Genomic DNA, 288,358 nt, shown 5'->3' with positions numbered 1-288,358 from the left:
GCCCTACCCTTGAGATCCTTACCTACTTCACAGGGATTTGAAATAGCACAGTAATGAAAAGTGCTATAGAAATGTTAGCCACAATCATTTGGGGCACATGCAGAAGTTTCAATGTGTAAAGATGCCCAGGCAGACAGAAAAGATGAGGAGGGAAGATAGCATAAGGGGCCAACAATAGAAATTTAGACACTTGAGAGAAGGATCTGGAAAGTTGTCAGTACCTTGAAAACAGGAGGCCTCAGGCATCCCAGTCTTGATGGGAAAAGAGCAACACTAGCTCCACCCTTCTCCAGTTAAAGACCTCCGACTCAGAACCTGCCCTTCCTTCTCCCCTCCCTTGTCACTGGTGTGCTTCCATCCATGGCACCACTGCCAGGAGGGTACTCACGTTTCTTCCGTTCTTCCTCGGGCTGAAGAAGGATCCAAATATCAATGATTCTGTCCAATCCAAAGGATTTAATCCCCTGAAAAAGTTTTTTGGTGGGATTTTTGGCATTTTTCGTTTTTCATTTCATTTTGTTTTTGTTGTTGTCTTAACAAAAGTAAATCAAATGCGGAGATATGAGTTTGAAATTAGATGGTTTCTTCAAAACGGATTTCAAATTGCACCCAAAGCATAAGAACAATAGGCAGGAAATTTCATCAAACATAAAAGCCCTGGGCTAAGATGCAACCTGAAACTTCAGGATTATCAAATGCTAAGTTTTAGCTGCTACCTCAGACTCTTACTGTTTTAAAAAAGGCAAGAAGTAGCTGCACTTTTTCTTGCCAAAAAAGGGCAATTTAAATCATCTATCTTCCAGGAATATAAAAGGTTGCATTGAAGAATAAAATGATACCTAAGTGCAAAGTATGGAATATGAATACTTACCACTGTTTCTTTTGAGAAAATAACTAGACAATGTCTATAGGTCCACATTATTATGTTTTAAAAGGTTAGTAACTCCTGGAGGAGAGGGCCTGACTGTGTCCCAGTTCAGCCCAATTCTACTCAGAAGCATGCACTGAGCACTGGCTGGGGGCCCTGGCATTTGCATAGCACTGGCCCCAGTACAGGAGAAACACATGTCAAAGGTTCCACACTCCAAGGGTTTATCATCATTTTGGGAAGGGACACATAACACATTAACATAAAAGAGAGACCAAAATAAAAGTATACATCATAAATGGGAACTGGATGTGATCATGTGTCATGATACATGCTACAGGTGATGAGTAGATACAGAGAGGGGAAGAGAGCAACTTACTTTATATCATGCTGAGCATGGATGATACTCCCCAAGTACTATTTTCTTACAATAACAAAAATGGCTAAATTATGCTATGTCCACGAGATGAAATATTGTGAAGTCATTATATTAGCAACATGAAAGAAAATGTGCTTATGTGTTGAGTTAAAACAGCATACTTTTTAATATACACTATAATTACAATTATGTAAAAATACACATCTAGAAGGACAAAGACAAATAATTAGCAAAAATGAGAATTCTATGAAATAATGAGATTAAGGCTGAATGTTCCCCCCTATAATTTGTTTATATAATCTTTATAAATAAAGAAGAGAAGTCAGGACTTTTTTTTGGGGGGGCGGGGTCAGGACATCTTTTGATTATGATTCACTCAACATATTTATTGAGTGCCTACACATTGTAGGCCTTCGAAAATATTTTTTCATAAATAAATGAGTGAATGTCTTTTAGTCATATAACTTTGCTTCAAAAAGTTAAAAATGCCATACACATGTCACTGAATGCTAACTTCCCCGTGAAACAGGTAAAGGAAAGGCATTCTTTTTATCTTAGAGAAGGAGAGAATGAGGCACACAGAAGTTGTGACTTGCCGCAAGCCACACAAAGTTAGTGACAGAACCAGAGCTAGAACCAGGAATTCACACTCTAGTCTGCTAGCCCGTCCCAGCTATGTTGTCACTTTACTCGTTCTTACGCTAATGAACCACACACATCGGAACACTCGCAGGTAGCCAGCTGCCTCATTTACAGAGTCAAAGGTGAGAAGGGTATTTTTTCAAAGAGTAGAAGGAAAGATCCTCAGTTCTTTTTGGATATGACTGTACAGGAATGTTTGGCTAGTATAATCAGAATGTTCAGGGAGAAAGACTTTAGCCATGGTGCAGATGGTGAAAACTGCCAAAAACCTAAATGCTTGCTTGCATAATAATCCTAACTAAATTGAACATTTTCATCAGCTGTGTTTGTCCGCAATGTTTCTGTGCATGAAGCAGTCAACAAAAATTTACTCTTACCCCAATCAAGTGTATCCTTGCAGGTACTTCTCCATCAGTCACCCGTACAGCCTCATCAAACACATTGGCATTGGTCCGGGACAACAGGGCCACCTTCCCCTTTGTATCACCTCTAATGCCACCTTTTGGAAGACAGCACAAAAGCTACAGCAAATCCAAATAAAGAGGAAAACTAATTTTTGTAAGAAATAAGAGTAACTGAAAACCTTACTCTGATGGTTTCCTCCAACCAAAGTCTTTTTCCTTACTCTCTTGCAGACATCCAAGATAGTAGCTCCCACATAAGCTATTTCCACACCAAATCTAAAACTCTGTTGGAAAACAGCAAAACAAAGAAAGTTAACAACCTCTCCCTGAAGTATGTTAGCACATTTTCTATCACTGCCAAGTCCTAGCCTTGCCAAACTGATCATTCCTGACTCACTCTACCTGGAAAGCTTATTTGGAAATTCCATACTATTAACCTATTTGTACTGAACAGGAGCTTGACAAAGAACCACTGAGTTTATTGCTAAGTTTTCAGGATAGCATTTTCTATCTTAAAACCTTAGTGTTGCCTTTTGTTTTTTTAACCTCTTGTCCCCAAAATCCAAACCTTGATAATTTGTCCACTATTATTTTCTATAATATTTTTCTTACCACTGCTGCCAGGTCAGCTCAGAAACTCAAACTTCATGCCTTGCCTACTTGGTCCCTTTCCCTCCAGTCTCCTCCCACTGCCAAATGTTTCTCTACACCTCTGTTGGATTAATATTCCCCACACACTGTCCTCAAGCTAAAATAAGAGCAATACAGGAAGAACAGGTAATGCGTACACTTTAAAGATTCATCACAGCCTGAGTATTCTATTTCCCTTTATTCCCAAAACCAATAGCAACTTTTCTTTTAGGTAAATCTATCCTTCTTTCCAAATCATATCTAACAAGTATAAATTATACAAAAGATTAAGGGAGGGGAGGGGTTTTCTCTTTGTCTTTGAGACTCTTTCAACATTAATTTAAAATCACTGCCCACCCAGCAGGTGTGGCTAAGTGGTTGAGAGTCAACCCATGAACCAGGAGGTCACGGTTCAATTTCCAGTCAGGACACATGTCTGGGTTCCAGACTCGATCCCCAGTAAGGGGCATGCGGGAGGAGCTGATAGATGATTCTCTCTCACCATTGATATTTCTATCTCTCTTTCCCTTCCTCTTTCTGAAATCAATTAAATAAATAAATAAATAATAAATAAGTAAATAAATAAAAAATAAATAAATAATAAAACCACTGCCCTGCATAACAAGCCACAAGTATAACCATCATTTTCTGAGCATTCCAAGCACTCTCCCTGTCTTGGAGCATGGCAAAATGATTACCTACCCTTCAAAATTCTGCTTTGACCACTGCAGCTGGAAAGACACCATTTTCCCCCAAACTCATGATATTCATTGCCTTATTCATGCATTTCTAACTTAAGATAATAAAGTATTATGTGAACATGAAGAATACAGTTTAAGGAAAACAAAACTCTCAACAAATAGTATTTTGTTACTATAGAACTTTTCTGAGTGAACTATAACCCAAATTATAAAATAAATATCTATGAATCCATACGGATATGAATAAATGATTAAAAAAATAAATGGGAGAGAAGAGACAAATCTCCATTACAGGAGAATTACAAATAATTTATACAGATATTTCAACACTTATTCCTTGAGTGAGGGCTAAGTATAGTGACTTCCTTCCAAAGTATATAGTATGGAAAAGGTGGGGGCAGGGAGAAGAAGTTCGCAGAGGAGAAACTTGACAAGCACTTCAGTTAGATGATCAAGGTCAACATCAACAGTCGTAAATCATATTCCCTCGATATTATGTGATAAAAATGATAGTATGTGTCCTCGATATTGTGATGAAAATGACAATTTTTGTTCTGAGATCTTCCCCTCCAATACCCGTAACATCAGTCTGATCATGAGAAAAACAGCACACAAATTCCAATACAGGCATCCTTCAAAACACCTGACCAGTACTCTTCAAAACTGTCAAAGTCATCAAAACAAGGGAAATCTGAGAAATGGTCAGTCCACAGGAAGCTAAGAAGACGTGACAACTACATGTAGTATGATAACCCTCATAAGATCTTAGAAAAGAAAAGGACATTAGGCAAAAACTAAGGAAATCTGAATAAGCTAAGGGCTTTATAACAATGCATCAGTTACTATTTTATTAATTGTGGGAAATGCACCACACTAATATGTTAATAATGGGGTAAACTGAATGCACGGTCTGTGGCAAATTTCTGTATTATTGTCTCAATTTTTCTGTAAATCTGAAACTAAAAAATGTCTATTAAAAAAAGTTACTCTGAGTTGACATTATCCTAAGCCAAAGGAATAAAGTCACAGAGTAAGCTATAGGACTTTCTATAACAGTTCAGATTACGCTTGAATAGTTGGCACAACTCATATCCTCTAACCAAAAGTGTTTTTTAAAAGCAGTGGTTCTTGCACTTCTTGGTCTCAGTACTCTTTACACTTTTTTTTTTTTTTTTTAAATATATCTTTATTGATTTCAGAGAGAGGAAGGGAGAGGGAGAGAGAGAGAGAAACATCAATGATGAGTCATTGATTGAGCCCACAACCTGGTCATGTGCCCTGACCGGGAAACTGAACCCCGATCGCCTAGATTCTAGGTCGGTGCTCAACCGCTGAGCCACACCCGGCCAGGCACTCTTTACACTTTTAAAAACTGCTGAGGGCCCAGTCGGGCGTGGCTCAGTGGTTGAGTGTGGACCTAGGATCCAGACGATCAGGGTTTGATTCCCTCTCAGGGCACATGCCTGGGTTGTGGGCTAGATCAATGACTCTCTCATCATTGATGTTTCTGTCTCTGTCTCCCTCTCCTTTCCTCTCTCTGAAATCAATAAAGATATATTTACCAAAAAAAAAAAAAAGAAGAAGAATTTTAAAAAAACAAACAAAAAAAACCTGCTGAGGCCCTGAAGGAGCTTTAATTTATGTGAGTTGTACCTAACTATAGTTACCACATTAGAAACTTTGATTCACTTAAAAATAACAATAAACCCATTGTATAATAACTTAAAAACCATATTTTTAAAGTTTATTTTCCAAAACAAACAAAAAATTTATTAGGAAGAAAAAGTGTCACTGTTTTACATTTTTGCAAATCTCTTTTAATGCCCAGCTGAGCAGAAGACAGCTGGATTCTCAGTTCTGTCTGCATTCTATCTGTGGTGACATGTTGATCTGGTTGAAAGACATGAAGACAATTCAGTCTTACACACATGCATATTGAAAAGGGGAGGAACGTTTAATAATCTTTTGGACAATCAAAGACACCATGAGTTGTTATGCTCACAGTGTCAGACATCAAAATTTTTATTTCACTTGAAAGTGAAGATTTTATCTTTGGCAACAAACACTTGGCAGTTGTTTTCCTTGAGTCACAGCTCATTTCATTCATTTTGGGGAAAATGCCAAAAACCCAAATCTAAATAACCAGAGTGGATCTGTCAGCTATTCTTTCAATGACAAATGGTACAAGAAAAAAGCTGCCAGTGTAGCTCACAACTCAATCACAAAGTGCTCTTCATTAGATAACCAACATACTTTGGTGTGCTGAAGTACTTTATTCATGCCTCTCACTTTGTCACCCAGAACATTAAAGAGACATCCTCAAGGGACAGTAGTTAATAAAATTTATCATGTTTGCTGTATCAAGTACATTCTTAAGTGAACTGTTTTGGGGTTTTTTGTTGTTGTTGCTTTTTGTTTTTAAACTTTAAGAGTGCATTGCAGTAATGAATACAATGACTGCTAGTACCATTTGGTGCTGATGCCTTGGTTCATGGAAAAGCACTAGCAGATTCACCCACCACTGCTTTGCGTCATCAGTTCAAATGTTGTCACAGTGAAAAAGGCAAGTTACTATTATGAAAACCATTCTGACTTTGCAGATCGATCCCCTGAGAACTACAGCTTAGAAGAAAGGATTGGCTAAATACTGTGAGCCTGACGCAAAACCTGGCACAGGTCCTGGCACATAGTAACCACTGAAAAACAAGGGTGGAGAACCACGCTTGTTTATGTGCTTGTGGGGACTCGGGAGTAAAGAGAGCTCTTACCTGTGTGAGATAGAAGACATGAGTGTGAGGGACTGTAAACAGAGCGTTGACTGCACCACGGAAGGTATAGATCTGCTGGTGTGGGTCCCCTACAAAGATCTTCCCACATGGTTGAGACAGAATTATACTCATGATAGCTGCAACCAATAAAAGGGAAAGTAGGAGATCTCAAAGGATGCCACCCACACCACAAAAAGAAACCATATTTCAAACAAACAGGGATGAAAATGCTTTCATGAAACTGAGCCATGGCACACTACACAAGAGTTGTCTTGTCCCACAGTATAGGCACAGTCAATCCAAAGAAATTATTTCATAATAGACAAAAGAAACAGTTTCCAATCTTAGAGATGTAGATTATTTTTAGTGGACAAATTTTGGGGTTTAAAAAACCACACAGGCAAATATAAAATGAGGTAAATTGTCTTTTCTCTCTAATATTATAACTTAAGATCCCCAAATAACCTATAAAGTCACACTATTTTCTGTTAGCCACCTGAAAAATATACAACACAAACTGTTCCCTCTAAATTGACGATCATTTCCCACCTAGCACGAGTCTAGGTCCCTATCATCTGATGAGCTATATGTATGCTTAGTCAACATTTAAAGTATAACCTGGGGCTGATCATCTGTAATACTCTCAACAATAAAGATAAATTTAAAAAGTATAACCTGAAGCAAAATATTTAGAGGAAAATCAATCTGCCTTGGGTGGAGGAAAGGACAACTGCTGAAATCCAAAATAAAATAATAAAGGATTTCTGAATGACTAAATATCGTTTGCTCCTCTTCTTGAGAACAAATTTTCAACTTATTTCACAAGTTATCTCCTCTTATATAATCATGTTGTTTCCACGTATTTGAGACTACTGATGTCCTGAATACTTTATCACCTGGGGTACAGTCCTGGGCCTCATCCACAAAGATGGCATCGTAAGAGGCAAGCGAAGGCTTGCTCAGCTGCCAGAGTTTCAAGTAGCCTAAAACAAGGGAGTAGCAAGAGTCAGAACTCATAACTAAAGCAGTTATATTTTACAGATAGCAGGATTTGGAAACTTGCATACCATCATGAGTCATTTGGTAAGCCTCTTCTTTGCATTCCCCCAGCTTCTGCATGTTGTCCCAAATGCGGCTTGCTTCAAGAACACTGTTCTAGAAAACAAGTAATTGGTAACTCCTAGCTTAAGACCCTGGAAAAGACAGCACCCTGAAATCACACTCTCATTTCCACATACAGATCAGAGACCAGAATAAAGGCACCATCCCAGCTCAGTGAGTGGCAGTCACCTCCCTAACCTCCTTCCAGCTCCATGACAGCCCAGTGACAGAACATTGCTCAGACAGCACAAAATCTGATGAACCAGTAAAGGCTGGATTATTTCTCTAGATTATGACTAACAATTAATTCATAAAAAGAATGGCAAATGATTGAAAAAACTTGTTAAAATTAGAAAAGAGATTCCCAATCTTTAGATTTGTTCAGCAGCCCCAGTGACAAGCTCTTATAAACCCTGGGTCGGTGCCTCATGTGCTAAATGGGAAAATCAGTGTGAGAACTGAGATGTGCATGAATGTTTTTCACAGAACACACTTTACAATTCCCAGCTACCATGATTGGCCTACAGTCTCACCCCTCCACCTGTACTCTCTGCCAGCAGTTATGAAGAAACGAAAGACACATGTAACACTGTCTCAAGTCAACTCTTCTCATTTACCACCAAGTCCCTAACACTAAATATATTTCAATACTCACCAGTTTTTCACTCTGTTCAACCATGGCTCTCTGTCCTTGGCTGTTCTTACACCAAATAGGCACGTGATCAATAGTCAGCTCATCGTCAGCTGACGCAAAGAAGTTTTCTAAAGTCTTACACACTAGCTTTGCCCTTATGAATCCAGCTTTCCCTTCAAGGACAGAATTGACCACGAACGGTGTTAACTTGAAAAGATTCAATTTCTTCTTTGATTGGTACCTGTAATACATATCCCAAATGAACAGTATTTGGCTTTACTGGCAATGCCAATAAAATGTCTTCCCCACTCCCAATCCTCTTCTCTCTAGTGACACTACAAGGTCACTCTCAGTGTCACATGTAGGTGAGGAAAAAAAGAAAGCCAGAGGAGCCAAGCCAGGTCCATGTATGATTTGAAATGGCTGCATTAGGCTTTCAGGGATTCACATATAATAACCCAGAAGATGAAATGGCTCATGGCAGATACTACTACTCCAAGGTGTAGACCAGACTCCAAGAAGCCCTGCAATGAGGGGTACTTGAAGTTCCTTGAAGCCTTCACATCAAGGGAATGTTGGTTCAGAGGCTTCAAGAGACTTGGGCCAAGTGCACCTCAGCTTAATCTTCTCCCTCTTGGCCCATTCCAAGGAAAGCCTAAAAGTGACCAGTCATACTGCCAATAGCCTGAACCCTAGACAAGTCATTCTGATTTTCTGTGCTTTAATTCAAGAGAAATGAGATTGCCCTTCCCCAAATATTATTTGTAGACAATGTATTTTTATCTAGTAAAAGTGCAAATCACTAAATCTATCTTTATATTTCCTGCCTATAAATGGAGATAAAAACATGACATTTTCTTAGTGTAGTTGTGGTGTAAGTCCATATATGATCATGATGATCGCAATATGAAAACAGTTATCAGACATAACGACAATGGTGGCAACACAATGCTCACGTCCGCCCGACATGTCCATAGGCCATGGAATGAAAGGTTTTGCAGGTGACATTGCTGGGGAAGACTCGCTCGGCTTGCTTCGCGATGCTCTTGTTGAATGTCACATAAAGAAACCTGCTTTCAGACCACTTCTCAGCATACTTGACCAGGGTAGAGGTCTTCCCAGTGCCTGGGGAAGCCAAGAGGAAAGGAAGTGACCCTCTGACCAGGAAAAACTATTCCAAAGGATGCCTAAAGCAGGTGTTATCCATGCTTATCTTGCCTCTTGCCTGAGATCAGATAGTGACAAGTTTTTCATTACCGATAAAAATGAACAGTGGTATTGCGAAGAACAGCAGATTCTAAGCCAGGTTAACCTGTGCTGGGATCATGACTCTGTCAGGTTTTAGTTGAATATCGAAGGGCAAGCCACTTGTACTCAATGAACTTCAGTGTGCTTCTCAGCCATGAGTGGGTAACACTGACCTTGCAGAGTCAGGCAGGATAAAGATAATCATCAAGGTACCAGCAGAGCTCAATAAATGGTAGCTATGGCTGGCCTAGGACTCATTAATGCTTTGATGGCAAGAGCATGCAAATGAGATTCATTCTAAACTCTTTTGTCTGCCCTATCTCTCCACCAACCATTCAATTATTCAACAGCCATTCATTTAAAAAGTATTTATTAAACATCTACTAAATATTCAGCTGTATGCTAAGTACTATGAGTGTATTAAAAGACATATAGCAAGGTTCCTACATTATAATCTAGTTGGAAATAAAATACCAACACAGTTGAAACAATTAGAACAAAACAAGAATATAATGATAACACAGAAAAATGAGAAAGAATATGGATTTGGAAACAAAATAAATCTCAACTGTCAAAGAAGAAAAGAAAAATAGTACCTCTTTTCCAACCTTGCAGGGCTATTTTGAAGATGAACAACACAGTATGGAAGTATTTACAAAATGTGTGTGCTGGCTATTCTTACTACGTAATCAGGTACCAAACATTAATATGGATAATTTAGTTATAGGTAAGAGTTCAGAAATCATATGACTCAAATGACTAAAGAAGAGCCCATCAAGAAGAACCAGGAATGATGAGAGTCAACAGATCAAAGAGCAAGAGGGAGTGAGAGTAAAAAGAGGAGGGGAGGAGGGAAAAAGGCAGATTTTTGAAAGAAACAGATCCAGCTTTGAATTCTACTTCCATCACTTTTTTAACCTGGGGCAACTCATTTTAATTTCTCTGAGCTGCAAATCTTAATCTATAAAACACAGATAACTAACTAACCTTACAGAATGATGTTAAGATTAGCACAGTGTCAGGCACATGGCAGGCATTTAAGAAATGGCTGGCCCAGCCAGGCGTGGCTCAGCGGTTGAGCCACGACCTAGGATCCAGGTGATCGGGGTTCGATTCCTGGTCAGGGCACATGCCCGGGTTGCAGGCTCGATCCCCACTTGGGGGCATGCAGGAGGCAGTCAATCAATGACTCTCTCATCATTGATGTTTCTATCTCTTTCTCTCCCTCTCCCTTCCTCTTTCTGAAATCAATAAAGATATATTTAAAAAAAAAAAAACACGATGAAATGGCTGTTGTTGTTTTTATTAGGATATGTAGGCAGAAAAGCAGCAAGAAAGAATTCCAGGTTGAGAAAAGAGCATGAGCAAAGGTTCAGACAAAACAATAGCCAAGTGCTTTAGGAGACTGTAAGGACAATGAGCTGACTGAGGCAGGAGAACAGTTGACAATATATTTAGAAATGTAGGTTAGAATCAAATGGTGGAAGGGCCATCTAGACTTCACCTGACAGAAATCAGGAGCTACTGAAACTCTCTGAAAGGAGATTAATGTGACCTGCCAGTCCATAAGCAATCAGTGACTGAGCATATATGGTGATAAGTGACAAGCTGGATCAATCCCTTTGGTAACTACTCTGCAAACTAATTCCTAAGGACTATTTGTCTCAGCAGGAACTCCAATATGGATGCTCCCTGGAGTGGTAAGAAAAAGCAAGATTTACTTGGCAACTGCTTTTTAGATCATTTCATTGCAATAGTTCAATAACAGATCAAGGTAAAGATACTCTGGCAGGTAACAGGGAAGGGGGATATAGTGATAAGAGTCATGAACCTAATTCTCACTGGTGAGCTCCCTTACCTGCAAATGCCATAATTTTTACCACCTGGAGAGGTTCCATCTTATGGTTCAGAATCAGCTGTTGTTCATGTGTAAGTTGGATGGTTGTTTTCTTGCTATAATCATTACAGAAGAGACATTAGAAAAATACAAAGGAATTGAAAAGACCAGGTGATGGACTGTCAAACACCAAACAGGCAAATGAGATGAACAAAATTTAACCAAGAAAAGACCTCCCTTTAGGGTGATAAAAATGTTCTAAAATTGGATTTTGATTGCACACTCAGTAAAATTACTAAAAATTATTGAATTGTACAATTAAAATGGGTGAATTTTATGTAATGTAAATTATATATCAATAAAGTTGTTAGAACACTTCTCCTCCTTAAGTATGAGAATCAATAATTGAAGACAACACACACACACACACACACATCTATATACATACCCTGGCCAAACTGATGTTTCCTCTTTAACTTCTGTGGCCTGTGTACAGGAATTCTCCTGAAGATACAGGCAATAGAAAATGTTGTAGTGAATCCTAACAAGGAAAAAGCAGATTTAGAGTTTTTCAAATTTAAGTCATAATCTATATCTTATTTTTCCTTGGATATATTTAGATTCTTTACCATTTCTAAAACAACAACAAAACCAAAAAACACCTACTACCATTTTATGAAAAAAAGGAGAGAAAAGAATTTAAATATACCTAGAGCTGACCAAAGCCCTCTGGGAGAGCACAGTTCTGGGAAAGACACCCGACTCCAGTGTGTAATGGCAAAAGGAGAGGGGACAGAGCATGCCCTTTGGGGAATAAGGCATTAGCTGTGACCACAGAGACAAATAATCACAAAAGCAGTATGAACCAGTAAAATTTAAAAATGTAAATTTTGCTCCTAGTGGTGAAATTCTTATTCAACATCAACATAATGTCATCTTATCTTTCTGAGGCCCCCTTGCTGCTCTGCTGCCTGCATCTTGTGAGGTGATATTGGTTTACAAGCATGAAGAACATTTTCTCTTTTAAGGTCCCAAAAGAAGGGTGCTACACAGGTAACAAGATATAATTACCAAGAACTAGAAAACAAAGCAGCCTCCAGATCACCAAGAGGGACTGAAGGCAACACAGTGCACTCAACAGAGGCACTGGAGATGGTCAAACATACCCCATCACAAGCACTCCTAACCTCTCCGTGTTCACATGAACCCAAATTCATTTCATTCTATCACTAATCACCCACCATTTATTGCATTGCTCCCCATCCCTAGAGTGAGAAAAGGTGATCTTCATGCATCAATCTTTTTGATGATATAAATACTTTTAATAATACGACAGTTCAGTCTCTGGTCACATTAAGATTATCTCCCCGGACTGCACATTGTTAGAGCTTGGAGTTGAGGCAAGTGGTAGCTGATGAACTCATAAGTGTAGGTAGTGTGCTACATGAGGGGCAAGTTTTTCACTAACACCACAAGGGTCTCTGGCCCAGTGAATGGAGTTTGATAGTAATCCTTGCTACGAGTCGGGGGGAAAAAAGATAACCTCCTAGATAAAGCAGAAAAAAATATATAAACACAATGTATCATGTCTCCCATTCCTCATTTATATCCATGTAAACATGCAGATAATTCATAGGTTCATATTTGCACTTATGGTCATTCGTCATTTGTGTATGTGTCTTGTCTGAATTATGTCAAAAAGCTCCTTGCCCCACATCTCAATGCCATGGAGTGGGAACAACATAAACTATATTTAATGAGTTGAAATTTATCTCAGAAACACAGCAAAAACTCTGACATTTCTGGAGAATAAATGTTCCATCCTTGAACTTCACTATGAATGGTGGGGCCACAGCTCACCTGGTACCACCAGCCATGTCCCTCCTAAGGCTCACTAATTCCAGAAAAGGAAACCCAGAAATCCTCTCTGGAACATCTGCTTCTCCAAGATCTGCTGCACTGTCACACTGCCTTTCTGCAGGCCAGGGGTCTGGGCCTCCCAGTAGCTGCACTCCATACCTTGGATATCATTCTAAATCCTTACATGGCCTACAACATCTTCCTTCATCTGGCCCCTGCAGACCTCTCATAATCATATACACCAGTCTCTTTCTTATTCACCACATTCTCTCCACTAAACTTCTTCTGTTCTTTGTATATACTAAATTCATCCCCATCTTTGGGCCCTTATAGTGTCTATTCCTTCTGCTAAAATGTTCTTTCCACAAACCTTAAAATGGTCTGGTCCTCCTGACATTCAGATTTCAATTCAGATGTTACCTCCTCAGAGGAACTTTTTCTCACCCAATCTATAGTGCTCCTCATCTCCCCTGCCCATCACCCTGTTCTTTTCTTTGAACCACTAATCACTCTTTAAAATGTTCCTGTTCAACACATTTATTTATGCAATATCTGTTTCTCCTCACTAGAACATATGGTCCACATTAGCGAGAATACTACCCAACTCTTTCACAGAAGCATTGCTAGTGCCTGGAAACCTATCTGACATGTAGTAGGTGCTAAAAAATATGCTGAATGTACATTTTCCTCTCAAAACTGACCTGTGCACATCTGCTGGTGAGTGCAACCATGATGGTCAATCTGAATTAGCAACCCACATGCCACAGCCTTTCTCACAGAAAGATGATACACAGGTAAGACTTAACCACAATGTTTATATCCTATCCCAAAAAAGTGAGAAATGTGGGAACCAAATTCTAATGTTTTCCCAGGAAAATGTAGCCAGATATGAATAAAGAAGGCTTCTTTTAGTGAGAAGACCTCACTTGGGGCTTTAACATCCTTGCATGCAATTGCCTCAGTGATTCATTTTACAGTTTCAGAGCACTGTTACCTACACCACTACACCTAAATCTCACAATACCTTCATTTTACAGAGAAAGAAACTGAGCAGTGTGAATTTTATGGCTTGCCCAGTGTTAAAGTGCAGAGCTGGAATTTGCCGCAAGTCTAGGACCTTTCACTCTATCAGAGTCTCCATTCTCCCTCCCACCACTTTACCGATTGCTGATGTTAATTCCCTTCTCCCTCATGGCATAGAGAAGCACGGCGATGCAGTATAAGGTCTCAATGATGTCTGGCATTGTGACCGTGGAGCTAGGTCTCCTGAGGCAGAAGAACAGCTGCTGGATGTCACTCACACTACTGGAGAGGAGAACAATGGCTGCTACCAAAGCCCACACATTGACACCCTGGAGAGAGATGGACCAGGAAGGGAAGAAAAGACCCAAAAACACAGGTCATAATTAATAAAAATCACATCAGAAACCAGTGAAGAAACCCAAGTTTGATTGTTTGAACTGAGTACAAGCTTCCCAAATGATATCTGGGAAACAATGGCAGCCTTTTCTTTTGCCCTGGGTTCCTTTCTTCTTTTTTTTTTAAAAGTATGATATATGTATATTTAATAGTTCATTGATTTTTACAGAGAGAAAAGGGGAGAGGGAGACAGAGAAACATCAATGTGAAAGCGCAACATCGATAGGCTGCTTCCTGCACACCCCCTACCAGGGAATGGAGCCTACAACCCTGGGATGTGCCCTGACCAGGAATCAAACTGGCAACCTCCTGGTACACAGGGCGACGCCCAACCAACTGAGCTACACCAGGCAGGGCTGGATTCTTTTCATCTACTCACTTCTGGATTTGAGTTCTTAGTGTAACTCAATAACATTTATAAAGCATTTAACATGGAACCTTACATAGAGATGATGCTCTCACCTCTCCACCCATCCTCTCCAGGTCAGTGTGAGCCCTCAGGGCCACAGGTACTCAACAGAGTCATAACACAATCACTACTAAACGGGTGCCTACCTAGGAAGTCCAAAAGATAGGAGATACAAAAGAAGACAGCAGTCTTTAGGGGGGAAATGTCAAAACTGAATTCTCTTGCATTGAGATATTAATTTACTACTTACTTTACGTTATTATCTAATAATTATTAAATATTAAGTAAATATGAAATAAATTTTTGAAAATCTATTATTATAAACACAGTGTGCTCCACTTTGTAATGTCTAAGAAAATGTTCTCTAACATGGAAATAGTGAATAATGGACATGTATCTTTATCATTCTTAACTTTATCACAAGTCTCCTATTAAAAAATGCATTCCAAGAAAGGTGCATTCCATGTACCTCTCATTACAACCCTCCTGTGAAAGAAAACTCACTCCACCATCATCAACAATCACTTCACTGAAGACAGAAAGAGAAATGCACATGGATGGGTTTCCAATCCTCAGCTGGTTGAAGAATACAGGCTGAGGTTGCATGGAGCTTCCAAAATAAAATTTGAAAATCCATGACCTAAGTGAGGAGCTCCAAGTCAGGAACCTGAGGACTATTTCCAGTTTCTCATTAACTCATTGTGCATCTGTAACAAGACCCTGAATTTCTCTGGTCCTCACATAACCCACACTGTTGACAATGGAATGGGCTACCCATAAAGAATTCCTTATTAATCAAAGCGTTCAGGGGTTAGATGACCATCCTCTGTTGAAGATTCCTCAATGGAATGGGACACTGGACTGAATGCTTTTAAAAATTACTTCACATTTAAGAACTTACAACAATGTGGTCTTTTATTTCTCTAATAGGACCAGTGAAACGGTAAGGCTTCAAAACAGAGATTAAGGAAAGATTTTGAAAATAAATCTAAAATAACCTTCAGCCAAACAATCACCCATACACTTTTCTTCCAATAAGAAAAATGTGTCACCTTCCCCAGTAATTCCCCACAGCCTCTTCACTTACTGCAGTAGCGAAGTAAAGGTCAGGGAGTTGCTGACGCACACACGCCTCTGCCTCAGGAAGGAGGAGGTGATCCCTCAGACTCCACAGTGCCCTTCCAGGATCCACACTTGGGGAGCATTTAGTGGTGGCTGTATAGCTGTAAGACATTCACAGAAGAGTCCATGAGAAAGATGACCATAAGTGATAATATATGGGAAAGGATTTTAGAAACTGTCTTCCCCGCAGGAGAAAAGCAACTCACCGGATGAGGTTCAGAGCACACAGGTCTGACTCTTTCTCAATACCATAGTTCAACAGGATGCCATCCACTTTGCTGACAGCTTGCTCTTCATTCATCAGGTATCGATGATATAGCTTTTTCCAAGGAATGAACTATATAGTTGAAAAAATCCAAAATAACATGCAGGCAATGGCTATTAGAGAACAGATTAAGCCACATTTATATGGATAATCTCTACCAATTAAAAAGCAATTGTAGCTCACAATTCAAAAGCTGAGTCAATAGGGTACAAAGATTACACAAATTTTGGTTGTAAACTAGAAAAACTAGGTCTTGGTTTTGGTTCAAACCTAACCTGATATAGAATCTGGGAAAAGCTAGTGCTTCAATTTCCCTATCGAAATATCAGGACACAATGGCTTAGAGTGTCAATGGGGATTAAATAATATGAAAGCTGTAGCTATACTAATATCAAACAAAAGAGACTCTAAGAAATTATTATAAGAGACAAAACAGGAGATTATATAATGACAAAAGGGTCAATTCACCAAGAAGATATAACAATTATAAATATATATGTACCAACAACAGAGTTCCTAAATCTAGGAAACTAACACCAACAGAATTGAAGAGAGAAATAGACAGCAACATAATAGCAATACAGACTTCAATACTCCACTTTCAAGAATAGATAGAACAACCAGTCAGAAGATCAATTAGGAAACAGAGAATTTGAATGACAATAAGTTCATTGAACCTAACAGACCTATACAGAACGCTCTACCCAACAACAGCAGAATATACTGTCTTCTCAAGTACATATGGAACATTTTCCAAAATAAATCACATGCTAGGCCACAAAACAGGTCTTAACAAACTATAAAGGATCAAAATTACAGAAAGTATCTTTTTCAATCCCTATGGAATGAAACTAGAAATCAGTAGCAGAAAGAAAACTAGAAATCCCACAAATACATGAAAATTAAACAACACACCCTTAAAACAAGCAATGGGGCAAAAAGAGAAATCACAAAGAAATTAGAAAATACCTTGAGACAAATTAAAACAAAAACACAGCATACCAAAACTTATGGGATGAAGTGAAAGCAGTGTTAAGAAAGAAGTTTATAGCTGCTGTAAACATTTATATGAAAAAAGAGAAAAATTCAAATATATGGTAACGAAAAAAGATTTGATTTTGGGTGGTGGACACACAATGCAATATACAGATGATGTGTCATTGAATTGTACACTTGAAATCTATATAATTTGATTAATCAATGTCATTCCACTAAATTTTAATTTAAAAAATAAAATAAAAATTAATATTGACAATAAAAAAAGAAGAAAGTTTACAAATCAACAATCTAATTTTATACCCAAAGGAACTAGAAAATGAAGAGCAAACTAAATCCAAAGTTAGTAGACAGAAGGAAATAATAAAGAGCAGAACAGATGCCCAGCCAGCATGGCTCAGTGGTTAAGTGTCGACCTATGAACCAGGAGGTTACAGTTCCATTTCCGGTCAGGGCACATGCCTGGGTTGTAGGTTCAATCCCCAGTCGGGGGCGTGCAGGAGGCAGTGGATCAATGACTCTCTCTCATCATTGATGTTTCTCTCTCTCTCCCTGTCCCTCTCAGAAATCAATAAAAATATTTTTTTAAAAAACAGTAGAGCAGAGATAAATAAAACAGAGAACAGAAGAAATTTTAAAAATCAATGAAACTAAGAGGTGTTTTTTTTTAAAAAAGATCAACATAAAGAAACTTAAAAAAAAATCAACAAAACTGACAATCTTTTGGTAGATTAAGAAAAAAAAGAGAGAAAATTTCAATAACTGAAATCAGAAATGAAAAGAGGGTGCCTAGTGGTTAGAGCGTCGATGCTTGGACTGAAGGGTTCCAGGCTCAATTCTGGCCAAGGGTACATACCTCAGTTGCAGGCTCCACCCTGGCTGGGGTACGTGCAGGAGGCAAACAATTGATGTGTCTCTCTCACATTGATGTTTCTCTCTCTCTTCCACTCTCTCTAAAAAGCAATGGAAAAAATATCCTTGGGTGAGGATTAAAAAAAAAAAAAGAAGAAATGAAAGAGGGGACATGACAACTAACGTCACAGAAATAAAAAAGATTATAAGAGAATCCTATGAACAACTGTGCATTAATAAATTGAATAACCTAGAAGAAATGGATCAATTCCTAGAAACACAAAACCTACTAAGACTGAATCATGAAGAAGTTTAAAAATCTGAACATACCAATGAGTAAAGAGATTGAAACAGTAATCAAACACATACCAACAAAGAAAAACCCAAGACCAAATGGTTTCCCTAGAGAATTCTACCGAACATTTAAGGAAGAATTAGTGTCAATCCTCTTCAGACTGAAAAAAACTGAGGAGGGTACACTTTCAACTTATGCTATGAAGTCAGCATAATCTTATACCAAAGCCAGAAAAAGACACTTTAAGAAATGAAAAGAAAATGAGACTATAATAGGCTACTGGTGACTATAAAAATAGCATTATTGTAATATTTCAAAAGGTAAGTATAAGCTGGAATATCTCCCCCCAAATCTTCTCAAGCAGAACAGAGAAAACCCTTACTTATCCCCATCTATGACTGTTCATTTCATGTCAGAGATCTCAACTTAATGGGTAGAAATACTATGATACAAAACAGAGTTTATATCTAAAAGCAGAAAGGTATTCATCAGAAAGTAGGAGATAAGACCCTAAGCAAAGAATGGAGCAAGAGTGATGTGAAATTTCCTCCAAAATCTTTTGTGCTTTGAAGAAAAATGTACTAAGTTTTGATATATCCATCTTGAACTCTATCCCTAAATTTTTAAACTTTAATATAACTGAAGAGTTATTCTCTGTATCTCTGATTTATTGCCAATGGCTAGTCTAAGAGATATATAAGTTAAGCAAAACATTTTCCCAGTCCTAAGGTTTACCTGAGAACCTGAACCTGGGATGGGAAGAAGTGTAATTTAACAACAAAGGGAAGGCCAGGGTGCTGGAATGTGATATGACTAACTGTAGCACTGAGAATTCATGTCTGAGAACATGGGCTGCCTAGTATATCAACCTCAAAGGTACACCAGAGTGACTCATTTCATATAACACTGATTTATAATTCACCTACTATATGCAAAATATCATGAGGCATAATGGAGAATGCAGAAAACATTTATAGAGCACCCCGCCTTCCATCAGTTAGCTAATAATTTAAAGGGGGAAAGAAGGCTCTCTAAAACATATACAGAATGTGAAAAGCTTGTAACAGAGGTAAAAACAGCTATAGTAGCACAGGAAGAGGGTGAAATGGGAAGGAACAGAGTGAGGCCTTGGAGAAAAGTAAGATGTCAACATATATGAGGGATCCTATACCTGGGGGGTGTGAGTGGGGGCATTAGACCAACATGTAGAAAGGAGTATGCAATCTTTAGCTGGAATACAACAAATCAGGTGTTGTGAATAGAACACAGGGATGTGTTAAGAAGTGAGCAGTGAGGCTGGGATAATAAGGTGGGACAAACATGAAAAGCCTTACATGCCTCCAGGGAATTTGGATATTATTTGGAGGCAAATGGAACTAAACACTATAATCAAAAGTACAGTGGTACCTTGGTTTTCAAATGTAATCCGTTCCGGATCAACAGCCGACAGCTAGGCTTCAGGGTCTTGCACTCAGCAGAAGCCGTGTGGCATGTTCGACTTCTGAGGCATGTTTGAAAACCGAAGCATTTACTTCCAGGTTTACAGCATTTGTAAACTGAAATGCTCATCAATGGGGACGTTCGAAAACTGAGGTACCACTGTATGTGTTAAGGGAAGCTAACCTATTTATTTTTTAGAGAAAACATAGAACTCCAAGTGTTTTACGTACCAGTGGATCATTAATTATTTCTCTCCAAAGGTGGCACACCAAGCACAGATTCCAATAGAGATCTTCCATGGGGAGGAAAGCAAAAATGTGCCTTAGGACTTCACTGGGCAGGCTGCAGATGTGGCTCTGGGGTTTTTGGCAAGGCAAGGTTCCAAGAAGCCCATAGTAAGAGTCAGGCATGGGATCAGGACTCATGTCCTCCACTTCCGGGCTGGGTTCTGCAGACTCTACAGAGAACCATGACAAAGAGCCCTCTGCTTCTTCCCTGGCCTTTGCGCAGGACAGGGGCAAACAATGCCGTGGGGTTTTCTTGGAAACCCCTCCCCAAAGACTGGCTGCTATAGCTTGATTCCTCTCATCCTCAAAGGACTGAGAGCGCTTCCTTGCCGGCAGAGCAGAGCCCAGTCCTGCTTCTCCATCATCTTCCTGAGGAAGGGCACAGGATTCTTCTGCAGCAAAGATCATTGCATCCTCCGAGTCCTTAGAGCTGTCCTGGACCATAGAATTGCTTTTAGCCATGTCATTGGTGCACAGCTGCCGGCCAGCTAGGAAGAATTCAGTGATGTATCTTTGATATCCTTGACCTATAGAGAGAACCCAGGGTAACGAGAGGTGAATAATGACTGCTGACCCATTGTTGACCCAAATGATACAAACTAATTTTCAATTAAGAGACAAAGATATACAATTTATCAGCTAATTGTTATATAAAGAGCTTAATCCAAAAAAACCCCCACATTTATATTTGGCTCTATCATATAGTCAGACACATATGGGATGAGACAGAGACCAGTCTTCACATGGTGTGAGGACCACATTATACCTTGTAATATATACAAACTCAACACATGAATGAACAGACAAAAAGCACGTGACTGCTCGCATTCATTTACACATCCACCTATAAAAATTCACACCTCCTGGCTCTTATAATAAAAAAAAAAAAATCTAAGTTTGCTTAATTAGAAAGCAAAATGCTTCAGGTTATCAGGATTCAGTAAAACCCACTCTTTCATGTGACAGAGTTAGTTAAAACCCTTCTATTTTCATTTCCTCCTGTGAAGCTGACACCTTAATTTATCTTAAAAAGGAAGTAGTCAGTATTCTCTTCATATTATTAGAGCGGTACCTAATCTAGTTTATACATTTATTCATAAGCATCTATGATTCTAAGACAAAAATAAAGTGAAAAATGGTATATATAGTCCCTGACCTTACAGCCTTCTCAGGCACTAAGGGGAATCAAAAGGTGATTGCACATATCACCACTAGATTTTAAACTCCTATAAATTAGCCCAGCCGGTGTGGCTCAGTTGTTGAGTGTTGATCCATGAACCAAGAGGTCACTAGTTTGATTCTGGGTCAGGGAATGTGCCCAGGTTGCGGGCTCGATCCCAGCAAGGGGCGTGTAGGAGGCAGCCAATCGATGCTTCTCTCTCTCTATCCCTCTCCCTCTAAAATAAATAAAAACATATTTTTTTAAAAAAACCTCCTATAAATTATTGTAAAATGCCAATAAAGTATTTAAACACTTTATTTATACACAACAAAATACATGATTCCTTTCTAAAATGCCTATAGCCAGAATTCTCACTTTGGAAAATAAGAGAGTGGAACAAAACTAGGTTTACCCTTTAATAGGATTTATAGAATTTAGTATTTTTTTCTATGTTAGGAAAAAAACCCTGTAACTGTTTCTGGGGCAATGTGATAAAAACCAAGAGTTTTGAAGTCAATAGGCCTGGGTTAAATCGTAATGTTATCTAATTGTGGAATTCAATTACAGCAATACTTATTAAGAGCCTACTACATCCTCAGCGCTAGGACTCCCCATTGAAACACACACATGCTAAGTCTTTGTCAGTAAAGAACTCACAAGAGAGAAGTTGACTTATACACACAAAACAAACAAAATATAACCATTTAGTTTAAAACTGCCTTATAAATTGGTTATGGCAGTTCCAAAAACTGATAAACACATTCTAATACTTAAAGACAACTAGATAAGATTTGAGCTGAATTCTGAAATTAGATATATCAAAGGGAAATAAGGCAATCTGGACCATACTCACAGCTACTAGCAAAAGTAGTAATTCACTTGGCATATAGAGAGGTGATAAGAAAACCAAACTGTGAGAAATAGAACTTGCATGTAATAAATAATAAATATTGGGTGATGGCAAGTTTGAGCTTGAGTCCATAATAGTATCAGGGAGACATTTCACTGTAGGTTCTACAGAGTGGCAGTGACATGACAGAAAATGGTACTCAGGAATATTAACTTGATGTATGTTCTCCCAGCTGATTTGAAAGAAAGACAATCTAAAGGCAAGGGGAAGTGTTACTACAGCAGTCCAGGTCCAAGGTGAATAAGGGTGCAGTCTGCCATGAAATCACTGAATTAGGGGACATTCTGGAGAAAATTAATAGCACAGTGGACCTAGTGACAGTTGGACAAAGAGGATTACTGCAGAGTCAAAAATCACAATAGTTCTAGATTGGAATCATGGTGATATTGGTATGTGTTTTCTATTATGTTATAATTAAGCAAGCTAATGGAATTCAGTCAGTCACATTTGCCTGGGGCCTTTACCAACCACTTATAACAGGGTGGGATTTTCATGGAAAACGCACAAATAATGAAAATAGTCAAACTGTTGCAATAGGGCTACAAAATCACAGCAGCAATACTTACAAATACTGGGCAATATTTAAAGGCCACACACACTACAGATTCTATTTGTAAAGTACTTTTTTGGAAGACATACCCTTGGTCCCTCTTTTTGTCCTGGGTCTAGGATAGAGGCCATGGTTTGGGTCTCTGTTTGTCCATCTTTGACCAAAGGGTTGGGCCACAGCCAAGTGACTCGGAGCCAAATGTTGGCAGTCGATGGCTGTAAGATGCTTCCGCTTAAATCGTCTCACTGTTTTGTACCAATAGGCAAAAGAAAGGGGACACTTGTTAGTTACCACCCATTCTACAAGCTAGCCAGAAAATTACCCTTAATTTTCAGGAATACAGTGACTGTGGACCACCCCAGTCAGCCCTTGTCTTCTTCTCTTTATTCCCATCAACTTTTAGTCATTTCATAGTTTCTTGGCATTTCTTCCTCAAAATTCAAGAAAAAATTAAAAAAAAAGATCCTAAAAAGACTTCTGTGTTTTTTTGTTTTGATTTGTTTTACTTATTATACTTCCTAGAAGCTCTGATCATAAAATACTGTTTCAAAAAGAAGTTGTCACTAATGGGTAAATTGAGATCTGGCATCTTTTCCTTGACTTTAGCCAGGCATTTATATTCCCATAACCATGAGATGGTTACAGCTTTTCAAAAATAAAGTCATCCATCATCCCCTGTACAATATATACCAGCTTCTCAAAGTCTCAGAAGCAGAATGCAGTGACTAATAGAACAGTCACTGTAAATTCCTAGAGAAGATCGTACTGTCCGCCTCTTGGCCCCCAGAGGATCTCAGCATTGGGCATAGCAGGGAGGCCCCCAAGCAGAAGGGGACCAAATCTACTTTTATAAGGATCTCAAAGGAAGAAACCTCATATTCTCCTTAGCAACACATTATAGCAACTGTACTAGAATTCTGTCTCAAGTCTTTAGTTGCCAAATCTACAATATACCCCTAAATTCAGTGTTTGGAAAGACAGAGGTTGTTAGCAGATTTGTACGGAAGAGGTATACTCACGCACACACAATGCACCTCGGAATTTTTTCTGTAAAAAGAATGGCGTTAGCCCATCCTTCCCTAGCCAATTAACTATAATAACACCATTAAAACACAGAAGCACTGGAAATAACCATCAGATAGGTAGTCATGTCTTTTTTTTCTTTTCTTAAATATATCTTTATTGATTTCAGAGAGAAGAAGGGAGAGTGAGAGAGAGAGAGAGAAACATCAATGATGAGAGTCATTGATCGGCTGCCTCCTGCATGCCCCCCACTGGGGATTGATACCGCAACCCAGGCATGTGCCCTGACAGGGAATCAAACCTCGATCTCCTGGATCCATAGGTTGATGCTCAACTGCTAAGCCACGCCAGCCCAGAGGTAGTCATGCCTTAATCACATGCCTAACAGTCAAAGCATGCTCCAAGAAGGTAAGGAAGTATTCCATCTTTTCCACTGCTGTACCCCTCTGCATGTAGCATGGTGCCAGGCACAGAGTGCACGGTCAACAAACACTGCAAGAATGGAGGATGAGAAGACAGCAAAGTCAGAGCAGTAAGGCTGGGTGGGCAGTAGAGGAACCTAAGCCCTAGATCACAAGGAATTTGCTCTAGAACTGCTTTCATGTGGAACTTGGCAAGGGTCAGACCACATGGAGAAAAGCTTAAATGTAGCACACCAGACAAGAGAGCACCAAAAATACCCAAAAGACTCTGTTTTGGAAAAGTGGGTAATATGGACAAAGGTAGAATTTTATTCATGGATTTATTTTGTAAAATTCATCTGAATCTTAAAAGCTTGTTGAAAAGATTAAGTGTCCGCAGAAATCTAACAAAGGCACAGGAGCAAAAGAAAGGGGTAAGGGGAGTGAGTGGAGGAACACTGTTCTCTTCCAGAGTTCTGGTATATTACAATGTATTCTGGCAAGAAGCCATCAGGGAAGGGGCTAAGGTTAAAAGCTGGTGGGTAGGGCACCTAGACTAGGCATTCTGGCTCCTGGGTACTAATACGGCTGCCTGTATTGTTCATTTGGAATGGAACCACCTGAGCCATGACTGCTTACCTGGGATGCAGAGCTAACACTTTTACTGTGTTTATTTGCCAAAAATTACTTTTCTGACGTTAGAGGTCAGAAAAATTAGACTGTATTTTATCTGCCTCTCAGGTCTCTGAGAGAGGAGGTGCTGTGATTCAGTGAACTAGAAGCCAGGAGCCCTGCATTAAACGAGTCATTTCCCTGAAAGGCTGCATGGTAGATTCAGATTTGGAGTCAGAAGACCTCCTCCACTAGGGAGGCGTATTAATCACTAAAAGCCTTGATTCCCTTGTCATTAAAAATAGGGATTATAATAACCTGCCACACTGAATTCACAGAATAGTTACATGAGGTTCAAATAAAACAACGTAGATGAAAGTACTTTGTGACACCCACGCTGAAGCTGACAAAACCTATCAGCTGAAATGTCAGAAGAATTACTTATCAACCATACCATTCTGAGTGTCTCCTAAAAGGTGCATAAGGTGTATTTTAATAGCATTAATATTCTTGCAAAATTATATTAAAAAAACTATAGCAATATTCTAACCACCCTTCTATTTTTATTAATATACTTTTAAACCAGCAGTGCAAATATAACTTTATCAAAATAAAGATGCTCAAATGCTACCTCTCCCTCCCTCAAGTCCCCCAAAGCCCATGGTATTCCTCCCTCTTTTACACAGCAAGTACACTTTGCACCTCTCTTAAAGGGCACTTATTGTTAAAAGCTGCTCAAGATTCTTTAAGGAGCAAAGTCAGAGTGCTCCGTGAAAAACGTCCACTGGAAAGAAAGGTATGGAGATCAGAATCACTCGTGGACTTTTCAAACTCTATAAGGCCCCAAAGATGCTCAACTGAGTCTCCTCCAAACTTAAGTGAGTATTTGAACCCCTCCTGGAGACTCTACCACAGTTACTAACAGAAATGTGTCATATCCCTGAGGTATTAGGACAAAAAACAAAACAAACAAAAAACAAACAAAAAACTGAGACTGTATGAAAATCATTGTCAAACAGAACTTTACCCACTTTTTCTGCAATGGCTTTCTTACAGGGTGACATCTCTCTGATCCCTCACTCCCATGCCCCCCTTTCTGGAGCCCCCAGCTCAGACATCTCGTTCTGGGTTTTTGCTATATGACTTCAAAGTGTTGATTACCTGGAGTTTGGCCCTTTATTCATCATTGATCTCTTCACTGTGATGGTGATCTGTCCAATCCTACCCTACTTTTGCCTCCCACCCCCCCAATCCTCCACCAGTCAGCCCCATTGATGAGATTAGACTTTGACCAGTCTCCCTTGAACTAGTTACTACAAAAACTGGACTAGACTACAAGCCCTTAAGACAGGGAACATGTCTCATAAGCTTATTCCTCACAGTACTTAGCACAATACTTTGCAAATAACAGATATTCAAATACTTGTTGAATGAAAAGCATGTGGGCAATTCTTCAATTCTGTTTTAATCTGCCTGGCTTCATTTCTTAATTCTTCTTTACTGCAAAACAATTTACAAAACAAGTCACAGAAAATAAAATGGAGTGCTTTGGGTTCTGTCACAAAGACTGTAGTTCCCCTTCTTCCTCAGCACACAGCTAGTCTATACTTCCTTGTCCTACTTGCAGGTGTATGTTTCCTTGACTGAACTCCACCCTGGGGAATGTGAGTAAAAGGGATGAGTGCCTCTTCCAGGCCTGGCCCAGAGAAACCTCTCATGCTTGTTCCTCCCCTTCTAGTGAAGGGGGGGGGGGTTGGATTCCCCAGGCATCCTTTGAAGACCCACATTCAAAAAGGAAGAGCCTCCAGCAGCCTGGGTCTTTGGATTATAGCTTTAAGAATGTCATTCCTTCCCCACAACTATCCCCTTTCTCTCTCCAGCACCCTGGATACACCTTATATTGTTATAGGATTGAGAAATGAACTCTGATTGTGAGGTCATTACATGTTTGCATCTGTTACTATAGCCAAGCTTACCCTAATCATCCCAGGATCATTTGTAATTGATAACAAATAATTTCCTTTCTTCCCTTTCCTTTACTAATCCGTAATTATAACAAAAAGTACTCTAAAACTTACAGGTTACAGACCTAAATGAACAAGATGAAGATAGTAAGTACCTACACTTCCTGGAGGAGATGACTACTATTTTTTAAAAATCAAGGTAACTCTAGTGCAAGGTACCTGACTGGAGAGACTACCCATGAAAACAGGGGTGGGGATCCTTTTTTCCGCCAAGGGCCATCTGGATATTTATAACATCATTCAAGGGTCATACAAAATTATCAACTTAAAAATTAGCAATGAAAAAGGCTCCTAGATTTATTGAATTTTGAGTCCTGCTGGAGGTTGCCTTGCCAGGGCCAGATCAAATGATTTTGAAGGCTATATATGGCCCACAGACTGGACGTTTCCCACCCCTGCATAAAAAGAAACATAGAGGGCAGTTTTCTAATCTAGACAACTTACTGAGTCCCTAACCTCATCTTGTTAGTTCCTCACAAGCCTCTTACTTTTCTCTGAGGGACTCTGTGAAGATCAATAAGTAGACACTTTCCCTTTTATGTTTCCTATGGAGACATCAGAGATGCACTGCAATGTAGCTCATTATGACAAGGATTCAAGTACTTCACAAGTTAAGATGCCACCTCTGAGATCTAAGAGCATAATTTAAACACAGTTAGCGGTGTTATTCCTCAACTCCAATATAGTAGAAAAAATTCATTCCAGCCATGAGAACTCTGCCATAATGAAACCACCCCACAGGTCTCTGAGATACTTGTCATAGTTATTTGTATAACTATGTGTTTAATATGTGTCATATACAAATGATTATTACTGGAGTATATTTTATTATTGCAGTATTAACAATTGTTTGTGTAAGGGTGTACTGACATGTCTTCCAGCCTTGGACTGAAATATCTCTAGTCTGGCGGGAAGGAAGTACGAGGAACAAACTCAGCCCCAGCACCCATTTGCAATATTGCTCCATGAACAACTGCAGAATAAATGAACAACTGCATAGCTACAACACTTCCCTCTAAAGAAGTGTAGGTTGTCTTCGAAACCTTCTACTATCTTACAGCTCCTAAGTGCTTCTTAGCTTTTGAAGTTCTTTCACATACTCTCATCTGATCTTCACAAAATCCTACGACTGTGCCATGATTAAACTGGGGCTCAGAGAAGACTTGCTTGAAGTCACAACACAGCTTGCAGGTGATGGAATTTAGGTCTTCTGACACCCCAAGTCCAGTGTTCTTTCTGCTTTAACATTCACCCTTCCATGTCCAGGAAAGCTTTAGAGCAGTTTCTAAAAACCTCAGGTTTAATTTCTATGTCACTATTTTTTAGCCACTGTGCATTGTCATAACCAACAATTTGATAACAAGCAAATATATGGATAACATAACTACAGGGAAAATATCACTAAATATTGCAGACTCAAAATGGAAAAACTTCAAAATATTGTGTCCTCGTTAGTTCTAAAAGAAACATATGCAGAAAGAAAACACTACAGAGCTAGCTCCTTCACGACTACTCACTCTTGATGCAAAGCCAGGTCCTTCCCAGCACCACAGCCTACTTCTCTACACACCCAAAAGATCTAGGTTCCAAGCTCAATCATCCTTAGCTTCTCTCACATCCTGCAAACACCTGCTTCTCCCTTGGAGACGCGTTCACTTAATATTGCAAATTAGGATGGAGGGAGTTTTTCTCTATGTATGTTTCTCACAAGGAAAAGAAGAAATGATTTTTTAAAAAAGAAAAGGAAAAACAATAAAATCATTTTTTTACAGATTAGGACATATTTTTATATATTTGAAAGCCTTTTCCACTGTCAATTCATTGTACAACCATTTTTAAGTATCTGCTATGTCCAAAATGCATTATAAACACCATGAGTACCTCTTCTCTTGGCATCTCTGATGTCAAATGTTATTTTAGACACTGAAGATACAAAAATGAGTAAGACTTAGCCAGCCTATAAGGCAGCTACCAAAACAAACACAAATTACTATACATAAGGCAATATAAGTTCCGCACAAATGAACACATGAAGTGCTATAGAAGTAAAGAAAAGTGGACAGTTAGGAAAGCTGAAAAGGCTTTACAAAGAGCTCAGCTTAAAAATATGAACAGGATTCAGTATGGCAAAAGAAACAATATGTGCAAAAACACAGAGACAGCACAGCATTGGTGTGGCGGGAAGTTGGGTTTCATTAGTACAAGAGGTTCACGAATGGGGAACAAAACTGGAAAAGGAAGTTGGAGGCACAGACTATAAAAGGTCCTTAAATACATATAATGCTAAGGAAATTGGACATTATCAGGTAGCAATTCAGAGAATCACCTAGCTTTCAAGCAGGGTCAATGCACAATCAAATTTACATGTTTAGAACAGTAACTCTGGAGGTAGGGTAATCACTGTCTGGAAAACAAGGCAGAATGTGACTTTACTAACCAAAGTGGGGGTTGGTAAAGGCCTGAGCGCAGCAGACATAGGGAGCAGGGGAAAGTGAAGATCAACAAGTCTTTTCTAACAAGACTGGAAAAGAAAGATGAAAAAGAAAGGACAAAGAAAATGAACATTTTCTGTAAAAATATCATTAACCACATTAAGGAATAAAGGAGAAATATTGTTTTTCTTTTAATCACTTTTTTCAGGAGTGAGGGCAGGATGAAAATGTTCAGTTTTGAAAACAGTTGTTTGTTTTGTTTTAAAGTTATCTGTGGAATGCCAGGTAAAGCTCCAGGAGGTACTGTGAAATATAAGACTGGTCCTCAAAAGGCATGTGAATGAGTTGAGACATAAGAATTGAGGTGCTTTGGTAAGATACTTCTAGAGGTAGATGGTTCCACGGCCAGAAGGCCAAAGAAAGAACCAAATTCAATCTTCAAATAAAAATCAGCCCAGGGAGGACAGAGGGATATAATAACCAGAGAAAAGATGGTGGCAACAGATCTGAAATTAGAGCTCTAAGTCCAATACCAATAGTTTGGTGCTCACACACTCAAAGATCACAAAACATGTCAAATGATCATGACATCAATGATCACTGCTGAACGCTAAATAACCACCAAATATAACGCAGGAGAAAGGAAAAAAGACAGAGAGGGAGCAAATCACAATGCCAAAGTGACTACATACAAAACGAGACAGTAAAGACCAGACCACAAACTCCAAAAGCCTGCACAAAAGAAATAGGCAGCCCAACTAGAAAACCAGCAAGACCCCAGAATAGCTCCATCCGTTAAGTTTCCTGTATACCAAGCTTTTGATCCAGAAAATCACAGGGGCTGTGGACAGATCCACATACATTATCATCTAGTTATCTAAAGGGGGAATACAATTCAACATAAGTTTCCAAAAAAGACAAAAGAGACAGAGTTCCATCTGACACCTGTTAAGTAACCAATCACCTGGACTTAAAAGAGTGTCTTATTGTGCAACCAATATATTCCAATTTTGTTTTTAAAAACAGGGAAACTAGAAGCATAAGGCAAGAGAAGGTAGGGTGATCTGTAATTAGGATTGGAGGGAGCATCAGTAGCAAAAAGTGTGGTACTAACAGATGCCTTAACTTCCATTTGCATTGATTCCAACAGCAGCAGAAGGAACAATGCTTGGCATGTTCTAAAACTTCATACATTTCAAACCACTTTTATGCCTTCCTGTTTTTTGAAGTGACAAGACACAATGGAACAAAACACTTTGGCAAAGTTGATACTGGACTTAGTTCTTGTCATACTGCTCAGTAAATTAAACAAACTTAATACGCTCACTGGTAAAATGGGCTTGTTTTCATAGGCCCATACCAGAGGTCTTTTTTTCATTTTATCTCCCTTAATTTATTTTAACACAGGGCCAGGAACTGGCAGACTCACTAGGTGCTACCATCCTTCCTTCCATGGACTTTATTATTTATACTTCTAGTGGCAAAATCACTAACTTCTTTAGGCCTCAATTTCTCCACCTGTAATGAATGATGCCTTACAGAGTTGATTGAGGATTACATAACTAAAGTGCTCTGTAAACCACAAAGCGCAATATAATATGCAAAGTAGAATTGTTTCTAGGTTTGGCAAATAGTAGCAACTCCCGTTTTATCTCTAAAGGACTCAACATCTACTCAAATCCCTTCCATCACCCATATCCCTTGCTCAGATCTCTAGGCATCCTCCACAAGATCAAGGCCTTCCCACACCACCTCAATTTTCCTTAATATCAGGTAAGGGGGAGGGAGGCTACAAATGAAAGAGGCAAAAGAACGCACTAAAATGACTCGCCCAAGGTCAAAACACCAGAGTAGAAAAGGAATGCTGGCTTGTCCGCAGCTAAGGCCACGTCCCCCGTGATTCCCACAACCACCGAGAAATGACGAGCTCCCCACTTCCCGAGCTCCTCACCTCCCGGGGGCAAGGACGCAGTGTAGGGGCGCCCCTCCGCCTCCCACGTGCAAGCCCCGCCGCGCCTCTGCAGCTCACCCACCGAGGACAGCTCAGGCCCGGCGTCCACCCCTTTGCCCCCGCAGGCCCACCCCGCTCCCCGACAGACCAGACCCCAGCTCAGGACCCCAAAAGGTTAAGTGTTCACAGCGCGGAGCCCCGCCTGAGCTCCCTGCCACGTCCGCAGCCTCACGCACTATGGCGCTCCGAACCGGGGCTCCAGCCGCCTCCGTCGCCTCGAGACCCCGGCTGCCCGGCCTCCCAGTTCCGGAGTCCCTGCTAGTCTGAGCGGGCCTTGGACTTCCTCTGACAGCTCCGCGCCGCCGCAGCCCCGGGAAGAGCCCGCCGCCGGGGCTGATGGATTTCCCTCGCGGCCAATCGGAACGTGCGCGCGGAGGGGGCGTGCCCAAGGTTCGCGACCTCTCCACGCCCGTCCTTCCGCTAGCTTGAGAAAGCCGGCGAAATCTTTCCCAGAGTTCCGCGGAGCTCTCGGGGACCCGTGGAGCGGCCGCGGTGGGGCGGAGGCTGCCTACGATTGGGTGAAGGAGTGGCTGTGGTAAAGCGTACGGGTGGCGGCTCGCGGCGGGCTCCTTCACCGGTGTCTCGTGGGAGCGGAGCTGCCATCGAGCGGGCTTCAGTCGTGCCTGGAGTCACCACGCTGACCTCCTCCCCTGGCGGCGGCTCAGAGCCCGGGCGGGTCCTGCTGGGGCTCAGAGTGGGCGCAGGCCCCAGGGGACGCCAGCCCGCACGCGCCTCTCTCAGCCGTTTCTCCCAAAATGAACTGCGTGCAGGCGGCAGCCTCCGCACGAGCCGCGCGTCTTTAAATTCGGTTACGCCCACATCTGGAGCGCGCGTTCGCAAGGCAAGTTGTTTGCCGGGCGCTAACCACCAGGCGTAGGGAAGCGCGGCCACCTAGCTGGCGGGCAGTACGTCCACTCTGCGTACGGGGGGCTGGGAACTCGGACGCCTCGCCTGGCCGCGGTGACCATGGCGGATCCCGGGGACCCAAGACGGCTCTTCAGGCTGGTGCAAGAAGGCCGACTGTGCGCCCTGCGGGAGGAACTGCAGCGAGCGGGGCGCGCTGGCTTCCCGGGGCCGGCTGGGGACACCTTGCTACACTGCGCTGCCCGCCACGGACGTCGGGACATCCTGGCCTATCTCGCCGAGGCCTGGGACATGGACCTTGAGGCCACCAACCGAGACTACAAGCGGCCTCTGCACGAAGCTGCCTCCATGGGTCACCGGGACTGCGTGCGGTACCTGCTGGGCCGAGGAGCCGTGGCTGACTGCCTGAAGAAGGCTGACTGGTAGGTGGCAGGCGTTCCAGAAAGACACCCTTAACCCCCTTTTACGCAGAATAGTAGATTCCCATGTACTCGGCCTGCCTCTATAGCATAGTCTCTCAACCTTCCCCATTAGGGCACATTGTAACCTACCTATGCTTGAGAGTCAACTCTTTGGTCCAGGCAGTTGCTTCCCTTTATAAAGCAGAGAACAGTACAGAGTATGATAAAACAGAATAATATCAAGCAATGAGTTGTCTTTACTACATACAGAGTGGGGCAAAAATAGGTTTACCGTTGTTTGTATAGAAAATATTACAATAATTAATAAGCAGTATTACAAGAATAAACTGTTTCACATACTCCCAACTGTAAATCTACTTTTGCCCCACCCTGTGTAACAGGAGCCCCAGGATACCAAGTTCTTCTGGGGACATCTAGATAAATGATTACTTCACCAAAGGCACTGATTTAACTTTTTATTTTTAAATAGCTGTAGGTTCACAGAAGTTACAAAGAAATGTTCAGGGAAGTTCCATGTACCTTTCTCCAGGCTGCCCCAAAGTTAACATCTTATAAGTTACATTACAATAACAGAACTAAGCAATTGACATTGCTACAATCAATATATTTATTCACATTTCACCAGTCACTTTATACATACACTTGTGTGTATGTGGTGCTGTCCATGTTTTTATCATGTGTAGCCTTGAGTAAACACCTCCACAGTCAAGATATTCACCTTTACCGTCACACAAACCAATTAATTGCATTTTGTTAGACCGATATCGTTTGCAGTACTCACTGTGTCTGGCTCCTTAGAAGTTATGAACGTTGCAAGATTCATGACATAATGAAGTTCTTGCCTACAAGTAATTCCTGATGTGATACAAATAAACACAGCAGGCAGCCATAGACAGTAACGTGCATTTTGCCTACTGGGGAGGGGAGTAGGCCTGGTTGTGTTTTGAGGGTTGCACTTTGGCTGTGACTAAGCACAAGAGTGATTTTCTTGTGCTGCTGGGCAGTTGATCTGAAGACAGTTCCAAGAGGCATAGACCGCATATATTCCTCAGAGCAATTCTGCAGAAAAGGAAACAGCTTCCAAAAAAAAAACAACAACACTAAAAGGATGAGGTTCATTTGATTATGTATTTGGGATGTGTATAATCAGAGGTGAGACATTTTTGCCTGTTCTCATTTTTTTGGGCTTTCTGAAATACCTTACCTGCTTTTCCAGTCATCCTGCCTTGCTCAAGATTCATTCTGTTTGTGAAGCACTTTTTGAAGATCCCAGCCTTCATTTATCTGGATGTTTCCCTCTTAATTTCTCATTCATTACTACATTACCCCCCTCACACACACACACACACACACACACACACACACACGAAGTATAGCAACCTTAGAAGAAAAATCTTAGATGAGACCTTAGAGATCATTCAAGTGTAGTGAGCTCCCACTGTGTGCCAGACATGGGTTCTGACCCTGGGAATGAGGAGGTAAACAAGACCTGTCCCTGCTTTTCAGAAATCATAGCTCCCTTGTTTTGCAGACAAAAACCCAGAAGCTCATGGAAGTGAAATGACTTACCTCAAATCATTTATGTGGCAGAAGAGGAAGGCCAGAGCCACCTGTCTTGATATTAATGTAGTTCACTCTCATATAGTTGTGGACACAGGTTCAGTTCAGAAACTTACTGTAATCACACTGTTTCATTTGCTTCACCAATGTATGCTTCTCAGGGTTAGATGCTGTGTCAAATGCTCTTTTTAAACTTCTTTTTAGCACAATATAATAAGTGGTTTCTGGCTGAAGTAAAGGGGTAAGTCCAGCAGAGTACCTCTTATACAGTATTCTTCAGAACAAACTTTATGGTTTGGATTAGTTCTGTTCCAATTCAGTGTCATACTATAAACTAGCTCAGAAGCAGTTTTGCCTCCTCAGTATACCCCTCCTGTAGCTGAACCTATATCACAATCATTTTCCTCTTGTTACTTCACCCAGAGTCCTAAGGGCAGGCAGAGAAGTTGCCAGTTTTTCTGCTTCCCAGATCCCTGAGTCCTCTAAGTTTTCCACCTCTGCCAAGGATGTGCATTTTTCTAAAGAGCTGGTCGCAAACTTGTATTGTCTCAACTGCCCTTCCAACAGCTTGTCCTGTTTGGCCTTAGGACTCCTCTGATGATGGCTTGCACGAGGAAGAATCTCAAGGTGATCCAGGACCTGGTGGAACATGGTGCAAACCCACTTCTGAAGAACAAAGATGGTTGGAACAGCTTCCACATTGCTAGCCGAGAAGGTGACCCTTCAGTCCTCCAGTACTTGCTCACTGTTTGCCCAGATGCCTGGAAGACAGAGAGCAAAATTAGCAGAACTCCTCTGCACACGGCAGGTATGGCCCAGAGCTCTGTGAAGATGCAAGCATGGCTATACAGCCTACTCCTCCCAACACTGCAGAATGTCATCGAGTTGGGGGGTTTTGAAAAATAGAGGTTAGGGAATAAGTGCAGTTTTGGGTATTTTGGCATACACTTAGTTTCTAAAGCTAATGCCACTTGGCACTTAACATGCTCTTCTTTCTTGCATTAGTTCACTTTTCATAAATATCAGTTGTACTCTCCCCAGCTAGTTAGATGGCAAGCTGGTTCTGTTCCTCACTAAGTCTTGGATCTTGGGCAAGGAGCTTAGTCTCTTGAGCAAATTTCCTCAACAGCAAGATAATGATGATAATGATGTTCATATCACAAGGTTGTTATAGGATTTAAGAAGCCCAGTGTATTTAAACCCCATAGCACAGTGCTTGGCACGTGAGCATGGAACTACCTGCTGCTATTTTTATGATTATTTTTATATTGTTTTTATTATTAAAGGCAGGAGGAAAAGAGGTTTTTAAAATATGACTCAGCAATACCTACCACAGCGATATCTATTTAAATAAATATAGGTGCTTATAATTAAATACCTGAGTGTATTTGACTTATCTAATGATAATGTCAAATATAAATTTGGGGTACAGCTTTTATTTTGAGTAATTATTTTAAATTTTGAATTATCTGTAGATTATTTATTTAATATATCTTTATTGATTTCAGAGAGAGGAAGGGAAGTAACAAGCAAAAGTTCTGTGGCATAAGGTGAAATGGATATTAATGAGCTCTAGAGTCCAGATCAAGAAAATTAGAAAGTAATCTTTAGCCTTCCAGAGAGTTCATTGAATTAGAACACAGGGCTTTTAATTTCTCTAAAAATCAATACCTGTGACATAATATAGCTTAGAAAATATGCATATAATTTTTCTAGCCACAGTGGGCAGGTAAGGACCAAGGAGTTCTTTTGCAAGTGTGTAGGAAACGTTTCTCTGCTCACAAATTGTTTGACTGGCTCCTCTACTCTCCCAGTCATTTATGCAAAGTGGTGGTACACAGATTGTCAAAAAGCTTTATTATTGACTATAGTTATTTTCAGTAGGAGAAACAAATTACTGGGTTTTTTGTCACGGATTACTCTTAAAATGTTTTACATTTTCTGGGCAAAAACTGACTGGCCCAACACAAAAGTGAGGAGATAGTTTAGGGTTGAAAATTTGCCATAAAAGCTCTCATAAAGATAAGATAATCAGTTTTGGCTATGGACTTGTTCAGTAAAAATGTCATTCTTTAGCAGTTATCCAACTAAATTTTTATTGTACCTAATTTAATTACTCCTTCCTGTAAGTCATAGCTGAAAAGATGGGACAGAGACCGGTGCCAGGAGGAAAGAAGTGTTTTATATGTGCACCTAAAAGCTCTAATTCTCAACTCTCTTCTCCTAGCAATGCATGGCTGTTTAGAGGCAGTAAAGGTGCTTCTTCAGAGGTAAGAACAAAACAGCAAATTGTGGAAGATATTTGCTAATTATGACAGTTAATGTTAATGCTACATAAAGAGCTCAAACAAATTGTTCAGAGAGCAACTAAGGTACCAAAAGAGAAATAAACAAAGGACATAAGCAGATAACTCAGAAAACATAAAACAAAAATAGCTTACAAACATGAGAGAAAATCATTCATCTGTTCATTCAGCAAATATCATCTATTTATTCAGTGCCTATTATGAATTTTACCTGATGCAAGGGGCTACAATAGAAACGAGACAGTGTGGTTTCCCTCTCATGGAACTCACAGACACTGCACAAGTAGTGCGAATCTGGTGTCCGTTACAAGGAATTGCAAGATCCCTACAGGAGCATGTGACTGGAAGACCCACCTTGACCTAGGAGTAAGGAACCTCAGCCCTAGTGATATTTAAACTGTTACCTGAAGGAGGCTGAGAGTGGGAGACGGAGGCATTCCCTACAGAGGAAGCAGTACTCAGGAATGCTCAGCCTGGGAAAAGCATAGTGCATGTAAGAAACTGAAAGAAACCCGGTATGTGCTGAAGCCTATAATGAGGGGAGAATGGTGCTGGGTGAGGCTGGGAGAGGGAGGCCAGGTTTTGATCAGGTGGGACATTGTAGACCATCGGAAGGATTTTAAGTTGGAAGCATATAAGATGCCACTGAAGGGTTTTAAGCAGGGGGGTGGAATAAAAATTTTGCGTTTTTCAACGATCCTCAGGTGCAGATTAGCGAATGGATTGGAGAGGAGCAAGAGTGGGTGCTATGAAGGCTGTTGGGAGACTATTGTACTTAAACAGGAGAGAAACCATGGTAGCCGGACCAAGAAGCTGACTGTAGGGATAAAGAAAAAGAGATGGAGCTACTTAAGTAGAATCAATAGATCTAGGTGAATAATTCAATAAAGGGAGTGAGGGAGAAGGAAAAGTCAGGGACTGTCAGGTTTCTCACTTAAGCAACTGGTGGTGGTACTGGTGCCATTCGCTGAGGTAGAGAACAGTGGCAGAGGAGCAGGTTTTATGAGAAAAGAAGACAGTTTCAGTTTGGGACACATTGAGTTGCATGTACCTGTGAGATATCCAAACAAAGATATCAAGGGGGCAGTTAGAGACACGGATATGAAGCCCAACGGACAGGTATGGGCTGAGATACAAATGGCCTCATCAGCATAGAAATGATGATTGAATGTATGAGTGGAAGAGATTACCTGAGGAGACAATGCATAGTAAGAGGAAAGGAAGACTTAATGCAGTGCCTTGAAAGCATTGCTTATGTCTAGGGCTTGCCTGCTGCAAATTGGAACATACTTAGTTGTCTGCAAATTTCTAAATATTCATTCATTGAACAAACTTTAAAAAAAAAAAAAATATATATATATATATATATATATATATATTTATTGATTGATTTCAAAGAGAGGAAGGGAGAGGAAGAGAGAGAGATAGAAACATCAATGATGAGAGAGTCATCGATTGGCTGCCTCCCACATGCCCCCAACTGGGGATCGAGCCCACAACCTGGGCATGTGCCCTGATCAGGAATCAAACTGCAATCTCCTAGATCATAGGTAGATGCTCAACTGCTGAGCCATGCCCAGCCGGGCGAATAAACATTTTTTAAGCACCTTTTATGTGTTAGGTGCTGGGTGGTAAGCAAAACAAACACAGTCCTTTCCCTAACAGCCTGTAGGCTAGTGTGGAAGCCAAGTATAGACAATCATAGAAATAAATACCATAAAATTGTAAATTGTAATACACATATCCCTGCTTTCTTTTCTTTTTTTTCTTCTTCTTTTTTTTAAATATATCTTTATTGATTTCAGAGAGAGGAAAGGAAAGGGAGAGAGAGATAGAAACATCAATGATGAGAGAGTCATTGATCGGCTGCAAGCCCTCAACCCGGGCATGTGCCCTGACCGAGAATCGAACCCTGATCGCCTGGATCCTAGGTCGACGCTCAACCGCTGAGCCACGCCCTGCTGGGCCCCTGCTTTCTGAAAGTTCCCATTATCCCACTTTGCCTCTACATAAGACCTATATTAGTAGCTTTTTTCACTAACCAAAAGAAATCTGAAGAGGGTTTTCACTTTTACAAGAAAAGCTCTTACTGTAGTAATGTAGGTCTTTCATAAAAGTGAAGTGGCATAGGTAACACAAACTCTGGAAGCCAGAGATACTCATGGCTTTACACCATTTTGGCTAATAAAAGATTCCATAGGAATGGTCTATTTTCAGACAGCCGGGAAACCTGTAATACTAAAAGAAAAAGTATACAATGGCATGTGGAAGCAAAGGTACTATTGATGCAGGAGAGGAGACAGGACTCTGTGAAGTCACATTGAAGCTGTGATTTGAAGGATGAGTTTGGAGTTTTCCAAGTGAAGAACGGACAAATAATGTTCTAAGCAGAGGGAATAAGCAAGTGCAGAGACAGCAAAGAGCTGGGCAAATGAAAGAGCAGAGAAAAGGGCAGGACCATGAAAAGGTAGGACAGGAGGGAGGGAGGACAGAGAAGAAAGATAAGTAGGATCATGAAGAAGGTAGGAACAGAAGATGATTGGACTGGTGGATGGTGAGACAGAAGATAGGACAATGAAGTTGAGGGTAGGAATGGAAAAAGGGGAGGTGGGATGGAGAAGAAGAAAAGACGAGAAGAAGGCAGGACCAGGAAGACAGTGGGGCAGGTAGGATAGTGAGGAAGGTAGGAACGGAAGAAGGTTAGGACTGAGAAGAAGATAGGGTAGGTGGGAGGTGGGATTAAGAAGATGATAGGACAGGTAGTACCAGGAAATAAGCAGAACTTAGAAGAAAGGACAGCCATGAAGAAGGTAGGTTGTGGTAAGCACAGAGAGGTGGGTATGTAGGCGAGAGAAACTTGGAGAGGTAAGTTTGTGCCACACTATCTTGACCACTAGAGGTCATGCTGAGGTTCCAGATTTTGTGCTTTGTTTTTGGGAAGTACATAGTTTTAAAGGTTTTTAACAGGAGCAGCCATACCCAATTTGCATGGTGAAAAGATTATTCTGGTAGCTGTGAGAATGGATTAGAAAGGCAGAAGCCAAGGTTAAGAGGCTATTGTCTATTGACTCAGTCCTAAGGGATGAAAGCAGAGATAGAGAGAAAGATAAAAATTTTTGAATGCAGAATTGAGAGGTTTTGATAATAGATCAGTTATGAAGACTAAGGGGTGACTTCAGAGCTCTGGCATGAGAAGTTGGAGAGATGACAGTCCATAATATGGAATGACAAAAGTTAGAGGAGAAGCAGATTTGCTGGGGGAAATTGACATACTGTTGAAGAGCTAAGTTCTGATATTGAGATGGGGAAAAGAGGGAGAGTGCTGTAGATTTTCACAGATCATTTGTAGGCCATGTCATCTGCAGGTGGTCAGGAGTCAACTGTCCATTAGGTTTGAAGCAATGGCTTTTCTCAGCTCTTATTTTGGGTTTGGGCTCTAGGTGTCAATATGAACCCGACTGCAGAGACAAGTGTGGCCTCACACCCTTTATGGATGCGATTCAGTGTGGGCACATCAGCATAGCCAGGCTACTCCTTGAAAAACATAAGGTACAGCAATGGTTTGGGTTTTCCTATGAGTTTTAGGTCATAGGATAAACAGAGATCATGATATTCAGATCCTGGGTTCAAATTCCAGCACTGCCACGGTCCCCCTTTGGTACCCCTTGACCTCTTTAAGCATCAGTATTTCCATCAGTAAAATGACGACAAATTTAAATTCTTCAGAGGGTTACTCTAAGGATTAAATAATGTACATAAAGCAGTTAGCAAAGTAATATTTCTTTTTTTATTATTATTGACTTTAGCAAGAGAGAGGAAGAAAGAGAAACATTGATTTCTTTCGCTTACTTATGCATTCATTAGTTGATTTTTGTATGTGCTTTTACTGGGAATCAGACCCACACCCTTGGAGTATCAGGTTGATGCTCTAACCAACTGAGCTACCCTATCCGGCTGTGGCAGCAAAGTAACATTTCAATAAACAGTAGCTGTTTTATAGTAATAACAAACTTCTCACTGAGTGCACTTTTGGTACACTTGAGAACATTGAATCTTAACTTTTTTTTTTTTTTTCAATTTACAGAGTCCTTTAAGAATCTGACAAAAGCTATATAACATAGGCCCAGAAAAATGTCAGACAACAAAGTTTAGCTAAAATGTTAGAAGGTCCATGGACCCAGGTTTCCTGCTTATTTTTGTTCCTGTCTCTCCCCAATCTACTAGGCTTGCATTTCTGCTGAGGATTCCCTGGGGGCCCAAGCTATACACAGGGCAGCAGTCACTGGTCAGAATGAAGCCATCCGATTCTTGGTCTCTCAACTTGACGTTGATGTAGACATGAGAGCAACATCAACCCACCTCACAGCACTTCATTATGCAGCTAAGGTTTGTTTCTTTTCATAAGGGTGTTTCTGCTTTCTTAGGCTTGCTGTACTTCACTGATGAATAGCTCCACAGTCCTACTTCTTTGGCTCCATCTCTGTGGAGGAAAGAAATTGCTCATGATATGCTTCTAAAATGTTCATGGTTCTGAAGCCGGTGTTGCTTTAAATAGAAACTTGCCTTTATTTATTGCTAGGTAAGAACTGGAAACACCCTTTATTCCATATAATGCCTGGTCTTTATGTTTCCTCCTGCCCTTTTTTTGTCTTCAAGAATGGTGTTATTTGAAGCCATAAAAATCCATTGTATTAAATTCCTAGTTCTCTATCCTTATGGTAGATTTCAGAAGTTAAAATTTCTTTAACTGAGGCAAGGGAATTGCATTTTCTGGCCTCTCCAATGTATAAAATATTTATGACATGCAAAAAGTATTCACTACAGAAGTAGCTGCTTATATCTTCCTGTTTTAAATGCTAGGAGTCTTTTGCTTTTTAACTTTAACATGATTGGCTACTTGCCTTTACTTGTTTTTCTAGCAACAAGAATGTTTTCTAATAACTACACTCTTTCCTATGTTCCCCTATGAGAAAGTGGGTAGATAAATAAGTGGGCTAAGAGAAGGATCTGTGGCCACAGCAGGAGAAAAACTGGTGGGTCCACCCTAGGAAGACTGAACCTACAACCTTGATTTTAGTCTCACCACATACTAACGGACTAATTGGCTAGACAGTGTATAAATTGCCTCATGAGTGATAATGCTGGCCAGCTATGATGAGAGTCCTAGCTAGGAGAGGTTGGCCATCTTTTCTAGTTTATCTCTGCCTTAAAGATTTTAGCAAGGAGTGTGTATGCTTGGGAGAATTTGGAATTTTGTTTCTGTGTAAATCACAACATTTATACTCATTACACTGAAAGAAATCCAACTGTATTAGTCGATAATTTGGCCTCCAAAGTTGACCATCTATATTCTCATAACTGAATATCACCAAAACCTATCTTTAATAATTTATTCTGGAGTTTGAGAGTGATGTAATGACTTTTCCTTTAGATATGAAAATATAGTTTTAGCAATTAAGTATTTTAGGAAATGACCTAATATATACATTAGTGTTTATGTTTAAAGGTCCTTGTCACAATGATAATGAGTTTATTTCAACTCTCAGGAAGGACATGTGAGCACAGTTCAGACGCTCATATCCTTGGGTGCTGACATCAACTCCAAGGATGAAAGAAATCGATCAGGTATGACTTCTTTGTGCCTTAGAAATTATTAATTGGGGTGTGAAGGGGGTCTTAATGTATGGTGATGGGAGAAGATATGACTTTGGGTGGTGGGCACACAGAACAATGTACAGATCTTGTAACACAGGAACCCACACCTGAAACCTATATGTTCATTTTGACAATTGTCACCCCAATAAATTTAATAAAAATGGAAAAAAAGAAATTAACAGAATGTAAACAATACATGGACTTTTAAAAACATTGGTTTTAATATTCTTCTAGCTCATCAACTTTTCCTTAAAATAACATCTCCAAATAGAACTATTGCTATTACCATGGCAATGATTATGACTACTACTCATTACTATTTCTGTTATTATTATTTTTATTATTTTAAACTGCAACAATATAAGTGACATAAAAGTACTTTCTGTCTTCATCCATGATGCCACCAGCTATTCAGGTAGTCTATAGATTCTTCATAGGTCATCTCTCTTTGAAGTGTATTTAAAAACTATAATCATAATAATTTTCTCAATTTAGGGCTCAGAAGGATATTTTCAGAGTTAATTCTTTAAACTCAGACTTTAGAATAAACCTCAGTGACATTCTCTGCATCAGTGGCCATCCTTCAGGAGTTTAGTGGGAGCTTCATGATGCTTCATAGATAACTAAATACTCACTTTCAGACCACAGAGGATGGTCACTAAGTCCAGGGATATAGACTTTCTCCTAAAGATGGGAGCAGAAGCCAGAGATTTTTCAGCACTAATTTCTAACCAGAACAGGAAGATTTGTCAGCCATTTTTCTTTTTGTCACATCATTTTTATTCATGGTGATATTTTTACTTACACGGAGATTTCACAAAACTTTGAAAATGTTTTTTATAACATTTAAAGTCTCCTATTCCTCATAAACTGACTTTGTTGCTTTAGACAAGTCTCTTGAATCCTCTTCAGTTGGTCATGTTATTTTTAAGCCATTTCTAGCCCAATTAGCTTAAAAGGAAAAATGTTTTAATCTAGTATAGGCAAAGTCATACAGATGGATTATGGAAATATAAAATTTGTACAATTGAAAGAATCAGTATTTTTGTTAGGAGCAGACTACTGGTCTGGTCAGTATTGCTTTGTGGGTCATGCACTAAGTTTGTGTGACTTCTGTCTCTGCTCAGCCCTGCACCTGGCCTGCGCGGGTCAGCATGTGGCCTGCGTCGAGTTTCTTCTGCGGTCTGGGCTGAGGGACTCTCCAGACGTCACGGGCACCCTGGCTCAGCAGCTCACACAGAGTGCAGACATCCTTCAATACTTCAGCCACAGTGTGATGGCATGAGGATGTTTCTAAAGAAAGGCAGTAAAACTCATGGTAACTTATATGTTACTGCTAAGTCATTACCAGATTCAGTGAAGTCTGCGGATAGCCTGTGTTCTCTGCCCTCCCTCCCCTGCACTCTCCACTGCAGCTGAGATTCCCAGAGGATGTGGACGCTGGCTTCCTAAATGGAGGACGGGCAGACTCAAAATCTCTCCTTACCTGCATTTCATGTTATGGCCTTCAGGTGGACTTAGATGATGTTTGTGAAGTCAGTGTCTGAGCTCCTTAGAGAAGCATGTAACGTGCATAAATATAATATAGTATACATGTATGTGTACATATATGTGAAACGTTTTATAGTAAATATCATATGGTAAGGCAATAATAATATTAAAAATATAACATATTGCTATTAGCTTGAGCCATAAATAATTGGCCTGTTTACTTTCTTTCATAGGCATTTTCTTGGTTGTTACAATGGTTTAATTTGGTTTTGTAGCCAGAATTGCTTACAGTCTGTTTTATTTACACAAACATTTGCAAGAAATTAATGAAAACTTCTGTATCTATTTTCTAAGCACTGCTAGGTAAGCTGTTTTATGGTTTGTTTTTTTAGACAAGTTCTGTATTGACTGCCTTCGAGTAATAAATACACCTAAATACACCTAAAAAATGCATCTAAGATATTTTCAAAACTTTTCTGTTACCTCAGTTAAGGAATAGGGTTTCTTGTTAAAGCCCACAGGTCACGTTTCCTGTCACATGCCATCTGCCACCGAAACCTATGATTGTGAAGGAATGAATACTTGATGTTGTACCTTTTAAGAAATTTGTAGCAATTTAAACATTGAAGATAGGATGGGTCCTTGGGCATTTGGATTCTTTTCCTTTTTTTTAATCATTTTCTCTAGTTAGTAATTAGTCCAAGTCAATCTGTTGAAAGATCAAATGTGTCCATCACAAGCAAGACCTAACTTCCCTGTTCAGTGTAACCCCATGAGAGCTTGTCACACACCCAGCTGTTCCCAGCAGTAAGCTGGGCTGGGTGAACAGCCAGGAATTCCAGTTCTTTATTATTCCCAGCTGGCTGAGTCCTATCCCCAACAACCAGATAAACATCTGGTAGTAACACAACTTGATTATATAATCTGTCTTGTGATCTCTACATCACACACTGCATCTGCACTGCTTCAAGCTACAGTTGCATTTCCTGTGGCTTCAGAGACATCTGTGTCTTTGCCCTTTGGGTCTGAAGACAGCCCTGTTATGTGCAGGTGGGATGGAAGATCAGTCTGATGCTGGCCACCTCCTCCCCTCTGCATACATGTGAAGCACCTTTTTATTTGCAGGGACTGCATGTGAGACCCCTTTGCACCTGTGGCTTTGCTTCTGCTATACCCACTTGTACTAGCAGCAATGAGGGAATATCTGGTTACACATTTGTTCCCAGGAGTTCCAGAGATTGCAGTAATGATAACGTCAGTTGTGGCAAAGATAGTAGTGTAGATGTAATAACAATCTTACTGTAATGATGTATTAAAAATGCTAATGACAATAGTGATAATAATTAGTAGTATTCCCTACTTCTAGTTATAGGTACTTTTCTCACATCTTTGGGTCTTAAAAGTCACCCCACTGAGGCCCTCCCAGACCACCCAATCTAAAATTTTGTTTTCTCCTTCAGCATTTTATATCTGCTTTCTTCAGTTCTTTTTTTCTCCTTTGCATTTACAACTATCAAATATACTATATATTTTAAGTTACTTATTTTGTTTCTTGTCTTTCTCCCCACTGGAATGTCAGCTCCTTGGGTAGGGCTTTTGTCTCATTTACTTACTAAATCTACTGACCCAGAGCAGAGCCTGGTGAGTAGTAAGGTTTGAAATTATATGGTCAACAAGTGAGTGGTAACAATTCATGTTTCTTCAGCACTTAATACATCCTAGATACTGTGCTGAGCACCTTACCTAGATGGTCTCATTTCATCCCTTGGCCCTTGCATGATGCAGCCCCTCCTAATTATTATTCCATCCCAAGCGTCTTTCCTTACACAGACTTCTTTAAAGAAGCTACCCTTGGTTCCATCAACTCGTGGGCACTGCTCAGCCTGCTACAGTCCAGCTTCCTAGCTGCTACTCTGTGCAAGTTTTTCTCAGTTAGGTTACCAGTGACTTTCCAGTTGCCAAGTCAAGTAATAGTTTTAGCCCTCATGTTACTGATCTGTTCAGTTTAATCATCCATCACTCCCACCTTCTAGAAGCTTGTTCTTGTCACCTGCATAACACTCTCCTAGGATTTTCTTTCTGACTTTTCCTTTTTTGTCTCCATCAGGAACTCCTCTTTTAGGGCCTGTCCTGTAAGTGCTAGTGTGCCTGCTTCTGTCTCCAACTCACTGTTGTCTATATTTTGCATATGCTCCCAGAACCATCTCATCCATTCTCCTCATCTCACCTGCACTCTAATATTGATGACACTCCATTCTCTAACCTTTATTTTCCACTGCCTGCTGTACATTTTTTGCATAGAATTCTAAGGCTGTACCACACTAAATTTAGTCAAGACCTAGGTTTCCCTTTAACCTGCTATGTTGCCTGTGCTTGCTGCCTGACTTGATGACACTGTAAATCACTCAGTCACCCAAGTTGGAAAGCAGGAATCTGACTCTTGCTCAGCAGGAAGCCCCACTCAATCTATTCCATCCCAGCCCTACTAAGACTCCCCAGTTCAAGCCCTCAGACTCTTGTCCAGACCACTATTGCAGAAGTCTCCTAATTGTTACTCCTGCTCTGGTCTTGTTCTCTTCAAACCCATCCTCCACACAGCCCTGAGCTCCCACTCACGTGACCAAGGGCATTGATTGTTGCCGGTGGCTTACCGAGTCTCCCCTCCAGAGAACACACCTGCATGCTCACCAGGGTTCAGTCCCTTAACCAAGAGTTGCTTCCTCAAAGTTTTTGACTGGTCCTGCAGGAGCACTTGGTCAATTGTGACTGTCCCTGAGATTGATCAGGCAGAAGCCCTGGGAAGAGATACAAATTGGTAAGAATTATAAACATTTGAAAATAGCCAGGACCTCACATATTAATTACCAAAAAAATTATATAAGAAAGTATTTACAAGACAAAAATAGAAAAGAGATTACAAAATGGATAAGAAATTACAAAACTCAGACCAAAAAAAACCCAAAACTCTTTGTGAAGGGAGCTCAGGTAATGCGATAGGGAGGGTCAGGCACTTAACCATGTTGTTGCTAGAATTCACCAGCAGGTGGCAGGCCAGAGAACGGTCCTTTTTTAATCTCCCAGTTTTTTGTTGACACAATTACAGATGTCCCCCATTCCCCCTATTTGCCCCCCTCCACCCCCTCTTGCCCCCCTCCCAGATTTCTTTTAAGGCTCATTGTAAAATATAGAACAAATAAAGGAGAAAACAAAAATAACTTATAATTCCACTAAGGAGTCACTACTACTTTTTTCCTTAGTCTTTTAAATGCATATAGTTGAAATGATGCTATATATGCAAGTTTTTTTCTAACATTATATTGCAAGCATATTTTAATGCTCTTCAAAACTTGTGAACTTTTAATTTAATCTCTTCTTAGTACTCCATCATATTGTTGTCCATTTATTCTTTCATGTTGTCATTTTTGTTTTTGGTAAGGTAAGCATGTAGGGAGCGAGGACTAAAGGAAGGCTATTGGATCCTGTTCCCGGAAGGTCGAGGCTGAGCAACGGGTTGGGGATATGGAGGGGCCTGAGCAGGCCTGTGTTCTTCGGATGCGCTGAGCGGTGAAGAAAAAGAAATACATAAGAAGGTAGTTTGACAGTATAGGTTTTTGTAGAACAGGTGAGACATGGAGAAGAATTCAGTGGTGGGAGAAAACTGAAGCAGTGAGAGAGCAAAGGCTCTTTGACAGAGCAGGTCCTACAGACAGTTGGGGGAGGCTAAGCTCCAGGTACGGAAGGAACATTTTGAAGGGAAGAGAGGCTAATGATATGAGGACGTTTAAGGTGGAAGCCACCCCCATGCTTCATTTAACATCAGTATTTGGAGGGTGTGGGACTTATGGAATATGTGTGTTACAGTTTCTACAGTAATGAATAACAATGATATATATATTTGATAGTTTTTAGGTTTCTTAAAATTGCTTTCCTGAGCCAGTTTCCTGAGTGCTGTGATTTTTTTATTACAAAAAAACAAGGTAGAAGTGAGGACTGGCCTCTGGCCTTAGCTAAACAGGAAGGATTTGCCTGGTGCGTGTGACAAAGGCCTATCATAAAGCTTTTACAACAATCCACTGTATAATGTGGACAGGCCTAGGCATTCCCAAGAAAAACACTGGGGAATAATTACGTTATCAGCCACCCAGGCTCTACCACTGTGCCTTATCTGACCTGAGTGCAGGCATTTCAGCCAACCTCCTGTTCAGCTAATCTCTTGTTGCCTCTTCCCAGGCTGCAAAGGCTCAGTGCGTACTCAAAGCCTAGAGGCATACCCAGGGCACTTGAAACAAAGAAACAAAGGTTGCAGTGCTAATTGACCCTTGTGCGGGATTTAGTGCTCCAGAGACCTTCACAGAGTGGAGGAGAGGCAGCAGAGCTTAGTTATCAGTGTGGACTATAGACTAGCAGAGTCTGCCAGCAGGAGCACGGGTGGGTTCCTCTTCAAACTGAAGCCATTAGCAGAATCCAGTTCACATCCAGAAATCTCCCTCTAAGAGAGCCTGGGAAATGTAGTTTATAACTTCAAGGCTTTTGCAACGTAAGAAATCACATAAAAGGAGGTTGGAATGGATCTTTAGTGCCATGCCCACCCACCAGACTTGGTATCGCCAAAATACCTCCACAGTCTACTATGTATGAAAGTGCTGATTCCTCCACGCCTTCACCAAAGCTGTGCATTACCACTCTTCATTTTTACTGACTTGATATAGTGTCTCATTGATTTAGTTTTATATTTCTTTAATTATGAATCAGATTGAAAATCTTTAGATTTGTTTGTTGGCCATTTTTATTTCTTTTTCAGCATTGTAGAAATAATCTATATATCTCCCTTTTTTTGTATCTGTAAGAGTTAGCTACTGCTTAAAAGCAAACTACCCCCAAAACTCAGTGGCTTAACGCAACAACTCAGAGTCTACAGACCAACAGAGTGGTTTTGCTGATCCTAGCTGAGCTCAGCCAGTAGCTGGGCTCACTCACGCGTCTGCAGTCAGCTGGTGGGTCACTCAAGCTGGCTGGCTTAGGATGGAGTTGGCTGTGCCTCCTGTGGTCTTCTTCTGTCAGGCTGGCCCAGGCTTATTTTCATGACCATGGCAGGGGAAAGAGAAATAGTCAGGTGCTTTTCTGCTTTCTGCTCTGTTTGTGTAGATACTCCGATCCCATTGGACAAAGCCCAGTGTCAGTGTGGCAGGGCACCACCTAGTCCCTGGATACAGAGAAGCCATAGGTTGGGACCATTTATGAAATCCATCTCTTGCATTATCTTTTGACTGGTGTTTTGTTTGTCTTGTTGATTTGTAAAAGTCCTTTTTATATTGAGTTATTTATCTCTATACAAAATTCAGATAGTAACTATAAAATTGTTGGTATACATTTATAGGTGAAAAAAACACACCAGACTACAACATTGCAGAAATAACCTATAGATCTCCTTTTTTTTTTTTTTTAAAGCCTCTTGAATAGATATGGACATTACAAGAAGCTAATAACTAAAATGCTGGGTGTAGGAAGACACAGGCAACATGGATGGGGTAGGGTATTTCTATTTTGATTATAGTCTGTGATAACTTTCAAGCAGCTCTCAAGAGTTTTAGAAATTTCATCTGGGCCAGCCTGTAATATGCCTTGTTTTCCCCATTTTGCTGAAATTCCACAACTAAGATTCAGGTATATGTAAAAGACCCAGGAAGAAAACCCACCTTGCAAATGATCCTGGCCCTAGGAACATTGCTCTAGGTCTCTCACATCCTTCCTATGCTTAACTAACCCAGTTTTATCATTTAATGTTAGACAAACAAAAATTGCTCAGTAAGAGAGTTCTGCAAGTAAAGAAAGACTTTCACTCCAAAAAATAATTATTCCTTTCCTGAGCTTCCATAGCACTCGATTCATACTTCCTTGGTAACCTGCATTAGTTAGGATATAAATTCTGCTCCTGTAACTGAAACCTAAAATAACAGTGGCATAAACATGAGTTTATTTCTCTCCCACATAAGAGCCTGGGCAAAACCAGCCTAGTGTGCCTGGCTGGCGTGGCTCAGTGGTTGAGCATCAACCTATGATCCAGGAGATCGCAGTTTGATTCCCGGTCAGAGCACATGCTCAGGTTACGTGGGGGTGTGCCAGAGGCAGCCGATAAATGACTCTCTCATCATTGATGTTTCTGTCTCTCCCTCTCCCTTCCTCTCTCTGAAATCAATAAAAATATATTTAAAAAAACAAACCAAAAAAACAATCTGTTATGAGTTAGGTCAATGGACCAGCCTCCTGGTGGGACCAGACTCCTGTTGGTCCTGCCATCCTGAGTACAGGGCCCTCTTCTCTGGGGCCCAGGATTGTTCATCAGTCAGTGAAGGGGACGAGGGTGGGAGCACATTCCTCACCCATTTTTTTAAGAAGGTGAGTGTATCGTTTCCATTCAAGTCCCTTTGGCCACAGCTTAGTCACACAATCCTAGAAGAGAAGTAAAGTTGGGATGCAGTTAGGTCTCTGCCACATATCCTTAGCAGAGACACACTCACTCCTTAATCTCAGGCTTTAAAGTTCTAGGGATCAGAGAATAGCCTGCTTATTAAGACTTTGAAGTTGTGAGGGACACGAGGCCATCTGTGAAGATGGTGTCAAGCTGAGAACAGTCTGCATCCCCATAGAGCCGAATGTGGGTCTCTGTGCTACTGCTACCAGCCCTGTGACCTTATGCAACTTCAGCTCTCTGCTGTTGGGTTCCTGTAACAGGAGCAACGATGGCACTTCCTTCCTGTGCTTATTGTGAGGAGGAGATTGGCTAGTGCCTGTGATGCCTGGCACCAGTGAATGTTAGCCATTGTGTCATTAATAACAATAGCACCAGCACAGTCTCCTATTCATAGGTGATTGAGAGGAAGGGCTGACACCAGAGTAGTTATGGAGGCACCATTTGTATTTCTCCTTCCTTCCTTGGGTGCCTCCATTTTATTTATAAAAAACAAACACTTGGTCTCTATCTTTCTCCATGCCAAGGTGTTAATGAATTAAAAATACAAATTTTACCAACCCTTGAGGTCAGGCTATTAATCCAAATAAACGAAGCTCTTAAGATGTAAAGAAAGATTAAAAATAAAGGTTTTTTAAAATTGATTTTATTTATATTGTTTAAAGTATTACAGATGTCTCCTTTTTTCCACACAATGACTCCCTCCACCCCTTTCTTGCCTCCTCCCCAGGCCTTCCTTACACTATTGTCTGTCCATGCGCTATGCATATATGCTTATAAATTTATTGGTTAATCTCTTCCCCACCCCTTTCCCTCTGAAACACTTCAATTTGTTGCATGCTTTAATGTCTCTGGATCTTTTCTGTTTGTCAGTTTATTTTGTTCACTAGATTCCACATATAAGTGAGATCATGTGATACTTGTCTTTCTCTGACTGGCTTATTTCACTTAGCATAATACTCTCCAGGTCCCTCCATGCTATCTCAAAGGGTAGGATGTCTTTTTTATAGCTGCATAGTATTCCATTGTGTAACTCTACCATAGGTTTTTAATCTGTTCATCTACTGATGGGCACTTGGACTGTTTCCAGATTTTAACTATTGTATATAATGCTGCTATGAACATAGGGGTGCATATATTCTTTCTGATTGGTGTTTCTGGCTTCTTAGGATATATTCCTAGAAGTGAGGTCACTGGGTCAAATGGCATTAAAAATACAAATTTTACCGATCCTTGAGATCAGGTTATTAGACCAAATAAATGAAGCTCTGAAGATATAAAGAAAAATTAAAAATGTAAAGAAAGATTTTTTAAAAATTGATTTCAGGGAGAGAAAGAAACATCAATTTTTTGTTCCACGTATTTATGCATTCACTGGTTGCTTCTTGTATGTGCCCTGACTGGGGATCGAACCTGCAACCTTGGCATATTGGGACAATGCTGTAAACAGCTGAGCTACCTGGCAGGGCTGTAAAGAAAGATTTTTTAAAATATTTCTTTCTGGGCCTTCCTTCAAACCTTTGTAATTGAGAACTTCTCTGTCCCGTCCGTGAATGTTTTGTTAATTTTATATTTCCTTTCAGCATCTGAAATAGGTCCACTTTCCTCCACGTCCACTGCTACTACACAAGCTCCAGCCAGTGTCCTCTTGTTCCAGGTGCTGTGACAGCATGACATCTGACCCCAGAATTTAAGAGGGTGAAACAGCCATTCATCATGCTCATGGATTCTGTGGGTCAGGAATTGAGATCAGGCATGACAGGGGTGACTCATATCTGCTCCACAGTGACTGGGGTCTCAGTTGTGTCTGGCTGTCCATGCTGCTCTTGTTTAGAGCCTGAGTTTTCCCCATGGGCTCCTCCCAGGGGGTCTCTCATACAAGCTGGTGTGAACTTCACAGGGTGGAGGCTGGTTCCCAGGGTAAGCATATGGAGGGTTGCAGTGCAGGAGGAAGTTGGTCACCTTTACTTAGCTGAGAGACGAGAACTTTCACTTCCCCACATCCCATTTGCCAAGGCTGGCCAACAATATTAAACCCAGCAATCTGGCTTTAAGGGGAAGGAAACAGACTCCGCCTCATCACAGGGAGTGGCAAAGTTCTGGGACAGCAGGTGGGACCAGAAATACTGTGTGAACGCTTTTCAAACCTAGACTTGGCCACTCTCTTACCCAGATTACTATAATGGCCTCTAAGTGGCCTTGCTTCTTCCACTTTTGTACTTCCTTTCATATAATTTTCATGTAGCAGTCTGAATAAGCCTGTGGCAGATTAGCTCATGTCCCTCCCTGGCTCATGATCCTTCACTTGGAGTAAAACCCAGTTGTAGTACTACCCACAAGTCCGCACAGTGCAGCTTGCCTCCTGTGCATCAGTGTAGAGAGTCCCTCTCTCTAGGTCACACTTCCTATCACGGTCCTTCTTTCGGTTCCTCAGACTAAATTTTCTTCTACCTCCGTCTTCCTGGTAATTTCTCTTCGTGCCTTGCCGTGTGGTTTACTCCTATTTATAGTCATCTCTGAGTGTCACTGCCTTGGAGAAGCCTTCCCTGGCCCCTATCTAAAAGCAGGCCCTTCTGTCGGAGCACTTCTTATTATTCCTTCATATAACTATTCATGATTGCTTCAATAATGCTTGTCTGTCCCACAAAACTGAAGTCCACAAGATCAGTGTTCATGTCTGTCTGTTCTTGGCATAGTGTAGGCCCTCTGTAAATATCTGTTGAATGAATGACTGGCCTAGGTGAGGAACACTGCATGAAGCTTGTTTCTACCCTCAAGAATATGGTCTGGGCCTGGCTGACGTGGCTCAGTGGTTGAGCATCGACCTACAATCCTGGAGATCTCAGTTCCGTTCCCGGTCAGGGTGCATTCCCGGGTTGCAGGCTCAATCCCTAATTGAGTGTGTGCAGGAGGCAGCCGATCAATGACTTTTATCATTGATGTTTCTGTCTCTCTCTGTCTCTCTCCCTTCTTCTCTCTGAAATCAATAAAGACATATTTGAAAACAAAAACAAACACAACTTAAGCAGACTTTATATGCAAGTCCGGACAGTGTTTGTGGAAGATTATGTCCAAGCTGTGGCTGGGCATCTGGACAGTGGTGCCATGCAAATAAGAGCTTAAAGCAATCCCTGGATAAGTGTAACATCCAGGCACAGTTAGGCCGCCCTGTAGGGGCCCTGCCCAGAGGAGTGATCAGAGGATGAGGCCTGCCCATAATCCAGAAAGGCTTCCTCAGGGGAAGACTGCGTGGGGGATGTGCTTTGAGGACCCTATTTAGGGGCAGGATGTTGATCTGAGGTCAAAACCTGATCTGAAGTGGATGAGCCGTAGCTTCCCCAGTAAGCTTAAGAAGAGGTGGTGGTCAAGGTCGTGGAGGTCCTGGGAGAGAGGCTGTAGGGCGTGGAGGACCATGCTGGAATTGGTGGTAGAGATCAGGGTACGAAGGGTGGTTTAAGAGAGGGCTTTGGAGGCAGAGGCCCAGGTCATGGAGGAGGGAGAGGTCCCCTTGCTTGCCCTGTACTAACCAAGGAGCAGCTGGACAGCCTATTGGATGTGAACATGTCAAAAACAAAAGGATACCTGGATGCCAAGTTGGATGCCTACATGGCACAAACAGATCCCAATGCCAGTGATTAAGGCCTGCCCACCCCCTGTGAGAGACTCCTGTTAAAGTTATCATTTCTGTAAATGACCTTGAGATATCAGATGAGAAGAAACCTACCTGATTGATGCTGGGAGGACCTATCACAATGGACTATGGGCTTACCTATCACCAGTTTGTGCATTTAGTGTGTTCCTTTTACTTTTTCGATACTATATTGTATGAAACCCTTTTTTCCTCTTACTTGGGTTTTGTTTTGTTTTGTTGTTTTGGGTTTTTTATTACCTTCTCCCAGACTTCTCTTTAAACATGAATATATCGGCCCTCTTTCCACCTCTGCCTCCCCTCACCTGCCATATATGCTTTGACATTCTAAAATTTACTCTGCTTATCTCTGAACCCCCTGAAAAAGTCCCAGAAAGAATCCGTCTATATTCCTTCGTAATGCCTAGGTTTCTGAGATACAGTCCTATTTCACTTTCATAGCCTCTTGGAAGTGTTTAGAAAATCTGGAGTTCAAAAATGCATTCTACCCTTGCTGGCGTGTCTCAGTTGGGCGTTGCCCCATGCACGGAGAGGTCCCCAATTGGATTCCAGCTCAGGGTACATGCCTGGGTTGCCAGCTTGATTTCCAGTAGGGGACATGCAGAAGTCATCTAATCGATGTTTCTCTCCCTCTCCCTAAAATCAATTTAAAAATGTATTTTTTAAAAATGCTTTCTGCTACGTTGCTGTTTTAGTAAATTAGGAACATTGACCTAGCTACAGGGCCACATAACAGGTTATACATGGTAGCAGCTCTGATTTGAGTAAATCTGCTACCATGTACATTGACACCCATAATGTGTGGTGAGTTGGGTATGTGCACACTTTCTACCCTGGAATAAGATTTATAAACTTTTCTCTCTGCATCGTGTAAAGGGGTACTGTTGGGTTGGCTTACACCTGCAATAGAGCGGGAAAAGCCATTTGGTTAAACAGATGCTTCAGAAGGGAAAGGGATGGGAGAACTATGGCAGATACTTGCTTGGGAGGGATCAGAAGATACCTATGCCGAATGAAATTCTTAGTTTATCCCAAACCAGTCTTGAGCTTCTCCATACATTGTCTTTGTTTGACCTTCTTATTTCCCTTGAAGGTTTAAGTTCAACCATATTCTGTCAGTTGTTCCAGTTTCAGTGGAATCTCATATTTCTGGTTTATTATAATAAATTATTCTCTCAAATCCGAAAAAGAATCTGGTCTAAAAGAGCAAGACTTGTAGTGAATTGCATGACAGGCCCAGTGGATCAGAGCCATGGAAAAGCTGCACTATACAGAAAGGGCTGTAGGGAACAGCTTCATGAGAGAAGTGGCATTGGGCTGGGATGTGAAGGATGGAAAGGATTTTGATTTGTGGAGATGATGGGAAAGAGCTTTCTAAGCAGAGTCAACAGCAAGGATGTGATATAAGAAGACTGGGGTTGCCAGATTAATAGGGTTCCTGGACTCAATTCCACTTTGGGGTTGGGTCCTCCCACACCAACAAACAATTCTCAGACACCAGCAGGATGTCCAAGAATTCAACTCAATTCTAATACTCTCCCAGGAGAAAGCATTAGATTCCATAGCACAGGGTAGGGGTTCCGTCCCACAACTCCCCACACATGTACATTCAAATGCCAGCCACAGTCCAGGCTCCGGCCCCTTCTAACTCAGCATGGCAATTGCAAATCCAGGTTGTTAATTTTGACTGACTATAGATCAGAGATTCCCACAGCCCCCTCCTCAGGTTCAATTAATTTGCTAGAACAGCTCACAGAACTCAGGAAAACCTATTTACTCAATAGATTATCATTTATTACAAATGAAAATAAAGGATGCAAATGAATAGTCAGATGAAGAGATACATAGGGTGGGGTCCCAATGAAAGAGCTTGTAAAGCATTCTGGTTCCCCAATGTGGCAGCTCCAAAAAATGGGCCAACGAGCTGTCCTGGGTTTTATGGATCATTACATAGTCATGATTGACTAAGTCGTTGGCCATTGGCAATTGAACTCAACCTCCAGCCTCTGCCCTGTCCCTGGAGGGATGGGGGAGATGAGGCCGAAAGTTCCAACCCTTTAATCATAGGGTTGGCAACCAGCCCCACCCTTGGGCGGGATCTAAAGTTACTCCTTAACAAAAGATACCTTCCTCACTCTTAACACTCAGGAAATTCAAAGGGTTTGGTGGCTGTGAGCCAGGAAATGTTGGTGAAGACCAACTATTTCATAAATCACAATATTGTACCAGATAAGTGTATGTCCCAGGTATTGCACAGAACATACTTGTACTAAAGAAGAATTTGTTGTTGATCTGAAATTCAAATTCACTTGGGTGTGCCCTGTATTTTCATTTTTGAGGTCTGGCAACCCTGAATGTGATGCTAACTCCTGTAGCAACCTTGCCTTAGCGGAGCAGTTGCCCACTAAATGGTAACACCACCTGAAGTCCTTGGTTTCTGGTCTCACAAACGGAAAAGCCAGCATGAAAAGCCATTTGTCTCTTCTGTGGGCAGGCCTATACATGGCCCAACTCAACCCTGGCCATGTTCCAGTAGCAAAACCAGACCAGTTGCTCCACCCCAACACAGAAGGGCGGGGAAATGTGGTCCTGTGTCCCCAGAGTTCGCTGCCTTCAGTGGAGAGCAGGTGGATAGAGAGGGGGAACAGAACTTTTGCACCAGAGAAATCTTGTGCTTAAATCACTATTCATGAGACTTTGGACCAAGTTACACAGTTTTCTCACTTGTATAAAAAGCCACAATACCCACCTTGCAGTATTGTCAGAGTTTGGTGCCTGGCACATAGGAGGCACTGAATGAAGAGTTGTTACTACAGTATTATCATTTTGTCTGTGATAAAAGTATCTTCATGACTTGCCGTGTGGTGTTGGTTTCCCCAATTGCAGCATAGAAGAGCAGTATCAAAATTTTTCATATTTTTGATTTTTTAATCTAAGAAACCATTGATTCCAGTCCAGGCTCAGCAAAGTTCAGTAACTTGGAGCCCTTAGAGCAAGTGTCTTAAAGATAAGAGGGTGCCCTGCCCTCAGTCAACAGGGTGTAACGTTCACCAAATGTCACATGTTTCCACATGAATGGGTCAGCTGCATTTGCTGCTTTTTCCAAATAGTTGGGAAGATTTTGTTTTCCTTTTTTCTAAATATCAGAATTCTGCCTAGGCTTGAATTTCACTTTCCCACTGCAGTTTCCTGAATATAATCCAGTGAAAGAAAACCTGAGAAATTTTCTGATCTTTCTCACTGGTTTCGGCTGCACAACTTCTCAGTGGGGCTGAACTTATCCTCCACAGGTCTTACTCATTTTTTCCAGCACATATGACACTCCCCATAATAGGAGCAAAACAGTTTTACTGTTCAGGTTACAGATTTCAATCTGGACCAAAAGCGGGTTGCTGTGACAGCAGACAACCTACTGGACCACATTTCCCCCCTGCTTTGTTTTTTGGTGTTTTTTGTTTTGAACTTGGTTTCATTTTGCCATGTCAAGGAACCAGCTAAAGAGGCTGGACTAGCCATGATTCTAGAGCAGGGCCTGAGACCCCATAACTCAGAATTTTCTGTGGTCAGCACTGCATGGTTGGGTTAATGTGTTTTTACCGTATTTTCCCAAGTGACGAGAGTGAGTCAGGTGAGTGAGTCAAAGAGAGAGACGCCGCTGATGTGACATGAACTTCTCAGACATGTCAGCTGTGTCACCTGTTATTGGGGTGGTCTTGCCCATCTGCCAGTGTCCAAAAATGGGACGGGGGCTGAAATAAAAATTTCTCTCCAATCTTAGGGAAAAATGGTAATTTCCCCTTTTAACCCAAAGATGAGATGGTATACTATGTAGGCAAATAATGTCCTTCAAAATGATTAGCCCACTCGAACATCTAGAACTTGTTCTTCTTTACAAGTTATTTTTAGCAGGAAGCAAGATACCACTCTCTGGTCTAGATATTTCAGGACAGATTCTAATACAGATTGCACCCATGGCAGATTGGCAAGTCAGTTTCTTCAAGGCTATGTTATAAATGAAATACCTAGTTCTACAGGAAGGCTCAAAAAATACCATTGACAAGAATGAGACGAGGTTTATGATTCAGTGTTTAGAGCAGTATTTGAAAGGATGTTCCCTGAAAAAGAATCATGATGATATTCTGTTTGCTCTGTGTCCCCTGAGGGAAGACCAGGTACCCTGAGGGAAGGGGTGCCCTTTGGGTTGAGCTGAATACAGGATGAGAAAAGATCATTAGGAGCCACTGAGCCAACTTTCATGCCTCAATTCAGGGATACCTGCAACAACCAAAGACCACAGTTGACTACTCTTTTATTTTTATTTTTAACACATGGAAGGATTTCACCTGAGAACTGATAATAAAAAGACCAGCAAGTAAATCTAATTCCTCTTGGGTTATCCCCTCTGAAGTTGGTTATCATTCTTTCTGACAGCCAACTACAGCAACACAATATACGTAGGTTTCCTCTCAAAGAGAGAAAAGAAGAGAGAGAAGGCAGGTTAATGGAAAGAAATTATTGCTTAAGCAGATAAAAATGCCTGTGGTGATTCCATATTTTCACTGAGGCAGGAAGAAGCTATTTGATAGAACGGCTGCACTTCCCATCATGAGAGCTGGAGAGCCTTTGAAGAGTCTCACACAGTGTTGGTTTGAAATTGTTCAATTAGAAATGGTAAGTCTCAGCTTCAACACAAATTCCAAAAAAAATATAGCTGAAAGGAATGATTTACATTTTTTTATTGCTAATCACTAAGTTAATATGTGATTAAATGCAAGAAAACATAAACAAGGAAGAAAAGCCTAAAGAATAGGTGTTGTTTATTAAAATAGGGATATATATACACATGTAAACAATGCCAACAATATAGAAATATGAACACAGAAAGGGAATGTTTCCTATTCTCCTCTTTCCCAGGAACAACCAGAGTTAATAGCTTAATGGATTCCAGATCTTTGTATGTATGTATGTAATCAGATACATGTTGAAGGGAGGGTGTGATAAGAAAATATGTCCGTATTTAAGTACTTCCTTTTTGAAGTTTACTTTCTCTTTTCTCATAACTATATCTTGGACATCCTTTCATGCTAGTACTTTATAGACATACTTAATACTTTTTAACTGTTGTGTAGAGTTCCACTCAGCAGGTATAATTGCAAGTGAATATTTTAACCCCAAATTTTTTTTATCAATTTTTAGAGAGAAGAAGGGAGAGAGAGAGATATCTATTTGTTGTTCCACTTATTTATGCATCCACTTGTTTATTCTTGTATATGCCCTGACCAGGAATTGAACCAGTGATCTCTGGGTGCATGGGACTGTGCTCAACCAACTGAGCCACACAAGCCAGGGCAAGTCAAATGAATTTAATAGACCTAACCCACCAAACTTCATAGCTTAGCCTGGCCAGTATCTGCTGAAGGTGGATTGCTTTTGCACCATCATAAAGTCAAAAAAAACTTCGCCCTGTCCTGGTTGGTTAGAGCATTGTCCCTATACGCCAAGGTTGCAGGTTTGACCCCTGGCCAGGGCACATACAAGAATCAACCAATGAATGCATAAACAAGTAGAACAACAAATCGATGTTTCTCTTTCTCTAGTTCTCTCTCACCCTTCCTCTCTCTCTAAAATATAAATACATAAATAAATACAACTTTTTAATTAAAAGAAAATCTTAAGTCGGGGACCAGCTATATAAGATAAGGGGACAGTGAAGGAAGTGCCTTCAGTGCATCTGTGTTCATTTGGTGTCATCTGTATGTTCTCCCCATGTCTGTGGGTTTCCTCTGGGAACTCAGTTTCCTCCCACATTCCAAAGTGGAATGCGAATGTCATGTCTACATTGTCTGCTGCCTAGTGAGTGTGGGTGGGTGTGAGTGGCCCTCTGATGGAAGGGCTACCTATCCAGGGTCGGTCCCCACCTTGACCCTGAGCTTCCAGGAGGAACTCTGGCCACTCTTGACCCTGAACTGGAATCATCAGGTTGGAAAATAATTATCCTTCTTGTCTATATTTATCTTTCTTAAATGTATATATAGCTCACATTTATTTCAGTGTTTACTATTAGAAGTGTTTGGGGTCTTTAATTAGAAGTTTGGTGGTGTTTCTGTGACCAGGAATATGCTATAGGAGCTTAACTCTTCTGGTAAAATTGGTTTCCCTATATGATGTTTCTCTTAGAGCAGCAGTTTCCAAGAACCTATTGACGCCGTTAAGTGAGGACTCACTGGATAGCGTTACTACCACAAAGATCTGTTATTTTTACTCTATTGAGGCATTATGTCATTTGGGAGGGATAATTTTTCTTTTACTTTGTTTATTAGTAGGGATCAGTTTGTTGAACATTAAATTTAGAGTTTGAGTCCTATCCCACCACTCACCAGCTGTTTACCTTGGCCAGATCCCAGTCTCTCTGAGTCTGTTTCCTTAACTGTATACTGGATTTAGTAATACTTTATGTGGTAATTACAAGGATTAAATGAACCATCATATGATAAATACCTACTAGTACCTGGCCAAACAGAACCTGAAAATAGTTTGCTTTTGTGTCAGAAGACCTTGCAAGAACAGGACAATGGAATACAAAACAGGAGGGATGGTATTGGTGAGGAAGAGGAGCCAGGGTAACGGGAAGGGTAGCTGGGCTCTAAATGAGGGCTGTGCAATGCGGGAGGAAGTGCCAGAAATGAGGGAGAGGTGGACAATGGTAGAATTGGTCCTGCTCTACCTCCCCCATGCCAGTGCAGCAGTGAAACCCTCTGGGGAGAGCATGCCATGCAGTTCTGTGATTCTCTCCTCAGTCATCAAGGGATTGCCAGGAAAGCTTCTAAGCTGCTGCTGCTTCTTCATCTTTTTTTTTTTTTTTTTTTTTTAAATTTTTTAACTTGATTTTTGAGAGAGGGAAACATGTACTTGTTGTTCCACTGGTGATCAAACCCCAAATCTTGACGTATCAGGATGACCCTGTAACCAACTGTGCTACCTGGCCAGGGCCCACCAGAAAAGCTTCTGACTTGGCTTGAACGGTTGGTTCACCTAAACTTGGGGCTCAGGGCAACCAGTGGCCCCCTGCCTCCCTGCTTCCCTATTCTCTGCAGCTTGCAGTCTAGATCTGAGTGGACATGGTGGCTCACTCACTACCCCTCAGAGGTGAAACAAGGCGCTCTGTGAAATGGAAAGAAATCTTTCTGCCTTGCAGGGCCAGCAGTTCTCTCCCAGAGAAAAACGTACTTTCTAACTGCTTCATCCACACAACAGCAGCTTTGTTCCTGCCCAGTAACTTGTGGCTTCCGTGGATGCTGTGCAGGCCCTCTGCAATCGGGCAGAAACACTCAGTCCTTTGATAATAGCCCTTTATCCCGGCCTCTTAATCACAGTAACACACACACGAAGATTGGCTCAAGCAAACCCAGCCCAGACTCTGGATCTGACCCTGAAATGAAGACCCACCTCCACGGGCAGAAGCTCTGGCTTCCTTGGAAATTCAAAAGAAACAAGAACTTTGGACCCTGCATATAGTTGCACTTGCCTCAGTCATGCAGACAAAACATCAGCAAAGAAAATTTGTTACCCATAGAGGCCTTTCTGAGCGCACCACACACTTAATCACCAATCTCTCTGGGCCCGCCTCTTCCTTTGCTTTATATAACTCATGTGCAGCTTCATAGGCTTATTGTATTTTATTGAGGTGAAATTCACATCACAGAAAACCATTTTGAAGGGAACCATTCAGTAGCACTTAGTACATTCACAATATTATGCAACCACCTTCTCTATTTCCAAAACATGCTCGTCACCCCAGACTAAACCCCATTGGTGAAATAAGTGCTTTTTTCCTTGGCTTCTTTCTAATCAAGATTATATCTGGTTGGAAAACTAAAAGCTCATTCTCCGAGTGTTTCCCATCCTTCCCCAAAACTAATATTCCCCAAATTTGCTTTGTGCCCCCTCTAAAGTCAAAGATACCTTCCTCAGGACAAATTTCTGCTCATTAATGCCACTTATATCTGGCTCACCGTGAGGGAAATAATTTTATTGTTACAAATCCCATTTCAGTGTGAAAGCCATTCTGGGTCAAATCTTCTCTAGACCACTCACCGCATTTCACACCTTACACATCTGACCTCAGTCATCACCCAGCATGGCTTTCTTTCCTCCCCTCCACTGTCTGTGAACCTTGGCCAGACACATCCGCCCATGGAAACCGCTCTCATCTGAACTCAGAGTGCTTGGCCCTTCTATTGATTTATCATCCATCATGTGTGCCCTTGTATTGTTTCACCCTCCAAGGGTGCATGTCTAGTACCTAATTAGATCGGAAACTGTTTGGCCTACAAAGAAACTTGTAGCTTATTTAGCCCAATCTCCTCATTTTTAGAGATAAATAAAACCAAGACCCAGAATGAGTAAATGGCTTGGCTTTGGGCATACTTTTAATGCCATGATTTAAAAGGATGAGCCACAAACCAGGTGGCTTAAAAGAACAGAAATCTATTCTCTCCTGATTCTGGAGGTCAGAAGTCTGAAATCAAGGTGTCAGCAGGGCCATGCTCCCTCTAAAGGCCCCAGGGGAGGATCCTTCCTTGCCCATTCCAGTTTCTGGTGGCTCCAGGCCTTGGTGTGAGGCAAGGTGACTTGCCCCTCTCTTCACATGGCTTTCTTCCCTGTGTTTCTGAATTTCAAATCTCCCTCTGCCTTCCTCTTATAAGGATTTAGAATCCACCCTAAATCTAGGAGGATCTCATCTTGAGATCCTTGACTTAATTATACCTCCAAAGACCCTTTTTGCAAATAAGGTTACATTCACATTTTCCAGAGGTTAGGACATGGGGCTTTGGGGGGGCCACCATTCAACCCACTGTACAGGCCCTTGGGGAAAATCACTTGTCCTGCCATGAATGCAGCACTTTGCCAAAAATGGGCAGGTTACTGTGGGTTTTTAAAAAAATTCATTTATTGATTTAAAAAGAGAAGAAGGCGGGGAGAGAGGAGAGAGAGAGGAGAAACATCGATTGTTCCACTTATTTAAGCATTCATTGGTTGATTCTCATGTGTGCCCTGATCAGGGATCGAATCTGCATCCTTGGCATATTGGGACGATGCTCTAACCAACTGAGCTACCCAGCCAGGTCTGCAAGTTACTGCTTTATTTGGGTGTCTCCAAACTGTTTTCTACCTTCAATGTTTTAATATACAGTATACTATAACCTAAAAAAAAGTATAGCTGAGTAGTAGAATGCTATACAACTGTTAAAGAGAATGAGTTAGATCTATATGTGCAGAAACAAAACAGTCTGTAAAATATGTTGTTAAATGAAAGACTGAAGGAGTAGAGTAATGTTACCTATGCTGCCCTTGGTGTTACTGTGCGTCTATAAACAGGTGGATGTATGCTTGTGTGTGAATAGTATGTTTCTGTAAGTACACATGAGAAACTTAACAGTGGGGAGTGGACATCTGGGGAGAAGGAACACATACTACTTTCTACTGTATACTCTTAAGTATTATCTATTTTTAAAAAGTATGTTATTTTTAAATCAAAAATTAATTTTAAAAATATATATATAGCATTGGCTTTTAGTGGATTAAATCTGCAATTTAAGTTTTCTAACTTTGTGGAAATGTTAGATTCTTAAGGTCATGAGTCTACGGCAGAGAATTTCTCTCCTTCCAACCAGGCTAAGCGACAAAGTCAGTCAAGGTTAGCTTCGTGTATCACATGAAGGGAGGGGAAGGGTCTTGTGCACCACGGGATACCCAGGCACTTCCCACAGGACATGTGCCAAATGACCTCAATATGCAGATAAAGCTCTTTGATCAAGATGCTAATCTTCAGAGCAGTTTTCCCTGGAGGCACTTAGATGAGCTGAGTGAAGGAGAACACTGCTAGGCATGCCCCTCGTGTCACATCCCAGGTCATTTTTACTCCACACCATGAGGATTTTTTTTGGCACTGAGGTGGGCAGACCCCCTGGAGAGCCCTGACAAACCCACCATTTGGCAGTACTACGTGGACGGAGAGAGAGAGGTAGGGGAAGTTTGTGGCACATTCCAGAGGATGGAAACACCTAATTATGCCATGTTACCAAACAGCACACATAGGCAGATTCTACCTTCTCATGTCAGTAATTTGGAAAAGCGTCAAAGGTGCCACTGGAGGAAAGACCTAAGAAAGGGGGAGAAAAGGGCAAGAAAAATAGGGGAGAGGGAAAAGAGAAGGTGTGGGGACCAGAGGATGTGCTTCCAAATCTAGGGCTAACCCAGCAGCCCGCTGACCCAGCTTCTGAACCTGTTATTTATTTTTATTTATTTATTTTTAAAAATATATATTGCTTTCTGAGAGAGGAAGGGAGAGGGAGAGAGAGAGGTAGAAACATCAATGATTAGAGAGTCATCCATCAGCTGCCTCCTGGACGCCCCCTACTAGGGATCAGGCCTGCAACCCCGACATGTTCCCTGACCAGGAATCGTGATCTCCTGGATCATAGGTCAATGCTCAATCGCTGAGCCACGCTGGCCGGGCATAAACCTGTTATTTTTTTTTAAGTGAATATGCTATATTTTATTTTCTTAAAATGAGATTCTGTCCCAAAGCATTTTTTAAAACTTCTAGTTTATTTTCTTTAATAGACTATTTTTTAGAGCAGTTTTAGGTTCACAGCAAAATTGAGCAGGAGTACAGAGATTTGCTTTGTGCCTCCCCCATTATCAACATCTGGCACCAGAATCCCACTTGTGTGAATGTGTGCCAGAATCAGGACCTTTCTGCATCAACCTGTCCACAGCAAACTGCCTGCCTTGTTGGTGGAGGGGAGCCAGGAACCCACTGCTCCTTGTACGCAACCAGTTCTGTTTCCAACCCAGCTCATGCCTGGCCTTCCAGGTATCTGTTCTCTACAACTCTTGGTCTTTCTGGGTTCTCTAAGTTGCTGCTGTGTGTTTTTTTTTATAATTTATTTTTATTGTTGAAAGTATTACAGATGTCCTCCTTCCCCCACATTGACCCCCTCCACCATGCTCCCACCTTGCGTCTTAATGCCTTACCTCCATGCAGGCCCTGAGGTTTCAGCTTTCTCTGGTCTGTTAGGTCAGTTAGATTTGACCATCTGCTTTTTTCAAAATTCCATTATCTTTTTTAATGGCTGATCTTTTTTATTCTCTTTGAACTCCTGGGTTTCTATCCTTTTTAATCCTTTAATGCTATTTTAGCAGACCTTGGGAGGGAATCAAGTTAAAGGCATGTGTTTAATCTGTGTTTAATAATGTGTTTAATCATCTCCAGTTCAGTCTTTTATTATTGTTTTCACTCCCCACCCCTACCCCACACACACACTCGCACCCACTCTAATGAATGCCTTTTCAATTCAGCTTCCACTTGGGCAAGTATACTTTGAACATGGTATAACATACGCATGTGTTTTAAAATTTTACAGTAATGGTATTGTACTAGAAATCTCATTCTGTTTCTCACTTTCTCAACACTGTTTTCAACTGCCTCCACTTTGCTACATTGTAGTTTAATCCTTCTGATTGCTGCATGAAGGTTACCTCCAACTCTTTGCTACCATGTATTAGAATTTAATGAACATTTCAGCATATTTTATATACCAGAAAATTTCTTTTCCGTATGTACGCAGGAATAGAGAGCTGAGACACAGGATTCACACATGTTAAATTTATTCAACATTACCAGATTTGTCTCCAAAATGGCTATGGCAGTGAAAACTTCTCAGAGCCCTTGACATCTTAATTGTGACTCTCTCCAAGCAGGGTATAACATGCAGCATTTCTCAAACTTATATGACCATGGAACTCTTTCCTTGAAAAACACCATGAGTCTGTAGTATCTCCCAACACACTGGGAATACTAACGAAGATTACACAGGACTAGAGGAGCAGCATGGTGTTTTTGGAAATGGGGCAACATTAGTAACTGTAAACCCAGCTTGTTTTTAATCTAACAGAGTCATTCTTATAACCTTCACTGCAGAGTAAATCCTTATTTGCTGGCTAACCCAATAAGTTATTTTTCTGTTATCTGAGAAAAGTCAAGATATTCTTCCTAATACTTTGTTATATATTTTTTTCTGGTAGGAATCAAGACTAACCTTGGAATTTTTTTCTAGGACTGTAGGCAACTGAGATTCAGTGGTTAAAATTGTGACTTTCAGTAAAACGCATCTGTTCACAAACTGCCAGTAAGAATGCCAATGCCAAGACTGCCCTGGTTGATGTGGCTCAGTTGGTTGAGTGTTGTCCTATATTCCGAAAAGTTGCCAGTTTGGTTCTAGTTGGGGCACATACCCAAGTTGCAAGTTTGATCCCCATCCGGGTGTGTACGAGAGACAAATGATCGATGTTTCTCACATCAATGTTTCTCTCTTCCTTTCTCTCTCTAATATAAAAAAAGAAAGCCCTGGCCAGTGTTCTCAGTAGTTAGAATATCTGCCTGTGCACCGGAGGGTCTTGGGTTCAATTCCCAGTCAAGGGCATGAACCTCCATTGCAGGTTCACTCCCTTCCCCGTTGGGGTGCTTGTGGGAAGCAGCCAGTCAATATATCTTTCTCACATCAATGTTTCTCTCTCTCCTTCCCCCTTCTACTCTCTCTGGAAAAAATATACTCAAGTGAGGATTAATAAAACAAAGAAAGAAAGAAAAGAAGAAAAAAAAAGAATGCAAGAGTAACATTCAGTTCTGACAGGCAGATAACTCCACGGTGGTATAAAGATGAGAATTGATTTTAAAACTTTAAAATTAGCCTGGCCGCCGTGGCTCAGCGGTTGAACATCGACCTATGATCCGGGAGATCAAGGTTCGATTCCTGGTTAGGGCACGTGCCCGGGTTTCGGGCTTGATCCCCAGCAGGGGGCATGCAGGAGGCAGCTGATCAATGATTCTCTCATCGTTGATATGTCTCTCTCTCTCTCCCTCCCTCCCTCCCTCCTTCCTCTCTCTGAAATCAATAAAGACATATTTTATAAAAACAGCTTTAAAATTAAAAGTAGTAATTAGGTTTCAAAGGTAAAATGGCTTTGAAAATGAAAAAAAAAAAAAAAAAGGCTAATCCAAAATAGGACTATACCACTGTAATCATTAAATAAATAAATCTGGAATTAAAATGTAATCTCTGTGTAGACAGGACCCAGTCTACTTAGCTCACTAAGCTCTAGCCCAGTGCCTGGCATAGAGGAGACACAATAAACAATTGTTGAAGAAATAAATTTTAAGAAATCAGTTATTTTTATTTCAAAAGCCTGGTAGTGGAAGTTTGGAGTTAAAATTGTAAAGGTATTTAGATATCATAAATACAACTATGAAAAAATGTTCTCCTAAACTACCTACAAATATAGTAGATAGAGTCAGGCTAGAAAGTCTTTTTTCTAGAGTTAAGGAAATGTAGTGTACACCTACTGGAGTGTCAGTCCATCCCTCTTTCCTGGGGACTGACCACCCCTCCCACAGGTGTGGATTCCTGGAAGCCACTTGACTCTACGTCCTAGCTGTTGGATCAAATTAATTGGATCAAGTTGAACTTAGAGCCCAAGATGGGCCAGTCAGATTCTCTCTTCTGGAAATTTGATGTTGAATTATGAAAACCTTCATAGTCTAGACCAGTGGCTCTCACTGGAGGTGATTTTGCCACCACCACCCCCTCCCCAGGACACTGGCAACGTCTAGAAACGTTTTGATTATCACAACTGGGGCAGAGGAGAGGTTGGGTATTATGGCATCTCATAGGTGAGGCCAGGGATGCTGCTAAACATCCTACAATGCACAGGCCTGCCCTCACCACAAAGAATTATCTGGCCTAAATGTCAGGAGTGTGAGGCTGAGAAACCTTTCTGTATGTGAGCACCTGAAAAGACATTCATTGTGTAACCCAGCTAACTGAGGCTGCCAGCTGTCTACCCACCACATCCAAACTGAGCCTGTACAGAGAGAAAATAATGAAGAAGTTATACAGAGAGGAGCTGAGCTTAGATACAGAAAGTTTTTCAATCCCTGATTCCAGTTGCTTCCAGAGACCTGACTACATTTTTGCCCCCTTTATTTGTCTAATATATTCTCCTTTGTACCTAAGATAGCCTGACATGGTTTTTGTTGCTTAAAACCAAAGTAACAAATTAATACAACAGACATTCAAGTAAATGATTTTATAGTGACTTAAGAGACATTAGGGCTCATGCTGCTTAGAGATCATTCTAGTTTTCTAGGATGGAACAAATAAGGTGAAATAATCCATTTTCATTACTTTTCCTTGACAGCCATGTTGCCTTCCCACAACTTCTCTATAATTAGGTGCTAGAGTGAGTTAAAGCTTTCAGAAGGGAAAAAGGGTCTAGAACATGCCAGCACCTTGCTTATGAGTCTCCTGAGAATCAGGACACCTGGCTCACCTGCTCTACCACTACACTGAGCCCCACCCCATTCACCAACTCCTAGTCATTGTATACATAGCTCCACAGTGATTTCTATTTTGCATATTATTTTGTATTTCCATGTACCTCATCAGTCTTGGTACTGATATCATTTTTCTATATACAAGAATTTAATAAAAATTGTGAGCTAGGGTAAGCCACTGTAATGCTCCTTGATACTCAGTTTCATTCTAGAAGTTACATTTTTCTTTAAGTCTTAGGAATATTGTGAATTCATTATTGTGAATTCATTCGTTTATTCACACACAAATGGCTTCTTAATCATTTAGGAGTCCTTGACCCCTTTGGGAATCTGATGGTGGATCCTCTAAAAAACATACATGTGCACTGTATTTTGCATACAGATCTGAGGGTTCATAGACTGTTTAGAGGCATCATAAGTACCTTCCAGTTTATGAACCCTGCATTAAATATTTAGTGTATCCTATGTTCTAGATGGTAAGGAAAAAAGGGCAAAAGTAGAGTTCTGCTCTTGAGAGGAATCCAACTTGGTAAGACTGCAGAGCAGTAAACACCCAATTACAACAAAGTTATACAAGTTAAGAGAAGGTCATATAGAGAGTACTGTGGTAACCCAGAACAGAAGCACTTGATCCAGACTGGGAATTAAAGAAAGAATGGAAGAAGTGACATCTGCACTGAGATTCTAATGAGCAGGAGAAAGCACGGTCAAATAGAAGGATAGGGCAGAACATTGCAGACAGAGGGGAAAGTATGTGCGGAAGGGAAAGAGCTGGGTGAATTCATGGAACGCAGAAATGTTTAGAGCAGCACTGCTAACCATCTGCCTGTTGGCTCTCAGCTCCATTCCTGCTGTATTTCAGGGGGCCGAGTCAGCAAATCACACTGCCCTGATCCCTGTGCCAACTGGCTTCTGGAGAGGTTCTGCCGATGGAAAGCCTTGGTAGAAAACTGGAGGCAGGAGGGAGAGAGAAGCCATGTTCCCCCTACTGTTGGTAACATCCCAGTTGTGGCAGCAATAGCAGGCAGTGAGTGGGGACTCCTGGGCTCCAGCTGCAGTGGTGGCGGTGGTGGGAGTGGTGGCCTCAGCCAGGGCACTGGCTCTGGCAGTGGCAGTAATGGTGGTGGGTTGGCCTGAGCAGCAGAGCAGTCAGGAGCATTGGTAACACCCTTTCCCTTCCTGCTCCAGCCTAGAGTTTCAGACAGTCCTAACCTCTGAGTAGCCTTATCTTTTTTCACCCTCTGGCCCTTTTAAGTTTTGAAACCAATTCCCTACATCGCCTGTTTAAAATACTTAGAGTGGTTTCTGTTTGTCTGACTGGACATGACTAATACAGCAATGAATCAGAAAATATGGTGAGGGATGGAGGCGGGTTGTCGTGAGAGGTGGTTGGCCAGGTAATTGAGGGCCAGATCACTCAGACTCCTCTTAGGGAGTGATCAGGTGTTTGGACTTGGTAGAAGACTGGAGGCAGGAGGGAGAGAGAAGCTCTTATTCTAAGAGCAATCAAGGCCCATGAAAGATTGTATTTTATTTTATTTATTCAAAGGCAGTTTTATAACTTTATTCAACAATCAGCAGTTAGTTCTCATCCACATTAACTGCTTGTAGATTTTTAAATTTTATTATTATTTTGTTAATCCCCACCCAAGGATATTTTTTCCATTGTTTTTTATTATTTTTCCATTGATTTTTAGAGAGAGTGGAAAAGAGAGAAGGAGGGGGAAAGAGAGAGTGAAACATCAATGTGAGGGAGACATATTGATTGGTTGCCTCCTGCATGCACCCTGATAGGGCCAGGGATGGAACCTGCACCCCAGGTACGTGCCCTTGACAGGGAATCCAATCAGACCTTTCGGTGCACAGGCCGACGCTCTAACCACTGAGCACACCGGCCAGGGCTGTTTGTAGATTTTTGAAAGTGGTGACAGATACATAGGTGATTGCCATATGGTGAATCTATGTTTCTTGCACAACCACACCCTGATACAGTATGGAACAGTCCTTATTTCTTTGGCCCAGGCAGCTTTGTTGAGCCTGGTGCCAATGTGCACACATGGAGTTCCCATCTCCTTCATGGTAAATTTCCAGATCTCTCTGAATGCCCCAGCATCACGCTTCTTGAAACCCACTCCATGGATGCTCTTGTGAATGTTGATGGTGTATTCTCTGGTCACTACCTCGTTGGTGGCAGAACGGCCCTTTTCACCGTCCTTTCATGTGGGAGCTATTATGCTGAGTCCAAGTTGGAAAGCTGGAGACCTGTGAAAGATTTTAAAGTCACAGTCAACTCAGTCACTTTTGATTTTTAAGCTGAAACTTAAGGAAGTGGAAAAAACTAGCTGTGAGAAAAGGTGCAGAAGTGAGGGTTGGCAGCTATGAGAAACACAAGAGTGCAAAGGCCCTAAGTGGTTAAAAGCTTGACCAGATTCTAGGAACTGAAAGACTCATGTGTTTGGAGTGTAGTGAGCAAGAAGCCTAGCAAGGTGAAGTTGGAGAGAGATGCAGAGGCTAGATTAAACAATACCTTTTGGGCCGTATTAAAGGATTTGTGTTTTATTCTAAACCTAAATGATAAGCAAAAGCATGGACATGATCAGATTCACATTTTAAGATAATGGTCAGAACAGATGGTGAAGACTGGTTGAGCAACTGTTGCAGTAGTTCATGACAGAGAAAGATGGCCTGGTCTAAGGTTCACTCTAATTTTCTTTTCCCTGGACTCAGCCTGTTCCTTTTTAAAATGTAGATGGAGGCTTAGTAAAAATGAATCACCAATTAGTTCCAAGTACCCAAGTATAAAGACTCCTAGTGGATTCTTGCTCTGTATAAAGAGTTGAATTATTTTCTTTTTTTTCTTCCCTTTTTTTAAATTGAGTTTATTGAGATGGCATTGGTTCTTAAAACCATACAGGTTTCAAGTGTACAACTCAGTAAAACATCATTAGCACACTGCATTGTGCTCCCATCACTCCAAGCAAAATCTCTTTCTGTCCCCATTTCCCCCCACTTTGCCTACCTCCACCTATCCCCACCTCCCTTTCCCTCTAACACCATACTGTTGTTTGTGTCTTTGTGATATATATATATATATATATATATATATATATGTATATATATATATATATATGTTTTTTGCTTAATCCTGTCACCTTTCAACCAGCAGCCCCAACATTCCTTCCCCATGACAGCCATCAGTCTGTTCTGTGTATCCATGCCTCTGTTTCTGTTTTGTTCATCTGTTTCTATTTTGTTCATCAATTTATTTTGTTCATTAGATTCCACATGTAAGTAAGACAATATGCTACTTGACTTTCTCTGACTGGCTTATTTCACTTAAGCATAAAAATCTCCAGATCCATCCATGCTGTCGCAAAAGATAAGATTTCCTTTTGTGTAAGTTTACCACAGCTGCTTTATCCACTCATCTACTGATGGGCATTTGGGCTGTTTCCAGATCTTGGCTATTGTAAATAATGCAGTGAACATAAGGGTGCATATATTCTTTCAAATTAGTGTTTTGGGTGTCTTAGGATATATTCCCAGAAGTGGGATCATTGGGTCAAAAGGAAATTCCATTTTTTTTTATTTTTTAAAAAATTTTTGTTTATGTTAAATACTTTTATTTTTTATTTTTTAGAGACAGAGGAAGTGGAGGGGGAACAGAGAGAACATCAATTTGTTCCACTTATTTATGCATTCATTGGTTGATTCTTGTATGGGCCCTGACTGGGTATCGAACCCGCAATCTTGGCATATGGGGATGATTCTCCAACCAACAGCTACCCAGCCAGGGCCGAGGCAGTTTCACTTTTAATCCTTTTAGGAAACTCCATACTGTTTTCCACAGTGGCTGCACCAGTCTGCATTTCCACCAACAGTGCATCAGGGTTTCCTTTTCTCCACATCCTCACCAGCACTTGTTCTTTGTTGATTTATTGATGTTAGTCATTCCTACAGGCATGCAGTGATATCTCATCGTGGTTTCAAATTGCATCTCTCGCACAGTCAGTGTGGCTCAGTGTTTGAGCATCGACCAATGCACCAGGAGGTCCCTGTTCCATTTCCAGTCAGGGCACATGCCTGGGTTTTGGCCTCGATCCCCAGCAGGGGATGTGCAGGAGGCAGCCAATCAATGTTGATGTTTCTCTCTCATCGATGTTTCTCTCCCTCCCCGCTCTCCCTCTCTCTCTCAAATCAATAAAAACATATTTAAAAAGTAAAATAAATTGCATCTCTCTAATGATTAGCGACATTGAGCATTTTTTCATATGTCTGTTGGCCATTTGTATGTCCTCTTTGGAGAACTGTATATTCAGGTCCTTTGCCCATTTTTTAATTGGGTTGCTTGTCTTCTTGGTGTTGCGTTGTAAAAGTTCTTTATATATTTTGGAAGTTAACCTCTTATCAGATGTATCATTGGCAAATATGTTTTGCCATTCAATGGGCTCTCTTTTTATTTTGTTGATGGTTTCTTTTGCTGTGCAGAAGCTTTTTAATTTGATGTAGTCCCATTTGTTTGTTTTTTCCTTTGTTTCCCTTGCCCAAGGAGATATATTGGCAAAAATACTGCTTCAAGAAATGTCTCAAATTTTATTGCCTATATTTTCTTCTAGGATTTTTATGGTTTTGTGACTTACATTTTAAGTCTTTAATCCATTTTAAGATTATTCTTGTGTATAGTGTAAATTGGTGGTCTAGTTTCACTTCTTTGCACATATCTGTTCAATTTTCCCCAAACTACTTACTGAATAGACTACTCCATTGTATGTTCTTGCCTACTTTGTCAAATATTAATTGACCCTAAAGGCATGGGTTTATTTCTGTGCTATATATTCTGTTCCATTGATCTATGTGCCTGTTCTTGTGTCAATACCATGCTGTTTTCATTACTGTGGCCTTGTAGTATAGTTTGATATCAGGTAGTGTGATACCTCAAACTTTGTTTTTCTTTCTCAAGATTGCTGAGGCTATTTGAGTTCTTTTGTGGTTCCATATAAATTTTTGGGATATTTGTTCTATTTCTGTGAGATATGCCATTGGTGTTTTCATAGGAATTGCATTGTATCCGTAGATTGCTTTGGGTAGTATGGACATTTTAATGATGTTAATTTTTCCTACCCATCAACACGGTATATGTTTCCATTTATTTGTACCTTCCTCAGTTTCTTTCTTTAGTATCTTATAATTTTTCAAGTACAGATATTTTACCTTCTTGGTTAAATAATTCCTAGGTACCTTATTTTTGTTGTTGTTGCAGTAGTAAATGGGACTTTCTTTTTTTTTTTTTAAATATATCTTTATTGATTTCAGAAAGAGGAAATGAGAGGGAGAGAGAGAGACAGAAACATCAATGATGAGAGAGTCATCGATCAAGCCCACAACCGGGCATGTGCCCTGACCAGGAATTGAACCCTGATCGCCTGGATCCCAGGTCGACGCTCAACCGGTGAGCCACGCCCGGCCGGGCTAAATGGGACTTTCTTAATTTTTCTTTCTGATCGTTTATTATTGTTATATAAAAATGCCACCAATTTCTAAATATTTATTATGTATCCTGCTACTTTGCTGAATTCACTTATTAGATTTAGAAGTTTTTTTATGGAGTCTTTAGGGTTTTCTATGTACAATATTATGTCATCTGCAAATAATGACAGTTTTACTTCCCCCTTTCAAATTTGGATTCCTTTTATTTTTTCTTCTTGTCTGATTGCTGTGTCTAGGAGTTCTAGTATTATGTTGAATAAGAGTGTTGAAAGCAGACATCCCTGTCTTGTTCCTGATCATAAGGGAAACACTTTTAGCTTTTGCCCATTGAGTGTGATACTGGCTGTGGGTTTATCATATATGGCCTTTATTATGTTGAGGCATGATTCCTCTGTTCCCACTTTGCTGAGAGTTTTTATTATAAATGGGTGCTAGATTTTATCAAATGCTTTTTTGTATCTATTGATATGATTATGTCATTTTTATCCTTCATTTTGTTTATGTAATGTATCATGTTTATTGACTTGCAAATATTGTACCAACCTTGCATCCCGGGAATAATTCTCACTTGATCATGGTGTATAACCTTTTTAATGCATTGCCGGATTTGGTTTTCTAATATTTCATTGAGGATTTTAGCATGGATTTCATCAGTGATATTGGCCTATAATATTCTTTCTTTGTAGTGTCTTTATCTGGTTTTGGAATTAGAATGCTACTGGCCTCATAAAATGATCTTGGTAGTGTTCCCTCCTCGTGAATTTTTTTGAATAGGTTGAGAAGGATAAGTATTAGTTCATTTTTGTATGTCTGGTAAAATTCCCCAGTGAAGCCATCCTTTCCAGGTATTTTGTTTGCTGGGAGTTTTTTTAAATTACTGCTTCAATTTCATTAGTTGTAATCAGTTTATTTAGGTTTTCTGATTCTTCCTGATTCAGTTTTGGAAGATTGTATGTTTCTAGGAATTTATCCATTTTGCCCAGGTTGTCCAATTTGTTGGCATCTAGTTATTCATAGTATTTTCTTTCAATCCTTTGTATTTCTGTGATGTCAGTTGTTACTTCTCTTTCATTTCCAATTTTATTTATTTGAGTCCTCTCTCCTTTTTTTCTTCTTTCTTTTTTTGTTAATCCTTACCTGAGGATTTTTTCTCCCACTGACTCTTACTTTTTTTTTATTGTTTTAATATATCTTTATTGATTTCAGAGAGGGGAATGGGGAGAGAGACAGAGAGAGAATCATCAGTGACGAGAGAGTCATCATTGATCAGCTGCCTCCTGCACGCCCCCTACTGGGGATTGAGCCTGCAACCTGGGCATGTGCCCCGACTGGGAATCAAACCACAATCTTCTGGATCCTAGGTCGATGCTCAACCACTGAACTATGCCCGGCCAGATTCCCACTGAGTTTTAGAGAATGGAAGGGAGTAAAAGAGGGCGGGAGGGGGGGGGAGAGAGAGAGAGAGAAGAGCAGGGGGAGAAACATCCATGTGAGACACATCAGTTTGTTGCCTCCTGCATGGGCCCCAATGGGCCAGGGATCCAACCTGCAACCCAGGTACATGCCCTTTTCAGGGAATCAAAACCATGACCCTTTGATGCTTGGGTTGATTCTCTAACCACTGAACAGCATTGGCTAGGACATCTCTCCTTTTTTCTTGATGGGTGTGTTTAAAATATGTTTTTATTGATTTTAGAGAGAGAGAAAGGGAGAGGCATAGAGAGATAGAAATGTTGATGAGAGAGAAACATTGATCAGCTTCCTCCTACACGCCCCCTCCCGTGGATGGAGCCCGCTACCTGGGCATGTGCCCTGACCCAGAATCGAACTGAACTCTTGGTTCATGGGTTGATGTTCAACCACTGAGCCTCACTGGCTGGGCTTGATGGATCTGTTTAAAGGTTCTTCAATCTTGTTTATATTTTCGGAGAACCAGCTCTTGGTTTCATTGATCTTTTGTGTTGTTTTTTTAGTCTCTGTCATTTATTTCTGCTCTAATTTTTATTATTTCCTTCCTTCACCTTACTCTGGGCTTTGTTTGTTGTTGTTTTTCTAGTTCTTTTAGTTGTAGGGTTAGATCATTTATTTGAGATTTTTCTTGCTTCTTGAGGTGGGCCTGAAATGCTATGAACTTCCCTTTCAGGACTCCTTTCACTGTGTCCCATAGATTTTGGGTTGTATGTTCATTTTCATTTGTTTCCAGGTAATTTTTGATTTCTTATCTCATTATTAACTCATTCATTATTTAATAATTTAATAAGATGTTATTTAGCCTCCATATTTTAGAATGTTATTCAGGTTTTTTTTATTGTAATTGATTTCTAGTTTCATGCTATTGTGGTCAGAGATGATGCTTGATATGACTTCAATCTTCTTGAATTTATTAAGACTTTATTTTGTATCCTAACGTGTGGTCTATCTTTGACAATGTTCCATGTGCACTTGAGAAGAATGTATATTCTGTTGCTTTGGAATGAAATGTTCTGTAAATATCAATTAAATCTATCCGATCCAGTGTGCCATTTAAGGTTGCTGTTGCCTTGTTGATTTTTTTTGTCTGGAAGGTCTATCCATTGATGTCAGTGAAGTGCTAAAATCCCCTGTTATCACTGTATTGCTGTTGATCTCTCCCTTAATGTCCACCAAGATTTTCTTTATATATTTAGGTGCTTTATATATTTCTTTATATATTTGGGTTCATATATCTTAACAAGGGTTTTATCCTCTTGTTGGATTGATCACTTTAATATTATGTAGTGACCTTCTTTGTCTCTTGCTATGGCTTTTGTGTTTTGTTCTTTTATTATCATTATTATTATTATTTAAATATCTTTATCGATTTCAGAGAGAGGAAGGAAGAGGGAGAGAGAGATAGAAACATCAATGATGAGAGAGTCGTCATTGATCAGCTGCCTCCCGCATACCCCCGACTGGGGATTGAGCCCCCAACCTGGGCATATGCCCTGACCTGGAATCAAACCTCGATCTCCTGGATCCTAGGTCGATGCTCAACTGCTGAGGCATGCCTGGCCAGGCATGGCCCTTGTTTTGAAGTCTATTTTGTCTGATACAAGAATTGCTACTTTAACTTTTTCCCCCTTTTCATTTGCATGGAATATCCCTTCACTTTCAGTCTCTGTGTATCTTTTGTTCCGAGGTGGGTTCTTGTAGACAGCATATATATGGGTTGTGTTTTCTTATCCATTCAGCTACCCTATGTCTTTTTTTTTTTAAATCCTCACTCAAGGATATGTTTTTCATTGATTTGAGAGAGAGAGGGAAAGAGAGAAAAAGGGAGGGAGAGGGAGAAAGAGAAATATTAATGTGAGAGAGAAACATCTATCATTTGCCTCCTGTATGTGCCCTGACTGGGAATCAAACCTGCGACCATTCTCTGCATGGAACGACACTCTAACCAACTGAGCCACACCAGCCTGGGCTATCCTATGTCTTTTGATTAGAGCATTTAATTTATTTACATTTAAGGTTATTTTTTATAGGTACTTATTTATTTCCACTTTATTCTTTATGTTCTTTTCTATGTGTATTTCTTTTTTTAATCTTCTTAAAGGAGGCCCTTTAACATTTCTTGCAATACTGGTTTGATGGTAATGAACTCCTTTAGCCTTTTTTTGTTTTGTTTGGGAAACTCTTTATTTTGCCTTCAATTTTAAATGATAGCCTTGCTGGATAGAGTAATCTTGCTTTTCATCACTTTGAATATTTCATGCCAATCTCTTCTGGCCTGAAGTGTTTTTGTTTAGAAATCAGCTGACAGCCTTATGGGAGCTCCCTTGTAGATAACTGTCTCTCCCGTGCTGCTTTTAAGATTCTCTTTTTGTCTTTAACCTTTGCCATTTTAATTATGGCATGTCGTGGCGTCGGCTTCTTTGGGTTCATCTTGATTGGGATTCTTTGTGCTTCTTGAACTTGTATGACTTTTTCCTTCACCAGGTTAGGGATATTTTCATCCATTATTTCTTCAAACAGTTTCTCTATCCCTTGCTCACTCTCTTCTTCTGGTACCCCTATCAGGCAGATATCTTACACTTGATGTTGTCTCAGAGATCCCTTAGACTTTGCTCATTTTTAAAATCCTCTTTTCTTTTTGTGGCTCTGCCTGGGTGCTTACTGTTATCTTGTCCTCTAAATAACTGATTCAGTCCTTTGCTTCATGTAACCTGCTGTTGATTCCTTCTAGTGTATTCTTCATGTCAGATATTATTCATTTCTGACTGGTCCTTTTCTATGGTTTCTATGTCCTTTTTAATACTTACTCTCTTTTTTTAAGTTCTCACCGAGATCATCCATTGTTCCCACAAGGTCCTTGAGCATCCTTATAACCATTGTTTTATACTCTGCACCTGGTATTTTGGTAGCTTCTATTTCATTTAATTCTTTTTCTGGGGATTTATCTTGTTCTTTCATTTGGGTCTTATTTCTTTGTCTCCCCATTTTGTCTCTGTGTATTAGCTAGATCTGTTATGTCCCCCAAAGTCGTTATGATGGCTTTATGGTGTAGGTGTCTTGTTGGGCTCAGTGGCACAATCTTCTAGATCACCTGAATGTTTTAAAAATGCTCCAAGAATGTTTGTTTTGGGCTATGTGCACCATCCTGTTGTAGTTGAGTTTTGAATGCTGTTGGCCCTTTCATGGGTGGAGTTAACCCTTCAGGCAGGCTGACAATAACGATAAACCTCAGTTACTATGCATGAGCCACTGTGCAGGGGCTACCCTCAAGGCGGGGTTGTCCCCAGTAGGTTCTGGTGCCTGCTGGAATTCTTCTTTGTGTGTGCTGCTTGTGTGGATAGTTGGGTCAAGCTCTGGTGTGGTCTGAAGCCTACCACTGATTGGGTTGGTTCTGGGTCCACTTGGGTGGGGTTCAGGTATAAGTCAATATCAGACATTGTGTGTAACCCGCCTTGGGCCACCTGTCTGGAGCTACCATGCTATTCTGTGTTTGTGGCCGCCTCTACTGGGCCTGAGTGTGTGTGGGACGGCCCAATCTGTGTATGAGGGTCAGCTTCCTCCAGCTTAGAACTTGAAGCAGGTCTGTAAAAGGTTTGAGGCTCCCTGAGGTCTGCCCTACCTGTCAGCTACTCTGCCTCCCCAGGTTCCCTGGTCTTTCTCCAAAGCCTTCTGAAGAAAGACTGTAGAGTGGGCCCAGGCTGGCCACAATCCACAGACCTTTCCATAGATTGTGAGCTCGGTAGGTTGAGGCAAGTAGGGTCAGGATGACGGACTGGTGGGTCCTTATTGGAGGCCACATGGTCAGGTACTCAGTGAGGAGAAAGTGGCCCCTGCTCCAGAGTTAAACCAATCAGTCTCTACCACGGTCTCCAACTCTACCTCCCTCAGGAGGAGTGCACTGCTGGTTCAGGTTGGGTACAGTCAACCATCCCCTCTGCAGGAGCAAGCTCTGTAAGGCAGAGCTATTGGGGCTGGGGGGACAGATCAAAAGAGCCTTCTGTTGCCTTGGCCGGTGGTGTTCAGTGGTTAGAACATGGCCTGTGCACCAGAGTCCCGGGTTCAATACCCAGTCAAGGGCACATACCTGGGTTGCAGGCTCAGTCCAAGGCCCCGGTCAGGGCATGTGCAGGAGGCAACCAGTTGATGTGTATCTCTTACATCCATGTTTCTCTCTCTCTTCCCCCCGCCCTTCCACTCTCTAGAAATCAATGGGTAAAAACCCCTCGGGTAAGGATGAACAAACAAACAAACAAATAAAGTGTCTCCTACTGGGGGTGGTGTCAGCTGAGCCCTCAGGAGGTGGGCCAAGCACTTGGTCCCAGTCCAAGACAATAGTCTTCAAGGGAGACACACTCCAAATGTCCCAGCTCCAAGAAGCCCTCTCTTTTTCCATGGCACTCAGCAGGGCAGGGCCAATGGGACTTGGGAGGGCAGATCCAAACAGTCTGCAGGAGGAGGGAAGGCATGTCTTCCCCTTACCAGAAAAGTGAGGGCAGAATTCACATGGGACATAGGAGTGGCTCCCTTGTGATATAGACACACCAGCCCATCTGATTCTCAGACCAAAGCCTCCCAGCTCTGGGTGGCACTCTGATCCCCCTGCACAACTGAACTCAGCAGAGTGGGGCCACAGGGAATGGAAGGACAGGCCAAGTGCTTCGGCAGGTATGTGTGGGGGTTGCAGGCTGTGTGCTCAGGATAGGGAAGAATGGTTCCCTTTTCAAAGCGACACAGCTCAATCACTGAGTGTCTGAAAAGAGCTTCTCCAGAAAAAGAGCACCCTCAAGGTCCCTGCTGGCTGCATCCAGCAAACCCCTTCTGCAGGGCCTGAGCACAGTATAGTGGTAGTGTGGCGTTGCCAGCAGTTGGAGGACCAGGCAGTATACTCCCCAGACTGGTGCTGTAACAGTACAAGTGCTTGACCCTGGGAAGGTGGCATCTGGGTCTCTAGCAGACTCACTTCTCTCCCAGGTCGACTGGATTCACACTGATTTTCACGACCAGATGCTATACAGGCTCCTCTTCTCATCTCTGTTGCTCTGGGTTGGGGATCCATGCGTGAGGCTGAGACTCCATACTCCTGGGGGAAGGGAGTTTTGCAGCCAAGATGTCCCTCTGACTTCTCAGCTGCCACCTGTGAGTGCAGGGGCCAGCCCTTCCTGTGTCTCCACACTTCTTACCAGTCTCTATGTGGCTTCTGTAAATCCTTAGTTATAATATTTCAGTTCAGCTAGCTTTCAGTTAGTTATTCAGGTTGGTTGCTCTATAATTTAGTTGTAAATTCAGTTTGGTTCCTGGAGCAGGTGAGTGTGGCTTCCACCTACTCTGCAGCCATCTTGGAAACTGAAATATTTTAAGAATTGATGGTGTTTTTCACTTCTCTCCACCAACCTCCTCCTTCCCCCACACCCAGTGTTTCCTCTATCAGGAACTATAATCTGTGACTTTTGATACACTGAACCAGTTAGTAGCTTTCAAGCCACTTCACTCTAAACAATATTTGTTTTCTACCAAGTTCTTTGGCAATGGAATAGGTGGGGTAGAAGATGCAAGAGCAGGCAAGAGTTTTGGGGGAATCCCATTTGTTGAAGATTAATTCAGTTGTTTTGTTTTGTTTAGGTCCTTCTGCAGGGCCATAGGACTTATATTGCCAGTAGAACTGAACTTCAGTGTAAGGGATCAGATTGACACTTACTAGCTTTAAATTCAGTTACCTTATCCAGTGCCTTTAAGTTAGTCAGTAATTCCATGTGAATATGGATGAACTATCCTTCACTTAAAACATTGTGACATAATTCAGCTGATATTCTTGAAAGCCTTGATATTCAGAGGCTGATAGCAATACATGAAAAAGGCTTGTTATTGCTAGTTTTTTTTTAAAAATGGGTCAGTATTTTATGTCAATTCAAAAATATGGTTCAGTGGTTAGAGTGTCAGCCTGTGCACTGGTGGGTCAAAGGGCACATACCTGAGTTGCAGGCTTGATCCCCTGCCGGGTGGGGGTGCTTGTGGGAGGCAACCAATCAATGTCTCTTTCACATTGATGTTTCTCTCTCTCCTCTCTCTCTTTCCCTGTCCTCCCTTCCACCCTCTCTAAAAATCAATGGAAAACATATCCTCTGGTGAGGATTAACAAACATATGTGTATATACACACACATATACACGCACATATATATACATATATACATATATGTGTGTATATATGTGCCATGTGAGGATACAGTGAAATGACAGCATAAACTAGGAAAAGGGCCCTCACCACACACACCTTGATCTTATACTTCCTAGTCTCTGGAACTGTAAGAAATTTCTGTTGTGTATACACATACATATGTGTATGTGTACAGTGTATGTGTATGGAGTCACCATATATATGATTATTGGAGAGCAACAGCAGGACCTTCTTAAGCCATCATCTACACCCATTGTTATAGAATCTGTTCAGCAGTCTACTAAACTTTGTATTTGAGTTTTCTCTACTTATAAAAATTCATTTGGTCACTAACGAATACAAATCCAATTAAGTCATATGTAAATATAAACTGCTTTCCCTCCTTCCAAAAAAGGTCTGTTGTCCAATATAAATACCTTCTCAAACTTTCTTTATAGGTGAAGAAACATTGTAAAAAGTCTTTATATTTCCTGAATCTGAATGATTTAAATATGAAGAAAAAATATGTCTTCATTGATTTCAGAGAGAAGGAGAGAGAGAGAAAGAAACATCAATAATGAGAGAGTCATTGATCAGCTGCCTCCTGCATGCCCCCTGCTGGGGATCCAGCCCAAAACCTGAGCATGTGCCCTGCCCTGACTGGGAATTTAACCTTGATCTCCTGGATCCTAGGTCGATGCTCAACCGCTGAGAACTCCTAGCTGGGCAAGAGTAAATCTTGAAGGAAATACCAACTCTCTTCCTGCTGAGTATGTAGGCCCATCACAGGCTAAAACACTGGTTGTCATGGCCTTTAGGAAAATCACGTGTATAAGCCTCTGTAGGTCCGTTTGAGAACACAAGCCTCTGCTTACACCTAAAAAGAGTATGTGTATTGGGGGTGGGATGGGATGTAGGGTAGAGGAGATGGGAGGCAAACAGGGAAACTTTCCTTCTATGCTTATTGTCTGAATCTGTTCACATACTGGTTAGCTGCTATTTTAATAGTTTAAGTTATAGCTCTCAGTAGGCACAGACTTCAGTTCCTAATCTATTCTGGCCTTCCCCTTATTATGCTGATTATTATTTTTTTTATGGAGTATCAAATTTATTATAAAATTTGAGAGAACCGAATACTTGAATAAGAACCCCCAAAACATGGGAGCACAGGGGAGAAAGGGGTGGGAGAAGGGCCCCAGGAAAAACAGTCCAGTCTCTGAAGTTTCATTTAGGTGGGGGCCGAGGGATAGACCCACAGTAAGGGCAGTCTCTCCTCTTGACCCCCAGGGGCTCCAGCCATCCTCGAAGCGCAGCAGGTATTTTGGATAAGATGCTTCTGAAGGCAACAGAGATGACGGAGACCCTCCTGATGTGAATCCCACGCAGGGAATGCCTTGGCAGTTTGCACACCTCCATCATCTGCTGGACCAAGTCTTCTCACCTTGCACACAGAGCGTGTATTTCTGGTACCATGCTCACCTACAGCTCTTTTCGTCCAGCCTCTGGCCATTCACAATTTAAAAAAATTATATTGGCTTTACTCTTGTGCTTTTGAGATGCTGCTTATTAGTGGATGGCATACAACATATGAATTTTAGGAGAAAACTGAAGACCCTCCTAGCCACCCCCTGCTGGCCCCGGCTGTGGCCAGAGGAGAGCCTGGGGTCCCACCGCCACCACTGCTGGTGCTGCTGCTGCTGTGGGTGGTGGGGGAGCCCTCAGGGCCATGCTGGAAGACTGGGCTAGGGGTAGCCCTTGTTGATTCTGGGCCAGATAGGGGCATGGTGATCCTTGCCTCCAGACTGGCTGGGGGAGTGGTCATCCTCCCTCCAGGCTGGGTGGGGAACTGGCAGGGTCTTTGCGCTTCTGCCCTGATACCTGAACCTCTTGGGTTGGGGAAAGACTGATGTTGGGTTCAGGGGAGGGGCAGGACCCTACCCTGATGGTGTGGCCCTTCATCTTGGTTTTTGTGGTATCTAGAATCAGATAAGTGCCCATGATATTGTTATATTTTCTTCCTGTTACTGACTCCTGTATCTCGTGCTGCTCAAATCCCATGTTCTTCATTATTTCTAGTACCTAGGGGGTCCATGTCATCTCAGGGCAGTTTGCTGTACAGCCTCAGTTCCTTCTCCTGGCCCATGTTGAGCCAGGGGTCCTTCAGTATATCTTCCAGGGTTTGTATTTGGCTGGGGTCAAGGGTCATTAATTTGGTTAAAAGTTTTTTACATTCTAGAGACAGAAAATATGGTACAAGAAAGTGCCCACTCAATCTTCTTCTTTGCTTCCTCAAAGTTCTCCCCTTCAATTGGGAGTTCCCTCATCATCATCCTGTAAAGAACTACCCCCACGCTCCAGACATCAACCTTCAGGTAGTCATAGGTTTTGAGCTGCAAGACCTCTGGAGCCATGTAAGATACAGTGCCACAGAAGGTGCTCAGTTTCTTGTCTGTAAATTCCCTACTGAAGCCAAAGTATGCTAGTTTAGTATTCATCTCACTGTCTGTAAGTATGTTCTCTGGCTTCAGGTCCGTATGGACAATGCCCCTCTGGTGGCAATACTGTACCGCTGATACCACCTGCCACAACATGGCTCAGGCTTCCTCCCCCGTCAGGTGGCCGTACTTCTCCAAGTAATCAAATAAGTCCCCTCCTCTCATGTGCTCCAGGAAGAGATACAGTTTGTTCTGGGTGGTAATCACCTCAAACTTTATGATGTTTGGGTGACTTAAGCCCTTAAGACAATGGATTTCTTGAAAAACTCTGGAAGAGCCCTGTGCCTCATAACTCTCACAGCCACCTCTCTGCCAGTCAAAATGTGCTGGACTTACCTCACCTTGGCAAAGGACCCCTTGCCAGTGGTGTTCAGGAGCATGTAATCACCAATATGGTGCTCCTTGTTGGCAGAGAGGGCCGCAAAGCCATTATACATGGTGACTCAAATATAAGATGTATGGGAGAAATGAGAGTTGAACTGGTTGGTTTGTTTGTTTGAGGTGCACATTGTCTTGGAAATTATTATATATGCAAATTCTGCCCTATCCTCACCCTCTTCCAATTTTCCTGGCAAAGAAGATCACACAGTGGGGCTTCCTGTTGGAAGCAGAGGAGCAGAGTGGACCCTACGGAGCCCTTGGGGCTGTATTGTGAAGGGGAGGAGACTGAAATTCATGTCTTATCTCTGTTCTGTTAATAAAATGGGAGTTTGGGTGTTTTAACAAATTCTGTTTCTAAATGGAGTAGATGACTATTTTGGTGGGGGTTGGGACTTGTGGCTTTAAAGAAACCAATTTTCAGTAGGATGTATATTTTTGTTGGATTTGTTTGTTTGTTTTTCTAGAATCCTTGAGAGCAACATTCAAGACCATGGAGTTTAAGAAACCCAGAGAACTTTACCAATTAATTGTACTGTTTGTGAATTTGTATCCTCTTAAAATGTTTATATTCTTACAATAAAACGTTAAATTTATATTTCTATAATAAAAGAGGAAATATGTATGTTTTTGGAAAAAAAGCAACCACCATGTATCTGTGAATTATTTGGAAGGCAGTGTTTGGGTACATGCCAAAGTTGGAGGTGCAATTTGTATGCTTTCAAGTTAAAGGAAAGAAGACATAGACCTCAGTGTGTCCTATGTGCTATGAGTAAGCTCACAGTTAAAAATTTATTCTGTATAAGGTTTACTACTGACATCTAAATGTTTTGTTTCTATAAATATGGTTAGATTGGAGATTTATATAATTTTTGGTTTTCAACTGTCAACACAATGGAAATGTAAGGAAATTGAACAAAATGAAACTTTTTTAAAAACTGGGGGGAAAAATGAAAAAACAAAACAATAAAAATAAAAAAATAAAAAACAAAACACAAATAAGAAAAATAGAAAAAAGAAAAGAGAGAAAAAAAAAGAGTAGATAAAAACAAAATGAAAACAAAACGAGAAAACAAGCTAATTGGTCCAAATACAACAGGTCACCACAAATCAGCTTCCATGGCTATAACAGATAAAACCTCAGCCCAGCCAGGACCTTGTATAGGAGTGGTTTGTCATTCCATCACAGTGGTATCTAATGAGATCAGAGCAAGAAATGGACCAATTATGGCTGGGGATAAACCACAGTGGTTTTCTTACTTTTTGGTCTCATGACGTTTTTACTTGGGGAAAAAAATATTAAAAACCTTAAACAGCTTTTTGTTTATGTTGGATATTAAAGATTGATATTTAGCCCAGCCGGGCGTGGCTCAGCGGTTGAGCGTCGACCTAGGATCCAGGCGATTGGGGTTCGATTCCTGGTCAGGGCACATGCCCGGGTTGCGGGCTACAGCTGATCAATGACTCTCTCATCATTGATGTTTCTATCTCTCTCTCCCTCTCCTTTCCTCTCTGTGAAATCAATAAAAATATATTTAAAAAAAAATAAAGATTGGTATTTACTTTATTAGAAATGAAAATCTGTAAGATGCCTAAATAAATAAATATGAAAAGTTTGACTGTTCTCATGCTCCAGGACTCAGTTCAGATATCACTTGCTTAGAGAGGGCTTCCTTGATCCATTCATTCCTACCTACCTCATCCAGCCCATCTTTTGTCATCTTCATAGCACTGACCACAGTGTATCAGACTCTTGTTTACTGTCTGCCCTTCCCATGAAGGGTGGAGCATGACTGTAGTGTTCCCTATGTCTAGCACAGCGAGTGGCAACAAAATAAATGTTTAATAAATATTTGTTCACTGGATTAGTAGAACAGTTTGGAGGAACAAAAGAAAATATGGCGAACTACTTATTTAATCAAAGTGATTCATAAAAAAATCTTTTAAAAATTCATATTCTGTCCTCACTCAGCTTTTGGGGCAGATAAGACAGGAAAGAGGAGGGCTGAAGTCTGGGTTTCCAGCTATGTAGGTACTTGGTGAGGCTGAGGAAAGGCCTACTGGTAGGAGCCTTGCTATAAAGATTAAGGAAGATGATCCATCCCTCCAGTGGGACCTGCCAAAGGATGCAATGAATTTGAATCTGCAATGAAGCTGCAAAGTACTTTTTACACTTCATCGTTTAAAAAATTTTTTTTCTTTTAAAGAGAGAAAGGGAAGGAGGGAGGGAGAAACATTGATTTGTTGCTGCACTTATTCATTCATTGGTTGATTTTTAAAAAATATATCTTTATTGACTTCAGAGAGAGGAAGAGAGAGAGAGAAACACCAATGATGAGTCATTGATCAGCTGTGTCCTGTACGCCCCCTACTGGGGATCAAGCCAGCTACCCTGATGGGGAATCGCATGATCCTAGGTCAATGCTCAACTGCTGAGCCACACTGAGCTGGGCTGGTTTATTCATATATGTGCCCTGACCAGGGATGGAACCCACGACCTTAATGTATTGGGCCAATGCTCTAACCAACTGAGCTATCCAGCCAGGGCATATTTCTGTACTTTATCCATTTCCAAATTACAGAAAGGACTTCTCAGGTGACATTGAGTAGGCCATTTAGGTAAATTTCTGTGTTAAAGGAACCATCTGTGTGGAGAAAAGTGATGATGAGGCTTGTTAATTTACATTTGTGAAAACACTTTGAAACCTCTGGATGAAAGAATTTCTGCAGAGGTACAAAGGGTGAGGTAATATATTGGGTCAAAGTCTACCCTTTTATGGTGGCAGAGAGGGAGCAGGCAGGCTTGAGGACACTTAGTGGGGAACCTCAGGCACATATTTCAAACTAACCCTCTAAGAAAGCTTCCTACTTTCAGTATATCTAGTGTTTTAATCACATACGTTATTTTCTTTTTTTATTTTGTTAATCCTCACCCAAAGATATTTTTTCCCATTGATTTTTAGAGAGCTTGGAAGGGAGGGGGAGAGAAATGGGGGTGGGGGAGAGAAACATGGATGTGAGAGAGACGCATCTATTGGTTGCCTCCTGCATGGGCCTGCAACCCAGGTACGTCCCTTGACCAGGAATCAAACTCTTGACCCTTCTGTGCGCAGGCTGATGCTCTGCCACCGAGCCACACCAGCCAGGGCATAGTTATTATTTTCTTTTAACATTTCTCTTCTGAAGGCTTAACTTTTGTAAAGGGAATCTTTAGAGGGATTACCCTGTGAGGTTTTCTTCTACAAACTTTAGTTAACTTTTACCTTATATCCTAAGCAAGAGAGTCTCTGTTTCAGAGCTAATTGGGATCCAAACGGGGTCATTTCATCAATTCTAGACAGATGTTTACAATTTACAGTCAGCAATTAGGGAAAGCTCAGGAAGAAGAGAATTTCAACAAAAGCTGCCAGTTTATGAGTTAATTGTACCATTTATAAAAATGGTATTAATAGTTACTTAAATGCCAATAGAATAGAACATTTTCTTAGCATAATGATCTCTTTCAGCAAGGTAAATACAGACACAAAGATGAGACGTTTAATGTAAAACTGTCAAGGCAAAAGCCAAGCTTAAAAGAAACAAGCAATCATCTCTTTTAGTGTGCTACCTCAATTATATGCTTGTAGTTGTGCCCAAATGGGCATTTAGCTTTAATAAAAAAATTTTCTTGACCTTGTAATTTGCTTAGTTTGGGAGGGAGGTGAGCAATAAATAATTTTATTACTTGGTCTCAGAGGCAAGGATTTTTTACTTTACTGTCCTGAAAGAGGACTGAACTTCTTTACCCTCTCAATGGATCCAGACAAGTACGGAGGAACTGCTTCTTCAGATCTTGATGTTCTTTCTCTGTTCATCATATCTCCTTGAGATTTTCTTTAACTGCTTTACCTCTGAAATCTCTTCTTTTTCAGGAGGTAGCAGGGCTCCTTGCTGCTCAGAGACCATGCATAGTTGAGTTCTTTCCAGGTCAAGTTTTGCATGCTGTCAGTGAGCACAACCAACTCATTATTGGTTGCTTACTAAGGATTTTTAAAATATATATATCTTTATTCATTTCAGAGAAAAGGAGGGAGAGGGAGGGAGAGACAGAGAAACAACAATGATGAGAGTCATTGACCGGCTGCCTCCTCCATGCCCCTTACTGGGGATTGGGCCAGCAACCCTGGCATGTGCCCTGATCAGGAATCGAACCTCCATCTCTTGGATCATACGTCGTGCTCAACTGCTGAGCCACGCCTGGCTGGGCTAAGAATTATTTTTAATTTAAAAAAATTACAAATTTATTGATTTGAGGGGGTGGGGCAGAGGAGAGCAACATCAATTTGTTGTTCCACTTACTTATGCATTCACTGGTTGATTCTTATCTGTGCCTGACCAGAATTCAACCAGGGGCCTTCTGGTGCATACGTCCATGCTCAACCACCAGGCCACACCGGCTAGGCTAAGATTTTTTTAAAGGGAGGTGTTTTTTTCCTTTAAAATTTCCTAAGGCCACACATGGGCAACACAAAGCTAGAATTACATAGACTGGAAAAAGAAAAACACGTGATTTCTGAACTCGTTAAAACATGCTGGGTTCTTTTCCCTTTAGAAAAGAGGCAGGCTAGAAAAAAAGTTGCAAATGACAATTGCATACAAGACTAGGCGCTGCTCTGGCTCTCCAGGGCGGAGAGGCCGGACCGCAGTCCGCAGCTGGGGTCAGGCCACTTTAAGTAACCTCCAGGTGGGCGGGCCTAACCAGAGGCAGCCCGCAGCTTTCCTCGCGCCCGCACCAGCCCAGACAGTGCCGGCCGGTGCAGGCCCACGTGGCCGGCGCAGGCTGAAAGTCCAATGGCGCCTCGGGGCGTCGGCTGCGGTACGGCAGCTGGAATAACGAACTGGACAGCCACTCTCCAGCTGCAGGAACGCTTCCTCCCCAGCCCTCTAGGGCCGGCGCGTGGCCTTCTCCACTCCCAATCACGAGCGCGGCAAGCTGGGCGCGGTACCGGAACCCAAGATAGGAACGTCCCGCCCTCGTCTCGCGAGAACTCGGAAACGAAAATGGTTGGGCGGGCAATGGGGAAGTGGCCAATGAAACAGCGGGAAGGGTATGATGGACGGTTCTCCGTGCTCCTCCTTTGAGCCCCTCCTGGCTGCCGAGTCCGGGTTGACGCCCGCCTGCCCCTCCCCTTTCCGCCTTCCCTCCCCCTCCGCCCCGCTCTTCTCTTCCCCTCTGAGGTGGCGGCTGGCTTCCCTCGTTTGCATCTTGGTTTTCTCTCTCCTCCTGACTTCCCCTTCTCTTCCACCCAGACCGGCCTGAGCGGTTTCCCCTCGTCCTCGGGGTATACCATATCACCCCTGGCCCCTAGCATCCTGTGTTTTCTCCTTTCTCTGGGCTTCTGTCCGCGCCTGCCCCGCCATGAATGAGGAGTACGACGTGATCGTGCTGGGCACCGGCCTGACGGTGAGTGCCGAGTTCCTGGCGGCTGGGAAGGCGTGCAGGCCGGCGCGGGGGAGGGGAGGCTGGGGTCGGCCCGCGTACCCTGGCCTGCGCCTCAGGGTTTTCGTGTGGATAAACTCTCTCGTCGTTTTTCCGTGTTTGTTTTTGGAGCGGAGTCGGGAAAGGGCGTTGGGCTGGGTGCGAGAGGCACGTTCCGCCGCCGCAGAAGGCCAAGTGGGTCGTGATTGGAATGGGTCGTCTCTAACTGTGGATGCAAAACCTACTCAAGTACGTGCTTTGATTAGCAGTAGCGGCGAAATAAAAGTGTGTGGAAGATGAGTTTGTGCTACAGAAAAGACCCAAAAAGCCCGGTTTGGGGAATTGCTTTTCCACCTCCCTTATGGGCCTCTCCTGAGTGGAAACGGAAAAGGCACCAGGCAGAGTGGGGGAGGGTGGAAGCCACTCTCAGTTGCATTTCCTACTTAGCCTTCAGCCACTACTGGTCAGCCTTTGGCTGCCAACTCTAGGCAAAACGTTTTGTGACAAGTCCTTGGATAATTGCTGTTTTGTAATGTTAAGAGTTCAGTTAACTTAAATTTTTGGAGAACGTTAATTTTCTTATCTCTCTCCCCCACTCCAAATGAGCATTATCCATTATTTTTTAACCGCCCTCCAGTCCCACTTATTGAACATCTGTAGAACTGGAAATGAGTTTTCTCCAAACTTGTCGATCAAATGCTTTCTCACCTGACCTTTGTCATCTTTTCCATTTGTTTGGTCTGTTCTTTGTCTCTCCTGTCTCTTCTCATTGCTTTCCCCTAGGAAATGATTGGTGTTGGATTGCTAGAGGCCAAGGTCTCTACTACTTTGCTTTTTTCAGGGATTTAGAAGATAAGTCAGTTAACAACAGAGAATGCGAGTGTAATGTGAATGGCAGGCGTTCCTAATGCCATGGTAAATTTATTTTCCTCGGTGTCTGCTTAGAGACCTTTAGATAACAGTATTCAGCAAATAATGCAGGCAGGTGGGTTGTATCTTGTTCTCTCTCTCTCTGTCTCTCTTTAAGAAAATGAGGACTATTCATCTTACAAAAGAATTCCATTTGAAGAGAGGATCATTTTCATTATAAAAAATATTTTGGGGCCCTGGCTGGTGTCTCAGTTGGTTGGAGCATCATTCAGTACACGGAAGGGTTGCTGATTTGATTCCAGAGCAGAACACATACCTAGGTTGCTGGTTCTATCCTCTATTGATGTTTCTCTCTCAAATCGATATTTCTCCCTTTTTCCCTTCCTCCTTCTCTAAAATCAATAAGTATATGCTTGGGTGAGGATTTTTAAAAATTAAAAAAAAATTTTTTTGAAATTTGAAATTCTGACCTTGGGCTACTTCATCTTAATAAGATGAACACTGATGTATATCTTGTGTATTCTATATAATCTGACCTCAAAGGCCCAAATCATTTAATGTAACCTAGCACTTCAAATTTGTTGAAATGTGTTATCTCTCAGGATCAAATTAACTTTTTTTTTTTCTTTTCAGATAACACCCCAAATTAACTATTTTAGATTTCTCTAGACAAGAGAAAACCTTCGAACTCTCATTTGGCTAATTTTTTACTAGGAGGTTGTTAGGAACCAGAATGGCACTTTTATGGCCTGACATTTTTCTATTTATAGTGATATGTGTTGATTGTTGGAGAATATTTATTTCTGAATGCTTCATTATGTTTGACCTGTCCTGTGGCTAGCTAGGAAATGGTACCAAATAGATGAGATTACTTACCTACAAAGCTGTTTAGTCATTTTGAATATGAGGTATTAGGTTGAATTTAATTCTGGTTGTGAGTTGGAAGGCTGTTAGATGCCTAAATGAACAGGCCTACCCCGTTGCAGTGGTTTTTAAAAAAAAAAATTTAAAAATATGTTTTTGTTGATTTTTAGAGAGAGAGGAAGGGAAAGGGATATAGATAGAAACATCCAAGAGAAAGAAACGTCATCAATGGGCTGCCTCCTGCATGCTCCTACTGGGGATCAAGCCAGAAACCCCGGAATGTGCGCTGACAGGGAATTGAACTGTCATGACCTCTTGGTTCATGGGCGGACACTCAACCACTAAGCCACACTGGCCGACTTAAAAGTTTTTATAAAGTGCCTAATTGGGGTTTTGAACTGAGTTTAGTAGTTTGTGATGATCTTGGCCATTGGCAGCATATTGTAAGAGCCAATTCCACTGTTTTTCTACGGTTATTGCTGGTTTTTCAGATTTGTTCTTGATTGAGGTTGAACATGAACAATTGAGTGCAGATTAGTTACCATGCAGGTTTCTACATGCCTAATTCAGAACCATTACTTTGTATCAAAGATGCAAAGACGTATTGCACAACGACCAAGTTGAGATAATGCACTTTATTTAGATTTTCATTTGGATTAATTGTGATGTGTTTGACAAGTGGTAGATGCATACTTAACTAGAAATCAGACCAATTTTTCTGTCACTTTACAGCTATGATAAAAATAATCCCTATAAACCTTTCTAGATTGTTTTATGAGATGTTCTTTGAGAATTATATCAATTCAGAGCAATCACATTATTATACATCATTGATGGGAGTGGCGATGGGATGATTTTGGTAAGTCTTTTACTCTATTTTTACTGATAGAAGGACTTTGATTACTTAATGTTAAGAGACCACCAAAGTTAAAAACTCTCAAATTAAAATTAACTGAGTGTTCAGAGTGAACATACCATTTAATTTTCTTAAGTTTGGTTTATAAATACTTAGTGCCTAAGATTTAAGAATCTGAAAACAGACAGATGCTCTCAGTTATGGGAACCAAATATTACATGATGACAGCGTGTCAAGTACTTTTAGTGTAGTTAACTTGCTACTTTTAAAATAAAGTGTAAGGAAGTGTTTGAATTTTCTGCTTTGTGTGTTGTCATTGTTTTGTATTAGTTGTTAGATAAAAAATAAAGTCATATTAACTCACAAATATTGATAGTAACTAATAAAGAGGAAATAAAAATATTTGGTATGAATTAGAGCAAAATTTTCATTCTCTGTCTAGGAGAAATGGAATATTTTGTATAGTAATTGAATTTTCTAAGGAATTGAGAGTTATACCTTTAAAGAACCCGACAACTTTTAGATAAAAGCCTCTCCAAATGATATCACTTCTTTAACAAACTGAGGAACATAATTTACTTGATAACTAAGATTTCACATTATGAGGATTCATTACTGTGTTATGCTAGAACATAATGAAGCCACTAAGACCTAGTGAGGAACTTGACCCTCCTTACTCAGTAGTCTGAGACTGCTTGGCTTTGTGAATTCTTCAGTCTACTTTTCATTTTCCCGTTTGCTCACTTTGCTCCTCTTTGCTCACTTAGGCTGGCGACTTTGACTTTTCATTGATTTCAGCTTATATAGACAGCCTCTGACTACCTAATTTGCTACTTCTCATTGACTTTGGGCTTGGCAATAAATTCATGAATCTTAGAAATAGTAAATAAAGTAAGGGTAACTAGCTCCACAGTTATTTGTGGTCCGCCAAAGTGTTTGTTCTACATGGTAATTCTAGTAAGGAGTTATGAATAGAAATGTATACTTTAGTGATATTTAGCCAGATTATTCTCAGCATTGTTTAACAAAAATTGTTTTACATTTCAGACATAGTTTCCCCCTTCCTCTTTATTAAAATTTTGTGATTTCCAAGATTTTTAAAATCAAGTAAACTTGTAAATTTAATCAGCCTTATGCATACTGGCCCAAAAGAATAGAAATAAAATCAGACATTTTAGCAAACAGTGGTAGTGAGACATTTGGTTTGAAGGACCACTTGGTAAATGTTTTGGCTCACATACATGATAATCTGCAGTATAGGCATACTTCAGAGATATTGCTAGTGGAGAATCTTTCTGCCTTCAATTTGCAAAATATGCAGCATCTGTGAAGCACAATGAAACGAGGTATGTCTGTATCTGTTTCTCTCTCATTGATAGTGCCATTACTGGAATAGTGGCTTCCTCAAACTCAGTTATTTAAACTACCTGTGACTGTTGTGATCATTATGGGCAGTAAAAAGGTAAACACACTGGTCTACAAGTAGCTTTTCATGTAGGGGGTTAACTATAATAAGAGTTAATATGAGAAAGCACTAAGTGCCATAAGAGAGATACACATGAGGAATTCAGACAGGGGAATCAGGAAAACCTTCATAAAGAAAGGAAGTTCAGGCCTGGCCAGGTACTCAGTTCCTTACAGTGTCATCCCCATGCTCCAAGGTTTTGGGTTAGGTCCCTGGTCAGAGCACATATAAGAATCAACCAATGAGTGGAACAACAAATCGATGTTTCTCTTTCTCTCTCCCTTCCTCCCTCTCTCTCTCACGCTCTCAAATCATTCAAAATAAAAAAGAAAGGAAGCTGGCCTTTTAAATATTGGTACGCTTTTTCCCCCCATTGCTTTTTCAGAGAGAGTGGAAGGGAGGGAGGGAGAGAGAGAAACATCGCTGTGAGAGAGATACATGGACTGACTGCCTCCTGCACTTACCTGGACCTTGGGCGGGGGTGGGGGGCAGCAAACCCCCAACTCTGGTACATGCCCTTGACTGGGAATCGAACCTGAGACCCTTTCATGCAGGGGCTGACACTAACCACTGAGCAACACTGGCCAGGGCTTGGTACACTTGGAACATGAGGAGGAATGACTTTCTAGCCAGAGAACAGTATAAATCAGTATTAAGAAGATACATCCATATTAAATAGTTTAGTTTGCCTGAAACAGGAGGTATGAAGAGGTATAATGGGAAGTAGGGTTGGAAAGAAGGCATATCACCAAGAATGTTGAAAATACTGGGGTAAGAAATTTGAACTTTTATCTTCAAGGCAGTGGGAAAAGATTTTGAGCAGGAGAGATATAATTAGAGCCAAATTTCAAGAAAAGTTATCTTTTGACAGCTCTTAATGAGATGCATTAGAGGAACAGAGACATTTAAAAAAACACTTATTCTGCTGAAAACAATCATTTTTATGATATTGTTATAAGACAATGGAATGAGATTAACTGATTTAAAATATTTCTAGTTAATACATTTTCCTCATATTTCTAAGTAAGTAGCTTTCTTAGTTGTTTGATACTTTGTCTTCCTAATCACATTTTTTTGTGCATTTACGTGATTTTTTTCTTATGACAGCATGGATGGCCCTAGAGGATACTATGCTCAGTGAAATAAGTCAGTCAGAGAAAGACAAATACCATATGATTTCACTGGTACGGAATCTAAAGAACAAAATAAAGGAACAAACAAAATTGAAACAAACTCAGACCTAGAGGCTGGTGGTTGCCAGAGGGGAGGGGCCTTGGAGGGAGGGAGTGAAAGAAGGGAAGGGATTACGAAGTACAAATTAGACCCTAGGTGGTTTGGCTCAGTGGCCAAGTGGACTGAAGGGTCCCAGGTTTGATTCCGGTCAAGGACACGTTACCTCTGTTGCTTGATCCTGGCCCCAGTTGGGGTGTGTGCAGGAAGCAACCAATCAATGTCTGTCTGTCTGTCTCTCTCTCTGCCTCTCCCTCTCCCCTCCTTCCACTCTCTCTGAAAAGCAATGGAAAAAAGTATCCTTGGGGTGAGAATTAAAAAAAATACAAATTAGTAGTTACAAAAAAGTCACAGAGATGTAAAGCAAAGGTGCGGGAATATAGTCAATAATATTGTGATAATATGTTTGGTGCCAGTCAGGTACTAGAAATATTGAGGGGAACACTGTAAAGTATATGATTGTTTAACCCCCCAAGCTGTACAACAAAACCAATGCAAAATAAAATTAAAAGCTGTAAAAATAAAAGAAAATAGAGCTACCGCCTGGCTTTGTGGTTGAGTGTTGACCTATGAACCAGGAGGTCAGGGTTCAGTTCCTGGTCAGGGCTCCTGCCTGGATTTCCGGCTTGATCTCCAGTAGGGGGCATTCAGGAGGCAGCTGATCAGTGACTCTCTCATCACTGATGTTTCTGTCTGTCTCTCCTTCTCCCTTCCTTTCTCTCTCCTTCTTCCTTCCTCTTTCTAAAATCAATAAAAAAATAGAGCTACCATATGATCCAATTAAAAAATAGATGTCTGCTGCCTCCACTTTTCACTGTTCAGTCTTTTGATATTGACAAATAAACCTCTAAGATTCTTTTTAAAAATGTAGTAGAATTTAGAGTGTTAATGGGTATTTAGTTTGAACACTGGCTCTATTCTCTTCCATGCCTAAGTTGCTCTCTAAGAAGTTAGGGCGTGGGCATTAACTTCCAGTATACTAGACTACTATTTAGTACCATTGGCCTTGGAAACACCATTCAGTCCACTTCAGTACATAAGAGGTACTTTGTCTTGTGTTTAGGTGCTGCCCAAATGACTTGTTCTTTGATTATTGCAATTCTAGTGGTGTGTGTAGGATGTTGAAAGGAAGTGAACTTCAGTATCACTGAATGGTCCTTCCCCCATCTCCACATATCTACACATACTAGAGCTTTGCTGCAACTGACCTTTAAACAGTTTTATGTGCTTACTTCTTTTTATGTAGGAAAACATGAAGTGCCAGATAGAGGGCAGATGCCATTAACATAAAAAATGTTGATTCTGAAGATGGTTTTATAGTTTCAGTTATTTTGGGTGTGAGTTTGTGTCCTTAGCCTGCTCAAGTCATTTGTGTGTGACTTTGAAATTAATGTGGAGTACTCCCATCTGTTAGATTTAAAATGAATTTGTTGGTTAATATTCACTCATATGTAAATTTCCTGGTAAAAGTTATCAGTATTCTTGGCATATGTGATGAATGGACCAGATTTTCTAGTGCAAAAAGAGGAAATTAATTTAGAATTAATTAAAAAAGAATTAATTTTCTCTGGTTTTAATATGCTTTGCTTGTTATTATATATTTACCAGATAGGTAGTAGCAGATTTTAATTTTGAGTTGTTAATTTTGGAAGATAATAAAATTTTAGGATCACTAATGTACTTCCTATGCCCAGATATGATAAATTTTATCAGTGAATACTTTTTATCATTGAAACTTCATCTCATGTTGTAAAGCAGAATTTTAAATGTCACGTTTATGCTACTATGTATTTTATTCTTTTGGCAATGTAAAAGCAGTCTGTTTCAGAGGAGTTTAGGAGAATTAGTGGGCCTCTGGATTTTAAATTAGCTTTTGTCATATTCGCTCCAAGGGATGCCTTTAAAGGTAGGTAGTATCAGCTCTTCAGACTTGACTGAATCTTTAAATGACTGGGCCCTTTGTTGGGCCTTAGCCTTCAGTGCTTGCTAGAGGAGCTACGGTTTAGTGAGTGGGTCATGCTTATTTGCAAGGGAGTGTGGAAAGATATATATAGAAGCTCTTCAACACTCAAAGTTGCTTTCTGTGATTATGCTTCCAAAAGTTGAATCCTGAAGACTACTTTTGTCAGCTGGAAATGTGACTTCTCTTCCTCTGTTTATGTCATAAAACCATCAAGTGATGGTTTTAGGGTTGGGTTTTGTAGGTAAATACATTCAGATGTTCATCAAGACATCATTAAGAAAGTGAAAAGGCAAGGCACAGAGTGGAAGAAGATATTTGTAATACATACAACCAATAAAGGACTTTATATATCCAGGATATATGAAGAACTTTTATATAGCAATAAGAAAAAGACAAAGCCCATTTTTTTAATTTAATTTTTTTTTTGAGAGTACGTTTATTAAAGCTGGGAACAGTGAAATAAGGGTGGGCTTAGGATAGAAGCAGAAGGACAGCTAGGCCGGGCTGCGTTGGCTCTAGAAATTTTATAGGAAAGAAATGAGCGTAGGCAGGGGTTCTTTGGTTCACTGGAAAGTCAGAGATAAAGGGCCTTGGAAACAGGTTCAAGGGGTTAGCCCAGGACAAGCTGCCTCTCCGCCCATTGCTCCTCTGGTTGCAAGTCTCTGGGGACCCTTAGAGTTTAGGAGATGCAGGTGTAAGAGGGAAGAAAGGCATGGGCTTGCTCCCAAGAGGGAGAACGCCCAGAAAGCCCATTTTAAAAATGGGCAAGTAGCCTGGCCAGGCATGGCTCAGCGATTGAGCATCAGTCTATGATCCAGGAGATCACAGTTGGATTCCCCAGTCAGGGCACATGCCTGGGTTGCACGCTCTTTCCCCAGCAGGGGGTGTGCAGGAGGCAGCTGATCATTGATATTTCTCTCTCTCTCTCTCCCTTTCCCTTCCGCTTCCTCTCTCTGAAATCAGTAAAGACATATTTTTTTTAAAGGCAAATAATTTGAATAGGCACTTATCAAAAGAAGATACTGTAATTATCAGTAAATTATAAACAAATGCTCCACCTCATAGTTGTCAGGAAATGCAAATTAAACCACATCCTAATTAGAATGGCTAGAATTAAAAGGACTACAATGCAAGTGTTGAGCAAGGATTTGAAACTAGGAACTTTTATACAACTGCTGACAAAAGTGCAGATTGATACAGTCATCTTGGAAAGCTGTTGGACAGTATTGTACTGAAGCTGAACATATTTGTATTCTCCTTGATATATAGCCAACAAATGCACACATAAAAGACATGATGGGAATGTGTATAGAGCATTATTTATAATAGAAACTGGAAACTGTCCAGATGCCCTTCAATAGTAAAATGGATAAGTTGTGGTTTACCTGTATGGTATATGCATTCAACAGAAACCTCTACAGCTTTGTTAGACAATGTAGTCCATGGATCACCTGCTTCTGCAACACCTAAGAACTTACTAGAATTGCAGGTTAGGCCTCACTCACCCAGGATATACTAAATCAAAATCTACATTTTAACATGAGTTACGAGTGATTCTTATATTTAATAAAATTTGAGCAGCACTGCTTTAATAGTGCAGTGGTTCTTGAAATTGGTCCTGCCCCAGGGGCATTAGCAGCACCTGGGAACTGGCAAGAAATGCAAATTCCCAGGCCCCACCCCCAGACCTTCTGATTCAGAAGCTGGAAAGCACACTGAGATCCACAGCTTGCAGGTTAGCCAAACCTTCTGTAAAGGTCTAGATAGAAAATATTTTAAGTTTTGCAGGCCATACAGTCTTAACTGCAGGCACAACTACAGTGAAAAAAAGCCATAGACAATATGTAAATTAACGAACATGGGTGTTTACCAGTAAAACCTAATTCACAGAAAGAGCCTGCAGGCTTGGCTTGGCTCGGCTCATGTACTCTGTTCTGTAGCAATGATTATAAGAAAAATTTGACTACACACAAAACAGATGAGTCTTGTAAAAATAATGTTGAATAAAAGGTATATACAAAAAGTATATACTGCATTGATGTTAAGTTCAAAAACAGACAGAACAAATCTTTACTCTTAGAAGTCGTGAGAGTGGCTGGAGGTGGGGGTTGTTATGACTGGAATAGGGCACTAATGAAAGGTTAAGGTCGGTGGTGTGTGTACAGGCTAAATAGCCATCTCAGATGGTGGATAAAGAAAAATTGGAATTTATTTAAGGAAAGGGGATGGAGGATGGGGATATCCAAAGGGAAGGGCTACACAACACTGAGTCAAAGGGTATTGGGTCCATGATGGCAGCAAAAATATACTTGGGACAGTGAAACAAGGAAGAGCATAGAAGCAGCAACAGGAGAACCTAGGCTGGGCTGCTTTTGACTCACCTAGAAGTCAGAGAGAGAGAAGGGGGCCTTGGAGGCAGGTTCTGGGAGTAAGCTTGGGACAAGCTTCCACTACCCATTGCTCCCCTGGTTGCAAGTCTCCTGGGGTCCCCTCGGAGGGAAGAAGGGGGAAGGAGATGGTGCTGGCGTGCTGTGCTGTGTTCTTTGTTCTGAGCCTATTTATCTCTTTCTTGCAGGTGGAAATCTTAGGGGAAGTCTCAGGGGGGTCAGCTTTCCAGGCGTGCTCTTTCAGGGTCCTGTCATGGTCTCCACTATCTGGTTGGTGCCAGCTCAGGGGGTCATTAGTCAATGTAGCTGGTACTGAGGCAGCCACAGAGCCACTTGTCTGGTTTTGCTGCTTTTCTGGGCCTGGAGTTGAAATACAGTTGAGGCCTAGATGTTATCTTTAGGCAGGAAACACTCAGGAGTCTAAACTGAATGACCAGTGATATGCTGGGAGATAATAGGTTACCCTGGGGACAAGGTTCTTGTTTTCCCAGTTTTGCCCCTTGCCTAGGCATCCAGGACTTCCTGTCCTGGTGGGTCTCTGTACCCACGTTTTCTGTACCTGGGTTTCTGTACCTATCCCATCTAACAGTACTCTTGTGGGGTGCTCATAATGTTTTTGTTTCTTGATCTAAATAAAAAATGAGGCACCCTCCTAGAGTAAAGTTGGAACCTGATAGTAAGGGATTTAAAACATTTTAAAATACTAAAATGAATAGATACATTATGGAGGAAAATTTGAAATATGTGTGAATTTTTAAAATAAAGTTTCTAAGTCAGACTTCTAGGGGACAGATGAGATTGTTCTTCTCTGCTATCTAGGGTCATTTGGATAAATTTGAGAAGCACTAAGGATTTTTAAAGATACATGGAATTTTCTTTGTCCTTTAAAAAAATAAAGCTCTGCCCCAGTCGTTTGGCTCAGTGGTTAGAGCATCGGCCCCTGGACTGAAGGGTCCTGGGTTTGATTCCAGTCAAGGGTGTGTACCTTGTTTGCAGGCTCGGCCCCCATAGGGGCGCTTGCGGGAGGCAACCAGTCAATGTGTCTCTCTCACATAGATGTTTCTCTCTCTCTCTCTCCCTCCTACTTCCTTCCGTTCTCTCTGAAAAGCAATGGAAAAAATACCCTCGGATGAGGATTAAAAATAAATAAATAAATAAATAAATAAATAAATAAATAAATCTCTAATCACCAAAACCCCCTGGCATAACAGTTGTGTGTATCCTATCTATGTGTTCTTCTCATTAATTGTATTCTTTCTTGTTCCCTACCCCCCTACCCCCTTCTTGATTTGGTATATCTTAATCTTGATTTGGTATATCTTAGTATACTTATATCCATGCTTTGTTTACCTTTTTCCTGAGAGTGGTCATTTATAATCCTCTATCACTTATCAATTTATTAATGGTTATCCTGAATGCTTCCTTCAGGGCTCTAGTACTCAGACTCTTTGGTCTCAGGATCTGTTTACACTTAAAAATTTAAGACCCTTAAAAGGGTTTTATCTATCAATACTTATATTAGAAATCGACATCGAATTTTACAAAATTTATTAATTCACTTAAAGATAACAATGATAAACTCATGTAAATGTTAACATGTATAACATTTTATGAAGTATAACTATTTGCCATAACAAAATAAATTTATGAGAAGAGTGTCATTGTTTTACATTTTCTGCACATTTCTTTAATGTCTGGCTTAAAAGATAGCTGGATTCTCATATCTGCTTTGGTGTTCAGTCTTTTGTGATATATTATCTTAGCTGAAGTATATAGAGAAAATCAGGCCTTGTACAGATGTATAGGTGGAAAAGGAAGTGTTCTCGTAGCCTCTCAGATTGTGAATATTTTTTGATTTACACCAAAACACAAGTAGCAGGATTTTTTAAAACATAAATTGCAACAAGATAAATGAAACCACATAAGTGAACATTTCATATTCTATTATATTAAAATCCATTAATCTAACTTTCACTTTGAATTCCTCTTTTATCTCCCAGCATGATTTTGAACATTATTTATTGGTCACCTGGGAAATACTGGTTTCGTGAGTAATGCAGATCTTGAATTGTTGACACATTTCATTTTGCAATACCAGAAACTCATATTTGTTGATGTTATAATTGATATTGTCTGAAAAGTTCTTTTAAGTATTAGGAATCTGACATGTGCCTGGTGGGGGATGTAAGTTTTCCAGAATTCAAATTTTCATTCAGAATTTTGACTTTTTGTTTTTGGCAATAAATACTGTCAGTTATATCCTTAACGTTCATTTTTGAGAAAATGAACGTTAAATACCTGAGTCTGCCAAATACCTAAGTCTGAGTAATCATAGTTTGTTGTTCAGTGGTTCTTTCAAATAAAAATCATGGTCCATGGAAAGAGTAACTAGTTCAGCTTATAAATCCATCACACAAAAGGTCTTCCATGAGCCAGAGTGGCTTTATGTGTACATTTAACAGAGGTAATTTTTAATGCTTCATCAAGGCAATTAAGTGAAACTCACCTTGCTGTTTTAGACTGAGTACCTGATGGTGCAGAATATAATGACTTATGCAGTTAAGAGCCACTGCCTTCATTTTATCTAGTAGTGATCTGCACCATCAGTGCTAATGTCAACACAGTGAAAAATAGTTTTATTATGAAAATAGTTTTAACCTTGGGACCCACAGGGATCTACAGATTACACTTTGAATCCTGCTTTAGGGTTTTATCCTTAAAGTACCTCATATATTGCACATACATGGGTGTTAGTTACTAAAACGATGTTTCATGAGAGGGCATAAAAAAAAGTATCTGTTTGAAACATGCTGTAGCACTTTCCTTTTTTTGAAGATACTATGCTTTCCCTGTAGGAATGTATCCTGTCAGGTATAATGTCAGTGAATGGAAAGAAAGTTCTTCACATGGATAGAAACCCTTATTATGGAGGAGAAAGTGCTTCTATAACACCTCTGGAAGATGTAAGTATTATAATAAATTAATATGCCTTTTATACTTTGAATCTTTTACTTCTCAAGTTTACTCCTTAAAGGTGGTTTTAATTTTTTTTATTAAATAGATTATCTATAGCATCATAATTTTCAGGAGCTCCTAGTTTGGGGCTTGTAGAAATTGAAATTGTGCCCTTTGTTGCCATCTGGAGCAGCTGTCTCTCAAAGTTAGCATAAGTACAGATTTTTGATGTAGCCCTAATGTGTACCAGGTACAGTGCCAGTGCTTTCCTCATGGCCTGATAGATTTTTTTTTTTTTAATCCCCATTTTTCAGATAAAAAGGTCTCGGTGGGGTTAAAATCACAGAAATGGGTTGAGCATCCAGGCTGTATGACTCCAAAGCTTAGTTCCTTTTGCTATACTGCCCTTTTCCCTACTCTTAGAACATGGGCACATGAAGCACTTTCAGAGTGTGTTTTGCTAAATATATTTATTTCTCTATGTGATGTTTGTTCAACATCCACGTGTGGCTATGAGCTGTACTTTTTGTTGTTGTTTTTTTAAAATAGGAAATATATAGATACCATCAGTTACTTCTTAAATGATGACTGACAAAATATTTATATCAAAAAGTTTTTTTCTATATTCAGGTGTACAAAAAAGTTGAAGGAATAATACTACTGAATCAGAAACCTATCTGGATTGAGTTATTAATATTTTGCTATATTTGCATAATGTCTTTTTGTGTTACTGGTTTTGAACCATTGGAAGTAATAGACATTATAATACTTCACCTGAATATTTCAGAATTCATCTGCTAAGAATAATAGTCTCCTACATAATACTGTTGTCACATTTAAGAAAATTAATAGTAATATCCAGGCCATATTTGAATTTCCCAGGATTCCCAAGAATGTTATTGCTGTTCCCAAGAATATAGTAGTGTTGTTGTTTTTAAACCAGTTCACACATTTCCTTTGGGTTGTTTCTCATTCTCTTCATCTACTGAAGCCTGCCCACTTTTTCTTTTTCCTTTTGAAAAGTCGAGGCTAATTTATAAGAAAGTATTATTGAGTATTTCACATTGTATCACATCAGCAGGCATATAATTTCTGGTTGCCCCACTGTTCACGGTGCTGTTTGACCCAGGTTAAGGTGGTTACCACCAGAGCTCTTCATTGTGAGTAATCCTTGGAGTGATGTGTTGGCACCATTCCTTCCATGCTAGTACATTTATTAGCTGATCTTCAGTAAGATGAGCAAGCTAAGCTGTATTTTCTCTCTTCTTTTTCTTTTTGTGTGTGAATATACACAAGGACTTGGGGATTTTTATTGAGTGAATATGTATCTACTTTGCCTATTCTGTTCTACCTTAGCAATATGTAAATTTGAATATTCTCAAATTTTAAACTGTATACTTTCATCTAGAGCTTTACTTATCTCACACAAGTTATAAATTAAGTGGAACTAATTATAATTATCTTTTCTGATATGAAGAATCCAAAATTTATTTTTAACTCCTTACATAATTATAAAAGCAAAATTAAAGCCTTTTGATAGCTTTCTATTCAAAAGAGAATGATTTTCTGCAGAACTAATGTGTCATTGACAAATTGTTTCATAGTCTTACTTTTCTGCTAGTAAAAACAAACACTACCTCTGCAGTACTTATTTTAGCATTCATTAGTTTAGTAATATATTTAGTTTATATATATTAGAACTTCACTAACAGTTTTATCTGATTGAAAACAAAATGTGCTGCCCTGGCCGGTGTGGCTCAGTTGGCTGGAGCTTCGTCCTGTTCTGTACACCAAAGGTTTGATTCCCTGTCTGGGTGCATCCTATCCACATTTCTCTCTCACACTGATGTTTGTTCTCTCTCTCTCTCTCTCCCTCTCTCTCTCCCCCCCTTCTTCCTTCCTCCCCCCTCCCCTTTCCTCTCTATAAAATCAATTAAAAACAAAAAGAAATGTGCTTGTTATACTTTACCTCATATAGTGGTGTTACTACACCAAAACCGTGTCATCAAAAAACAGTTACACATAGTATAATGGAAATTAAATTTTGTTACATTATGGGTATATTTTTTGTTTTGGTTTTAGTTATACAAAAGATTTAAAATACCCGGAACACCACCAGCATCAATGGGGAGAGGAAGAGACTGGAATGTTGACTTAATTCCCAAGTTCCTTATGGCTAATGGTAAAGAATTCTAACTTAAATTTATGACTGAATCTGATTTAAATGTAGAAGTAACTCCTGACAGAGTTAATTATTCCAGGTATATGGACATGGATTTTTTTGAATGGTTACAGTATGGTGAGTAGTATGTTCCATTAGAGGTACCTGGAAACAATAAAAATGGAGAGAAATAGGGGTGACTTCTTAGTGATTGGTTCTGAAGAGAGAAAATTATATGATCTGATGTGGTACAGTACATATCAAAATCATAAGCATTTATTTTTATTTATTTTAAAAATATATATCTTTATTGATTTCAGAGAGAGGAAGGGAGAGAGAAACATCAATGATAGTCATTGATCGGCTGCCTTCTGCACACCCCCTGCTAGAGATCGAGCCCGAAACCTGGGCACGTGCCCTGACGGGTTATTGAACCTCGATCTCCTGGATCCTAGGTCGATGCTCAACTGCTGAGCCATGCTGGCGGGGCAAAATCATAAGCATTTATAACAGACTTTCCTCTTGATGCTTTGGTAGATAATTGGGCCTTCAGAAACAATGTCTTTCTAGTTTGTAGGCTTTTAAAGTTATGTTTTTTCTCATTTTTAATTAGAGGAGTTGAGTATGTTTTTAATTTTTTTTTTAACCTTCACCTGAGGATATTTTTCCATTGCTTTTCAGAGAGAGTGGGGGGGGGGGGGGAGATAGGGAGAGGAAGGGAGAGGTGAGAGGGACACATCGGACACACCAATTGATCAATGGGTTGCCTCCCGAATGTGCCCCAACCTGGCCCGGGATCCAGCCTGCAACTGAAACACTTTCCCTTGACTGGAATTGAATCCAAGACCCTTCAGTCCAATGGCCAGCTCTCTAACCACAGAGCCAAACCAGCTAGGGCTTGAGTATCTTTTTATTTTATTTATTTATTACTTTTTAATATATCTTTATTGATTTCAGTGAGAAAGGGAGAGAGAGACAGAAACATCAATGATGAGAGAGTCATTGATCGGCTGCAGCCCGCAACCCAGGCATGTGCCTTACCGGGAATTGAACCCTGATCGCCTGGATCCTAGGTCGACACTCAATCGCTGAGCCACGCCTGGCTGGGCTTTTTTTAATTTTTAAAGATATGTCTTTATTGATTTCAGAGAGAGGAAGGGAGAAAGAGAGCTAGAAACATCAATGATGAGAGAGTCATTGATCGGCTGCCTCCTGCATGCCCCTTACTGGGGGTCGTGCCTGAAACCTAGTTTGCATGTACCCTGACCAGGAATCGAACTGCGAACTGCGATGATCTGGATCATAGGTCGATGCTCAACCGCTGAGCCATGCTGACTGGGCCTTGAGTATCATTTTAAATTGCTGTGATGTTATTGTCTTTTTCTGAGATGACATTGAAAAACTAAATTGTTGGTATAAGTCTGTTTATGTCCTCTAAAGTATGTGCCACCCTTTGCCTTTTTTTGAGTTTATATTCTGTAATTGTTTTAATGCAAGATCTTATTTGAATTTTCTCTGAAATAATTTAAAGTTAACTAAATTGTTTTAAGGTGAATTGTAAACTCAACATTTTTTATGTAAGTAATAAAATTATTTTATTAAAATTAGAAAACAGATAAGCAGAAGGAAAATAAAAATTACATAATCAGAATTCACCATGTAGAATTATGGTTAATATTTTGGTGTATAACCTGACTGGCCATAAATATATATTAAAATTAAGACTTTTTTTTGTACGAGTTACTGGACAGTGCTAAGAAAAAATTGGGAAACCATTAGTATTAGTAAATGTACTTTTATTTCTGCTCGTTTTTAAGGGTAGTAGGACATAAATTTCAGTTTGAATTGTGTGACTTTTATAGGTCAGCTGGTTAAGATGCTGCTTTACACAGAGGTCACTCGTTATCTGGATTTCAAAGTGACTGAAGGGAGCTTTGTTTATAAGGGAGGAAAAATCTACAAGGTTCCTTCCACTGAAGCAGAAGCCCTGGCATCTAGTAAGTGATTTTATTTTTTCAGAATATTAAGGCTTTACAATAGAAAATGAATCTTAGAGATTAAATTTAATGTCCCTTACATCAAACATTATCCACTTATTCAATCAACAAATATTTATTGAATGTCTGTTACATGCCAGACACCATTCTGGGCAGTTGAGATACCTCAATTAACAGAATGTTGAAATTCTCTACTCTTTTGATGTTTAAATGACCATCTCTATATCATGACCATCTCTATATTTAGGTTTAGTAATGCTTTTTTCATAATAATAATTCATAAGAGCAGGGTTTTTTTTTATGTTTTCTGTGTGTTAGCCTCTGTGCTAAACACTTCACATTCATTTCTTACCTTTATGAGGTAAGGTTTCCATTTTGTAGACGAGGAAACTAAGGCCTGAAATCACATAGGTGATTAAAGTAGCAGGATGGGAATTGAAACCCTGGTAGGATTGCTCCAGAGCCTGTTTACTTAATCACTGTACTAAGCTGAGCTCCTAGACTATATTATCCAACCTGCTGAAAAAGAAAATAACTCTGATCTGGCAAAACCCATCTTCTAATTGGTGCTGTTGTCATTCTCCAAAATCTCCATTCTTAGGAATTTCCAGTGAGTATGGAGTGATTTTATTCTCTGCCCTAAATTATTTTCTCCACTGGCTCAACCAATGATTCCTGGTTAACATTTTCTGTTTTGATTTCTTAAATAGCAAACACTCCTAGAAAGGATTTCTGTCCTTCAGGGTGTTCTAGTTGTTGCGCAAAGCAGTTTGAAAAAGGACACATTTGTATAACTAAAGGGTAAATGTGTCTTATATACTAAATGTTTTAGGAGTTTATAGGAGGGAAAGGTTTGGACTGGGAGAATAGGAAAAGAATTGATAAATTCTCCAGTAATTTTATTTTGGCCTAAGTATGGAAAAGTTTTCTCATTTATTTTGGCAGTTTTCCCTAACTCCATTTATTTACTTCTTGCTATTAGGGGAGAAAATGTTGGGCATAAAATGTTGAAAGACACCATAGCCAGATAGTAAAAAAAAATCCACTAACAGTTTTGGCTAGGTTAGAATTTACAATTGGGAAAGGAAGGGAATGGATCCTAATTAAATTGAAGGGAGTTAGTGGTATAATCATGGGTTAGAAATGATTTTAAATCTTTTAAGTGACAGTATAATTCAGTAAAGCGTTTTCATAGAAATAATTTAAGAGTTTGAATACAATTCTTTTAAACAAAGTTTGTGCTCTTTTACTTTTTATTCTCTTTGAACTCTTACCTATAGATCTTTAAGTTTACTTTTAATTATAGTTGACATACAATATCACATTAGTTTTAAGTATACAGCATAGTGATTAGATATTTATATAACTTAAAAAGTGATCATCACAATAAATCTAGAACCCATGTGGCACCGTACATAGATATTACGATACTATTCACTATATTCCCTACACTGTACATTACATCCCTGTGAATTATTTGATAATTTGCAGCTGGTACTTTTTAATCCCCTTCAACTTTTTCGTCTGACCCCTACCTCCTCTGTCTGGCAACCATCAATTTGTTCTCTCGATGTTTGTGTTTGTTTTTTAGATTCCACATATAAGTGAAATCATATAGCAGTTGTCTGTCTTGGATATATTTCACTTAGCATAATACCCTCTAGGTCTATCCATGTTGTCACAAATGGCAAGATTTCATTCTTTTTGATGGCTGAGTAATCTTCCTCTGTGTGTGTGTGTGTGTGTGTGTGTGTGTGTGTGTGTGTGTGTGTGTGTGTGTGTGTAAGAGAGAGAGACAGACAGACATCTGTTCATCTATTGATAGACACCTAGCTTGCTTTCATGTCTTGGCTGTGGTAAACAATGCTATAATAAATGCAGGGGTGCATGTATCTTTTCAGATTAGTGTTTTCAGTATCTATGGATAAATATTAGAAGTGGGATTGCTGGGTCATGTGACAGCTCTTATCTGTATTAATAGCATTAATCACTTTCATTTAAAAAAAATTGAAGCACTTACCTTCCAGCAGTTTTACTTTTCCTGTTTTGATTTAATTTTTTTCAAATATATAAAACATTTACATAACTTGAAAGTTAAAATTATAGCAAAAGATACAGAGTTTAGTTCTTTTTTTCAGAAGTTTACAACAACTTATTATCTCTCTTGGGTGTGTTTGTGTCTGTGTTAGCTGGAGAGTCTAGTTCTTAGTCTTACCTTTTTCATTCTGTTCTTTCCATCCTGATAGGTAATCATTTTTACTTGTTTCTGGTTTATCCTTCTTTTTTGCAAAAATAAACATATGTTAATGTATATATTTTTAAGCTTAGGTTTATTGAGGTACAATTTACATATAGTAGAATTTACCTGTTTTTTTGTATACAATTTTATGAATTTTTACCATATCACTACCTTATCAGCAGCTGTTTTTATATTAGTGGATAGAATTTTGAAGTCAGAATGGTGGTAAGAAAATTCTAGGCAAAGTGAGTGAATGGAGATAAGGAAAAGCATAGGGGTAGGGCAGTTCACAAGAAAGGTAAATAAAATAAAAGAGAAAGATAATTAGGAACAAATTACTTTATAGTTTTAGTAATAGCTCACATTTACTGAACATTATGTGCCAGCATACATGTACTAAGTACTTTATGTGTGTTACCTAACTTTATTTTATGTAGTCCTTTACTACAACTCTGAGAGGTGTGAGTGCTATTATCTTTTATAGATGGGAAAACTGAGGTATAGCAGTGTGAAAAAAAAGCCCAAAGTAGCATAACTCCTGACTGGTAGAACTGGTTGGAAGTCAGATTTATCTGACTTTAGAACCCTACACTTTTAACCACTGTAATATATATAGTATATAAATAAGTTTTAAAAAAATATTTTAACTGTCATTTTCTTTGTGCTAAACATTTCTAGTTCCTGTGGTTGTTTCTCATATAGTATGCTCTCTTATTTCTTGGCCACTTTTGGGGGGAAATCCTTTGATTTGCCAAGATTATCCTGTATATAATAGTATTGCAGCCAGACCAGACATAATACTCCAAATGATGTCTGCTCAGTGTCAGTGTGACTATTACTTTCCTAGGACAATATATTTCTATTAATGTAGCCTGTTACCATTGGCTTTTTTTCAGATCTGTAGACACTGTCATTTCTTGTGATAGATAGTTCATGATACCAACCAAAACCCCAAGGATCTGATAAATAATTTGTTGGTTGGTCAGATGTTATTTTTGTCAAAGGGAATGAGAAATATATATGATCTCTAGAGTAATGTTGAACACAGTATGTTCAAAAATGTTTTGAGAAATTTTCATGAATAGCTTTGAAAGGTGCCCAGTAAAATATTTTGTCTTAAGTTAAATCTTTAGCTTGTTTATTTATTCTTACTCTTACTGCTGTGAGGCATCTATTTATCTGGAACACCTTGATTTCAACAAATCACCTTTGGTATCACAGATCTAAGTGAATCCCAGGACTTGTGGTGGTCTCTGAGGTAGCTGTGCCTGCAGCACCTCTAATTTCACCATTAGAATTCTGTATTGTGTGCCGTATCTTAGTTTTTTTATACTAATTCTGTTTTAATTATTTTTAAAATGCTATGGTTAAATCTTATACCTGCTAGTTAATTGGAAAGCTTTTATCTATTACTGAAACTGCTTCAGATTTTAATAGCTGTTTTTATGTTTTAAAAGTCTTTATGTATTTTTTGTAAGTAAACTTCATTGTGCAAGTGATTGAAGGAAAGTCAAACCATTTGAAATGAAGGTAAGACACTTAGGGGACTAATTCTGAAAAAGATTTTTTTCTAATCCATGTATATAATTTTAATATTTTTCTTTTTATGTAGTATACTCAATATATGAATAAGTCAACTTCTTTTATATTTGCTCCCATCAGATGTTAGTTAATTAAATGGATTGAATATTTATGGAGCACTTGCTATGTGCCAGGTACCCTTTTAGGTTTAGGAGTAGGGAGGGTTCAACAGAAGAAGAAAAGTAAACAACAAATGCTTCCCTAATGGAGTTTACATTAGTGGGAAACTAAAATAAATAAGAGTATATCTTGGCGATAATAATACTGTGTAGAAAGTTAGGAGGAGGAGGGAGTATGGGGAGTTTAAATAGGAAGTTTTGTTCCACTTATTTATGCACTCATTGGTTGATTTTTGTATGTGCCGTGACCCAGTTTTAAATAGGAAGGCATCATTATAGAACTAGCTGCTATAAAAATTTTACAGTAGGAAATATCTTAACTCTTTTCATTATGACTTTCCAAATGGACACTGGATCTCTAAAATGTAACTGCAGTGGTATCTGGTTCTGATTCCATAACCACTAATAATGGAGATCACTAGTTGGTACTTTGCATGGCAACATGAAAGGGGTGGAAAAGCAGCTGGAGCATCTCTACTCTGGTGTGGAACAGGAGTTATCAGCAGAACTGATTCTGTCCCTCAGGCATAAGAATGAGGGGAGGGAGGGAATTTAAGAAAAAACTATAGATTTTTAGTCTGATTTTTAAAAAAAGTTATGCAGTTAATCCATAATAAGCTGTTGGTGGCAGTTTTAGGTTCCAACAGACAGCGTCCACCAGAATATGATACCTGAGTTATATATAAGTGCATTGCAGTAGCGACAGATGTTTCTTTGACTGTTTCACCCCTACCCCTGACAATTAAGCTTGTGTCTTAACTATGGTGCTGAAGTGGTGATAGAATAATTATTTTTAGCCTCATGCCTTTACTTTATGCATTCTGTCCATTTTTTATTTATTTTATTTATAAAATCTTTTTTTTTTTAAATATATCTTTATTGATTTCAGAGAGAGGTAAGGAGAGGGAGAGAGAGAGATAGGAACATCAATGATGAGAGAGTCATTCATCGAGCCCGCATCCCGGGCATGTGCCCTGACCAGGAATCGAACCCCAATCGCCTGGATCCTAGGTCGATGCTCAACCACTGAGCTACGCCCGGCCGGGCTCTGTCCTTTTTTTAAAGGTCAGTTGTAAAAAATGCAGTCAGCTGTCTCATGATCATTTATAAAAAAATTTTATTGATTGATTTGAGAGAGAGGGAAAGACAGAAAGAAACATCAATTTGTTCCACTTACTTATGCATTCATTGGTTGATTTTTGTATGTGCCGTGACCTGCAAATTGGCATATTGGGAAGATGCTCTAAACAACTGAGCTACCCAGCCAGGGCCATGATCATTTGAATTTTCAGTTTTGTTGGTTTCAATTATAGTCTTGGGAAATGATGTTAAAAATACCAAAACATTAAACTGTCAACAGATATAAAAGAAATGTTTGAGAGTTTGTTATTTTTATAAAGCTGTAGTTGTATTTAGAAGTAGCTATACAGTTTAGGAAAGGGGGGAAAAGGAGATTGTAAAACCAGAAAATTTTCTTTTCCTTTACTCTTGTTTTTTTTTACCAGCTGTATACTAGTACTAGGAATACTAACAGGAAAAGCAGAGGATTTATTGTGTGGTCGTATATAGCTGTCTACTCATCTGCTTTTTAGTGTACAAAGCAGTGAATTGATTATTTAGGACATAATTAAAGTAAGTGACTAGCAGCATAATCAACATCTAAATACAGAATAAGAAAAGGAAGAGCATTCAGAATTTTAGGCAGTTGGCCAACTATTGATCAGAGTTATTAAAACAACATTCATATGGATGCCTTCATGAATAAATAGTTTTTGCAAAGTCATGTTCACCTTGTACCTAATAAAAGACATAATTAGACATACTACATTTAATTAAGTACTGGTTGTAATTGCTTGTAATTGTACTGTAAAATTGAAGACCTAACTGATCTGTTGTAACTATTTCAGTTTATTTGAAAGTTGTCCAAACTAGCATATCTTGAATTGCACTGTGTGCTAGAAGAGCCTCAGGTAATAACATGGCGTATGTAAACGTTTCCTCTCACACTTTCTTTTCTCCAGTGTCCCATTGTGAGTGTGTGCTTTTCGAAATACTCTCTTTTAGGCTTAATGGGGCTATTTGAAAAACGTCGCTTCAGAAAATTCCTAGTATACGTTGCCAACTTCGATGAAAAAGATGCTAGAACTTTTGAGGGCATTGATCCTAAGAAGACTTCAATGAGAGAGGTGTATAAGAAATTTGACTTGGGCCAAGATGTTATAGATTTCACTGGTCATGCCCTGGCACTTTACAGAACTGATGAGTAAGTTTTTTGGTTTTTAGATTTATGTGTTTTTTGGAATGCTAACTGAATTTCCCAGTTCTCCAGTGTGGAAATTCTAACAAAATACATATATAGCCATGTTATACAGTGAAAGAAGAGTTTCTAGTTGCAAATTAATGTTAGAACCTTTTAAGTAAAATACAAAGGTATTGAATTGAAATCACTTCAGAAAAAGATATTAAATTGAACACAGGAAAACTGAAGCCCACTTGTAATGTTTACTTTCTCTTTTCCAGCTATTTAGATCAACCCTGTTGTGAAACCATTAATAGGATTAAACTTTACAGTGAGTCATTGGCAAGATATGGCAAAAGCCCATACCTTTATCCACTGTATGGCCTTGGAGAACTGCCACAAGGATTTGCAAGGTAAGAGCCCATATTTAACCTATTTGCTGACTCCACTGATTCTGAATTTCATCTTCAATGGAAGTATATGAGATATGGTTGTGAAAAATGAGACAAGATATGCTTGTGAGTAATGAGATGCTTTTTATTTTTATTGAAGTAAAATTCACATACAACGAAACCACAGATCTACAGTAAAAATGTTGAGCTTGAGAAATGTATAATCTTGTGTAATCAAAACTTCAGAATCAAGATACAGAACATTTGTATCACTCATAATCACCACCCCCCAAACTAATAATTACATTTATTATTTCTATCAACTATGAATTACTTTGGCCTGTTTTTGAAGTTTATATAAAGGAGATAATATGTACTCATTTGTGGTTGGCCTTTGCTTAATAGTATTTTTGAGACTGACTGATGTTGATGCACATGCTGGTGGTAGTTCATTTTTAAAATATTGAGTAGTATTCCATTATGCGAATTATGTGAATATACCCCCTGGCCTTTATGGACATCTGGGCTTTCAGTTTTGAGGTATTACGAATGAAGCTACTATGAGCTTTTGTATAAAAGTCTGTCTGGACATAGGCTGTCATTTCTTTGGGGTGGAATTGCTGGCTGATACGGCAAGTGTGGCAAGTGTTTAACTTCATAAGACACTGCGAAACAACTTGCGAGTTGTACCACTTTACAAACACTCAGCAATGTGTGTTTCATTTTAACCACCAAGTAGGTGGGAAATGCTCGCTCATTATGGTTTTAATGTGCATTTCTTGAGGACTAATATTACCTTTTCATGAGCTTGTTGGCTATTTGTATAAATTTGTGGTGTGTTCGTGTCTTCTGCACATTTTTTTAAAGATTGGGTTGTCTTTGTGATTTGTAGGAGCTCTTGATGTATCCTGGCAGCAAGTCATTTGTCCAATATATGCATTATAAATGTTTCCTCCCAGTCTGTGGCAGAAGTTTTAAATTTTTATATCTTTTTTTTTGCATGTTTAGTGCTTTTTTGGGGGGTCCTATCTAAGAAAGCTTTGCCTACCTCAAGAGCACAAAGATGTTTTCCTATGTCTTTTTCTAGATGCTTTATAGTTCTTCTTGAAATAATATTGGTGTATGGGGTGAGGTATGGCTTGAAGTTCACTTTTTTCATACCAATATTTAGTTGTTCTAGCACCATTTGTTGAAAAGATTTCTTTTTCCAGTTGTCTTGGTTCCTTTGCAGAAAATCATTTGACCATATATGTGTCTTTTGTTCCAGTGATTTAATTTCCCTATGACACTACCACACTGTCTTGAATATTATAGTTTTATAGTAAGTCTTGAAATCAGGTAATGCAAGTCCTCATCTTTGTTCTCTTTCAAAATTATTTTGGTTATTTGAGCTCCTTTGCATTTCCACATACATTTTGGAACAGGTTGTCAGTTTCTACAAAAAGTGCTTGCTTGTATTTTAATTAGGATGAATTAAATCTGTAGAATAAAGGGGGCCAAATATATGGTGACGGAAGATGATTTGACTGGGTGGTGAACACACAATGCAATATACAGATGATGTTTCATAGAAATGTACACATGAAACCTATATGACTTGATTAACCAGTGTTACCACAGTAAATTCAATTTAAAAATCTATAGATGAGTTTGGGGGAGAAGCATGTTAATACTGAGTTTCCCAATCCATGAATTTGCTCTTTCCTTGTATTTAGGCTTTCTTTGTCTCAGCAATGTCTTGTAGTTTTCATTGTAGAGGTCTGGCACTTTTTTTTTTTTAATATATCTTTGTTAATTTCAGAGAGAGGAAGGGAGAGAGAGAGAAACATCAATGGTGAGTCATTGATCAGCTGCCTCCTGCACACCCCCCACTGGGGATTGAGCCCGAAACCCTGGCGTGTGCCCTGGGAATCGAACTAGGATCTCCTAGATTCTAGGTTGATGCTCAACCGCTGAGCCACACCGGCTGGGTGAGATCTGGCACTTTTTTGGTTCAAATTTATTCATAAATGTGGTTATTTTGAGTTTTCTGTTAATGAAAGTTTGTTTTATTTCAAAGTTGTTTGCTGCTCATATACAGAAATATATTTGATTTATGTATTCTGACCTTATATCTTGTGACCTAGTTCTGTTAGTTTCATAGGTTTCTTAGAATTTTCCTTGTATACAGTTACTGCATCTTTGAACAGAGAGATTAACTTCTTTTCTTACAACCTTTGTGTTCCCTCCTCCTGCCTTTATGCACTGGCTAGGACTAATAGAAAAATGATGGCCAGAAGTGTTGAGAATGGACATTCATAGCTTCTGAGAGTTTTTGTTATGAAGGGGTGTTGACATTGAGTTAATAATGCAGATTTTCTTCTTTAAGCCATTATGACGTTGAATTACATAGTTTGGTTTGGGGATATTTAACTTTGCATTCCTGGGGTAAACATCCCTTACTCATGGTGTATTATCCTTTTGGGGTTTTTGTGGGGGTTTTTTTGTTGTTAATCCTCACCCAAGGATATTTTTTCCCCCATTTTTAGAGACAGGGAGGAAAGGAAGGAGGGAGGGAAGGGAGGGAGGGAAGGAGGGATAAACATTGATTGCCTTCCACACCAGCCAGGGCTATCCTTTTAATTTTTTAAAATTGGTGCACTCACTCACACATGTGTGTGTATATTTGTGTTAGCTGTCGGTAGTAGTTTGTATATATAATGGTCTTTTTCTTCTGTTTTCAAGATTTTCTTTGGGTTTTGGCAGTGTCACTAGGATTTGTCTAGGTGCGGTTTTGCTTGGGATATGCTGAAATGCTTGGATGTGTGAGTTTTTATATCAAATTGGGAATTTTTATATCACTATCCTCTTTAGATATTCCATCCCATATTTTCTTCTCTTCTCCTGAGACACCAATTACTTGTATGTTAGATGCTTGGTGTTATTCCATAGGTCATTGAGGCTCTGCTCATTTTTATTTACTGATTTTTAGAGAGAGAAAGAAAAAGAGAAAGAAACATCAATCTGTTTGTTCCACCCATTTATGCATTCATTGGTTGAATCTTGTATGTGTCCTGACTGGGGATCGAACAACCTTGGCATATTAGGAGGATACTCCAGTCAACTGAGCTACCTGGCCAGGGCAGATGTTTTTTCTTCTCTTTCTGCTTCATCCTACTCATTTGTCCTCAAGTTCACTGACTTTTCTGTTATTTTCAATAGGCTGTTAATCCTATTCATTGAGTTTTAATTTTTATAAAATATTGTACTTTGTAGATCTAGAATTTCTATTTTAAAATAGTTTTAATTTCTCTTGTGAGATTCTGTATAACTCATTTTTACTCTCCTAAATATATTTATAACATTCTTGAACATGTATCCTTTAACAAGGATGTTTGCGAACTGCTTGACCATGTTTCTTTTTGCTTCACTGATCCTCATCCAAAGATATTTTTCCATTGCTTTTTAGAGAGAGTGGGGTGGGGGGAGAGTGAGGAGAGAAAGAGAGAAACGATGTGAGAGAGACGCATCTATTGGTTGCCTCCTGCACTCACTCTGACTGGGACCAGAGATCCAACCTGCAACCCAGGTATGTGCCCTTGACCAGGAATCGAACCTGGGACTCTTCAGTGCACAGGCTGATGCTCTAACCAGAGAGCCATACTGTCCAGGGCATCTGTGACCATGTTTCTGAGAGCTCTTTAACCTGCATTTTTTAAGATCGGTAATATGGGTCTGTTTTTCTTGATTGCTTATCCTCTTTACTGTGGGTCACATTTTCATGTTTCTTCATGTCTTCTAGTTTTTATCGTAGACTGGACATATTTACTTGGTACATTGTAGGAGATGCTAAGTCTTTCTCTGAAGAAAATTTTTGAGTAGGCAGATAAATTCACTTTGAACTTGGGAGGCTTGATTTTACGCCTTTTTAAGGGGGTCTTTTGTCCTTGGCTGACTTCTTAGTCCTGGTAAAGTAGGTGGGAGCCCAGGATGTCTGTCAAGCTCCTTTAATAAGGCAGTTGAAGTCTGCTTTTTTAAAAAAATCCCTCACCAGAGGATTATTTTTTCCATTGCTTTTCAGAGTGGGGGTGGGGGAGAGAAAGAAACATCAGTGTGAGAGAGACACAGCAATTGGTTGCCTCCTGCTCTGGCCCAACCCAAGGCCGGGGGATTGAACCTACAACCGAGGTACGTGCCCCAGGACCCTTCAGTCCACAGGCTGACACTAACCACTGAGCAAGACTGGCTGGGCCAGCTGCTGCTTTTTGCTGGTTTTCTTGGAGTCTCCCTCATGTGCAAGTACTTCTGTAGTTAGTTAAGGATAGAGAGATTTTACAGATTTGGTGGTTGCTGTAGGATTTCCCCCACAATTTTCACCTCCATTTACAACCCCAAATTCTATCCTGTGTTGTCTTAAGTCAGTAAGACCATAGGTTTTTACTTCTATTTTAGATATTCCATGTTATAAGGCCTGGGGAGTTCTTTCCCTCAGGGGATGAACCACCCATATAAACCACATAAAGATCTCATCCAGTTGCTTCCTTTTAAGTTTATCCTTGTTTTTGCCTGCTGTTAGTCACTCTCTGGTGCCTTTTTTAAAAAAATGTTTTTATTGATTTTTAGAGAGAAACATCAGTGTGAGAGAGAAACATTGATCAGTTGCCTCCTGCATGCACCCCTACTGGGCATTGAGCCTGCAACCTGGGCATGTGCCCGGACCAGGAATTGAACTGGTGACGTTTTGGTGCGCAGGACACTCAACTGAGCCACACCAGCCAGGGCTCCGGTACCTCTTGATAGTTTTATGTGCAGGAGGATTAGACCACATTTAAGCTATTCTTCCATTACTGGTCAGTTTTTTTCCTTTGGACTTGATGTTTGTAACTGAGTATGATGCATCACTTCATGGTTTTACTTTTTATAATTGATGATTTAATGACTTTTAAACTAATGCCTTTTGGAAGGAATTTGAGGAAATATATACTGCCTATAACTCATTAAGATCTAAGAAAGTAGACTAGTAGTTGAACAAGTAGACTAGTAGTTGAAACAATTATAAGTTAACACTTGTCATTTAAAATTTTTTCTAGGCTAAGTGCTATTTATGGAGGTACCTACATGCTGAATAAACCAATTGAAGAAATCATTGTGCAAAATGGAAAAGTGATTGGTGTTAAATCTGAAGGAGAGGTAAGTAGCTTTTACAATTAAAATATACTGTGTTCTTGTGAAGAAAACTTACCTAATAAGTACGTAATTGGTATGGACATTGGTGCTAAATTTCAGATTATATGTATGTCTGATATAGTAAACTGGTATTCATTATGACTGAGTAGTTACTGAGGCTGTGCTTTAAGAAAACAGATCAGTACTTTGTTGTTTTCTCTTAAGACTATAAAATATACATTATGGATGAGGTCTGAATGGTAAGTATCCTTTATATACTGTGGGTTGGTGCCTGTCTCTCAAATTTATTTAAATTTAGCTTTATTAGTACCACTTACAATTTATTCATTGAAATTGGGCTTGGGCAGTACTAACGATTTTGGTATTATTACTTAATGAATTGTTAAATATCAATAATGTTGTTAACAGTTAGTTTGGGTTTAGCTGTGGAGCTGGCTAGTTTGAGCAGTTTCTCAAATTTGAATATAAATCGTTAATTTTGTTGAAGCGCATATTCCGATTAACTGGTCAGAGGCGGGGCTGCATATTCTTCCAAGCTGTCTGGTGATGCACATACGCTATTGGTCTGCAAACCAGCTCATTCCTCTTTCATGAAATACTCTTATGAATAGAAATGCTCAAAAAAGAAACTCAGAAGCTAAGTTAAAATTGTTTTGTATTCTTGGTGATATTCCATGGGTGAAGACCACATAAGCAACACTCACTAGTTGGCCATCTGAACTTTTATTACTGTTGCAGATCTTTTGTAACTTATGCTTTTTAGTTAATAGGTGTTTAGGAAATATGGTTAATGTTTTAGTTTGATATCTCAAATTCCTTTTTACATATTCATTTAAATCCTCACCTGAGGATATATTTTGATTTTAGAGAGAGGAAACGGATGGGGAGGGAGGAGAAATACCAATCGGTTGCCTCCCATACTCACCCCAACCAGGGTTGAACCTGTAACCTTTTGGTGTATGGGATGACACTCCAACCAACCAAGCCACCTGGCCAGGGCTCAGAGTCCTTTTTACTGCAGTTTTTTCCCCATTCCTCTTTGTTTCACACAGCTGCTGCTGCTTAGGAACTTTCAAGGCTTTGATGTACAGGGGAAGACTAGAACATGTATCTCAACAACTTATGTTTTACTTAGAAAGCACAGTGTTAAAATGAGATTTTGGTCAGTTTTTAATGCTAGTACTATTTTTAGAAAATTTTACTCTTTACTTGGTACTTCTCATATAATGACGGCCCTTAATTACATTGTTTCATTTTATCCTAACCACCACCCTTTGAGATTGCAGAGCCAGGATTTGAATACTGATCTGCCTAAGTTCTAAAACTTCTGAACACTATGCAAAACAGTTTTCCTAATATTTGAATAGGATTTAGAATTAATGAATCTGTTTCAGGGAAATTTGTAGAGATTGTTGGCAAAGGTAGTTTTAATAGTTACCTATAGTTCAGTAAATGTCTGTAGTTAACTTGATGAAAACAGATTAAAGACAATGGTATCAGCAAACTGTCTGAAAACATGGACACTGAATATATAAATGTTTTGTTACAGATTGCTCGCTGTAAGCAGCTCATCTGTGACCCCAGCTATGTTAAAGATCGGGTAGAAAAAGTGGGTCAGGTGATCAGAGTTATCTGTATCCTCAGTCACCCCATCAAGAACACCAACGATGCCAACTCCTGCCAGATCATTATTCCGCAGAACCAGGTCAATCGGAAGTCAGGTGAATTTTAAAGATCAGCAGATGTTTGTAGAATTTGTTAGACATAATTTACTTTGTGTTTTATCCCAAATTCCTAATTTTATTTGCTCTATTATACAAAGAAAGAAGCCTTAGTTTTTAACACATGGGAAACAAAAATGTGATGGATCCCTTTTAGCTGAGATCCTGAATCATCACATTGAATGGCCAAATTAAATTAGCCTAGGAATCCTGCCTCAGGCTTGCATCCACTGCTTTGGACCTCCAGTTCCTCAGCTGTGGAATTCAGTGGCTGAACTAAGATGAGCATTCCAGTTTTTCCTGGTTCCAGCATTATGTGCCTGTGATGGTTTAACTTATTAATGACCTGACTCTGCTATTTTGATGTGATGATAGTGCTATTATTATGTCATTATTTGTCAACTTAATAGTTAAGCTGTCCATATTTAATTTTTTTTTTCTATATAGGAATCTGAATCACAGAAGATTATTGCTAGAACGAAGGGACTTGTATTAAAGTAATCTCTAAAGGGTTCCCAAGCAGATCCATGTGTCTGTAAAAGTCGAAAAAGGGAAACCAGTAATTATTTTCTATATTGGAAATTAATGTAGTTACTTGGTGGTATACAGACAAGTAGAACCTATGGAATTATATGAGTTTATTGTGCCAACTCAAAGAATAGCTTTTGCTGATTTGTAATTTTATATTAAATATGAGAAATCAGTACAGAAGGTCCCCACTTAACGATGGTTCTACTTATAACTTACCAAGTTTAAGATGGTGCAGAAGGACAACCATACAGCCATGTCTTTCATTTTCAGTATAGTATTGAATAGATTCTCAACACTATTACAAAATAGGCTTTGTGTTAGATGATTCTGTCCAACTGTAAGTATTCTGAGCACATTTAAGGTGTGCTAGGCTAAGCTATGATGTTTGGTAGGTTAAGTGTATTAAATGCATTTCTACTCACGATGTTTATGATGGCTTATCAGGATATAACCCCACTGTAAGTTGAGGAGCATCTGTACTTAATGAAACCTTTTTTAGCTATTCAAAACCTTTCTAAATGCAGGCTTCAGAGAGGCAGAAGACCCAAGAGAAATCTCATTTCCAAGTCCAGCAGTTCACTGCCACATAAATCCTTGATCTCCAAAAGGCTAAAGGTTGCTGAATATTTGCATATTCTATGTATGCCTATTTGCCTCTGTATACATAGAACTTAAGCTTAGAAGTCATTGTCTATTCTAAGCAATTTTAATTCACACCTCGAAATATGGGTGAGACCTGAGTGTGCACCCGATGTCCACATTTTACAAACCTTGGCAGTGAGATGGCATTACTTGTTTCCAGATATCTATGTCTGCATGATCTCCTCTGCACACAACGTGGCAGCACAAGGGAAGTACATCGCCATAGTCAGTACAACTGTGGAGACCAAGGAACCCGAAAAAGAAATCAGACCAGCTTTGGAGCTCTTGGAACCAATTGAACAGAAGTAAGTGATGTGTCCATTTATATCAGCTAAAATTCAAGATTGATTTTGGCTCCATGGTGGGGCAAACCCCATGAGAACGAAGAAAGCAACCATCAGTCTCATCCTTTGGGGGTTTTGAATTTCAGGCAAAGCAGTGAGTGGGTCTGGGGGTCAGCTTATCTGCTCACTTAATTCTTTTTCTCTTCCAGATTCGTTAGCATCAGTGATCTTCTTGTACCAAAAGATTTGGGAACAGAAAGCCAGGTGAGTGTGGTGATCTGAAATGGGTATTATCACGTTTTATTGGGAGACTTCCCTAGCTTCAAGTCTTTCTAATTTTTATTTCCAGATCTTTATTTCCCGTACATATGATGCTACAACTCATTTTGAGACAACCTGTGATGACATTAAAGACATCTATAAGAGGATGACAGGATCAGAGTTTGACTTTGAAGAAATGAAGCGCAAGAAAAATGACATCTATGGGGAAGACTAACAGCAGTACATGTTATCACCTAATTAGGACAGACGTAAAATTTGGCAAATAATGCGTATTGTATGAAATCAGTATTGTAAGGCCTGCTTTTATAATCTAAACCGAGAGATTGCAGAGCACTGCACCAGTAAATATTCCTCCCCTTTCTAATATCATGTATTAACTTGTTTTCATGGAGTGGCTATTCAGAATTGGCAGGTGACCACATTCTGTACTGTTTAACCAATGCTGGCTTTTTTTCTAGTGAAGGATAAGTTTTAAAAAAACATTGTGATACTGATACAGAGACCTTGATACAGTATTTGTATCTTTTAATCAGTGTAGTCTTTGCAGTTACATGCTTCTGCTGCTCAAGAGCTGGATCAGTACAATTTGTGTGCCATCTGTCCTCTTGATATTTAAGGAGATTTGAAATCAAATATTCTATAATTTGGGACAGCATACCTAAGTTTTCCCTGTAACTTTGGTCCTGTCAAGTATTATGATAGTGCCCATGTAGCCACGCCACAAGTTTGGTTTATGTGGGCCTAAAATTCTGAGCTCCGGACTTCAAGAGTCATTTTGGAGGAAGCCTGTGTGTGGTGTTTAATCTAATTGATGAGAGCAAAAGGGAAAGAAACCTATCATAAAGCAGGTAAATGTAGAAGCTTGTTATTGTGTGGCTTTTTCAATGGACCAAGCTGCAATGCAGTATTGACTTGACAGAGCCTCTTCTTCAATGATGTCTGCCTCAAAATGGCTCCAGATGATTTCTGTACTGCAAAATAAAGCCAAACTCTGGAAACCAATTCCCTCTCCACTGGTCTGTTTGTGCCCTGACGTTTAATAGCTCTAAGTGTGCTGGCCATGACACGGTTGTTTATTTCCTTTAGTAGAGCTGAAGCTGATGCTAGGAGAGATGCTGGAGTCACTGATAGCAGGTGAATATTCAAACTTGGATGTATAGAGAATCGAGTCTGGCTTCACTGTGAGTAGATTCCAAATTATATTCTTGACTCATTGTGAAATTCTTAGTCTTAGTAGTGGTTAACAAGTACTCTTTCTCGGTACAAATGCAAGTCACTGTCTTTGATAATTTTGCTTATAGGCAGCATTTATAAGAGAATAAGGTAATTGTCAGGCGGATAGGTGGTTTAAGATTTTCACATAGTTTAAATTGTAATTAGAAACTGTTTTTAACTGGGACCTCCTTTCCTTTGATAGCATATACAGTAGTAGTTATCAGATGAACAAAGACATCTTAACTGTATTCTTATAGGCTAAATGTTCTTATAGTTCAGTCTGAAAGACATGACTAAGGACATATGACTAATCTGTTAAAGCAATTAGGATAATTTATATTGCTATGCAGATTATCTGATTTACTTTAGTTCAGTTTCTAAATCTCACACTACCCGTTTTTGGCCAGATAATTCTTTGTTGTGGGGGATTGTCCTGCGCATTGCGTTGTATGATGTTTAACAGCATCTCTGACCTCTAGCCATTATATGCCAGGAGCACCTCCCTAGCCCGAGAACCAAAAATGTCTCCAGATAGTATCATAACATATCCTGGGGGACAAAATTGCCCAAGTTGAGAACAGCTGCTTTATCTATGTGCTAAGATGATCTAAAATCCCAGCAAGTCTTTCCCTTCCCTACCCATAATATTTTAAATTTTGAACTATTAATGCAGGCAAACACACACACTAGATTAGTATTAAGTAAAAGAAAATATACCAGGACTATTGCATGTTCCTCATTTAACTAATATTTATGTCCCAGGCCAATGGGGTCCAAAGATGATGAAGGCACAATTTCTGGAAGGCCCCACAGTCTATGTAAGACCCATTATTCTGTGATTTGGTTAAGTGTTAAAATATAAAAGGTGGTATGGCCTTCTGGGTTGATGTTGGAAGGCTTTTCAGCAAGGGGAGACAAACGTTTGAGGTACAACTTGAAAGATGACTGGTCTGGTCAGTGTGGAGCGCTGACCCATGAACTAGGTAGGAGGTCACAGTTTGATTCTTGGTCAGGGCACATTCCCCAGGTTGTGGGCTTGATCCCCAGTAGGGGGTGTGCAGAAGGCAGCAGAACAATGATCCTTATCATTGATGTTTCTCTCCCTCTCCCTTCCTCCCTGTGAAATCGATAAAAGCATTTTTTTAAAAATGACTGTGTTGGGCAGATAGCACCTGACAGGTAGTAAATAGTAGGTGCTCAATAAATGTTTCCTTCTCCTTAGTAATTTCAGATCTATACAGTGTACCAAATATGGTTATGGTCCTCTTATTAGAGTCTTATCCTTGAGGTAAAAATAAAATGGTTTTCTAAGCAAAAGCTAGTGTCAAGTAATTAAAATTTTATTAGTCTTCCTCGAGGAAATAATGTAAATAGTGAAATTGGCACTTTTTGTTTGGGTAGGAAGTACACAAAGCAGATGAATGGCTTTTGAAAGTTGGTCTAACAGCCCCGTAGAAGGACCAGATGAAAAGTCCTGTGAATGTCCTCTTTCTGTAGCTTGCAGCTCAGTGCACATGACCTTGGGAGGGGAAAGCACTGGGTAGGTCTGCTGGGACTAGACTGACAGATCAGGGCCAAAATCATGTAAGTGGTAGGATTGCTCTGGAACCCAGTTACTCCTAAGTGGCCTAAAAAGTGCTAAAACTTTCCCGACAAATTCCAATTTTTGCTATCAAGTCCTTGCAGAAACAGTTTTTTAGTTGTCTTTATTAGAAAAATGAAACAAATTAGTTATTATAAAAACCTTTGTTCCAAATAGATGCTATGTATCTTACAAATGTATTCTGCTTTTTTTTACTTTTAAAGATTACTGTAGAAATTATTTTTATTATCATAAATAAGTGATTATTTCTCCTCAGAGTTGATTTTGTAAGTGCACTATTTACAAAATAAGTGGAAAATGACAGTTTATAAATTTCTACCATTTTGGAAAAAAGGTTAACTTTACGTAGTGTTGTCTGAATAATAACAAATGAAACACTGAAGACTAACATGCATCACATCTATGTCTTCCTGACATTAACATGCAAAAAATAAAGCTATTGGTTAAAATAGACTAATTTTTGTTATAAGTGAGTAAACATGTTTATAAAGTTATTCTTAACAGTAAGTTCAATTAATAGCTTTAAATTAAAATAATTTAAAACAAAATATTTAACACATCAACCCAAAGCTAATGGACAACTACTGTGTCACTGTAAATGAAGTCAAACATCTTAACAAAATATAAAAAAACGAAAGGGGCTTTCCCCTAAGTTGTAGAACATTGATTTTTCAATTATGAGAAGGGAAGACTTTTATTTGTGTCTTAAAGTTTTTCAAAAAGGAAAAATACTAATTTGTTGTTGGCATCATTGATGTCTAGGCAAGCTGCAGTTGAAGCACCTGGGTAAATCAAATTGATAATTCCATTTTTAAAGCAAAATAACCAACAACTATTTTATAAATAGCATGCTACCTAATAGGGAAAATTTCTAGGCATTGTAAGGTTACATCATGTGTCTTGGTGATCAGGATGAACTGCAGGTGATCAGGATGAACTGCAGGTGAAAATGCGCATCATAAAGAATATGGGTAATTCAAAGGAGGTTGGTTATTTCTTTCATTAGTGGATACTTTAAAAACTTCACCCCTAAACAAACAGTTATTTTTAATTTACAGCATGATAACATCTAAGGTAAAGAACAGTGTTTCTGAACAACTGGTTCTCTCATAGACACAAATGTCAGGATTTGCCTTCAATTCCAGCTGACATGGGAGAGTTACAAAAAAAATGTTCTTACCAATAGCTACTCCTAAATGGAGCTGCTACTTTTTGTATATTTTCAATAAAATTATTTACATCTGTAACAAGGATGCCACTGTTTTCAAAGACTTCTCTGGAGACTGTTTTTTCTGTAAACAGAAAAATATTTTTTGGTAAAAAATTCATTAATGTACTTTTTAAAAAGTATAGTTGACATACAATATTATATGGTGTACAACAGAGTTATTCAACATGTTAATGTACCTTTTTATAAGTAGCAGAACCCCGTGTTTAAAAAAAAAAAAAAAATTTGTGAAATTCCCTAATGTGGGAAGAAAAAGGAGTCTGGTTCCAATGAACAAAAGGGTTTGAAGCTTTGGAAGCAGCCACTTCCATGGGAGGTGGGAAGAGTGCTGAAAACCACTGATAAATGACAACTAAAGTCATTCCTTAAATTTTAAAGGTTTGGTAAAGATTCACATAAAATGTTAAAAATTAGGGATTTAGTACATTAAGTACTTGCAGGAGATGAAGGAACTTCATAGAAACTGTCCAAGGACTATTAACTAGACAGTACCCCTCACCCGGCATTTATCAGGTTAACAGCTGATCTTGGATATATATCCAATGACTCTACTTGCAAGGACATTTCTAGAGTGGACCGATTTTGGCATTAACTAATGAGATGAAACTGAGGCAGAACTAAGGCTGTGTGACTTTACCTGTTAGGAAGACAGCAAATCTGGCATGGATATGCTGAATTTGCAGGTTTAGCAGACATTTTAAATGTTCTGCTTTTGTTGATGACCAAGAGTCACACTGGTGATAATGAAGCAATTCAATGATATTCGCACTCTGATAGGATTTCAATATTAAGTTCTTCTTATGTGCAATTGAATCCACTCTGGAAAATACACAGAAATGTTAAATTTAGATTCAGTGTAAGTTTGTGAAAGTTTATTTTTTACTTGTCTCTTAATTTTGTTCTATTCCTAGATCTTCTTTTGCCTTCACTATACTTACACTCCTAGTTTAACCACTTCCCATAAAACCAACTGAGATCCTTTCCCTGTTCTTTTCCACCATACACTTGCCTTCCTAGAGAAGTCATTGTCCTGATGTGTTCCCTCAAAACATTACAGGCACACTATTTTTGCAAATACAGGTTTTTAAAAAATAGCACCCTCATCCAAGCAAGAGGGACACCTACACATTTATCTACTACCACTTCCAAAAAATGTCACTGGGCAAAACGTGTAAGAATTCCTAGTGGACCTCTTACTGCATTCTTTGTTATATAGCAATGGTTCCAATTCCAAGTCTCTCTAAAACCTCTTCTGATTAAAACTATGTAGCAGCTAGATTTTCCTTAATTTCTCACCTTCTTTTAAATCTTGTTACTACTTTTTTCCTCCTTGTAGAGGAAAATGTTTAACTTGTAAACATCTCTATGTCTGCTCTTGATTTCATCTCTCCAGGCTTCTCTATCACTCACATTCTCCCTCCTGTTTGGAGAAATCCAAAATCCTACGTATCCCCACCACTGTAGCGACAAGCACTGTTCACATCATGCTGGTGAATTTCCTTCCAGACTTTACCTTTTGTATATATCAATTTACATTTGGTATTATACTGTACATAGTTTTAAGATACCAACTTTTCTACCTTATATTCCTTATTGCTACAAACAGAAACTATGTTTCTACTTACTGTGTTTTGTGTGGCATTATTTTGTAAATATTAAAAAATTAGAACCCTGGTCAGGGTGGCTCAGTGGTAGAGGGTCTGACAGAGCCAAAGGTTCGCAGGTTTGATTCCTGGTCAAAGGCACATACCTGAGTTGCAGGTTCATTCCTGGGCCTGCAGTCTGGGCACGTGCAGGAGGCAACAAGCTGATGTCTCTCTCACATCAATGTGTGCGCCCGCCCCCACCCCCCATCAATAGAAAAAATATCCTTGAGTGTAGATTAACAGCAAAATAATCGGAGCCATGCCGGTGTGGCTCAGTGGTTGAGCATCAATCTATATCTAGGAGATTGTGGTTCAATTCCTGGTCAGGGCACATTTCCAGGTTTTGGGCTTCATCCCCAGCAGGGGGCGTACAGGAGGCAGCTGATCAATGACTCCCTCTCTCCCTCAATTTATTGATTGATTTCAGAGAGGGGGAAGGAGAGAGAGAGAGAGACAGAAACATCAATGATGAGAGAGTCATTGATCAAGCCCGCAAATGGGCATGTGCCCTGACCGGGAATCAAACCCCAACCCCCTGGATTCTAGGTCGATACTCAACCGCTGAGCCACGCCCAGCCGTCAATAAATATTTTTAAAAAATAACAAAATTAGTTTCAAGATGGAATTGAGACTGGTTTTGTAGTTACTGATAACCATCCATGGCTATAAACACCTTTGTGGTTTTTAAAAGCTAGGGTTTTCTTTCGGTTTCAGTTTTAGATAAATTCCCCCAAAGGTAAAGGATATAAAGATGCGTTTTCTGATCTTTTTATGTCAGGTCAGTACAATTTGAAGAGCATATTACAGTGCCAACAGTGATACATTTCTCTTTACTCAAAGGTTCTATGAATGTAAAGTTAATTCATCCTTACTAATTTTATAGATCTGTCTGGCACCTCAGAGCTTTAATTTGCTTCTCTCATTATTCCTGAGTTGAACCTTCCTCAAAAGTGCTGGCTAACTAGCTCCTTGTGAATTCATGGTGACAGCCTTAGACCTTTAGCTCTTGGTTGTCCTCCTGTCCTAATGCCTTTCCTAAACTTCTAAGCCATCTTTCAACATCTCTTGCACTTTCACAATTTTGGCTGTTTTCATGCCGAGGTTTGTTTTCCTTTGGAGAAAGCTGTATGGTTAAACACAGTAACAGTCATTTTAGAGACAAACATCCTGGGGTTGAAGCCTAGCTTCACAGCTGACTCCATGTTTGACCTGAGTCAGGCCTGTCTTTGTGTCCTTTCTGTGCTTCTATTTCCACATCATTAAAGCAGGTGTTTACTGTCTACCCACTCTGCATGAAGTTAGGATGAATAAGCGAAGTAAAACACCTAACAGTCCACGAAACAGTCATTTAACAAATGTCTTGTCTAATCTGTTCTTTTCCCAGTCTGTCTCAGAGCTCCAGGCCTTCCTTTCCCAGTCTCACTAGACCTGGAGGCACATCTTTGATATGGAAGAGCCACTTCCAGACTCTAAGTCTCTCTAGCCAAGGAATCAATAAATACTTTCTTTAAAAAATCCCAGCTCTAGCCCAGGCAGGGTGGCTCAGTTTTTATAGTTCATGGTAACAAGAGCCTGAACTTAACTGTGGATATTTGAGGACCCCTAAGTGTGACTTCTGTTGGTCTAGAGCAGGGGTGGGGAATGTGTGGCGGCCCTGTACTCGAAATTATTTGGTCTGGCCCTGCCAAGGCAACCGCAGGCAGGACTCAAAATTCAATAAATCTAGGCGCTTTTTTCACAGCTAATTTCTTAGCTGATAATTTTGTATGGCCTGCGAATGATGTTATAAATATCCAAATGACCCTTCGCAGAAAAAGGTCCCCCAACTCTGGTCTAGAGAGTGCTACTCAAACCAGCTAACAGACCTAAATACTTTGTTTAGTGATGCAGGTGATTTCCATTCCAGCACAAACTTAGCCTTAAGTGATACCAGTCTAGAGCACACCGAACATTTCAGGGTGAATCACATGATATTTCCACCTCCCTGTCAAGGGGAAGGGAAGGACACCCGCTGAACCCTCACCCGACATTAGGCCTTACCTTAAATCTTCCTTTAGCTTCTTATTTTCCCTGTAGTGAAGCAACCACTTCCATCTTCCATTTCCATTTAGTTTCTCAAGGATTTTCACAATTTCCTTCAGTTGAACTACAGAATAGAACAAGTTGTGTTTTAAGGTTTTTGGTTTGTATACACAAAGCCCAAAATTTATTACTTGTAAAAAAAGACCAGTGTTTGAGTGTATACCATCATTGCCACTTGTGTGGCTGTGCAGGATCCCATACTGCATTTCAAAGATATAGCAACCTGTGGCCCCTCAACTCAGCCCTACCTACTCATAACTGCAGTAGGAGAGAACTGTATAGAGAAAGAACACTGCAATTCCTAGCAAGTAAAGCTCTGAAAGTAGTATAGAAATCACAGAGGTGGTTTAGTTGCAACAGCAAAATCCACATTTCTAAATACAGAATCTGCAACTATTTTTCAATTCCAGTGTCCATGCACAATTCACATTATTAAGGTATATCCTCCTGATCATCTAATCCAGAAGCTGTGTATCCATATTTAGTTCTAATGTGATTATCAGAGCCAGGGTAGGTTTTGATCATACATAAAAGTGTCTGCTCTGTCCTCTGACATTCTTCTAGGTCAACTCGGTGCCCTGAGATAAGTACATTATACAACTGACCTTTGAACAACTTGGCGTTAGAGGCACAGAATGCCCACGCAGTGGACTGACTACATATAACTTAAGTAGGTCCCAATCTCCAGCTGACTCTTGAACAACATGGGTTTGCACTGCTCAGGTGAAGTGTAAGTAGATGCATATAGTTCCAAACTTGAGTCGTTCAAGGGTCAAACTATACATGAGTGTTCAAGCAGATAATTAACACAACTTTTATTTTAGATTTCCATATCAATAAGATGGTAAGGGTGACAACAAAAATGGAAAAGGGCTGATATCTAACAAAAAACTAATCTTTAGCTGACTTATTTAGCAAGTGCAGGAGTCAAATTAACAAAATCTCATATTTGTATGACTATTTTAGCCATACTCCTGAGAGAAGGAACTTTGGAGCTGGTTTGGGGGTGAGGACAATCAGTAAAACAAGGAAGTAACGTTAAGAACATGCACATTGGGAATGAGAACTACATAAAAACTCTTAGCATTTGAAATTTAAGTCCTCAAGAAGTGGATATTGATATTATTCTGAGTTGGTAATTTTTCATGAAATAATACTTGGGTCAGTGGGTGAGGGGAAGTTGATTTGACTAGATTTCAAAGAAACAAGCAGGAAAGTAAATTAAAAGACCAACCTAATGTTAAAGTTTCTAATATTCTGTCATCTGATACCACAAAGCCTCCTGTCTGAAACAGCTCTTGGAAGGTGTAGTTGAGAACATCTTCAGGGCTGTCTACTCCAGCAAAGATGACACTGGGAAAATGCTTCAGCTTCAGCAAAGAAGGAATCTGTTAAACATAAAAGGATTCCACAACGAAGATAGGTTCACTGGGTTTTCTGTCACTTTTTATCCAAGGGTTTCAAGATTCAGGATAGCTAAAAATACTTTTAACCTTGATGACTGGTGGGTAATTCTACCATACATAAGGAATATTAACTCAGTTCATCATCAAACTAGTTAATTACAAAGTGGTCTCTACAACTCCAAAGGTTCAGGATAGTGAAGGAGGAGTATACCTAAGGTTTTGGGGACCTGTAATCAGGCAGCTAACAAGCTAACACCATCACTCCATCTCCAGCCTAACCTGGCGTGGGTACTGTAGGGATCGGTTACTACCTCCTTACAACAGGACTGTAGCTATGCCCATTAAGTTAGATCGTGGAAGTAACAATTACTTTTATTCAACTAACAGGTAAATATCATAACAAAGAATTAAGAAAAATTCTGTAAGACCTTTTGAAGAAAGGTTTATTACTATTAGATGAAAATTTACCAGTAACTATAGTTCTCCCTTAGTTACTATGAATAAAAAAAGGCAGGGACAAGTCTGATGTAGAATAATGAAGGCCTGGAATACATTTCTTTGGAAGAAAGGTATTTCCAAACCTACCTGATGCAAATGTGATGAGATATCTTCATTTCTGATGATGACCATTAACGTATCATTCTCTCTGTGAAAAGCTTGACAGAAATGCTGAGGTTCAATTTCCGTATGGCCTCCTTTCCTCAGAATATTCTGAAAGATTTACAAATAGCCATTACGAAAAAAAAAAGGGCGGTGCTTACACAAAAATACCTTTGTAGTTTACTAAAGCACATCCTATTTACTAACTGAGCTTTCACCTGTAAAATGACTCCTCAGTATCACCAACAGTTGGGTTTTATAAGTTTATTTCAAAGGCAAAAAAAAGCCCTGGCTGGCATTGCTCAGTTGTTTGGAGTGTCAACTTGTTTGATTCCCAGTCAGGGCACATACCTAGGTTGTGGGTTCAATCCCTGGTTGGGGCACATACCAGAGGAAACTGATTGCTGTATCTTTCACACATGGATGCCTCTCCCCACCCTTCCTCCCTCTCTAAAAATCCATTTGAAAAACTGGATTTATTAAAAAGGCAAAAAAAAGCACGCTATAATGTTCTGTATGTCCATAAAGTATCAATGGTGGATTCTTTTATTTTTGAAATGTGTCTTTATTGATTTCGGGGGTGGGGGCGGGAGAAACATCAATGATGAAGAGAGTCATTCATCAGATGCCTACTACACGCTCCCTACTGAGGATTGAGCCAGAAACCCGGACATATGCCCTGACTGGGAATCGAACCATGATCTACTGGATCAGAAGTTGATGCTCAACCGCTGAGCTGCTCAGGTTGGGCAAGGTTGATTCTTTTAAAACATCAGACTAATATATTGAGTCTCACCCTCTTTTAGGGAACTGCCTTGGGGATGCATTACTTTTGAGTATCATTGATTGAGACTGATTTTGGGGAGAGACTAGTCCCTTGGATGTGGGGATTTGAGTACCATGGAAGATGTATGTTGAACTCTGCATGGCTGTTAGGGACTGCTGTTACACAGAAGAGTGCTATATGTAGTAGCCTGCTTGGGAGGGTAAGTTCATGTATTTAAAGACATTCTTTAACTCTGTCCTCCGTGATTTTGACAGTTTGTGCAAAGGATTTCCATTGCACACCTTGATACTCCTAATTATATCAAAAACACTATATTTGACTATTTCGATTCATTGCTCAAAACATATGGCCATGTATTTTCAAATAAATTCCTACAGGCAAGATTTCTTTTAACAGCCCACTAAAATGTCTAAATATAAATCTTTAGCCCTCACTTATTTTACTAATAAACTATTTGAATAAAGACATTTTCTGTTCAACATTTTCATCAAATCCTGTGACATTCGCATTCTGGACTATTTTGTTATGCATTCTGAATTGTGACAATAACAAAGGACCTCACAGATCTTCCATTTACAAATAACTGGGGGCATGACATCCCATCACTAACAAATGCTTCAGGACTCTCCAGGACAAGAATTACAGGGATAGCTTTCTGAGCTTTTAAAAACATTTTGCTTTAACGGAACTTTATCCGATTTGTGTCAACTTTCTCACTTGAAGATTAGTTTTATCTTTGCATACAATTTGTTATTTTCTGTTACAAATAGTGGCACATGATAAAATACTATCATGAACAATACATTCACTATTCAAACAGGCATGATGTGATTTTTTTTAAAAAATATGTCTATGGATTTCAGGGAGGGAGAGAAATATCAATGATGAGTATATCATTGATCGGCTGCCTCCTGCACGCCCCATCCTGGGGATCAAACCCACAACCTGGGCATGTGCCTGACTGGGAATCGAACCACAATCTCCTGGATTGTAGGTTGATGCTCAACCATGGAGTCACGCTGGCCAGGCTGAGTTTTTTAAAATCCTCACCTGAGGGTATTTTATTCCATTGCTTTTGGCGGGGGAGGGGGGGGCACAACACATGGATGTGATCAATTGGTTGCCTTGCACACGAGTCCTGACCAGAGTGGGGATAGAGCCTGCAACTGAGGTAAGTGCCCTTTGCTGGAATCAAACCTGGGACCCTTCAGTCCTTGGGCCAATGCTCTAACCAGTGAGCAAAATGGACTAGGGCCATGATGATATCTGCAAGTATTCCTACCAGACCTATGATCTCTCCCATGTGAAAACTAGTATCATCTGTGCTTTGTAAAATGTGTGAAAACTAAGATATTGCACTGCTGCTTTAGAGAAGATGGAAGTAAAAAGAAATGAAGTATTCTGCTCAGTGTGGCAAAACAGGGACATGGCCATGATGCTAACTCAGTCAATCTGACTTATTTTAGGACAGGTCTCAGGGATAATTAGCCAAACAAAATTACAGTAAACCCTTGAATTTTTGGTCTTCAGATAATGGACAAAATTTGTTATGTCGTGTGTATCGTATGTGAAAGTTAACCTGTTTTAACAAATTTTAGTGAATAGGCCCTATGTTGGAAAAAACACTAGTAATTTTACCAGCATAAATAAATATTGCACATCTACAACTGTAGTGTACATATTTAAATCCAAGAGTCACCGCTCATAAACAATGTTTGGCAAATTATTAGCACATAATCACACCACATCTCTCGCAGCAATTGGTTCTATTGTCTCCTGGTGTGACTTTCTGTAGCAGTTTTAAGCATGCCAGCTGATGTTCCAATGTGCACTAAGCCACACCCAGCTGTGTGCATTTGTTTACTCTTGATGACTGGTGAATGCATGCATTTAACTAGACCTATTCAGTATAAATTTAAAATTACAGTAATACGTAAGACTTCTGTGAAATTAAACTTTTCACACATACTTAATTTTAGTTACACAAATGTGTCTACATAAGTAAAAACTGGTAAAAGAATTCATCTTTTTTTTAAACCTACGCATTTGGAAAACCTACTTTACTATATAACTGACTTTCAGCTTTAAAGGACACCCCCTTGCCCGAATTAGTCCATTATATGGAAGTTTTACTGTAACTTTAATTCAAGGTAAAAGGGAAGTTAATTTCCAGGTTACTTCTGGAGGCTAAGCACCTTCAGAAAGACGAAAGGCCATTTAATGCTTTTTCAACAACACTGCTTACCAAAATGGCATGGAAATTGGAACAAAATCTATGGAGGGGATACAGGGACCTATCTAGCAGTCATTTACGAAGTATCTTGGAGGAAAAAATCCTCGATAGGGAAAAGAAATTGTTACACAAAAGGTCAGACTCCATAAATTTGGAAAATACTTTAAATATTTTAAGATCATAAATTATACAAAATAGGAGCCACCAGCCATCTTGAGGAAGAAAGTGTTTAACTAGCAACAATGGATAGCTGCAAATTAAAGCCTATTATCTGTCATTTTTCCAGTCCATGCTATTCATCTTTTAGCACCTTCCAAACAATCCCAGGATAGGCTAAATGCCTTACTGTGATTTCTATTAAGGCCCTTCCTTCCTAACATGGCCCTTTCTTTCATCTCCAGACCTGTTTCTTGATTGGACACTATGCTCCAGGGATACTGACTGGCCCTCTTCCCTGGGCCCATGTACCCCCCTTCCAGCCCTTTTGGAAACCCTTTCAGGGTCCCCTCAGTGCTTTTCTTCCTATAGCGCTGAGCCACTGACTGAAACTCCCTGCTGTCTCTCTGGACAGATTTTCAGCCTATGAGGGTAGCGTCCGTTCTGTGTCCACTGCATCCTCCACACTGAGAACCTCGTTTACCTCCTTCACACCTGACTCTGGGAAGAGCAGGAAGCTGCTGTGCCCGTTTCACTGGCATCTACCTAATGTGCCCTCTGTGATGATGACGGTCACATCACATACAAACATCTTCAGATCTTTAACCTTAGTAATTCAACACTTACAGTTTTATCATATGACCATCATGTGACAGATACTCTAGAATTAATGCAGGATTTCTCAACATAAGTGAACTCTAAAATCTAGTTGAACACTTTAGTCCACCACACCCCATACAAGAGGTCAACCTTGCTAACTTTAGAAAAACATCCCTGATCTCCCTGGCTATACCTACTACCGTCAAAACAATGTCAAAGCACCTGTACCATTACACTTACATATTTAATTTTACATTTATTTTTGTTTGCTTTATCAGTGTTTCTCATTTCCTCTCAACTGCACATGTCAGGGCTCTAAAACACATACCGAGAAGGACTGCTGTCATTTGAACTGGCTTCTGCCACAAGCGTGGAGGGGCCCTGCCTTGGGCTGGTGCTTCAGGCAGGTAAAGGGGTCTGGCATGACCAGGGCTGAGCTATAGGCCAGGAGTGTGATTACATATGGGGCAGGAGGTAAGCCAAACAGCAGATACAATGAGGGAAATGGGAGCCCTTACAGCTGGAGAAGTGAGCTACAACTTTGGCAAAGGCCAGGACAGACCTGGTGGTGGTGCTGGACTGGAATTCAGGAGAAGTGTGCACATATTTGTTTTTGAAACATAGATGTTACTTGTACACTTAACACACCTATTTCTCGGCTGTTTGCTCGGCAGATATAGATACAAAGGCACCCTGTAGCAGAGTTCACCCACTGCCCAGTCTTGATTCTGTGGTAGGCAATTAGACATGAGCAGAGCAAGGACCATGGGCCAGATACAAAAGATCACCAGGGTGGAAGTCCCCAGACAACTGCAGAGTAGGACCTCGGCCCCAGGGTGAACTTTCCTTCCCTAGCATATCACTGGTCATAGGGTTTAGACTCCCTGACCTTTCTTTTCTAGAGATAGCATCTAGGTCTCAGTTGTTTCAGCTCTAGGCCCAGAAAAGCAGCAAAAAAAGACATGTGATGCCATAGCTGACCTCAGTGGAGACCCCAAAAACACGCACCTGGAAAGCTGATGAATATTCTGAGATCTTCCCCTGGGACCTCCAGTAAAATCTCCACCCTTAAAACCCGTAGGACAGAGAACCTATAGCATAGTTTCCCTCCCCCTCCCCTTCCCCATCACCCCCAGGCATGCCACCTTTACCTTCCTCAGTTATAAGCTCCAAGGGACCTTCCTTTACCTCTGTAACTTGTTTCCTAAGCCCATTTCTTCTACCCCTGTGATTTTCTAAATAAACGTTCTGTTCTAGTTTGAGTTTTGGCTCTGAATTCTTACCTAGCCAGAACTCAAGTACCAAGGCTGCTGAACTCAGATCTGGTCTGACCCTACTGGTCTAACACTTGGTGCCATTCTTGCCTCCCACAATTCCAAATGCTATTCTTTACTAAAAAGAATTACAGCTCCTTGGAGAAATGGATGACTTCAAGGCTGAGTCAGAAAATAAACAAGATAAGCCTGTATCATCACATTGTACCACAAAGGAGGAAGTGTCCAAAGAATTATGGAGGCTTGTCAAAAGGATACACAAGCCAGCTTACAGGGTTCCCACTAGCTGGGTCTGGGACAATCTGAGCATTAACATAAATAATGAAGGACGAAATGGTAATTCTGAGTAAAATACTGTGGAACATGGATCCACATGGATATATGGATCAAATAAGCAACAAATGGAAGAGAATGGAAATATACACCCTATAGTAGAAGGCCAACTAATGAATGTACAAGTAATGATGAAATGAGACCACCACCTCTGTGGCAACCATCACAGTAACTGTTTCTGGCAAGAATCATCAACCTGGAGGGTGGAAAGTCTCATGAAGAATAGGATATTTACATATCCTATTGTATCTCCCACTTACTAATAACTACAACATGCTTATTAACTGTACATTGGAGGAACCTTAACCATCTTAAGGCACAAATCCTCTTAACAAAGTGAAAAATGTTAATACAGTAAAACCTCTATATAACACCCGACTAATTTCGGCAAGGGGGTGTCCCTTAATGCTGAAAGTCAGTTTATTATATAACTGGTAGGTTTTCTGAATGCATATGTTTAAAAAAAAATTATTTTACCTGCTTTTACTTACATAGACACATTTGTATAATTAAAATTAAGTATATATGAAAAGTTTAATTTCACAGAAAGGTTTTCTATGTGTATTATTGTAATTTTAAATTTATACTGAATAGGTCTAGTTAAATGCATGCATTCACCAGTCATCAAGAGTAAACAAATGCACACAGCTGGGTGTGGCTTAGTGCACACTGGAACATCATCAGCTGGCATGCTTAAAACTGCTGCAGAAAGTCACACCAGGAGACAATAGAACCAACTGCCGCAAGAGATGCAGTGTGATCACATCCTAATAATTCGCTGAATACTGTTTATGAGCGGTGACTCTTGGATTTAAATACGTACACTACAGTTGTAGATATGCAATATTTACTTATGTTGGCAAAATTACTAGTGTTTTCTCCAACATAGGGCATATTTGCTAAAATTTGTTAAAAATAAAAAAACCTTATTAATTTAATTATAAGCAAATCTTGGTTAAAAGCATTTTAAAGTTAACAGGTGTTAATTTTCACATATGACATACAGACCGTAAATTTTGTCCGTCAAATCTAAAGTCCTTTAAATTGAGGTCTGCAAAACAGGGTTTTACTGTACAATTGAAATCTGACAAAAATGGAGACATGACAAGCAAAGACAACATGATGCTGAACTAAAGGTGGAGTCTGCGGACTGGACGAGCACAGTCCATTAATGCTTAGGTCCTGATTTTTTGGGTTGTGCTGTGATCATACAAAAGAACATCCTTGCAGTTGGGTGATACAAACAAGTTGCCTTCTTAGTGCAGTAAGGCAGTGCAGCACTCTAATACACACATATGTATTAAGAGGTAATGGGACATTATATCTGCAACACATTTTCAAATGGTTCAGAAATGTTAACAGTGGAGTGAAGGATACCATTTCTGTAACCTTTATATGCATTTGCAATTATACTTTAAAAGTTAAAACAAGAGAGAATGCTGTATTTTCCAAAAATAGAAAAGAAATTCTGAGAGAATAAAATGAAGATACTAATGGTAAATCGAGACAGATTCTGGCTCCTGTGAAGTTCGAATTTCACCATGGTTACATCATTTAAAATTAAGGATCATGTTCTCACCAGAGTATCAGTTATCCTAATAGTCAATAAAAAAATACATCCCAAACCAAAAGAGGTCCTTCTCAATCACCCGTATTAACCCTTTGCGGTAGTATTAAATTTGGACATGGGTGTCGTACTGATCGGAATTAAGAGCTTTCAGAGAAATTATGAACTGATACATGAATGGAATTAAGATTCGTACGGTTCCTTGCTGTGGTGGCTGAGAGCAGAAATACGACCGGAACGGTAAAAAAGCTTTGGTGGCTGTGAGTGGACAAACGACCGCAAAGGGTTAATGAAAAACACAGGTAATAATTTTTAAAAAGCTAAATTTTACCTTAAGAGCATGTTTGTATTTATATTTGAACTTGAGTATGTCTTAACTTTTTGTGAAAATTAGTCATTGCATTAATTATGGAACATCGTATCTTCAAATATAGTGCCCAAGGCAGATCCTTGTAGCATAATATTTAGTATGCAGAAAAAAACTGAGCTGTGAGCCCCACTGGGCGTGGCTCTGGTTGAGTATCGACCTAGGATCCAGGAGGTCATGGTTCAATTCCAGGTCAGGGCACGAGCTGGGTTGCAAGTCGATCCCTAGTCTGGGGTGTGCAGGAGGCAGCCGATCAATGACGACTCTCTCATCGTTGATGTTTCGATCTCTCTCTCCCCCCTCTCCCTTCCTCTCTCTGAAATCAAGTTATATTTTTTTAAAAAGAGAAAAACTGAGCTGTGAAACTCAAATACCACTTCATATATCATCTCTTTCTGAAGCCAAGAATGCTAAATTTATTATTTTAAACAGATTCTGGCTCCTGTGAGATTAGAATTTCAGTTTCTGTTAAAAATAAACTAAAATTATTACTTTAAAAATACGCTAAAATTAGACAGCAATCAAAATAATACAAACTATAAGGAAAATCTGGCACCTACCTTTGTTCTCACAAAGAATGACTTGTCTTCTGTCTCAGCAAGGTAGAACAGAAAGGTGCTTTTGCACGCCTCTTTCACGACACTTTTTAGTTTGATGCGCAAACTGCTACACAAGTCTGTAATCATGTCTTCATAGGAGGCTGACCTTCTTGGGGAAGATGAATATATCTCTCGAGATGTGGCTTCTCCAGAAGCAACATCTGACTCTTTATCTCGGAAAACGACTTGACTGCCATTCATCATCACCTTGTTGAATTCCGCATATTCATTAAGAATAAGGGAAATATCATTTCGGGATTCCTTTGAAGTACTATTATATTTCAGTTTGTTGAGGTGGAAAGAAACAGTCTGGTTTCTTTCAGAATTTGTAAGATGATTTCTCCTGTCATCACATCTTTCCTTCCAAAAGGAAGAACTGCCCAAATTGCTGGGCTTATGGCGTCTCAGGTGTTGGCTCTGTGGTCTTGAGTCCAAGTGCATGATCGTTACCATGAGGGTACTTTTGCTCGGGGATGGAGAACGAAGAACTGGGGACTTGGATATTTTTGGCAAAGGGAGAGCTTCAGCAGCAATTTGGAGAGGTGGCACCTCCAGAAAGACATTGGAAGAAGTTGCAGAAAGCTGAGAATCTCCTCTCTTTACAATTTGTTTCAGTTTCTGTTCAAAACGCAGATATTCCAGATCTAAAGTGTTCTGGGTAAGGTTATCTGCCACCTCCCAAGTATTTGTCCAGGAGCTAAGCAAGCCATGTTTAGCTGTGAAATTGGGGTGCCTCCTCAGGCCGTGCAAAGTTCTCTTGGTATCTTTAAGCTCTTTAGTTATAGTAAAATTAGTGTAAGTCCTGGGGATACCATGGAGATCTCTGATTTGGATGTAACATGGCACACACTTATCTTCTTTCTTTAATCCAATGGACCAGTTTCGGGGAGATATACTGGTCTCCAACCCTGGAACACAGCTGGAGGAGCCCCAACCATCATCATCACTATTGTTTCGGCTCAGATAAGAGTCAAAACCGTCTTTCAAAGCACCTTTATTCTTGTGACTACATCGCAAAGTGCAGGAACTCTCCATGTCTAATTTGAGATTTCTATAATCACTAGAAGAGTCCTGATCAGAGTCTCCAGAAAGCGGTTCATAATGGAAGTCAGAATTCACACTAATATCCATGTCTCCACCCAGGGTTTCAGAGTCCTCCTCGGTCCCGAGCCCCTCACCAGAGCTTTTATTTTCCACCTGCTCTTTAGAGACTTCACAAACTAGAGGAGAAATAGATTTGGGAACAAAAAAGTCAGAAGGTTCTTTATTGATAGTTTCATCGGTGACTGCTGTATTTCGGTGAGAATCAGCATATAAATACATGGGGAAAAGCCCTCCATTCAACAGACCTTTTGTTTTGCATGTTGATGTATCTTGCAGCATATGGATGGTTCTTTGTTTGCCTTTTGGAGATGTGGTGTTTGATTCAGAGCCAACACCTCCTAGATCTATGTATTTTTCATGTAATTCAGCTTCAGTTTCACTATTCTTAAGCAAACTGGCCATTCTGACTACTGATATTTCCTGTGTTTGAAACGCTGTCTCTACGTTTATGGGTCTTGTAAAGTGGGTTAAGGTAGCAGCACTTGAGGAAAAAGCAAGGTTGGGGATCTCTGAGTGAACATATGCCTGTGTACTATCAGCTCCACCAACTGAGTCAGAGATCAATGACTGAGCTTGCATGTAATTGCCTTCATTTGTTTTCAAATCACTGCTAAAGAGACTCTTAATGCTTTTAGGGCTAGTCTGCTGACTTAATGATGCATTCCCTATATCACCTGGACCACTTGTAGAAACAAATGTGTCAACCAAAGATTTATTTTCCATATTCTTTCTAGGACTAAATGGAGGCTCCCTGGTCTCCAAGGCAAGGTGACTTAAGTCTGAATTTCTGTCCTCTACACTAATTGGCTGCAATGGATTCTCTAATGTTACCAATTTTTCTACAGAAGTCTTGAAGTCAGCTCTATAACTCGCAGTTGAGGCAGGCTGGTTTAACTCTGTATCGCAGCATGGCACCTTTTCTGAGAAAGAGAAACCCTTATCATGTTCATTTGGGACAATTTCCTCAGTTACTTTACCCAGAAGGGTTAAATTTCTATCTTTTCTTCCTGGATGATTATTTAATACTAGAGGCATTTCATCAGAAAGTTGTATCTGTTGTACCTGAATTAAGTTATCTTGCCCCATTGGATGGATAGAACCAACAAAAGAATTTTGTTTTTCTGTTATGGCACAATCTACTGACTCAATCTGGGAAAATTTGTCACTTTTCTCACACTGTGTATCGGGATGTTTTAAACTACATGGAGACACAGCCTGAGATGGTTGTGTTTCTTCAAATGATACCTGGGGGTCAGGACTAGAAGCTGGTGACACTTCTTCAATTAAAGAACCAAAGGGAAAGTCTGAGGTAGCATTAACTTCCTCTGCAAGCTCAAGGGCACAAGTTTCTTTAGGAAGTATTAAAGTAACCATTTGTAAGTTATCTCCTTTTCTCTCCTTTTCTAATGGTATCTCTGACACTGTGGGAGGCACTGATGTATACTTAGCAGAATTCACTTCTCTGTTTTCTATGAAAGTCACCTCTTGTGGCTCAATTATGTCTTCATCTATATCCTGGAGTTCTAAATTTGATAATGGGGCATCCTGATGTTGTTCTGTTTCACCAACTGAAATTTCTTCTCTGGGACTTGTAGGTGGTGATAACCTGAGAGTTAGGTCTATGTCAGAATCTTCCTCTAACTCCAGGCTGACCTCCTCTCCATTTACAGATAGACTGGTTTGTTTAGCAAATGCTGAATTAAATGATCCAAAATTCCTATTTTCACTATTTAGACCATTCTTGTCATTCTTTAATTCCAAAGACCCATTTGATGTATTACTTCTTGATGGAATGCAGTTAAGTGAGTAATTTTTTTCCGAAGTGGCAGAGGTTGATAAGGCTTCTTCAATTTGTGATGGCTCCAAAATCTCTTCTGAAGATAGGCTTAACAGACTCTTAGGCTGCAGAAAAAATTCTCGAGAGTGTTTCATTTCTTCTTTCGGTAATGAAGAATTAGAACTTTTAACCAATGGTAATACCTCCTTTTCCAATGAATTATCAGATGGAGATAATGAGCCTGGAATAGGAATCTCTTTCTGTAATGAACACATTTTGTTATTAGCTAGTGTCTCTCCACTTACTGAGGCAGCATGAAGGTACTTAGTGTCTTTTTCTCCTGATGCTGCCAGAGACAGAATGTCCTTAAGACCTTGTGTTTGTACCTTTTCAAATGTGGATACAGGAAGTCTAAGACTTGTAGCAGGTGATACTTGTTTAATCAACTCCATATTAAAGGTTGTAGGTTTATCAGCTCTATTTACAATTTCTGTCTGTATTGGTATACAGGCATTTTTTTCAAAAGTGAGAGTAACTGGTTCCAGATTAATCATTACATAACCCACACCATCCTTCTTTCCCAGTGAAGGCCGACATTCTTTGTTTTGGGAGGTACTACGCTGCATAAGCGTCTGTAAACCACTTGTTTTTGCTTGCATTGTTGCATGAAAATGATCAACTTTGCTTTCAAGGGTGCTATATACAGATTTTTGACAAATCATTGACTGACTGCTGATCCCATCACAAGTCTTGGTGAATGTGGTTTTTGTGACAGTATCATAAGAAGTCACTCTTGTGCTATCAAGTGGCTCAAAGGTTTTATCTTCACCAGGAATAGAAGATCCATTAGTTTGGGTACTTCCAGTGCTAGAAAGCACAAGATTAGAAATCTCTGGTTTATCTGATGATTCTTGTTCGGCTTTCCCCTCAATGATCTGAAATGACAAAAGTAAAAAAAAAGAAAAATCAAGAGTCAAACAGATTATTTTAAAACAATTATTTGTGAAGAACAGAATGGACAAGGATTAATTTTTGTCTATTCTTTTGAATTTGCTAATCTATAAGAGTAAGACAGAGTAAAGATGAAAGGTTTAAAATACCCCACAAATAGGAATTTCTTTTCTTTTTTAAATCCTCACCTGAGGATATTTTTTCCATTGCTTTTCAGAGAGAGTGGAAGGGGAAGAGAGAGAGAGAGAAACATCAATGTAAAGGCAATCAATTCGTTGTCTCCTGCATAAGCCCTGACTGGGACCAGGGATGAAACCTGCAACTGAGATAATGTGCCATTGACCAGAATCGAACCCAAGACCCTTCAGTCTGTAGGCCAATGCTGTAACCACTGAGCCAAACCAGCTAGGGTGGGAATTTGTTTTCTTTAAACATAAAAGATATGAGATCTCCAAAACTTCCTAATTGCACAGCCCATTTTTTAAAAAGGACTTTTAGGGAGAAAAGTGGCTAGACCACTGACAATTTAAAGACTTGAAAATGCAGATTGTTTGCTAAATAGCATTGCTTAATTCAGAAATGCAGCTCTAGTGAAAAAGTACTCAATTTTCATTATTTTTAGTAAGATTAAAAGATAAGTTTAGAAGCAAAGATTAACTTAGTTTAAACACCAGCTTTCAATTAGACTATTAATACACTGTCATCTGGAACTTTCCCATAAGGAAACAGATTAATTACTATCTCCTGTACTCAGAATACAATACAACGATTAGCAGTTTTCCCATGGTATCAGTCTCCATTCTGGTAAATGAAAGTCTCTCATTCCTCAGCTATCTTCTTGCTTATAACTTGGAGATAATTTCTCTCTCATTGTAATACTTCCTATTCAACAGAGCACAATAAAACATAGTGCAATTCGAATGACTAAACTGAACCAAATGGACTGATGGTGAATGTGGATCTTGACTAAACATTAGCAGAACTACCTCTGGATGATTTTAATAACCTCATAAACAGGTTTTGTTTTTTTTAAAGACTGAAACATGGTCTTGTCCAGAATTTGGTAAAATGAACTGATCATATGACTAACCATATACCTCTAACTTTTGGAACATTATGGTCACAGATTTCCTGCCATGTCTTGCAACAATCATGTTAAAAGTCAGGAGTTGTGTTTCAAACCTCATTAAAAACACGTGTCTTAACTGAAGACAGAGAGCCAAGTAATTGGCAAGGTGGAGCTGAGACTCAAAGGTTCTAAGAGAAAAGGACTGGACAGGCACAAAACACAGAAAAGACTTAATGCTAGGAGTAATTTTGAGAACTTTCCTGAGGCCCTCCCACTAAGTCACACCGTGGCTGTTAATGTTTGAGCACAGTCCCCAATCTCACCATGCCTGTGGTCTTAAGGAAATGCAAATTGTGATCATCTTGATATGTTTAGACTGATATATATATTTTTTTACTATAGGTGAAGTGTAATGTTTCTAAAGTAAAGTGTGATCATTTAAAAGAACTGCACGCCTGGCCGGGCGTGGCTCAGAGGTTAAGCGTCGACCTGGGATTCAGGCGATCAGGGTTCAGTTCCCGGTCAGTGCAATACCCGGTTGTGGGCTTGATCAATGACTCTCTCATCACTGATATTTCTCTCTCTCTCTCTCCCTCTCCTTTCTTCTCTCTGAAATCAATAAAGATATGAAGAAAAAGAAAAAAAAATAATAAAAGAACTGCAAAATTAAACACATACCTAAAAGCAACATGCTATTGGTTTCTAATGCTCATGGTGCCGGAATTCTTTTGCATCCTAGATTGCTCACTTATAGAACAAGGGAGTGGTATTACAGGACATGTGTGTGCACCTTTAAAGCAAAGGCACATTATCCAGGGAGATGATGGAAAAAATTTTATATAGTATATGCTATAGAAATTTTTAAGGAATCATTAACTTTAATATTCTTACTTCCTCCTTCTTAATACTTTACTTCACATTTGCAAAAGGTCATTCCTAAGATTAGTACTGATGATAGTTAATTATATATTACCACAACAAAAAATACTTTGTAAGAAAGATGTGTGTGTGTGTGTGTGTGTGTGTGTGTATATATATATATATATATATATATCAGCCTGACTAAACTATAGTTTCTTATTCTAAGGCAGTAATTCCTTCCCTCCCTTCCTTTCATCCTCACCTGAGGATATTTTTTCTACTGCTATTCAGAGAGTGGAAGAGAAAGAAAGGGCGGGGGGGGAGAACAAACATCGATGTGAGAGAGACACGTATCAAATGGTTGCCTCCCGCACACTCGGGGACCAGGACGGGAATCTCACCTGCAACCCGAGACCAGCCAATACTCTAACCACTGAGTCAAACCGGCTAGGGCTAAGGCAGTAATTCTTAACTGGATTTTATGTATCTTTGAGAATCAGACGAAATTTATGAACCCCATTAGGAGAAAAATCATGTACACACATAAAACTTATATATGTATGTATACACATAAACACACATATATGCACACAGAATTTGACATTAAGAAACATCTAGATTGTCCAGATTTGAATCCTGGCTTGACAACTTACTATGTGACTTCAGGCAATTTCCATACTCCTCTATGCCTTAGTTTTCTCATCTATAAGACAAGGAGGAATGCTCCTTACCTCATCCAGTTTTGTGAGAATTAACTGTTAATGTGAGTCAAGGGCTCAGACTACTACCTGGCCCATAGCACTCCAGCAGTCTTCATTTTGACGAAGAAGATGAGCATCGGGAGACATTGACAGACCCTCTGAGGCTCACTACTGGACCTTCAAATCCCCAAGTAACCCCAGGTATGGAAACACTATCTACTCATGTGAAGACAGGCATTATAGGTATCCAAACCCACGCAAAATTATTCTGAAATAAATCTAGGCCAAAAGCTTAAAAAGGCAGGTATTTTGTCAATCCATTTACTTAAATCTTGATATACAACTTACTTGCTCCAGTTAAAATCTGATTATATGGCCTCGCTGAACATCATTTGAGAAAAGTATAATGAAACAAAGTGTATTTTCTTTATTTATAAATAGTTATCTACAGACCTCTGAGAGGCCTGGCATTTTATTTACTGTTCCAGTATTTGCTTTCAAAAATGATTTTAATATATTCAATTTTAATTTAGTGTTTATCAAAGATTTCTAATATTTACTGGTTATTACCACATCTGATCCTTAAACATTATTCTGGGTAAGACATAACAAATATTATTCACCTCTTTTATAAGAGAAATAAGCTCAGAGAGAACAGGTAATCTGCCAAATTATACAACAAACAAGTGACACAATTATGGTTGGCTCCCAGATCATCTGACCCCCATGATTTTCTACTTCTGTTTCTTCAATCAGGATGATAGACAAGCTCCACCTGCAAACTAGCTAGAGTGACACTTATGAAAACTAAATTCTGGGCATTTTAATCCTTTAAAAATCTAGAGAATCTACTTTCCTAAAAGAAACGAATGCCTTGTTTTGAATGTGGTTTCATATACAAAGAAAAAGAAGGAAAAACTTCAAAAATAACGTCAGAATTTGTAGTATTCAGCTTTACTTACCTCATTATTACAATAGATGAAATTTTGGTTTTCTGAGGTATCTGGATGACTCTCTCTTGCAAAAACTTCTTTCTGTTCATTCTGTACCCAGAGTTCCAAGCCTTTTGAAGGTGATGGTTTAATGAAAGGAAGCAAGGAGTTAGTGTCAGGGAAAGACACTTCGGCACTATGACCTCTGGGAGCTTCCTTTGTCTCCAACAAAGGGCCTACAGAACACCTTTCCACACTTGGGGACTCCTCAATTTCACTGAATTCAAAGGATTCTATTGTGCTATTTATAGACACATATTTGGCAGGGTTGCTGTGTTCTACTACTTTTCGGGATGATCGTATAACTCTGTTTTGATTGCTATAAAACAGAGCCACCCACATATGAAGTAAAAGCTTCACTTCTTCCATGTTATCAGGTAAATCAGTGTTCCAGGGCCTGAGATTTTAAAGAAAGAACATACAAAAATCATTGAAAATAGTTATTTTAGTTGATTATCTTATCATAAGCAAGTGGCCTCATTATTAACCTTAGTTTTTGTGTTCATTTTTCTTTTTAAATTTACACAAACATGAAACAATGAATAAGATAAAAATGAAGTTGATTTAACAAATAATTACAATGAATCTAAATCTACTCATTTTACAGACACAGAGAAGAAAACTGAAAATCAAAGCTTTATGTGACTTCTTTCAAATCACAGAAACATGATCAAACACAGGTCTCCCAACTCCCAGTCTCAGATTTTTCTTTGATAATATGCAAACTCTCCTGGACACAGTATACTTATTATGAGGATAATGGTTTTAGCAAATGCCCAAGTCCTCATTTCCTTGCTTTTGCTAAGTCTGGCTTACTCATTTCTACTTTTGTGTCTGTCTTCTAATAGTTGGGGAAGTCTGAAAATTAAAATATCTGTGGGCAATTCCGCGGAACTATACTATTTTCAGATTACAGTTCTGGAAAATCTCCTGAAACCAAAAGGGACAATAAAAAACAGTTCTAGCCACTGCCAGGCAAAAGGATAGCAGAGAGCTGGATTGAGATGAATCAGAGGGTCTACAGAGCTAGACTTTAAACAGGATTAAGTCTAAGGAAATGACCCTCTAAAGTAGATGGGAACATAGTAGTTTCAAACTGGGTTTGAAACCTGACTTGGTTATTTACTAGCTGTAAAACCTTAGACTTAATCTCTTAGTCGTTGTCTTCTTCACCTCCTCCCCCCCCTTCCTCTTATGTATGCTCTTATGAGTGTGAGCTCATAACTGTAGCAAGGAAAGAAGTCTGATACAATTTAGACACTCATATACGAAATATTCCACTAATAGGTAGCTCAATATCATTTCATACAGCTAATGCTTCCTGATTATAGAAATGGTTACTATTCATTATTATGTGTCAGTCACTGTGCAAAACCCTAATGTGTAACAACCTCGGAATGTAGCTAGTGTTTAATGCTCTGCTGGCATCACCTGGAAATTTCTTAGACATGTAGACTCTCAGGTCCCATCCTAAATAGACTGAGTCAGAATCTGCAGTTTAATGAGATCCCTACATGAGTTGTGCACACAATAAAGATCGAGAAGCACTGTCCTAAAGCACAGGAACTTCTGGGTCACAGAAGCTAATAAGTGGAAGGGCCTAGATCAAAAATCACATTAGTCCACGCTCCAAAGTCCACACTTTCTATCACACTGCTAGCACTGCCTTGATCCCTTTTTGAGGAAGATTTATAGAACCCCATGTAAAATCACTCACTCAGAGTAATCTGATCAGCTTTATAAGCCAGAAGTAATTCTTTAAATGTTTCTTCTGAAATTCACTCTGTAAAGCATTACTTCTCTATCTCACAATTTTACATTAAGGTCTCATTTAAATATTATAACTCAAAGACTGCAAAGGCTTATGAAGGAGCATCTCAAAATGGCAAGCCACTAATGAGACTAAAGTTACCTTGCAAAAGTTCTTCATGTGATCACTGATAGTGGCAGAACCAGCCTCATATTCTTCAGTGTCAATAAACACAACTGCTTGATATTATTGAATCACTGAATTTACATACAACACTGCTTTCTCCTTTCCCAAAGTTTGGCACAAGTTATCTCTGCTTAACTACACTTATCTCAATAGGAAATTTACCTCCATTTTCATCAACTGTCACTCCTACTTACCCATGTAATGCTCTTAGTACAGTTTTCTCCAATGGGTTGTTGGTATATTTGCTGTCTAAGCTGAATACATAGTTTGTTTCACATTTGAAAGTGACCTTGAAGGAGCCGTCACAGCTGAACACAGTATGAGAGCAGTAAAAGTCTCTCAGGCTGGAGGACAGAAATCTGCTCCTGCGCTTCAGTACTGGGTCCTCAGAAAGCTTTTGAAGAGGGGAGGTGCTCAGCTGATGCCGAAATGGCATTACTTTTCCCACTGGGGTTCCTGCTTCAGGGCCTTTTGTGCCACTCTTGGCAAAGGCAGGGCCTGGTACCCCTCTCTGCTGTAAGAGCTTCTTTGAATGTTCTGCAAGGAGCAAGGCATAGGAATGTTCCACAGCAACAGAAGAACTTTGGCTTACATCTGAAATTTCTCTTGTTTCCTCAGGAAGTGTTGACTGGGCTTCAGCAGGGGTCTGACTGTCAGGAACCAAGCTCTCTTCCTCTTGGCTGACAGTGGAGTCTGACATCAGATTACTCTTCTTATCAGAAAAGGGCTTAGGTAACAGTCCACCTTTTTGATTTTTAACTCCTCTATGATATTCATGGTCAGATGTATTGCTCAGAGAATGTTCTTTAGAAAGCAAAACACCGTTTTGTGGCAATTCAGAAGAGCAGGGAAGATTTCTGGGCTCAGATGACGGTGTGGTAGAGGTAGCAGCGCTTAATGCTAGATCAGCTAACAGATTTAGGGCCTGGGAGTCACAGTTGACAATGGAGTTTTCAGCTGGAACTTTCTGAGCCACTGTGATATTTTCTGGTTGAACTGTATTTATGCTAATAACGTCTTCTTGCCCACATGATGAAATTTTTGATTGAAGCTGTAAAGCAGTTTCTCCTTTGGTTTCAATATGAAAGAAGAAGAAAACCCATAGCATTTTATTTCCACATAATTAATTCTGCGCCATATTACTATGGCTTAAGGAAAATCAATAGTTAAGTCAATATATTCAAGAAAAACCTTGATATGCTGCATAAACTGTATAATAAAATTTTACCATCAGGCTGAAGTGTCTTTCAAATCTCAGGTCTATTATAATGTAATTACCAGAGGAAGAAGTACTAAGGAATGTGCATATTAACAAGAAATCACCCTTCAAAAATGCATGTATCAAACTACACACAAGGCATCCTGCTCAGCTAAAGGAATATACCAAGAGCAGAAAACAAGAGTCCTGTTCTCAGAGAGCTTACAATCTAAGAACTTCTAAGGTTGAATTGTTTATTATAGTATGTTAACATACTTTCTTAGAAATCATTTCCCTTAACAAGTGATTAGAGAAATCATCTAAGTTCAAAACAGAGATGATTTGAACTATGTTGATATTTAATTATAATATGCAATGATATGAATTAAAAAAGTTTAAAGTCATGAGTATTCAAAATAGCTAATTGATTTCATTACCTTTTAAAACTTTAATTTCTGCACTGAAACAGTTCCTCTCTACTCTACCTAGAGAAGAGCAAATGTGCTTGTCTACTGATAATTATCCTCTCTGCAGATAATCAAATCTACCTACCCATTTATCTTTTAATCAGAAAACTGACATCTTAAGCGGTTTACTTGCATTGTCAGGACATAAATTTTGCCTTCTTAAAGGCGGTTATCATGAAAGACAAAGTTCGTAATACTGAGGCAATGATTCCCTGTAGCAAGTTGGTAGAGAGACAGAAAAGCTACCTGTGCCCCCTTTGTAATTAATAGTAGCAGGTCTGGAAGAATTATCATTAACCTCCCTGCAAAGGCCAATGACAGATACATTTAAAAAGAAGACTCTAGATTACGAGTTCTTCAAATAGAGTATGAAAAGTATGTGTATATGGTGCGGAGGGTAAAATTAATCAACCACTGTCCAGGTTTTAAGAGACTCAAAGCCTAAAATCGTCTCATTAGCCTCACAAGGGCATTGGAAACGTGAAATTCACTTTATGATCTAATGCGTTTATCAACACTAATTTCATTCTATCTTTGTTAATAGTATGGCTCTTAAACAGAATTTCACCTGTGAATAAGGTTAATACAAAGAATATTGTATTGAGGTCAAGAAAAAAGGTTCGGGTTAATAAATAAGCAGTCTCAGAGAAGTCATTTAATTACTGACATATTAGAGGTTCTCAATCAATTGAAAACACAATACGACAATCTATTTTAAGAAATACAGGTAAGAGAATGCAAAATGAATTATATAAAAAATATAAAAAATTCCGTAAATAAAAACTATGTGGAAAACTTTAGAGAGAACAGAAAATCATGAGTTTCAGTAACAAAATGATTGAGCCTTCTTAAGCTGGAATTTCAAGTATAAAAAATCAAACAGATTGGGTATAGATGATTAAGAAATAAAAGAAAATTAAGAGATTATTTAAAAGGTGGTAATCTTAAAATTTTAACATGAAATGTGGCTTCACAATGTACAGACATTTGCAATACAAATCAGCCTATTTTTGAATACAAGTTTTCAACACTTTTCATTTTCTGGGCTTACTTTTCTGTCAGTACTCAATTGCATACCTTCTTCCCATTAATCAATTAGTCTACAACTATCTGAAAGCCAATTTTACAAAGAATTCAAATGACACAGCTAAGAACATAGGTATTATATATGTATCCTCGTTTATGAACTAATTGTAAAGACAGGATTAAGATGGAAAACAGTATAAATTTAATTCCATAATGTTCTCAAAAACCCAAAAGGAAATAAGAGAAAAGTGAGAGATCAGAGCAGGAGGAAATCCGGATTGGTGGAAGGGAAGCGCACTGAAGTGAAAAGAGGTGTGAAGCCTGTAGGGAGGCACTGGCAGGAAAGGGTCATGTCAGGAAAGAGCAGGAGAGAAATATGGACCCAAGGGTAAGACCACATTAACTGCCTTGAGAGACAAGCAGAGTTTTTGGTATGGATGCAAAAACTGCAATAGTATGGAGTTTATAAGATGATGAGCTTTTAAAAAAATATTCAGTCATCAAATAATATTAAAAAATACTTAGAAAAGAAAAAACCAAGCCAACCTGTAATACCATCACCTCGACAAAACCATAGTTTCTTTCTCTAAAATCCCACCAAATGTAAGATTTTTGGAAAAGCTAAAAATACACTGAGGTTAAAGGAGATCAGATAGAAAAATGATAGAAATATAAAGGTATGAGGAAATGAAGTCTTTGTTAAAACAAGTTTTAAAAAAACAATAGAACTCAATACCGGAGATAAAGTAAAATTTATAGACTTTGCAGACTGAAAGAACTGCACTATACACCAAAAGAGGAAAGTTAAAGAACGTGGGCCTGGGAGAAGAGCTGGTGTGTGTTCAGTTTCAGAGGTAAAATCTGCAGAGAATATGGAACTTTCAAGTAAAGGGGGTTATGTCTAGCAGTTAGAAAAACAGAAGTAAAGCAGTAAGCTCTTTGTACATATAACTAATCTTCATTAGCAAAATTAGGAGAGTAAAACTGCTTTTAAAATAAATTTAATGACTTTTAAAACCAAATACAGGATTCTGGATTATTATTTTGAACCATCTCTTTACAATTCCCTTTGGACAAATAAAGTTACATTCAGGCTTTATGTAAACTAGAAAGTAGATTTATTTTGTGATATTTGAATCCTTTGCAATTTCCTAATTTATTTACAATAGGAAATCAAGTTACTTAGTCCTGTTAGTGTCTGAATTAAATATAGCAAGAATTGTTGACAGATTTTTAACTGTTATATTATTTCAACACACTATCTTGCAACCTTGATTACTCTGTATGTGGTGTTTAAATTTACAGGAAGAGTATTTCTTACCAGGTTGTGGCTGCTTTCTGATTCTGGAATTCTGATTGCCTTTTACTATATTTACCCTCTGTTTTTGTGGAGATTTCTTCACAGGTGGTTTAGCCCTTGGAACACTTCTGACTGGAGATTTCTCTTGTTTCCTTGCCCTTTTAGCATTCGTTGCAACTTGAACATCTTTAGAAATAGGAGCTTCTTGGTTTTTCCTATCCAATTTGGTTGTCTGTACAAACTGTGCAGTCAGCACTTCAGCACCTTATGTAGAAAAGACACCATTTTTTAAGGGGAAGGGGGATCAAATATTTATCAGCATAGCTTTTCCTTTTGTTTTTTTTTAGGGTATAACCTTAGTAATGGGAAAAAAATATAAAATTTGGGTATTTCATTAAAATATTTTTTTTAACAAAGCAAGAGTTAAAAGTTCTCATACAAATATAAAAATATGAACTTGCTAAGTGTTGGTCTATATCCCTATCAGGTAAAGAAGAAAAAGAGAGTAATAACTTTATAAAAATCAAGGTATGACTTAATTTTTCTAAAACTCTCCATGATCTTTCCTAATGTGGCAGGTAAGCTTGAATATGCTAGTTCATACACTGGGAGGTGGATAATTCATTTACACACAAAAGCAACACAGTCCCTGTGAGGTGATGTGGTTAAAACTATGATCACACTGCATAGAAGAGATTGTATATTCATAAAGTGCCATCTTATATATTTCACTTTACTACTCCAAAATAGCTAAGTCTTAATACCACCCCCCAAAATAATTTAAGACAAGACAGAGAAAAGCACACTGGACAAAGTCTTCACCTGATTTCATTTCCTACAATTCTATTTTAACTGCTCATCTCTCATAAAATGCTCAGCTTTGCTTCTCACATGGAAGGAAGGAAATAGCTAAAGATGGAGAGGCACAAGAGGAAAACAAAACTAGCAACTACCTGCTTATAACACAACAGAAAGTGTTCCAATTTTTTAAGAGTTAAAAAAATACAGTAAGTGCTCCCTTTGAGTAGTTATTAGTATATTTTACCCACTGACTTTATATAATTTCAATTGTTTCCCATCAAAAATATTTAGCCCCATAGATATCATATAAAATAATCACACATATAAATGTTGGCAAATATTTTTGAATTACATTATACAGAAAAAATGTTTCTAATTGAGAATGGAAAACATGATACTAAGCAGTTTAAGAAATTGTGATGATTGCTAGTGAAATGTAGAGAACAATTTAATTCATTCTCTTGGGGGGTTAGAGAAAGTAGTGGTTTTAGAAAAGCTTTAGAATCTCTTAATGTTGTACATGTCCTTGGGTCTAATTATTTCCCTCCCTACTAAACTACTACACATAATAAAGCAGCACTTTTTAAATTTTTTAAGGAATAAGATCTCTCATTCAGTTACAAATTTTTCGCATAAAGACAGGAATATAAACACATTAAGAATATAAATCAAGCAGGAAAACAGTTAAGACTAAATTAAGAAGAGAAAGTAAATAAGGTGAGATGACCAAGAACTAGGGGAAAGTTTTAAACATTTGCACAAACATGATGGGAAGATGTCTCACAACCTAGGTCCTGGGAGGAAAAACAGAAACAGGAAACAACAAGGTGGTCCTGCAGGGACGACTCTACTTATTTGTGTCACTCAATGCCATGTTTCTCAAACTGCATGCAATAATCCATCAATGGATTATAAAATAAATATTTAATGGGTTACAACCAGAATTATTTCTTAAATGAAACGGAATGGAATAGAAAATATCAGATTGTATTACACATAGTTAGGGTAAATGTCTTGAAATTTGTTTTAGTCATGTGTAAATCTGTGTGCACTGAACTACAAAATAAAACACATTTCTTACTAGTGAATGAAATTTAAAATACTTGAGAAACAGAAAACATAGATGTTGAATTATGGATAATTTATTTAATATCTTTAAGTAAATTGGTTCATACAGAGCAGAAACTCTGTGATTCACTACTTTCTGTTGTCATACTTTCCGGCATGCTCCTAAATACACACACACACCCCCCATTTTCTCAAACTGTGACCGGCTAAAAAAAGTATTTGTTGAACCACAGGGTAAAACCTTTATCATCTAGAATCCTGGGGCTCTGCATATCCCTGATCTTTCTTTTCTAGGCACCAAAATTCCTAGAATCAAATTACTATAGATAGGGCTGGCACACCTTTTTTGTGAAGGGCCAGAAAGTACATATTTTCAGCTTTGATGAAGTTCATATGTTCTCAATCACAACCACCCACCTCTGCCAACAGTATGTGATGTAGCCAGAGAAAACTGCTTGAGGAGCCCTTTGGCTACACTTTGCTGATTCCTTCTGTAAGAGGTCATATAGCATACAGTTCCCTACTTTTCAACAAAATACACTACCTATAATCTGAGATGGCTCTAAGGCAAAATCATGTTATTTGTTGTGCTGTGTTCACTTAAGTGCATTGAGCCACAGACTAAATGGCCCTAGACTCCAATTATCACTCAATTTTCAGGGGGCAACAAAACCACTTGTGGAACTGTTTTAATACAGGCCACTGGATATTGTTTCAATAGATCTATTGCAAGATCCAGGTGACCATTTTTGTGAGTGTGTTACTTTTTAAATATATTTTTATTGATTTCAGAGAGAGGAAGGGAGAGGGAGAGAGAAACATCAATGATGAGAGAGAATCAGTGATTGGCTGCCTCTTGCATGCCTCCTACTAGGGATCAAGCCTGCAACCCGGGCATGTGCCCTGACTGGGAATCGAACCGTGACCTCCTGGTTCATGTGTTGACGCTCAACAACCGAGCCACACCAGCTGGGCTGGGTGACTGTTTTTAAAACTATGACATATATAAAGGATTAGAAATTCTACCTATTTTAGTTTTGGAGGTTCCAGGTATTTCCCCCCACTCTTTATACATGTTCAGGCTATTGGTTATTTTTCGTTGGTATTGGTATGCCTGATTAAAAGTTTTATTTATTGACTGATTTGAGAGAGAGAGTGGAACAACAAATCGATGTTTCTCTCTCATTGATACATTCATTGGTTGATTCTTGTATGTGCCCTGACTGAGGATTGAACCTCAAGTCTTGGCGTTTCAGAATGACACTCTAACAACTGAGCTATCCCGGCCAGGGTGAGGGTATGCCTGATTTTAGAGGATCCTCTTCCTCCACTTTTATTTGTCTGAGGATAGTTCAGAAACTGGATAACCAACTTCCTAGAATGGTACATGAATAACTGACGGCTTGAGGAGTTTTAGAGTGAAACACAGCTTTTGGTGGGTGGGCTTTTGAGGAGGTATCTTACAGTTTTCCCTATTTCTTTATTTTAATCTGTCATCTACCTCAGTGCTTCTCAAACTTCAGCACACAGACAAATCACCTGGAGTGAAATGTTGGCATTTCTAACAAACTTCTAACTGATGCTGCAAAGCTGCAGGCCACAGTGATCAGATAGGAACAGTGTTAGAATACAACAGTTATTACTAACTCATTAATCAATCCCCATAAATTTTGCTTACCTCTTTTTCTTTTCTGAGGAAACTGTCCTTTAACTAATTTGAGAGTTGCTGGAGGGGTTGAACCCTTGTTTGCTCCAGCAGGAGTCCTTTTGGGGAAGGGACGGCACAAGTTCACCCTTTTACTCTGCACCACATGTGGCATGCTGGCCTTTCTCTTTGGCTGAACCCTCAGATTTGATGCAGGATTTAATGGAACCATAGTTCTCTTCCTAGCTTTAAACATTTCTTCAGAATTCTTTTTTGTTTCAGTTTCTCTTCTTACTTCTGTCTCTGAGTCAAGAAATTCAGGATCTGGAGTCATAACTAAAGAAAATCCAGCATCACAAATTCCATCTGAAATACAAGGAGACTGAGGACGCTCTCCCAATAAATCTAACACCGTAGATACTTCCAAAATGTACGCACTAGGATCCGAAAAATAAGACTTCAACTGAGTTAAAGACTGTAAAGGGCACTTTTCAGCTGGAGGAACCAAGTCAAAACCACTGGACAGTTTGCCAAAGAATGTAGTCACTTTCATTCTATCCTGAGAAGAAGTTGTCAATGGGCTTCTCTCCATCTTGTACAATTCTTGGAAATTATGCTTTACTAATGTATTTAGACAGATTCCTTCTTCAGTAAATGATTTCTTTGCTTCTAGCAGGGCACAATTAAGGGCAGGTAAAATAGGCACCATCTTCAATGGGATGTCATCTTCAACTTTCAAGTCTTTTGGCCCTAAAATATATGTACATACATTAAAAACCTAAAATTTTTGGTTTTTATTTTACAAAAACATGCAGACAAAAATGCTTCAGAGTACAAAATTATGGGATGGTTAAATATAATACAGTGTTCCAAATAGAAATCTAAATGGAAATTAAGACTTATGGGTACATTTAATGAATATCTATATCTCCATATATATGTAATCAAATTGTGGGGAGAGGCTGGGAATGAGAACTAGAGAAGAATCATTCAAATGTAACCCCCAGGTTAGAATGAAGAAGGCCGACCTGCCTCTAGCTACATCTCATCTGACCAGAAGCCCAGTGTGAGCTCAATGTGCCATCAAAGCAAGAGCAGTGACGTTTAGAGTTGGCAGATGTGCTTTTCTACTTTTTAATTAACATTTTCTGCTTTTAAAATGTCTTATTTTATCTCTACCTTATATAACTTAACTCAAATTCATTTTAAAAAAAAATATTGATTTTTTTTTTTAGAGAGAGAGAAACATCCATTTGTTGTCCTACTTATTTATGCATTCATTGGTTGATTCTTGCACATGCCCTAACTGGGGATTGAACCTGCAACCTTGGCATATCGGGATGATGCTCTAACCAACTGAGCTACCCAACCAAGGCCATTCAAACTAACCAACTGAACTGAAAAAAGTAAAACCCTTAAGTCCCAAATTTTTTCACCTCGTCTATCAAGTAAAAGTTTTTTTAAAAATTAAGTAACTAAACCAACTAGTCTGTGTTTTGCTTCCTCTCCTTAGCTCACTCTTTGACTGAAATGCTAATTTTTTCAGTAAGTCAGTAACCTAAAGGAAAAAAAGAGGGAAATAAATAAAAAATTTAAGCATTATCAATTAATTATTTAATAATTTAATACTGTAAGAGTAATCAGTCAGATCACTGAGAACTGGGTAATAAAATCCTACAAAATTTAAGAGTAATCAACAATAAGGACCCACAAAGACTTCTGGTACCTACTAAACTGAAATACAAATTACATTCTTTCTAAAGAAAAAGTAACTGCAAGACTAAGAAAATGTCCAGTTAGTTCTAGCTAAATACATCTACACTGGAGCAGGTATTAGGAAAAGGAATAGAAAAACAAATAGAAATAAACAAAAAATGTGGCTAGACATTAAAAATTCTTTCTTTGCAGTTTATCACTTAAAAAGTAACAAGTGAAGAAAAAATAAATATAAAAAGGTTCTTATGTACTACTAACAGTTCACACTAAAGTAGTATTTTTTCCAGAAAACGTCATTATTTCAAGAATTCAGAAAGGCAGAAGCCAGAATGATCTGTAATAGTGTTATAAAATATATGAAAAAGAACTTTTATTTAAATCTGCTAAGTATATATCAATTTAAAACAAATAACCATAGACTGGACCCAATGAAGGACCATTCACAGAAAATGTCTAAATGAACTGAAGGAGGAGGTGTACACTGTAACACTGTAACACAACACTCCAATGTTTATTCAAACAAATCCTGTGCTGTTCAACACCAAATGGTACAGGCACTGTTTCTTATTTAAGTGGTAGTTTACACTTAAAAATGAAGTGAAATCAGAGCTCTGACAAAAGAAGGAGACAGTATGGGATAGGAGTTAAAAGCCAGCTCAAGTTAGTTGTTTGACCATAGGCAAGCTTAAGTCTCAGTTTTCTCATCTTTGAAATGGTCATAATAAGAATACCTATTTTAAGGGCTGCTAAATCAGTAACTGTATACTTAGCATAATACCTGATATAGTAGGGGCTTGAAAAATGCAAATAGCTATTGCCATTATGTTGTTATTGCTTAGTACAAAGAAGTGATGCCCAAGACAATGCAGTTCTCTGCTTTGAGTAACTGAATACAATTTTAAGAAATCAACTTTAAAAACATTTTTATACTGGTTGTAGCTTTATAAATGTCATACACAATTTTATGTTTAAACACATAGAGTGTGATTATAAAATAAAGAGGAAAATTTCCTCATATCACAAAAAGAAATGACTCATTTGTTTTATTTACTTGCTCAGCAAACACTTATTATTTTTTATGTGCCTGGCACTGCTAGGCAGTAGGAATACAGCAGAATACAGGAAAGGCAGGCACTGAATAATTCACAAATAAATATTTAAATTCAATTGATAATTAAGCCTAGGGTCCTCACTGAGGTCAGAGTGGTGATGGGAATCAATAGTGATATTTAAACTGACACCTGACAGATATGATTAATAGACTAGACTAGGTCAGAGCTTCTGATTTTTATTCATCATCCCCATACCAAGAGCCTTTATAGACTTTGTTTCCTAACTGCCCTCTAAAATTTTAATACCACAGACATACTGTATATCTGTTTATATACTGTATGAGTAATATTTTTTGCCCTATGGGGGTAAACACCACCCAATAAAAGTGAAGGAGAAAAGTAGTCCAGACAAGAGCTGCATCTGTGAAGACCTTGAGTCCTACTTACTTGGTAGAGTTAAAGTTATCTCCTAGATATTGAGGGTTTCTTTAAGATGACTTTTTAATTTTAAATTTACTTTTAATTATAGTTGACATGTAATATTATACTAGTTTCAGGTACACAATATAGTGATTCAACATTTATATACCTTAGAAAGTGAATCACCATTAAGTCTAGTAACCATCTGTCACCATACACAGCTATTACAATATTATTCTCCTACCTATTATTGTTCAATACCAAATATTCAGTTTTGGAAATGCTGAATTTGAGGAACATCTGAGACATCTTTAGTAAAAAAGTGAATACATAGGTGGATATCTGAGTATGAAGTTCAGAGGAAAGGCTAAGCCAGCAAAGGGAACAAAGAAGAATCTACCAGGGAGGTTAAAGAAAGAGCTATTTAAAAGAATAAACTAGTTACCAGGGTTGAGAGATTAAGTAAGATGAGGACAGAAAAATATACGACAGATTTAGTGAACTGGAAGTCACTGCACCCTTACCTGCTGATAGGGATGAATGGAATAAATGTAATCCATGTAGAGCCATCTGCTCATCTCCAAAATCTATACAGAATGAGAATCAGAAGAAAAGTTATGTTGCTGACTTTATAAAACAAAAGTAAACACACAAAAAAATAGTTTTTAAAAAAAGTTGTCCTTACTTGTTTCTGATATTAAGGTTGATGATGTAAGTAAAATGAAAACCTCCCGATCTTCTAAGCATTTGATGAGTGCCTTAAACAAACAAACAAAGATTCAATTCATCTCCGTCCTCTATCACACTACTTTTCAGTAAATTTTGAGCTCATGAAAAGTAAGTAAGTAAATAAGTAAATTTAATGTGAAATGTTAGTGTTTATGGGAATCAGGAGAATTTTGCCCCCAGTATCAGAAGCTGCAAGTTCCTTAGCACTCAAATAAGCTTGACCCTGTTAGGGCTACACATAATAACTAGAACATCAAGGGTTAGTTTTAGGATAGTTCAACTATATAACAAATCCATCAGAAAAGACTAATTTCATTTTTTCACTGAGATGCTTGACATTTCATATTACTGTCTAAATAGGCATTCTGTTACCATTTAGTCACTACAAATTCAAGGTGAATTACACCTATGGTTAGCACCTGAAGCTCATGTTTATACAAAACACATCACAGAACCCCAGAACTAGAAAGACCGGAAGATTCTGTCTAATAAAAGAATCCTTTTTACAGCATCCTAAAAGATAGAAAATAACATAATTAACTCCTGTGGCAATAAACAAAATGCAGATGAAAATAATTTTTTCTCTTTTTTCCCTCCACCACAGTCTTCAGTGGAATCTTGAGCTAAAACAAAACAGTAACAAAAAAACCCTGAACAAAAAATAATCAAAAAAGCCTTGAAAGTTTAATGTTTACAGCAAATTGGGAAATTTTGTCCCCAGGTCAGAGAAAGTTACCTAAAAGCTAGGAGGAAGTCAATGGGGGAAAAAAAAAGGGACCATCTACAATACTTTCAACAATAAAGATAAATAAAAAAATTAAATTAAAAAAGGTATCATTCTAGATTATAAAAATAACAGTTCCTCTTTTCTATTATTCACCATTTCTAAAGCCTACATACCCATTAACAAAGATAAAATCCAATACTCATACAATAATTTTTCAGTAAAAAAAAAAAAAGCCTAAAAATACAATGTATTATAAAGTGATATAACATTCTATTTTAAAAACTGGTAGGCAGAAGCCTAAATATATGGTAAATTGATGAATTAATCAATACATATTTCAAGTATGAAAAAAGACTTTTCTAATTATTATTAGAACTAAATTATGACAATTCACTCACAGGAACAATCACTATTGTGAGTTTCCATACCCTTCTATTATAGCCCCTACGCATTTGATAGTTTACATTTTTGTCTCTCCATAGTCCTATACGTTGCTTTTTCTTTTTTTTTTTAAACGTATCTTTATTGATTTCAGAGAGAGGAAAAGAAGGGGGAGAGAAAGAGAGAGAGAGAAACATCAATGATGAGAGAGTCATTGATCGGCTGCCTAGCCCGCAACCCGGGCATGTGCCCTGACCGGGAATCGAACCCAGATCTCCTGGATCCTAGGTCGATGCTCAACTGCTGAGCCACACCCAGCTGGGCAGTCTTACAAGTTTCTTGATGATAGAGACTATTTTCTATTTTTGCTTCTGGCACATAGTAAACACTCAAGAATTACTGAATAAATATACCAATAATTACATATACCCATAGCTTTGGTATCTACTAAATTGCAAACAGGTAAAGTCCTTATTTCATTTTCTATTGATGTAAAAAAGTGAAAATGACAAATAATTAGACTCTACATTGTTCTGCATTTTAGCTTTGTAAAATAGATGAAAAGTAAAATCCCTATTTACTTAAAACCATACATTTCTATCTCCCTCCACAAAAATGTGCAAATAAAACAGAAATATGTAGTATAAATTACTAGTCTCTCAAATTATGTTGGAAGGGCTACATAAAGTTCCTATTTTAATCTTTGTGGGGAGAAATCATAGAATCTTTTAAATATGTACTTCTAGATATTTATACACAGAAAACATCTAGCCATACATGTCCTTTAACACCCTTTTAAAGAGACCTTGCTCTGTACTGTTCTTGAAGTTCAGTGTTCTAGGTACAAGCCCTCATACAGTTTATTCAAGGGACATTTATTGCTCATCCACTATATACCAAGCACTACGGTGTCAAAGATGCTTAAGACATGATACCTGTCTTCAAGGAACTCAGGGAATTTAAAAATTATTCATAACATATGAAGCAAGAAAAGCATGGAGCACTGAAGAAAAAGAACCATAAGTGATATGTAATTCCTATTAATTATTATTAAATAGTTCTCAACCAAAGCCAAGTTCTGCACCAAGTCTCTATTATTTTCAATGCCATAAGCACTTACAAGTAGTTCCTTCACTAATGCATTTTCTGAAAGTATCTTTGGAATTTATTCCTTTTAATTTCCAAACATAAAATGGACCATGGTGCTTCAAAAGTCATAGCTTACAATCCTACAGTAGATATTGAATATTATCCCCTCAGCATCCAATGTCACCCATTCCAACTCCTTACTACAGAGTTCTCTGCTGTGGAGCACCACTGCAGATTGGGTGGAACTACCCTCATACCCAATTCTGGAAGGTGAGTTCTGAAAGGTCTGAGCTAATTAGTGTAGTCCATTCCCTTTGTGGTTACTGATTGAGAGATGTGCAGATCTCTCTCTCTCTCTCTCTCTCCTTTCCTCTCCCCCTCCCTTCTCGCTTTGTCTTCCTCCTCCCCCCCCTTCTCTCTCTTTCTTCCTCTCCCCCCCTTCCTTCCCACCCTCCCTCCCTTTTAACACTTAGAATTGAGAAGTTAAGCGTATTAAATACCTTTACTGTTTAAGTCAGTTTGGGTTTCTGTTACAAGCAACTTCAAGTATGTTAACTGACAGCTTACCTTCAAAGCTGCTATAAATGTTCGATTTTAATGTATTCATTTCTTGCTACCTACTATGGGGGAAAGTCCATCATGTCACTAAAGGGTTCAAACTTGTTTGGTCACTGTTCTACACCCACACCATTTCCTCTTCGATGTTTAAAATCACTCAATACAGAGTCAGCATCTATTCCTACCCTCACACTGTGGAAGTCTGATTAACATAACGGGAAGAAGTCTGGATCTTTATCTATTTCTCAGTAGAGTCTTACTTTCTACACCACAAAAACAATAGAAGCGGCAACTTCCCCTCACCCATAAATCTATGGATTTACACAGGTCACTTTTAAGGAACTATGGTGGGGGTGGGTAGGGAGAGATTAACCAAGAATTTGTATGTATATATGCATAAACCCAGGGACACAGACACAGTGTGGTGAAGGCCTGGGGTGGGGGAGAGGTAGAAGGGGTCAATGGGGGGAAAAAGGGGGGACATCTATAATACTTTCAACAATAAAGATAAATTTTAAAAAAAAGAACTATCTCACAAGCAGTACTTTGATTAATGCAAAAACACTAGGGATCTACTCGATTCTGTCATAAAACAAAAATGACAAAAAAAAATGAGAAAAACTGTTCTTATTCTTAAAACCAGGAGTATAAACTGACTAGTGAAACAAATTAAGATACAAAGATGAAAATATCAGTCAATAAATACTATATCAATAATATGTAAATAAAAATTAAAGGATAAAAATCCTTTCACTAAGCTAAAATAACAATCTAGGCACAGCAACTAATAATTAGATATCGAATTCTCAATTTAAGGAAAACATAATTATTTTAAAATTGATGATTCTTACCAATTGCTTATTTTTAATGACTTCGGTTAGTTTATCTATTTTTTCCCCTTGTTTGTTTGATAGTTCCACCTCATACATATTGAAGCACATATCTTGGCAACAGACTGAACAAAAATCAGAAAAACAGAACATTTCTTATTTTAAAATACTATTACGCTTTTTTAAATAACCAATTTATTCATTTTATATAATAAAATGTCAAAAGAAAAACTAAGAATATGATTAAAAAAAATTATCATTCAATGTTCTTGGTTATAAAACACCTCAATAAAAAGTTACTGTATAAAGTATTGGAAAACAATGCTTTCATTTATACTGACACTACTATAACAAGGCAAATAAATACTATATAAATAATATAAACATCAATGTTCCATAAATTAATCTAAATGACAGAAAAATTTCCTTCTCAGGTCTTCTGTTTTTTCCTCTTCATTTAGAAGTACATACCTGAACTTTGGGTGATGAGCACATAATGCAACGTACAGAGGATGCATTACAGTATACACTTGAAACTTATATAATCTTGTTAACCAATGTCACCCCAATAAATTTAATAAAAAAGTACATACATAAAGACAACCATAAAAACTCTGTCTCCTCAAAAGAAATGATTATGAGTCTTCAACTATTTGAAAGTATATCTGTTTGCTTAAATCTCTGAGTATTCTATATTAAAGATAGACTTTGCAATCTTAGATGAAACTACCTTTCATAGTTTCTATTTGCCCCCCAAGTAACTGAATCATATAGCAATTCTGCAACTTTCACAAAAGACTCTTTTAAGAATCACCGAAGGCAAAACAAAAGTAAGTGTGTGTATAAGACAGGGAATAACTGGAACAAAGCCCAAGACATACAGTGTATCATTACATTTGAACCAACCTTTTTGCTCCAAGTAATTCTGTTTTCTAAAGGCAGCTTCTGGTAGTATTTTTTTTAAAGATGACACTCTCATTACATACTTAAAATCTAGTTCATGTGGTCTAAAAAACAAAATAATATCATGTGAAATAATAAACATAGAAACTATCTACAGCTTTGTATATAATATTTGGTTTTCTAACATAAATGCTAATAAAAATATTATAACCACAAAAATCCTTAAATTGGTAAACTTCTGGTCAAATATGTATATTTATAAATATTACACATTTTCAAATATTTGATCCCATAAAACATGGTCTACATACATGTTCACATTTTCTAACTACATGTATTTTTGGCATAACCAAAATATACAGATTTGTGAAAGAATTATGCATACTGTAATGAGAATTTGCTATGTAAGGGTTGAAAACTTCTGACAATATTGTACTGCCTACCATGCAATGTCACAGAACAAACCACATCCAGACTTTTGCATCGTTTCACCTGATACAATTTTTTCCTTCTTTACAACTCACTTTGAAATAGTTATAGACTTATAGATACCCTCTTTTCTCTAAATACTTGTGTGTGCTTAAAAAATGACATTTCCTTATACAACCACAAAACAACAAACAAAATCAAGAAATTAACAATGGTATAATACAATTAATTAACCAACAGACCTTATTCTACCAACTGTCTCACTAAGGTCCTTTACAATAAAAGAAAAAAAATTTTGTAGTAGAGGGTCCTCTCCAGGATGGCACACTACATTTAGATATGTCTGTTCAGTCTCCTTCAAGCTGGAACAGTCTTTGTCTTTATGTTTAATGACTTTGATATTTTTGGAATAATATAGACCATTTATTTTGCAGAATGTCTCTCAACCCTGGTATGTTTGTTTCCTCCTGATTAGAATGGCAGGAATATCACAAAAATGATATTGTGTTATTCATGTGCTTCCTGATGTGATGCACAGAAATGTTAATTCCATTCCTGACAACGATAACTTAACTGCTTAGTTAAGATGGTATCTGCAGCCTGGCCGGGCATGGCTCAGCAGTTGAGCATCGACCTAGGATCCAGGAGATCGGGGTTCGATTCCCAGTCAGGGCACATGCCCGGGTTGCGGGCTAGGCAGCCAATCAATGACTCTCTCATCATTGATGTTTCTATCTCCCCCCACCCTTCCTCTCTCTGAAATCAATAAAGATATGTTTAAAAAAAAAAAAAAAAAAAAAGATGGTATCTGCAGTTTTTTTCCACTGTAAAGCCCATATTTTTCCCTTTGTAATTATTAAGTTGTGAGGAAATATGTAAAGACAAAGTAAATACCATCAAGCTTTCACTTTCTATTTTAAGTACCCACTGATTATTGTGATATCGACAATGGTGATTGTCTAATTCCATCCTTCTTTCTACACTTGGTTAGTTGCACTCTACAGTAAGAAAGAACTTTCCCTTCTTTCTCATTTACTTATTCAAAGAATACATACTTTATTCTATGGGTTATAATCTCTTCTTCTTAAAAAAGGCCAATAGAAAAAAAATGAATTGATAGCAAACCAGTTTTTGTCTTATATTTCAACTAAACTATGTCTACCTATCAATGGTTGTCAATACAAACTAAGAATAGACTAAAAAAGAGTTCATAAAATGCCCTTCACTGTTCTCCAGAAGAAAATTTTATAATTCATTATAATGTAAATATATAGCACCCACTCTATTTAATACTATACTAGCTAGAAAAACCATGGGAGTATTAGAAAATCGGATACTGCAAATCTTAATAAAGATTCAATAATATAATTAAGTGGCTATAATCTGCTGTATCTGCTATCTAGGCAAATCAAATTTGTTTTCTGGGGAAAAGTTTAGCTTCTAGTATTAAATCATCCCTCCATGAATGGATTAAGATACTAAAATTTAAAAAGTGAGTTTTCAAAGATTATAAAACAAATTTAAGGCCACGGTTAGAATTTAGATATGAATTTAGGTCTACTGTGTCATGGTCCTAGATGCTCTATACATCTGACCAAAAGTACTCTAATCTAACACCAAATACAACTGCTATATTTCACACCAGTGCCAACAAACAAGAACTCAAAATGAGAATTTTAAAAAATTATGCAAGCAGTAGTAAAGAAATTCAGTACTTACAGTTGTGTTGGAACCACTGTACCATAAGAGGACCAAAGAGTTATGTCACACAGCAGACAACCTTGAATAATTAACTTCCCTTTCCATGGGGAGATGAGAACTTTAAGAAATGAGGGTAAGAAAAAAAAAAGAATTATTTTCTTTAGGAAGAAAACATTTACTTTAAAAAACCTAAAAGAACCAATTAAGTAATTCCTTACCATTTTCACGGAGTTCAAGTCTAGAAAAGAAAAAAAAAAAAAAGCCATTTTATAAGAGCAAAGGAAATATATACAGGAAAACAAAAAATGTACATAATTACTTACATGCTTTTATGAGCTGGTGCTGCCATCTTTTTAGGTTCCCTGTACTGAAAAGCTACAATTACATAAGGATGAATCTGTCTAGGTCGCTCAATAACAGTGCTGCCTGAAATTTCATACAGGTAATACTGAAAGAAAAAAAATTATGATCAGGGTAGCACTACAGAATTCCATATGCACCAAGCTGATCTCAACCCACCCAGTCCTGAAACTTAACACATTAGAAGCAGAAATGTATCTTAGAAATGATTTATACCTGACTCAATTCAAAGGCACGAAAATGACTCGTCTTGTGAGAAACCTTGTTAGTATTTGCAGCCACGTGGCAATCATAGCCAGAAGATGGGCTAATATAGTTAGCTGTATAATTCTCAGACACAAATTTGACTTTTCCCTAGAATGAAAATATTAAGACTAATCAGATGTCTTCAAATAGCAATAATTTTACTCTAGGATTCACTTTTAAGTAGCTGAATAAAGATTTCAATGTATTTCAACTAATAGTTAACTGTGTTAAGAATTAGAACTATGGTTCTTAGAAAATAATCTTTAAGGCCAACAATAGTTTTAATTATCTATGAACCCCTTAAAATTGTATTTAAAAGTTGGGTATGTCTGGGCATCTTTCTGAGACAGAAGTCCGTTTTTTTTCATCACAATATCAAAGGAATACATGAATCATCCCAAATCTAAGAGAACCATTTCTTTAAAATAAAAATTATATAGCTTAACAAATAGACTGGTTACTCAATGACTGTAACATAAAAGATGACAAATAAAATCTAAAATTTCAAAAGATGAGTTTCCAAACTGAGTATTAAGTTATTATCAATTGTAAATTACAGATCAAGATACATCTATTACACTAGGAACCAGTAATTCAGCAAGGAGCAATAAACAATAGTATTTCTCATTATAGACTTGTCTTCATCAAGGGTTACATGTCTTTCAGAAAAAAGAAGAGAAAAAAAAGCAGTCAAGTTTTTTTATTTCATATCCTGAAATATCATGATTTTAAAAGCTGTTTTGAACAACATAATGACATAGATAGGAAAAATAAAAATACACTAAATATATACCAAAACAAGGTATGAGATTACAACTTTTATTTACCTTTACAAAAAGAATGTAATTATTTAAAAGATGTTTGTTCGTTTTTTGCTGTTAAGATCCTGTCTCTTCACTTATAGGACCACCAAAAGCAATTCTTTGGTCTAAGAAGCCAAAGAATATAAACAATAAGAAGGACTGAGAGCATGCAGGCAAAAACTAACTGGCAACATCCATCAGACAGAGTAGGATACAGGGGAAAGAAACCAATGGCAAGGCAATCTGACATAAATAAAAAACCAAACGTTTCTTATCTGAGCTGACAGGCACATTTTCTACAACAGAACTACAGTACTTGTGATGGAGCAGGAGAGGGAATGTAAAAGCAGTGAGTGTGCCAGTGCAATGCTACTTTCCCTCCAGTTCTTAGGGACAAATTTTGAAATATAAACCATTTATACTCTTAAAACAACAACAACAGTACTATTAGATTTATAACCAAAGAACTTAGGAAGCTAAAACAAAAGAAAAAACAGCAAAAAGACCACAGAATATGTCCTCAAAAAGCCCACTGACCTCTAAAATCAGCACTTTCCTACTCCTTGAGTGAAAATTCTAATTGCAAGATTCACTTATATAGAACTATTAAAGGGCGTTTATTTCTGAGATCATTAGTTAAAGGTGCCACATGAAGCTGTAAACAAGGTACGGAAGTTTTAGGGATAAAGAAAATAAAGATTTCTTATTGTGACCATTTAACTCAGACAACAAATGTTGCTTTCTACATTCATTTCTTTTAACTGTAACCACACAGTTTTACAAGCAGCTACTTGTTTTCTGTTATTTAATGTCTGAAAAGTGGCATTGTGGGACAGGAGTGAGAGAAAGACTTCACTGAGGACCTTTTGCATTGTATTATTTCAAAGATTGTTTTTAAACGTATTCATAGATCATGTACTAAATAAACAAAAAATCTTTGTCTTTAAAAGAAAGCAGAAATAGCAATTACATTTTCTGATTTTTGAATAGCTGTCTTTAGTGAGGACTATGTTTAGCAAATGATCTGCAAAGAACATTATCACAGACTGATAACCTTTATTTTTAAAAAGAAAAATGATACAGAAGCACATTTAGGCTTTACCTTAATTAGATTAAAAATTACAATATAACCAGACTTCCCATGATACCATGGTCTTGCATGAAGATAGTCTGCGTATTTGGAAACGTATACACCTATAAAAGCATAGAATATAGGTTAATTTACACTTTTAAAAGGTTTACACACATACAATTCTGATGTAAGTCTACCTTTAACTGAACAAGACACAAGATAAATAAAAGTCACATTAAAAACTGTTTTGAAACTGCTTACTTTAAAAAAACTATTTGCATTATTCTGAAGGTACAGAAACATTAGAGCTAAAATAAGACAGAACATGTGTGACTGACAACCAATTTTCTACTAGGGTCCCAGTAACAAAAAGTGATAAAGTATCACATTCTTGGAAAATTCTAAGTGTTTTTTCTCCATGCAATCATCCAATGAAAAGACCTATGGTACTCTGATTCTCAAGTTATTTTTTGCAAAAAAATCTCAGGAAGCACAGTAGCCCCACCTTATTCACAGGGGATACGTTCCAAGCCCCCTAGTGGATGCGTGGAACCATTGACAGTACTGTACCCTAAATATACTGTTTTTTTCCTGTACATACACACCTATGATAAAGTTTCATTTACAAACTGGGCACAATAAGAGATTAACAACAACTGAAAATACAACAGAACAATTATAACAATATATCATAATAAAAGTTATGTAAATGTGTTCTCTCCTCTCTCAAAGTATCTCAATTGTAAAGGCACACCTTGCTTTACTGCTCAGTGCTTTATTGTGCTTCACAGACATCGTAGTTTTTAAAAATTGAAGGTTTGTGGCAATTCTCCATTGAACAAAATCTTTTGGTGCCACTTTCCCAAGAGCATTTGCTCTCTTTGGGTCTCTGTGTCACACTTTGGTTAATTCAAACAGGGTGGAGCAAAGGGAGATTAATAGTTGTGAGTATGTGAATGTACACAGAGTTTAATTTATTATTATATTACTAGGATGTTCATACAAACAACTGTAAACCTACTTTTGCCCACATTGTATTTCAAACTTTATATTTGTTATGTTTATCTGTGACCAGTGATATTTGATGTTACTATTATAATTGTTTTAGGGTGCCACAAACCATGCCTATGTAACACAGTGAACTTAATCAATAAATGTATGTTCTGATTGCTCCACCAACCAGCCGTTCCCATTTCTCTCCCCTACCCTCAGGCCTCTGGGTTCCCTGAGACAGCTATATTGAAATTAGACCAATTAATAACCCTACAGTGACCTCTAAGTTATCAAGTAAAAGGAAGGGTCCCACATTTCTCACTTTAAATCAAAAGCTAAAATGATTAAATCTAGTGAGGAGGCATGTCAAAAGCAAAGACAGGCCAAAAGTTAGGCCTCTTACTTCAATTAGCCAAGTTGTGGATGCAACAGTTAAGTTCTTGAAGAAAATTAAAAATTATATTCCAGTCAACATGAAAGATAAGAAAGCAAATTAACCTTATTGCTGATACGGAGAAAGTTTTAGTGGTTTGGGTAGAAGCTCAAATCAGCCACAAGACTCCCTTAAGCCAAAGCATAAAGAGCCAGATCCTAACTCTCTTCAGTTCTATGAAGGTTGAGAGTGGTGAGGAGGCTGCAGAAGAAAAGTCTAAAGCCAGCAGAGGTTGGTTCGTGAGGTTTAAGGAAAGAAGCCGTCTCTGTAACATAAAGTGGAACAAGGTGAAACAGGAAGCACTGATGAAGAAGCTGCAGCAAGTTGTCCAGAAGACCTAACAAAGACAACGAAGGTGGCTACACTAAACAACAGATTTTCAATGTAGACAAAAGAGCCTTCTATTAGAAGACGATGCCATATAGGATGTTCATAGCAAGAGAGCAGAAGTCAATGTCTGGTTTCAAAGCTTCAACAGATAGGTTGACAGTCTTGTTGGGGGCTAATGCAGCTGTTGACTTTAAGTTGAAGCCAATGCTCATTTATCACTCTGAAAATCATAGGGCCCTTAATAATTACACTAAATCTACTCTGCCTGTGCTCTATAAATGGAACAACAAAGCCTGGAAAACAGCACATGTTGAACTGAATATTTTAAGACCACTACTGAGATATAATGCTCAGAAGAAAAGATTCCTTTCAAAATATCACTGCTCAATGACAATGCATCTGGTCACCCAAAAGCTCTGATGGAGATATGCAATGAGATTGATGTTGGTTTCATGCTTGCTAACACACCATCCATTCTGCAGTCCATGGATCAAGGAATAATTTCAAATTCCAAGACTTCCTATTTAAGAAATACATTTCAGGAGATTCCAAGATGGCAGTGGATTGAGTGGAAGCTACACTGGCACTCTCCCCGGACCAAACTGGAATTACAACTAAAATAGAGAAAAATCACTTTGAATAATCAACTACATCTGAAGACTAGCTGGAGAGCACCCTCATAACCAAGGATGAAAAGTGTAGACTGCGTAGAGACTGGTAGGAAGTGCGGAGGCGTGAGTGCTGCCCCACCCTGCTGGAAAACCTTTTGCCCCACCCTGTGGAGTTTCTGCAGCCCGAGGCTCATTAAGAGACTGAATGGCAGCCTGTGGGTGCTTTGAGTCTGTGTGTGATTTGCTTCTGGACCCAGGGTTTGGAAAAGCAGACCGTGGTGTGCATCTCAATCCTGTCCAAACACACTCAGCGCCAGCAGAGGAAACCACAAGCTGTGGAGTGCACAAAACTTTAAACAGGGTACTAAAGGTCAGTCACAAACGGCTTCTGACATTGGCTTGCACTGGAGACCATCCACAAGACTGGGAATCCTAGCAGATCAACCTAAAACATAGAAACAAATCCAAACAGGCAGCCAAAATTGGGAGACAAAAAAATAAGCCCCAAATGAAAGAATAAAAGAATTCTCCAGAAGATGAGCTAAATGAAATGAAGATAAGCAATCTAGCAGATATAGAGTTCAGAATACTGATTGTAAGGAAGCTAAACAGCGTGAAAAAAGAAATGGAAACTATGAAGGAAATTAAGAATGACATAATAGAAATTAAAACAACATTGGAAGGAACAGACAGCAGATTAGGGGAAGCTGAGGATCAGATCAGACAATGAGAAGACAGGGTAGAAAATAATCACTCAATCAGAGAACCAAAAGGAAAAAACAGAAGGACAGTTTAAGGGGACTGTGGGGCAATATGAAATGTAACAATATTCACATCATAGGAGTACAAGAAGATGTAGAAAGTAAGCAAGGAATAGAGAGCCTGTTTGAAGAAATAATGGCAGAAAACTTCCCTAACCTGGTCAAGGAAAAAGTCACACAAGTTCAGGAGGCACAGAGTCCCAAGCAAGAAGAACCCAAAGAGGCCCACACCCAGGAACATCACAATTAAAGTGACAAAAATTTAAGATACACTGAGAATCTTAAAGGCAGCAAGAGAAAAAGCAATCTGTTACCTACAAAGAAGCTCCCATGAGGCTATCAGATGATTTCTCATCAGAAACTCTACAGGCCAGAAGAGAATGGCATGAAGTATTCAAGGTAATACAAAACAAGGATCTGAAACCAAGACTACTCTACTCTAGCCAGCAAGGCTATCATTCAAAATAGTGAAATAAAGAGCTTTCCAGACAAAAAAAAAGGCTAAAGGAGTTTATCGCCACCACTGCAAGAAATGTTAAAGGGACTGCTATAATAAGAAGTTGAAATAGAGAGAATAAGAAACATAGGCATAAAGAAATGAAATGATAATAAGTACCTATCAATAACAACCTTAAATATAAATGGATTAAATGCTCCAATCAAAAGGCATAGGGTAGCTGAATGAGTAAGAAAACAAGACCCAAATATATAAGACTCACCTTAAGAGAACAAGACTCACACAGGCAGGAAAAAACAAACAAATTTCTGGAGGACTTTAAAGGAGATATGGAGAGCAATAGTCATAGTAGGGGACTTTAACACCCCACTGACTTTACTGGATAGATGTTCCAGGCAAAAATTCAACAAGGAAACAGTGACTCTAAATGGCACACTAGATCACATGGATTTAATTGACATTTACAGAACATTCCACTCCAAAGCTGCAGAACAGGCATTCTCAAATGCACATGGGACATTCTCAAAGATAGACCACATGTTAGGACACAGAAGTCTGTAAGTTCAAGAAGACTGAAATAATATCAAGCATCTGCCTGGACATTTATACCATGGAATACTACGCAGCAGTAAAAATGAAGGATCCCTTACCGTTTGAGACAGTATGGTGGGACCTGGAGGGTATTATGCTAAGTGAAATAAACCAGCCAGAGAAAGACAAGTATCCCATGATCTTACTTATATGTGCAATCTAATGAACAAAATAAACCGATGAACAAAATAGATCCAGAGACATAGATGCATGGAACAGACTGATTAATCTCAGAAGGCAGGGGTGGGTGGGTGAGATTAACATAAGAATCTATATGCATAACCCATGGACACAGACAACAGTGGGGTGACAGCCTTGGGGGGAGGGGTATAAGGTGGGGGGAATCAATTAGGGAAAAAGGGGACATTTGTAACACTTTCAACAATAAAAATAAATTTAAAAATTTTTAAAATACATATTTCATAGCTTTGCAAGTGATGTAAGGGAGCAGAGTTGTCCAACAGAACTTTTTGCAAAGAGGGGGTAAAAAAGAAATGCATTTTGTAAGGCTATAAGTTGCCATAATAGTGATTTCTTTTGATGGATCTAAGCAAAGTAAATTAAAAACCACTGGAAGGGATTCACCATTCTAGATGTCATTAAGAACATTCATGATGCGCGGCAGTAAGTCAAAATATGAACATTATCTGGAGTTTGGAAGAAATTTTTTTTTTTTTTTTTAATATATCTTTATTGATTTCAGAGAGAGGAAAGGAGAGGGAGAGAGAGAGATAGAAACATCAATGGTGAGAGAGTCACTGATCAAGCCCGCAACCGGGCATGTGCCCTGATTGGGAATCGAACCCCAATCGCCTGGATCCCAGGTCGACGCTCAACCGCTGAGCCATGCCCGGCAGGGCTGGAAGAATTTTATTGCAATCCTCATGAATGACTTTGAGGAATTCAAGACTTCATTAGAACCCAGCCAGGCGTGGCTCAGTGGCTAAGCATTGACCTAGGATCCAGGAGATCATGGTTCAATTCCTGTTCAGGGCATATGCCCAGGCTTTGAGTTCAATCCCCAGTAGCGGGCGTGCAGGAGGCAGCTAATCAATGATGACTCTCTCATCATTGATGTTTCAACTCTCTCTCTCCCTCTCCCTTTCTCGATCTGAAATCAATAAAGATGTATTTTTTAAAAAAAGACTTCAATGGAGGAAGGAACTGCAAATGTGGTGAAAAAGCAAGAGAACTAGAATTAGAAACAGAGTCTGAAGATAAGATTGAATTGCTGCAATATCATATAAAACTTTAACAGACAAGGAGTTGCTTCTTATGTATGAGCAAAGAGAATGATTTCTTGAGATGGAATCCACTCCTGGTGACGATGCTGTGAAGACTGTTGATAAAGCAGTAGCAAGGACTGAGAGGACTGATTTAAATTTTGAAAGAAGTTCTACAGTGGGTAATATGCCATCAAACAGCATTACATGCTACAGAGAAATTGTTTGTGAAAGGAAAAGTCAATCTATGTGGCAAACTTTATTTTTGTCTTATTTTGAGAAATTGCCACAGCCACCCCAACCTTCAGTACCACCCTGCTCAGTCAGAAGCCATCAACATCGAGATAAGACCCTCCATCAGCAAAAAGATTACAACTTGCTGAAGGCTCAGATGATGGTTAGTATTTTTTAGCAATAAAGTATTTTTTGATTAAGGTATGCGCATTGTTTTTTAGATCTAATGCAAATTTAATAGACTACAACATATCTTTTATATGTACTGGGAAACAAAATAATTGTGACTGGCTTTATTGAGATTCTCTCTGGAATTGAACCTTAATATCTCCAAGGTATGTCTGTACTGCACTCACCCTCAATCAGTGTAACCATCCCTTACTTGCAGTAAATGGCTTAGTGCCACTCATTTCGGGGGGGTTCCTTGCTGAAGTTGTTTATATACGCTAAATGCTTCTGGCACGACACACCATTGCCAATTGGAACATGTTTTCTGTTCACGTCTCCCACCTACAGATTTAATCCTTTTTTCATCTTAAGTAAGCACTTACACACTGGCTGTAACTTTTGCAATGTGAGGTGTGACAGCAAAACTAGCACAAATTTTTTCCCTCTTCACAATTTCATAGAATATTTGTTATCATAGATCTTAGTAACCTCAGTATACAATTTTTTTCTTTCTTTATTAAATCAAGAACTTCATCTTCTCACTTAAAGGAAGCATTTTAGGGCTTCTTTTTGGCATATCTGAATTGCTGGTATCACTACTGTTACGTTTTTGGGGCCATTATGAAGTCAAATAAGGGTTATTTGAACACAAGCATTATGATACTGCGACAGTTGATCTGATTAGGGGCTACAAAGTGACTAATGGGTGGGTAGCATCTACAGTACGGAGATGTTGGACAAAGTGACGATTCACGTCCTGGGTGGGATAGCACAAGATTTCATCATACTGCTCAGAACGGTACAATATAAAACTTATGAATTGCTTATTTCTAGAATTTCCCATTTAATATTTTCAGACATTGGTTGACAGCAGGTAAATGAAGCCACGGAAAAGTAAAACTGCAGATAAGGGGGGACTATTATACTCTTACTTAATAAAGTGTACCAAGGTTTACTAATAACGGTAGGTCTGTGCTAGGCAGCTGTGACACAAAGGGAAATAAAACAAGGTCCTTGTCTTCAAGCAGCTTATTCTGCTACACTACAAATTCCAGTAAAACAGGGGTAATGTTAGTTTTGTTCACCATTGTAGCCATATCACAGCCAAAAATGTAGTAGGTTCTTAATATTTATTAGACATAGGTTACATTTGAGGACACACAGAATTAGAAATAATTAATTCTATTTGCCTGGGAAAGGAGTTCTTTAGACAGAGGAACACAATTCTAAGTAGAGAACAGAGTGAACAAAAGTATGAAAGCATAAAAAATCATAAATTGTTTAGAACAGTAGGCCAGTGTTGAAAGCAGGAGAGAAAGTGGTGAAAGTTGAGGTTGAAAAGAAACCTTGAAACTGTACAAAACAGTAAAGATTTTTGTAGGACTTGTTATTAGCTTAGACTTTATTCTGAAGGCAATAGAGACTGATCAAATAAATATTAGTCTAAAGAGGGGAGAGACTAGATCTAAGATCAACTAGAAAGCAAATGTAGGAGTTGAGACAAGAGAGGAGGATCCCCACAAGGCAGCAACAATGAGAAAGAGAAGGAAAGGACAGATTTCAGAGATATTCCTGAATGGAGATCTATCTTTTGAAATGTAAAAGAATGGTGAGAACACTTTGACCTAATGGGAAGGAAAATGAACTGGTGATCAGAAGTTTAGGTTCCAGCTCCAAGTTTCCCCTTTACTAACCACCACCATGTGACTAAGGAGTATGTCACCGAAGCAGGGAGGGTGGGCTTGCCACACTGATAACATAAACCACAGGATTCTCAAGAAGATTCAGAAAGAGCAATAGACTTTTAAAATTATAAAACACTACATTAATATAAGGTATTACTATTACACACAGGACCACCCATTTCTACTTGAGCCCCAAACTATAAAATATACACAGGCAGTAGTGCCAATTATATTACCAACCCCAGTATATGTGTTTAAGAAGAATGTGTATTTGTTAGGAACAATACAGTTTCTACTCCACCACCCCATGAAGCCAGCCTCTCAAACATCATCAATAAAAACATGAGATTGCAGAAAAATGGCCTTATTTTTTAGAGATGTAAGCTGAGGTGTTTACCTGTAATATACTTTCAAATTCTTCCACCAAAAAAAAAAATCCCTCCCCAACAAATGAAAGGAATGATGCAAAACACCTGTTAAACCTACGTGATGGGTATATTATATCATGTTCTCTTCTTTTCTATGTTAGCATTTTTCATAAAGGAAAGAAGGAGCAGGGTGTATGAAAAAGAACAGGCAAGAAGAAAAACGTTTTATTTAAAGAGTTATTGAGTTATGAATTTATCCCCTTTCATGTCTTTTAGAAGAGCTGAATGTAAGTTTAAAAAAATTTTGTTTTACACAGTTATCATATGACCCAGTAATTATACTCCTAGGTATATACCTGAGAGAAATAAAAATACATATCTGTACAAAACTTGTCGCGAATGTACACAGCAGAACTTTTTATAATAGTCAAAAGGTGGAAACAACTAAATATCCATCAACTGATGGATTTAAAAAAAAAAAAAGGTATAACTATACAATAGAATATTATTCAGCCAAAAAGGGAATGAAGTACTGGTACATGTACAACATGGATGAACCCCAAGGACACTAGGCAAATCCATTAGGCAAGAAATAGATTAGTGACTGCCTGGACTAAAGGTAGTTAATGGGAACAGGATTTCTTTTTAGGGTGATAAAAATAGTATAAAATTGTGCTGCTGGCTGCACAATCCTGTGAATACACTAAAAAACATGGAATTGTACATTTTAAATGGGTGAACTGTCTGGTATATGAATTTTACTTCAAAAGGGGTATTCAAAAAAAAAAAAAAAAGTTCAGCAGGAATCTAGCCACGAAGCTCAAATCTTTTAGTCTTGATCTCCAAATTCTGTAGCACCTGACAGAGCTAAATATACTCATTTTCTGTAAAATTACTTCCTCATTCTTAATCCATTGGACTGCTCTTGACTCCTCCTTCTACACATCCCCCCCTCCCCCTTGGTCCCATAAATGATCCAAAAGTTCTGTTCTTTGCCATCTTTTCCTTCTATACTATCCCATGCAACTAACAGTATGTTTGGCTTCAACTAACACCAACCACCATCACCTTGACCCCCAATCTCCATTCCTAATTCTTTTTCCAATTATTTTTACCACCACTAGGATATCTTCCAGAAACACTTATGAAGATCTCATTATTTCTCAAATTTAACTCATGAAAGTAGTAGTGTCCATTTACTGAGTTTACTAGGTTTGTGCTGTGGTCAGCACTTTACAGAGCCTCATGTATCCTCAAACAAATCTAGAAGATAGTTTTATCTATTTTACCAGTGAGAAAACTGAAGCTAATCCACATTCTTCACCATAAGATTACCTTTCTGTTTTATCAGCTTCCCTACCAATCTCCTCTTTCTGTGTCTCCTATCAGTAATATCACTGTAGTGTAAGTTTAAATCCTCATCTTTATTTCCTTTCTCTTACTCCTCACATTCCATAGTTGCCAAGTTTGGTCAGTTCTATCTATTCTTTATTCCTATTGCCATTATGATAGTATAGAAGAGAGCCTCACTAATCCTGGATGACTGTATTAACCTCTTGGCACTAAAAGATACCTTCGTTATCTTTTCTTAGTCCAATCAACTTCAAGTTCTGATCACATAACTTCTATTGGAAAACCTTACATCTTAGGCTCAAAACTCATTTATATGATAAAGTTCTGATTCTAAAGATTATTATTTATCGTTAATGAACCTAGCATTTAATATGAGTATCTTATGAAATTATACCCTACTTCATTTTGTAAAAGAAGAGATTCTTTTTTCTTACCTTTTGCTGGGTCACCCAGAGTGGAAATAGCACTGCTGCCAATACAGAGTCCACGCTGACATACCAACTTTGCCTTTAAACAAAAGATAGTACTTTCCTTATCATATTAGTCTTGGGTGAGGTAATGAAATAACACTGTAATCTACACGCTTTCAAATAAACATAAAAATCTTTACACTGTACATATTTATGGCACAAAGCAAGGTTATGTAAGGCAACTGTGTTTGGTTAATAGTTCAAAGTTTTTCATGAAAGTTACCATTTCTGTTAACAAAAAAGTCACCAGCAAAACCAAATTAAACAAGATCATAGATAAGTCCTCTTTTCAAGACTTCTTTTTCAAATATAGCTTTGGAATTGTCTTACTCCATAGCATCTTATTTGGAAGTAGGTGATTAAGTAAATAACTATTCTGGTATTATTATAATATCTTTATATTATATACTAAACATTTTTAAAGCAAATCTACCCTTGTTCTTTAAAAATCATTAACCCAACCAAAATGTTACCTTTGAATTATGTTACAATTGTATTTAGGTACCAAACACATCTTTGGGACATACCCTGCACACAGTTTTCTTCTCCCACAAGTCAGGTACAAGCAACAATATGGATGTTCAATCTTCAAAGACGGGAATGAAATAATTCTGAGTAGCCAGAATGCTGAAAGTGTTCATCTTATCCCCAAAACTATATCATTTAAACTTGAAAAACCTCCACAAAGAATAGAAAGTATTTATGTAAAGAGTGATACAGAATGAAGAAATATCCATTCATTCCATTAAAAGGTATTACTGATACCCAAGAAACCTGTATTAATCCAAATCTCACCATGAGCTTACAAATGTATTTAAGATATACCCTAAAATGAAACGATAAAAAGTTTGGAAATTAAATCTCTTTCATAACCAGCTTTCACTGTCATTTACATTGCTACCAAACTAAGTAACAAAAAAACCTGATGAACCGGTAATCTTACAATACTTACCAATATTTAAGTTTAATGATAAATCATTAATTTTGTACATTATTCACAAAATTAATTTTATACAACCTAAGTCCCTTACCTGAATTTCAGTTTCAAACAGAAGAAACCCGTAAGTTTCTTGAAGTTCTTCCTGAGTATAATTACTTGCTTTTTTTTCTTGGTAAAAAGTTTTGTACTGTATAGAGAGAGAATAACCAAATGATATAAACATGTTATTTTGCCTTGCTAATTTTTAAAAATGCAGCATGTGAACTGCTCCTTTTGAAAGACTAATAAAATTTATTATTTTTCTATTCTCTAGAATATATTATTACCTTCCAAGTGACTGTTTCCAAGGATCTTTTATCTAATCTGAAAAGAACTAGGCTTATATACCCCAAATGATGTTCTTTAAAGCTAAAATAAAACTAACACACAGACACAGTGTGTACCAAGTACCTCACCTCATTTAAGAAAATGTGATTTTTCACCAAAGTCACTTGACTGTACTGAAAACCATGCTCAGATGCAGAATCCAAGTAAGAAGTATGAAGAATTGAAACTGCCCTCTGGAACAGAGAGTCTGAACTCAAGGACACTGTCTCAAAAACTGTAAAACACAAACAAAAATAATGCAACTGTTTAAGATAACCAAAGGATGGAGTTAAAAGTGGTACACTAAATATCACTGAATACTTCATCTATTTCCTTCCTGTATAACTAAGACTTTTACAATGTCTTTTGGCTATCATATCTGTACTATCTTCACTTAAAGGACCTCTCATGTGAAGAAAATAATCTAAATGAATTACAATTTGGGGTGATTTTCAATACAAGAGTAAAATGCACCCCATGCCAGATCTCTTATGGCTGTGGTTTAAGCTGGGTGCTATAATCGCAGCTAGTAAAGCAGATGCGAATGTACTGTCAAGTTGGTAATAATCAGCCAACTACTCAAATCAATGTTTCACATCTTTACTATTTTTTAAACCTATGCCATATTCTGATAAATTTACCCTTACCATCTTCTCATCAAATCCCCAAGTAAATCTGTTGGGGTTTTTTAAGGAGCCTACTACTGCACACTCAGCAAACACATTAGAAATCATTGTATCTTTGACATTACCTCTCTAGCTTAGATATGTCTATTGAACTTCTTATGGTTTATATTATAAAATCACTTTTTTCATTTTACAAAAATAAACCTTTATTAGTTTTTTAAAGTGCTTTTTTCAAACCATAACCATGTGCTAGCCCACATATTTTGATATGCCCTTCCCATGAGAGGTATGTTTCCTGAGAACTGCTGACTCAATCCAGTAATTCTCTTGATGTGAGGCTTTGTGCCTTTTGATTTTTTACAAGTCTTTACTTTAGCAAGAACTGAGCCTAATGACTTCTCGTAACATTAAATCATTTGATTTGTTTACTCCCTTCTATTTGTATCCTCTCTACTTTCTTTAACAAGGTCAGGGAAAAGTGTACAAACTGATAACTTATAAATAAAAGAATGGAATAACTTATATAGTACTATAAGCTTTAGTTATATAGTACAAATAAGTACATTAATGTGGCTCCCTACTTTTACCAGAACTCCGCAAATTAAAGTTCAAAAGTTAAATAAAAAAGCATATTATTTAAAATTAACTTGTGAACAGGTAAGAAAAAAAGAAACTAGACTACCACAAAAATGAAAACAACATTTCAGTGAAATTAATTTGGATTAAACTGTCCTAACACTTCAATACTTCTTAGTATCAATATGAAAGATTATAAATAGCAAGGAAGGAAAGAAAAGAGTATGAAACCCTTAAGAACATTCTGAAGTAGTACATCTGATCCACATCAATTCTGCTTTACTTTTTCTCAGTGTCACTTTCTCCTTTAATATCAGTATTCCTGTGCTATACAAAATAAAGATATTCTACACAGATTAAAATAGCAAAACACCCATTATAATAATTAAAATTATGGCTTTCTATAGCTATATTACTTAAAACAAACTAGGTGGTCTATGCATTTGCAAATTCATCTTACAAAAGCGCAAATACAAATCAGGATTCCTTTAAAAATTTTAATTTTGGAAACCTGTATTTAATATTTTTTAAAAGGCAATATAATAATATAAAAAATGTAAGTGTACTTTGAGGCTCAATATTTGAGAAATATGTTGCTTACAGTGACAGAAACAAAAGTTATTGCAGCTTTGGAAATGAACCTACTATGATTATCAACTTTTCTAAATTCCACAAGATGTTAATACGTAGGCACAGGTTTTAAGTTTCAGAAGTACTGAATACTACATATATCCCTATTTTTGAGTGTCAATACACAATAAATGGAAAACTGGAAAAGTAGTGCAATCTAAAAAAAAAAATCTATCTAACACTGTGTTTCCTAAATACATGTGGTAAGAGAACACTTTACACCAGTGTATAGAATACTGTTCCCAATAAAGCTATTAATAAAGATAATGATTTAAAATAAACAAGAAAAGAAGGTAAATAAAGACAAAAACAGAAAATTAAAAAATACCAAAAATAGGGAAAGAAAAAATAAACAAGGAAAAACAAGTAGGAACTAGATTACTCTGTGCTTATATATTTTTCCTTCTAAAACTATTTCTTTATGGTTAAAAATGCTTCCCCTTTAAGTCAGCATCCTCCAAATAGCAATATATTTACAAAAGTAATTCCTTTACAGTTAGAAAGAAAAGCATGTCAAAGGTGTTGAAAAACCACAGTAATCTTGAATCTTTTATGACTTCATAATAAATTACTTCAATTATACTCTCAAGAAAGCACTAGATTCCTGCTCTATTAATAAGGAGATAGATGAAAATTTTACTGAGAAATTATTTGACATTGTCTCTCTTTACACAATGTACTTTCATTTAAGAGTCTAACTAGTATGTAAAAGAATACAAGCAATAAATGACCTAATTTTTGCTGAGCAATACACATGCTTTTTTTATAAATTCAAGGTTATAAGAATATTAGGAGCCTGGCCAGTGTGGCCCAGTGGTTGAGCATCAACCCATGAACCAGGAGATCTCGGTTGGATTCCCAGTCAGGGCGCATGCCTGGGTTTCGGGCTTGATCCCCAGTAGGGGGTGTGCAGGAAGCAGCCAGTCAATGATTCTCTCATCATTGATATTTTTATTTCTCTCTCCCTCTCCCTTCCTTTCTCTGAAATCAATAAAACACTTTTTTTACAAAAAAGAATAATTTAGTTCAAAGAGGAGACTATTGTACAAAGAAACCTAAGACTATCTCTAAAAAGGTAACCTGAGAACTATACCTGCCTGTAAAGTAGAAAAAGTGTCCCTTAGGGCTTATGTGGCCAATAGAGAGCACATGGAGAAAATTTAACTTCAATTACAATGGCTCTGGAAATTGAGTTAATATGCTTTCCTGTAGCACCTGTCTTTGGACCCATTTCTCTGCTATTTGTGGATTCAATCTAAAAAGTTAAGTCAAGCTTGATACAAGGTGGATTCTGTTCAAAGTACCCTGCATTAATCTCCTCTTTCTCAAAATCCATCAGAGACAGCGAGTGTCTGGTTTTGGATGCTTTTCTCTTTTTACCTTCTAATAAAAGGGATCAGAAAATGATAAATCAATTTCTGATGTTATGGCACAGGTATCTTTTTCATTCTATAAGCATCTGGTCTGAAATAAAACAATGAGATGAACTAATGTCAACTCGGGTGTCACAAAATTCTGACAAAAACCAGCCACTTCTATATCTCCGCAGAACTTTCATTACCACATCTCCTGTTTGTGCATTAAACAACAGCACTCATCAACAAGAGAAACACTCAAACCCAAAAACATCTGCCATTAATGGCCCTTATTAGTGTTCCCTATAGACAGACTGCAAATAACACCTGCTAACACTATCTATGCCTATATAATTTATCTAGTCTAAGCAGGCCATTTGATAGTTGTGGAAGGAACAGCCCACCCCTTAATCACCTAATCCTAAAATATATTACCTTGACTTTTAATATACTAAAGAATTGCCAGTTTAAGATAAATACAACTTTTTATTTTATTTAATCCTCACCTGAGGATATTTTTCCCATTACTTTTCGGGGGTGGGGGGGAGAAACATCAATGTGAGAGAGACACATCAACTGGTTGCGTTCCGCACAAGCCCTGACCAGAGCTGGGATTGAGCCTGCAACTGAGGTAACATGCCCTTGGCTGGAATCGAACCCAGGAGCCTTCAGTCCCTGAGCCAACGCTCTACCCACTGAGCCAAACCAGCCAGGGCAATAAATACTTTTTTAGAGTACAATTTGGCAGGACCTAACAAAAACTTAAATGTGCATATTGAATAACCACTCCATTGCTGGGAATCTATTAGAAATACCAGCATAAGTGCATAGGATATATGTACAAGGGTGTTCCATGCACCAGAATCCATAATAGCAAAAACACTGAAGATTACCTAAATTATCATCAACAGGGAAACACATTGCATCTACTAAATAAAGTAAATTTGCATATACTGGCATATAAAGATATACTACAGAATAAATAACATGTATTATATAATGTCACTTTGGTAAAAAACAACAACAAAAAACCATTGCAAATTATGTGCTTGAAAGTATACGGATAAAAATCTAGAAAGATGGGAAACCAAATTGTTATCAGTGTTTAATGGTAAAAAACACACCAAAAACATTACAAATTATGTGTTTGAAAGTATACAGATAAAAATCTAGAAAGATGGGAAACCAAATTGTTAACGGTGTTTAAACCAATGGTTACTGAGAGTGTGAAGTGAATAAAAGGGGAACTTACAACTTTTTACTTTATACATACTACTACAAATTTAGGTTTTTCCTATAAAAGCATATATTACTTCTATCTAAAATATTTTAATTCAGAATCATGTAAAATGAATAATTCTAAAAAATATAAATGAGGAATGTGACAATTTTCCTTAAGTACCTTTTCTGATGCAACTTGAAAACTTAATTACTTATCAGTTATGAACTAATGATTAAAAAATGTTGTAGCTATTGAAAATTATAATTTTTTTAAAAGTTCTTTAATTTTATATGATTTAAATTTAAGTTTATTCTGGTTTACTTTGAATTCATTAGTAATAACACTGCATTTAATTTAATACCCACTCTTTTCTGATATGAACCCTGTCCTGGTCTTCTCTAACAGAGAATGTAGCTGGGAGAGTGGTCTTAATTCATTTTCACCAAGTATACCCCCAGAGTTCTTGATATAGTCCTGTTCTCTGTTAATGCCATAAATGCTAAAATGAAAAAAAAAAAAAGAATTCAATTATAAAGTGAATAGTTCTATTTATAGCATATCTATTATATAAACAAATGTTTACTGAGCAACTAATTTACATTAGGTACAATTCTGTAATGTTTACCTTCTTTGATAACTCTACAGAACTAAGGGCTAAAGTTGCTCTATAAAGCAGTAACTCACATAAAATGAAATGCTTTTCCTCCAACATTTTTTAAGTTTTAACAAAAATTTTGTTAACAGAAATAAATTATGCTCATAGGAATCCCTTTTGCCTCACTGGGAAAAAAATCCTTCAAAATGAAGACATTACAGAACCACATTCATATTCTACTGGTTGGAAATGGCAAAATCAAATAGTACACATATAAAACCTCTCCCCATACCCAAATTAGTCATGTATGATTCATCCATTCATTAAACAAAATCATTACTGGCAATTATTACATATCAGTACTATGTTATACCCTGGATTTATCAAAGGAAAAAGTCTCTACAATGAAACCTATTAAACTAGAAAAGGAAGACAAGCCTGTAAAGAAACTAAGTACTATAAATGTGTAGGAGAATCTAGAACATGAATATAGTGAGTACATAATGGTACAAACAACCAATTTCACTGATATGTCAAGAAATGTTTCAGAAAGGCACTGATACTGAAATCAGAATAGTATTCAAAATATAAGCCAAAGAAGGGCATAGTGTGTATGTTTTCTAGACAATGTAACAAATAGAGGTAGAAACAAGATACATGGAAGTAACTGCAAGTCGTTTATTATTTGAGGAATTGCATATGCTTTAACAACAACAAAAAAAGTATAGTTGTATAATTGTACACTTTTTCCCCAAAAAAGGTATTTGAGTCAGAATTATGTGATTATATTCAAGTCTTTAGAAAAAGTAGCAATATTGATGATATTCATTCATTAAGCAAATAGGTTACTTATGCAAAGAGGGGAGAATTACTTTGGGAATCAGCATACCAGGATTCTATTGTAGGCCTATCATTAACTTGTTCTGACTCCTTCCTGTAATGTTGACTGCCTTCCCAATAATAATGCTCCTTTTTCATCCCTCCCCCAAAACAAACAGGTTTTTTTAGGTACTGGGTGATCAGATGCTTCTGGAGAGGCTTGGGAGCAGGGTGTGTTGTATGTGGATCACAATTAATCTAGCTCATTATAGTAATTTCACTCTCTTTGGTTAGTGATTGTTTTAAGAATAAACATCTGACTTAATTCTGGCCAAAGAGATATAAATAGACTCTACAAAGAGAATTCTAAGAAAGGTTTCTTAAAAAAAGAACCGGAGGAAAAGATGCACTCTCCCTGACTCCCTGCACCCAAGATCAGATTGATCAACGAACACAATGAAGATTTTACCAAAAAGAATCTAGATCCTTAATGAAGTCCTTGGACTTTTCTGTTACCTGCAATGAATCTATTTCTACCAAGTTCCTTTTATTTCCTACTTGTCTTTTATGTTAAGACTTCACCAAATGGCTGGTGATCCTTGGATGTCTATTTCTGTTTAAGTGAGGCACTTCAACCTGACCAAATGTTTTAAGCACGAACAATGCTTCTTGACCAGTAGCCCTCACTCTTCATGGTGATGCAGCTACTTAATCGGGTGAACTCCAAAAGTCCTCATGTGTTAAATATTTTGCCATAGGTTGATAATTTCCCTGAAAAGAATCCTTTAATATCTTGTTTAGGGGAGAGCATAAGCTTGACTTTTAGTTCTGGGAGCCACACAGAAAAAGACAGGTCTGGCTTCACTGTTCAGTAGGTTGACTTTTACTTAATCCTCATTTTCATTTAGGTGCTTTACCCCTGCCTCGGCTGTCTAGAGCCTGCCTAGTTAATGTCTCCTGAATGTAAACCTTTAGTCTTCTGTCAGGGCAATAAAGTGTTAGTTGTGTGGGTATATGGAGTGGAGAAGGGGATCCAGGGCATCAAGATGATAAAAATCATGACTCGACCCTTCTATTTCCACTCTACCATGTGTTGCTGCCTTGAGAAATACTACATACATCCAAATCCTGAGCCTTTTCCAGAGTCTGTGGTGGGAATCAGCTTGCTTTTTGTTGGCTTCTCTCTCTTCAGCCTTCTTCAATCTAATATATCGTTTACTATATAACCATCTTCTTTCCTGTTTCCCAAATACTGATTTCACCTATCTTCTCCTCTCTCATTCTCTTGATCTTTGGGGATTTATATCTTTATTCTTTTACTATAATCTTAGTGGGATTTCCAGAGGGTATGTACAACTGGACACATTAATCTAGAAGTGTCTAATCTAAGTCTTAATTTCTTTAAAAAATGTGGATACCTAGCTGGTTTGGCTCAGTGGTTAGAGGGTCAGCCTGCAAACTGAAGGGTCTCAAGTTTGATTCCGGTCAAGCGCACATACCTCAGTTGCAGGCTTAATCCTCAGTCCTAAATCATGGCGTGTGCGGGAGGCAACCAATCAATGTCTCTCACACTGATGTTTCTCTCTCCACTCTCTCTGAAAAGCAATGGAAAAAATATCCTCAGGTGAGGATTAAAAAATAAAGTAAAAAATGTGGAATGTATCACCCACTATGGCAGCTACTATTACCATTATGTTTTATTTTTATTTAGATCTCATTTTATTTACTTGTGTATTTACAGACCTAATTATATACATTAAATCTTCAATAAATACTTAAATTAACTAAAAAAGAATTAGCTTTTAGTGTATACGTACTCAATAACCATTTACTAAAATACATAAAAAGTACAACCTAAAGTAAATGTTCAATGATAGCCTCTCAAAGCACCCTGTTCTTCGCTTTCAGAGTACTTATCATGATTTATAATTATATATTCATAATGACATCATTAATGTCTATTTCCCCTAATAAATCAACAAGCCCTATGGGGGCAGAAACCATGACTGTTTTGTTCACCTCTAATTACCCGGCATCCAGCCCAATGCTGGCACATGGGTGTTTAGTAAGTACGTATTTGTTAAGTGAATGAAAGTATAATACTTATGCTACTTAATTTGTGCCAAAACTCAGTAAAAGAAATAAAGCTTCTCAATTCATTTTTTCAAAGCAACCAAAAGTTAATACTAAAATCTGACGAAGAAAGAACATAAAGGAAACTATAGACCCATCTCTTAGGAATACTGACACTAAAATCCTAAAATATATGTACCAGCAAAGAAAATCAATCAAGATATTAGTGACTGAAATAAATTAGGGTTCATTCTAGGAATATAAGAACTGGTTCAATTAATAGGAAAACCATAAACTAGCCACACTAATGGGCTAAAAACAAAGTAAAGACAAACAAAGAAATCACAGATGTGCTGCTGGGATATGGGATGAAATAGGAAAGCTACATGTCACACATGTCAGACGTTCAAACCCAAGGTACTACATAATTCTTTCCCAACAAACACCTTATATTATGTAAATTTTTGCTGAGGTACAGTATTTTCATTTATGATTATTTTTATCATACTTAATCTTAAAAACAAAATTAAGATGTCCCCAAATAAAAGCTGTTCATTTGATAACAAAAAAAAAAAAGTCCTACTATAAATTGATTAGGAGACAGAAAAGCAGATTACAAAAGAGAAGCATGCATGTCTTTGTGCATAGTTTTAAAGATATACACCACAACCCTAGCTGGTTTGGCTCACTGGTTAGGGCATTGGCCCATGGACAGAATGGTTCTGGGTTCGATTCTGGCCAAGGGCATGCACCTTGGTTGCAGGATTGATCCCCTTGGGAGGCAACCAATCGATGTGTCTCTCTCACGCCGATGTCTGTCCTTCCCCCCTCGAAAAGCAATGGATAAAATATCCTTGGGTGAGGATTAAAATAATAAATAAAGCCACTCATTAAAAAAATATATATATAGCCCAGCCGGGCGTGGCTGAGCAGTTGAGCGTCGACCTAGGATCCGGGCAATCGGGGTTCGATTCCCGGTCAGGGCACATGCCCGGGTTGCGGGCTGCAGCCGATCAATGACTCTCTCATCATTGATGTTTCTGTCTGTCTCTCCTTCTCTTTTCCTCTCTTTGAAATCAATAAAGATATATTTAAAAAAAAAATAAAAAAGAAAAGAAAAATGAAAAAAATATATATATACACCACAATTTAAACAATGGTCTTCTGCATAACACTTGTAATATCTGATATTTTTCTTGTTTGATTATCCTTCAACCACTACATTATTAGTTTTACAAAAACAGGGAATTGGTCCTTTTCCATGCTGTATCTCCAGTGCCCAGAACAGTGCCTAGTACACAATAAAATTTCAAAGAGCATTTATGTAATGAATGAACATTTGTTTTCCTGATCACTTCATTTCTCTATTTGAAACCATTTAGTGCCTTCTTGTTGCCCTCAGATGCAATGCACACTCCTGCCACAATCATTAAAATCTGGTCCCTGCTAATTTACTACACTCACCTTGATCTACCTTCGCCAGCTACTACTAAGTTCTAGCTACACCGATCTCTCAGATTCAAGCTCTTTCCTCTCTTTGGGCCTTTGCACTGGTTGTTATTTCTGATGGGAGTGCTCTTTCTCCCATTTTGCCCATGGTTTAGCTCCCTCTCTTTAGTGTAATCCGGAAGTTATCCTGCAGATAAACCTCTGAACACTCCACCTAAAGTAGGTGTTTTCTTTAAAGCACTCATTATAATTACAATTATTTTATCAACTTACTTTTGGGGGGTCTATATTCCCCACTAGAATGTAAGGTCCACAGAGGTAAATACTCTGTCTTATTTACCAAAGTCCCCCAATGTCCAGCAGAGCACCTAGCACCACAGTAGATACTCAATACTTTGCTCAGGTTGTCTCTGGATGGGTACAGGTAATTTTTGTAACATTTTTACAGCTTTATATACTATTATCTGAAATGTTACATTAATATAAACAAACTAGGGGAAGTAAAGCTATTTTCATTTTAGAAAGCAAGATCTCCCATAGTCCTAAGAAGCAGCAAGTTAGTTTATTAAATGAAGAAAAAGTAGAGAAAACAAAATGGAAATAGAATTTCCCATAAGCCAAAACAGTAATAGAGAGAGACCCATAAAACAAAGTGTCCCTATTAAAAAACAGAAAATACAAGAGAAAGAACTCATGGACATGGATGACAGTGTGGTGATTTTGGGAATGAGGAGGGATGGGTGGAGATGGAAGAGGGTATGGGGGATAAATGGTGATGGAAAAAAGTAAGAAAAAAGAAAATACTATAGAATAAGAAATGTATAATTTTAATAAAAATTAAAACGTTTGTCATATATAAAAGTTGTAAAGTTTTCTAATGTCAAGATAATCATGCACAGAAGGAATAAAACCCAAGATATCCCTTGCTGTTATCTGAAGTGCAAAGCCCATTTGGAATCAGAATTAAATTTCAAAAGATGACATAAAATACTGTAAGTCTACACACACAGAAATGCTGTAAGAAGGGATGCCATCTCTCTAGCAGTCTGCAAGGGTTTCCCCACTACCATACTCACAGAATTCAATAAGGAGCTAGGAAGAAAGGCACTCAGTAAACCTTTAAGTACCATACAACCCTATGTGGCGGATGTCATCACCTCTCTCATTTCCGTGGACCAAAATCGCTCCCTAGAGCCCCCTGCAGGTACTGTATCTAGCCTGTCCTTTCTCCCAGTCTCCTCTGTACCCATCGCTCCGGCAGGAAGCTCTGGCAGGCAGCTCCCCAGATTTTTAGGCGCCCCAGGCAGCAGAGGAGAGCCAGAGCTGGGGGTGGGGGCCCGCCAGCCCTTCTTACCTCATGGTATGTGGGGGAGGGGGCTGTGCCGACACCCTGCCGGACCTGCCGACCACCCCCTCCCGCAAGTGAAGGCCAGTGAGGTGGCCTGCCACGGGACCAGGCCGCCACTGGACCAGGCCGCCACGGGGCGGCACGGGGTGGCGCCTTTTAAAACTCAACGAGGGCAGCCTACCGCGAGCCGGTCCAAGACCTTAGGTAGGGGGGTCGTGGGAGCCTGCAGTCTGGTCGGAGAGCAGGCAAGCAAGCCCGGTGCGTTCAGTCCTGTTTGTGTGGTCCTCTAATATCCAAAGGTGGACGGTGTTATCGTTATTTTACAATGATCACTCCAAGTTTCAATTTCCTGGAGGGTCTCATCCTGGAGGTACCCACCAACAAGGTCAGACTGTAAATCCTAGACCTAATTCAAACTCCATGTATTTTCACTACAGTGATCCCAAATTATTCTAATTGTCCTTATTAAGCTTTCCCATTATCTTCTAGTAAACTCACTGGCTACGGTCAGTTTTGTTGTATAATTTACAAAAATAAAAGGCCTACTGAATATGGTTTTGGATATTCCACAGATCCCCAAGAGATTCTAGTGCCCCAAGCACATGGGGTTATGATGGGGGTGCTAGTCCCTCCCACTAAGGATTGCAGCCCTAACAAAACTCACCAAAAATAAAATTGAATGGGGGAGGGGAAGAGAATGAAGTATTTGGATTGACCTTGGGACATCTTTACTTTTGACTCATGTTTTAACCAAGTAACCTCAGACATCCACACATGCATTTCCTGGACGGAAACTGCATTTGCTAGAGGAAATCAGGAGATTCTGGAGAATCACCACCAGTATTGGGCTGTACACACAGAAAACAGGGAAAGCTGAACTCAAAAAGTAAATTACTAAAATACTTAAAGAATCATGTAAATTAGTTACGTACTATTTAAATAACAAATTCACTTTGGGTATTTAGTATATCCAATGGAACAGAAATTGCTTTTAAAAACATATTTTTATGGAATTATATTTATTGTGTAAAATAAGTTATACATGTTATAAGTAATATGACTTTTTCATTTAACTGTGGCTTACTTTTGGATTTAATATTCAATTCTTGAAGATTGTTTTAACATTCTCAAAATCTAACTAAAGTATTTTTGCATACCAAACAGATACTTATAATCTTATATCTGTCAAATTTAGTTTTCTTTCTTGCTATGCTGTATAAAAATGTCAACAGTTTCTTTAGAGACCATACTTTCTGTATGCAAAATTATGTACCTTTCATTAGAATCACTTCAAAGTTTATATGGTGACATTTTTAGACATCTTTACATATAAAGTAACTGACCTTTATTTTTGGCTCCTCATTAAACTTGGTTTATTAATTTGTGCTTTAGCATTAAACTATCAGTCTGCAATGAAATGGCTGCATTAATGTATTTATTACAAAGATATTAAGTAGTTTTGTTGCTCTTATAAGAAAATCCTAAGAACAAATTTCTCTCACAATTACATTTTAAGACCTACTTTGAATTCTTTTATTACATATGACAAAAGAGGTAGTGATACTTAATCCATGCCATGAAGAAGGTTTTTGTTTTTTGTTTTAAATTTGGACCACACCTAGATGTATCCCATCTCAAACACCCTGGGTAAAGAACAGGGCTCTTCACTAAAGGTGGCTCACATAGAAGATAATCACAGAGTGAAAGCAGGTACTTGGACTGGTCAAGCCAGGCCTCAGGAGTTGAGGTCTCAAATATTCTTTGTCCTAATGAGGAAGCAGGTACACCCAAAGGTACTAAATAGGGTCTGTTTTACCATGCCGAAGAGGGTAGTGAGTCTTCACAAAGAATATTAGCTAGGGATTTAGTTCTCCAATTAAGTATTATTAAAATATTAAAGGAAAACAGAAAGTATGCCCCAGGCACATTTCTTATAATAAAAGTAGCAATTTTAAAAAGGAAAGTCAAATTTAAAAACAAAAACAAAATCCCAACTGAGTTAATCAATAGAAGCAGAAGCTGGTTCTTTTGAAACATATTAGATAATCTTTTAGCAAATATAATCAAGAAAAAAATTTAAATATTGGGAACAAAAAGGGTATGACCACAAACATCGGGAAAAGACTTCTAAAACTGTAAACTGTCACACACAATTTATACCAGTAAATTTGAAAACTGTTAAGAATATAATTTATCAACACTGGTCTAAATGGAGGAAACATTTGAGTAAACCAATTATGATGCAAAAAAATGAAAGATTAGTTATAGTCCTACCGCTTCTCCCAAAAGACGAGTCCCAGAGTTTTTTGAGGTTTTTTTTTTTTTTTTGAGAGAAGGGAGAAAAAGAGAGAAACATCAATTGATTGCCTCCCTTACATGCCCAGACCTGGATCAAACCGCAACCTTGGCATGTGCCCTGACCGGAATCAAACCCACAACCAGAGGATGCTCCAACCAACTGAGCCACACAGCCAGTGCAAGTCTCAGAGTTTAATCATCAAGTTTTACTTTTCACTTATCAGATTATCAGAAATGTATAAGTTTGGTAATGCATTCTGTTGGGGAAGCTGTGGAAAACAAAGTGAAAAGAAAAGCAAAAAACCAGCAGAAAAATATATACTATGTTACTTAGCAAAGATTTATTTATAAATTAAGATAAATAAAGAATATAAAAATGGAAATTTACAATTCAGGAATTATGAATAGCCAATAAACACAATTCAAATCACCTCCAATTTACAGATTTAAGAAGCCAAATAATCCCAAGGAAGATAAAGTAGTAGTACAGTGAAACAGCAGAAAACTAAAGACAGAGAAAAAAGCAGCCAGAGTAAAAAAAAGAGAGACTGACAGCGGACTTTTCAATACCAATAATAAAAAACAAAAGACAGGAATGAGATCTTCAATGGACTAAAAGAAAACTGCCAAACTAAACCACTGTACTCAGCAAAAACATCTTCCATAAATGACAGTGAAACAAAGACATTTTCTGGTAAATTGAGAGAGTTCATCATCAAAAGACCTTCAATAAAAGCCATTCCAAAGGATGTACTTTAGAAGGAAAATGGCCCTAGATGGATGGTCTAAAAGATAAAAGAAGCAATGAATAGAGAAAGCAGTTAAAAACACAGTAATAATTCTAAACAGGTCTCCCTCTGTTTGGTAAGAATATATTTTTTAAATTTAAATATATGATAGTAACACATAAGTCATGAAGGGGTTTAACGAAGTTAAACTTCTAAGGTTCTTATATTGTCTAAGAAGAAGGTAAAGATATTGGTCATTTTTAGATTTCGGAAAAGTCAAAGATGCAGACTTTCCAAACTAATATATGAGAAAAATGAAATGATAAAAGATATTAAGTCAATATTTAAAAATCACAAAAAAGGAGAGAAAAGAAATATATAACAACCTGGACAAACAGAAAACACAAAATAGAAGCAATTGTAGTAAATGTAAATAGGTTATATGTGCCAGGTAAAATTGTTTTTAAATTGCATTAAAAAATTCCCAAAGGTGCTCTTTAAGAGACATATCTAATACAAGTGAATTCAACTCTATAGCTATCTCACAATACAGTAAACCCTAGATTTTGCAGACCTTGATTTAACAGACTGGATTTAACAGACAAAATTTCTAGTCTGTATGTCATATGTCAAAGTTAACACCCTGTTTTACTACATTTTAAGTTTCAAGTTTTCACATAAGTTATATTAACTTCTGTGCTTCCTTGCTAATAAATACTAGGATAAATGTTTCTTCATGGTAACAAATAAGAAAGGAATTTGATAAATTTTAAAATGCTTTTAACCAAGATTTGCTTATAAATTAACAGGTTATTTTTTTTTGTTATTAATTCACTGTTATTTTTAACAAATTTTAGCAAATAGGCCATATGTTGGAAAAAACACTGTAGTATTTTCGCCAACATAACATTACATATCTACAACTACAGTCTACATAATTTAAATCTGAGAGTCACCGCTCCTAAACAATGTTGGGTGAATGATTAGCATGTGATCACATTACATCTTGAGAGGTAATTGGTTCTGTTGTCTCCTGAGTGCAATACAGGGGCTAAGCCCCACCCCAGCTGTGTGCATTTATTTACTTGCAGTAAGTGGCGAATGTACCCATTCGATATAAATTTAAAATTATAGTAATACATACAGAAAACTTTTCTGTGAAATTAAACTTCATACACAGTTATAATTACACAAATGTGCCTACATAACTAATTTGTAAGTTTTTTAATGCATGCATTCAGGAAACCTATTTTATTATATAACAGACTTTCGACTTTAACGGACATCCCCTCTCCTGAATTAATAATCGGTTATATCAAGGTTTTACTATATTTTAAGTTTCAAGTTTTCACAGAAGTTAATATAACTTCTGTGCTTCCTTGCTAATAAATACTAGGATAAATGTTTCTTCATGGCAACAAATAAGAAAAGAATTTGATAAATTATCTAGTGCAGTGCCCAATGCCTCATACATACCAGGCCTTCAAGTAAGGCAGTTTATAGAGTCACAGTGTCAGAATTGAAAGGAGCCCTAGAAAAATAATTACTGTAGTGTATATATATATATATATATTTTTTTGTTAATTCTCACCCGAGGATATTTTCTACACTGATTTTTCAGAGAGTGGAAGGAGGGAAGAGGAGAGAGAGAAAAAGAGAGACATCAATGACAGGCACACTGGTTGCCCCCCTCCCCCATGTGCCCTGATGGGGCCGGGATCAAGCCTGCAACCAAGGTATGCTCCCTGACCAGAATGGAACCCCAGATGCTTCAGTCTGCAGGCCGATGCTCCAACCACTGAGCCAAACCGGTCAAGGCTACTTTTTGTTTTTTAATTTATTAACACAAAAAGAAATTATCTGATAGAGATAACCACAAAGCCAAAAAAAAAAAAAAATTCACTGAGAAGATAATTCTAACTTATAAGCTTGATAAGCTACAGCCAAAAAGAATTCACAGAAAGGAGGGAGGAAAAACCAGAACAAAAATATTCAGTATCAGAAATGAAAAAAGAAGACCATTACAAATGACTTCAGATATTGATAGTAAGAGGGTGCTTTGAACAACTCTGTGCCAACAAATACTAAAAATTTAGACAATATGGACAGAGTCCTAGAAAAATCTAACTTACCACAACTGACAAAATAAAAAACAAAAATATCTGAGTAATCCCGTAACCATTAAAGATATTACTAGTGAAAAATCTGCCACCAGCAAAACTTCAGACCCAAGTGAATTCAATGGTAAATTCTACCACAACCGGTTATCCACATGAGAATAAAGTTAAATTACATTTATATTCCAAATTACACACAAGTAACAATTCCAATTATACAGACATGAAATGAGAATTTTTAAAACCAGAACTTCTGCTCATAAAAAAGAAAACACCTCCCCCCCCCCCAAAAAAAAGAAAAGAAAACCACCGCAAAGAGAGAAAAGGTATTTGCAACCAACTTCATATACTTTAGCCAAAACAATATATTGCAACAGACTGGAGAAGCAGACATGAGATTCTAAATATATCTGCAAAAACAAAGCCACTCTTGTCACTATTTTTATTTTGTTTTGGAAAATAGCTATTTTTCACTAAAAATGTTATTTAAGGTTTAATGTCTAATGTGACATAATCCACAGTAACAAAAGGTCTTTGGGGCCCTCAATAGTTTTTGAAAGTATAAAAAAGTCCTGAGACCAGAAAGTTTCTGAATTGCAGAACTATGGGCACATGTTTCAACAGGGATTAACTGCAGGAACATAATGTTTAACAAAAGTAATTCACATAATATACAGTATGATTCTATTTAAATAAAGTTCAAAAACAGGTAAAAGAAACAATATGATAAAACTGTAAAGGAAGGCAAGGGAGTAATTAACACAAAATTCAGAATTACCATGGTGATGGGGCAGGGAATACTTTGCTTCTGGGGAGAGGCACATGCTAAAGGCTTCTAAGGTACTTTCAGTGTTCTATTAAGCTGAGTACACATATACTTTTCTTTTTTACAGTACACATGTCATATTTCACAACAAAAATTGTTAATATAAGAAACAAGGAGACATACCTATTTTCCTATAAGGAAAAACTCTAAAGAATGTTTCTTCTCAAATTAATCTATAAATTCAAAGCAATCACAAACAATATCCCAAGATTTTCTATAGAACTTGAAAAGATGATTCTAAATTTCATCTGGAAGAAAAATGCAAAAGAAAAGCCCAAAGCTTTTTTCAAAAGTACCAAAATATATTACAAAGCTACAATAATTAAAACAGTGCGGTAACAGATAAATAGGTCAAAAAAAAGAACGGTTCAGAACCCCCCCAAATAAACAAACAAACGAGGAAAAATGTTTAACTTCTTTGTTACCCAAGGAAAATAAAAATTAAAATGAGATATTATTTTCGATTATTAAAAAATTAGTGAGATATTAAAAAAATAAAGTTACCATCCAGTGCTGGCTAGCAGGGAGATAAAAACACACCGTATGAGAGAGTGAATATAAAAGGGTACAACCATTTGAAGGCAAGTTAACAGTATTATTACCCAGCATTCTCATGGGGAATCATTTGTACAGAAATACTATCATGAGACTATAAAGCACTGTTTATAATAACAAAAAAGATAATTACTGCAGCATCGTTAGTTATAGGGAAAAACTTGAAAATAACTTAAACATCCATTCATAAAGGGATGGAAGACTCATTTGATAAATAGATGCCATATCTACTTAATTATACTAAAGAGATATACTGCATTTCTTTAACAAACGACTACATCTCAGGCAAGTTTTTAAGTACTGTGGATTTTAACTAATTTAAGCAACTACGTTTGGATTACAGGAGATGCTCATGATACAGCTCTTTTTTTTTTTTTTTAATCCTCACACAGGGATATTTTTTCCATTAATTTTTTTTAGAGAGAATGGAGGGTGGGATGAGAGAAACATCGATGTGAGAGACACACCGATTAGCCTGCAACTAACCGAGGTACATGCCCTTGAACGGGAATCGAACCGGAGACCCTTCAGTCCGCAGGACGAGACTCTAACCACTGAGCAAACCAGCCAGGGTATGATAGAATCTCTTTTTAAAGAGAATTGGTAACATTTGGGCAAATGTTGTAAAAACAAAACTTCAAACACTGCTCTGTCTTTCCTCAAATAATTGTGTCACTTTTTATTTTTCTTTAGTCTGGGTTATTTACTAACGTACTGAACATACTGTATAGTACTATCTAGTTCTAGAAAGCAGGTTTTCAACACAAGAGCATTCTCACATGTTAAGGAATACCTTTGTTATAAACCTCCTGAGTAGGCTTATAACCAATCTCAGATCCTATAATATTAAAGACCATATACACATCCTTTTCCCTTCTAATAGCTTTTTCAGGGGAACGTTGTGGGCCCTTAGATCACTAATGTAACTACAATAACACTATAAACTTCTACAACACTTAAGTTCAGAATATATTCTCATAAGCCTTATCACTGTAATTTTACCTTACAGGGAGAATAAAGGGTCAGGGAGGTGTGTTTAAAATTTTGGATTTCAAACAAATTGTGATTCAATTAAACTTGAGAATTTTCAAAGTATCTTCCTCAAATTTTGAGGTTAATCTGCCAATTTCTCCCACAAAATTCGCCTTGGTGCCACCCTCAGACAAACAGTTGGGTTGCACGTACTAACTAACCTATTATGACATTCCTTAGGCGCTATTTCGGTTGTCTGCTAAGTAACCCTCCCTAAGGATAGATCTCTTCCTTTTATACCTACTTTAAAAAAGACAGGGTCACGCACTGCCATGAAGTCTCTACATAAAGAACTTGTGGTTCAGGGCTTATAGAGAACCCTTAGAAATTATTTAACAGCCAGTCCAAACCAAATAAGCAAAGCTTTTAACTATTTATTACAATGTCCATAAAGATGAATGTCTTCTAACAAGCAACTCGTTCTGGACTTTCTGCCTCAAAAAGGGGAAAGATAACTTCTGAAATTCTACACCAACTTGTAAAATGCTGACATCCTAGAAAGAAACTAAGATGAGACTGAGAATGGCCACAGGTGGTAAAAGGTAGAGAAATTTAAAATGCAGCAAAGCAAAAACAATTTTGAAAACCACCGTCCCCTCCCACCCCGCTTGCCCTAGAGCAGGGCAAACAGGCAAGAATGCGTTAGTCATTAATCGGTCAAGAAAAGCATGCAAACTGCAATTAAAATTTTTAAAATTACAATAGCGAAGCCACAAACGCTCAAGCAGCTTACTCCTTGCACCTCAGTCAGATGTCTACAGAGGTCCACAAACGGAGGGGTCCACACCAGGGAAATTTTACCTGTCCTTTGTGCTGCCGCTGCCCCCGAGAATTCGGGATTATTCTTCAATTTCTTCCCCATGCTTTTATTTGTTGTCCGCTCCTCACACATGCTCTTCCATTCTCTCGATCTCTCTCTTGGCCAAATGTAACAGATATATTTTTGGACCTTGTTAATAAACCGCTTTCTTTGCCTCCTTCCCGGCAAGGGAGCCCGCGAATCGCCTTTTTGCGGGCTCCCCTCTCCCCGGATTTCCAATGGCCCCCGGACTCCCGGGTTAGCAGGAGCTCGTCAGAGGTGCGCAGGACTTACCACGTCGCAGCCCGTCCTTCCTATCCGCCCTCGTGCCACGAGCTTGGGGAGGGCGGCCCTGGCTTGCAGGGCGGGCCTAAAGCGCAGGGGGGAGGGACGCAACCAGGTGTCTAGGCTCGGAGCTCGCGGGCCCCGCCGCGCTAGTCAACCAAGCGTCGCCCCTCCCTCAGGGAATCATAAAAAGGAACCAACCCCGAGGTGTCGCGCGGCCAGAAGGAACCTGTTGACGATCAGTGACCGCCCAGGCAACCGGAAGTAAAACCCCTATGGCCCCAGGAAAGGGCGGGGAGTAGCGGGGAGGGAGAGGGAGAGAGAAAGTGAAAACTGAACTGTGGCGTACTTTCTAAATGTAAAAGCCAATCACTGAGGAGAAAAAGATGCGCAGACGCAGGCTGCGGCCGACGTCCACGCGGCGCTCGCTTTTCGCCTCTGCGCAGGCGCGAAGCCGCAAAGCGCTCCGGGATTGGATAACGGGATCTGGCGCTCGCAGCGTCGCGGTGGGTCTTCTCGCGGGGCTGGCGGGTGGTCGGATGCGGAAGACGCGCGGCGAGGACGCCGAGGCGCCGCGGTGACGGGCCTGCGCGTGCAGTGGGAGTCGCTTTCTCTGCGGTGTGGTGCGTTTGCCTCCCCTTTCGCCTGCCGCTGAAGCGGGTCCGGTGACGCTTGTTTTATCTTGCTCAAAAGCGACATTTACGAAATGTCGTCCTTGTTACTGAATAAATGTTAAATCCATGTAACGTTTGTTTCCGTGGTGGTTCCTTGGGAAAACACCTCCGTAAGTTTATAATGTATTGCAGAGAGCCAGAGGGACCACAGGCAGCATTAATTCTACCAATGAGAGGTACTGAGTACTACATGTGACGCCATGAACCGGGTCCTGTGCCGCATGATGGCTACAGCAATATTTACTCATTAAATAGCATTTTTTCCTGTTTACTGTGGCCAGATGCTGAATTAGGCATTAGGATTACAGTCGTGTATAAACTAGACAAGGACCCTGCACATAATGAAACTTATTATAGAGGTGGATGGATGACAAACAAGAGTAAATGACCACTATCACCACCACCACAAAAACAGAATTTCATTTCACAGTGCCACTGTGAAACCAAGCTAGAAACGTGGGAGGATGGGGTTGGAGGCCGGAGGCCAGGGACAGAACAGGCAGAGAGATCCAAGATCTCAATTAAAAGGACATTCCAGGTCAAACCTCAGTGATGAAAACAGACCAAACTAGTCCTTGGAAGATGTGGAGGAAGAGCTTTTCCAGCAGAGGACAAAACAAGTGCAAAGGCTCTAGAAGTGAAATTGTGTTCGAGAACTGAAGAAGGTTAGCCGTAAAAGCAGAGAATAAAATAGAACAGATGCTTTGAAATACACAAAAATATATACAATTCTCTGACTTATCACAAAGCAAATATTTATGAAACCACCAACCTGGTCAAGAAATAGAACATTGCCAAAACCCCAGAAGTTCCCTCTTGTGCCACGTCCTAATTAATACCCACCTCCTTTCCCTATTACCAAACCTAACCACTACTCTAACTTCCATGGTAATCTCTTCCTCACTTAATAGGTTTTGTGGAACCCAAGAAAGAAGGTACCTACCCAGAAGGGCTCCTGGTAGCTTAAATGGACTTAAATTTCTAAAAAGGAAAAAAAAAAAAAACAGCCTTTTTTACATAGGGGCCTCTCGGGCAAACTGCACTTCAAGGAGAAGTTTGCACCGAACCACCTGCCACTGTACAAACTGCCTGCCTGCGCTGTGTTTCTGCCTCTGAGCCAACCCTCATAAAGGAATTCCTGGAATCCTATTTCAGCCAATAAGACTGAGGCTTTTCCCATCCAATAGGAGCTGTGCAGCTGTATCTCCCATCAGCTTCTTCACCCATCAGTTGAGTGGCTCTATTCCAATCAATCGTGACAGTGCCTTCTGGACCAATCAAGCTGTAAAGATTTGGAGTTCTCATTTGTGTAAGGACAGATCCATCAGGGACCAGGGGTGGGAACTTCCGTCTATATAAGTCAGCTTCTCTCTGGCTCTGGGAATGCACTTTCCCCTTCCAATAAAGACTGCTTCCCTGGCTGAGCTGAAACACTGAACATCTTTGAACAGAGTGGAGAGACCAGAGAAGAGCAGAACAGAACTGTCTAGCTGCCGAGAGGTCTGGCCTCAGGGCTGCCTCACAGCTACGCTGTACCACAGTTTAGTTGTTTTGCACTGAATAAAGTTTCCTTCTTCACAGCACCCCACATTGGGGATTCCTGTTGACGTCGAATTGACGCCAACGAGCATCAGTTTACAGTTTTCTGCATAACTGTACATCCCTAAACTTTATCATTTAGTGGTTTGAAATTTCTATAAATTGAATGATTTTGTGCTTGGTTTCTTTGGAGTAAATTCTGAGACTCGTGATTTTGTGTGTACTTATTTTTCATTTTCATTATTATACAGGTATCTCTCACTTTCAGAAAGTTTGCATTGAGCCACTTCACTTTTATGAAAGACTTATATTAGTACTTGTTTTCACTACCAAAAAAAAAGGCATTAGTGTACTAATATAGCAGGGCAAAATAATGTGATGTTTTGGAAGTGGGGGATACTCTTCACTTTTCACCATTTCTGCGTAAAGGTTTTATAAGGAACACCTTATAAAACCCCACTCTCAGATACTGGGGGAAATCTGTATATGTAGGTGTGGATGTAGCACATTTTCTTTATCCGTTGTACTGTTAATAGGCATTTGGGTTATTCTGGTGATTGGAAATCATGAATAATGCAGCTTGAACATTCTTATATCTCTTGGTGTACACATGTGTCATTTCTGTTGGGTATATACCATGCTGACATGCTGGACATGATCATTTGGATTTTTATTTTAACAAATACTTATTCTCTTCTCCCTTCCACTGTTGCCCAAGTTGACTTCTCTACCCCATTGATATTGTTCTTGGCCATGTGAAGTTTTTGGCTGATAGAATATGAGCAGACATGATACGGATAGGAGTCTTAAGGGTCTGTATATGGTTTGATTTGGCTCTTGAACTCAGATCATGCACACTAGACCATTTCTCATGTGGCCATTCCCCTCCAGCGTGGGCCCTCAGAACAAACATATTTGGAGCAGATGGGAATGCAACATGCAGCCCAAACCCACCTTATGTTAGCAGAGTTTTAGACATCCGAAGATCAATGAGTATGGGAATTAATGCTGTTGTCATAAGCCACTGAGTTTGGGGTAATTTATTATGCAGAGTTATTGTGGCAATAAAAAAGACATATGTTCAACTTAATAGAAAATGCCAAATTTTTTGCAAATTGGTTTTACCAAGTTACATTTTCACAAGCAATGTATGAAAATTCTAGTTGCTCGCCCGGCCGGGCGTGGCTCAGCGGTTGAGCGTCAACCTAGGATCCAGGTGATCAGGGTTCGATTCCCAGGCAGGGCACATGCCTGGTTGCGGGCTTGATCAATGACTCTCTCATCATTGATGTTTCTGTCTCTCTCTCTCCCTTTCCTTTCCTCTCTCTGAAATCAATAAAGATATATTTTTAAAAAATAAAGAAAATTCTAGTTGCTCTACATTTTTGCCAACATTTTAAATTTTACCTACTCTGGGGGCTGTGCTATGGTTTGAATTTGCATTGCCTCCAACTTTGTTCTCTTTCAAATATGTTTTGGTTATTCTCTTTTGAATTTGCGTATAAATTTTAGACTAATCTTACCATTTCTACCTGAAAAAAAACAACTGCTAGGATTTTGTTTGAGATTGTTTTAAATATATAGTTCAATTTGAGGAGAATTAACATCTTAATATTCTATCTCCAAATTCATAAATATGATATCTCTATTTAGATCTTTTAAAATGTCTCTGAACAATGTTTATAGTTTTTAGTGTATAGGTCTTGCACACATTTTGTTATATTTATCTTTTTATGTCTTGATGGTATTTAAGTTTTCATTTACAGTGGTTTGTTGCTAGTATTATAGAAATACAATTGATTTTTCCATTTTAACCTTATATCCTGCAACTGCTAAACTCATTAGATCTAATAGCTATTTGCGTGTTTATTTTCTTTTTTTTATAAGACAAACATGTTGATTGCAAATAAAAATACTTTTTTGTTGTTTCCAATCATATTTCTTTCCTTTTTACATTGTTTAAGGCTTCTAATGCAATGATTAATATAAAAGGTGTTAACTTTGGTGTTCTGTGTCCCTTTTTAGGTTGAGAATTTTCCTTTTTCTAGTTTTGGGGAGTTTTTATCATAAATGGGTGTTTAATATTTTCTGCATCTATTGAGAGAATTACATAGGTTTTATTTTTTAGTTTACTACATTAATTGATTTTCAAATGTTAATCTAATCTTGAGTTCCTGGGATAAAACCAACTTAATTAGGATTCATTGTCCTTTTTATGTATTACTGGATGCAAATTGCTGATATTTGGTTATGGATTTTGGCATTTATGTTCATGAGGAATATTGGTCTATGATTTACTTTTCTTGTAAAGTCTTAATTTTAGGTTTTGGTATCAGGATAACTCTAGCCTCACAGAATGAATTGGTAAGTATTCCCTCCTCTTTTTTAAAAAACTCCTCACCTGAGGACATGATTATTGATTTTAGAGAGAAAGGAAAGGATGAGAGAGAGGGGAGGGGAGAGAAACATCTGTTGGTTGCCTTCCCATACATGCCTGACCAGGAATCAAACCTGCAACCTAGGTATGTGCCCTGAACAGGAATCGAGCCTGCAACCTTTTGGTGCATGGGAGAACACTCCAACCAACTGAGCTACACTGGCCATGGCAGTATTCCCTTCTCTTTTAATTTCCAAAATACTTTGATTAAAATTGGTAATATTTCTTCCAAAAATGTTTAGTAGAATTAAGCAGTAAAGTCATCAGGGCTGGTATTTTCTTTATAGGTTTTTTTTTTTTTAGCACAAATATTTTTTTAAATCCTCACTCAAGGATATTTGTTTAAAATTTTATTTTAGAGAGAGGAAGGGGGGGAGAGAGAGAAAGAGAGAAACATTGATGTGAGAAATATCGATTGGTTGCCTCCAGTATGAGCCCTGAACCACAACCAAGGTACGTGCCCTGACTGGAAATCGAACTGGCAACCTTTTGGTATACGGCACAATGCTCCAACCAACTGAGCAACCCAGCCAGGAATATTTCTTTAGTAGATATAGAGTTATTAAAAATATTTCAGAGGAAGAGAGGTTTACCAATACTACTGTCATACTAGGGTGACTGGGCATACCCAAAGCTGTGCCTCCCTGAGAAGAAAACAGAAATTCAATACTGTGTGTATGGGGAAATATGTATCGCTAAAATAAACCAGCTGGTCACTAAATCAATAAAGAAACAAATAACTAACAAGTCCCAAATGGGGGCAGGGAGACCAGAAAACAGAGTTGGAGCAATTTACTATCTAAAATGTCCAGCTTCCAACCAAAAGTTATGAGGGATGCAAAGAGACAAGAAAATATGACCCATACACTGAAAAAAAAGCAACAGAAACTCCTGAGAGAGTGACTAATGTTGGATTTAACAAAGAAAGACTTTAAAGTAGCCATTATAAATATGTTCCACAAACTCAAGGGAAGTCTAAAGAAGTAAAGGAAAGTATGATGACAATGTCACATCAAATGGAAAATATCAATAAAGATAAATTATAAAAAAGGCCCAAATGGAAAGTATGGAGTCGAAAAGCACAATAACTGAAATTAAGAACTCTAGAGTGCCTCAACAATAGATATGAACTTGAAGACTATGTAACTAACAAACTTGAAGATAGATCAATAGAGATTATGCAAGCTGAAGAACAGAGAGAAAAAAATGAACAGAGTGGGACAACACTGAACACAGCAACATATGTGTAATGGCAGACCAGGAGAGGGGAGAAAGAAAGGAGAAGAAAAAATATTCAAAGAAATAATGGATGAAAACTCCACAAATTTACTGAAAAACAATAATATACACATTCAGTAAGCTCAATAAACTCCAAGTGGGATAAATTCAGAGATTCATAAGCAGACACATCACAGTAAAAATGTTGAAAGTCAAAGACAAGAACAAAATCTTGAGAGTAGAAACAAAAATGACATCACTTACAAGAGAATCCCAATAAGATTAAGAGCTGACTCCTCAGTAGAAACAAGGCAGTGGGATGACATATTCAAAGTGCTCAAAGGAAAAAAACAACTGTTAACTAAGATCCTATATTCAGCAAATCTATTAAAAAAAAAAAAAAATGAATAAAAGACTGCCCCAGATCAATAAAAATTGAATTTGTTGCTGGCAAATCTGCATTACAAGAAATACTAAAGAAGTTCTTCAGGTTGTAACCAAGTGATCCCAGATGGTAGTCTGAATTCACATGATGGAAAAAACAAAGAACGCTGGTAGAGTTCATTATATAATGACTTAAAAAAAAAATTAGAAATGAGGCCTAGCTGGTTTGGCTAAGTGATTAGAGTGTCAGCCTGCAGACTGAAGGGTCCAGGGTTCAATTTCAACCAAGGGCATGTACCTCAGTTGCAGCAGTCAATTGACGTGTCTTTCTCACATTGATGTTTCTCTGTCTCTCTCTCTTTCCCTTCCACTTTCTCCGAAAAGCAGTGGAAGAAATATCCTCAGGTGAGGATTAAAAAACCAAAAAAGCAGTAGAAATGCATATTTTTTTCCTCCTCAAAACTGATTTTAAAAGCCACTGTATGAAGGTCCTGAGTGGGTTGCTCAGTTGGTTAGAGCATCATCCTGATACACCAAGTTTGCGGGTTTGAACCCCAATCATGGCACATATAAAAAACAACCAATGAATGCATAAATAAGTGGAACAACAAATTGATTTCTCTCTCTCCTTCTCTCTCCCCCCTCTCTCTTCTCTCTCTTAAAATAAAGTCATTGTATGAAATAATATGTATATAATGTAATATTGGGCTTAAAACATAGAAATATATATAAAATTTGCTAATAAGAGCACAAAGGTTCAAGGCTGTACTTGGTTAAGGATATAACAACAGATTGTAAAGTAATAACTGTAATAATATATTGTTGCGTTTGTAACACTTAATAGATGTAATATGAATAACAATAATACCACACACACAAAAAAAGAGTAAAGCTATAAAGGTGCAGCATTTCTACACATCATTGGAATTAAGCTAGTATAAATCTAAAGCTGATTCTGGTAAATTGTTTATGGCAAACCTGAGAACCACCACTAAAAAAACAAATAAAATTTTAAAAAATGAAAATACTACAATAGAAAATATTCACTTAATGCAAATGGAAGTAGTAATGGAGGAACAGAAGACCAAATAAGACATGAAACATAGAGAGAGAAAAAATATATATACATACATATATATTATAGACATAAATCCAATTATATCAATAATAGATCAATAATAACATTAAATGTAAATGGATTAAACAATTCAGTCAAAAGGTAGAGATCAGAAAAATGAATTTTAAAAATGATCTAACCATAAGCTGTCCGCAGAAGATACACTTTAGATTCAAAGACATAAATATACGAAAAGTAAATGGATGGAAAAAGATATATTTAGGATTCATAAGAAAGTTAAAATAGCTATACTAATATAAGACAAAATAGACTTTAAAACAAAAATGATGTTAGCGATAAAGAGGGAAATTTAATAATGATAAAGAGGTCAATTCATAGGAAGATATAACAATTATAAATAGAAATAATAGAACTCCAAAACACATGAAGCACAAACTGCAGAAATAAAGGCAGGAATAGACAAACAATAGTTGATGGACACTTTAATACTCCACTTTTTTGTTGTTTGGTTTTTTGTTAATCCTCATCTGAGGATATTTTTTCCATTGCTTTTCATGCTTTTCAGAGAGAAAGGAAGGGAGGGAGGATGGGGAGGAGAGAAACATTGATGTGAGAGAGACACATTGGCTGGCTGGGCTGCCTCCCACACATGCCCCGACCTGGATGGGGGAGTGAATGGCAACCCAGGTAAGTGCCCTTTACTGAGAATCAAACACTCAACCCTTTAGTGCTTGGGCCGATGCTCTAACCACTGAGAACACCAACCAGGGCTCAATACTCCACTTTTAATAATGGATAAAATAGCCCTGGCCAGGTGGCTCAGGTGGTTGAAGTGTCATCCCATATACCAAAGGCTGTGGGTTCAATTCCTGGTCAGAGCACATATCTAGGTTTTGGGTTTGATCTCCAGAATGGAACCAACAGCTCAATGTTTTGCACATCAATGTTTCTCTCTCTCTCTCTCTCTCTCTCTCTCTCTCTCTCTCTCTCTCTCATCAATAAACATATCCTTGGGTGAAGATAAAAATGAAAATGTATTCTTAACAAAATGGATAAAATAAATAGGACATCACAAGTAAATAGAAGACTTGAACAATACTATATGCCAACTAAACATAACAGACTATTATAGAACACTCCACTCAACAACTCAATATACATTCTTCTCAAGCGCATATAAAACATTCTACAGAGTAGACTATATGCTAGGTCATTAAACAAACCTCAATAAATTCAGCGTCCTCTGAGCACAAGGGAATGAAATTAGCAATCAATAACTAGAAAAAAAATAAGAAAATTACAAATATGTATAAATTACCACAGTCCTAAATAGCCAATGGGTTCAAACATAAATAAAAAGGGGATTAAAGGACATACTTTGCATTGAGTAAAAATTGAGACACTATATACCAAAACCTATGGGATGTAGCTGAAGAAATGCTTAAAGGGGAATTTATCCCTGTAAATGCCTATATTAAGAAATAAGGAAAACTCAAATCAATAATCTAACCCCCATCTTAAAAAACTGATAAAAGAAGAGCAAACTAAACCCAAAACAAGCAGTAAGATAGAAATAATAAATATTAGCACAGAAATTAAGGAAATAGAGAGTAGAATAACAATAGAGAAAAACCAATGAAATCAAATTTTGTTCTTTGAAAATATTGAGAACATTGTCAAACCTTCAGTGAGACTGACAAAGAAAGAAAAAAGACTCAAATGACTAGAACCAGAAATGAAAGAGGGAACATTAACATTAAGCTTACAGAAATAAAAAGGGCTAAAAGTAAGTAATATACATAACTGTATGCCAACAAATTAGGTAAACTGGGTGAATACCCAGAAATACTGAAAAGCTACTGAAAACTGACTCAAGAAGAAATAAACAACCTGAATGGAACTCTAACAAGTAAAGAGTTTAAATTAGTAATTAAAAAATATCTACAAAGAAAAGCCCAGACACAGTGGCTTCACTGTTGAATCCTAATAAACATTTAAAGAATAACAATTACAAATTAGTCACAAACTTTTCCAAAAAATAAAAGAGGGGTGAATATTTTCCAATTCACTTTATAAGGCCAATGTTATCCTGATACAAAAACAAACAAAAAAACAGACAAAACTATCGCAAGAAAGGAAAACTACAGACTTACATCTCTGATGAATGTGAATGCAAAAATTAGTTCTAGTAGGAATTTTTTATTTCATAAAGCATTTTAATGCAAATTATACCACAGACAAAGTGAAAACTTTCATTGGGCAGCCTAATTAATCGTTTACATAACTTAGCCACATTCGTCATTGTAAAAAAACAAAGGAACGTTAAAGAACTAATCCAAAAGTGATGTGTTTAATTTTGTAAGTTCCCCCATCCAAGTGTAGAGGTCTTGATAATATTGATTGGGGGGGGGGGAGGGGAAGGCAACAACTAGAATTACTGGATGGTTTTCCCTTAAGATGAGGAACAGGATAAGGGGGTCTGCTCTCATTACTTCTGTTTAGCATGGTACTGGAGCCCCTAGCCTGATAATTAAGAAAGAAAAAGAAATTAAAGGCCTCTACTCTAGATTAGAATGGAAGAAGGGAAAGGCTCATGGAGTCATTGAGAACTGGCAGCCAAGATGAAGGTGAAGATGCTGAGCCGGAACCCAGACAACTATGTCCACAAAACCAAGTTGGACTTACAGAGACTTCCAAGAAACTATGATCCTACCTTACATCCTTTTGAGGTCCCACAAAAATGCATAAGAGCTTTAAATACTACTGAACTAGCCCGGCCGGGCGTGGCTCAGGGGTTGAGCGTTGACCTAGGATCCAGGTGATCAGGGTTCGATTCCCAGTCAGGGCACATACCCAAGTTGTGAGCTCAATCAATGACTATCTCATCATTGATGTTTCTATCTCTCTCTCTCCCTCTCCTTTCCTCTCTCTGAAATCAATAAAGATATATTTTAAAAAAAAAAAAAAATAAGTACTACCGAACTAGAATGAGTATTTATGGGTATTTGCATAAATACCAGTTCTTGCTTTTCTGGATGGTCACCAAGTTGGAGCAATTGCTTGACAAAGAATCCAAAGAGCCCGGCTACTGTCCTTTCTGGGGCATGTAATGGAGAGGTTAGAATTTGGAACTTGACCAAAAGAAACTGTATCCATACAATGTAAGCACATGAAGATTTTGTACAAGGAGTATGTATTCATTTTTGTGGGAGTTCTTTTTTAACTGTTGGTGATGACAAAACTGTGAAGCAGTGTAAATTAGATGGATCGGGCTTTGGAGAAGAGGAAGAACCATTGCATATAATATTAGGAAAGACAGGGTGTACAGGAATTGATCATCACTGGAAAGAAGTTATTTTTGCCACATGTAGATAGTGAGTAGACGTTTGGGATGAACAAAGAACCAGTCCTATATGTTCAATGACCTGAGGATTTGACAGTATAAGTAGTGTTAAATTTAACTCAATTGAGACATTTCTCCTGAGAAGTTGTGCTTCTGACAGGAATATAGTACTATATGATATGAGGCAAGCTATTCCTCTTAAAAAGATCATCTTAGATATGAGAACACATACAATTTGTTGGAACCCTATGGAAGTTTTCATTTTTACTGCAGCAAACAAAGATTACAACTTATATACCTTTGATATCTGTGCACTGGGCACTGCTGTAACGGTGCACATGGGTCAAGTATCTGTGGTGCTTGATGTGGATTACTCCCCAATGGGAAAGAGTTTGTGTCCACTAGTTTTGATAAATCTATTCAAATCTTTCCTGTGGACAAAACTAGAAGCAGGGAAGTATATCAGACAAAGAGAATGCAACATGTTATCTGTGTAAAATGGACTTTTGACAGCGAGTATATTATGTGTGGGTCTGATGCAATGAACAATTGTCTATGGAGAGCTCATGCTTATGAAAAATTGAGTGTGCTTACATCATGAGAAAAAGCAGCCAAAGATTATAACCATAAGTTGAAGGAGAAATTTCAACATCATCTTAATATAAAATGTATTGCTCGTCACCAACATCTACCAAAATCTATCTACAGCAAGACTCAAATACAGCCCATCATGAAAGAAGTTCATTGACAAAGGGAGTGAATCGTCTCAAAGAACAAGTCTGTGTCTGTGCTGATCATATCAGAGAAGAAGTACACAGTAGCAGTTGTGAAATAATATTTGGCATTCCTACCAATATTGATGTGTAATTATTTATTACATTTAGATTTGCAAACTTTAAAAATAAAAATACAGTTAATCCTTGAACAATATGGGTTTGAACTGACCAGAGCCACTTACATGTTACATTTTTTTCAAAAAATACACAGTTGGCTCTTCATATACCTGTGTTGTGCATCTGTGGATTCAGCCAAACTTGGACCAAAACAGTATTTTCTATCCGAGGTTGGGAATCCTCAAATGCGGAGGGCCCACTGAAGTTATATGTGGATTTAAAAAAAAATACTTTTTATTGATTTGAGAGGGAGAGAGAAAGAGAGAGAGAGGGAGGGAGAGAGGGAGAGAGAAACATTGATTTGTTGCCTCCCATATGCACCTGACTGGATATGGAACCTGAAATCTGGGTATGTGCCCTGATGGGGAATCGAACCCTCGACCTTTTGGTGCACAGGAGGACACTCAACCTACAGAGCCACACTAGCCAGGGCTATATGTGGATTTTTGACTGCTCAGGGGGTCAGCTCCCCTAATCCCTGAGTTGTTCAAGGGCCAGTTGTACAGGCTCTAGAATAACCAGCAGTTATACTAGTGTAGAGTTTTATCGTTGCACATTTTAGCTATCCTGAAAAATTACCGGCCCGGCTGGGCCTGGCTCAGTCGTTGAGCGTCGACCTAGGATCCAGGTGATTGGGTTCGATTCCCGGTCAGGGCACATGCCCTGGTTGCGGGCTCGATCAATGACTCTCTCATCATTGATGTTTCTATCTCTCTCTCTCCCTCTCCTTTCCTCTCTCTGAAATCAATAAAGATATTAAAAAAAAAAAGAAAAATTACCTTTAAGAGGTGGTCTAGTTGATAAGACTATCCAACAATTTATCCTTCATCTGCTTTATTTCATTGAAGAACATGAAGTATTTGCAAACTAACTTATTTTTTTCTGTTAGAAATTGCAAATATACTTTCTCTCTGATCTATTATTGTAGACACTACACATATAAATTTACATTTAAGACCAAACATCTCTTGTGTTACCTTTAATATTACTTTGAGTAATTATTGCGATGATTCTTCCTAGGATTTCACATAACATGTAGAAGAATTATGTCAGTACATTTTTCAATTGAATCTATTTTCTGTGCTTTATATTTGGCTTTTTGAGACTTTAAAGATGATAAGCCTGCATTTATGTAACTTTCATAAATGATAATAATTATAATTCATCAAGTCACAATAATAAAACATCTTTTTTCTCAGCAAAAAAAAATAATAAAAGAAAGAAGTAATACTATCTCTAATTTCAGATGACATGATCTGATATATAGAGAATTACAAGGAATCCCATAAAAAATACTAGACATACTAAATGAGTTCAGCATGATTGCAGCACACAAGATAAATATACAGAAATCAATTGTATTTGTATATACTTGCATGAACAATCCAAAGATAAAACTAAGAAAACAATTCCACTTATGGTAGCTGGAAGAATAGAATATTTAGGAGTAAATGTAACAAAACCAGTACAAAACTTATACTCTCAAAACTACAAAACAGCCCTAGCCTGTTTGGCTTAGTGGCTAGAGAACGGACCCATGGACTGAAGGGTCCCAGGTTCAGTTACAGCCAAGGGCATGTACCTCGGTTGCAGGGTTGTCCCTGGCCCTGGTCAGGGTGTGTGCAGGAGGGAACCAATCAATGTGTCTCTCTCACATTGATGGTTTTCTCTCTCTCTCTCCGCCCCCCCTTCCACTCTCTCTGAAAAGAAATGAAAAAAATATCCTCTGGTGAGGATTGAAAAAAAGAAAAAAAACAAACTACAAACATTGTTGAAAGAAATAAAGATATATAAATAACTGGGCAACATCTCATCTTGGATCGGAAGATTTAGCATTGTTAAAATGGCAATACTCAACAAATTGATCTGTAGATGACACACAATCTCTGTCATATTCCCAGACGACTTTGTAGAAATTGAAAAGCTAATTCTAAAATTCATATGAAATTGCAAGGGACCCAGAAGAGCCAATAAACAATTCTGAAAAAGAACAACAAGGTAGAGGGACTCATAGTTCTCTCTTTATTTATTTATTTATTTATTTATTTATTATTTATTTAATTTTTTTTTAAATATATTTTTATTGATTTCAGAGAGAGGAAAGGAGAGGGAGAGATAGAAACATCAATGATGAGAGAGTCATTGATCGGCTGCCTCCTGCACACTCCCAACTGGGGATGGAGCCCGCAACCCGGGCATGTGCCCTCACCGGGAATCGAACCCCAGTCACCTGGATCCTAGGTTGACGCTCAACTGGTGAGCCACGCCCAGCTGGGCATCAATTTAAAAACTTGCTGAACAGCAATGATAATCAAGACACTGAAGAAAAGGGAACCCTGGTGCACTGTTTGGTGCACTGTTGGTGAGAATGTAAATTGCCGCAACAGCTATGGAAAACAGTATGAAGTTTCCTCAAAAATTTTAAAAAAGAACTGCCATACAACCCAGCAATTTCTTTTCTGGGTAATTATCCAAAGGAAATGAAAACACTTAAACTTGATAAGATATATTCACCCCCAAGTTCATTGCAGCATTGTTTATAATAGTCAAGGCATGGAAGCAACTTGTGTCCATCGATAGATGAATGGATAAAAAAGTGTCACACACACACACCCCACTGGAATATTATTTAGACATAAAAAGAAGAAAATCTTGCCATTTGTGACAACATGGATAGATCTTGAGGGCATTATACTAAGTGAAATAAGCAAGATAAAAACAAATATCCTATGATCTCACTTATATGTGAAATCTGAAAACACAAAACAAAAAATGAACTCATAGATACAGAGAACCAATTGGTGATAGCCACAGGTAGGGGGAGGGGGCGCCAAGTGGATGAAGTTGGTCAAAAGGTACAAACTTCCAGTTATACAGTAAGTCCTGGGGATGTAATGCACAGCTTGGTGAGTAATAATACTGTATTGCATATTTAAAAGTTGCTACGAAAGTAGATCTTAAAAGTTCTCATCATGAGAAAAAATTGGTAATTATGTATAGGTGATGAATGTTAAGTAGACTTATAATGGTGATCGTTTTACAATATATACAAACATTGAATCATTATGTTGTATTCCTGAAACTAATATGTTCTATGTCAATTATACAGCAATAAAAAAGGATAATTGAACCTAATATGCAATAAAAGGAGATTTACAGAAAAATAGACAAATAACTATTTAATGACTATTTTAGGAACAATTCTGTTTCAGTTTAGAAAAATATTAACTTAGATCCTATATATTGCAACAAATTTCAGATGGATAAAAGACTTGATAACAACAAAACACAGTAATACATATTCTGACTCTTGGTGGGGAAACACATTCTGAATATTGAAGAAAGAGGAAATACTTTCAGAATATATTTCTGAATACATAAAAGCTTAAAAAAGCTTTTCTGCAATTAACTATTGAAATCAAGTAACAGAATGAAGAAAAATTACAACATAATAAGCTAATAAGGAATATTTGTAATATTTTAGCAAATACTTGCATGCATACATATACAGACTTATGTATATAAATATATATGTATTGTTTATAAAGATATATGGTATATACATATATAAATATAAACGTATGCTCTATATTCATATCTAGATACTTTGTTAAGGAAGAAATACTAAGGAAATACAAACATACAAGCACATGGCATTGTCGTGGGGAAAACATATCCCATGGCAAATGTATTAATTTAAAAATGTACTACATTTAGTAAAGAAACTTGCAAAGAAAATTCAAGAGCCTAATTTTGGTAGACAAATGGAAAAAAGGTGCAAGCACACATTGTTAATAGGCTTGAAATGTCATTCCTAGGCCTGGGGTTCTCAGTTTTGGATTCTGACAGGGCTCAAATCCTGCTCAATACAGTGCCTATGGTCTGGACTGGACACTCATGTTCTCGGGAAGCCTCTGCCTTGGTGACCCATCAAACCTTCTGCTCTCTGCTTGTCCTGAAGTGTTTCCAGACAGGATAATTCCTGATATTTTTACTTTCCAGACTAAACTAACTTCTACATTTAGGCTCAGGTCAGGTCAGGGTGGGTTAAAGAAAAAGCTCTCTTACTCAGTTGTCAACTTGGAGTCATTTGGAAACAGGTTTTTCATTTCTGTCACAGACTTGGACAGGCATGTTTTTTGTTTTTTTGTTTTTTTTATATTTTAACAAATGTGAACGATTTGGAATTTAAAGGGGACATCGGTAATACTTTCAACAATAAAGATATATATATATATATTTTTTTAAAGGTGAAGAAACGGAGTTTGTCAACTTCAGGATGAAGTTCATCTTTAAAATTAAAGCTTGGAGGAACTCTGGAGCTTGGCAGAGTGCGACCAGCGCAGAGGACGGTCGTGCGTTTTAGCAGCTGGACATGTTTTGCACTTGGACACACGGACACGCTCTGCACATGGACACACGAGCACGTTTTTCACGTGGACACAGATCTCGCCCACGGACACAGGTATCGCCCGGGCTAGGCAACAGCAGAGTGGACGCGGGTGACCACGACGCGGCGCTGGCCCCGAGCCGCGGGAGGCGCGCCAGCACGGCCGGGACTACAATTCCCGGCGCTCGCGGCCGCCTCCGCCGGAGGCCCTTGTCCCCAGCACCGAGAGTCACCCGATTCGGCGCTGGGGTGCGTGGCCGCAGGCGGCATGGAGTCCCAGACGGCGGACGCCTGCTTCCGGGGAGACGTGGGTAGGTGCGGGGCGCCGCGCTGGTGCGGGCGCCGGGCTCGCGCGCAGGGGTTACGCCGCCGGGGGGCTGGCGAAGGAGCGAGGACCCCGGGCGCCGGCTCTCCCGGGCTGAAGGGGTGCATCTGACGGCACCGGCTTTGCGATCGGCGACGCGCCCTCTGACTGTATCTTCAGGGGCGGCTTTTGGTGGGCCCCGTTTGGGGGGCCGTGTCCTTAAAAGGAGCGGGGTGCGGTGATCCCATGGCTTTCAGACGCGGTTTCTGTGCCGCACCCCTGCCCCACCGCAGTGCGTCACGGGGCTGGCCATCCTTGTGACGCGACAGGAGTGGGACTTGGGAGCTGCGGACGCACCCCCCGAGCTCGGGCAACCTGGAGGAAGGTGCCGGGGGGGGGGGGGGGGGGGGGGGGGGTCATCGCCAAGTCGGAGGCGAACCTCGGAAATGCTCGTGAGGAACCGTTCGTAGGGCGGCCGGGGATGAGCCCAGGGTGGGAGCGGGAACATCTTCCAGGAGCCCTGTGAGGAGGCAGCGCGGCAGGGTCCTTAGCATCCCGCACCTACACCCAGGGGTGACAGAAGAATCAGCTCCAGGAGGAGGGTGTGCCCTCGTGACATTATGTCACGTTGTGTAAAAAACGCAGTCTCAGTTCTTTGCGGATTCTTCTTTACCATTTGGGCTACCCGAGAATGAAATGGATTTGAGGGCAAAGGGCCATTCTTTGCAGAAGCAAACTTTCCTGCCTATGAATTAAGTCTATGGCAGTGGGTGCTCCTCCAGCTACCCAGCCAGACCTGCCCTGCCCGCACCTCCTCGGGCCAGGTGGGCCGCAGCCCCCACCCCAGGATCACTGTGAAATTTCATGATTGGCTTAGAGTGAAGGAAAGAAAAGTAAAATCATTAAAAAAAAAAAAAAAAGACTGGCAACTAAAATGAGCAGTGAAAGCACTTTGAAAGTCTGGAAAGAAAAAATCTGAAGTATTTCTGCACTGGTGGAAACAGTAGTGGGAGTAAAAGTGAGAGGTTTCGAAGGAGATCTCTTAATTTAGCTTAAGAGGAACTGCAGTCCTAGCAAGGCAAAGATATTTTAATTGATTTTGCAAAAGAGCCACCTTCAAAAGCATTTAATAAACATCTGTTTTTACTTGGCACTCTGCCCCAGGCAGACACAAAACTGACCCTGCCTATGTGACCTGTACTTGATTGGGTTAATTAAATAAACAACAAACAGCTAATCATGGAAGCCTGTTAAAACATGTATTTTATTTTATTTTTTTCCTTTTTATTCACTTTATTAAATTTACTGGGGTGACTGGTTAATATGAACATATAGGTTTCAGGTGTGGGTTTCTATGTTACAAGAACTGTATATTGCTCTGTGTGCCCCTCACCCAAAGTCCTATCTTCTCCCATCGCCATATATTAAGACCCCCTTCCTTCCCCCCCACCCCCACCCCCTTCCATCTGGCAACCACCACACTGCCGTCTGTGTCCTCGAGTTTCAGATACCACATGTGAGTGAAGTCATGTGGTTCTTAGCTTTTTCTGACTATTTCACTTAGCATAATATTCTCAAGGTCCATCCATGTTGTAGCAAATAGTAGTATTTTGTCTTTTTAATGGCTGAGTAGTATTCCACTATATAGATATGTACCACATCTTCTTTGTCCAGTCCTCTAGTGCAGGACACTTTGGTTGTTTCCATGTCTTGGCCACCATGAATAATGCTGCAGTGACCATAGGGGTGCATATATCTTTGCAAATACATGTAAAACATATATTTTAATATTTTTATTTATGTAGAGCATTCAATAGCACAGCATAACTTCTGAGCATATTTTTTTGCAGAGTTTAAGGAATGTGTCTTTAGAAGAAAATCACATTTTAAACTAATGGATGCACAGCTTTTGGGGTTTGTGGATATTTTTGACTGTTTTACTATATTTCTCCAAGATATGTCCTGCTGACATTTCTGCTTTTAACACTAATGAGTAAGCTGAAAGTGTTGAATCCAAAAAAGACACTGCCATCCCAGCAGAAATATAGGCCCATCATAGGGTCATTTTTAGCATTCTGATCTCAAATTCTGTATGTGTGTGGTATACTCCAACCAAAGCATGTAAGTTTTCCAGTTTTTTGTTTTTTTTTTAAGATTTTTTAAAATTGCTTTTTAGAGAGGAAGGGAGAGGGAGAAAAAGAAATATCAATGTGAGAAAGCTGAACATCCATCTGCTGCCTCCTGCATGCTCCCCACCAGGAATCGAGCCTGAAACTCTGGCATGTACCTGGACTGGGAATCGAACCTGCAACCTTTTGGTGCATGGGACGACGCCAAACCAACTCAACCACACCTACCTAGGCAGTTATTCAGTTTTTAAAATAACACTTCACAGAGGTAGAGATTATAGAGTCTTATAATATGACTTTGTCAAGAAGTACAAAGAATTTAGGGCAAGTCACATTCTAAAGTGAATCATGTTTATAACTTAGCAAATGTAATACAGTGTGATTGGCCCAAGATAAGTGTCTATTTGCAAAGTTGAAAAAGTGATCCCCATACTCAGCGTCTGTCCTCAAGAGCTTCTGACTTGGAAGTAAGAGGCTGGCAGAAGATGAAAGGGAGCCTTAGGGAGTCTGGGTTCTAAGCAAGGTGAGCTGCTGAGTTCTTCAGAAATAGTTAGCCAAGAATTCTACACACAGTTCATTGCTGTCTACAATGTTCAGAAGGTGAGATGGAGAGAGAAAAAGGAGAGGCAACTCCTGAACTGAAACAAGAGCCGTTGAGCTTCTAGGCTATACAAGCCCTGGGAGAGCTGCTAGACAGCATTGTTGATAATTTAAGACAAAACTGAGTTCACACAGCTGGAAAGAAGCAAAGCTGAGGTTTAAACCTAGGTGGGGTATTTAGGGGTTTTTTTGGTTGTTGCTTGTATTCCACTAAAAGGTTCACACCGTTGCCATCAAATAGGTCCATCTCTAATTGATTTTTAGGATTATTTGAAGAGCTGGCTTGGTTTCGTGGCTGAATGGGCAAATACGTCCGCTGTGGGTTTCTCAGGAGATGTGGGAGTGCTTTACTACATACTTGACATCTCCACATTGTCTTTCCTGCTGTGAGAAATGTACTTGCCTAAGGGGTCCACAGTCAGAAGCATTCCGCTGCTTGGGAACCTATATACAAGTTCATCTTTCTGTTGCGTCTGCAGAATTTGATTTTTTTTAAAAACACAATTGTATTGAAAGCATCTTGAGAGATCTAGATAATCAGTGCCATGGCTAAGAAATCAACTTCTTCTAAGTCTTCTCAAATAGTGTTTCTGTTTCTGCCTTAGAGAAAGCTGCATTCTGGAATTCTCTAGAAATGCCCCTTGTGGAGAAATCTCTAGGTGTGTTATACTGCTAACAAAAATGCCTGAAGGAAATCCATTTAGGATCATTTTAACACCAATTGGGATTCTGATTCAGTCACTGTGGCCAGTAGCAGCTGCCATCTATAGCAGTACAAATGAGTTTTAACTTTTTGGTATAACTTTGCTGCCTTGGAGAATGGGAGGAGTTGGGAGTTTCTATAGCTGGGGATTAAAGAACAGATAAAAGCAGGTGTGTTGGGCTAGACTACAAAGGTCCTTCAGGAGGAAAGGAGAAAGGATAGCTAGCTGCTCTGGGAAGCTGCTTCCAGGGCACAGTGGAAGGTAAAGGCAGTGCTCTCCTACAATAGACAAATAACTAAACAGGTTCGTAATCTTGGCTGCACACTGGAATGACCTGAGGATCTTTAAAAAATGCTGATGCCTGGGTCCCATCCCCATAGATTCTGATTTACTGTTCTGGGGTACAGCCCCAGGTGATTCTAACATGCAACCAAAGTTGAGAACCACTGAAGCAGAGGAAGTCTTGGCCTATTGCATCCTGAAAATTTTGAGAAAATCTGGAGCAGTCTATGAAAGCAGGGAGGAGAGCAGAGTGAATGTGAAGCAAACCCAAGCATATCAACACAAAAAGAGGTAACTTTCTGGTACAGAATTGGATAAGTAAAATGAAATTGGGCTGAATGGCGCAGCATGGTGAGAGATTTAAGCTTCTTTGCTAATTATAGGCCTCTTTGATGGAGACCTTGTGTGCCAAGCAGGAAGATGAGTTTACCAACGAGTTTGCTGCTCTGTAGAAGCTTGCTGTGGGAAAGTTACATTGCTGTCCCTAGAAGACACCCAGTCACCTTCTTGGGTTTTCTCCCCGAATCTTTTTAGCCAGGTGTTATTTTCAGCCCACTTTTTGGGGTGTGTTGTCTCTGCAAATGGCTTCATTCTTATTTTCCTCACTAAGTCTTATTTATGAAGAAGGCAATCTTCCAAGTTCTGGGAGTGGACTCTCATGTTGCCCCATCTGCACTAATTATTATAATGGATTTGGGGCATAAAAGGGCAAAGTAATGAATTTGGAATATAAAAGGTCAGTGTCTATCTAAATTAACAGTCAGGATAAAAGTAATTTTTTTTTCTAATCCTCATGTGAGGATATTTTTCCATGGCTTTCAGAGAGAGTGAAGGGGGAGAGAGAGCAACATCGACGTGAGAGAGGCACATTGATTGGTTGCCTCCCACATTCTCCCCTACCGGGCCGGGCCGAAGATTGAGCCTGCAACCATGGTATCTGTCCTTGATGGGAATCAAACCTGGGAACCTTCGTGGGAATCGAACATGGGCCGATGCTCTAACCACTAAGCCAAACCGGCCAGGGCTGATTTCTTTTTTCTTTATAATGACTGTGTTCAGTAAATTCACAACTCTTGAGAAGCTCGCAAAGTTGTCTTGTGAAATTCTGGCTGGGGAATTCCATGACCTTCTCCTTCGCCTTGCCTTTGGATTGCTTAGTTCCTCAGGCTGCTGGCAGGCTCTAGGCTTGTCCACCTCAGCTGCCTTCCTGGGACTTGCCTTTGAAAAGTATTAAACATATTTTGGTTTTAAAAGCTTTACTTTCCAACTTATACTGGTGAAGTGGAAACAAAGGTAAACGCTAATGTCAACCAAGATTTTAATCAGTGTAATCTGATAGAATCAGATAGAAAGAAGGGAGGAGGGAAATGTTTCTCCTGTTTCTACCTTCCTAAAGATTTAAAGAGCACCAATTGTGGTCTGAAACACTGTACTGAAGCAAAGGTTGAAAAGTAGGTTCTTGGAGATGCACAAATCACTAGCAGTATTGTAAGGAGCAGAATTTATAGACGTGATAATTTAAATTCTCTGAATTGCCCTTTGTGGCCAATGTAAGTGTGAATGGAGATTAGGCTACTAGTAGGCAAAAGCTGAGAAAACACTTCTAAGTTCATGCTCTGAGATCTGCCTTGCTCCCCAGTATTTTAATATGCCTACTACTTAAAATGGCCTCTTCCTCCTGCTGAGGCTAACAGATGTTCAGAAAGTAGATTAGAGTGAGCACACCTGTTCCATCATGGTTGCGATTGAAGCAGTACGTTTTTAACATAAGCACAGACACATGCATCCTGCTGTTAGATAACATGGAATTCTGTGTGGGTTGGGTAGCTTGGGACCTCATTCAAAGTTACTTACAGCAAGTCAAATACCAAAAGGGCCTTTTTATTAGGAGTTTCCCACTGTGTGAGGTGAATTTTATTGCATGGTTCCAGAGGACAGAATTATAGGGGAAGGGGGCTCTAAAGCTTATGTTACATTTTATGTACACAATCCTCTACAATGCCAGAAATGGTGGCCTACCACGGGTGGGGGGTGTTAGGGGTCAATGCATATCCCAGGTGCAGTGATATGAAGGAACACTCTTAACCCACTGGAAAAGAGAACAGGAAAAATTTGTTCAAGGACACAAATCTGAAGTTACCTACGTTTTTTGTATGTATGTAAAAAAATCCAGTGAAATCCATCAGATGTTTGTGAGTGGTCAAGCTTTGAGAATTTGACTTTGATGGGTTGGAAAGGCAAAGCCAGAAATCATTATGCCCTGTTTGGGCTGGAGTATATTTAACATGTTTATTAGGATGTTTATTAGGAGCCAGAGCCAAGAATTAAACATGTTTTTTTAGGAGCCAGAGCCAAGAATCACAGAGGTGCTGAATGGTCCTAAATGGTTTTTGGTTTTGCATTGGGACAAAATATGTCCTATGTCCTGATGGACCAGTTCCTAGATATAGGACACACATACAAACACACACGCATGAGCCTGATGTGGTTTGAGGAGCAGGGATTCCTGTGCTGTGTGATCTTAGGCAAGCCTTTTGCTCTGTTTTCTAAAATGGGTTAAATGAGAAATTACAAAGGATTTCTTATTAGTATTTAAAATATAATATTTTATAGATGTAATACTGTATGTAGTTTAAAAAATTAAATGGGCCTTGGCTAGTGTGGCTCAGTGGCTAGAGCATTGGCCCTCACACCCAAATGGTCACAGGTTCAATTCCCAAGTCAAGGGCATATACCTTGGTTTCAGGTTCAATCCCTGGCCCTGCCCAGGTTGGGGTACTTGTAGTAGGCAACCAATCAATGTGTCTTTCTCACATCAATCTCTCTCTCTCTCTCTCTTTCCTCCCTCCCTCCCCTTTTCTCTAAAAAAGTCAATGGAAAAAATATCTTTGGGTAAGGATTAAAAAAAACAAATTGAAAGGAACCATAAGACTTACCATGAAACATTTTTGTTTTCTTCCAACGCCCCTCAACCCTCCTTGATTTCCACTTCCTAGAAGCAACTACTTCACTCTTTCAGCTGTTTCTCTGGTTTACCTCCATTTGTCTAACTAAGGTGCTGAAAATGTGATTTTCTGACTTTCAAATTTTACTCTCCCTGCAGACATCCTGTTGTGGGAGATAAAGCCCTCATTCACTTGGTGCTCCTCCGTTTCCATACATTTCCCTCCAGGATCCTCTAATATAATTACTTTTTTGTTTGTTTAAATCAGTATCTGGCATTCATATTATTATGACTATGAATATCATCCACAGCAGCACTCCTTGCTATACTAGGATTACATTTCTCTCTTTGTGTAAATTTTTGCTTTTCTTCAAGGCAGTGACTCTTCTGTTCTGTTTTCTATACACACAATTACTAATTTATCCCTATACTGCTTTCAGTCTGCTCAGGCACCTCAGAAATCCATTCATTCACTATCTTTCTTGTCTCATGGATGATTTGGGGACATAACCTCTACAGCTTGCCCCTTCCTGCTCCATCCTTGCAGGGTGCTCCTGAGGCTGCTGCTCACCTGTCATCCTGGAGCCTCCCTTGACCAAGCCCTGGGGATTTACATCACCTCTCTTCCACATTGAATCCTAGATTCGTATCTCCCTCTTCCTTGATGTAACTCCCTCATTTCGATGGAAAGCATCTCCCAGGAATGTCCCCAGAAAGAGTGACGAGAAGGCCAATTATTTGAGATCTTGCTTGTTGTTCCCAAAGCCTTGGTTCCATTTCCACACTTCATTGCAGCCTGGCTGGGCTTGGAATTCTGGGCTGGACATCCTTACAGAATTTTGAAGGCATTGCTCCTGTTTTCGAGAACTGCTTTAAAAGATCAAATGCCATTCTGATTCCTGGTTATTTTATTTTATTTTATTTTATTTATTTTATTTTATTTTATTTTCCTTTTTATTGAACTTATTAGGGTGACACTGGTTAACAAAATTATACAGGTTTCAGGTGCACAATCCTACAACACATCATCTGTACACTGTATTGTGTGTTCACCACCCCAAGTCAAGTCTCTGTCCATCACCATTTATCCCCCCAATACCCTTCTCTACCTCCCCTCCCTCCTTCCCCCAGCAACCTGGTTCTTTAAATAGGATTTTTTTCCCCTCCCTAGAAAATTTTAGGGGTTTTCCTTATCCTTGCTGTACTGAAATTCTACGGCAATGTGGCTTGGTGTGGGCCCACTTTATTATACATCACCCAGGCTACTCACTGGGCCCTTCTCATGTAGAAACTCATCCCCTCAATTCAGGGACTTTTTAGTGAAATATTTTTGAGAGTTCCATTTGCTCTTTTTGGCACCCTTGTTAATTGGATTTTAGACTTCCTGAATGGGTCCTTTATTTTTCTTACCATTTTTTTGGTACTTTCCATCCCCTCCTCATCATTTCGTTCTACGATCTAATTTTCTGAACTTCATTTTCCAGTTCTTATTGGGTTTGTTTTTAATTTTTGCTGCCATATTTTTTTTATTGCTAACAGCTCTTATTCTCTGAATTTTCCTTTAAAAAGCCTCCTGCTGTTGTTTTAGTATTTTCTCTCCTCTCTTCTGAGGTTTCAAAAATAGTTTTTTAGAAGTTTTTACCTGCATTGACCTGGTTTCTTCAGAATTCTTTATTTTCCGTTCATTCTGATCTTCCTTCATTTCATATAAACCTTGGCTGTGCATCTGTGTTTGCAAGAGGCACCACAGAGAATGTTGGGAGGTAGGCTTGTTGATTTCATTTCATGCAGGGAGTTTGGGCAGGGACCTGGCTCTCTCAATGAACTGGGGACTCTCTGTAGACTTCAGTATCATCATTTGTGGGTATTCCCTCCTGCTCCCCCTCCCCCAGGGGATTTTCTCTCGGGTGGAGAGATATTTAGAGCCTAAAGCTTGTTCTAAAATTGGCCTTTAAAGAAGACTTGTAAACAAACAAGCCAAAGAAGCCTATTTGGGGCAAATGGAGGTATTCAAAGAAATCACACGTAGTGTGAATTACAAACTCTTGCTGAGTATTTTTCTGGGCAAATTGTTATACATCATTCTCTTATTTTCTCCATTAAATGGCCCTGTGAAATGTGATTTCCAATGATAAGAAAACTGAGATGATTTCAGATGAAAAACTCCCCAAAGTCCTTGGGCTAAGATGGGGAAGAGGGAAGGTGGCCCCTCAGTGGTTAGGATGCAGAGCCCTTACCCTCTGTGCTCTGTGGTGAGGGGACGAGGAACCAGGGAGGGGGGAGAGTTGGAGATGAGCAGATCTAATTGTGCTCAGAGAGATCTGCCTGCAGAGGGACCGCACTGGGCATTAAGAAGCTGCCTCCTCTTAATACCACTTTCCTTTTTCCTGGCTGCCTTTCTCAGCAATCTGCTTTCACTTCTTTTCTCTTTCTCTTTTGCTTTCAGTTATTCTCTTTCACTTTCTTTTTTCCTCTTTTACCGAGTTCTGACTGTTTTGTCCCTACAGGAAGGTAACCTTTTCTATTTAATTTTTACCTAATTTAACATATCTTAAAACCACACTGCAGGCCATTTGAGCGCATGTTTACTGAAAAACAATATTTTGGGTATTCCTAATTAAAACATTGAAAAAAGACATTGTTGAAAAATCTCTTTAAAAGCAACACAACACTCAGCCCCAATTCCTAAGTAAGGGTTTCTACATATAAAAATAAAGATTTCTGCCCAGCCAGGCGTGGCTCAGCGGTTGAGCGTTGACCTAGGATCCAGGCAATCAGGGTTCGATTCCCGGTCAGGGCACATGCCAGGGTTGCGGGCTAGGCAGCCGATCAATGACTCTCATCATTGATGTTTCTATCTCTGTCTCTCCCTCTCCTTTCCTCTCTCTGAAGTCAATAAAGATATATTTAAAAAAATAAATAAATAAAATAAAGATTTCTGTTTTCCCTTGAGAATCAAGGTGATTGCTAATTTCCAGTTCACTAAAACTTTAATTTAGACTGCACTATTCAAAATTGGTGGTCGTGATAAACATCGTTAATTAAGCATCCACTTTGTGCCAAGCTTTTCGCATATACTGTGTCTTTAGTTCTTAGAGCATCCTGCAGAGTAGCTATTGTCATCCTTAGGTGCTGGTCTCTTTGTTCTTATGGGTTTATGACCCTTTTCTTACTATCAGAGGAATGGGTATACTTTGCTGTGCTTTTCTGGACCTTTCAGTTCTTAAATTCATCAGTGGCTTTTACACACACATCCTTGTCCTTCGGGGACCTTGTGTGATGAGTTGCTCAGAGCCTTGTGTAATGAGTTGCTCGGAGCCTCTGACTTTCCCCTGAGACCTGAAGTTTAGTCCAGGGGGCAGGCCTCAGAAAACCATCTCCACTGTGACTTCAGTGTTTGTTCTTGGCCCCTATGTCCCCCACACTGTGCTCCCCACACAGGAATGGCCTGCCCTCCCTTCTTTCTCACTCTGCCACTATTTCAAGAATGTTTACTTGGGGCATTTTGGAGAAGGGCTATGCCAGAGCATGCCGATTATTTTCAATCTTCAGCTGCTGCAGAGAAGGACCTTTCTGCAGCAAGGACCCCAGGCTGCCCTTGATGCTATACTTGGAACAAAATTCCTGCCCCAAGCAACATATAAAGGTGCATGGTTGATGTTGACCCCAACTCCAAGCCAGCGTGTTGGGTCAGTTTTGTAGTGAAGGTGTTCTTTGTGGCACTTGGGAAACAGTCTGTTCGAGCAGGGCTGCTGCCCATGGAGGGGCCAGCCTAGCTGGGGGAGGAAAGGCCTGGAGCAGGGCCAGGGCCACAGACCAGACTAGTACAGACAGAGTGGCTTGGGTTGTGGTCTCTGGAGAGTTTGGTAGAGCCCATGAGTGCTCTGCTCTACGTGGGCAGGGGGCCCGTCAGGCCTTGCATATCATACACGGGCTCTCTAGGAGGCAGGTGAGCCCTTGGCTGAAGAGTTGTTCAGGCTCAAAGAGCAGGATTCTAGTCTCTGGATGACTACGTGGGATGCTGGTAAAGTGGCTTTCTGGGCAAAAAAAGGAAAAAAAGAAAAGGAACATAAACAAGATTCTGACTTGTTGCTTTTCCTGGTGTAAATACTCACAGCATGGCTGACTTTGAGCCCCCTGTGGTTTCTGGCTGGCGGAATTTCTGTGTATTTATTTAACAGCTGGCTATGTGAGCTGGTAGGAATGCAGTCTGCAGTGTCAGAGGGTCCAGGAACTGTGCAGGTAAAACAGGCAGGGACTCAGTACAGGGGACTCACATAGGATCCAGTTATTGGAGTTGGAGTCCAAGATGGGGCTTGTTATGGAACAAGGACCGGTTGTAGAGCTGGACCCAAGATCCTAACAGGACTAGCAGAAGTAGTCATAATGATGGTCCCATCACAGTCCTAGTGTCTGCTGTTTACTGAGCACTTACAATTGGCTGGGCACTGTGCAAAATAGTGTCCATTCAGTTTTCACAGCCACCCTGTGGGGTAGGCAAAAATATCTCCATTTTATAAGTGAGAAAACAGGCTTTGAGAAGGTAAGTAACTCATACAAGGTCACAGAGCTCGTTGTAAGTGACAGAGACAGGTGTTGGGTGATTCCTGAGGTTTCTCTATCACCACATACATTTTCCCTCAGGGCAGCTGATGCAGAACCACTTGAAGTCCTCAGCTGGGGCTTCTTAATTCCCAAAGGATGGGCTTGGGCCCTGGGCCCTCAAATGTGAGGTGTTAGGGGCTCAGCTAAGGCAAAGAGGGTGTTGGAGCTGGGAGCCAGAAAGGTGCACATCTGGTACACAGGCTGGATTAGTTAGGTCATACTGTGGGGCAGAAACGTGGCAAAAGTGTTCCCACGCATCTGTCATTCCTCCTTGGGTAACCCCAACTGTCATCTGGTAGTAGATTTGTAGATGATGTTGGTGAAACTCTCTAGTTTTCAAGAGGAAGCTCTTCACTTAGCCCTTTATGAGTCTGGGCTTGCCAGGAGCTGGTCAACATGAGGAATGACACAGATTTCACCATGACCTCAAACCAAAGCCCAGGCAAGAGGCAGGAATGAACTGGTTGCAGCTTTCAGTCTGGAGCACAAGCGCCCAGATGCTCTTCCAGGACTGTAGCCTTGGCTGTTGTTACAACCGACTCCTACTTAATTGATACCCTGGTGCCTGACTCACTGCCAGGAGCTGGGCAGGCCTGTGAAAGGCAGGGAAGGTGGTTATACTTCCGCAGGTGGGGGTGGGGGGAGGGCAGACCCAACTGCCAGGGGAAGATGTTGTCTGGCCAGTCATACCTGCTTCTGGAGAGTATTTACTCACCCCATACCTGCATGTCCCGCCACACTGGAGCCAGAGGGTGGGCTTGTCCTATCCTAAAGATGCTTGAGAAAGGATGGGAGAGGAGTGCAAATGAGGTGCCGGTGTGAGGGTGTGCACAGCTATTGGTACAGAGATGGTATAAAGAAGGGAGTGGGTGGGTGGGCTGTGCGCTTGAAAGGCTTCTGAAGGAACAGACATTCCACTGGGTCTTATTGGGTGAGGAGGACTTTACTCACTTGGGCAGAGGATGGGGTAGGGGGAGCTGGGGGTGCATTTCAGGCAGGGACAGCAAACACAAAGGCACGAGGCCTGGACCATTTGACCCTTTGTGAGCTGTTTAAAGTTCATTATAATTGGAGATAATTGTGTGTGTGTGTGTGTGTGTGTGTGTGTGTGTGTGTGTGTGTGTTGGGGAGTGATGGGAAGGACAAGGGTGGTGGTGGAGAAAGGGAAGGAAGACTAGGAAAAGAGGCCAGGACTCCATCCTGTTTACCTGGCTTGTAAAGGAGCGTGGATTTTATCCTGAAAAAAGGAGCAATTGAAGGGTCCTGGGTAGGCCCCACATGACTCACTTATGATTTAGCTGCATTAGGGAGAGGGTGAGGAGAGAGGCCCAGGGGAGGAATGAGAAGACTAGAGGGGTGTGATGGCAGGGGGGTGCTGAGAAGAAGGAAGTTAGGAAACCAATTAAGTAAGTGGCAGGGCTGGGATTTAGGGGAATGCTCATCCTAGAGGGAACTTGACAGAATGGGAGGTTCTCAGGTTTCCAAGGTGGCCCCTCTACCAGGGGAATGGGGGTGTCATGTCACAACTGGGGTTCAGACACAGGGCTGGAAACAAAGCCTGAAGTCAGGCCTAGCAGTGGGCTGACTAATGTGTAGTGTTTTCCTGTGCTCTCTTCGCTGACAGCAAGCAGGTGTGTCTTTTTGTTTTAAGGTTAGTAACTCCCCACCTTTTTACTGGGGGAAAGCTGAGCTTTCCGCAGAGGGCCAGTGCTCATTCACATGGCTCCGGGGGCACCATGCAGCCCCCATGTTCTTTATGTGCAGGTGGTTCTTCCCTCCCCTTGCTTCTCAGCCCTTCCTGGAGTCACCAGAGGCTGTTGAAGTCACATTCTCCCCCTCTTCCCCTTCCGCCCTCTATAACTGTCCCCTGCTGATGATAGCCTGTGGTTGATAGCAGTTGCAGGTGACAACCTCCCCACCCCCAGGTACCCCTCCATCTTTTTGTTACTTTAAAAAAAATAATTTTTAAAGTTTTAATTGTGGTTTAAGAAAACCACATAGAAATACAGTTCAGTAGGTTAACTACGTGTACATCGTAGAGCAACAGATATCCGGAACTTTTTCTTCTTGCAGCACTGAAACTCTGCACCTGGTAAACTGCCATTCGCCCCTCCCCCTGGCAACCACCATTCTATTGTCTGTCTGTACGAATTTGATGACTTTTATAAGTGGAATCATATAAGTATTTGTTTTCTTGTGGCTTTTTAAATTTCACTTAGCAGAATGTCCTCAAGTTTCATTCAGTAGCATGTATCAGAATTTTCCTCCTTTTTAAGGCTGAGTAATATCCCATTATATGGATAAACCACATTTCTTTATCCATTTATCCATGGACACTTGGGTTGCTTCCAGTTCTTTGCTATTGTGAATAATTCTGCAGTGAACATAGGGGTGCAGATATCTCTTCAACATTCTGCTTTTGGTTCTTTGGGATATATACCTAGAAGTGGGATTCCTGGGTCATATGGTAAAATCTTTCATTTTCTGAGGAACCAGAATACACTTTTCCATAGTGGCTATGCCATCTTACAGTCCTACCAACAATGCACAAGGATTCCAATTTCTCCACATCCTCACCACCTTTTCTTTTCTTTCTCTTTTCTTTTCTTTTCTTTTCTTTTCTTTTCTTTTCTTTTCTTTTCTTTTCTTTTCTTTTCTTTTCTTTTTTCTTTTCTTTCTTTTCTTTTCTTTTCTTTTCTTTTCTTTTTCTTTCTTTCCCCTCCCCTCCCCTCCCCTCCCCTCCCCTCCCCTCCCCTCCCCTCCCCTCCCCTTCCTTTCCCTTCCCTTCTCTCTCTTCTGTTCTCTTCCTTTTCTGTTGATAGTAGACATCCTAATGGGTGTGAGGTGATATCTCATTGTGGTTTTGATTTTCATTTCTCTGATGATTAGTGATGTTGAACATTGTTTCACATGCTTCTTGGATATTTGTATATCTTCTTTGGACAAATATCTATTTAAGTCCTTTGCCAATTTTTAAATTAGATTATTTGTTTATGTTGTTGAGTTGTAGGAGTTCTTTATATATTCTGGATATTAACTCCTTCAGAAATATGATTTGAAAATATTTTTTCCCATTCCTTAGGTTGCCTTTCAGTCTGTTGATTGCACCCTTTGATGTGCACAAGTTTCTTTTCTCTGCTTTGTTATCACACCTGCTGCTTCTGATCTCTGCCCTCCATCACTGCTGCTGGTTACCAGTAAGTTGCATTTCCTCTACAGACTGGTCATAAAAGAAGAAAATTAGATTTTCTTTAAAAAAATCTTATGTCCAGACTTTATAATTTCTTTTAGTAATTCCCTCCATTCATTCATTCATTCATTCATTCATTCATTCATTCATTCATTCAGTTCTTTGAACAAGTGGGTGGATACAAGCATCTTTGTTGAGCTATGTTCTGTGCCAGGTGCTGGGAATACAGAGCCAGCAAGTGATGCTTGTCATAGACTCATTGCAGCCCATCTCCTCCATGATGCTTTCCTGACTGGCCTTGGACGTTTGGGTGGTCTTGCTTCTAAGTTCCTATAACTTGAAATGTTTCTCCAGTGTCACAGTCACCATGTTGTTTTGAATTATTTGCACATCCCTTTTGCCATGACCATGAACTGCTTATTGTCATATTTTATTCATCTTTGTACACCACTGTACAAAGGTAGCTGCTGGATGGATGCACGTGGGAGCCATGCCAGGCTGCCTGCAGCTCAGCTGCGTGCCTCCTCAGTGCCCAGCCTTCCTGAGTATCATTTCCCTTTCTGCTTCAAGCCCCAGGGCCTCACTTTGCTCATTCTGCCCTTGAATATGACGTTGGCTGTAGATTTGTCATATGCGGCCTTTATTATGTTGAGTTATGATTCATTTATTCTCACTTTGCTCAGAGTTTTTATCAAAAATTGGTGTTTGACTTTATCGAATGCTTTTTCTGCATCTATTGATATGATCATGTGATTTTTGTCTTTCCGGTTTTTTTTTTTTTTCTTTAGGCCAGTCAAGTTTTTAGCAGTCTTTCCGTTTTTTTTTTGTGATGGATCACATTTATTGATTTGGATCACATTTATTGATTTGTGAATACTGTACCAGCCTTGCATCCCTGGAATAAATCCCACTTGGTCATGGTGTATGATCTTTTTAATATATTGCTGGATCTGATTTGCTAATATTTTGTTGAGGATTTTTCACTTTAACTTAATTACTTCTGTAAAGGCCCTATCTCCAAATACAGTCACATGCTGAGGTACTAAGGGTTAGAACTACAACATATGAATTTGGGGGGGGGGGGAGGGACAACAATTTAGTCCATAACAAATTGTATGCCAACAAGTTAGATAACATGGATGATGACGTGGACCGATTCCTAAAATAGGCACAACTTACACACTACCAAACTGACTTAAAAATAGAAAATCTGATAAGACCTGTAACAAATGAAGAGATTGAAGTAGTAATTAAAAAACTTACCATAGGAAAGCCCAGGCCCAGATGTCTTCACAGGTGAATTTGACCCAACATTGACAGATTTAATACTAATTCTTCATCAATTCTTCCAAAAATTAAAAGAGGAGAGAATACTTCTCAATTCATTCTAGTATTACCTTGATATCAAATCCAGACAAATACATTAATCACAAGAAAAACAACACTTATGAACATAGACCCCAAAATCCTCAACAGAATACTAGAAAAACAAATTTAGCATCATATAAAAAAGATTATACACCATAAGCAAGCCGGATTTACCCCGGGAATGCATGGTTGGTTTAATATCTGAAAATCAACTAAAGTAATAGACCATTTTGATGGAATTAAGAAAAAAGCCGGCATAATTATTGCAATAGGTGCAGAAAAAACATTTGACAAAATCCAACACCCTCTCATGATAAAAACACTCAACCAACTAGAAATAGAAGGAAACATCCTCAACCTGATAAAGGTCGTCTACAAAAACCCACACTAACATCATCTTTAATTGTGAAAGACAAAGCTTTCACTCAAACACCAGGAGCCAGGAATGGATGTTTGCTCTCTTCTGTTCAACATTGTCTTAGACTTTCAAGCCAGGGCAACTAGGCAAAAGCATTCATATTAGAAATGAAGAAGCAAAACTATCTCTATTCGCAGATGATATGATTTTGTGTGTAGAAAATCCTGAGGAATCCACTAAAATTGAATCATTAAAACCTGTTCTCTACTTTCAAGGCACTTCCAGGCATGGAGGGGGACAGTGTAAATGAGTGTTTATGTGTGAGTATTGTGGGAGAAGTGTTTCCCAGAGAAGGATATATTTTGCCTGGGTCCATGTGGAGTATGTAGGCATCTAAATGGAATGTTGGAGTATGGATGATTGTGGTGAGGGCAAAGGTCAGCATTTCAAGCAGAGAAGACTACATGCAAGGAGGTTCAGTATGACAAAGCAGGGTTCAGTGATGAGCTGTGAGTGTGGCTGAAAAGTGGGGTTTGTGGGGTAGTGTGGGAGATAGGTCAAGGAGGTGAGCAAAGACCAATTACATGATCATGTGCAGTGTCTGGGTTTCGTCAAGGGTCCCTGGACTTGTACTTGTGTTAATTTGACCTGGTCTCAGTACTAGGTCTGTTTCTTTTCCAGGTTTCTGGGTGGAGCGTACCCCTGTACATGAAGCTGCCCATCGTGGTGAAGCCCTGGAGCTGCAGCAGCTGATCGAGAGTGGTGCCTGTGTCAACCAGGTCACGGTGGACTCCATCACACCCCTGCACACAGCCAGTCTGCAGGGCCAGGCACAGTGCGTGCAGCTGCTGCTGGCTGCTGGGGCCCAGGTGAGCGGTTCCTTAGGACACTCATGGAGCTTAGCTGTGGCTGCGGGCATAGATGGGACCAGCTCAAGGGACATGGAGAGGGAGGAAAATAAGGGGTTTGGGATTTGCATTGTGTGATTTGCAAACCCACGGGAAGTAAAGAAACCACTGCAGAAGACGGAGCAGAAAAGGAAAAAGGAAACCAGAATGGGGTGTGATGGGAGCTCAGGGAGAGGAGAGGAGGTCTCTGTGTCAGCCGCACACTAGCACCAGTAAATGTGGTCATGGACTTGGCTGTTAGGGGGTTACTGGTGGCCCAAGAGAAGGCAGTTTTAGCAAAGTGGTGGAGGGAATGCTCTGCTCTGCATTAGGCAAGCAGGCCATGTGTGTCACAGGCTCTCTGGAGAGCTGTCTGGGCCTTGGCTCAAGAGCTGCTATTTGGGCTCAGAGAGCAGGATGACTAAGGGATGCTGGCAAACTGCTTTCTAAAGAAAAGGTAAAAAGGATAAAAAACAAGATTCTGATCTGATTTGCTGCTTTTCCCAGTGTAAGTACACATGCCTCACTGATTTCAGCCCTTAGTGCTTTCTGGCTGGCAGAATTGCTGGACGTTTCACAGTGGGCTGGACACTGCCGGGCTGGATGGTGCTGAGGTTCAGAGTGAGGTCTAAGTGAAGATTGTGCACTGCTTACTCTTTCCTGAAGCTTGGCCGTGAAGGCAGTTCAAGAGGAAGTAGAACAAGCTTCAGCATGCACCCAAATAGCAGCTGCATTTGGACAAGTTCTAAGCAGAATCTGCCAGATGGGGAGCTGCCTTTTTTCCTGCCCTATGTTTTTCCAACTAGAGGAAGCATGTTAAGCAGTTTCAGACACTCCTAGCTGAGGCTGGAGTTAAAGCCCCTTTTTATGCCCTGACTTCTTCAGCTGGAACCTGGAGCTCTCTTGCCTGCTCTGTGCATATTAAGTGTTGGGTGGTGGTGAGAGTGAGGCTGAGTCGTTCCTGCCTGAGAATGAAAAAAACCCCAGACAGAATGACGCCTGTGCTTAGGAGGCTAATAGGTGATCCCAGCCCAAGTTCCTTTGATCCATAAACTCCCCTGCCTGGCACTATGCCTTAGCACATACTAGAAAACCTAAGAACTTCTTAGAAAAACTAAGAAGTGTCTTTGCCCAGATGAATGTGCATCGGGATGAGAAAGCACATTTCCCCCTTGGTCCTGTAACACCTGTTTCTTCCTCTCCACTAGGTGGATGCCCGGAACATCGATGGCAGTACCCCCCTCTGTGATGCCTGTGCCTCGGGCAGCATTGAGTGCGTGAAGCTGTTGCTCTCCTATGGGGCCAAGGTCAACCCACCCCTGTACACAGCCTCCCCGCTGCATGAGGCCTGCATGAGCGGTGAGTCAGGTGGAAGGGAGCCATGTGGACAGGAAGTGGAAGCCATAGTCTGAGCCAGGAGAGTTCGTGGTCTGTATCTGGCTCTTGGTTGTTTGGCCATGGAAATGCTCAGCTTTCCTCCTGGAGATACAGTCCTTACCCAGGACTAGGGGGCTGTTATTTCCATGATAGGATTCTATTTCTCAGCAGATGCTCAGTGCCTCTCAGACACTAGCACTGGAGATTGGTCTACTCTACAGTCTTTCTCTCAGTCTTTCCTGTCATTTTTGTCTTGTGAGCACCTGACCTGGTTGGGAGATGAGACCCAGACACATTCCTGAGGACAGTTGTTCTCAGAGGAGGAGGAGCTGGTCCTGCAGGCTCAGGGAGCAGGTGGGATTTCAACTGCCTTCCAAGAATGGATGTTCTCCAGATGGTGGGAGGTTAAGAGGAAGGCCGTGCACAGGAAACATGACATCGAGTCTCACTGGATCAGAAGCTCCCAACAGATAACTACAACAGATAAGAATGGAAATTTAAGATGAGATCAGCTGGTGGAAATTTTTTAAATGACAGACTAAGGATTTTGGATTCTACTCTTTTGAGCAAGGTTGCAAACTTGTAACCTATATTTTGATTGTCCAGTACAGTGTTTGTCTTTATTGCACTTCATTGGGGTGTGCAGTGTGCCCTCCTCTGTGCCTTCACACAGGGCCATTGTTCTCTGCTGCCTCATACTTTGATTCCCACAGTTAGGTCACCTTTCATCGTTCACAGGCACTGGGGATTGCTACAGGCAGCTCTTGAAGTTTTCTGAGCAGACATTGAATGACTGGAAAACAGCATTATTGAAAGGTTAGTTTAGTGGCCATCCATGTACGGTGTAGGTGAGGAAAAATTTTTCCTTTACCTATCTTAGGTTCACTAGCTGGGCCCCACCAATTAGGTACAAGGGATTGATTAAAAAGAGAAAACAGAAGTTTGTTAATTTGAGTAGTGCATCGCAGATACACACAGGAGAACTTGGCAAGATGTCACTCAAAGGGGTGTTTAGAACTTGGGCTTATTTGGAAAAATAAATTTTTAGAGAAATGGCAAGACAAAAGAAAAGGACTTTGAGCTTCTAGGATGGCAAGTTGTGGGGAGGCAAATATATGGAGGAACTAATGGTAGATGGGACCAGTTTTAGCAACTCCACCTAGAGTTGTCTCTAGTGATTAACTTCTGTCCTTCCTGGTAGAGAGGTGAGGGGAAATCTTTACAAATATACATCCTTCTTTTAGGCCGTATGGGGGAGGGCAGAGAGCTTTTCTTCTATCTGTTTCTTCTCAATTGTCTTCAGCTCAAAATAAACCTTATGCCAAAGTGGCATATTTTGGGGTGGCATGTTCTATCCTTCAATAGACTGAAATGGTGGCAGTGGGGGATATCCTGGAAGTGGAGAGATGAGATGGGGACCATCACAGTGATCTAAATGCAAAACTCTTAGAGTCCAAGTGGCATGGATTCATTTAGAAAACAGAAGAATTAATGGGCCTGATATGAGGGAGAGGAAAGCACAGGCCAAACCTATTCAGGGTTGAGCAAGGAGTGTGGCCAATGGCTGAGATAGATTGGCCAGGAGAATGTGCCCTAGGGAGGGGATGGAGAGGGCCTGGTAGTAGTTAAAACATCCAAACAAGAATGGCCAGCAGATAGCTGTAAATGAGGGGCTGGTTTTCAGGGCTAGAGGTGGAAATTTGGTAGCTACTGACAGAAAGTGTGATCAAGAGATGAGAGAGGATGGAGTCTTGTACACGATGAACCTCCACCCTAACCCATATTAAAGATACCCTGAGAAGAGCCAGCGAAGAGGAAGGAAAGGTGTCTGTGAGTTGGGAACCCATGGTAAGAAAATTAAAGTAGTTCACCGAGGAGGCTTGGGCTGGAGATGCCAGCACCCCTAGGCTGGATGTACCCAACATAGCTTACAAGGCAGCCCCCAAAGAGGAGCACCTTCTCTCCCACTGAGGAGCTGGGGAGCAGTGAGGAGAGTCTTCTCTGGCTGTTCTGAAGTGGTATTCCCCAACTTCCTGTTCTCCCAGCAACAGGGCTGGCTGTGTGCTCTATTTCTGATGCTGCCAGGCAGGCTCGGAGAACTGTTGTTCCCTCAGGAGAAAAGACAACCATCCACTTGATCTCTAGGGCCACACGGGGTTATGGACTGCTCTTGTAGTCCTGGTTCTTCTCTCTGCTCCTGCAACCAAGCATGGGGCTTACCTGTTCCAGCCATCAGTACTTATTATTTCATGCCATGTCATGCTTATTATTTCAAATGTATATATCAGTAATTTTCAACCAGTGCACTGCAAAATTTTTTTAAACTTGCAATACCTGACTGTTTAGTCAGTCAGGGGCACTGACCTCTTTTCCCTTAGATTGCCAAATAAAACAATGACAACACAACAATAGCCTCCCAGTGTGAATGTCCTGTCTTGAACCATAAATATATATAGGTCATATAACAGAGTTGCATCTTATTGGTCATGTCACATAATAAGGTTGCATATGATTGGTTAATTTTTGGTGCCAGAAATCCTTATATACAAGTATAGGCACCTTATTTTAAAAATATATCTATTTTTATTGATTTTAGAGAGAAAGGAAGGGAAAGGAAGAGAGAGAAATATCAATCAGCTGCCTCCTGCATGCCCCATACTGAGGATCAAGCCCAAAACCAAGGCATGTGGCCTGACCAGGAATCAAACCGGTGGCTTTTTGGTCACTGGAACAGCACTGAACCAACTGAATCACACCAGCGAGGGCTAGGTAACTGATTTTTAAAAAAGTCACTTTGCTCTGTCTGGCACATCCTTCCTGGGGGCACATCCTCCTGGCGCCAGGTGGCTCAGTTGGTTGGAGTGTTGTCCCATATACCGAAAAGTTTGTGGGTTCGATCCCTGGTCGGGGTGCATATGGGAGGTGGCTGGTTGATATTTCTCTCTCATATCAATGTTTCTGTCTCTCTCTCTCTCTCTCTCCCTTCTTCTCTCTAAGAAAAAGAAAAAAAAATCAATATAAACATATCCTTGGGTAAGGATTTAAAAAAAGTAACTTTGGAGCAAAACGGGGGTAATTATTATTATTAATTATTACTATTTGTAAATCAATTTTTTGTCGGATAAGCAAAAAATATAATATGTTTTTTGGTGTGCCACAGAATTTTAGTAATTAGTTTATGTATGCCTTGAGATGGAAAAGGTTGAAAATCGCTGGTACATCTTCATTGACAGTTTTCATTCTTTTCCATTTCTCTTAAGGAAGTTCCGAATGTGTGAGGCTTCTAATTGATGTTGGGGCCAATTTGGAAGCACACGATTGCCATTTTGGGACTCCTCTGCACGTTGCTTGTGCCCGGGAGCATCTGGACTGTGTCAAAGTGCTGCTCAATGCAGGTGCGTTGTGTTTATATACCTGCACCACTCAATGCAAGTGTGTTGGTGTTTCTACCTGCTCTGTTCAATGCAGGTGCATCAGTATTTATATCTGCACTGCTCCAAGCAGGTGTGTTGGTGTTTACCTGAGCTACTCCATGCAGGTTTACATGCACCATGTGCCAGCCGAGAGCTAGGTGGTGGAGTCAGCTCAGGTTTGAAGCTAGCTCTCCCACAGGCCCGTGAGACCTTGGGCCTCAGTTCTATATCTATAAAACTGGAAAAGTAAAACCTATTTTGCAGGTTTGTTGGGAGGATTTGTGATAATGTTTCCATAGTGCCTGGTGTATAGTAGTGCTCAACAAATGCTAATAATTACTTTTAGTGGCTACAGGGAGCCACCCACAAAACCTGTTTAATAAGGTTGCTGTCTAAACCAGAAAGAGATGAGGATCCAATGGAAAATGGGGTTGGCAGCATTTGGAATCCAGGTCATGGTGAGGTGTTCTAAAAATATTCAGGATATTTCTAGTAAAGATGGTGGAATAGGTAAACTGTACTCACCTCCTCCCATGACCACCTCAAAATCACAACTAAATTGTAGAACCACCATCACTGAGAACTACCTGATGACTAGCTGAACAGAAGTTTTATAACTAAGGATATACAGAAGAAGCCACATCAAGACTATTAGTGTTGTGGGTGGTGGGAAGGGCACCAGGTGTTAGACTGGTGGGGTCAGGCCAGACCTGGGTTCAGCAACCTCAGTACTTGAGTTCTGGCTAGGAAAAAATTCAGAGCCAAGACTCAAACTATAAGAGAACATTTATTTGTAAAATCACAGAGCTAGAAAAAGTAATTCGTAGAAGAAATGGGCTTAGGAAACAAGTTATAGAGGTAAAGGAAAGGCCCTAGGAGCTTGGGAGTAGGAAGGTAATGGTAATGCGCCTGGGAAAAGGGGGAGGGGGAAGGGAAAGGGAAAGGAAGGGAAGGGAAAGGAGGGTGTGCCCCCAGGAGGGAGAGCTTGAACTGGGTCTTCTGTCTTAAGGATTTTAAGGGTGAAGATTTTAGGGGAGGTCCCAGGGGAAGATCTCAATAGAATATTCAGAAGCTTTCCAGGTGTGTCCTTTTAGGGTCTAGGTCTCCACTGATTCGTTGATTGGCACCAGGGCAGGGGTCATTATCCAATGCAGCTGGTCCTGAGGTCAGCTGTGGGGTCACGTAACTGGTTTTGCTGCTTTTTTGGGCCTGGAGCTGAAATACAACTGAGGCCTAGATGTTATCTCTAGGGAGGAAAGGTCAGGGGGTCCAAACTGCATGACCAGCAATATGCTAGGGGAGGAAAGACCACCCTGGGGGCAAGGTTCCACTCTACATTGTCCTTTGGTGTGTGTGTGGGGGCGGGGCAGGTTTTCTACCCTGGTGACCTTCTGTACCTGGCCCATAGTCCTTGCTCTGCTCATGTCTGCCTAATTGCCTACCACAGTAGGAGGGGTGGAGACGTGGCAAGGGCAGGTCCCACACCAATAGCGTAGTGATTAAGAATCAAGTGGGATATCTTGGCTGTAGAGGTTCCCCCTAAGGAGTGAGGGTTCTCAGCGCCCCATAAGACTCCCCAGCCTGGACCACCAACACAGGGAAGAGGAGTCCTCATGACATCTAGGTTTGAAAACCGGTGGCGATCCCATTTGAGTGAGGATGGAGGGCTTCGGGAGACCAAGGTATTACTTTTGAGGGGCCTGAGAACAGACTCACTTGCTAATACACTCACTCACTCACTCACTCACTCACTCACTCACTCACAGGCTCATTTGCTCTGGCCTCTAGTGTGGGGGCAGCAGATCAAACAACAGCAGGAGGGTATGGGGAGGAAGTGAATTGACTAACTTCAGGGCGAAGATGTAGGGGAAGGGGTCAAGGTAGCTTTCTCTGGGGACAGAAGTGCTGGCAGGCGACATTACTTCTTTGTTGAGCCTTGTCCTACCCAGCCAGCAGGCACCAAATCTGAGTTCTCTGTTAACCTGGCTACCACCATTAACCCCACCCTGGTGAATCCCTATGGCCCCGCCCCACCCAACTCCCATGCCCTGCCCGAGCCACTTCCAGGGCTTTTCCACACAAGTGGCCTGATGTACCTTGTTCTGAGGACTTTTCTAAAATCTCTCAAAATACAAAAATCCCAAACAAGCAGCAGCTGGATTTGGCATGTTCTGAACCTCTTGCTAAGTGGCTCCAAGCCCAGCACAAGGGGCAACTGGTCTCAACTTGCATTGTAACTCCCATAAGGGTGGCCCTAATCCTGGCATAAGCTGTCACCAGTGTTGGCCTGGAACATAGCTTCAACTAAGTCCTCACATACCTGGAACAAGAGGCAGGTGGCCTCAGCTCACACTGTGGTGCTCACCAAAGTATCCCAAGTCTGGCACTAGTGGCAGCTGGTCTTGGTTCACAGCATACCTTCTCCCAAATGCCTCCAAGCCGAGCACAAGTGGTAACCAACCACAGATCACTTTGCAGCTACGACTATGTGGCCCCAAGCTGGACACAAATGACAGCTGACATTTACCTGTTCTGGAGCCCCTCCCAACAGACTCCAGAACCAACACACCTGGTGGCCAGCTTCAAACCACACCAGAGCACCACCCAACCAGCTTCACAACTGACACACTTAAAGGGTGAACTTTGCTGGCACCAGAGCCCCACTGAAGCAATTCCCATTTCATGGGGCCAGCCCCCATACAACAGCTTGTCTGCTGTTATCAAGCCAGTCCTCACAGCTAGTCAGCCTCAGGGTCAAACCCATCCACTGATGTGCCAACAGCAATCAAGGCCCAACTGCAACAGGAGAGCATACACAACCCACACAAGAGATACTGCTGGAACACCTGGCTCAAGTGAGCAGAAAGACTGTGCCACTGGGCCTCATAGAACACCTACTACATAAGGTCACTCTGCCAAGACTGGGAGACCTAGCAGACCTACCAAATACCTAGAAACAAACTCAGAGAGGCAGCCAAAATGAGAAGACAAAGAAACATGTCCCAAATGAAAGAATAGGACAAAACTTCAGAAAAAGAACTAAACAAAATGGAGGCAAGTAATCTACCACATGCAGGGTTCAAAATACTGGTTATGAGGATGTTCTGAACCAAGGGGAAGAATAAATGAACTCAATGAGAAGCTCAAGAAAGAGGAACCATAAAAAAGAACCAGTCAGAAGTGAAGAGTACAATAACTGAAATGAAGACTACATTAGAGGGAATCAATAGCAGATTAGATGAAGCAGAAGATCACATTAATGATATGGAAGACAAGGTAGTGGAAAACACCCAATCAGAACAGCAAAAAGAAAAATTAATTTTAAAAAAGTGAGAATAGTTTAAGGGACATCTGGGACAACATCAAGCATATCAACATTTGCATCAGAAGGATACCAGAAGGAGAAGAAAGAGAACAAGGGATTGAAAACCTATTTGAAGAAATAATTACTGAAAACTTCCCTAACCTGTCAAAGGAAATGGACATACAAGTCCAGGAAGCATAGAGAGTTCCAAACAAGATGACCCCAAAGAGGCCCACACAAAACACCTCAGAGAAAGACAAATAACATACAATTTCACTTACATGTGGAATCTAAAAAGACCCAAAATGAATGAACAAAAAACAGAAACAAACTTATAGATACAGACAACAAATTGATGGTTGCTTGGTGGGAGGGAAGGGTTGGGAGATGGGTGAAAAAAGTGAAAGAGGTTAAGATATAAAATTGGCAGTTATAAAAATAGTACAACATAGGAAATATAGTCAATAATATTGTGATAACTATGTATGGTGTCAGATGGGTACTAGACTTATAGGGGTGATCACTTCGTAAGTTATATAAATGTCTAATCACTGTTATACACCTGAAACTAACATAATATTGTATGCCAACTGTAATTGAAAAAAAAATTAAATAAAAAACCAAAAAGTGTTCAGGGTAGAGAGATTCCCAGGGTGAAAAACAAACAAACAAACAAACAAAATAAAGAACAACTCAACCAGCTGAAGGTTTGATTCAGGACCTATCTACCACAGGAGTTTTACAATGAGGCCAAAGTGGGTATTGGTAAGGAGTTTTTACTATGAGCACAACTTAAATATTTTCTTGAGAGAAAATTTTAGCTCATCCATTTTGTGTGCAGCTTAGGATAGAAAACAGAACTGTTCAGAAATAGAAAGATATGAATTTTCTTCCGATGATGGTCATGTGCACATAAGTTATAAATGTAGTTTTTTATTAGTGAGTCTTATTCGTTTGAAGGTGTCACTTTTAAGTCTTTTCAGTGAAAAAGATTCATTTTGTGTAAAGTTGGTCATGGTGGCAGTTTTTATTTTTTATATAATGATAAAATATTTCGATTAGAAACAGTACTAAGTCTTCCAGCCAAGTCACTCATCGGGTGGTTGGATCCCATTTCTGTCGGGCTAGGGTATCTACCTATCATTACTGTTGAGCTTTTTAAATAAAGATTTTACAGTGCAACAAACCTTAGCTTTTAAAATAAAGGTTTGATTACACTAACCCTCTGCAGAGTGCCTGCTATACATGTGTTTAGTACACTTTTCATTTCATGTTTTTATTCCTTTTTGTTGTGGCTATAGGAGAAAGGATCAAATTAGTGGTTTTAACCCCAACATCCTCTCTGCATTAATTAGGACTTTACAGAAGTGATTTCTCCTTCATAACTAATAGGAGACCAACTCCACCTGGGTGGGGGGCTTTATTTCTTGGTTCAGGTAACTGAAAGGATCAGAGCTAGAGCCAGTTTCAATAGTGTCATAAATTTTCTTTGACTTTTGCGATTCTGCTTTCCTCAGTGTTCACTTGACCATATGCCTGGCGTCCCCAGTGTGGTCGGATGGATACAGCAGAGTCAGGCTGAAATCCAAATGCTTCAGTCTGATAGCTTTCTGATAGCTTTCTCAGAAGAGTGAAAACTCTTCCAGATGTCTCCCTAACACCTCCCCTTATGTCCCATCAGCTTGAATTGGGTCCAGTGTCCAATCCTTATCCAGTCCCTTTGGCCTGACTCTGCAAATTCCAATTGCCTTGAGTCTAGGTGGGAGCAGGGATGAACCCAATCAGGGCCCACACCAGGAGCTGGAGGTTAGGAAATCCTGCTCACTCCCACCCCAGGACTGCACCCCACACTGCTGGATGGCAGTTCAGCGGGGCAGGGTTGGAAAGGAGCGGGAAAGGGACCATGTATCTATTACGCCCTGAAACGGGATCTGGTACATTTTAAAGGGAGTTTCCATACACCTGGGAGCTTGAATGGGAAGAACAGAATTCTCCTGGGATGGTTCCCCAGGTGTCTGTGTCATCACATGCTGTTGTGTGCCCCTCTGCTGTCAGCTCCAGCCTCAGTCTTTGCTATTCTTATCTCAGGTGTTCTCCTGTACACCCCTCTTAGATCACATGCAGCCTTTCTCTTATTTAAGAAAAGTATTATATAACTATGGGAAATCTCAAACATACAGAAAAGTAGAGAGGACGGCATATGGATTCTTTTTAAAATAGTGATTCTTAACTTTTTGAGGGGCTGGTCACAGACCTCTTGGAAAAATCAAATGAAGGCCACCAACTACGTCTCTAGGAAAACAAACATGCGGGCACTTTCGCACTCAGTTTCAGAGAGGGCCCAGCTCTGCTGGAGGAGCTGAGCCATAGGGGCCTTGTATGCCCCAGGGGTGGAGAGGAGGCTGTTGATCATTTGTGGACAGTGAGGCCAAGTTGCTGAGCTGCAGATGATTTTTGCAGAGGAAGGGGAAAGTCCAGTTATTACTGTGGGGTAATTTTTAATCTGATCACTGGCAGTAAATATTTAACTCTCCTAAAGGCACTGAGAGGACTTAATTGAGCAGTGTTTGCTTCCACCCTCCCAGCACAGTACTGGTCACGTTTCTCAGTTACTGTTTCAGCCAGCGTCGTACTGGGCTATGTGTGCCTGCTTTGCCCAGGAATTGTGCCGGGTTCTTGGTGTGCTCAGCTGGTGACAGCCCCTGTCTTTGCTGGCTAAGGTTTTACTTAGTCCGCTGCAATCTCATTTTGCTTTGAAATCAAGATTTTGCTAATAAGCAGACTTTGACCCATTTTCTCTGAAGCATGAAGTTGAGAATTTTTAATGCCCAGATGGCATTAGCTGTTCCTCTCTCTCTCCCCATTCAGTTCAAGGCACATGATGATTCATCAGTCCTCACAAAGCCACTCCCCCTCCTCCCTTCCCCCTGCCGTTTCTCCCCTGCTGCTTTCTCTAGCCCCCCATCCCACTCTTCTAATGTGTTTCTCTATGTGTTCTATCTGTATGTGTTTTTGTAAGATACACATTTTTGGATGAGGCATGTATTTTTAATTGACATAAGCGGTATTGTGTTATATTTCCTGTTTTTTCACTTAACCCTGTTTTCGAGATCCACCCATGTTGCCCTGTGTACCTCTGGCCTGCTGTTTCCAGCTGCTGCAGAGTATGCCAGCTTCCCTCTTAGTCACCAGTCCTTTCTTTATGCCCAATCAAATGATGCCAAGAACATGTTTTTAAGAGATCCTGTTTTGTACCTTGGGATGGCCACCTCTTGGAAAGGGTCACCCTGCAGAGGCCTTGTATACTGAGAAACCACATGGGATGGGATGGAAGGAAAGGTGCGATTTTTAGAGCTATTTCCAGCCTTAGTTTTGTCCTTGACCATGAAAGTAACTTTACTTTCCCTGTGCCCCTTCCTGCCACTAAAATAGAGACAATCTCTTTCATTTTTTATTAGCAAGAATATCTGTAAACTGCTTGTGGGTATGGGTGACTTTGTTCTTTGCTTCTTGTGTTTTTCAGTTTCCTATTATATGTACATGCTAACTTTTAAAAAATAAAAATTATTTTGAAAACCTAAAAAAAATTTTTTTTTAATTGAGAGGATTAATGACCTGAGAGAAAGCTACTTGAACTTTAGATTTGGTAGATTTTACAATTTATTTTTCATTACACGTTTGTGTTTAGCATTCAAATTCATATTTGCATTATGATTGCAACACTAAACAATTATTTATTCACATCAATGAGTATTGGAACAATACCCCTGATGTGGTACAGTGATCAGATTGCAGGGAAAATGTTTCTTTTATTTAATGTATTGCTTTTAAGTATTATTTTTGTAATACATATCTGCCAAATTAAATAATGAGGGGATTTAGCCTTTCTAATTGTGGGATTGTTTTTCCTGACCTGACTTCTGAGGTGGAGAGAACTTCTCTTTACTGCGTTATCGTAATGGAGTGCTTGCTGTGCTCTTAGGATCATACAATGAGCACTGTCATGAACAGTTTTATGTTTTACTAGGGGCTTGACACTATTTTAAGTCAGAAATCAAAAAGCAGGGTTTTTCAAATATTTTTTAGCAGTGATACTAGAAAATTTAATAGTCTTATACCCTCTTAAATCTTCCTGTTTTGGCCTTCTAAATTTACTCTTACATGGTCACCTGCTGGTGATCTGATTTAAAAAAACCCCACTTTAATGACATTATGATTATGACTTGAATCTATTATTGGAGGGATGACTTCACTGATTCTGAGATATTTATTTGACTTTTTTATAATGCTTTTCTCCAAGGGAACCCTCATGCACTAATGGTGGAATTGTAAATTGGTGCAGACACTATGGAAAACAGTACGGAGGCTCCTCAGAAACTAAAACTAGAACTACCTTATGACACAACAATCCCACTTTTTGATATTTACCCCAAGAAACAAGAACACTAGCTCAAAAAGACTTATGTCCCCACCTCCATGGTCATTGCAGCATTATTTATAATAGCCAAGATCTGGAAATAACCTAAATGTCCATCAACAAATAAATGGGTAAAGAAAATGTGATGTATATATACAATGGAATAGTATTCAGTCATAAAAAGAAGGAAATCTTGCCATTTGCAACAACATGGGTGGACCTCAAGGACATTATGCCAAGTGAAATAAGTCAGACAGAAAAAGACAAATACTATACGATATCACTTACATGTGGAATCTAAAAAACAAACAAACAAAATAGAAACAAACTCACAGACACAGAGAACAAATTGGTGATTGCCAGATGGAAGGGGGTTTGGAGGATTGGGTGAAAAGATGAAGGGATTAAGAAGTACAAATTGCCAATTATAAAAATAGTCACGGGGATATAAAGTACAGCATAGGGAATACAGTCAATAATATTGTAACAACTATGTATGGTGCCAGATGGGTATTAAACTTATGGGGGGGGGGAAATCACTTTGTAAATCACATAAATGTCTAACCACTATGCTGTACACCTGAAAGTAATATAATATTGCATGTCTACTATAACTGGGAAAAAAGTAGGGTTTCAGGATTTAGAAGGTTCAACCCAATGAATGAAAAAACAGAAATATAAACAAAAAACCCTACGTTTCCTTTGTCCCCTTTCTCTATAATCTCCTTATTGACTTAGGAGACTCTGAAGAACTTGGTACTTTCTTTTTCTTTTTTTAAAATTGAATTTATTGGGGTGACATTGGTTAATATAATTATATGGGTTTCAGGTATATAATTTTATAATACATCATCTGTATATTGTGTTGTGTGCAGCACCTGAAGCCAAGTCTCCTTCCATCACTGTATATCCCCCATTTACCCTCTTCCACCTCCTGCCACCCTCTGGTGATCACCATACTGTTTTTCTGTGTCTCAGGTTTTGTTTTTTTCTTAATCCCTTCCTTTTGCACCCAGCCTCCCAATGACCCTCCCCTCTGACAGCTGTTAGTCTGTTCTCTGTATCTATGAATCTTTTTCTATTTTGTTTGTTAGTTTATTTTGTTCATTAGATTCCACATATAAATGAAATACATGGTTCTTGTCTTTCTCTGACTGATTGATTTCACTTAACATAATATTCTCTAGGTCCATCCATGCTGTCGCAAAAGGTAAGATTTCCCTCTTTTTGTTTTTTAACTTTACTTTTATTGTTGACACTCTTACAGATGTTCCCATTTCCCCCTCCTTTGCCCACCTCCACCCTTCACCACCCTGTTGTCTGTGTCTATGAGTTATGCATATAGGTTCTTTGGTTAATCCCTTCACCTTCTTTCATCCAGTCCCACCCTCCCCCTTTCTCTGACTGCTGTCAGTCTGTTCCATGTATCCATGCCTTTGTTTCTATTTAGTTTATCAGTTTATTTTGTTAATTAGATTCCACATATAAATGAGATCATATGGTATTTGTCTTTTTCTGACTGGCTTATTTCACTTAGTATAATAATCTCCAAGATTTCCTTCTTCTTTATGGCCGAGTAGTATTCCATTGTGCAAATGTACCACAACGTTTTTATCCGCTCATCTACTGATGGGCACTTGGGCAGTTTCCAGATCTTGGCTATTGTAAATAATGCTGCAATGAACATAGGGGTACATATATTCTTTCAATTTACTGTTTTGAGTTTCTTGGGATATATTCCCAGAAGTGGAATCGCTGGGTCAAAAGGCAGCTCCATTTTTAATTTTTTGAGGTAACTCCATACTGCTTTCCACAGTGGGTGCACCAACCTGCATTCTCATCAACAGAGCACGAGGGTTCCCTTTTCTCTACATCTTCATCAACATGTGTTGTTTGTTGATTTGTTGATGGCAGCCATTCTGACAGGTGTGACGTAATATCTCATTGTGGTTTTAATTTGCATTTCTCTGATGATTAGTGACATTGAGCATCTTTTCATATGTCTATCAGCCATCTATCTGTATGTACTCTTTGGGGAAGTGTCTATTCAGATCCTTTGCCTATTTTTTTTTTAAATCCTCACCCAAGGATATTTTTTCCATTGCTCTTTCAGAGAGAGTGGAAGGGAGAGAGAGAGAGAGAAACATCGATGTGAGAGAGACACATCGAGTAGTTGCCTCCTGCTTGCACCCATACCAGGTCTGAGCCTACAACTGAGGTACGTGCCCTTGGCCCCATCAAACCCAGGACCCTTTAGTCCTTGGGCCAATGCTCTAACCACTGAGACAAACTGGCTAGGGCTCTTTGCCCATTTTTAAATTGGATTGTTTGTTTTTTGGTGTTGAGTTGTATAAGTTCTTTATAAATTTTGGATATTAACCCTTTATAAAATATCTCATTGGTGAACATGTTCTTTCATTCAGTGGGTTCTCTCTTTCACTTTGTTGATGGTTTCTGTTGCTGTGCAAAAACTTTCTAGTCTGATATACTCCCATTTGTTTATTTTTTTCTTTTGTTTCCCTTGCTTGAGCAGATATATCAGAAAAAATATTGCTACAAGAAATGTCTGAGATTTTGCTGCTTATGTTTTCTTCTAGGATTTTTATGGTTTCGAGTGTACCATTTAAGTCTTTAATCCATTTTGAGTTTATTCTTGTGTATAGTGTAAATTGCTGGTCTAGTTTCACTTCTTTGCACGTATCTGTTCAATTTTCCCCAAACTATTTACTGAATAGTCTACCTTTACCCCATTGTATATTCTTGCCTCCTCTGTCAAATATTAATTGGCCATAAAGTCACAGGTTTATTTCTGGGCTCTCTATTCTTTTCCATTGATTTATATGTCTGTTTTTATGCCAGTATCATGCTGTTTTGACTAGTGTGGCCTTGTAGTATAGTTTGATATCTGGTAGGGTCATTCCTCCAACTTTGTTTTTCTTTCTCAAGATTGCTGTTGTTATTTGGGGTCTTTTGTGGTTCCATACAAATTTTTGAAACAGTTTTTCTAGTTCTGTGAAATACTCCATTGGTATCTTCTTGATAGGAATTGTGTTGAATCTATAGATTGCTTTGGGTAGCATGGACATTTTTTTTTTTTAAATATGTCTTTATTGATTTCAGAGAGAGGAAGGGAGAGGGAGAGAGAGAGATAGAAACATCAATGATGAGAGAGTCATCATTGATTGGCTGCCTCCTGCACGCCCCCAATGGGGGATAGGGCCCCCAATTCGGGCATGTGCCCTGACCAGGAACCAAACCTCAAATGGGATTTTTTTTTTTTTTTAGTTTCCCTTTATGATTTTTGGTGTACAAAATACAACTGGTTTCTGGTTATTTACTTTGTATCCTATTACTTTACTGAATTCATTTTTCAGTTCTAGTAGCTTTTTGGTAGAATCTTTAAGGTTCTCTACGTACAATATCATGCCATCTGCAAATGATGACAGTTGTACTTCTTCCTTTCCAATTTGGACACCTTTTATTTCTTCTTCTTGTCTGATTACTATGGCTAGGAATTCCAGTGCTATGTTGAGTAAGAGTGGTGAAAGCAGACATCCCTGTTTTATTCCCAATCTTGTTGAACTCCAGGGTGTTTGGGGAACATCACCTATTTTCCCTTTGAGCTTCCTTTTTGTAAAATAATATTTATATTTAAGGAACATTCATTCATTCATGCAACACACATTGTTAGAGCCTCTGTCCTGTGCCTGTGGTGTGTGTGTGCACGCACACGTGTGTGTATGTGCATGTGTGTGTGTGCGTGTGCAAGGACAGGCAAGAGAGCTTGAGTAGCTAAACCTGAGCTTCCAGTCTCAGGACCCATGGGGACAGACTGCATAGGGCATTAGAACTGTCTCATAACTCACAGGGAAGTTTTTGTTTAATTTTTCTTCTTTTTGGTTCTATTTATTTATTATTGCTACCTTTCTTTAGCTTTTTATATCATAAGAAAAAAAGTAATCACTGCTTTTGGATTTTGAAAAAGATTTTGAAAATGCTGCAGCAGAGTCTGTATCGATTTTGTTTCCTGGATGGGGATTGCTTCTGTATACTATGTTGGATGAAAATGTCAAAGCTGATGTTTATCTCAGCTTCAAGTTCTCTCTTGGTGATACCTGTTTCTGTTTTGCCCACAGGGGCCAATGTGAATGCAGCAAAGCTTCACGAGACAGCCCTTCATCATGCGGCCAAAGTGAAGAACGTGGACCTCATTGAGATGCTGATTCAGTTTGGAGGCAACATCTATGCCCGGGACAACAGGGGGAAGAAACCCTCAGACTACACATGGAGTAGCAGTGCCCCTGCCAAGTGCTTTGAGCACTACGAAAGTGAGGCCAGGCTCTCCTTGTTTGAATGATGCAATGCATTGTAGAATTGCACGGGTGACACTTATGCAAGAAGCTCTGTTCTGACAATATATTAGATCATTTATGAGAAAGAAATAATCTCAGACTAATCCATATGAGGCTGAGAATATAGACCCAATCCTCACTGTTCAGGAAACAAAGTACAAATTGTCTGGCTAAGGACAAGATGTCTTCTTTGGGTACAAAATTTTAAATGAGTTTACATAGAATTAGAGCCACAAGAGGCTTCAAACACCTATCAGTTGAAAAAAACCTATTTTTGCCAGCCATACCCAACCCAAATCATTATTAACTTAGAAGCAAACTCCATCCATGTCTGTCAGCTAACCATTTCCTGGGAGATGATGTTTCTTTTCCAAGTATGGGAAAATCAATTTCACCAGTAATTCTTTTTATTTTTCCTTTTAAATACCATTTTATTTCAACAATTTTCATAAATTGAGAAAACTCTCTTTGGTTAACTTATCTTTTTGTCAAATCTAAATCATTCTAAAAAGCAGGTCCTCTAAGCCAGGCTCTGTTTTGCAAACGTCCCTATGACTCAGCTGCCAGGGACCTCCAGGTATCTTCCATCTTTGGCCTTAGTTTGCTCACATTCCTGAGCCCCAGCTCCAGGCTTGTCTTTAGTCCTGAGGTCCTGACCCTCAGCACTAGGATGTGCATTGTGTACTCTGCTGGAGCTGTCATGTACGTCAGTTCTCTTGAGGTCAGCTTGTGCCCTGCAGCACTCAGTAGCCAGATCAGAGCCTGTGGACTGGAACAGCAGGAGCCGGCAGCCAGGACTAACCCTTGCCCTGTCCCTCATTTGTCTGGAAGTTTGACAAACAGTCCTACTAGATGTAGATTAGTACTTTGCTTACAATTCCATGTGCTAGGTTATAACATTAAGGGGGGGGGGGGGGAATCTCACACACACACACACACACACACAAACACACACACAGGAAAAACCCACAAAAGAACCTCACAAAATGAAATCCCTCCGGATATCACTGGAATCCAATTCCTACTCTTGCTTCCTTGGGCTCTGTCTGTTCTTCCTGGTGGCCTTTCAGGGAAGGCTTGCCGGGCATGTCCTATTTCCATGAAGAGGGAGGTGTTTTCAGTTCTTGATATTTTTTTAAGTTGAAAGATGTTGATCTATGTTCAACTATGTTAAGCTAACTTCATGTGCTTCCTGTTTTCTTTTTTCAGAGACACCTCTAACGCTGTCACAGCTCTGCAGGGTGAGCTTGAGGAGGGCCACCGGCGTCAGAGGGCTAGAGAAAATCGCCAAGCTGAACATCCCTTCCCGGCTCATCGATTACCTTTCCTACAACTGAGCTGCAGGCACCCTGGCTGCTGGCCTTACTGAGCCCAGCGTTGTTTATCTGAAGCCCTCAGTTGCTATAGATAGAACAACGTTCCCTGAGTCCCTGTTGGCCACCCTGTTTCTTCTTCTCTGTGGACTCCTGGAGAGTATTTCCAAGGCCTTGGGAAGTCCCTGGGGGTCATGGCCCTGTGCTGGCTCTCTGGGAACTTTGCTCTAACTCCTATGTTCCCAGCCATCTAATTGTCCTCTCTTCACTGATCTGCCTCAGAAGGAAAGACTCTCAGGAAAGACTCTTCCAGGAGCACAGGGGAAGGCCAGGTATAGCTGGGTTCCAGGTACTACTGTTGATTTCCACATGCCTGGGAGGTCAAGGAGTGTGGTGCCATCTCTGATTCATTCAGCACTAGGCAGCCCTGGGGGTTCAAAGGGAGGAGCCTGTGCCATAGAGGGTGGCCCATGGGAGGTGAGGTCCTGACCATATGGCCTGGGATGGCTGCATTGGGGACATCCTGCCACTTGGATGCTTTTTGCTGGAGCACAGGGTGGGCACTTTCCAAGGCCCACCTGCTTCCAGGTGTATGCATCACTCAGGGACTTTGTACGGGTTTTATGGGGGAAGGCTCAGGGTCTTCATTCCCCTTAACCAGCACAGTGTTTCATAGGAAGTTTTTCTTCAGTTTTAGGTCTCAACTTAAAAAGTTTATGTGAGGGATAAAAAAACTTTCAGAAGATATATAGGCTGTAGCATAGGTTTTGTTAATGAATCTTTAAAACAAAAGGTAATGTGGAGGCGTGTTAAGCACAAATTTCTAATGTAAAGGATTGTTAGGAAATGCTTTGGAGATTATGGTTGCCAAATGAATTATTTCTTACCCTAAATTTTGCTAACTCCTTGAGCTCTGAAATTGGCAGAAGAGGTTGCCAGCACCCAGTGGATATTATCAACCTCTGATCCGGTGCTTTGAACAAGATGGGAATCAGACTCATTATCATACGCTGGGAAAGAAAGTTTTGCAATTTGTTCCTATAGTAATAGAAACAAGTAGTTCTATATTGTAAGTCATGCAGTGAAATATTAAGAATATTCAGACTGCATTTATCTGCCTAAGTTTCTGTATCGTAATTTAAAAAACAAACAGAAATCCAGGGAGTTAAACTAGATGACTTTGCATAATTAGTCCAGGTATATTTAGTTTCTAGGGAAACATAGAAGGCACCACTTGTGAACACCCCAGAAATGTGGACGTCACCACATTCTGCCAGAGAGTGTGGAATAGAATGCACCTGAATTGCCCAAGGTAATGCCAAGTGTGCTACGAGACCAGAAACATCTGCACAAAGTTACTTGGGTGAGGCCCTAGATCTGGTTGAAAGTTTCATGCTGGTGGCTTAGTTTATTTTCCATCTCTCTGTTCCAGCCATGGTTACATCATTCTATGCTGAGAGTAAAAGCCACTCCTGTTTGGTTACAGTCTTAGATACAAGTTCTGGGTAAATCAGTGTTTCTGTATGTACTAATAACAATGAAAGAAAAAAAAAAGCATTGGGTTTGGCCCTTTCATCTTTGTAACAGAAACTTGCCTCTAGCAATGAGCTGGTGACATTTCCATAAGTGGGTACACAGAGTACAGAATCCTGGCTCCACACTCGCTGCTCAATAAAAGGTTGAATAGAGTCCCTCCTTGTGTTCACTCGGCTCTTTTCTTGTTGGGAACAGAAATACTGGATGGGCTTCATTCTGTGTGCACCCAGATCGGCCACTGTCATCTTTCCTGCACTTTGGAAGGTCAAGTGATAGAGCCATGCCTATCTGATTCCCATTTTCCTGTCTCTCTCTTTGTCTCCTACTGCTGATCTCACTGCCACTGTCATGTGGAAAGACACTGCCCAAGGGACTAAGTGACTAAGATTTTAGGCCTCCTTCCAGTCTGTACCTTCTCCCCAGCTTTATTGAGCTGTAATGGACAAATAACCTGCCTGTACCCTTAAGGAGGGGTGTAACTCTGGACAAGTTTTTCCACTCCTCTGTGCCTGAGTCTCCCCAGCTGCAGAAGAGGGACAGAGGGTCAGACTTTGATCATTAAAAGGATGTTGATGATCAACCACTGAATCTTACAAATGAGAAATGAGGCCCTGCTAGTCTCATGGGTTTTTTGAGTCTGAAACTAGGTGATTAAAAGGTGCCCTGAAAAGTATAAAGTGCTCCCCAAATGTAAAAGTTATATGGCTATAATTGGACTGTGGTTTTGTTGGTGTTTGTAGATCATATAGCTGTGTAAACTATTCCCTTCTGACTTTGGGATAGTGCCACCTATTTCAGGAGGGATATATTCAAAAGACCTCTCAGCTTACATTTTAAAACTCAATGTGCGGCCAGCAGCTCTAGAGAAGACATTTGCAACATAAATGATTGGTAATCAAAATATATAAAAACCTTTTATAAATCATTAAGAAAGAGATTAACAACCAAATGAGGGGAAGAAAACAGGCAAAGACTATGAACAGGAAATTCACAAAAGAAGAAACCTCAAATGTCCGCTGACAGGAAAGGATGGTTGGTCATGATCAGAGAAATGCAAATTAGTGAATATTTAATTCAACAAAACGATACCATTACATACCATCAGCTTGACAAATATTAAAAGTTCTGACAGTTTCTTTTTTCCCATTTTTAAATCATTAAAATTTTTTTTTCCAATTATAGTTGACATAGAATATTATATTAGTTTTAGGTGTATACCCCAGTGATTAGACATTATATAATTTACTAAGTGATCATTCCAATAAATCTTGCACCCATATGACACCATACATAGTTATTAGAATATTATTGATTATATTCCCTATGCTGTACTTTAAATCCTCATGACTATTCTGTAACAACCAATTTGTACTTCCCAATCCCTTCACCTTTTCACCCATCCCCCCAACCCCTCTCTCATCTGGCAACCGTCAAAATGTTCTCTGTACTTATGAGCCTGTTTCTGTTCTGCTTGTTTTTTTTGTTTTGTTTTTTAGATTCAATTGTTGATAGATGTGTATTATCACCATTTTATTGTTCATATTTTTGACTTTTTTTTTTTTCTTTTTCTTCTCCTTAAAGAAGATCCTTTTACATTTCATATAATACTGGTTTGGTGGTAATGAACTCCTTTACTTTTCCTTGTGTGGGAAAGTGTTGTTGTTTTTGTTTTGTTTTGTTTTTTTAAATATGTTTTTATTGATTTTAGAGAGAGAGGAAAGGAGAGGAAGAGAGAGAGAAACTGATCAGCTGCCTCCTTCAAGCACCCTACTGGAGATTGAGCCCACAACCCAGGCACGTGTCCCCACTAGGAACTGGACCAGCAACCCTTTGGTGTATGGGAACGATACTCAACCAACTGAGCCACACTGGCCAGGGCTAGGAAGGTCTTTATCTGTCCTTTGATTCTAAATGATAGCTTTGCTGGGTAGAGTAATCAAGGTTGTAATCACTTTGAATATTTCTTGCCAACCTCTTCTGGCCTGAAAAGTTTCTGTTGAGAAATCAGCTGAAAGTCTTATGGGAGCTCCCTTGTAGGTAACTAACTGATTTTCTCTTTCTGCTTTTAATATTCTCTCTTTGTCTTTAACCTTTTGCGTTTTAATTATGATGTGCCTTGGTGTGGGCCTCTTTGGATTCATCTTGTTTGGGACTCTCTGCACTTCCTGGACTTGTATGTATATTTCCTTCACTAAGTTAGGGAAGTTTTCAGTCATTATTTTTTCAAATAAGTTTTCAATTTCTTGCTCTTTCTCTTCTCCTTCCAGCACACCCATGACTCAAATGTTCGTATGCTTGAAATTGTCCCAGAGGCTCCCTATGCAATACTCATTATTTTGGATTCTTTTTTCTTTTTGTTCTGATTGGGTGTATTTTGCTCCCTTTAATCCAAATCATTGATTTTATTTTTGGCTTCATCTACTCTACTGTTGATTCCCTGTTAATTATTCTTCATTTCAGGTAGTGTATCCTTCATTTCTGACTGGTCCTCTTTGATGCTGTTGAGGTTCTCATTAAGGTCATTTGGGCATCCTTATAACCAGTATTTTGAACTCTGCATCTAGTAGATTGCTTGTCTCCATTTTGTTTAGTTCTTTTTCTTGATTTTTGTTCTGTTCTTTCCTTTGTGACATGTTTCTTTGTCTCCTCATTTTGGCAGCCTCCCTGTGTTTGTTTCTATGTATTGGGTAAAGCTGCTACATCTCCTGGGCTTGGTAGACTGGTCTAATGTACTAGGTTTCCTGTAGGGTCCAGTGGCACAGCCAAGCTGGGCTCTGTGCACCCTCCTCTTGTAATTGAGCCTTGATTGCTGTTAGCATGTCAATGGGAGGGATTTACCTCCCGGCCAATCAGCTACAAGGACTGGTTGCAACCACTGATCACCAACCTCCAACCACCATGGAGGATCAGCTGTTGCAGGGGCCCACCCTACAGAACAGAACTTACTTCAGTGGGGCTCTGGTGCCAATGAGTCCACTCCTTGAGTTTGTTGCTTGAGAAGGTGGTTGGGTGGTGATGCTTTGACCTGACCTGAAGCTGTCTACTGGGTGCGCTGGCTCTGGGACCTCCTGGAAGGTGCAAGTCATGGTCAGCCAATGCCTGAGTTCTGCCTGAGGCTACCTGGCATGAGCTACAAAGCAATCTGCAAATGACTTCTACTTGTGCTGGGCTTGCAGGTACCCAGGTGAAGCCAAGCTGTGAACCAAGGCCAGCTGCTGCTAGTGCCGGGCCTGGGGCCACTTAGCAAGAGGTATGGGGCATGCTGAGGCCAAATGCTGCTTGTTTTGAGAGATTTTAGGAAAATATGAAGCATGAGCCAAGATAGACTATTTATATGGAAATGCTACTAGAAACAGGTTAGGTGGGCCTGAAAGTTGGGTGGGGCGGGGCCTCAGGGAATTACCAGAGCAAGGTCAACAGTGTTAGCCGGGTTGATGGAGACTCAGATATGGCACATGCCTACCAACTCTTTTGGGGAGAGTTCAATAGTGGCCTCTGCCAGCACTTTTGTCTGGGAGAAAGCTCTCACCCTGATGCCGACAATTCATTTTCTCCCTGACTGTCTCTGGTTCCTTTCAAGCTGCTGCCCCAGTACTGGAGTTTAGAGGGAGTGAATCCAAGTAAGTCTGTGCATGGGCCCTTTAAGAGGAACTGCCTGGGACTCTAACAGCCTCCATTTCCCTCAGCCTCAATTCCCATTGGTTTTTATAGCCTGAAGTTATGGGGATGTCTCTTCCTGGCACTGGAACCCTGACATGGGGAGGCCTGGTGTAGGGCTGGGACCCCTTGCTCCTTAGGGGGTACCTCTCCAGCCCAAATATCCCTCCTGATTTTTATCTGCCATGTATTTGTGGTACTAGCCTGTTATATGTCCCTGCCTCTCCTACCAGTCTCAATGTGGCTTCTTTAATTCCTTAGTTGTAGGACTTCCATTTAGCCACATTTCAGGCAATTTGGAATGATGGTTGTTCTGTAGTTTAGTTGTAATTTTTATGTGGTTGTGGAAGGTGGTGAGTAACTCATTTATCTATGCTGCCATCTCAACAGGAAGAGGCCTGACAGTTTCTTAAAGTTGATGGACCACATGGGCAAATGGGAACTCCTAGCTCTGCTAGTGGGGTATAAAATGATTTGTGTATTTTGGAGAGCTATTAGATGATATCTAGTACCATTTAAAGTGCATAGCACATGTGACCGGTACTCCCGCTTTTACAAACATACCTTAAAGAAACCCTGACATATCATAAGAAAAATGTGCAGATATTTAGTGCAGCAATTTTGTAATAGTAAAAGACCTTCTTAGTAGGGGAGAAGTTGTAGAAGATATTTGTATAATGCCTAAGTGCTACGAAAGTTAACACGAAAGACCGTTATGTATTTTAACATTAATAGATCCAGAAATTGTAACAGCACATGAAAAAAAAGTTGTCAACCTATTTATATTCAACACAAATCTATTTGTATAAATTGAAAGATAAAACAGCATAGGTATGTGAGGATACCTGTGTGTGTAGTAAATGTGTAAAATCATGGAACCCACATGCCAACATCCTGCTGTGCTTACCTCTGGGTGAGGAAGGGACCTGTAACTTGGGAATAGGAATAAAGGGGACTTAATTTCTCTGTGATATTTTATTTCTTAGAAAAAGATATGAAGCAAATATGAAGAATGGTGCTATTTGTTCATGGTGGGTGGTAAATATATACATGGGTATCATTCTCTATTGTTTCAGGATTCTTTTTCTAACAAAAATTTAATGTACAGAGGAAGGACAAAGGGCAGAAATGTCTTTTTTAAATAAGAAAGGTACCTGTGTGACAGTTGTAAACTGGATTCTGTTTAAGAATATCTTTCAGCTTTCTATTGGCTAGAGTCATATATTGGGTTAAAAGATTTTGTGTTCCATAATAGGTGCTGATGCTTTTTTTTTTTTTCTTTTTCTTTTGACCAACCTCATTTTTGAACAAGGAAACAGGTTGCAGCTATGTTCTTAGATACACTAAACTTTAAAAGCTCTAGATGTTCTCTGTGGCTCACAGGGCCTGCCTGCATCTCAGGGAAGGGAAGTATCAGGTAAAGTCCCTTTTCCCTCTTTGGTTAGCCTGTCCTGCTTTGGCATGACTCACTCCCTAGATGTTGTGAACCTTCTAAATGTGGCTCTGGACCAAATCTTACCCCTTGGAGAGATCCAAACCAGTTCCTCTAAACTGAGGTAATATTTCACCGCAGGAAGATGCAGCCTTGCTCCTGGGTGCTGTCTGCCCTCTGCAGGTGGGGTGAGGGAGGTGTAGGGAGGAAGTGGGTCAGCACCTTCTCTCCTATCATTTCTGAGTCCCCTCTGGTCTCCATGGGAGGAAGTGGAGTCTCTTCCCCTGCACCTTCCCTCACTGACACTTTCATAGAAAGGCCACATGTCATAGCCCATCCATACTTTCAGATGAGTTTGCACAAAGCTTTGAAGTTGTTTGGGATAGAAAGAATGCTTTGCATGTCCATTTCCTCCCCTGGCCTGCTTTGTTAGAACTACCACTCATACTTTCTTTCCAGAGGGCAACACTCGTTACTTTTGAGCAGTTGAGTTCCTTTATTTACAAAAATGACCCCAAAACTGAATCCAAAAACAAAGCCTACCAGCTCACTCATGTTGTGGGCAGCTGTGCTGACTTATAGACATTAAGTTGAGATGGGATCTCGAGGGCATAGCAGGCTGTGAGGGCCTTCCCACCATCTGCGCAGCACTGTAGCATTCACTGTTCTTCCTGGGAAGTACTTCCAGACCCTGGAGTCTTTGCTTTTTCTCTTTTCTCAGTGTTGGTACCACATGGCATTGACAGCTAAGCCCAGTTATGTTGGCATGAAAGTCTTGTGATCTTTGGCAATTTGAATGAAAATGTCTTAAGTTGGTCCAGTCTAAATAGGGTACCTCCTAAAAGCTGAATATCTTAAAACCATAAAGATTCATGACAGCTCTCTTTCTTTCGCACACACACATTTCTTTATATAAAAATTTACTTTCCAGCAGCTGGTCTCCAGGTGTGCAGTTCTTGTGAACCACAGACTTCAGAGCTGAGAGAGAATTTGCAACTGAACTCTGAGCCAGAATGTACAATTAGTTTAGCGCTCTGTTTTCTGTGAGATCAACAAGAAAACTTCCATTGCTTCTTGGTGTTAATTTGAATCCTGAGGCTCATTCCACTGTTAGAGACAGAAGTTTAGATGAGACAAGAAGCAAGGACATCCACTCATTCCTTGGGCCCCTTTCTCTGTCCATCCTTCCATCTATCCATTCATCCATCCATCCTTTCTTTCTTTCTTTTTTTTTTTTAAACATATCTTTATTGATTTCAGAGAGAGGAAAGGAGGGGGAGAGAGAGAGACAGAAACATCAATGATGAGAGAGTCATAGATCGGCTGCCTAGCCCGCAACCTGGGCATATGCCCTGACCAGGAATTGAACCCCGATCTCCTGGATCCTAGGTTGATGCTCAACCGCTGAGCCACGCCTGGCTGGGCCTTTCTTTCTTCTTTTTCCTATTTTAAAATTTTATTTAATTAATTAATTAATTAATTTATTTATTTTTAAAAGTCCCATCAGTTTAATATAATAATAATAATAAAAAAACAACCCAAAATGGAAAGCAGGGGGCAGGGAAAAGCCCCTAAGTGAGGGGCACGGGGAGCCCTGCTCATGGCACCAGGCCTGGCCGCAGGGCCCCTTGGTATTGCTGTTGCTAGGAGGTCAGGGGGCAGCCACTGTCCTGTGGGAGCCACCCTTCACCTGGGTTGAGGACCCTTACTTCTTCTGGGGTGTGCTCAGCTTCTGCGTGCCCCGGATCTTGTCCAGCAGGCCAGAGATGAAGGCCGCAGTGGGTTAGTAACAGTCAACCAGCAGCCCCTTGACCCTGGCAGGCCGGGTTTCATCACTCTCCATGTCCAGGAGTTCGTCCACTTCGATCTCCAGCCCCAGGATCTCCTCTTCCTGGCAGTCGCAGAGGCGAGCGAGCTGCTCCAGGATCCATTCTTCCAGGTTGAGGCGCTTCCCTAACTCCCTGCTGTCGTACTTGACCGTGACCTTCCCTCGGCGCCTCGCTGGGCTGTCCTCGTCCGCGCTGACCTGGCCCTCGCCTGCAGCACCAGCGGGGCTCTGAGAGCAGGCGCGGGGCCCTGGCCCACCACCTCCCGCCCGGGGCCGGGCCGCCAACGCCGCGCCCCCCGCGGGGCCGCTGTCTGCCATGGAGGCCTCCGGGGTTCTCCCTGCGCTGCCGCCTCCGGGATGCCCGCCGGGTGGCTGCGTTCCTATTTTTTTAAAGTAGTTATTCTAACCACTCATTTCTTGGGCCCCTTTTTCCACCCATCCATCCACCCACCCACCCACCCACCCACCCACCCATCCATCCATCCATCCATCCATCCATCCATCCATCCATCCATCCTTTCTTCTTCTTCCTTTTTTAAAGCAGCTATTCTATTTTAGGTTTTCTGCTGGGCACTAAGGATACAAAAAGAAAATAAAACAAAATGAAACAAGACAAAAAATCCCATAAACACAAGTCTTGGCTTTGAAGGCCCTCACGGTTTCTCAGGAAGCAGACACAAGAACAAGTGCTGTATCTAGAAACGTAGCAACAAACAGGAAAGAAGAGTTAACTCTGTTCTTGGGAGAGTGGAACAGAGAGATGACCTTGACTCTCTTTCTCAAATCTTGGGATAATAAATTCAATTGCATTAAAAAAAAAACACCGTATTTTTATATTTATGGTGCTATGTAGTTTACAAAGCTTTGTAAGTGATATAGTAGGCAGTTTGACAGACATGATCAGAGTAGAAATGATAGGCCAGGTACAGAAGGTCATCATGGAGAAAAGCCCCAGGTGCCTAGCAATAGACAAAATTAGGAGGGCAAGTATTGTAGGCTGGAATCTCCCCCTCCAGTGTGACCCTTCCTCCTCTGGCATATCACTGGTCATGTGGTTCAGACCCTCCCCAGCATGTCGCTAGCCATGTGGTAGACTCCCTTAGAGGAGAAATAAGGGGGCCAGAGAATAGCCTCATAGGACTCCCATACCAGCCCTTGCATAACCACTTCCTTAAGCCTTAAGCCCTCAGGACAATGAGGTTCTGACCTAAATCAAATACTCTTAAAAACAAAGCCTTGGGTTTGTTGACCAGAAAGACAGAGTTTTGGTCAAACTAGAGATAACATCTAGACCTCAGTTTTGTTTCACCTCCAGGCCAGAAAAAGCAAGGCCAGGCAGGGCAACATGATGGCCAACATGATGATGACTAATTACCCCCTGCCCTGGCACTGGCCAGTCAGTGGAGACCATGTCCCTGAGAGGACACACCTGGAAAGCTGATGAATATTCTATTGAGACCCTCCCCTGAGACCTCCCCTAAAACCCCCACCTTTAGAAACCAGATAAAACCCCTTAAGATGAAGGACCCAGCACGTGCTCTCTCTCAAGCTGAGCATGCCTGCACCTTTCCCCCTCTCCTTCCTTCAGGCGCATTTTCTTTGCATTCCTCCTAAGTTCCAAGGGCCCTTCTTTCACCTCTATAACTTGTTTCCTGAGTCCACCCAGCCCAGCTATCTCCGTTCTATGTCTTACTTCTTCCTCTGTGACTTTCTAAATAAACTTTCACTTGTATTTGAGTCTTAGCTCTGAATTCTTTCTTAGCCAGAACTCAAGGACTGAGGTCTAACAATTTGGTACCAGTTTGCTGTTAACATAAGGACATGGATTATTGACAGCACTTTCTCTGGAGTGTGTGAAGATACAAAACTCATAGATGCAGCTTCTTGTTTGTTTCATCCCTTTTCTCTCAAGCACAGAAATAAGAGAATGATGTTTAAGCCCATTTTACAAGTGTAAAGAGTTTATTGTAACCTCTTCTTATACTTCTAGTTTCCATAGCAAGTAGCATGTGGATATTGCCTACAGCCTGTGGGAATCTTGTGGAATACTTGTGGGTGATTTTACAAATTTGAAATGAAAGGAGCCATGAAAAAAAATGTATCACAAGCCACCGTTGAAGGGTCAAGCATTAGTTTTTCTTTTCTTTTGGGGAATCAGAGGGGTCCCTTGCTTCCTATAAAAAAGCAAAGAGCATACAATTTTATTCAAGAAATATAGCAAAAATATGATTTAGTTCCATATAATAGCCAATTGGAAATGAGATAAGAAGGGTAGCAAAGGATGGAGGATGGAAGCACTGAGGAAGGGAAGGGAAGGGAAGAGAGAGTGCTGGAGAGCAAAAGGGGGGTGGGGTACTGGGCCATGTTGTCGGGCTTACAAAGTCTACCTACTGCCTTTTGTGGCATCACCAAAGGAATACCAGTCTGTAGGGATGGGAACTTTCCACTCAGAACAGGCTGGTGGTAGGGTGCAGTTTTGGATAAATATGGCACTGATTAGAGCAATGTTATCTGAAGTTGATGACTTCAACCCAAATCCCCACGTCTGCAACTGCCAGGCCCAGGTAGCTGGACCTGAAATGCTATGAGGCCTGCCCCAGATCATCTGACCTAGTGGCCCTAAAACAGGGTAGCACAATTGCCAAAACTTGATGAAGCTGAATGACATTTCTAAAAACAAGGAGACTGTGACCTAAGACAGGGCCTTTTGTTCTTATTTAAACATGTTTCTTCATGGCAAATATTACAAGTTGCCAGCCCAGCCTACAACAGCATTTTACTTTGCATTCCAGAAACATTTAATTGATTGACTGTGATGGTTAGTGAGGGTCTGCCCAAGTCACAGAGGAATAAAACCTGGAAGATGGCAGCCAGCTAACTGCATACATGATGGCTCTGCTCAGGATGCCAGGAAGACCACTCGAGTGAGCAGCCATCTCCCACAAAGACATACATGGAGCCCAGAGGCTGGATGGTGAAGGAACATGACCAAATCTACATGAGACTAAACAAAGCAAAATACTATTCCAAATATCGCCTTTTGATTTATGTTGAATATGAGAAAAAGCAGGAGGAGGTTGAAGAGACAGGTAGAAACCTTTGTCAAGATGCCAAACGCATCTTGGTACTTGGAAGGTTTTTAGAAATTTGTAACATGGGTTGTTCCTCTAATGTGACTTCAAAGTAGAAGTGGTTCGGTTCCTTCTCCTTAGCACAGGTGTGCTCCCAGGACTACTGTGTGTCACCAGAAAGGCCAGTTTGGGACCAAGAATTGGAAAGAGAGTGAGAGATAAAATGAATGAGAGTGGAAAATAAGTTTCTTGAACTATTGAACAAAGGTTGGATGAGAAGGAAATGATTTAGGGATTAAAGAGGTGTTGGAAATTTGGTCCAGCATAGTTTAGTTACTATCTGGAGCAACAGTCAGGGGCAGGATGCCTCAGGCTGGGTCAGGAGAAAGGGGCTCTGTGAGAAGTGTGATGGTTAATTTTGTGTCAATTTAACTGGGCCAAGGGATGCCTAGGTAGCTAGTAAAACATTATCACGGGGGTGTCTGTGAGGGTGATTTTGTAAGAGATTAGCATTTGACCTGGTAGACTCAGTAAAGCAGATCGCCCTCCCCAAAGTAAGTGGGCTTCACTCAACCTGTGGAGCCTGAATAGAATAAAGAGGTGGAGGAAGGGTGTATTAGCTCTCTCTGCCTGACTGCTGAGCTGGTACATCTACCTTCTCCTGTCCTCAGACTGGGACTTAAACCATTGGATTCCCTGGTTCTCAGACTTTCAGGTTTGGACTGGACTGCACCACCAGCTTCTTTGACCTCCAGCTTGCAGACGGTAGTCTGTGGGACTTCTCAGCCTCCATAATCGTGTGAGCCACTTATAATCTTTCTCTCTCTCTATCTCTTTCTTTCCACCTCACCCTATTTTTCTTGTTTCCCTGGAAAACTCTGACTAACAGAAGAAAGGAGCATTTTACAAATCTGGTTGTCATCATTCAACATGGTGCCCACTGAACATGAACCTAGGACCCATCATTTGCCAAGCAAGAATGTTGTTTAAAATTTGGCATTTATTAAACTATGTAATATAGTCTACCACCTACTAAGCAGTGTATTTTGTCAGGGAGTAATGCAGGAGAGCAGGTAGGCTAGGATTTCCATGGCTCAGGATCAGATGGACCCGAAATATCAAATCCTGCTCCTTGATTTATCAGGGAGGGGATGAAGGTGGTCATGGAACTTTCTTAATCTTCTACTCCAGTGCTTCTCAAACTTTCAACATGTTTCAGAGTCAGTCACCTGGGGGCCTTGTTAAAACGTAGTGCTTGCCCTGGCCTGGTGGCTCAGTTGGAGTGTCATCCTGTACAACAAAAGATTGTGAGTTCAATTCCCGGTCAGGACACATACCTAGGCTGGTTGTTCAATCCTGGGTTGGGGCTCATATGGGAGGCAACCAATTGATGTTTCTCACATCAGTGTTTCTCTCTCTCTCTCTCTCTCTCTCCCTCTCCCCTTTTCTCTCTCTTTAAAAATCAGCCCGGCCGGGCGTGGCTTAGCGGTTGAGTGTCGACCTAGGATCCAGGCGATGGAGGTTCGATTCCCAGTCAGGGCACATGCCCAGGTTGTGGGCTGCAGCCGATCAATGACTCTCTCATCATTGATGTTTCTCTCTCTCTCCCCCTCTCCTTTCCTCTCTCTGAAATCAATAAAGATATATTAAAAAAAAAAAAATCAATGAAAACACATCCTTGGGTGAAGATTAGAACAAAACACAATGTCTGATTCAGTAGGTCTGGGATGGGTCCTGAGAATCTGCACTTCTAGTAAGTTCCTACTGTTGCTGCCAGTGGTGTGTAGGGAAGAGCCACACTTTGAAGACCACTGCTCTTGACTGCTGCAATTTCCTCTTTACCAGGCTCTCTCATTTTCATTTCTAGCCCCAGTTTAAGGAAATGTCCTTCAAGTCTAGTATTTTAGGGAGACATGCTGACTAGAGATGCTGGACACAACAGACTATTTCCCATTGTGGAACCTGCTCCAAGCTTCTCACAGGCCTCTAAGACTGGAAATGTGCTTTGCTGATCTTGGCTACAAGAATACAATTGTGTCTTTCTTTCTGCCACCATTTGTTTAGACTCCCAGCTGCAGCCAAGCATCTGAACTGAACACCATAACTGTATGTAGTTTGTGCCAACAGACTGCTGATTACCTCAGACCAGGTGTGAATTATTATTTTCCACAGGATGTTCTGACCACTGAAGGAAATGATTGATGAACAGAAGAGATCCAAAGGCAGCACAGAAATCTCTATTTTATCAGTGAGTGAATATGGACATGCCACCATTGATTGTGTTTTCTTTTGTGTTTTTTATATGGTAATCCCTTGGTATCTACAGGGGATTGGTTTCAGGACCCCTGCAGATACCAAATTCTGAGGATGCTCAAGTTCCTTATATAAAATGATGTAGAGTGTTTGCATATAACCTACACATATCCTCTCGTATACTTTATTATTTTATTTTAATTTTTTAAATTGATTTGAGAGAGGAAAGCAGGGAGAGAGAGAGAGAGGGAGAGAGAGAGAGAGAGAGAAACATCAATTTGTTGTTCTATTTTTTAATGCATTCATTGGTTGATGCTTGTATGTGCCCTGACCGGGGATTGAACCCCCAACCTTGGCATATGAGGACAATGCTCTAACCAACTGAGCTACCCAGACAGGGCTCTCCTGTATGCTTTAAATCATCTCTACTATGTAAATGGTTGTTATATTGTATTGTTTAGTAAATAATAACAAGAGAAAAAGTCTGTACATATTCACTACAGACACAACCATTATAGGCCTAACTACATAGTACACATCAGCAACAACATAGCTTTTTTTGGACTATTTGTGATCCAAGGTCGGTTGAATTGGCATAAATGGAACCCACAGGTAGAGAGGGCCCACTGTATTTCTAAGCGAATTAAGGCCCTTTGTCAAGTGTGTTCCCTGGGCAGCTTCATGAGGGGAAGGAGAGCAGTTGCTAGCATCTTTCCTCACTGGAACACTGAGCAGTAAGTGAAAATGTAACTTGGGAAGTGATTACATCCAAATTCATGGCAGGATGGGGACAGTGGCACTCCCTTTTGGGAACTCGCCAGGCTGAGGCCTTGGCTCAACCCTATTTCCTCAGGAGGTCCTTTTACCTAAACTGCAGCATCTGGTTCCCTTAGGAAATCAGGATGCTTACCTGGGCTTGTGGCATGTTCCCAGGTGGACACTGAGGACAGCATTGTTTCTGATGGTGCTCAGAAAGATACTGCCAGAGGAGGCACCCACCCCTGCCAGTGCAAACAGGACTTTTTTTTTTTTTTTTTTTAACATGGCTTCAATAGCATCCCCTACAAGGTCAGAAATAATAGTTGTTAGTATTATCTATCTATCTATCTATCTATCTATCTATCTATCTATCTATCTATCTATCTATCTATCTATCATCTATCTATCTATCTATCTATCTATCTATCATCTATCTATCTATCTATCATCTATCTATCTATCTATCTATCTATCTATCTCATCTATCACTCATCTGTGATTGAATTTCCAATACATGGTTCTGAACTGGGTACTGGAAAGGGGAATGCAAAGCTCCCCTCTAGGACCTTCTCATTTAGGAGGGAATAAAAGATGTGTAAATAATATCAACACCAATCTCAATAAAAGCCAGAACAGAGTGAATGCCTGCTAAGAGGAAAAAGGTGCTTCAGAATTCTTTTTTGTTTTTTTAGTGTGTGTATCTGGAGATGCTTCATGGAGTAGGTAATATTGAGTTGAACTTAGAAACCTGGATAAGATTTAAATAGGGGAGAGGGAGAGAAAAGATAGAGAGAAGGGTGTGGGCTTTATAAGCACAGGGAAAGAGCAGGCAAACAAAGGTGGGGAATAAGAATGCTTAGGTGCTGTCATTTAGCAGGGATGGGGAACGTCTGGCCTGTGGGCTGTATACAGCCCTCGAAATCCTTTGATCTGGCCCTGCCAAAGCCTCACCAAAGAGAAGCAGTTCCAGCCATCACATTAGGGGTGAGTTAATTAAATGTTTGACCAAATATAGCAGGCTAATTTTTAAGTTGATAATTTTGTATGGCCCTTGGATGATGTTATAAATATCCAAATGGCCCTTGGCAGAAAAAGGTTCCCCACCCATGATTTAGGGTGTACTGGACTGCAAAGAAACCCGTGGACTCTAAGAGGAATGTATTCTCTCGAAGAACAGAGACTTAGCTGTGGGGCAGGCTCCAGGATGGCCTGAGTCAATGGCACCAGGATGTCATCAAGCACATGGCCCTTTCTCCAGGTCTGCTTTGCGTCCCAAGCTGACTGCATACTCCAGGGAGGAGAAAGCTCTGCTGTGATGCCAGCTTCACACCCTAATGGACAATGTCCAGAGGAAGATGTGAGATCATCTCTTTTCTGTGGTTCCTTGTAGGGTGGGGAAACTCCCTAAATCTTCCCAGCAGACGTTCCTCATCTTTTTGTTTGTTTGTTTCTTAATCCTCACTAGAGGATGTGTTTTCATTAATTTTTTTAGAAAGAGAAGAAGGGAAAGAGAGAGAGGGAAACATTGATGTGGGAGAGAAATATCAATCGGTTGCCTCCTGTACTTACCTCACCCCGACCGGGGATCGAACCCACAACCCAGGTGTGTGCCCCGACTGGAAATGAAATCGAAACCACAACCTTTTAGTGTACGGCAGGACACTCCAACAATCTGAGGCACCTGGCCAGGGCACGTTCCTCATCTTTTTATGATTCCCCCACCCACCACTCAGCAGACATTGAGAAGATTTGTATTAATGTCCATTCCTGAAGCAGTCACTGGCAAAGAAGTTATGGAGATTTGTTTAGACTAATCATTGAATTGAAATAGGTATTGGGGGTCCACAGTGGCCCCACAAAGGGAGAAGAAAGAAAAAGACCACCTACTGTGGCACAGGACATGTGAGGTGCTGAATCCGCAAATATGATGGAAAGGAAGGCAAGCCCTGAGTGCTGGGGGAAGGAGGCAGGGGAATTCTGTCTTGGAGATGGAGGGGACTGTATGAAGGATTTTACTCAGGAAAGGAAAGGAGCAGAAACACGTGTGTTTTGCAAACAGGAAGACAAGCAGAGACTGGAGGCATGAGGTGGGTTAGAGGTTCTTTTAGGAGTAGAGGGGAGGTGATGAGAGATGGCAGCAAGGGAGAAAGTGAAGAAGGCTGTGTCTGCCAACTCAGGTAAAACTGACTGGATTAAGTGACTATGTGGATCATATCTGGGTGGTGGTGGTCTCATGGATTCAGGTGTCTGGGAAAATGATGATGCCATAAAAAACAAAACCCACAAAATAAGGGGGAGTCAAGAGATAGAGCTGCTTGACCAGTGGCCACCCCTTCCTCAGCCTAGGACCCTGGTTCCAGCTGCAGCTCTCCCATTCTACAGATACAAACTGTCTCCTGACTGGGGAGCCCTAAGTTCCTCATTCCCTGCTGATTCTACCTGTGAAAGTCATTTTGACATGAAGGTAGAGAGGGAACTTGGGCCTCCCAGCAGCTACTCTTTGGTACCTGAAGTTTCCTCTAGGCAGACTTATAGCTGGGGAGAGAATCAGAATTTTCCCTTTTAATCCTAGAGCTGCTGTGACTAGCCTGACACCCTGCAGTCTCCTGAGCTGGGACAGAGGGGAGCAGTACAAACCTCTTTACAAGACACAGTCCCTCCTATGGTCAGCATTTAAAATCTTGAAGGGACAGGCATTTGACCCTGTTGCTTGGAGCTGGAAGACAAAAGCAGTATAGTGGCCAAGTCAAAACTGTTAAGATGGCTTGCAGACTTCAGACCTTGTGGAAGTGAGAACTGGGGCCTTGATCCTACCTGTGGGCTAACTGTTTAACTTTCTGCTCAGCATCAATGGAGCTGAGGTTCTCAGAGTAAGGAATTCCTCGTTCCCACTGGGGCTCAGGATCATAGTCCTTGCTGGTATCCAATAGGTAGAGGGTGTCCTTTGTTCTCTGTTGCCAAGTAGGAAACAGTCTCTCTACTTCTAAGAAACCCAACTAAGGACACTAAGAGAGCTCCTGCAAGCTTTACTTTGGGAAGTTAGCTCTCCCCTAAAAGTGGCCCTGCAATTTCTGTGTTTCTCCAGAGCCTGGCATATGGGTGCTGGCATGGGGGAAAATTCTCAGATCATTGCAGTCTGGCCTTGTCATCATGTCACTTTGTGCTGCCTGTGACTCTTTGAAGGTCATTGTTTGCTGGGGACCACCACCGACCCCTAGGGTCACTCTCTTTCTGGACTTGGAGGTAGAGATCCTGCTCCCCAGTCTTCTTTGCTCCTAAGAATACGACATTCCTCTCCCCTTAATGCCTCCCAGCCCAAGAGAGACCAAGCAGAAACATCAACTAGAACCTACTGCAAGTTTGGTGATAATGGAAGAGCAGACGTCTATCTGTCTCTCTCCCAGTCTGTCTCTTGGTGGTAGACTCCTCCCCACCTCACCCCTGCCCCCACTTTCTTGGTATCTCCACTTTTCAGCCTGTCATCTGGATAGAGCCCCAACTAAAGAGAGAAGAGGAACTGTTCCTTTGTTCCCATCAAAGGCCACTTTCCAAGTCCTCGTGTCCCACCCAGAATATGCCTCTTGCTGTCTTCCCAGGACAACTAGTGAGAATGGCCACCATCTTCAGGGGAATCTCATGTTCACTCACAGAGGTCTGGTTGATCTTAAGCTCCTGACAAGAAAAGCCCAATAGTGTGCCTGGGGTACACCTCCTAATGTGTGGATTATTTGGTCTTGAGTAACACCACAAGTAGAACATCCAGAGCCCATCCTAAGATGGGGATGCATTCAGCTCAGCCCAGTTTTTTACTCTCTCCTGTAAAAACTCTGGAGCCCAGTGCAGTCCCCTTGTGAGTGGGGTTGCTCAGGGTAGAAGGAATGAGACTCTCCTTCCTGAAAGATTGAGACTTCAGTTTGGACCCCGTCCAATGCTTCATTCTTAAGTCTTTGTATTAGTCAGGAGAGGCCAGCTGCAGTAACAAATAGCCCCAAATCCCAGGAACTTCATACAAGAGTTTATCCTTCATGATACATGGAACAAGAGTTGATGGGTAGAGTTGGGGGGTTTGCTCTGGTCCTTGTGGCCATCAGGGACCCAGTGTTCACCACCATCTGGGACCTTGGAATTCTCCTCTGAATCTTCTGGTCCACAGACAGGGGAAAAAACTATGTGGAGGAGACACCCCTCTCACCTGCCTCAACCTGAAGGTGACACACATCACTGCCACTTATAGCTTACTGCAGAGGGTAGGATCCACCTAGAAGGAGGGATGCTGAGAATATGGAGCTGTGTGGCAGGGAGATAAGAACACAAATACAGGTAATAGCTAGCCCAAGTCTGCCACAGTCCCCACGTCAGACAGAATGGCATGTGTATCAAAGTGTGCAAGCACAACCTACTTCTAGAACTTCCCTCAGTTATGGTGGCCTGAGAAGATCCACCCAATCTAAGGTCTGGACCAGCCTCCTTGGTGCCTGATGCACACATCACATGGAAGGAAGGAGAAGGATCTTCCCACCACGAGGGCCAAGAAACATTTGTGTTTCTGAGCCAGATTTTGTGTTCTTGTTGTTATCTTCCATTTGGGGTAAAACACAGATGCCCTATTCCTAACCTAACACTTAGTTCTGGCCCCACAGGACACTGGGTGTGCGAGAGGACCAGGCCAATGGGCAGAGCAGAGCCCGAGCTTTCTCTGATATGGCCAAATGCCAACACATGGAGAAAGGAGACAGGCTACAGAAATAGTCTCCATCTGAGCTCAGTTGAGGCTAAGAAACACTATTTTCCAAAATAACATAATCTCAGGAAATCAAGCATTAAAGGAAGACAGACACTGAAAGTCCAACACGCTTCATCTTGGACGGTTCAGGCATGGCAGCATCCGTGAGCAAAGAAAGCCCCAAACTGTGCCTTACCAGTGTGCTCTCCCTCACAAGAGAAGAGGGCGGTTTAATTTAAACCTGAGAGAAGAGATTAGAGCAAGTGAACAGGCATCTCCCAAGTCTATGCCAGCTTCTCAAATAGAACATCAATCAAGGAAAACCGGGGGATGGGATGTGCCAGCCTAAACTTACGGAACATGCCAGACACAGCTCACCATCTAAATGGAAGCAGGTGGGCTAGCATGTCCTTGTCCTCCTGGCCTTGGAGCTAAGCTATTTGCTATATTATGTTTGCCTCTCTGGGACACTTACCCCAAAGCACCTGTGGTGTATTTATATGCTGCCTCAGTTGGCTCAGGCTGCCATAACAAGATACCACAGATTGGGTGACTTAAATAACAGATGTTTGTTTACTCACAGCTCTGGAGGCTGGAAGTCTGAGATCAAGATGTCACTGGGCTTCTCTCCTTGGCTTGCAATTGGCTGCCCTCTCCCTGTGTCTTCACATAGTCTTACCACTCTGAGCTCGTCTCTGGTGTCTCCCTCTTCTTATAAGAACTCCAGTCTTGTTGGATCAGGGCCTGCTCCCATAGTTGTGTAACTCTAAGTGACTGAAGTGTAAGGATTATTATATGAATTAGACAGAAATCTGACTTTGTGTCTTACACGTAAGATTGCTTATTTTAACATAATAATTCTGGGGGTAGGCAGTTACTACCTGTGGTTTAGAGCAGAGGTTGACAAATTTTTCTGTAAAGGGCCAGATAATAAATATTTTCAGTTTGGGAGGACATACGGTTTCTGTCACAACTACTCTACTCAGCCACAGACAAATGAATGAGTCTGCCTGTGTTCCAATAAAACTTTATTTACAAAAATAGTGGGCCAGATTTGGTGCATGGGCCATTTGCCAACCCCTAGTGTAGAAGCTCTACAGCTCCATTTATCATGCCCATGTTCTGGGCAGGAAAAAAAAGAAAGGAACAGGGACAAAGGGGTGTCTGCCAGGGGAATAAGCCTTTTTTTCTGGAGGTTCCACCTAATAGCTTCTGTTTCTATCTCACTGGCCTCCCACATATGCAAAGAAGACTGAGACATACAGTGCTTGTTTTTTTAGTTTGGGCTCATTGCCATCCCAAATAATATGCTTTATCTTATTAAGTAAGAAAGGAGGAATAGCCCTGGTCAGTGTGGCTCAGTGGTTAGAGCATTGGCCTGCGCACTGAAGGGTAGCAGGTTCGATTCCCAGTCAAGGGCACGTACCTGGGTTGCAAGTTCTTCCCAGGCCCTAGTTGGGGCACCTGTGGAAGGCAATCAATCGATGTGTCTCTCTCATGGATGTTTCTCTGAATTTATTTCTCTCTCTCTCTCCCTCCCTCCCTTCCTTTCGCTCTCTCTGAAAATCAATGGGAAAAATATCCTTGGGTGAGGATTAACCAAAAAAAAAAAAAAAAAAAAAAAAAAGAATTTAAAAGAAAGGAAGAATAGATAGTAAGTAACACTTTTTTTAAAAAAAGTCTCCAACAAGTCAATAAAGGCTACACATTTTACTTGTTTCTGGTTATCTCTAACTTCTCTCCATTATGAAATACTTTGAGGAGAAATACAACCTTTACAGCCTAACTCTGGAAAAAGTCTACTCAACTTTTCCGATCCTCATACAAAAAAAATGACACCCCCAAAAAACTCAATAATTCCTGTTATGCTGCACTGATTTCCCTGTGGGGAACAAAGAAGGAAAGAGGCAGGAGAGAGGATGCTGTGTAGGGCTGGCACAGAGATGATTGTTAGCAGCTTGAGGAGAGCAGAGATGGAAGGTGCTGTGCCTCCGGGCATGACTGATGATGCTTGATGGGGACCAGGAACTATCTGTCCTGCTTGTTCAAGGGTCTGGTGAAGGCAAATTCCATGACATCTTTTGATCATCATTTAAATGCTCTCTTATCCAAAAGTGTTTTATAAAAAGGCAGGAGTTCTTCTTGAGCTCCAGGTTTCGATCTGTTTTCTGTTTTTCCAAAGTACAGTCAAGACCCTGCAGACACTCTCCTGGTCCTCATTTACCTTTCATCACTCCCCAACAGGCTCCATCTCCAAACACAGTCACATGGGAGGTTGGGGCTTCAACATGTGAATATGGGGAACACAATGCATCTGCAATAGGCATGCATAGCAATGCATCAAAAAATGTGGATGGTTGAAGAGAGACAATGCCAGAGAAGAGAGTCAGGAAGGGAAAGGGCCATGGTCAAGAAGGTCCTGTGCCATAGAAAGTTCCTAAACTCACAGACCCACGGAGACCCAGGTCCTCCTGGGATTTAAAGTGTAATAGTCTCTCTCCGTTCTTTTTCCCATTACCTTTTCCCAGTGGCTTGTTTGTCTTTGAATCTATGGTGACAAGGACATGATGAGAAGATGCCCTAAGTTAACATTAGAATTGAGGAGGGCTGGTGTGGAAAAGGAGATTATCATGTACTCTTTGAGCCTTTCCTCCTGACTTAAGAGTGGCCCCAGATGGTGGTTTGAATCCCTGGTTTTTATGTATCTTTGGTGGCTCTCCCTGACACCCATCTTGGAAGTCCAAGATCAAGGTGTTGGCTGATTTGGTTTCTGATGAAGACCTTCATCCTGACTTGCAGATGGCCACCTTTCCAATATGTCCTAACATGGTGACGAGAGTGAGCTCTGGCCTCTCTTCTTCTCAAGAGCGGACTAATCCCATCACAGGGCTCCACCCTCATGGCCTCATTTATTCCTAATTACCATCCAAAGACTCCACCTCTAAATGCACCACATTGGGGGTTAGGGATTCAACATAGGAACCTTGGGGACACAAACATTCAGTCTGTAACATTATTATTATTAAGCTTCTATTTCTTGAGCATCTGTTGTATGTCACAGTAGCTGTATCATGGAAGTATTCCTATCTTCCCTGTTTTTCAGATGAGAGAAGATCCTGAAGTTAAACCATTTACTCAAGATTACGTTCTAAGGAAGAGGTAGTGTGAGAAGAGGGACCCTCGTGCAGCTGACTTCTAGTTTCTTCTTACTACTACAACATCTGTGGTGAGAGTCCCATAGTGTGCATCTGCCCAGCCCTCTGAATTTTCTTCTCTCAAGGCTAAACATCTTTCATCCTGCCACTCTTTTCCATATGACTTCACCTCCCTGGTTGCACAGCATGACTATGGTCCCTTGGTTGTCTACCCTGCCTCAGAGAACTGATGAACCACTTGACTTCATAAAAACAAATGACTAATCGTGTTCCTTGGCTCTGGAAATATAGTTTTACCTTAATAAGGGCTTTCTGGAAGGATGAGGCCTTTGGGCCCACATTATAACTGTCCTGGGCACTAGAACACTTCTGCTTTTGTTACCAGTGAGATGAGGATGTTACCGGGGAGATGACGAGACCTCAGTTCTTGTCTTCTTGAGGGAAAGATAGCAATCAAGAGGAAAAAGTGTAGAAAAGAAAGCAAGAATTTATTACTGCAGCAAAAATATACTTAGGACAGTTAAATAATGAAGGGCATAGAGGAAACAACAGGAAAGCCTAGGCTGGGCTGCCCTGACTCACTGGGAAGTCAGAGAAGAGGGCCTTGGAGACAGGTTCAGGAGGTTAGCCCAGGATGAGCTGCTGCTGCCCATTACTCCCCTAATTGCTAGTTTCCTGAGGTCCCTTGGAGTTTAGGAGATATGTGCCTGTGGGGGAAGGGAACAGTAGGGGCATGCTCCCTAGAGGAAGAACGTGCTTTGTTTTCAGAGGTTTTAAAGGCTGGGCATTTAGGGGAGATCTTAGCGGAGGCTCAATAGAATATTAATCAGCTTTTTGCTGATGTACCAAAATGAGATTTATTCTCTTACTTTGTCTATCCTTGGGTGTGGTTGGCAAATGGCACTAATTGGATTTCTGTTATCTGTCTCCCGGAGTAGGGTGATTTAAGGTATTTACCCTCTGGTTGGGGAGAAGTGCAAACCATTTACTCTTAAGTGTCTCTGGTTTAGGGAAGATAGGATTTACTAGGTGGCTGCAAACTGCTGTGTAACTATCTGTCTTAGTTTTCCTATTCCACTCATCCTGGAATTTTCTTAGCTTCTTACTAAGCTATAACACTGTCATGGTCTCTTCCTTCATTAAAAATTTAAAATACATACATTTTATAACTGTGTTGGTACAAAGATGAATTTAATGCAGGCTGGATTCATTATCATTATATCTCATTTTAAAACAACTTAAAGTTAAAACATTTTCATGGGTCCTTAAAAGTATCATGGGCCCAAGGCACTGCCCCTACTGTTCCTGTGTTACTGGAAAAGGAACTTGGCCCTGAATGGATCTGTGTAAGGCAGCTGGAGTGTGTGGGCTCTTGACTCCATGCAGGAAAAGTTTCACAACACTAGTCCAGTTGAATTTTAGAGGATGTTTATTAAAGCTAGGGACATGAAATAAGAAAGGGCTGGGGAAATGAGCCTAGGCTGGTCCACTTTGGCTCACTAAGAAGTCGGAGATGCCTGGCTGGCTGTGGCTCAGCGGTTGAGCATTGACCTAGGATCTAAGAGATCGCTGTTTGACTCCCTGTCAGGGCATGTACCTGGGTTGCAGGCTCTATCCCCAGTCTGGGGCATGCAGGAGGTAGCCGATCAATGACGACTCTCATCATTGGTGTTTCTCTCTCTCTCTCTCCCTCTTCCTCTCTCTGAAATCAATAAAGACATATTTAAAAAAAAAAAGTCAGAAAAAAGGGGGCTTTGGGGATAGATTCAGAGGGTTTGGCTGGGATGAACTGCCACTGCCCACTGCTGCCCTGGTTGCAAGCCTCTTGGGGTCCCTTAGAGTTTAGGAGATGAATACCTGTAGGGGAAGAAGTGGGGGGGGGGGGGAAGAGTGGACGTGCAGCTGGGAGACAGAGTAAGCACTAGGACCTTTGTTTTGAGGGATTTTAAAAGCTGGGCTGTTTTATGGGAGATCTTAGGGAAGGATCAATAGAATATTCATCAACTTTATGCTGATGTATCAAAATTCTCTTACTTTGTCCTTGGGTGTGGTTGGCAAATGGCACTAATTGGATTTCTGCTGTTTTCCCGAGCAGGGTGGTTTAAGGTATTTACCCTCTGGTTGGAGAGAAGTGCAAACCATTTACTCTTAAGTATCCCTGGCTTAGGGAAGATAGGATTTTCTAGATGGCTGCAAACTGCTGTTTAACTATCTGTCTCAGTTTCCCTATTTCACTTGTCCTGGCTTACTAGCCTGTCTCACCTGGAGATAAGTTAGTCTGGGGGTTCCAGTGGGGAATTTGGTGCTGGAATGAGCAGCTTCAAGGCTGCTCTGGGAGAAGTGGCTACTCTGGGATTCTGTACCTGCTGAAAACAGAATTGAAGGGGAGATTCTTGAGTGTGTTTTTAAAAAAAATATATCTTTATTGATTTTAGAGAGAGGAAAGGAGGGGGAGAGAGAGATAGAAACGTGAATGATGAGAGAGTCATTGATTGGCTGCCTCCTGCACGCCCCCGACTGAGGATCGAGCCCGCAACCCGGGCATGTGCCCTGACTGGGAATTGAACCCTGATCTCCTGGATCCTAGGCCTACGCTCAACCGCTGAGCCACGCCCAGCTGGGCTGAGTTTGTTTTTTTAATGTCACTCAGCTTTCATGAATGAGCTGAGGGTTCACCCCAAAATAAAGGTCAGCCAATGGTAGGCACACATTTATCGCCTGAGTCTCCATATGCGCTAACTTCTTCAGATTCACCATCCAATGATACCTGGGTGAAAGGTGCCTGTTAGGGTCCAGCTCCGAGAAGTCACCCCTGCAGCACTGGTCTCACTTGGTGTTTTAGCATTTGGCCACATGGCGGCACTAATGTGCTGGCCTGCTGCCCTGACCCTCAGGCCTGGCTCTGCCCGCATGGATCTCTGAGCAGCACAGTCTGGCTGGGGTTTGCACAGCTGTCTGAGGCCTGAGCCAGAACAGGGAGTTTGTCTAGAAGGCCCCTTTTTTCCTGCCATCCTCAGTAACCCTCATAGTTTCCAAGACACTGAGGACAATGCAATTCCAGGAAAACACTGATCTGGGAGGTAGGGCTGGGCTGCCACCTCATGTGTCACCACTGAGCTGTGTGGCTCTGGGAATGAGAGTCACCTCCCTGGACCTTGTGCTCCGTATCTGAAACACTCGAGGTGTACAATAAAGATCCCTCAGACTGCTTCTGCTCTCAAATTTTAATTCTGCAGAAAATACAGCAGGGCACACACTGCTGTGGGCCAGGAGAGCTGGTTTGTGTTTCTGCTCTGCCATTGTCTTGGCTCGGTGGCCACAGGCAAGTCACTTTCCCTCTCTAGTTCTTACTTGTCTGTAAGAAGGAAGCCTTTCCATGGTCCACCAGCTTGTTGGGAGTGTCCCTGGGGCCCAGGTGACCTTGGCTTCCTCCCACCTCCCTTTTAGACACTGGCTGAAAAAAAAGGGTGGCTGGTGCTTTGTTACAGGACTCAGACCTCCAGGTGATCTGCACCTGAAAACTAGAACATTCCACCTTGCTGCTGCTGAGGCCTGGAGGAACTCCTGGGTTCTGGAGGTGCAGAAAAGGCAGGAGAACTGAGCCCAGGGCACAAATTCCACCTCTCATCCAACAACCTTCCAACAAGAGCTTTGCCCAGACCCCACTGCAATGAGTTACATTGCTGGTTATTTGATGTGCCTTCATGGTGCTGCAAATTCTTGTGTTTAGACATCTCAGTGTCTCCAGCACCTGGCCCAGGGCTGGCAGCAGCACTCCCCTAAACTGAGGTGCAGCCCAGCCGGATATGGCTCAGCGGTTGAGCATCAACCTAGGGTCCAGGCGATCAGGGTTCCATTCCCGGTCAGGGCACATGCCCGGGTTGTGGGCTTGATCCCCAGTTGGGGGTGTGCAGGAGGCAGCTGATCAATGACTCTCTCATCATTGATGTTTCTCTCTCTCTCTCTTCCTCTCTTTTCCTCTCTCTGAAATCAATAAAGATATATTAAAAAAAACAAAAGAAAAGAAACTGAGGTGCAAAAAAGTCAGCTGGAGTGCTGCCTGGAATACAGAGTTCCAGGCCCTGTTCTTGAGATTGATTTTGTAGGTCTGGGGTGGGGCCCAGACATGCAGCTGCCCAGGTGAAATAATGCCATAGAAATGTTGCTCAGAGTGTAACAGGAAGTTAGACAGACATGAGCAGAGCAAAGATGATGGGCCAGTTACAGGAGGTCACCAGGGCAGAAAGCCCTGGGTGCCTAGCAAGGGGCAAAACTGGGAAAACAAGAACCTTATCCTCAGGGTAACCTTTCCTCTCCTAGCATATTTGTTTAGAACCCCTGACTTTTCCTCCCGAAAGATAATATCTACGCCTCAGTTGTATTTCAGCTCCAGGCCCAGAAAAGCAGCAAAACCAGACAAGTGACACCGTGGCTGCCTCAGGACCAACTGCATTGACTAATGACCCCCTGTCCTAGTGCTGACCAATCAGCAGAGACCACGACTCTGAAGGAGCACACCTGGAAAGCTGATGAATATTCTGCTAAAACTCTCCTCTGAGACCTCCCCTAAGAGGCCCACCTTCTCCCACCTGCAAGAGAGAAGCAAAAACCCTTAGGTCAAAGGATCCAGTCCACACCATTCCTTCCCCCTCTTCTTCCCTCACTGATGTGCATGTCCTAAACTTCAAGGAACCCCTCCAAACTTACAACCAGGGAATTAATGGGCAGCAGCAGCTCATCCTGGGCTAACCCTCTGAACCTGTCTCCAAGGCCCCCTTTTTCTCTGACTTTCCAGTGAGCTAAGGCAGCCCAGCCTAGACTCCTCTGTTGCTTCTTGCTAAGCCCTTCCTTGTTTCACTGTCCTGAGTGTGCTGTTGCTGCAGCTAATAAATTCTTGTTTTACTACACTTTGTTTCTTGACTGAAATCTTTCCTTCAAGATGACAAGAACTGAGGTCTAATCATCTTGCCAGTAACAAAAGCACAAATAATGTTCATTAGTGGGTGTTATTATTTTCTGTTCCTTCTTTGGTGTGTGTTTTTTTAAATAATTTAAAAAATTGATTTTAGAGAGAGAGGAAGGGGGGGAGAGAGAAAAACATTGATTTGTTGCTTCACTTACGTATGCATTACATTCATTGGTTGATTCTCGTATGTGCCCTGACGGGGGATCAAACCTGCAAACTTGGAGTACTGCGACGATGTTCTAACCAACTGAGCTACCCAGCCAGGGTTGGTGTTTCTTTTGTTTTAAATCATATCTTAGTATCTTGGAACTCTGGAAAGAGATATGCAAAAATAGCCAGTTTTTAGAGCCAGCCTTTTCCCGTTGCATGTTCAGTCTGGGGAAATGTTCTCAGTCTTTCCCGGGCTGTGGTCACTGGGGAATACTGGTGGCACTGTGTACCTCAGCACCTCTCACTCTCTTGGCACTCAGGCTACAGCCCTACCTAAGGGCCGGGGAGCTGGGCCACCACCAGGTGTGTCCCTGAGAGACGGCCGAGGGCACACATCATGCTTCTTCCAACCTGGTGGGGCTGGGAGTCTGGAACCTAAATCCTACCCCTCAATTACCCCAAGCATCTGTGAAACACTTATTTCAGAGTGAACAAATAATGTCTGTGCTCAGAGCACATCTGAAACACAACGTGAAGCACTCTCAAGAGAAGGTTCCCTCTTTGGGATTTCTCCCTTCCCCTTCCTGCTCACTTGGTCAACCCCCTAAAGCCCCAACCACTTTCTGGGCAGCAATGACGCTGCTGCCCCTTCCTTCTGCCTTTGGGATGCAGCCCCATCTGGGCCAGGGGCACCTGCCCACCTTCTGCCCACCGCCAGGCAGGGGTCCCCAGGCCCCCTTCAGGCTTCCCTCCCCTTGCCAGGCAGGATCCTGCCACCCCCACAGCTTAGGCATTCTCTCCCTTTTCATAATCCAGGCTCCAAAACCAGTCATAACAAGCTCACAAAAGAGGAAAGGGGGGAAGTTAAAAAATGTATCTTGGCCTCAAAACCCAGAACTGAATTCATTTCCAAACCATTTAAAAGAGTGAGTGACGAGGCCCTTATGTGTAGCCTGAGGGCTCTACTTCTGTGGGTCTCCTTTTGTTGAAGAAAGATTTCTGCTGGGGGGCAGATGTGGGAATGGGGCGCCAGGAGGAGACAGTCCCGCAGAGCAGGCTGAAAGGAGACTCAGGGGGAGGAACTGAAATAAGTCAGACCTGCTTTTTTGTCAAATCTCTTGTACCCCTCCCCTTCCTCAGCCATCCAGCCAACCCCAGCCTCTCTGGAGAGCTGTGTCTGGCTTGTGGGTTTCCTGTAAACTCTCTGCACATGTGTTTCTGCCCCAGGCCTAGCAGTTTAGTCCTTTCCTCCATGCTGAAAGTGGGGTCCAGACCCCCAGCCCTTCCTCCTCCGTCTGGGGGGGAGCCCCTGTTCTTCCCACACCTTTTTCATGAAGCAGCTGGCGGGCCCTGTGCTGAGACTTAGAGACGCTGTCAGGGCCCTGATGTGCCCTCACTGCTGGGGCCCAGTGTACAGGTCGAGCAGGAACGGTCACTCAGGAGGAATGAGCTGGACACTCAGGTTGGCCTGCTGCTGCTTCTGCTGCTCTGATTTGTGAGGCTTAAGGGGTGGATCCTCCCACACAGCAGGCCCCCTCTTCTCAGCACTTGCTGGAAAAGCCCATGAGCCGGGCCATAGCTGCCCTGCCATGCCTTTACCACAGAAGATGTGGGAGGCTTCATTCGCTCACTCAGTCGCCCGTCCACCATTGCAGTATTTCTGTCCCAGGCTCTTTCTTAGATTGACAGGCGGCTGTTCCAGACATAGGGCTGGAGAGACTTGGACTTTGGCGGCAGGCCTGAGCTTCAGCTCGGCCAGGCCACAAAACCAAAAGGAGCGGGAGCCTTGACCCTGGGCCAGCCGGACCCATAGCTGCAGCTGCTACTGATTATCGATTACTGTGCTTGCACAGACAGCTCGACCACTTTGGGGTCAGGTCCTTCTTCCTCCAAAGAGGAAATTTGGATGCTGCTCACAGCTGTGGAGAAGTGCAGGCCTGTGTGGTGTGACGGAGCCAGCTAGGGTTCTGCCTCAATGGAGTCTCCCGTAATTCCGCCCACCTGCATCCTCCAGGGACTCAGCCCTCCAGGACATGGCTGCCCATATTTTTGTGCCCCTTCCTGAACGCTAGACACCTTGTAAGGCTCAGGCAGCACATACCTCCTCCCTGCTGTGCTCGGTGATGAGGAGTGGGCCAGCCTCCTAACAGCTTGGCCCCTTGCACAGCTGTGTGATTCCAAGTGTAATTTAGCCTTTGGAGGTCCAGTTTCTTTATCCAGAACATGGGAATAATTGTAGTTCCTACCATCAAACTTCTCAAAAGGCTCATTGTTATTCAATTTTCCAAAGACAGTTTCAAAGCCAAATGCTGGAGAAACAGATCATCCTAACTGCTCATTTTATGGTCTTACAATATGCCAGGTGGGGCTATAAGTGTTTTACACACATCTCATTAAATCCTCAGACTGTCTGTATAGGGTAGATATTACTGTGATCCCTAGTTTGCTAACGAGGGAACGGAGGCCCAGAGAAATTCAGGAATGAGCAAAGGTCACACACCTGCTAGTTGTGGCAGAGCAGGGGTTCCAACCAGAGTGGGATTCAAGAATCCACTCTCTTTATTTTCCGTTAGTGAGATGTAACTAATTAATACAGTCACACCTTGGGCATACTGTATTGTGGTTTCCATTACAGATGACCGTAATAAAGTGAATATCTCAATGAAGTGAGTCGGAATCTTTTTGCTGGTGGAGGGTTTTGCCTTCTATTTGTAAAAGCGCAACACCTGTGAAGTACAATAAAGCAAGGCATGCCCGTATAACACTGCGTGAGTTTAAGGTGCACAACCTCAGAACCCAGCTCCTCAGTGTCCTGAGTAGAGTTGTTTAGTGAGCAACAATGCCTCCTATCCACATCCTTCCCGCTATACCAAAAGGATATCCACAGAGGGAAGCTCACCACACACAGTCAAGGGTTTGCAAAGGGTCCCCGAAACCTACATGACTGTCCTCCCAAAAAGCAGGCAACTCCTACCAAGAAAACCTTCCTTTTCCCTGGCTCCCCAGATTCCTATATCCAGACAGAGTGAGGGAAGATATAAAAATGAAAACACAAAAATGAAATATGTCCACCCAAACCACCGATCCCCCTTTATTACAGTTATCTGAAGGGTAAATAACTGGTGGAGACCACACAATTTTAAATTCCGGCTCAGTGGTCAGACGTGCACCTGGTCCCAAGGGGAGAAACCCAAAGCACGACAAGAGCAGAGGACAAGCCCATGGAGATTTGGCAGGAACGCGCAGGCTGCTGTTTGTGGCGGCGGCCAGATGAGGAAAGCTGAGATGGTGTGAGCAGAAATGGCTGGAGGGGGAGATCTTTCCAAGAAGCTACAGAGCGATCTCCTTCCAAGGGGCTGGGCCTCTGCAGACATGATCTCATCTCCCCCCTCCCCATGGCATTGAAGGCAGGGGGACCTCGGGCCAGGGGTGTCCGCCCAGCCCCAAGTCCAAAGACTCAAACCTTGATTTTCCTAAGAAGCCTGGACCTGACGCTGCTCACTGATGGTGGAGGGACAAGAAATTCTCCCCCACAGCTGTTAAGGCAGGTCTCCTCCAGCTTCAAGCGTCCTTAAAAACACTTTAATTCCCACAAGGTAAAAATGACTGGGGAAAAAAAGCAGTTATGGAAAGAGAGCTGTTTCATTCTCTACTAAGGGGGTGATTATCTCATTTGCTTTGGGAAGAGGAAAGGGAATAGGACCCAGCTGCATTAGTCAGTGTACTCAGGAGAAACAGAACCAGTAGGATATATATAGAGATACAGAGGAGGTTTTTATACAAATTGACTCACACGATTACAGAGGCTGAGAAGTCCTACGATCTTGCATTCTGCAAGCTGGAGGCCCAGGAGAGCTGGTGGTGTAAGTTGTAGTCCAAGTCTGAAGACCTGAGCACCAGGAGCATCGATATCTCAGGGCAGGAGAAAATAGATATCCCAGCTCAGAGAGAGCAAATTTGCCTTACCTCTACCTTTCTGTTCTATTTGTGCTTTTATTCTATCTAATGGATGGGATGCTGTCCACCTGCCTTGGTAAAGGCCATCTTCTCTACTCAGTCTAGTGATTCAAAAGCAAGTATCTTCCAGAGACACCCTCACAAACACACCAAGAAATAATGTTTATCAGCTGATTGGGTGTCCCTGCACCCAGCCAGGTTGACAGATAAAATCAACCATCCCATCACACCAGCCATATGGAGGGCATTGCAAGGGTGCCTGGTGCCGTCTGTAGAGGGCATTTGGGAATCGACTAAGCAACGTTTCTGGGCCTCTTCCATGCTGTTAGCACTTTGCTAGATGCTGGAGGGATACAAAGATGAGGCAGAGTCAGAACTTCTCAGCAAGTGGTGTGTCTGTGTTGTGGCAGTAACAGCCATGCATGTGGTGGGTGCTGAATGAGTGTATGGAGTTAGTTCAGAAGAGAAGTTTGGTGGCCATGGGTGGTCCAGCAAGGCTTCCTGGGGCCATCATTACTAGCTAGCCCAAATTCATTGTGTGCCAGCACTGGGCTACGTGATCGCCATACACCATCTCGTTGAATCTCTATAACAACCTTAGAGCCACTTAGCAGCGCTTAGAGGAAAGCCAGGCATTTTTCAGTGATGCTTGAGTGAGTGGTTGACAAGTTGCTATTGCAAAATAAGGAGATTGAAGCCATAGAAGAAAGTAATTTATCACCAGCTGCTGAGTATGAACAAGGGAATCAGATCCAGACCCCAGGGCCCCAAGGGTTAAGAGTCCAGGCCTCAGAGCCAGACAGTCCAGCCTGGACCTGGCTGTGTTTGTGAGTGGCAGTGTGAAATTAGGAAGTTCACAGACTCCGCATGTATTGATTTGCATATGGATATAACAATATTTATTTTAGAGGGTTGTTGAGAGGATTAAATAATATAGTGTATAAACTTGCTCAGCACAGGACTGGCCTATATATAGCGATTATTCAACAAATTATTTCATGGGCTTCACTCCAACGCTGAGTCTGTGAGTACCTCTTAGATTCTTGCTTCCCCTCCTGAGGTAGCATCTTATCATTCCTCCCTTGGTGCTACTTCTTCCTAAAACTTTGGGCTAGGTTTCAAAGTCTTTTCACTGTGACACAAAATGACATGTAATGGAACCTAACTAAAGCTTTTGAACATAGACAATCATGTTTTTGAAAGAAAACAGGCCTATTTAAGTTGCCAAGATGATTTAAGTAAGAATTTGGATAAACCTTTCTTACTGCGGTCACTGAATGACACTGGAGTAAGTGACCAAAAGCTTTATAGACCTCACTTTATCTAAATATTTTGAAAAATAATAAGAATGTTAGGGCTAAGAAAGAAAGAAAGAAATAGCCAAAATGAAGAGTGAAAACCAATTGCTAATCAGTCTCCTATTTGAATCTGTTATAATAAATATTTGCTAACTTACTACTAAGATTCTCTGTCTTGCATTGGGTCATTATGGGAGGGTACTGACTGAATCTGAACCAGGCTCTGAAACCTGAGGTCTGGGAAACTCCATGCTTCATCCTTTATGGATGTAACAAAAAGAGAACCCTTACCCAAGGCAGCCAAAGACCACCCTGGAGTCCCAATCAGAGTGCCTGTTAATGGTTTGTCCTTCCTTCCCTGAGACAGGGCAGAGATCCCACATTTGGGACCACTAGGGGAAAGGGAAGCGATCAATTTCTCCATAATCAAGGAGCTGTGGTCTGTGATAAGTGTATGAACATGACATTTTCCAGTACAGCAGCATCTCATTCCCTTTGCTGCCAACCTAAAGAAACTCGAGGAGCCTCAGCAGCTGGGAGCCAGGGAGGCGCCTTTGCCGGCGTGGTGCGCAGCTAAGAAGCAGGTGGGGGTGGGGTCGACCCTACAGAGAAGGACCTGCAGCAGCCACTCAGCTCAGCCCTCCTCTTTTCCAACTCCCAGCGTTTATTTTGGCTCTGGGCAGCAGATCCCTCTGGGGACAGAGGAACCTAGTGGAACAGGGGCAGGGAGGAGGCATTTGAAAGCCACAGGGTTAGTGATGAGACAGTGCAAAACAAACCTAACCAAAATACTGATTTGAGGGTGGGTGGGGTGGGGTGGATTTCAGGACTGTTCCATGACTGCCAACAGCAGTGAGCAGAGCTAAACACACCCAGACTCCTGGTTCCTGGCAGAGCTCCATTTCCCAAAAAACCTCCACAAAGTGATTTCAAAGCTTTAGCTAAATGGCCATGAGGACCCCCTTCTCCCCCCATAATCATAAGCTTTGAGACTGATGAATTTGCATGTGATAAGCTAGGCTTCCTAAAGACCACTGGAGGTTTCCGCTTACCTTCCCAGTCCCACATAGGCTCTCTTGGCTTGTGACCGCATGTACCTCATGGTCCCAGCAAAGACTGGGCCTAGGTCGTTCTCCAGAATTCCCAGGGACACCACCCAAGCTCTCCAGTTGTCTAAGACCTCCCAGATCCTGCTCACCAGGAGTTCTAGGGAGAGAGAAAACCTGTGGTCATAAGCTCCTGAACTGGAGCTTTCAACCCATCCTTGAAAATGTGCCTCTTTGTTTCCTTCTGCTTTCAGGGAGCGAGAGGGGGGAGGAGGAGAGAATTGGATAGATATTAGGTTGTTTCGGGTACTGAAGAAGCATGTTTCCAAGTGGGAGGGACTGTGAATGACCAAGGACTGTCCCTCTGGGAGCCGTCTCTCAGTCTCCCACAATAATTCTGCTGGAACTGGAAACGCAGACCGCCAGCATGGCTTTCAGGGATTTCACAGGTTGCCTGTTTGTCTACATTACATTTCCAGACCAGCAGAGCTAAGGACTCTGCCTGTCCCTCGGCTACCAGACCCTCAGCCAACCATCTACTTGTGTGTTTGGGCCCTTAGGACCTTAACTGGGTGAAAAGGTCAGCAGTCACCTTCGATTGCTTCCAAGCTGCCCCTATCCCCCTGACAAAATAAATCACATAAGCAAACAAAAATCCTTCCATTGTCCAGACCTTACCTGCTTAGGAGGAAAATTCTGTCTTGTCTGATGGAGAAGCTGCTGGGTTCAAGGGGATTGTGAGCACAGGCCTTCTCTCTGCTTCCTGACTATAAATGCCATCCCGTGAGGTGGTTTGCCTGTGGGCTTTAGTAAGGAACGCACAACAGTGTGAGGACTAAGATGGCTCAGAACTTCTCCAGGCCTCATCTGTTCCTCCTGCGCATCTGTGTAAAGGTGTCAGATCTCTCCATCCAGTTCTGGACCAGTGTCACAGCTTAGGAGGCCTGGTTGTGCAGGACAACCCCGTAGAGGCCATCTCTGAGATTCTAAGCTTAACAGAGTTGCTTCTGGGTGACCAGTGGTGTGTGGTCAGGAAAAGGAGTCACAGATATAATTTTAACACAGGGAACTGTTTGAGAATGCTGATGCCTCACACCCAGCGCTGTCTTCAGGTTTCCAAAGAAGACCCAAAGCAGTGAAGATGTTCCTTTTTGAACTGCGCACTTGCAAGAAGCAGTGGTCAGGGTTTCAGCTTCCCTTTTCCCCTGCCCCCGACCCTCAACGTGCAGTGAAGCTTTCCCTCCTGGCTGGTCTCGGTGTTGACCTTAAGGTCAGGGATGCTGCCTTATGCATCTTTGTATCGTCAGGGCCGAGGATAAAATCTAGCACAGTGTAGGTTTCTGAAATGTTGAGTGAATGATGAATGAAATGCAGGAAATGACAGAGGGAGAGGAGGAAGAAGAGCAGGATCGAGAAGTTACCTGCTGAGGGTGGAGGAAAGGTGGAGTAGGTGATCTGGATGGTGAAGGTAAAGGAACTGTTTCTCTCATCCTTCTGATGCTGTCTGGACACCCCACTGATTCCCCTTCTGCAGTCTTTCCTAGGTATTTACCTACGAAGCCAAGGAGAGAGAAGTTACCCAGAGACAACAGGGTTCTCTTCCCATGGCCAAGAGTCAAACAGATGGCTGAGGGCAGGCGTAGGGGCTCTGGCCCACAGTGAGCTGGCCTCCAGATACACACCCCATCCTTGTTTACTACTAGGCCCAGGCTCTGGGCAGCTCCGGACAGGCCTCTGTGCTGGTGAGGGCTGGTGCAGAGAGGTGAGTCATGCCTTCTTCATGGCACAGCTGTCACCTTCCAGGAAATGGAACACGTACACATAGGTACACACACACAGTATATACACATGAGTGTATAGACTTGACACACCAACAGTAGAGCTGATGCCACAAGACATGTCCACCCACGGTTCTTCCAGCCCTGGCCCAGCAGGGCCTGGGGTATCTGAAATGATAAGATCAGGTAGACAAGAGATGTGCTGATATGTTTCTTCTCTTTTGTGGTGCTAACATGATTGGGTTAAAGACTTTGGTCACCCTGTGGTTCCTGCACTAGTGAGCAGGCACGAAGAATATGTGAGTTCACAAACATTTCAATCAGTGGGATGCTGTGAGACTGTGAACAAAGCCTGAGGACTCAGAGGCTGGAATAGATGCTCTTTTAGGTTTATTTCTGATAACTCCCAGGGATTTCATTGGGAACCTGGAGAAGTCGTCATTCAGATCATTGATGGCCTCTTTGTTGTCAGACCCTCACTCTGCACTGGCCAGGGTCAGTCACAGGCACAGAAGGGCGCAGAGAATTTAGGAGCTGTAACTCAGGCTCTAATGCAAACCTGGCCACATCCTGCTGTGGGGAGGCTGACCAGGATGGCAAACAGCATGGACACAAAGATCAGTTGTCATTTAGACAGTGAAGAGTGCAACAGATCATGGAGGCCTTGCTGCCTCCTAAGACAGGGAGTGGAGGAGACCAGTTACAGGAGAGCTGGACTTGGCCCTTAGTTCTGTCACTGACTGACTGGGGAGAAATCACCATGTTTCTTGGGCCTTAGTTGTCTCTCTTTTAGAAAGAAGGCACCAGCCTGGCTACTTTCCCTTCTCTAACCTATCCAATGGTAAATCACGAATTTGAGCGGTAAACAGTCATCAAGAAAAAAAATGAGGCCTTGACATGACTGTGTCCCCTGTCTGTGGGCTGCATCATTTGGACCATCAACTGCACCAGAGCCTCCTTGCCCCACTTTCCTTTCTTCTCGCAGTTTATTTTGAGCTGCAGACCAAAGTGTTGCCTGATAGTAGCTGACTGCATGCCAAGCAATGGCTTGGGCCAGCCCCCCTAACTCTGAGGACCCTTGGAAGGCTCCTGATGGCTGTGGCTGTTGGACTGTGCTTACAAGTGCTCGATAAATAAATGCATTGTGTGATGATGGTGGGGAGTGAGCAGCAACCATCTGGGTCTGCCGCACATGGTCCTGACTACACCTTGGTGACTAAGTTGCTCAGAAGTGAACTGGAAGTTGCTGGTGGGGGCAGAGCTGAATGAGCAGGCATTTCAAAGGAAGGGCCCAAGGTGACTCATCAATCACAGAGGCAAAGAGAGAAGTTTGAAGTGACCCTCAGCTTCAAGTCACTCTGGTCTTTATTGTGGCCTTTCTCTTATTTTCCAGCTTTCTCTTTTTTTCTGATCCTTTTGAGATTTGGAAGTTCATGACATCCCTCCAGGCTCCCCCACCGCCTTGGGTCTTTCCCATTCATGCCAGCAGAGTCAAGGAAATACGAAAGCCTAGATCATGTGTTGTTGTTTTTTTTCTGAATGTTATCAAAGAACTGGAGGGGAAAATAGAGTCTTCTTTCCTGCTTTCATTTTTTATTTACTCTCATAGTCTTTCTCTCCTTCTCCCCTCTTCTCTCTTTCCTCAAGCTACAAGATGATAAGATAAAAAAAAAAAAAAAAAAAAAAAGGAACAGAAAACTATAATTAGACATGTACGGGCAATGATTCTGCTTTGGGCAATGGAAAAATAAATTATACCAGTATTTCTATTTTTCCCAGCATCTGAAGAACAACTTTGGCTATTTGGGCAGTTGGCTAATCCTGGGTACATTTCAGAAATA

General features: G+C 40.1%; 5 protein-coding genes and 3 pseudogenes across 14 annotated transcripts in view; 5 read left to right on the top strand and 3 right to left on the bottom strand.

The window, feature by feature from the left end:
• FBH1 (F-box DNA helicase 1) overlaps nt 1-31,594 on the bottom strand; it is a 42,398-nt gene extending 10,804 nt beyond the window's left edge. The window contains exons 1-17 of one of the 3 annotated variants that reach the window (XM_081158264.1): nt 31,459-31,569; nt 24,104-24,294; nt 22,869-23,024; nt 20,101-20,684; nt 16,229-16,359; nt 15,988-16,123; nt 14,234-14,424; nt 11,661-11,753; nt 11,234-11,328; nt 9,084-9,252; nt 8,149-8,368; nt 7,460-7,547; nt 7,289-7,375; nt 6,393-6,529; nt 2,478-2,577; nt 2,267-2,388; nt 389-464 (exon numbers count right to left, since the gene is read on the bottom strand). In XM_081158264.1, coding sequence (XP_081014390.1) covers nt 389-464; nt 2,267-2,388; nt 2,478-2,577; nt 6,393-6,529; nt 7,289-7,375; nt 7,460-7,547; nt 8,149-8,368; nt 9,084-9,252; nt 11,234-11,328; nt 11,661-11,753; nt 14,234-14,424; nt 15,988-16,123; nt 16,229-16,359; nt 20,101-20,684; nt 22,869-23,024; nt 24,104-24,122 — 2,404 coding nt within the window. In that variant the 5' untranslated portion in view covers nt 24,123-24,294; nt 31,459-31,569. Of the gene's footprint in view, nt 1-388; nt 465-2,266; nt 2,389-2,477; nt 2,578-6,392; nt 6,530-7,288; nt 7,376-7,459; nt 7,548-8,148; nt 8,369-9,083; nt 9,253-11,233; nt 11,329-11,660; nt 11,754-14,233; nt 14,425-15,987; nt 16,124-16,228; nt 16,360-20,100; nt 20,685-22,868; nt 23,025-23,798; nt 23,822-24,103; nt 24,295-31,458 lie in introns of those variants that run through there. The other 2 variants (XM_081158265.1, XM_081158266.1) reach the window with 2 other exon arrangements.
• Nucleotides 31,595-31,709: 115 nt separating this feature from the next.
• ANKRD16 (ankyrin repeat domain 16) lies at nt 31,710-84,713 on the top strand. 5 transcript variants are annotated; one of them, XR_013997870.1, is made up of 9 exons: nt 31,733-32,568; nt 34,716-34,936; nt 36,356-36,398; nt 39,875-39,983; nt 40,659-40,820; nt 41,981-42,059; nt 58,267-58,369; nt 73,410-73,545; nt 82,494-82,552. XR_013997870.1 is itself a non-coding variant. In XM_081124076.1 (7 exons), exons 1-7 carry the CDS (start codon nt 32,249-32,251, stop codon nt 43,372-43,374), a joined length of 1,092 nt encoding a protein of 363 aa, XP_080980202.1. In that variant the 5' UTR covers nt 31,710-32,248; the 3' UTR covers nt 43,375-46,446. The 5 variants fall into 5 exon arrangements, 2 of the variants coding, with proteins under 2 accessions (XP_080980202.1, XP_080980203.1); XR_013997868.1 differs by lacking the exon at nt 58,267-58,369 and having other exon boundaries at nt 82,494-84,713; XR_013997869.1 differs by lacking the exon at nt 73,410-73,545 and having other exon boundaries at nt 82,494-84,707.
• Nucleotides 49,100-53,688, top strand: LOC308562730 (chromatin target of PRMT1 protein pseudogene; annotated as a pseudogene). Its single transcript has 2 exons — nt 49,100-49,108; nt 53,076-53,688. The product of its transcript is annotated as a chromatin target of PRMT1 protein pseudogene (transcript).
• Nucleotides 84,714-89,254: 4,541 nt separating the features above from the next.
• Nucleotides 89,255-122,483, top strand: GDI2 (GDP dissociation inhibitor 2). Its single transcript, XM_081154538.1, has 11 exons — nt 89,255-89,522; nt 102,028-102,135; nt 104,210-104,309; nt 106,151-106,285; nt 112,289-112,487; nt 112,745-112,876; nt 117,925-118,024; nt 119,571-119,742; nt 121,076-121,220; nt 121,409-121,463; nt 121,549-122,483. Exons 1-11 carry the CDS (start codon nt 89,478-89,480, stop codon nt 121,693-121,695), a joined length of 1,338 nt encoding a protein of 445 aa, XP_081010664.1. The 5' UTR covers nt 89,255-89,477; the 3' UTR covers nt 121,696-122,483.
• Nucleotides 122,484-124,014: 1,531 nt separating this feature from the next.
• Nucleotides 124,015-199,305, bottom strand: TASOR2 (transcription activation suppressor family member 2). Its single transcript, XM_081154537.1, is given in 25 exon segments — nt 124,015-125,591; nt 126,165-126,346; nt 129,214-129,319; nt 130,490-130,643; nt 131,247-131,372; nt 139,139-142,993; nt 146,603-147,029; nt 148,763-149,636; nt 152,581-152,823; nt 156,107-156,823; nt 159,786-159,848; nt 159,947-160,019; nt 163,597-163,700; nt 164,482-164,582; nt 166,627-166,726; nt 166,827-166,846; nt 166,932-167,056; nt 167,185-167,322; nt 169,120-169,211; nt 178,731-178,803; nt 179,798-179,893; nt 180,162-180,307; nt 184,847-184,948; nt 184,951-184,980; nt 199,123-199,305. Coding segments are annotated over 25 exon segments (8,154 nt in total). The 5' UTR covers nt 199,214-199,305; the 3' UTR covers nt 124,015-125,475.
• A 10,051-nt stretch (nt 199,306-209,356) lies between these two features.
• On the top strand, nt 209,357-210,913 carry LOC308558894 (DDB1- and CUL4-associated factor 13-like; annotated as a pseudogene). Its single transcript has 2 exons — nt 209,357-209,516; nt 209,756-210,913. The product of its transcript is annotated as a DDB1- and CUL4-associated factor 13-like (transcript).
• Nucleotides 210,914-215,231: 4,318 nt separating this feature from the next.
• On the top strand, nt 215,232-252,597 carry ASB13 (ankyrin repeat and SOCS box containing 13). The gene is made up of 6 exons (XM_081118070.1): nt 215,232-215,672; nt 232,527-232,714; nt 233,941-234,091; nt 237,370-237,504; nt 249,380-249,571; nt 250,805-252,597. The coding sequence occupies exons 1-6, from the start codon at nt 215,630-215,632 to the stop codon at nt 250,930-250,932; spliced, it is 837 nt and encodes a 278-aa protein (XP_080974196.1). The 5' UTR covers nt 215,232-215,629; the 3' UTR covers nt 250,933-252,597.
• A 6,508-nt stretch (nt 252,598-259,105) lies between these two features.
• On the bottom strand, nt 259,106-259,679 carry LOC308563430 (protein phosphatase 1 regulatory subunit 14B pseudogene; annotated as a pseudogene). The gene has a single exon. The product of its transcript is annotated as a protein phosphatase 1 regulatory subunit 14B pseudogene (transcript).
• Nucleotides 259,680-288,358: the final 28,679 nt, after the last annotated feature.

This window comes from Miniopterus schreibersii, assembly GCF_964146895.1.
Source record: "Miniopterus schreibersii genome assembly, chromosome: 1".
Lineage (NCBI taxonomy): Eukaryota > Metazoa > Chordata > Mammalia > Chiroptera > Miniopteridae > Miniopterus > Miniopterus schreibersii.
Note: the sequence above shows the minus strand (reverse complement) of the source record. Positions and strands in the feature narration are given on the sequence as shown.

Coding starts and splice junctions, on each gene's coding strand:
- GDI2 (XM_081154538.1), top strand. CDS start 89,478: ATGAATGAGGAGTACGACGTGATCGTGCTGGGCACCGGCCTGACG. Junction 104,310..106,150: donor CAAGTTCCTTATGGCTAATG/GTAAAGAATTCT, acceptor TGACTTTTATAG/GTCAGCTGGTTAAGATGCTG. Junction 121,464..121,548: donor ATTTGGGAACAGAAAGCCAG/GTGAGTGTGGTG, acceptor TTTTATTTCCAG/ATCTTTATTTCCCGTACATA.
- ANKRD16 (XM_081124076.1), top strand. CDS start 32,249: ATGGCGGATCCCGGGGACCCAAGACGGCTCTTCAGGCTGGTGCAAGAA. Junction 36,399..39,874: donor GTAAAGGTGCTTCTTCAGAG/GTAAGAACAAAA, acceptor TTTGGGCTCTAG/GTGTCAATATGAACCCGACT. Junction 40,821..41,980: donor CACTTCATTATGCAGCTAAG/GTTTGTTTCTTT, acceptor TTCAACTCTCAG/GAAGGACATGTGAGCACAGT.
- ASB13 (XM_081118070.1), top strand. CDS start 215,630: ATGGAGTCCCAGACGGCGGACGCCTGCTTCCGGGGAGACGTGG. Junction 232,715..233,940: donor TGCTGGCTGCTGGGGCCCAG/GTGAGCGGTTCC, acceptor CCTCTCCACTAG/GTGGATGCCCGGAACATCGA. Junction 237,505..249,379: donor CAAAGTGCTGCTCAATGCAG/GTGCGTTGTGTT, acceptor TTTTGCCCACAG/GGGCCAATGTGAATGCAGCA.